The sequence below is a fragment of the Stenella coeruleoalba genome (assembly GCF_951394435.1).
Source record: "Stenella coeruleoalba genome assembly, chromosome: 12".
Classification (NCBI taxonomy): domain Eukaryota; kingdom Metazoa; phylum Chordata; class Mammalia; order Artiodactyla; family Delphinidae; genus Stenella; species Stenella coeruleoalba.
Genome location: NC_137158.1, coordinates 8,896,995 through 9,100,504, shown reverse-complemented (window position 1 = coordinate 9,100,504; position 203,510 = coordinate 8,896,995). Strand labels below are relative to the sequence as shown.

Genomic DNA, 203,510 nt, shown 5'->3' with positions numbered 1-203,510 from the left:
TCCGGGGCGAGTGGAATCCCGGACGAGCCCCCAAATGTTAGACCTTCGCGGTCTCCTAGGAGTTTCGACTGGCCCAGGAAACAACAAGAGTCGGAAGCCGATGCAAAACGCAAGAGGTTTATTGAAGGCCGGTGCACCGGGGTTCCTTGGTCCTCACGCAGGAGGCCGAAGAAGGAACCCCCCTAGGGCGTGAACATGCATTTTTATAGGTCTCAATTTCCTGTTATGCAAAGTGTGGATTCAATTGTGATTTTTAATGATAGGTTCTTAGCTTCTGTTCGGACCAGAGAGGGAACCTGTCCCAGGCTTCCTGATTGGTTCTTTGACAGATACCTTTTTTACATTTTGTTTATTTCCCTCCTTCTCGGAAGGGGGCCGGACATCCTGGAAATTTACCCATTGTCTAAGAAGCCCCTATTGTCTGGAGAGTTCTTAACCATTAGCTGGAACAATGTCCCTCGAGTCCCACACCGCGAACTGTTACGTCCTCTAATCCTTTTAACAGCCCTCTTGATAGTGTTTTCCTCGTGGTGCAGAGGAGGACCGTGAGGCTCGGAGGAGTGAGGGCACGTGGCCAGGTTACGAGCTGCTGCTTGCAGGAGCTGAGGTTCAGACCCAAAGCAGTAAGGCCTTCCTCCCACAAGGAGGGGAGGGAGCGTGGCCGTGGAACCAAGGGCCCTGGGCCGTGTCGCTTTAAGGAGAAGCTGGATCAACAGTGACCTTTAGTGCAAGAAGAAGAACACTAGGGAAAGAAGACACTCTTGATTGGAGCCCATAGCTGCCCAGTTCAGGCCCGTGGGATATGAACCCTGGGTGAGGGAGGGTGAATGTTTTGGCGTGTTGTGGCTTATTAGCAATTTCTAACATGGGGCTTATGGAATCAGAATAAACATGGGTCTTGCCTGTGGTGGGGCAGACGCTAAGAAAGGCCCTGGGCTGGAATCTGTGCATTATAGGGCCAATTCCTAGCCCAGGCCCTGCAGAAAGGTGACACCACCTCCCCCCACCCCGCCCCAGTGCTCACCTAGCCCCATTTCTGGCACAGAAAAATGTTTGTGGAATTACATTGAATGGTGATGGCAGTGCGGATGCCGAGTAAATGAACAAATTACAGCTTAAACTGCATGGCTCTAACAAATAGTAACTAGGAGGACATCAGGGGGAGTGCCAATAAACAGAAAAACACTCATGTGGGAGGTGGAAGTTAGCAGCCATGTCTTGAAGGCTGGCTTGATTTAGAAGGGGGCCAGGGAGGGAGATTCTGTGCAAGACCAGCAGACGCAGAAACACGAAGACTTCAAGTAGCTTGGAAAACAGATGCGAGGACAGGGTGCTACTTAGGATAAGTGAGAGATGAGGCCGGCTAAGTCAAGTGCAGCAGGATTGAAGGAGGCTTACCACACCAGACAAAGCAATCTGGCCTCACAATAGAAAACCTATAGATTCTTCAACTAGGAGAGTAGCATGGAGGAAAAGGGGGGAGGGTGTTTTGGGAAAGTGAGTCCAGCAGTAACCAGTTAACAAACATTATTTTTTAGTGTCTTTTCCCCCAGAAAATTCCCCCACTGCAAGGATTCAGAAAAGAAAGAAGAAAAAAAAGACAGGCTTACCACCAAGAAATGATCTACATGATGGATTGAAGGGGTACAGAAATGTCTAATAGAAATATGATGCATGCCACATATGTACTTTCAAATATTCTAGTAGCCACTTTAAAGATAGAGGAACAGGTGACATTAACTTTAATAGTACATTTTATTTATTCCAGTGTATCCAAAATACTATCATTTCAACATGTGAGTAATTTAAAAAATTATTAGTGAGATATTTTTACATTCTCTTTTTCATATTGTCTTCAAAATCCAGTGTGTATTCTACACTTACAGCTCCTTTCAACTTGGACTAGCTGTACTTCAGGGGTTCAGTGGCCACATGTGGCTGGTGGCTATATGATTGAACAGCCCTGCTCTAGCCGGTGAGCCCAGAGGCATGAAAAATCTAACTTCAGGTTGATTGCCTTTTACAGATGTAGTAAGAAGAACAGAAAAGAAAAGAAGAGACTGGTACCAAAAACAACTTTGCGTTCACATATCAACATTTATTAAACAACTTTTATGCAGTTCTCTGACCATCAGATGCTTACAGTCTATCTAGGGTGAGAGACAAACATGTGAATAGAAGAATGAAGAGGCACATTGTAGTCTGCAGCAAATCTAAAGTGCCCTGGGAGCCAAAGGAGCAGAACAGCAGTGGAGGAATTGGAAGAATTGGGGAAGGCTTCGCCAAGTACGTGATGCTTAAACTTGGTTTTAACAGTTATAGGAAGTTTTCAAGTGAATAGGCGTAGAGAGGAGGAAAGGGGACAGTTCGAAACAAAATATATATGGAAAGTGCACCGTCTGTGCTGGAAGCAGTGGGCCTGGGAGGGACAGGAACCTAGCATGTGAATGCAGGAAACGAATCAAGGTGAAGATGGGCCAGGAGGTTAAGAGCTTTGTAGCCAAACAACATAGTTGGAATTTTTCCCTCTGGGCTTACAGAGCCTCCAGAAGCATTTACACTGAGACCTGACTAGCTTTGTTTTCTGTAACGACAGTGGCAAGCTAGAGAACGTGGATGGGAGAAAATGTTATCAGGACAACAGATTACAGACCGGGTTGCAAAAACAGTCCAAAGAAGATATGCTGAGCCTATTTTAAGTAGCATAGAGTTTGGGAGAGACAGAATAAAATGTTGCTTCAAAATTAGAAGCATCAAGATGTTTGTAGGGGTCGAGAGGAAGCAGATGAGAAAAACACTGAGGTTTCTAAGTCGGGAGACAGGTACACGGTAGTGCCGTTAAGGCAGCTCAAAATAGAAGGGACGGCACAGATTTGGGGTCGGAGGAGAAAAGTTATTTGCTTGAGGCTGTGTTCAGTTTAAGGTGTCCCTAGGTCTAATGGGACTCCGCATAGCTACTTCTAGAGCTCTGTCTAAAGAGAAGCTGGCGCTGGTCATTGGGTGTCATCTGTACTTAAATGGTAGTAGGAGCCGTAGGGTAGATGAGATTCCTTGGGAGAAAGAGTGTAGACAAAAGAGTCCCGGGACTTCCCTTGTGGCGCAGTGTTTAAGAATCTACCTGCCAGGGCTTCCCTGGTGGCGCAGTGGTTGAGAGTCCGCCTGCCAATGCAGGGGACGTGGGTTCGAGCCCTGGCCCAGGAGGATCCCACATGCCGCGGAGCAACTAAGCACATGTGCCACAACTGCTGAGCCTGCGCTCTGGAGCCCGTGAGCCACAACTACTGAGCCCGTGTGCCACAACTACTGAAGCCCGCACGCCTAGAGCCCGTGCTCCTCAACAGGGGAAGCCACTGCAATGAGAAGCCTGTGCACCACAACGAAGAGTGGCTCCCGCTCGCCGCAACTAGAGAAAGCCCGCGCGCAGCAACGAAGACCCAATGCAGCCAAAAATAAATAAATAAATAAAATTTATAAAAAAAAAGAAAAAAGAATCTACCTGCCAATGCAGGGGACACAGGTTCGATCCCTACTCCAGGAAGATCCCACATGCCGCGGAGTAAGTAAGCCTGTGCGCCACAACTACTGAGCCTGCCCTCTGGAGCCCGTGAGCCACAACTACTGAGCCCACGTGCCACAACTACTGAAGCCCGCACGCCTAGAGCCCGTGCTCTGCAACAAGAGAAGCCACCGCAATGAGAAGCCTGCGCACTGCAACAAAGAGTAGCCCCCGCTCGCTGCAACTGGAGAAAGCCCGTGTGCAGCAACGAAGACCCAACACAGCCAAAAATAAATTTAAAAATAATAATAATTTTATTTTTTAAAAAAAGAGTCCCAAGGACAAAACGCTGGGGATGGCCAGCTAAATGAGTGGACAGAGAACGGTGAACCGTTGAAGAGAGAGGTGAAGTGCGGCCAGGAGAAGAACCAGAGGCCATGGGAGGAGGAGTTTCTGAGAAGTAAGGGTGCACACGAATGCCAGCTGCTCCGAAAAAGTCACTTATTTCAGTTTCAGGCAACACACACAGCATGGAGTCGCAGGTCTGTACCGTTCACTGTTTTCCTGCATAACTGGCCGTTAGCCAGGAACAAGAGAAGACAAGTGGTCTGCTGAGGCTCCCCAGGGGGCTGTGACTGCCTGGTGTTTCCACAAACTGTTGAGGTAGGGATGGAGATGGTTAGAAGGGAAAAGAAAGGAGAAGAAGATGTAGGTTCATGGGTAGGAAGCAGTGCTAGCATGAACCGTGGAGGGTGCAGGAAGTGAGGTGTCCGAGCTGAATGTGGGGGCAGCCGAGTGACCACAGGCTCCTTGGGGCCGGAGGTGATCAGGCGTCCTTAGGAGATGGACGCTGACAGCCGGAGGAGACAGTGTCTATGACAGCTCTCAGGGAGGAACAGAACTGGTACTGATGGCGTCTAGGACGTCACGGTGTCTGTGGATGCTTGGTGGCTGGGGAGTGAGGTGAAGGTTTGTTTCTGCAGATACTTAGAGGGAGGTCCCTTTCAGCTCTAAAATTCTGTTTCCAGTTGGAGGAAAAAAATGCGGAACAATCTAGAGAGTCTGAACACCACGGAGCCAGTGTTCCACAGTAAAAGAGGGAAAGTGGCAGGGTGGGGAAGTGAATCTGGCTGGAGCACCATGGGCGAGAGGGAGCCGCGTGTGAGGTGCGGGTGGAGGGTCTGCTATGAGCCGTGAGGACGGGATGAGAGTAGTAAGAGCCACTGGGCACTGATAATCCCCACACCAACCGTGGCGGTAAATCCTACCATCTCACTATGCGTACTGGGAAGCATCAGCCAGGATGGGCGAATTCACGCCGAGCAATAAATAACCCCCAAATCCTAATGACTGCAAACAACATGGTGATGCCACGTGTGACTCGGGTTGGCGGGAACTGTGCTCCTCACTCAGGGACCAGACGACTCTGTCATCTTTCAGGGAAAAGGCAAGACGGCGACTGTCTTACAGGCTTCTCCCCAGGAATGACATGTCTGCTCCCACTCTCAACTCACTGGCCAGTGCAAGCGCGTGACCCCTCCTAATCCCAGGGGGACCAACAGGGCAAGCCTACCATGCACCTAGAAGGAAGAATGGAATTCTCACCGACCAGCCCAGAAAATGGGGCTCAGAGATGTTGAGTACTTTGTTGAAAGTCGCCTAGCTATTAAGTAGCATAACTGGCATGTGTGTTCCAGTCCTTTCTGGCATTAAGGCCCTGCTCTCTTCATAAGCTGTGCAACACACTCCCCTACCCACCCCCAGGATGGAAACCAGTGGAACAAAGTTAGATCCAGCAACGATGAGAGTTAAAGAGAGGCCAAGTGTACTGAGGCCAGAGGAACACACGCACACACGCACATGCACACGCACACACACGGCAACACATAAACACAACATAGACACCCACAAAGAGAGGAAAGACCACTTGGTGTATGGCAGAGAAAAGATACATGTATATAGGTATACAAAATGAATATAGGGCAATAGAAATCAGAACCATAGTGGTCTGGGGAGGGAGCAGGGGTGGGGTGCACAGGTGGGGGTCTCTGGGGTGATGTAAATGTTTTGTATCTTAATCAGGGTGGTGGTGTAGGTAGTTATATACACAGGTGTTGTCAACGCTCATTCAACTATATCCCTAAGAGCTCTACATTTTATTATACATAAATTATATCTCAATAGAAAGACTATTGAAAAAAGGGTATTGGGGGACTTTATACCATACGGAGCATAATTTGGTTTCATTTGTGCCCATTATTCTTGATTCTGTGCTGAGAATTTCCCCCTCTCCTTCCTTGAAACTGCTCTCAGCACTTCTACTCTGAGGAACTAGCACAAGGTCCTACCCTGGCTCGTGGCCAGAGCTACAGACCTTGAAAGCCACTCCTGAGGGGCTCAGAGAATTTTCCAGGGTCTCTTTTCCATCACCCTCTTCACACCTTCCATCTCCTCTGGAGCCCTAGCTTCCAGCCAATCAGCTCCCACCCAGAATTTACATCTCGGCCTGGCCACTTTGCACTGGGAGCTCCTCTGACTGTTTGCTCGGCTCGTTAGACGCCCAAACAACCTTTCTTTCTCTCCATGGTGCTGCCTCTCGGGCGTCTCCCTGTTCGCCGCCACCCCAGGTGCAGGTGTGGGCGAGCTGCCCTACCCCCTCGCCCAACCCAGACCCCCCAGACTCTGCAACCCAGCGGCCCTGGCTGGCTTCTCGGAAGAGGGGACCCTCCGTGGGCTTCAGGCCTCTCCCACCAGCCGCATTCTACATCTCCAAGTGCCCACTGAGCACGTCCCCTGCGAGAGCCTGGCTGCGTGCAGAAATCCGTGTCTTCAAATTCGGGCCCTGCCTTCCGCCTCCCTGCCTCAGAACTGGCGTCTCCATGAGCCCAGTCACCCGACTTCAGACCTCAGAGTCACCTTTGATCCATTCCAGGGAAAGGAAATGTCCAATGAATGACCTATGCACTTCATTTCTTTTTAAAAATGTCTCCCGTGATTCGGTTCATCAGCCCCTCGCACTCACATGGGCCTCTTTGTTTCCATTCTTTCCCTGACCCTAATTCACCCAAGGCCATTTTCTTAGACTCTGTAGACGTCACATCAAAGAGCAGGGTCATCAACTTTTCATCAGCTCCAGGCAGATAAAGTAGCCTGAAAGACCAAAAGTGCCCAAGGTACCAGCAGGTATATTGAGCATCCTTTCTTCCACCCATCCATTCATTATTCACTCATTCCACAGAACTATTTTGAGCATCAACTATACGCTAGCCACTAGAGACATATCCCCGAGTAGAAAAGATACGCTTTCTCTTCTTAAGTACCTCACAGTCTAGTGGAGAGGACAGACAATAATCAAATAATGACACAAATAATGCTATGAAGGAAAGGAGCATAGTGCCGTGAGGGCATGAAAAAGGGAGATTTGGCCCCCGTCGTGGAAATCTCCAAGCAAAGAGAGAACTGAGCTGACAACTAAAAGGTTAACAGGCACACATTCGCAGCAACATGGGTGGACCCAGAGGTGATCATACTCAGCGAAGGAAGTCAGACAGAGAGAGACAGACACCATGCGGTGTCCCTTACACATGGAATCTAAAACAGGACACAAGTGAACTTATCTATGAAGCAGAAAACAGACTCACAGACTAGAGAACAGACTTGCGGTTGCCAAGGGGGAGGGGGTGGGGGAGGGAGGGCCTGGGAGTTTGGGGGGAGCGGATGTAAGCTAGTATCCACAGGATGCACAAACAGCAAGGTCCTGCTGTAGAGCACAGGGAGCTCTATTCAACGCCCTGTGATAAACCACAATGGAAAGGAATATTTGAGAACAGAATGTATGCATGTATACATTTGCTGTGTCACTTTGCTGTGCAGCAGAAATCGGCGGATCATTGTAAATCCACTCTACTTGAATAAAATAAATTTTTAGAAAAGATTAATAGGCATAGACGGGTGTCTGTGTTGGGGAGGGGTTGGAAACACGTAACAGCCATTGTTCCGGGAAGTGACAAAAGACATGTGGAGAGTATGAGACCATACGTGGCAGCATGGTGCCAAGCAAGGCTGGGGAACCAGCCAGGGAGCCTTGGGGGTGGTCGTGAAAGTGCAGGACTCAGGGCTTCGGCCACGGGGGAGCAGAGCTGACTCACAAAGTGAGCCGTCGCTGTTCCCGACCCACCGCTGTGGTCTCCGAGGCCAGGCTTCCCCCGGGCTGCTGCCCTGGACAGAGGAGGGGAGGGCGCCACTGTGAGCGCCCTCACCCCACTCTGTCGGGGGGGTTAGCCGCGCACCCCATCTTCCCTATCACCCTCCCCTTTACTCTTTTTTTTTTTTTTTTTTTTTGCGGTACGCGGGCCTCTCACTGCTGTGGCCTCTCCCGTTGCGGAGCACAGGCTCCGGACGCGCAGGCTCAGCGGCCATGGCTCACGGGCCCAGCCGCTCCGCGGCATGAACCCGTGTCCCCTGCATTGGCAGGCGGACTCTCAACCACTGCGCCACCAGGGAAGCCCCGTCCCCTTTACTCTTCACAGGCATTCTCCCCAGTAAACGTCTTTCACGTCTAATCCCATTTTAGCAGCTGCTTCTTGGAGAGCTCAGATTGACACAGCCTTTCTGGCCGCGACTGTCATTTCAGTCTTCATCCCAAGAGCTATAGGAAGTTATCGGAGTGTTTCAAACCCAGGACTGACGTGATCGGATTCATGTCTGAGAAGCAACCATTCCTGGCAGCAGGGGAGGGAGTAGACTGGAGGCACGGGGGCAGCAGTCCGCATCCTTGGCAGAGGTGTGGATGGGGTGGTGATGACTGGTGGTTACGCAGATGGTCAGCGGTGGGTGGACTGGAGAAGCATTGAGAAGGTGAAATCAATGAGACCTAGCGACGCACAACAGGGGCAGGAAGGGAGAAGGAGGGATCAGGAACGACCCTGAAGTGAGTACGTTCTGGAGATGTAACATGCAACAACGAGATTCTAGCCAAGGATACTGTGTTGTCTGTTTGAAATTTGCTAAGCGGGTAGAACTTAAATGCGATCAGCACAGAAACGAAAGAGAGGAAGAGAGAAATTGGGAACTCCGTGAGGCGATGGGTTAATGAGATTATGGTGCGGATTTCACGATGTATACATATAGCAAATCATCTAGTTGGACCCGTAAATATATACAGTTTTAAATTGTTAATTATATCTCAAAGCTGGGCAGAGGGGGAGAATGACTGAGATTTCTGCCTTGAGCAGCTAGATTCACGGTATTATCCTGAGGAACCTAGAACGATGCCGTCTTTCCCACCAAGGCCAGTCTAAAGGAGTTCTCACCCGGGATACGACTTGGGCTTCACTCTTGCCACGACCTCTGCCGGAGACTCCTCCCAGCCTTCTCTGTCTGGCTGATTTCACCCGTCTTTCAGGCTCTTTCCAGCTGTCACGTGTTCGTTCGTTTTGGTCTCTCGGCCTGTAACACCCCCCTCCCCCTCCTGCAGCCCTACAGCGACATCTAATCCTCACCTGGGTTTCCCCGTGAAGCCTCCTTAGGTGGCTCCTGGCTTCATGGTGGTCAACCCTCAAAGGAAAGGCCTGCAAATGCATTTTAGTCCTAGCCTCTAACTTGAAACATTAAGGAAGGCACATCTGTGAAAACAAGAGGCCAGGGTTTCCGTGCTCTCTTGCCTCAGCCTGTAAAACCGTGTCCGATCATGTAGCGGAGTGACACTGACGGCGATGGGCCCGATTTCCAGCAGCGATAAAGACTCGTGTCCCCACGCAGCAGCCACAAGGGAACGCCATGGCTGGGGAAAGTCGTTTGACGAGCCAGCCGCCAAACAAGTGCTTCTTGATAGGTGATTTTTTAAATAAGAATAGATACGCTCCCAATCAACTTACAGTACCAATTAGTCCCTTGTCAAATCTCATAAATGGCTAGTCGACCTCAGTTTCGAAAAGGCCGGCTCTTCTGTGGGAAACTCATGGCAAGAAAAAGACAAAAACAAGTTTACTCCACCAAGCTATTTTCACGCGGGCTCCTGGTGAGACAGCAGGCATTTCAGGGATGCACGCAACATAGAATTTTCTTCAGACCGATCTGAAGCTCTAATCAGAGCTTCAGCTCTGATGAACCTGTTGTTAAGCTGTTAACCTGTTAACAGCTCTAATCTAACCTGTTGTACAGTAAACGAATCCCAAATACGAGCAGGGCGTTTGCAAAGAGCTTTAACTCTTTCAAGTCTGCTGACCACAAAATAAATTTCCTGGAACAGCCAGCATGGTTAGACTGAGCTGAATAGAGAGAGAGAGAGAGAGAGACACAGAGAGAGACAGAGAGAGACAGAGACATTCCTAGTTAGAGTGGTCATTTGGGAAACTCTAAATGTGCTTCCAAATAACCTACTTACATTTAAATAGTTTGGAGGTGACAGAAACAGCTTATTAATTAATGATTAATTAATTCATCTATCATGCAATACCTGAATCTTTGCCTTTCTTCCCTGCTAAGAAATTCTCAGGCATTTCAATTGAGAGGCCGTATAACAGAAAATAAGTTCATAAAGGTAATTTCCTGTGAGGTTAGCCTTAGTGTTTTTTCACCTTCCGAGAATCATTTTTTTTTTACGCACAATGGTCTTAGTAACTAAGATTCAAATAGGTCAGTGGGTCACATTTTTCTGTGCTTGTTAAAAAGGGGGGAAAAGGAGCGACAGGCGGAGAAATGGAATATGATTAAATTTAGTTTAATTTTAGAAATATTTTAATTGCAATGAAATTTAATGAGGGATCTTCAGGTAGTTATATAAAATTACAAAACAAAGTTGAAAACAACCCAAATGGCCCACAGTAGGTGAATGGATCAATCATGTGTGACAGAGCAACACAAGGGGCAGTCATATAAATATTAAAATGATTTTTATGAAGAATTCATATAACACGTAAATGTATGATCACAATTGCATTCTAATTCATTTGCTAGGAAATATCTGTAAGAAAACATATCAAAATGATAAGAGTAGTAAGCTTTGAAAGAAGGACCTCTGAGTAATCTTTTTCTCTATGTGACAAAATTTTCAAATTTTCAACAAAGAGCATATGCCGATTTTATAATTTGGAAAATTCTACTTTTACAAACAAAACTACATTTTTAAAATTCACATTTTATAGATCATTTACTAAAACTAAATGTAATGAGTATAGTACCTAAAAGGCTTTACAGATTACAGCACACTTTTACACTGATTCTCTGTCATCTACAGCAGATGAGATCCCAGCATACCACGGATTTCATAACGAGTCAAGCTAATTGTATTCCACTTTTTACAACATGATATGAAACCCAGCAAATGTTTTGGCAGAAATAGGATAATTCCCAAATGTAATTTTCTTTATGACTGGCCGTAAAATGAATAGTATAGCTGTAGTAAAAAAAAAAAAAAAAAAAAAACACCTTACAGAAATTATCATATTGAAAGTATTTTAAAGCCCTTGGACTTACTGATTCCCCACCTGACATTTTAAACCTTTAAAACTCTCCCTGGCGCCAACACTCAGAATCTACCCTGCTTCTATTCCCCCACGACCCCCATTTTCTTGCCTCTAACTTTTCAGAAGGAAAAAAAGAAACCAAGTATATGAGGCCTGGACCCCCTCATCATCCCATCCTTATACCCAGGTTCAGCAACATGATTTGTAAGATTCAATACAAAATGAAAATGCAGGGCCCCTAATTTTAGAAAGCAAGGAAAGAAGTGCAGTTACAGGCACTAAAATATAAAGCTTTTTCCTTTAAAAATATTTTATGAATGACAATATATATTAGGAGTAATAGTGACAGGTGAATAAAAACATAAACTTAAATTGCAAAAAATAATATCTTTGGTATCATAATTGTATATAATACATGACAATATTTTATTAATGTGACGTTCTAATCACAAGATTATTCCGGCTCACTTTTCTACAAGTGCATTTATTAGGCTGGCACAATTTTTACTTTCAGCAGCTTCATTTTCTTTTTTTGAATTTTCTTCTATTTATTTTTTATACAGCAGGTTCTTATTAGTCATCAATTTTATACACATCAGTGTATACATGTCAATCCCACTCACCCAATTCATCCCACCACCACCACCACCACCACCACCAACCCGCTGCCTTCCCCCCTTGGTGTCCATACGTTTCTTCTCTAGTTTGTGTCTCTGTTTCTGCCCTCAGCAGCTTCATTTCCAATTCATATAATTGAAAGAACATCAGTTGCTCTTTTCAAATGCAAGATGGCAAATAATTTTTGCTAATTCTTCATTTTGAGAAGGATCCTTCTGCTGATGCAACTATTAGCTCTTAAGAGCATTTTAACAGATGGTCAATAGGCACATGAAAAGATGCTCAACATCACTAATTATTAGAGAAATGCAAAGCAAAACTACAATGAGGCACCACCTCATACCAGTCAGAATGGCCATCATTAAAAAGTCTACAAATAACAAATGCTGGAGAGGGTGTGGAGAAAAGGGAACCCTCTTGCACTGTTGGTGGGAAGGTAAGTTGATACAGTCACTATGGAGAACAGTATGGAGATTCCTCAGAAAACTAAAAACAGAATTACCATACGATCCAACAATCCCACTCCTGGGCATATAACCAGACAAAACTATAATTCAAAAAGATACGTGCACCCCTATGTTCATAGCAGCACTATTCACAATAGCCAAGACATGGAAACAAGAAGATGTGGTACATATATACAACAGAATACTACTCAGCCTCAAAAAAGAATGAAATAATGCCATTTGCATCAACATGGATGGACCTAGAGATTATCATACTAAGTGAAGTAAGTCAGAAAGAGGAAGACAAATACCATATGATATCACTTATATGTGGAATCTAAAATATGACACAAATAAACTTATCTACAAAACAGTAACAGACTCATGGACGTAGAGAACAGACTTGTGGTTGGCAAGGGGGAGGGCGTTGGGGGACGGATGGATTGGGAGGCTGTGGTGAGCAGATGTAAGCTTTTATATATAGAATGGATAGAAAACAAGGTCCTACTGTACAGCACAGGGAACGCTATTCAATACCCTGTGATAAACCGTAATGGAAAAGAATATAAAAAAAGAATGTGTGTATATATATATGACTGAATCACTTTGCTGTACAGCAGTAATTAACAGAACATTGTAAATCAACTATACCTCAATTTAAAAAAGTATTTTATAAGCTATGACAACATTGAGATACATTTCTGACAAATTATTTTGAAATGTAAATTTTAGTACATCTAGAGCTGGTGATTCTTGTGGGACAATTTTTCTAAAAAGTTTTAACCCTGCATACAAATCAGTTCTGTGTTAAGTCTGAATTGAATCGTAAATGTAAATGTATACCATGGAAGTGTGCTTGGCAGTGCTGCAGTAGTTTCCAAACCCAGAAATTCTGAACTCTTAGAAATATTCTAATAACTCCCCAATATGCTTTAATGCAAATCAGTGGATTGCTGCTACCTGCCATGTCTGTGGGCTTGAACTTGAGTGTGTGCACACGGCCGCCAGGCATACCTTCTCTGTTCACGTGCGTGCTTCACGGTCCTGCTGGACTCCACGCACGAGACGCAAGTTCAAAGAGAACATTATTAAGAATTTGACTAATGAGAACCTACGGTACAGCACGGGGAACTCTACTCAGTGCTCTGTGGTGACCTAAATGGGAAGGAAATCCGAAAAAAGAGGGGATACATATATACGTATGGCTGATTCACTTTGTTGTACAGCAGAAACTAACACAACATTGTAAAGCAACCATACTCCAGTAAAAATTAATCATAAAAATAAATAAATCCATCAACGATGTGGTTTAATCTTCTGACTTTGGAAAAGCAAAAACTCTTCTCTATTCTCACTACAAATGGCTTTGAACTCAAAATTAAAAATCTGAATATTAATGATTCTTCCAAACATAAAAAAAGAAAAAAAATAAGAATGTGAAAGTGGACAAGCCTAGGGCTCCTGGTGAGAGTGAGGCTGGCCACTGCAAGGTCGCAGGCCCCTGAAGCTGGCCGTGCTCACACCTCCATGTCTACTGTCTGTCCAGCCTTCCTTCCTCTCTAATCCCAGCAGAAGCAACCTGTTTTCTGTCCAGCTCTTCTTCCTCTCTCCTGTTACTGAAAGACCTTCTCCATTAGGCATCTCCTTTCTCTCCAACACTTTAAAATTTAATATTTAAATTAAATTTAAATAAATTTAAATATTTAAATTTAAATACTGTTCTTTGCTGAGACCTCCTAGATGCCTGCGAGCATGCTCAAATCTCCCCATCTCCAGACAGCTCTGTGGAGAAATACATGCCCATATTTCTCCTTCTCTGCAGGCACCGGAACACTGGACCGAGATGGGTGTCTTGGTCCTCTGACCTTTGCCTTGATCTGCCATCAGATTTCTACACTCACAACTTCACCAAAGTTTGTTGCGACCAAGGCCACCAAATGCTTCTTGACTGCCATAAAAAAACCCTTTAATCTTTCTGATGGGCTGAATGTTGTCTCCCACAAATTCTTATGTTTGAGCTGCACCCCCCAATGGGATGGTGTTCAGAGGTGAGGCCTTTGGGAGGTGATTGGGTTTCGATGATGGGGTTAGAGTTCTCCTAAGAAGCAGAAGAGAAACCAGAGCTCGCTTGCACTCTGTCTCTGTCTGTCTCTGCCATGTGAGGACAAATGGAGAAGGCAGCTGTTTGCAGGCCAGTAGGAGGTCTCTCATCAGGAACCAAGTCCGCCAGCACCTTGATCTTGGCCTTCCCAGCCTCCAGAACTGAGAGGACTAGATGTCTGTTGACAAAGCCCCCAGTCCGTGGTGTTAGTTACAGCAGCCTGAGCTGACTGAGACAACCCTCGCCTTATTGATGATCACTCCCCTTCTGGAAGGTCCTCCCCTAATTTCCGAGACACCACCCCGCCCAGGTTCTCATCTTGCCTCCAGCCCTCTGACCCCCCAGGGGTTCCTTCCCTCCACATGTCCCTAATATCACCTGGGAGGGTTTTTCTTCTCCCTTAGACACTACTGCTGAGCAATTCCAGCACTCAGGCCGGAACAAAGGGGTGTGTGTTCAAATAACTCCTAAGCTCACACCTCAGCCCAAGCCTCTCTCCAGCCCTCCTGACCCATAAAATGCACAACTTCCTGGCCGTCTTCAGCGGGGTGTCCCTGGACCTGGAACAGTCTGCCCGGCAGAAACTCATCGTCCCTGCCCTACGCTTCCCATTCCTGCCCCATCCGCCATCCAAACCCGCCCACAGCAGGAAACTGACTCGCCCGGACTCCCCTTTCCCCAGGCTCAACGCTGCACCTAATTGATGCTGCACTTCTCCAGTTTCTTGGCTTTATCTCCTCTTTCTCTCTCTCGCAGGGCCTGCCTTACTCCGGGCCCTGGTCCTCCTTTCGCCCGACCCCTGTTCCAGGTGTGTGTCCTGACTTCCTTACCTTACACTTTGCTGTCAGAGTGATTTTTCCAACACACATCTGCTTACGTCTCCCTTACTGACGACCTTTCAAGGATGCCTCATTGCCTGCAAAACTCAGGTCACACTCCCTCGCTAATAACAGGAGGCCTTCCGTGGTCTGGCCGCTGTGCGTTGCTCCAGCCTCGTCCTGTACATTCTGTGCTCTGGCTGTGTTGAACTCCTAGCGGTCCTCCAAATAGGTCTCTTTATTCTTTCCCACTTTTATCTTCTTTTGCTTAGAAAGCTTCTCTTACACCCTTACACCCTTATTTTCCTCCACACCTTCAGGGCTTATCCAATAGTGTATCACAGACCAACAAGGCACGAGATATGAAGCCACGCACTTTGGGGCAGTCAGGGAAGACCGGGGGGTGGCCCAGGATGGTAGAGATGGGCAGGTTTTCTGACACATCGGATGTGAGACATGAGACCTAGAGCACTCAAGGATGACTTGAGGCTTCTGGCCTGAACAGCTGGGAAGGTGCAGCTGCCTTCAACCCTGGCTGAGGAAGCCTGGATGGTCTGGGATAGGCCGCATCTGAGATGCAATCAGACACTCCAGCGGGGCGTGGGGCAGGAAGTTAGAGGTAAGCTCGGAATTCAGAAGGCAGAGCTGGGGGTCAAAGACAAAACCTGGCAGTCAGAAGCATTTAAGGCCACAAGGCTGAATCAGATCACCGAGGGAATGAGTGGAGATTAAAAAGGAGAAGTTCAAGGCCTGAGCTCTCTGATGTCCAGAGGAACGGCCAGTGAGATAGAAGAAAATCAGAAAGCTCGAACGTCCTGGAAGTCGAGTGGAGACAAGGATGAGATAAGATGAAACCCCGATAGATGGAGTGAAATGGGGACTGAGAATAAATCATTAGACGGTGCAGGATGGAATTATAGCGGGTGGTAAGGGAAGACTGAGTAGAGAGCGTTCCAGAGAAAATGCGAGCAAAGGACTTGGCCGCAGTGAATGCAGGGCAACCCTTTTAAGATTTTTTTTTTTTTCCTACACAGGGAAAGAGAGGAAGCACAGCAGTGGAGGCAGCTGGATAAAAAATGGTGTTCACTAAGATGGGAGGAAGTACAGCATGTATTGTATAATGGAAGAAAAGAAGGGAAGGAGAATGAAAGGCGGGGGCTGACACAGGAGCGGAGTGAGGGCCAGTGAAGGGGTGGCAGGGGCCGAGTGAAGGCCGGCCGGGACTCGGGCACGAGCGGAGATGAGCTGAAGCTGGAAGGCGGAGGCTGGAAAGTGGAGGGCTTGAAATGGAAGTCCCGGCGGCGCGGCAGCTTGATGTAAATGTTACCACGTACATGACGACCCGGGGTATGTAGGGTCTGGGGTGTCAGGGGGTAAAGCGGAGGAAAAGACCGCTGGACCGGAGGAGAGCAACGACCGGGAGGCCAGAGCCTCGGAAGGGTGCTGGGGTCTCTGCCTTTCGTGGAAGGACTCGTTGGGGACAGCGTGACAGTGTCCCTCAGAACATCTCTCTCCCACTCTCCAAGGGAGAGGACTGTTTCTCGGGCTGTCAGCTCCCGTGTTAGCTCAGCAGATGGCTCGCTTCTCGCTGCCCCGCGCCCCTGCCCGGCGCCGCGCCCTCCGCCCGCCCTGGCGCTGGCAGGAAGGACAGCACGCTGCTCCCCAACGCAGCCTTCGCACGGGGCGCCGGACCCACCCTCCGCTCCCGGCCTCCTGGCCGCCCTCCGGCCGCCGCGAACTCCTCCGCCCAGAACTCCATGATGTCCTGGCCCCACCGCGCGCCCCTACTCACCGCCACCCTCTCTGCACTCGCCCACGCCCGGACTCGCCCCCCAAAGAACTGGCGGTGGTCTCCTCCACGTGTTCGAAGCCAGCCCGCCTCGTACTGAGTCTCCCCGCGGCGTGTGATAGAGCGCATCGCGTCCACTGTCTTCAAACACCTTCTTGGCTCCCGTGGACTTTTCCCCACGGATCCTCTAGACGCAGCCCTTAGACGGCTCCTTGCCGCCATCATCCTCATTTCTGTGGTGACCTCACCTGGCGCCTGACTTAAGTAGCATCTCTAGGCCTACGACTTGCAAACTTGTACCCCATCTGCATCCTCCCCTTGGACTGCCTGCTACACATCTCCACTGGGGGTTCTAGTAGACGCCTCAAACTCAGTTATGTCCACCGTGGAACCCTGATTTCCTGCCCCCCAAACCTGCTCGTGCTCCAACACCCCCTCGATGGGTAAGTGGCACCTCCATTCACCTGGCTGCTCAGGGTCAGACGTTGGACTCATCCTGAATTCCCTTCTTTCTCTCACACCCAGTTTATCAGCAAACAAGGCCAACGTTACCCTGGGAATACATCACGTATCTGACCTTTCCTCAGCACCTTCACCCCATCACTCCAGACCAGTGCTCTCCAGTGGAAAGATAATGCGAGCCTCAGGTACATTTCTGCATTTCCCAGCAGTCATATAAAGAAGCTAAAAAAGCAGCAAGTGATCACAAATGTGGAAAACAAACTTATGGTTACCAGGGGGGGAAGGGGAAAGGGATAAATTGGGAGACTGGGATTGACGTACACACACTGCTATACATAAAACAGATAACTAATAAGGACCTACTGTATAGCACAGCGAACTCTACTCAATACTCTGTAATGGCCTGTACGGAAAAGAATCTGAAACAGGTGGATATATGTATATGTATGGCTGAGTCCCTTTGCTGTACAGCAGAAACTAACAACATTATAAATCAACTATATGACGACAAAAATTTAAAAGATAAAAAAATAAAAAATGAAAAAGTAGAAAACTCATTTTTGCAATACATATCAACACGATAAAAAAAGAAGCGAGTGAAATCAATTTTATTTATATATTTTATTTAACCATACATATACAAATTTTTATCATTTCAACGCGTAATAAACATAAACATTATAAAAGAGATGCTTTACATCATTTCTCAGCTGTCTTCCAGATCGCGCATGTGTGTTATGCTTAAAGCACATCTCACTTCGGACCAACCACAGTTCAGGCGCTCAGTCACTACATGTAACGCGCGCGGCTGCCCTATTGACCGGTGCGTCGTCTCCCATCAGGACGCGCTGGTTGTATTTTAATTGGTCTCCCAGCTTACATCACACCTCTCCTCCGCTGCCCTCCCACAGGTATTCTCCCCTTATCAGCAACGAGAACGATCCTTTAAAAATGTAAGCAAGGTCACATCCGTGGCCTGCCCGGAACCCTCCAGTGAGTTCCATCGCACTTAGAATAATGTCCAAACGCATCATCATTGCTTTAAAGCCCCGCATGTTCGGACCTCCTTCCCGGCCCCTCCTTGGGACCTTCTCTCCTACCACAGACCCCTCGTCACTCTTTGCCACCCCGCTGGCCCCCTGGCTGTTCTTCAGACATAAACACCCATACTCTCCCCACCAGGGACTTTCAATTGATGCTCTTCTGCTTGGAATTCTTTTCCCTCAGACCTTTCAGGGTTTACTCCCTCCTTTCATTCAGATCTCTGCTCAGATCAGCCCCAAAGTGGGGCTTCCCCAAAACAGAACCTCTACCACTGGGTCTTCCTCCCTTGCTTTAGGTTTCTTCCTGGCATTTGACCCTGAAGGTCAGCACGACCTGACCTTGGTTTATGTATTTATTTGTTTGCTTAGTTAAGTCCCCACATTAGAATATAATCCCCAGGAGAACACGGACCAGGCTCTATTCTCTACATTCTGACTCATTTATCTGAGTTAGAAGTAAATACTCAATCAATATCTATTGAATGAAGAGTGGAATTGAGAAAGAAAGACACAAATCAGCACCCTGACATTCAGAGCTCGCCTGACAGGGTTGGCCTGTGTTATACTCCAATCAGACAAAAAGCATCTCAGAGAACACCAGCCTCAGGCAAGCTTACTCTGACATCACGACGAAATGGGACAAGTAAGGCCACTTCATAGTTGTGTCTAAGGACAGACAGAAGCAAGATCAATGGACTGCCCCAAATGCCCCTCTCTTGGACAAAGTGAGTGACTGCTTCTTTACAAATTACAGCTTTATCCTCCTTCTAGCCTGCCCTCCTTATAGATAAAGACTTGAGATACCCAATCGCAGAACTGTCTTGCTTTCCGACAGGAACCAGTCTAGAGCGAAACCCCTTCTCCCCGTCCTTAGACTGTCCCCTGCATCACTCAACCAAGGCGCTATACATTCTCTCTAACACTCTTACTGAGAAACCCCGTGATTCTCCATGGCGTATGGCCCCGCTCACTGCCATGAGTCATAAGCTCAACTTATTTCAACGTCAGCTGTGTTCCTGGTGGTCTTTGGTGGTGGGTGTTGACAGAAGGAAGGAATGATTGAACCTTTGCATTTGGAAATTATAGATGATCATTATTCTCTTACTTTTCTATTTTTTCCCCTGTATTTTCCAATGTTTCTGTAAAAAAACAGGTAGTCTTTTGGAATCAGGAAAATTTGAACACATTCAATTTTAAAATAACAGCTAGTATATCAGAGGCGTACCTTCTTAACAGATAGGAGATCTGCTTTTAAAGCCAATTCTGACACTTCCTAGCTGAATAAACTTGGGAAATTTATTTAGCCGTTTTGGATCTCACTGCTAAAAGACAAGAACTATCTTTGAGATCCCTCGTGGCTCTAAGAGTTTTAATTAAAATTCTTCCAAAGTAACTGTATTTAACTTGACACGGCGATATTCAGGAAGGAGGCAGTGAGATGAGCGCGAAACTACGATCATGTGCCAATGTCTTCTACTTACTTTTCTTTGCATGATATTGGACATATTATTTGATCAATATTTTTTGAAGTAGAGTTGATTTACAAGGTTGTGTTAATTTCTGCTGTACTGCAAAGTGATTCAGCTATACATATATATATACATTTTTTAAAATATTCTATTCCATTATGGGTTGTCATAGGACATTGAATGTAGTTCCCTGTGCTGTACAGTAGGACCTTGTTGCCTTCTATACATAAAAGCTCACATCTGCTGACCCCAGCCTCCTGCTTCATCCCTCCGCCACCCCCTCCCCCTTGGCAACCACCAGTTTGTTCTCTCTTGGACAAATTATTTTACTAATCGACTTCTTTATCCTTACCTGTAATTGATAAGTTGTAACATCCCCCCATATATGGAGATTTCTGGGTGTCATTTTGTAAATACGTGTGTTTGGTGGAGTGTCAGGCATGTTCACGCACAGTCTCTGCTCAGCAGCATAGCTATGGGAGCCCAAGATGCTGCAGACACGAAGCTGCCCTTCCCTTAGGAGTCTCAAGCTAGGGGGTGAGCGGGAGATGTCAACGGATGGTTGGAACATTGCATGATGCCCTCACTAAGAGATACACTTCCCAGACACAGGAGACGTTAGGTGTTGGGGGGAGGGGGAAAGGTCTTCCAGAAGAAGAGTCACTGAGAATGTGAGGAAGGATGAGGAAAAGCAGACCTCGCTGGAGGAGGGCGTTCCACGCAGACAAAACCTTCACCAACATGAAATAGCACGGCGGGTTCAAGGAGACACAAGCCAGTTCGTGTTAGTGGAGTGGGCTGAGGGAAGCATTAGGAGGTCAGATTGGAACCCTTAGGGTGGTTTAGTCCACACTCCAGCTCAACGCAGGGATTTCTTCTAGACTCTCCGGCTGCACTTTCCAATGTTGTCCCCTCTACCCTCATAGGATTGTTACATTACAGTTACTTACAACAAAATAATTCAGTCCCTCAGTCCCACCAGTCTGTTTCTAGGGCTCTTGCCCTGTGGTAGGGGCTCGGGTCTCGGCAGGATGGACCAGGACGTTTCCAGCCTGCACGAGTCTCCTCGTGCGCCTGACAGACGTCCTTCATCTTTTTTTTTTTTTTAATTTATTTATTTTTGGCTGCGTTGGGTCTTTGTTGCTGTGCGCGGGCTTTCTCTAGTTGTGGCGAGCGGGGGCTACTCTTCGTTGCGGTGCATGGGCTTCTCGCTGTGGTGGCTTCTCTTGTTGCGGAGCATGGCCTCTAGGCACGCGGGCTCAGTAGTTGTGGCTCGCGGGCTCTAGAGCGCAGGCTCAGTAGTTGTGGCGCATGGGCTTAGTTGCTCCGTGGCATGTGGGATCTTCCCGGACCAGGGCTCAAACCCGGGTCCCCTGCATTAGCAGGCGGATTCTTAACCACTGTGCCACCAGGGAAGCCCCAGATGTCCCTTCATCTTGCACCTCAGTGTTGGGAACCATCTACTCTCCAAGACAGCACGTTCCATTTTCAGAGAGATCTACTTGCGAGAACATAATTTTAGGTAATTTACCCCATTAACGTGCCTCCCTCTGATTTCTGCATAGGGACCCTAGTTCTGTGGATGAACAGAACCCAAGTTTACACTTTCTTCCACTTGGTGGCTCCCTGTCTAAGTTCAGACTATTGTCCTGTGTCCCTCTCTTGTTCTCTTCTCAGGCTAATCCTCCCAGTGCCTTCTGTGTTCCCTCCCGTGGCTGTTGCCAGATTCTCCCTGTTCTGGAGGCCCTCCTCCGTATCACTCCTAGATGGTGTTCCCCCAAATTGAGCTCTTTATCTCGGTTGTGGTTTGATCAGCAGAAAACAGAACTGCTACTTTCCTGTGCTCTGAGCGCTTTGTTTCCATAAATGGAACCTAAGTTTATTTTGCCTTTTTTTTTTTAAGCATCTATCATTCTGTGGTGAGTACTAAGCTCATCAGCCACTAATATCCAGTCCCCACTTTCTTTTTAACACAAGTTCCTTTTCTAGTAAGTCTTCCTGAGCCTGCATCACACAGAAACATCTCTTTTAAAACCTCTGTTTAATTTCTTCTTGCTGATGAAATTCTGTTATAGGAACAGCAGAGAAGTGAGAAAACTCAGAAAGGTCAAAAATAATTAAGACATGGGCTTCCCTGGGGGTGCAGTGGTTGAGAGTCCGCCTGCTGATGCAGGGGACGCGGGTTCGTGCCCCGGTCCGGGAAGATCCCACATGCCGAGGAGCGGCTGGGCCCGTGAGCCATGGCCGCTGAGCCTGCGCGTCCGGAGCCTGTGCTCCGCAATGATAGAGGCCACAGCAGTAAGAGGCCCGCGTACCGCAAAAATAATAATACTAAAGACATATCTTATGATTTATTATTCAAGTTGTCTCATAAAAATATTAAATCGGATATAAAAGAAAATATAAAAAAGACAAATGATAACCTTCGGCATAAAATGGCAATAAAATGACCGTTTGAAACTGGGCTTGTTCTTTCCAATAAGTGACTTTTAGACCGTTCTAAATGCATGTGCTGACTTATTAAGCAATACCTTTTGCCATACTAATACCTCGGTAATTGGGTCCTTTTTGGAGACACGGGTGTGTGTGTGAGTGCCCACCTGCCAACTGCACAGGAAGGCACACGTGTGTCCCCCTTCCTGCCTCTGAGCGGGGCCCTCGGGAACTGGGCCGGGCCGACTCTGATCCACCCGCAGTCCTTACCTGATGGAGGAAAACTTCCCTTCATTCCTCTCCTTTGGGCTCACGTGTGGAAAGGGCCCTCCCGACCGTTAATCTGGGTTCTGAGTTATTAACATTGCCTTTTGATCCCCACTCGTCTTTACCGGCCTTTGAAATGGCAATTTCCCCAAAGCAAGATGGCATGGGAGGTTTGCCACGACAGCTGTGAGTCTCTGAGGTCACCGTCCTTTCTGTTCCTCCGATCTTAGCCTGAGTGTTTCTGCCCGGTGGCCCTGAAGTCGCCTCGCACGTGTCAGGACAGTTTCAACGTGCACACGTCAGTGAGCAGCTGTCCCCACGTGTTCTGAGCCAGCCGGTCCACGGTGGCTGTCTTCTTGACTCCAGAAAGCTGACAGCTGGGTATCGGGCTATTCCTTTTGGGGGTGTTTCCAATGTGACCTCCAGGTGCTGAGTAGTGACATGATAAATAACCCCTTAGATGTGATCAGTCTCCTTATCCATCCCTCATTGGTTCCCTGCAACCCCCCAGGAGACCAGTGGGGCAGAAGTAGCCGCCCCCCATTCCGTAGGAGGAATCTTAGATTGCAGGAGACAAGGTGAATTGCTCAAGAACACACGGAAAGGAAGCAGTTAGCCAGGATTCAAACAGCCTGAAACAAACAGCAAGGGACTTTCTACTCCATCTCGATGCCTTCCCTGCGTGGAGGAAGGGGGCGTTCCTCTAAAACTTTCCCACGGGCTTCAAGATGCTGGCCTTGGCAGACAATCCACTTCATCTTGGAAAGAAATAACCAGACTTACCCTGTGGTACATTCTGACATCCAAACCTCTGGCGACAAAATTAAACACGTGGTTTACAAAATACGCAGCAGTACCTAAGTCTCAAATCACATGAACAACCGTTTTCTAATGGTCACACCTCAATTCACAGTGGATTCCTGAAGATTCTTTACTGAACAGTGTAATGTATAATGATGATATAATAGAATTTTGGGTCTGGAAGGGATTTTCACCTTTTAAGCCTTTTAAAATGGGCTATTTTTAATTGAAAAGGCAATACATGCATATACGGTAAGAATTCAAATATGGTAAGAAGGTATATATGCCTTCTTATTTATGGGTATACCTGTACACTTTCTTAGCCCATTTGCATTTTCTTACCCTATTTCAATATTTGAAAAAAAACCCCATTTTTAATACCTCCTCCCCTCGAGCTCCGTTCCCCACTCCTCCTCTGCAGAGAAATGACAGACACCCCGCAGCCCAGGCCGAGGCTGTCCAGGCACAGACCATGACCGCAGACAGGAGCGAGCGAGCTGCACACACTGTCCTGTGTCCTGCGTTTTTCACTTAACAGCATATCCTGGAGGCTGTCACTTAGCAGGGCATCATCTTCCAGGGCTACACAGTATTCCACACTACAATTCATTCAACCAGTCCTAATGACAAAATTTGGGGGTAGCGGACTATATTCAGCCTTTTGCTATTATAACAATAACACAGTCATAACCTTACATACATCTTAAATAAAGGCGGAATTGCTGGGCCAATGTGCATGCATTTTCAGGGGACCCTTTTATCATTGTAATGTCACCTTCTTTGTCTAGTTTAAAGTTTTTTTCTATAGATTCGATCTTGTCTGATAATAGTATTGGGGTCTCTATTTTCTTTTTGTGTGAATTTGTTTGATATATCTTTGACCATTCTTTTACTTTCAAATTGAGTCACTTTTTTAATGTGTGTGTCCTACTCGGTGCTTAGTTTTAGGTTTTGCTTTGTAATCTAAATTGATTTTTTAAAAATTTAATTTATTTACTTATTAATTTTGGCTGCCTTGGGTCTTCGTTGTGGTGCGCGGGCTTCTCGTTGCGGTGGCTTCTCTTGTTGTGGAGCACCAGCTCTAGGCGTGCAGGTTTCCGTAGTTGTGGCTCACGGGCTCTAGAGTGCAAGCTCAGTAGTTGTGGCGCATGGGCCTAGTTTCCCTGCTGCACGTGGGATCTCCCCGGACCAGGGCTTGAACCCATGTTCCTGCATTGGCAGGTGATTCTTAACCACTGTGCCACCAGGGAAGTTCGAAATTGATATTATTATCCTTTAATAAGTGAGTCTATCCATTTTACCTTAGTTCTATCATCCAATTTTATTATGTTTTCAGTTTTTACTGCTTCGTGTTTTACTTCGTTGCTTCTCAAAAATCTTCTCCCAAAAAGAAACTTAGGAAAGATAACAAGAAACTAATGACATTGATCATAATGATACATGGAACTTGGGTGGGAACAAAGTTGAAAGAATAAGAGAGGGAGCAACACTTTTCTGGGTATAACATGTACAGTTTTTATTCTGGAAACACAGAAGTTTTAAATATTCAAAACTAAAATTACATCAGTAAGGATGCAGATACAACTCTAAAATTGAATATAAACAGAAACAAATTAACCTTGTTGTATTTCAAATAAACATAACTTCAGAGAAAAAAATAAATGAATCCAGGTAATTTTGAACACAGTCTTTTACCCTCAGTGTAAAAATAAAAAAGAAATGCCAACAGATCTTAAACTCTGTAATTGGTTGGACGTTTCAGTGTTAAAATTTTTTTTTCACTTTAATAAACACATATTTTTTTTTTTTTTTTTTTTTTTGGCGGTATGCGGGCCTCTCACTGCTGTGGCCTCTCCCGTTGCGGAGCACAGGCTCCGGACGCGCAGGCTCAGCGGCCATGGCTCACGGGCCCAGCCGCTCCGCGGCATGTGGGATCTTCCCAGACCGGGGCACGAACCCGTGTCCCCTGCGTCGGCAGGCGGACTTTCAACCACTGCGCCACCAGGGAAGCCCAATAAACACATATTTTTAAAAAACCCACGACCATATAATTTACCCGTTAACGTAAACAATTAAATGGTGTTCAGTATAGTCACAGAGTTGTACCACCATCATCAGAATCAACTTAGAACCTTTCAATCGCCCCAAGAAGAGACCCAAGAGCACATACCCCTCATCCTCCCCACCACCCCAATCTCCCTTCTAGCCTTCAACGCTGATGTTTGTCTCTGTAGATTTTATTCTGGACATTTCATATAAATGGAACTCTACAACGTGACCTTCTGTTACTGGCTTCTTTCTTGTACGATAGTGTTTTCAGGACTCATCCATGCTGTAGCAGGTATCAGTATTTCTGTATATGCCACAGTATATCTATCCATTCATCAAATCGGACATTTGGGTTGCTCCCACTTTGGGGGGCAGTTGTGCCCACTATTTAAATTGTTAAATAGAAGTGGTGAGAGCAGATATCCTCATTTGTTCATGATTTTTCACCATTAACTCTGGGCCAAGTACTGAAGTGGATCCCTGAATCTCAGACCTCCCCACCCATCATGTCAAACGCAGCTCATTTTTTTAGTAAGATCTGCTTCACATACAGATCAATAAGAAAAAGACACCTCAACAGAAATGAAATGAAAGCCTGGGCAAAAGACATGGAGAAAACAAAACAAAACAAATAAAAGTGATAAACACAGAAATGCTCTACCTGCTTAGAAATCAGTTAAGAGTACACCAAAGTGATAAACACAGAAATGCTCTACCTGCTTAGAAATCAGTTAAGAGTACACCAAAGTGCCACGCTTGCTAGCCTAGTTAGCAGAGATCTAAAATACAACAATTATGTCATGAAGAACGCTGCTATGGCTATTTATTTAGAGTTTTTGTGTGACATGCTTTCATTTCAGTTGCTGGGTCATACGGTAATTATGCTAAACTGTTTACTATTTTGAGGAACATTTTTTCAAAGCAGCTCCACCATTTTACGTTCCTACAGCAGTGTATGAGGTTTGCAATTTCTCCACATCCTCTCCAACACTTGCTATTGTCTACTTTTTACTATAGCCATCACAGTATATGTGAAGTGGCGTCTCACTGTGGTTTTGATTTGCGTTTCCGTAATGGTCAATGATGTTGAGCATCTCTCCACATCCTCATCGGTCATTTGTATATGTTCTTTGGAGAAACGTGCATTAAGATCCTTTGCCTATTTGTATTTTTATTATTATTGTAAATTTTTTTAATGGTGAGTTTTTTTAAATTAATTAATTGATTTATTTATTATTTTTGGCTGCGTCGGGTCTTCATTGTTGCATGTGGGCTTTCTCTAGTTGCGTCGAGCGGGGGCTACTCTTTGTTGCGGCACGCGGGCTTCTCACTGTGGTGGCTTCTCTCGTTGCGGAGCATGGGCTCTCGTTGCGGAGCACGTGCGGGTTTCAGTAGTTGTGGCACGTGGGCTCAGTAGTTGTGACTCACGGGCTCTAGAGCGCAGGCTCAGTAGTTGCGGCACACGGGCTGAGTTGCTCCGCAGCATGTGCGATCTTCCCGGACCAGGGCTCCCTGTATTTTTATTATTGAGTTAAGTTGTTTTTTATATATTTTGGACATAAGTCCTTTGCCAGATATATGCATTCCGAATATTTTTTCCCATTCTGTGGGGTGTCATTTACTTTCACGATGTTTTCCTTTGAAACACAAAAGTTTTAAATTTTGATGAAGTCCAGCTTTTCTTTTGGTGTCATATCTAAGAAACCATTCATTGCCTAACCCAAGGTCGTGAAGATGCACTCCTAGGCTTTCTTCTAAGAGCTTAATGGTTTTAGCTCTTACATTTAGGTCTGTGATCAATTTTGAGTTAATTTTTTGTATACGTTATAAGGAACAGGTACAACTTTATTCTTTCGCGTGTGGATATCCAGTTGTTCCAGCACCACTTCTTGAAAAGATGATTCTTTCTCCACTGAATTGTCTTGCTATCATTGTCAGAAATCAGTTGACCATGTGAGGATTATTTCTGAACTCTCAATTCTATCCCTTTGATCTATATGTCTATCCTTATGCCAGTACCACAGTCTTGATTACTGCAGCTTTTAGTAAGTTTTGAAATCAGGAAGCATGGATCCTCCGACTTTGTTTTGTCTTATTTTTAGTTGCTTTGGCTTGTCTGGGTCTCTTGCATTTCCACTGGGATTTTGCAATCAGCTTGTCAACTTATTAAAAAAAGACCGATGATATTTTAAGAGAGTTTGTATTGAACCTATAGATCAATTTGGGGGGTATTGCCACATTGAAAGCATTAAGTCTTCCAGTGCACGAATGGGGATGTCTTTCCATTTGTTGACGTCTTTCTTAGTTTCTATCAACAATGTTTTGCAGTTCTCAGAGCAGTTTTCACTTCCTTTCGAAAATTTATTCATAAGTACTCTCTTCTCTTTGATGCTATTGTAAATAAAAGTGTTTCCTTGATGTCACTTTGGTTTGTTCATTGCTAACATAAAAATACAATTGTTTTTTGTATTTTGATCCTGTAGCCTTCAACCTTGCTGGACTTGTTCATTAGTTCTCATCGTTTTTTAGTAGATTCCTTTAGATTTTCCATGTACATGATCATATCATCAGCAAACAGAGATAACTGTCTTACTTTCCAAGTTGGATGACTTTTATCTCTTTTTCTTGCTTAGTTGCCCTGTCTAGAACTTCCGGGGCGATGCAGAATAGAAGGGGCAGAGCTGACATGCTGGTCTTACTCCTGATCTTAGGGGGAAAGCACTCAGCCTTTGACCATGAGTATGATGTTAGCTGTGGGTTTTCATAGATTAATGCTAAAGTATTAGGGATAACAGGCATCATATCTGCAATTTACTCTCTCAAAGGGTACAGAAAGTGCAATAGTGATACGTGTGTGTGCATGCACTTATGGGGAAAGAGAGAGATAGCAGAGAGTGAATATGATAAGGTCGCTGTGGTACGATGTTAACACTGGGGAGTTCTAGAGAGCCACTCTCTTCAGTCTGTTTTTCTTGAGCCCTTCTTTCCAAATGAAAGAAATTACTGGGTGCCATTTTATCCGTCTAGAGATGTAAACCATGGGTTTGACAGCCATATCCTTGGTCTAATCCTTGCTGCAAACTTAGTACTTCTCTTATTTTCATCTTTTATTATTTGCAGTTGAGTAGCAGCTGCCTCTCTCAATGCTACAAGTTCTGAATTTCTGGATTGTCTATTCCCTTTTCTTCCTGCTTATGAAGCAGCCAGTCGTCTCTGAACCCATCCATTTTGTGGTAATTTGTGAAATGCGGCAAATATTAACCAATCCCTTCCCCTAAAGTCGCAAGTCCAGAGACACAGCATCTGCCTTCCGAGTTCTCCGAGGCAACAGTGTATTTTGCCACAGCATAACACGGATCACCATTTATCCTCAAAATGTTTCCATCTGGCCAGCGGGAGACCTTTGTTTCGAAGCTGGCGCCTGTGTTCTTCTCTTTATTAGTCTTTGGACACAGCCTTACTTTCTGACAAAAGTAGATTTTCCAGGCTCGTCTTGTTCTTTCCCTGCCCCAGCCTATTCTCTAAGAATAACTCCCTGCTCAGGTTTAGGAAAATAACATGTAACACACACACACATATATATGAATATATACAACGTTTTAAAATCTATCCAAGCTGGCTTGAGAGCGTTACATATGCATACATATGTATATTGCTAGTAGAGAGAATTATCCTATGGATTCCTTTTCGTAATTTTAAGAAAATGTGTACAAACCAAGTAAAAGTGACAGTCTATTTTGATTTTTATAATTTTAGCGTATCCTGTTTTCAAGCTAATGTTACCACTCTCACAAACTGAGATTTAATTCTGCTTGGAGTTAATGAATGTGCTGGTTTGGACTGGTAATTTGCTGTTCAAATTTGAGATCCTTCAAAACATCTTAACGAACGCTAGTGAAAGCATAGTTTCCAAACCGTGTGCAGAAACAGCAAGGCGTTCTTCGTATCAGTTCTGCAGATAAATAAATATGTCAATCTTTCATTTGGAAAGGGCTATTTCACAATCACAGGAAAAAATCCGTAAACTAGAACCCAGGCCAAATGTCTGAAAGCCCCCCTGGGATGTGGACAGGCCAGCAGCTTCCTGGTGGACAAGTCTTCCCCGCCTGGTAGAGGTCAGCCCTCTGACCCGGCCATGGACCCCTGAGGAAGGACGGCTGAGTGGAGGGAGGTTGCTTTGGTGGGTTGTGTCCCTTTATCCTCTCGCTGGAGGGTGGGAGACTGCCGAGATCCTGTGCCTCCCACGCTCACCCTCTCTGAGCCAGGTGCCAAGCTCTACGATCCTTCTACATGAGGTTACTTATTTCCTTAAGACAGACGGTCCACCTCGATCAGAAATCTCATCTCCCAGGGATGTGATGAGCCTGGGCTCCTGGCTGCAGGAACCGGAGGGAGGACTCACGTGTCGCGCCTGTTCGCCTTTAGTCACAGCTGCTTTGCAAGCGCCTCTGAGGCAGAGAGCTTCCGGAACATCATCAGTATGAATATAAACGATTTAATCTGCTAACGGTCCTTGTGGGCTTTGGCTGTCTCGGGTGTATCATGCACGGGCAGGGTCCTGTTCTGACTTCCGATGAGAGCTGGGGTGCCCCTGGGGAAGGAGGGCAGGCAGCCGCGGGCCGGGCCACAGGGCGAGCTCCCCACCGTCCGGCACCCGTGCCGCCCCCTCCAGCCTGCGCCCGGGACAGCGCGTGGCACCTGCGACGCGGACGAGGTGGAGGTTCCCGCGGACGTTGAGCACGAGGGCCGAGGGCCTCCGTGCGCGCGCGCCACGGAGAGTCTGTCCACCCTCACGGTCACCACCTCGGGACGGGCGGCCGTCGTGGGGAAGCTCGAACGTGCTGTCCCCACCGCAGCGTCTCAGGCCACCCCGCGACCCTCATCTGTCCCGGTCCTTCCTCCCTTGGGATGGCCGCCCAGAGGCCGAAGGGAGGAGTGGAAAGGTTTGCAACTGCTCAGTCACCGTCAAAATCACCAGGGTGAATGAGGGCTCGTCCTCCACTCTCACCAGCTACCTGTTCTCAGGAATGCGAACCACACGTGGCTTGGCAGCGATGACATTTTCTAAAATTTTTATTGGAGAACGGTTGCTTTACAATGGTGTGTTAGCTTCTGCTGTATAACAAAGTGGACCGGCTCTACGTATCCATACGTCCCCTCTATTTTGGATTTCCTTCCCATTTAGGTCACCACAGAGCACTGAGTAAAGTTCCCTGTGCTGTACAGTAGGTTCTCATTAGTTGTCTATTTTATATATAGTAGTGTATATGTGTCAGTCCCAATCTCCCAGTGCATCCTACCCCCCGCCCCCCCCACCTTGCTTGCTATCTGTAAGTTTGTTCTCTACATCTGTGTCTCTGTTTCTGCTTTGCAAATAAGTTCATCTGTACCATTTTTCTAGATTCCACATAAAAGCAATGACATTTTTTAGAGTGGCTTCGTGTGATTTTCACTGAATATTCTGTATACTGACTCTTCACCCTGTTAACAACTTGGTTTGACCTAACAAAATGTAACGAGTACTGCGTTTTTTGTTTTTGTTTTGCTTAGTAGTAATGACAGTTAAATAAATAAAGGAAAATGGATGGTTTCATAAAAAACAATTACCAAAATGTAATTTAGTTTGTATCCATACTTTTAAAACCAAGAAGTAACTGATAAACTAGATGGAAATGACATGTAACTAGGCCACTAGAGTGTCGATGCCTGTGCTCCCTGGTGTTAGAGTGACACACACTCCCAGCTTTTCTGAGGGTGATGGGTGTGCGGGGGGTGAATTCAGGCTGACAGCCACCGCTGCTGCTGCAAAGGGCAGCGGAAGTGCTGACAGTGTCACCCAGATGCTGAAGGCCAGGACAGCAGACTCAGGCAGGTAGGCAGAGAACACTGTGCTTGAGGGCCTCTCTTTAAAGTCCTCTAAGCAGTTAAGAAAGCAAGTAGGTTTCCTGAGAATTTTGGAATGGAGGTTAGCAACTCATTTCTAAAGTTAAGAAGGTATCTGCTTGACTGTCAGTTTCAGCTATGCCATGTGTTAATCTTTGAAATGGCTAAACGTGGACGAAAGTATTACATTAACGATCTACCGTAGACTCCTCCAATAAAACAAATTCAAACCGGAAACCTGCTCTTCTAAGTTAGTGACATTTGAAAGTTAGTTTCAAGAGCAGCAATGGGGTCGGGGTGGGAGGAGGTTCTGAGCACTGACTGGGGGGTGAGGACACCTCAGTCCTGGCCCTGGAGCTTCTGAGCAGCAGGGCGACCTCAGCCCGTGCTCTCACTAGGCTCTGCACCTCTGCTGACAAGGCTGCACCTGAGACCAGCTCTGAGCACTTTCGAGATCGACAGCCTGTGGTCAGGATCTAACAGCCGTGATTCCAAGATAAGCATCTTACTTTCACCCACACCCTCCCTCAGACCCAAGTCCCATTCCCAAGAGATGCCATCTGCGCCTTGCTGGTCCACCTGCGACAGCAGACTCAAGGCACTGCTCCCAGTTCAACAGAATCTGTCCTCTGGTTCCCAGCGGCCTCGTTTACATTTTAATAGGCTATGGCTGATAAAGCTTTAGAGGAATGAGTCGGTGAATCAGTCATTTTCCCTGGGCTGCTGCAGGTGAAATTCAGGCAATGGATCACAAACACGCACAGCCCTGAAGACAAATTTTACCTATGTGAAATTTTATAACTATAAAATAGACTTCCTCTTTGTAAAATGATCCTGCATTCAGATGGTTAAAACCGCCTTAATGATTTCTACTAAGGGAAGGTGCAGGGCAATTTCCTACAGCCATACCTTCCCATTGTTTTAAAGGAGAACTTTTTTAAAGTATTCAATAAATCAAGTGGTTTTGCAATTTTATTGCTAAATTAGTTCTATTATCAAATATAACCAAAATGCTTTTACATAATATTTTTATGATTTCATAGTTTGCCCGATGTACCTTATTTCTTGGATTTTTTTCCCCTCTGTGCCACTGGGGTGAAGATGCTTTGATTAGAGAACAGTGTACAGAGGTTTCCAGTTTGTCTCTGAGTGGGAGGTTGCTATTTATGCGATTTAAAAAACTGCAGACAGATATTAGTTTTTCAACTAAGGAAAAGTCAGAGCGGTGATATCTCATTTCTGTGATTTTTTGTAACTGGAAGAAAAAACATCCAACCTCCCATATTCTCAACCCCCAGGGGCTGACTGAGGAGTGTTTTTCTACCCCTCCCCTGCTGCTTATAGCGTCTGGCAGGGGAGCGGGCTCTTTCCTACACATTTTATATAGGGTGTATTAAAGAAAAACCGTCACTGCAACATGTTTTATCACTAAGCCTGCCGACCAGGAAGAGGTGGCACCTTTGACCAGGAAGAGACCCTGTTTTTTTTGTCTATGTGTACACAACCCATAAAAGTTTCGAACGGCAAAATCAAAGGAGAGTAGCAGCAACCGTGGACAGCGAGTGAGACAATGAGGCACCTGGAGAGAAGCAGGCGGTGGCAGGAAGTGGCGGGAGGTGGGGACGGCCCGGGGAGCGCTGAGAACGCGCACGTCCAGTGCGAGAGTCCGGACCGCCCCCCGCTCCCCGGCGCTCGAGGGTGCTCCACGTCCCCCCCTCCCCGGAAACGCTAGCACAGTCCTCTACCGTGGGAGGTGTGCAGTGGGGTTGTGCAAGTGTCCTGAGCTGTGTGAGTGTCTCTAGACGCGCACAGCCTAGGCAGTCGGGCAGAGCCTCCGGTCCTCAGCCGGCTGATACCGAGGCTAGTCCGCGTGCCGCCGGCTTGCCGGGCCTAGTCCAAGGCCGCTGGCACCTCCTTCGCACCAGGTCGGTACCGGCACCTTGTGCTCTTCTTACGGGTGAAATGTGTTTCCCCTAAAATGACATGGTGACGTCCTAACCCCTGATACCTCAGAATGTGCGCTTATTTGGAAAAAAGGTGTCATTTGTCCAGATGAGGTCGTACCGGAGGAGGGTGGGCCCCTAATCCAACATGACTGGTGTCCTTACAAGAAGATGGCCTTGTGAAACCAGAGACACACGAGGAGAGCGCTAGGTGACCACGAAGGCAGAGGCTGCCGGCGTGCCAGCAGCAGTTGGGAAGAGGCAAGGGAGGGTGCGCGCCTGCGTCTCAGAGGGAGGGTGGCTCTGCTGACACCTGGACTTCAGGCTTCCAGCCCGCAGAACTGGAGAGCATAAATCCTACTGTGTTCCCAGCGTACCCTCCCCCTCCCCCCCAACCCCCCCCCCCCCCCGTCAAAAAAAAAATCCAATTGTTTTAAGCCAGTCTGTGCTGCTTGTTATGGCCGCCCGAGGAAACAAACGCAGCTTTCCAGACGGTGGGCTCGGCATTTCGTCCGGTATCCTCCCTGCATCCCCCCGGGGGGTTTCCTCCGGGCCGCAGCTTGGAGCTGGGCACCGGAATGTACTAACTGAAGACAAAGCCTGCGCGCTCCTCCCCTCTCCTTCAGAGGTGGTCGGGTTGAGTCCCCCTCAAAGAGCAGAAAAAGACCCTAAGAACACAATCCTGGCCTCGCCTTACTGGACTGCCGAGGCCACCACAATGAAGGGGAAATAGTAACCTGAGAACAAAGCCCAGTGGATTTTTTCCTGAGCAACTGATGTCGTCAGCGTGCCGCTGCTCCCCGTCCTGGGCCATCCCGACCACAGCCTCAGTCACCCGCGCCCTCGGGAGAGGCCGGCTCGAGCCAAGGAGGGCTAAGGACGCCGAGGTGCAGGAGGAGGTCGGCGCTCCCCGGCCGCGCCCTCACTAACCCCCAGGGGGCGGCGGGCGCCGGAGGCGCGGACGGGCTGTGAGCCACAGCAGGGAGGACGCCTCTGCACCGAGGGCTGAGCCACACAGGGCGCTGGACACACCCCCTCTGCCGGACACGCCCGCGCGAGAGGGACGCATTCGCCGGGTTACATTCACATTCAAAGGCAGACGGGGGACTATCCTGAACGACGCGTGCTGAGGATTTGGAAACAGAGCCTCCCGTAAGTAACACAACAGCCCCAAAGACTTTAACTGCCACTTTCCCAAAGGAAAAGAGATGGAAATATACTATATAATCAAAGAGAACTGAACCCATAATAATGATTTTCCTGAATGTAAGCGATGATGAAACTTTTTAATGTATTTTCTAAAATTTTCGAAATCATGTCATGGTCTTTAAGAGCAGGCTATAAAACAGAGAGCCAATGGGCTACCATCGTGCTTACAACAGGATGTTTAAACCCAGTGTAACTGTAAGTATGTTACGTCTAAAATAAATATCTTGAAGTGAATATAAGCACAATCTTCCTATACTGTAGGTGAAACAAAACCTTAAAAGAACAAGACCGTTTTTTTGGTTTGCAGTCAAGATCAATTGTTTCTTTCTCAGAAAAGATATATTTTAAAACATCCATCGATTTTTTGCTACCCTAGCCCTGGGCTCATGCCTCCTTCACGTTGATATACCCGTGTCACCCCCCAGCTAGACTGGCTGCTCAGCCAGGGACCCATTCTCTGAAATCCTCTGAAACCTGCTTAACTCCTCTATATAAAAACTACACATTCAGTCTGAAGTTGTCTGCCATAAAATATCTCAGAGGGGAGAAAAAGTGTAAGGGGATAATGAAACAAAATTAATAGCTGCTGATAAATATCAATAACTGTTAAACTTGAGCGATGGGTACATGGGGGGACACACTGTATTATTCTTTCTACTTTTGTGTATTTTGAAAACTTCCAAATAAGAGCTTAAGCAACAATAACAAAGATGACATGTCTGGTCACTTTCCACAGGGGACTGCTTAATACCCAGTAGCAATGAATGCATGAAAAGTAAGTAACACCGAGACTTCCCTGGTGGTGCAGTGGTTAAAAATCCACCTGCCAATGAAAGGACCATGGGTTCGAGCCCTGGTCCGGGAAGATCCCACATGCCGTAGAGCCACTAAGCCCATGCTCCACAGCTACTAAGCCTGCGCTCTAGAGCCCACGCGCCACAACTACTGCAGCCCCTGTGCCTAGAGCCCGTGCTCCACAAGAGAAGCCACCACAATGAGAAGCCCGCGCGCAGCAACAAAGACCCAACACAGCCCCAAAATAAATAAATTTTTAAAAATAATTAACACCTTCTAATGAGCTACACATGCTAACTCGCCCATTAATACCTTCAACTGTGACCAGTAAGGACCGTGGGGGCCTTCGGGAGTGACTCGAATGTGAGGAGTATCGGAGAGTGTAGTGGGGAAAGACCGGGGAAAAGCAAATTTCAGGAGAGGGCTTAAATTAAACCATGATATGTAGGTGTTGAACTGGTTCTGAGTGTGCCCTGAAAGATTTATCTAGTATGTCCACTGTGAAGAAAAGCGGGAACTATCTCGCATTTCAATGACTGAAACAGCTATGACATTTCACGCCGAAGCATCTTTTCGGTGACCCGACCCGAGTGGAGACAAGGCCTGCCTGCGGGCCTGCAGCGGAGGGGCCTGGCAGGTGGGGCGGGGGGGCCTGGCAGGCCGTCCTCAACAGCTCACCCCTCACTGCTGATCATGCAAGCCAGCCTGCTCGGTGCCAGGTGAGGAGCTTCGCTTCGGCTGCGCGTCTGAAAATGTCAACGTTATTCTTGTCTGAAACTCTTCTTGCCTTTTACGTTTTAATTACTCGTATAAATTTTGCAAAGTATCTGAACGTGGTAAAGAGTTTTGTTCTGTTATTTTGGCACTTGCTGAAGCCGATCCCCATTTCTAGTAATTCTCTTTAGATTTCCTCAATAAAGATTAAATGTAAATAATGTGGGCAGTTTAAGTGAATTTAATGGTTCTAAAAAGTACGTGGTGTCAGCCTTACATAGCCTGAAGTTCTTGGTTCATGTGCAGGACATGAGGGCCATGCCTGTGGCTCAGCTTACATCCTTATAAAAATTACGCTAAAACCAGGACCGGTCTCAGACGTTTTGTGACCAAGCTTGTTTCTGGGTTAAAGCCTCCCAGCCCTCCTGTCTCCCCTTGGGCTGCACCCTGGCTAGACCTGCCCCACTTCGTCTTCCTTAACCGCTGCCTATCTTTTCTAATCCCATGCCCCTGCAACCCAAGGGGAACTTTTTGTTACTTGTCTCTTATCAACATTAGAAACCGGGCTTCCCTGGTGGCGCAGTGGTTGAGAGTCCGCCTGCCGATGCAAGGGACACGGGTTCGTACCCTGGTCCAGGAAGATCCCACATGCCGCGGAGCGGCTGGGCCCGTGAGCCATGGCCGCTGAACCTGCGCGTCTGGAGCCTGTGCTCCGTAACGGGAGAGGCCACAACAGTGAGAGGCCCGCGCGCGTACCGAAAAAACAAACAAACAACCCACCCCACCCCCAAAAAAACATTAGAAACCTCAGAAGATTCCAAATCTTTTAGTATTTTGGGTGGTTTAAAGAAAAATGCATTACTCTTTTATAAATAAATTCCTAAAAGAATTTGGGGCATTCTTATAGCAGTTTAAGGTTGATTTAGGATTATTTTATCTCGCCTGAGGGACCCAGCTGGCCCAATTCTAGAATACCGGGCCAGGAAACTTATTACAGGGGACATTGTGAGAAGGAAACAATACTAGCTTCTGGGCACTGAATGAGACCAGGCTGCAGGTGTTGAAGGAAGGTCAGTCCAGCAGGCTTGACACTGCACACAAAAATGTCACAGTAAATAGGTGTAGTTCACACACATGCGGTCCCACAGGGAAAGAGACTCGCCATAGAGTAGCAGGAGTGGTATCATGTGCAGACAGAACATGGCAAGAGGGAACCTGCGAGCAGGAACTCAACTTAGTTGTTGATCACTAGGGAGGTGGCACTGGGAAGAATGCCTGCAAGGTAGTAGGGCTTCGTGTCTCCTAAGAAAGACAGGGCAACGGTTTGGCAAAGCAGGTCTGAGAGGAATTTTGTGTACAAATAATGAAGACAAGGATCCAGTTCATCAAACTGCAGGTCTTAAACCAGCCTAGTCACTGCTCCTGAGATTCAAGGCCAATGCCCTAGTAATAGCAGCTCGAATACTGTAACAGGTTCCTGTTGCTGCACAAGACATTACTGCAAACCCAGTGGCTTAAAGCAACAAACATTGTTCACAGCTTCCTTGGGTCCGGAGTCTGGGTACTGGGTAGCTGGGTCCTCTGTTCAGGGTCTCACCAGGCTGAAATCAAGGTGTCAGCTGGAGCTGGCATCTCATCTGAGGCTCAGAATCCGCTTCCAATCCCATTCCTGTGGTTTGCAGACTTCAGAGCCTGTGGCTGCAAGAAGACCGAGGCTCTTGTTTTCTTGCTGGCTGTCAGCAGGGGAGCTTCCAGCCCCTGAAAGCTGCCCTCAGGAGCTGGTCCATGGCACTTCCACAACAGAGCATCTTACTTCTTCCAATCCAGCAGGAGAACCTTCCTCCCGTTGGCTACAGTGGATTCTTACACAGGTAACTTGAGCCCCAGAATGACTATTCCATCATCGTTGCCATATAATGTAACTTAATCAAGGGAATGACTATCTCATCATATTCACATGCACACCAGGGAGAGGGAATCTCGGGGGCCATTGTGGAGTTCTGCTGGATGATTCAAAACGGAGCCTACGTTTGCTGAGTGTTTATTAAATGCTCAGCACCATGCTGCAACTGGGGGTACAAAACCGAATGAAATAAATCAGGAATATAAGACAGATAGGGAAGCCCACGGACTGATGGAGGATGCAGAATTGAAAATTAATTCTAAAACAAGTTAGTATGTCTGTAATAGTTGAATGTGGAAATGACACACAAAAGATAGTCAAGGAAGTGAGGTATAGCTTGATAGGTGTTTTCTAGGCAGACAGGAAAGAAGAGGGCATTTCAGGCAGAAGGCATGTTTATCTACCCACACGTCTAAGAGGCTGTGAGTAGTGGGGCTTGACTGGGAAGGAGGGGCCTGAACAGATGTAAAGGGTCAGAACAGGAAGGACACAGAACTTAAGACTTCATCATGGACAGGAACCACCAAGGAACTTGTGAAGGGATATTAGTACATTAAGGTCACAGAGACCAAGTTACACAAAGAAAAAAAAAATGACGCCACAAAAATAAGAAAAATTTCAACATAAATAAGCACAAGTGAAAAGCAAAAGTCTCATACAAATTGATAACAAAAGACCAACATCCAACAGAAAATGAGCAAAAGATAAGAAAAAGCAATTAACAGAAGACACAAAAGGCTGATAAACATAGAGAAGAGTGTTTAACATCACTTGTGATTAAGAAAGTGAAGATTCAAATAGTGAAACATCATTTTCACTATGAAATTGTTAGGATAACAGATATACAAAACATGTATACTTACTTAGATTATTGAAGGACAATACGTCAAAGGGTAAGCAGGTGTAGAGGTTTTATAGACAATTCTTGTTTTCTTCTTTATACTGTTTTCTAAATTTCCCCAATGAACTTGTATAAATTCTTAAAATAGTACCTAACATATTCATTTATTTTAAGAGAGAAAAAGCGTCTAATGAGAAACCGCAGTCCCTGTCCACCCAACTCGCCTCCAGCGGCAACTGCTTTCAGCTCTTCTAGTGTGCACTGCTCCAGGTGGTTTACATGTATTCACTCATTTAATCTTCTCAACTGTCCTATGAGGTGGAACTAGGATTATCTCCAATTTACACATAAGGATACTGAAGCACAGAGAAGTTAAATAACTTACCCAAGGTCACATAAGCTAGTAAGTAGTGGAGCTGGGATCTGAACCCAAGTGATCTGGCTCCAGAGTTAAAGATTTTCTGCTGTTACTGTGGCCTTACCGAACTATAATGCATTACTTAACTCACATTTATAAAGTCACTATTACCTAGCACATGGCAATGAAATCATTTAAAAAAAACATTGTCTTTCTTACATTTGTATCTTATAAGCAACTGATTAACTTAAACTGAAACATGATGAAATAAAAGTTTGCAGCTCTAATCATCACTTAAATATCCTAATACATTTAAATTAAAATTAATGTGCTAATATTTCCTCTTTCCTGATTTATAACAGCATATTTTCTTCCAGAGCTATCATATATATTTTTAAACACATTATAGAAATTAGATGACTTAAAGGATATACAGAAAGAAAATAATCAAAAATAAGTTAATTCAGATGTACACAATCAGAAAAAGATACTGAAGTTAACGAATATGTGGCTTAAAAATCAATACAGCGTCCTTTTCGTTCCCAATCTCCGTATCGGGTAGGTTCTGGGCCCCTGGGTCCACCTCTTTCTTTGGTAACAGGATTAACATCATCTGGAAATTCTGAAGAAAGACAGAGATGTAAAAAAAAGCAGTCAATGGAGATGGGAAAAGCATTATGGTCAATTCTGCAGACGAGGCTGCAGAGCTGACAGTTAACAGGCTGCATGCTACTGATGAGGCTACTACTATGCAGTCCTTAAACAAACTCTCCCCAGAGAGTGGTTCCTCTCCCCAGTTTGAGAAATCACTTTAGCATCCAATCTTCATATCCAATCTACTTTATTTCCTGCATTAGTGACTTAGAATTCTCAGAGGACTCTCAGGCCCTCATCTGAGGAGTGGCTGGGTTAGAACAGAAGGAAAGGGGTGCAGAGAATACAGAGTACAAATCCACAGGGTTTGGAAGGTTTTGAAACAAGATTACTTTGATTCAATGCCTTATTTTTCTTAACAGTGAAGTGGGTACAACCATCATACCTGCCTTACTATCTTGAGAAATAAAAAAAGAAATGCATGTAAAAGGTCTAGCACAGTGCCAGCTCCATAAGAATGCTCAAATAATTTTAGCTATGAGTATTAATTTTCCTCATCATACGGTTTTGGCTTCAGCAACTGGTTCCCGGAAACTGCCATTTATGGGCATAACAGCTGTTATTATTGTTAACAGTGTATGTTCACAATAGGATTTTCCGTTTTGAGTCAGGCCCAATTCTGAGGACTTTATACATATTAATTCGTTTAGCCCTCATAATAATCCTTTGGGACAGGAACAATTATTGTTTCCATTTTATAGATGAGGAAGACGAGACTAAGTGATGAAACTGAGTTTGAATTCACACATTCTGGCTGCAGTCTTGCTCTTAGTACATACACTGTACTGATCTGTACACAGGAAGATCAGGAGAGGAACCAGCTATTTGAAAGAATCCCAATTCTTAAACAACGTCTAATCACTCATTCATTTTCTTTGACGTATAGGTGATTTACAATATTGTATTAGTTTCAGGTGTACAGCACAGTGATTCAGTTATTTTTACAGATTATACTCCAGGAAAAGGTATTACAAGATAAAGGCAATAATTCCCTGTGCTATATATCATTGTTGCTTATCCAATTTATACACAGTAGTTTGTACCTCTTAATCCCATACCCCTATCTTGGCCCCCCCCTTCCCTCTCCCCACTGGGAACCACTAGTTAGTTTTCTATACTGTGAGTCTGTTACTGTTTTGCTATATACACTGTTTATTTTTTAGGTTCCACATGTAAGTGATAGAGTATTTGTCTTTCTCTGATTTTTTCACTAAGCATAATATTCTCGAGGTCCATCCACACTGTTGCAAATTTCATTCTTTTTAATGGCTGAGTAATATTCCATTGTGTGTGTGTGTGTTTGTGTGTATCTTCTTTATCCATTCATCTGTTGGTCGCTTAAGTTGCTTCCATATCTTGGCTATTGTAAATAATGCTGCTATGAACACTGGGGTGCACGTATCTCTTCAAATTAGTGTTTTCATTTTCTTTGGATATGTACATAGTAGTGGAATTGCTGGGTCATATGGTAGTTCTATTTTCAGTTTTCTGAGGAACCTTCATAATGTTTTCCATATTGGATGCACCAATTTACATTCTCACCAACAGTGTAAGGAGGGTTCCCTTTTCTCCACACCCTCTCTAGCATTTATTATTTGTTGACTTTTTGATGATGGCCATTCTGACCAGTGTGAGGTGGTACCCCACTGTAGTTCTGATTTGAAATTCTCTAATAATTAGTGATGTTGAGCATTTTTTCATGTGCCTGTTGGCCATGTGTATGTCTTCTTTGGAAAAATGTCTATTCAGGTCTTCTGCCCATTTTTGGATTGGACTGTTTTTTTATATTGAGTTGTATGAGCTGTTTATATATTTTGGATATTAACCCTGTGTTGGTCATATCGTTTGCAAATATTTTCTCTCATTCACAGGTTGTCTTTTCGTTTTGTCCACGGTTCCTTAGCTGTGCAAAAGTTTTTAAGTTTAATTAGGTCCCATCTGTTTACTTCTTTTGCCTTAGGAGACAGATCCAAAAAAATATTGCTACAATTTATGTCAAAGAGTGTTCTGCCTATGTTCTCTTCAATGAGTTTTATGGCTTCAGATCTTACATTTAGATATTTAGTCCATTGACTTTATTTTTGTATATGGTGTGAGGAAATGTTCTAATCTCATTCTTTTACATGTAGCTGTCCAGTTTTCCCAGCACAACTTACTAAAGAGATTGTCTTCTTCCATTGTATATTCTTGCCTCCTTTGTTGTAGATTAATTGACCAAAGGTTCATGGGTTTACTTCTGGGATCTCTATTGTGTTCCATTAATCTATGTGTATGTTTTTGTGCCGGTACCATGCTGTTTTGATTACTGTAGCTTTGTAGTATAGTCTGAAGTCTGGGCGCTTGACACCTCCAGATTTGTTCTTTTTCCTCCAGATTGTTTTGGCAATTTGGGGCCTTCTGTGGTTCTATATGAATGTTAGGCTCATTTGTTCTAGTTCTGTGAAAAATGTCACGAGTATTTTGATAGGGATTGCATTTAATCTGGAGATTGCTTTGGGTAGTATGGCCATTTTAACAATATTAATTCTTCCAATCCAAGAGCACAGGATATCCCTCCATTTCTTTTATTAGTTTTCTTTATCATTGTTTCATAGTTTTCAGAGTACAGGTCTTTCACCTTTAAGTTTATTCCTAGGTATTGTATTCTTTTTGGTGTGATTTTAATGGGGATTTTTTTTTTACTTTATCTTTCTGATAGTTCATTATTAGTGTATGTAAAGGAAACATATTTCTGTATATTAATCTTGTATTCTGCAATTGTACAGAATTCATTTATTAGTGCTAATAGTTTTTGGTGGAGACATTAGGGTTTTCTATATATAGTATCATGGATCTGCAAATAATGACAGTTTTACTTCTTCCCTTCACATTTGCATACCTACTTATCTTCCTTGTCTGATTGCTGTGGCTAGAACTTCCAATACTATGTTAAATAGAAGGGGCAAAGAGTGGGCATCCCTGTCTTGTTCCTGAGTTAGAAGAAAGGCTTGCAACTTTTACTGCTGAATATGATGTTAGCTGTGGATTTGTCATAAATAGCCTTTATTATGTTGAGATATGTTCCCTCTATACCCACTTCGGTGAGAATTTTATAATGAATGGATAATGAATTTTGTCAAATAGTTTTTCTGCATCTATTGAGATGATCAGTTGGTTTTTATCCTTCCTTTTGTTAATGTGGTATATCACATTAATTGATTTACAAATACTGAACAATCTTTGTGTCCCTGGAATAAATCCAAATTGATCATCATACACAATCCTTTTAATATATTTTTGGATTCAGTTTGCTAATATTCTGTTGAGGATTTAGAATCTATATTCATCGATATTGACCTGTAATTTTCTTTTTTTGTAGTGTCTTTGTGTGGTTTTGGTATCAGGGTAATTATTGGTGGCCTTGTAGAATGAATTTGAGAGTGTTCCGTCCTCTTCAATTTTTTGGAATACTTTGAGGTGGTTCGGTATTAGCTCTTCTTTATATGTTTGGTAGAATTCTCCTTTGAAGCTGTCTGGTCCTGGACTTTTGTTTGCTGGGAGTTTTTAAATTACAGATTCAACTTTACTACTAGTGATCAGTCTGTTCAAGTTGTCTATTTCTTTTTGATTCAGTCTTGACAGGTTGTATGTTTCTAGAAATTTATCCATTTTTTCTAGGTTGTCCAATTCATTGACATATAACTGTTAGTAGTGTTCTCTTATGATTTTTTTATCTGTGGTTTTTGCTTTTCCTTCTCCTCTTTCATTTCTTATTTTATTTGGGTCTTCTCTCTTTTCTTCTTGGTGATCCTTGCTAAATGTTTACCAATTTTGTTCATCTTTTAAAAAAAACAGCTCTTGGTTTTATTGATCTTTTCTATTGTTTTGTTGATCGTTACTTTATTTCCCCTCTGATCTCTATCTCCTTCCTATCGCTGACTTTGGGCTTTGTTCTTCTTTTTCCAATTCTTTTAAGTGGCAGGTTAGGTTGTTTACTTGAGATTTTTCTTCTTTCTTGAGAAAGGCCTGTACTGCTATAAACTTCCTTCTTAGAACTATTTTTGCTGCACCCTATAGGTTTTGGAGTGTTGAATTTCCATTTTCTTTGGTCTTGAGGTATTTTCTGATTTCCTCTTTGATTTCTTCGTTCACCCATTGGTTTTTTAGTAGCATGTTGTTTTAGTCTCTAAGTATTTGTTCTTTTCCCATTTTTCTTTTTGTAATTGATTTCTAGTTTTATACTGCTACGGTCGGAAAAAATGTTTGATATAATTTCTATCTTCTCACATTTTTTTGAGACTTGTTTTATGGCCTAGCATGTGATCTATCCTGGAGAATGTTCCATGTGCACTTGAATATAATGTGTATTCTGTTGTTTTTGGATGTAATGTTCTGTACATATCTGTTAAGTCCAAGAGGTCTATTGTGTCATTTAAGACCAGTGTTGCCTTATTGATTTTCTGTCTGGATGATTTGTGCATTAATGTAAGTGTGGTGTTAAAGTGCACTACTGTTATTGTGAATTTCTCCCTTTTTGTCTGTTAGTATTTGCTTTATATATTTAGGTGCTCCTGTTTCAAGTATTTATGTTAATGATAACATCCTCTTCTTGTATTGATCCCTTTACCATTATATAATGCCCTTCTCTGTCTTTTGTTACAGTCTTTGTTTAAAGTCTACTTTATCTGATATGAGTATTGCTACCCCCACTTTCTTGTCATTTCTGTTTGCATGAAATAACTTTTTCCATCCCCTCACTTTGTCTGTGTCTTTGGCTCTGAAGTGAGTCTCTTGTAGGCAGCAAATAGAAGGGCCCTCATCACCCTATGTCTTTTGATTTGACTATTTAGTTCTTTGACATTTAATTTGATAGGTATGTAGTTAATGCCATTTTATGTTTCCTAGTTGTTTTTCTATTTCTTTGTTCATTTCTTCTTTTCGTTTCTTCTCTTGTGGTTTGATGATTTTCTTTAGTAGTATGCTTGTATTCTTTTTAGTTTTATCTACTGTAGTTTTGATTTGTGATTACCATGGGATTCATATATGTTGACCTGTAACTATATCTACTTGGTTTGAACTGATAGTCATTTAAGTTCAGATGCATTTGAAAAGATCTACAGTTTTTACACCTCTCCCCTACATTTTATGTTTTTGATGTCATATTTTAGACCTTCATGTTTGTCTCTTAACTGTTTACTATAGTTACAGTTGCTTCTACAATTTTTTTTAAGTTCATCTCTTTCTTTTTAATTCCTTGCCAAACAGTCAGTAACAACCAACAGATATTATTAAGGTTCTGTTTTCCAGCCCTTCCCTTACAGCTACAAGTTCATTAGGTATGTGGGGTCTATGTCCCAGGTCACTGCAGGCAACAGTTAACCAAATGCTTTTACAATTTTTTGTTTTTAATCTTTGTACTGGCTTATTTAAGTGGTTGATCCTCAGTCCTTACTATATATTTGCCTTTCCTATCAGGGTTTCCCCTTTCCTACAGCTTACTTCTTTTCCACTCAGAGAAGTCCCTTCAACATTTCTTTTAAGGTAAGTTTAGTACTGATGAACTCTTAGCTTTTGCTTATCTGAGACACTCTTTATCACTCCTTCTATTTTAATGATAATCTTGCTGAATAGAGTACCCTAGGTTGCAGGTTTTCCCTTTCGGGACTTTGAATATATCGTGCTGCTCCCTTCTGGCCTGTAAAGTTTCTGCAGAGAAATCAGGTGACAGACTTATAGGACTTCCTTGTGTATGACACTGTTTTTCTCTTGCTGCCTTCAGAATTCGAACTTTTGCCATTTTAATTATGATATGTCTTGGTGTGCATCTGTTTGGGTTCATCTCGTTTGGACCCTCTTCCTGTACCTCGATATCTGTTTCTTTCTTCAGATTGTGGAAGTTTTCAGTCACAATTTCCTCAAACACATTTTCAATTCCCTTCTCTCTCTCTCTCCTCCTTCTGGGCTCCTTATATGTTATCCCAGAGATCTCTTAGACTGTTTTCATTTTTTAAAACTGCCTTTCTTGGGCTTCCCTGGCGGCGCAGTGGTTGAGAGTCCGCCTGCCAACACAGGACACGGGTTCGTGCCCCGGTCTGGGAAGATCCCACATGCTGCGGAACGGCTGGGCCGGTGAGCCATGGCCGCTGAGCCTGCACGTCCAGAGCCTGTGCTCCGCAGCGGGAGAGGCCACCACACTGAGAGGCCCGTGTACCGCAAAAAAACAAACAAACAAAAAAAAAAAACTGCCTTTCTTTTTGCTGTTCTAATGGGGTGATGTGCATTATTCTATCTTCCAGATCACTTATGCATTATTCATTCCTTCTAGTGTGTTTTTTACTTCAACTATTGAATTCTTCATTTCTGATTGGGTCTTTTTTTATATTTTCTAGTTCCTTGTTAAAAAACATTGCTGTGTAAATGTATTCTTCCCCCTAATTCAGTTAACATTCTTATAACCAATGCTTTGAATTCTTTATCTAGTCAACTGTTTCATTAGTGGTTTTTTCAGGGGTTTTCTACTGCTCTTTCAATTGAGAGGAGTTCCTCTGCCTTTTCATTTTGCTTAATTTTTCTTGCCTCTGTGAATTTAGGTGAAAGTTACCTTGAAGGAGTGTTCTTATGTAGGAGTGTCCCTATACAGACTGCGTGTGCCCAATGCCTTTTGTGGGAGAACTGAATTTGACATGGACGCAAATCATGTCTTTCCTCAGGGTGTGCTGACAGCTATCTCCTTGGTAGGAGGTGGGCCTGCTGGTGGAGGGGCTAGAGCTGGAGCCAGGTGTGGGGCAGGACTTCCCCTCTGCTAGGTGGCTGTCACTGTCCTATCAGGGGTGGGGTCTGATCCCAGGTTGCTGGAGCAGAAGCCCTGAGGGTCAGGCATGAGCTGGCTCTGTTCCCGTTAAGTGGGTCTTTTCCTCTCTCCTTGCCCCAGAGCAGGAAGTGCTGAAGTGAGTGGGGCCTGTGTGGGCTCTCCGCTCATGTCAGCCTCAGACAGAGGTCTGAGCTGTCTCTGCTTCACTGCCTGTTCAGGTGCACATATTTGTTTCCCATGCTCCACTCAGATGCAGCCTTGGTACAAGTCCACTTTGACCCTCTCAGCTGATCACTGCCCCCAGCCCGTCACCTCCATCTGGCTGTGGAGCCACACTGCAGAGCTGCGGGGGGGCCCGTGTGGACTCTCGGCGTGTACCAGGAGTGAGCTGTGGCAGACCAGCTGCTGTCAGAGGTCTGGGCTGCTTCTGCTGTGCCACTTGAGTAGGTGCCGACAACGGCTGCCGCTACCCCTCCCAGGCTCCACCCTGGGACTGGGTCACCGCTGTGCCCCACGGCTGAGTCTTCTTCCTGGTAGTGGCTGCCCCAGAGAGTTGGCTTGGCTTGGGGCTGGGGTGCATGATGAGGTCGCCGCAGGACTTGGCAGCTGCTGGAGCAGACCTCCCTCTGCCCTGCCTTTGGGCCAAGCTTGCGTGCGCCCTCCTCACAAGCGGAGTCCAGGTCCCTCTGCCCTCCTGGGAGTCCCAGTTGCCCTCCAACCGGCCAAGGGGGCTCGTCTCCCCTGTGGAGGACGCCAGGACTAGGGCACCCAATCTGTGGTTCTCAGCACTCACTGCCCATGGTGGGTCTCCGCCATGGATTCTCCATTTTCTTCTGAGTCCTCTCCCAGGGGCACAGGTCCTGACCTGATCACTTTTCTTCCCTTCCTACCCAATTATGTGTGGATATTTTTTTACAGTCTTGATTGTACCAGGGTCTTTCTGCTAGTTTCCAGTGAAATTGTTCCATATGTAGATTTTTTTTTTTTTTGCAATACGCGGGCCTCTCACTGTCGTGGCCTCTCCTGTTGCGGAGCACAGGCTCCAGACGCGCAGGCTCAGCGGCCATGGCTCACGGGCCCAGCCGCTCCGCGGCATGTGGGATCTTCCCGGACCAGGGCATGAACCCGTGTCACCTGCATCAGCAGGCGGACTCTCAACCACTGCGCCACCAGGGAAGCCCCTTTGCCCATTTTTGAATTGGGTTGTTTTCGTTGTTGTTGAATTGTAGTTCTTTATTCTGGATATTAATTCTTTTCAAATATATGATTTACAAATATTTTCCCCCATTCTGTAGGTTATTTTTCTCACCTTCTTGATAATGTTCTCATATGAACAAAATTTCTTAATTTTGTTGATGTCTTATTTATCTATTTTTACATTTGTTGCTTGTGCTTTTGGTGTCATATGCATGAAATCATTGTCAAATCCAGGGACATGAAGAGTCTGCCCAATTTTCTTCTAAGAGTTTTACAGTCTTCCCTCTTAAGTTTAGGTCTTTGACATATTTAGAATTAGTTTTTGAATATGGTGTAAGGTAAGGGGTCCAATTTCATTCTTTTACATGTGGATATCCTGTTTTCTCAGCACCACTTATTGAAAAGACTGTCCTTTTCGCCATTGAATGGTATTGGCAACCATGTCAAAAATCAATTAAGCATATATGTGAGTGCTTATTTCTGAGACTGCTGCTTTTGTGTGAGACATTTTAAGGAAATATTTCCTCTCAGATTTTTATGCTTAGCTAAAACCTTTGAAGAGAAATTTTACCTCTAGATTAATGGCAACTTTTTAAAAGCCTCCATCACCTTGGCTGGTTGATCTGGTTATGAGATTGGGCTTGGTAGAGTGCTATAATCTGAGATATTTAATGAATGAGCAAACCCCCAATGCTTTTATATTCGAGGAAGAATTCCAGACACAGGTCCCTGTATCCTCTACTGGTATCTTCTTGCCTAGGATGCTTCACTTCATAGATGGGTTAGTGCTCATGAGACTGGAAAAACCAGACAAGCAGGGCAGCCTTGCCAAAGTTTCAAAGTGGTATGTTTACATTTATGCTGTATGAAATGCTATTTTTTGAATAGCTAATATCTGAACATTTTCCACAATTCAAAGGTACAAAAGGATATAGCATGAAAATAAAGTAGTACTTAAAAAAAAAAGCTTTAAGACATGAAACAAATTTTATATATACTGAATACAAAATAATGTTTAGTCTGTCATCCCTTCTCCCGCCCAAAAACCTCTTTATTCTCCAAAACATCCCCTTCTCTTTCCCCAGCCATGTAGTTACAGTGAGAACAACCACATTTTCACCAGGCCACTGGCCACTGGTTGATTTAGCTGTGGACATCTGATCCAAGGTAGGCCAAGGAGCTCTCTTCTTAAGGAATCTGAAATCAGGACTAAGAAATTATATTTTCAGTCTTGTTGTTCTCTTGAACTGAGTAGCTGCTAGGAGCAGTTACTTTCTGCCCAGTGGACTCAGAAGGGAGTATGGAGACAGAAAACAATGAAGAGTAGGTACCAAAGACAAGAGAAGGAAGAACACCCTGGTTTCCATACAGTGTTTAGTCCTGAGGTCCCAGTCTTCTTCTAAGGCCCATCAGCATTACTGCCCTAGGGAGCCTCACTTGTTCCCTGTACCTTAATAACAGCATACCCTACCTTCTGCTTAAGTCTGTTCAAGTAAGTTTCTGTTATTTGCATCTTAATTCATATATTTTGCCATGCGAATAATGGGGTGTAATAAATAAATTAATCAAACATAATCAATCACTACCAGGGACCTGGAAATCTTTTTTTTAACCCATACATACTGACAGTCAATTCAGTAAGTCCCCTACATACGAACCTTCATGTTGCAAACTTTCAAAGATATGAACGTGCATTCCATCAACATCAGGGGTGAGTGAAAGTGCAGCTTGCCCTCTGTCTCCTATTGCTGACAATCCTTCAGCTCTACCATCTCCCACCTCCTCTCCCTCCAGTCAGTAAGTCTTCTTGCCTGTTCACTTGATGCCAGCCCCTGTGTGCCAGCTGTTGTATTGCACTACTGTACTTTTCAAGGGACTGTACTGTAAGATTAAAAATGTTTTCTTTGTTTTTGTTTTTTATGTATTATTTGTGTGAAAAGTATTATAAACCTATTACAGTACAGTACTATATAGCCGATCGTGTTAGTTGGGTACCAAGGCTAACTCTGTTGGACTTACGAACAAATTGGACTTACGAATGTGCTCTCGGAACAGAACTCGTTTGTATATAGAGGACTTACTGTATGGTAATTTTATTCATTGTTGAAATGTTCTTTATTACTGTCAATGAAGAATTATAAACAATAACATGCTTCCTTCCTTTCATTTGCTTCCCAATGACAGAAACACTTTCTTTGAGACCAAAAATTAAGAGAGGAGGTTTACTCTACTCACTTGTCAGTGGTTCTTTCTCTAAATTGGAATCTTCTGGTGCATCAAAACGACCTTCTGGTAACTTTGGCTTCTTAAGGGGTTGTTTGATGGGTTTGGATTTTTCTCCTTGAGAACTTATTTTCCTCAAAGAATGACACAGAATGGGTGATCCTAGCAGAGTGAAGACAGTGAAAAAATAGGAGCTGTTCATTTATTCTACTTCAAAATGTAACACTTTTACTTACTTGTGTTAAGCTTACACATTCACAGTTATCAAAATTAAAAAGTACAGAAGGACACACAGTGACAACCCTTCCCTCTGCCCCTATCTTTCAGACGGCCAGTTCCTTTCCTTGGAGGCAACCAATGCTATCAGTTTGAAAAGAAGAGCTTTGAAATGAGTTAGTTAACCATTATCAAAATTGCAAAAACAGATATAAAATGCGGATTCCTGGGACTTCCCTGGTGGCGCAGTTGTTAAGAATCTGCCTGCCAATGCAGGGGACACAGGTTCGAGCCCTGATCCAGGAAGATACCACATGCCACGGAGCAACTAAGCCCGTGTGCCACAACTACTGAGCCTGCACTCTAGAGACCACGCTCCACAACTACTGAGCCCAGGCACCACAACTACTGAGGCCTGCGCGCCTAGAGCCTGTGCTCCGCAACGAGACACCACCACGATGAGAAGTCCGCACACCGTAACAAAGAGTAGCCCTCGCTCGCCGCAACTAGAGAAAGCCTGTGCACAGCAATGAAGACTCAACAAGGCGACAAATAAATAAAATAGATTTATTTTTAAAATATTAAATAATAAAATAAAATAAAATAAAATATGGATTCCTGTCTGAAGCAATGCCAAAAATACCAGGAATCAGATCATTAAGAGTAACTAAGTAGTAGGAACTTTTCAATGACAATATTTACTATTTAAATCTCTGTAAGTCACAAGGCACTGTATTTAGTATTCTTATATTTAAATCCTAATCATGCCCCTCTTTTTCTGCCAATTAAACATCTTAAACTGTATTGGGCACCTGCAATCTATAAATGAGCTCACTTTCGAGGTTACAATGAGAAAGGTAAGCTTTCAGTATTATGAAAGTTATCCAACCCTTGTTGAGATAATGTTCAGTAAGGGCAAAACCACTCTGAAAAATGACCTCAGGGTTGGGGTCTTCAACTTCCTGAAGGAAGAGCTTTAGAGGCAGACAGAGGTGGGTACCAGTTCTGGTCACACCACTGTGGCAGGCACAGTAATGGCCCCCAAAGAGGGTGAGAACCTAATATCTGGAAACTATGTGCAGGCTAGGTCACATGGTGAAGGAGAATTAGGTAAGAGATGGAACTGAAGTTGCTCATCAGATGACCCTGAACTAGGTAGACTGTCCTGGATTACCTGGGTGGGTCCACTGTCATCACAGGGGTTCTTAAAAGAGGAAGAGAGAACTGGAAGAGAGAACCAGAGAGGTGGCAGTGAGAGACAGACTTGATGATGTTGCTGGCTCTAAAGATGGAGGAAAGGGCCACCAAGTCCAGGAACTTGGGCAGCCTCTGGAAGATGGAAAAGGGAGGAAACAGATTCTCCCCTAGAGCACCCAGAAGAAACACAACCCTAACACCTTGGTTTCAGCACAGAGAGACCCATTTCAGACTTCTCACCTCTGGAACTGTAAGGATTTTTAAGCCACTAAGTTTGTGGTAATTTGTTACACCAGCAATAAGAAACTAAAACAAATACTTACTAGTTGTTTGACCTTTGTCAAGTTATTTACCCTTTCTAAATCCATTTCTTCCCCTCTAAATTGAATATAACAGTATCTACCTCATGAGGTTACTAAATAGATTAAACTGGACAATTCAGGCAAAGCACTTAGCACAGTGACAGACTGTATCTATTATTGTTATTATAGAATTATCTGGAAGCTCCTGATAGCATTACACGTAGTTAGGATTTTCTTTCACTACATGTATTTTATTCATATTCCAATAATGACTACATCACCCAACCCCCCGCTTTAAAAAATTATATATATATACACACACACACACACACACATACACACATGCAAATAGATATGCACAAGTATTTGTATGTATATATGTCTCCATGTATGTGTGTGTGTATGTGTATATATATATATATATATATACACCCTCCACAGCCAATTTGGTGCGGCGAGCCGCCTCCGACCAGCAGAATGACGAGTCGCCACACGCAAGATTCTTCTCGTATCACACTTTATTGGAGCACAGCTTGGTTAAAGAAAAGATGGAAGGAAGACACCGCAATCCTATAGCAGTCTGCTTATATAGGGATTAAGAACATGTGTCGCTCTGTGATTGGCTTTCGCCGATGGTGCGACTTGTGAGCCAGCATCGGATAGGTCGCTACTTTAAAACCTCATTAGTATACTTAGCGCAAGTGCAGTGGCCACAGGAAGGATGATTCAGCTTACTTCAGCTTCCTGCTGCGTGGCAGTTAGCTGACCGCGCCCTACAATTTGGAATTTACATTGACATGTTTGTAAGATTACATAAAGTTAACATTACATACAAACTGCATTAACAATTTCAAAATAGTACATCAGGCTGTTAATTTGCACGTCCACTGCATATATCTCAGTGTCTAGCAACATTGTTGATTGTCTGAATGTCCAACTGTAATGCAGATTAGTCTTCAGCCAACAAAATTCAAGGATTAAGAAAATAAATATACAACTGAATGTATTAAGAAAGCTACAACAACTTACAGAATATAGACTTCTCCCATCTAAATACTCACTTACATAAAATACTTCACATTTATGATACTAATTGGCTGAGAAGAATCTGTGAATCAATAACAATTTCTATACATATTAAAATAAAAACACTTCTAAAATTTTAATGTATTTATTGAGTTAGACTACAGACCATTCTGTCTTCAAACTTCCACTTCAATATTTCAGGGCATATTTTACTTTTAATTATGTCCTCAAAATAATACTTAGTTAAGCATGCACTAAAAATCAAAAGAGAAAAACCTGCAAAAAAATATCTTGTAAAGCTGCATTTATTTTTATTAAGAAACTATATGGGGGCTTCCCTGGTGGTGCAGTGGTTAAGAATCCGCCTGCCAATTTAGGGGGCATGGGTTTGAGCACGGGACCAGGAAGATCCCACATGCCGTGGAGCAACTAAGCCCGTGCACCACAACTACTGAACCTGTGCTCTAGAGCCCGCGAGGCACAACTACTGAGCCTGCATGCCTCAACTACTGAAGCCCAAATGCCTAGAGCCCGTGCTCTGCAACAAAAGAAGCCACCGCAATGAGAAGCCTGTGCACCGCAACAAACAGCAGCCCCCGCTCACAGCAAGTAGAGAAAGCCCTGTGTGCAGCAACGAAGACCCAACACAGCCAAAAATAAATAAATTTATTAAAAAAAATTATATGGGTAACAGAAATATGAGTTTCTGATCGTACTAATATATTTCATATAATAATCTGTTCTTCGTTTTTTGTGGTTGACTATTTAGAAAAATATTATATTGAAAATGTTGGTGAATATAAACCACGCAAAACTGAAAGACATTCTAGGTCCCAAATCACACGGATGTCCATGCTTGCCACTATTATTCAACATAGTTTTGGAAGTCCTAGCCACGGCAATCAGAGAAGAAAAAGAAATAAATGGAATACAAATTGGAAAAGAAGAAGTAACACTGTCACTGTTTGCAGATGACATGATACTATACATAGAGAATCCTAAAGATGTCACCAGACAACTACTAGAGCTAATCAATGAATTTGGTAAAGTTGCAGGATACAAATTTAATGCACAGAAATCGCTTGCATTCCTATACACTAAGAACGAAAGATCAGAAAGAGAAATTAAGGAAACAATCCCATTCACCACTGCAACAAAAAGAATAAAATACCTAGGAATAAACCTACCTAAGGAGGTAAATGACCTGTACTCAGAAAACTGTAAGACACTGATGAAAGAAATCAAAGATGACACAAACAGATGGAGAGATACGCCATGTTCTTGGATTGAAAGAATCAATATTGTGAAAATGACTATACTGCCCAAAGCAATCTACTGATTCAATGCAATCCCTATCAAATTACCAGTGGCAGTTTTTACAGAACTAGAACAAAGAAATCTTAAAATTTGTCTGGAGACACAAAAGACCCCAAATAGCCAAAGCAGTCTTGAGGGAAAAAAAACAGAGCTGGAGGAATCAGACTCCCTGACTTCAGACTATACTACAAAGTTACAGTAATCAAGACAATATGATACTAGCACAAAAACAGAAATATAGATCAATGGAACAGGACAGAAAGCCCAGAGATAAACCTACACACCTATGGTCAACAAAGGAGGCAAAGATATACAATGGAGAAAAGACAGTCTCTTCAATAGTTGTGCTGGGAAAACTGGACAGCCAAATATAAAGGCATGAAATTAGAACACTCCCCAATACCATACACAAAAATAAACTCAAAATGGATTAAAGACCTAAATATAAGGCGAGACACTATAAAACTCTTAGAGGAAAACATAGGAAGAACACTCTTTGACATAACTCACAGTAAGATCTTTTTGATCCACCTCCTAGAGTAATGGAAATAAAAACAAAAATAAACAAATTGGACCTAATGAAACTTAAAAGCTTTTGCAAAGCAAAGGAAACTACAAACAAGATGAAAAGACAACCCTCAGAATGGGAGAAAATATTTGCAAATGAATCAACGGACAAAGGATTAATCTCCAAAATATATAAACAGCGCATGCAGTTCAATATTAAAGAAACAAACAATGCAATGAAAAAATGGGCAGAAGACCTAAACAGACATTTCTCCAAAGAAGATGTACAGATGGCCAAGAAGCACATGAAAAGCTGCTCAACATCACTAATTATTAGAGAAGTGCAAATCAAAACTACAATGAGATATCACCTCACACCAGTTAGAATGGGCATCATCAGAAAATCTACAAACAACAAATGCTGGAGAGGGTGTGGAGAAAAGGGAACCCTCTTGCACTGTTGGTGGGAATGTAAATTGATACAGCCACTATGGAGAAGAGTATGGAGGTTCCTTAAAAAACTAAAAATAGAATTACCATATGATCCAGCAATCCCACTACTGGGCATATACCCAGAGAAAACCATAATTCAAAAAGACACATGTACCCCAATGTTCACTGCAGCACTATTTACGATATCCAGTTAACGGAAGCAACCTATATGCCCATAGACAGACGAATGGAGAAAGAAGATGTGGTACATATATACAATGGAATATTACTCAGGCATAAAAGGGAATGAAATTGGGTCATTTGTAGAGACATGGATGGATCTAAAGACTGTCATACAGAGTGAAGTAAGTCAGAAAGAGAAAAACAAATATCGTACATTAATGCATATATGTGGAACCTAGGAAAATGGTACAGATCAACTGGTTTGCAGGGCAGAAACAAAGACACAGATGTAGAGAACAAATGTATGGACACCAAGGGGGAGAAGCGGCGGGGGTGGTGGTGGTGGTGGTATGAATTGGGAGATTGGGATTGACATATATACACTAATATGTATAAAATAGATAACTAATAAGAACCTGTTGTATAAAAAATAAATAAAATTATATTAAAAAGAAAAGCCAAAAAACACGTGGACACAAAGTAAAATGAAGAACCCAATATTAAAGGAAGATCTAAAAAAGCAGTCAGATCAAAGACATTACTAGTAAAGGAATAAAAATTAGACAGATGACTTCCCATTAGCTATAATGAAAGCCAGAAGAGATAGAGCTGTGAGAAAATGATGCAGCCATTGAAACTACTTTCAAGAACAGGAGAGAAATAAAACCATATTTTCAGATTAAAAATAAAATATATATTTAAAAAAACCACAGAACTTTATCACAAGACTGTCACCAAAGGGAACTTCTAAACAATGTACTTTAAGAAACTGATCCAAGGACTTCCCTGGTGGTGCAGTGGTTGAGAATCCACCTGCCAATGCAGGGGACACAGGTTTGAGCTCTGGTCTGGGAAGATCCCACATGCCACAGAGTAACTAAGCCCGTGCGCCACAACTACTGAGCCTGCACTCTAGAGCCCACCTAGAGTCCATGCTCTGCAACAAGAGAAGCCACAGCAATGAGAAGCCCAAGCACCACACTGAAGAGAAGCCCCCGCTCAATGCAACTAGAGAAAGCCCGCACGCAGCAACGAAGACCCAACGCAGCAAAAATAAATAAATAAATAAAAAATTTAAAAGTTGTTAAAAGAGTAAATCCTAAGCGTTCTCATGACAAAGAAAATAAATTTATAAAAAGAAAGTGATCAAAAAATAAAGTGTGAGATAAAATAGAAGATAAAAGTTTTATATGTTGACTGTATAGAAGTGCAATAACAGTATTGATTTGTGTTACTACACAATTCCACCTAACATACACACAACAAACACACACACACACACCCCTAAAAGGCTGAACAACAGAAGTGGAGGGTGAGTGAATTCAAAGCATTTTTAAGCTTTGTACTATTTAGGAGGAGAATAAAGGTATTAATTAACTTTCAACTTCCTTAAGCATGCATTTAGATTTCAAGGGTAACCAATAAAAAGCAGTGTATATCTTCCAAAGCAGTGTGTATCTTCATTTTTTTCCTGTTTTTCTAGCAGAGGAAACAAATGAAAAAAGCAAACACTGAATTCAAAGTATGACAAATAGAAGGTGTGAAAAATAAGATGGTAGAAATAAAGCCAATTTTATCAGTAACTATAATTGTAAATCGACTGAACTCTCCAGTTAAAAGGTATGTTGTTGGACTTCAAAATAAAAACTCACCAAAATCTAGCCATATGCTGTTTATATGAAGAGAACCATTACCATGGTTCAAAAAAAAAAAAAAGGGCCAATGTTATGGACGGAAGGTTCGTGCCCAACCCCCCCCCACATTCATATGCTGAAATTCTAACCCCTGATGTGATGATATTAGGAGGTGGGGCCTTTGGAAGGCAAGTAGATCATGAGGGTGGAGCCCTCATGGTGGATTAGTGCCCTTATAAGAAAGGCTATGAGAGCTTTCAGGGTCCTTCTGCTCTCTGCCACATGAGGATACAACAGGAAGACAGCCATCTGCGAACCAGAAAGCAGGCTCACACCAGAGACCAGATGTGCTGGCACCTTGATCTTGGACTTTCCAGCCTCCAGATCTGTGAAAAACAAATGTTTGATGTTTAAGCCACCCAGTCTACGGTACTTTGTTATTGCAGCCTGAGCTAAGACACGTGAGATGCACCATTTCCACATCTTCTAAAAAAAAGGGGAACCCACAGAAAATGGAAAGAAAATAAAAACAGTAAGAGAAGAAAATAATAACATAAATAAAAGACATAAAACTAAGAGGATCAACAAAACCAAAAGTTGGTTCTCTTAAAAGACTAAAACTACTGTGAAGTCTTTGGTAAAGCTAATATGAAAACGACAACAACAAACACAAAAACACCCAAAAAAACCAAGAGAAGGTAAAATATATAATATGAGTAAAAGAGGAGTACATAGCTACATAGAACAAAAGTTTTTTAAAAACCCCAAACCAGGAACTTTATGCCTATATATTTAAAGTATACAAAATGAACAATTTTCTCAAAAAATTTAACTTATCAAAACTGACTTTAGAAGAGAAAATCTGATAAATACCACAATAATCATTACAAAAATAACCAATAATTTAAAATCTTCCCTCAAAGAAAAGAGCAGGTCTAGACAGTTTTGTAGGCAATCTGTAGCAGACACTCAAGGAACAGAGTATTTCAATCTTAAAAAAAAAAAAAAATCTAATATAGAAGAGAAAAGGATGAGAAGACTCTTGAATTCATTTTAAGAGGCTAGAATAACTTTAATTTCAAAACCAGAAAAGGAAATTCCAAGACATGAAAATTACAGGCCAACTTCTAAACAAAATATTAGCATACCAAACCCAACACTAAATTAATAATATAATCAACCTGATCAATCTGAATATTTTCTAGAAATGCAAGAGTGATTCAGCACTAGAAAAATTTATAATTCACCAACCCACCATATTAAAGGAGAAAAGTGAATTAACAAACAAGATGAAGAAAAATGAATTAGTAAATTTCAAGATTTATTCTGTCTTAAAAAACAGACAACTACATAAACAAAAAACCCCCCAAATCCTTCTAGAAATGGCAAGGGACTTCATTAACCTAATAAAGGGCACACCTACAGCTAATATTACATGATGAAATATGAACATATTTCCTTTACAATTATGAACAAGTATGCCTATCACCACTTTTACTCAACATGGTACTGGAAATCTGAGCAAGGACAGAGAAACAAGAGAAAAGAAAAAGATATAAAGATTAGAAAGGGAGAACTAGATTTTCATTATTTGCAGGCAATATTTGTGTCTACCTAGCACTGCCCCACCAAAATCTGCAAATAAATTATTTAAATTAATAAAGTAATTTAGCCAGGTTACTGGACACAAAATCAATAAATAAGTCAACTGTGTTTCTATACATAAGCAGCAATCAGAAAATGATAATCTTAAAAAATACTGAGCAGTTGTAACCAAACCCCAACAGGAACTTTTTTTTTAAAGAATTTTATATGGAAAGCAGATATCCAAGAATAGCCAAGACACTTCTGAAAAACAAGATGAAAGGACTTATCCTACTAAATATCAAGAGTTGTTACAAAGGCATGGTCATTAAGATAGGTGTTACATCACAGGAACAGACAAATAGATCAATGGAACTGAAGAGAGCCAAGAAATAAACCCGCGTGCATATGCATATGTAAACTTGATTTATGACAGGGGCGTTACATCGGGCGGGGGGAAGGTCCAATATATGGGCCTGGGACAACTGGTTACTGACATGGGAAGAAAGTGAAATTGGTTTCCTGCCTCACACCATACATGAAAATCAATTCCTGGTAGCATAAAGGCTTAAATATAAAAAGCCAAACTATAGACCTTTGAGGAGAAAATACAGAATATCTCTACGACCTTAGGGTAGGGAAGGCTTTAACAAAGACCACAAAGCACAGACAATAAACAAAAGGATCAAGACAAGATTATAATAAAATTACGAATACCTGTTTATCAAAAGACACCTTTCCTTTGAATCTGTGCGACTGTACAATCAGATCCATTATTTTATTCTGTCTACTGCTGAAGATAATTTTTTAAAAAAAGACACCATAAGAGTAACAAAAGCAGTCCACAAACTGAGCTTGAGCTTGTATGGCCGTTAGCATAAGTGAGGCCATCTTGGGCCCATACAGGCTTTCTGCTGACTGTACTGCGAAGTCACTCACTCTCTGTTGTCAAGGGCTTAGCAGTTAATCGACATTGTTCAATAATCATTCGGATCAGGTGGCCTCTATACTCTGTTAGTCCCCAAACAATGAGGAAAATCTTCGCTGACATATTCCGGGCACCCACAAGACCAGTTACCTACTCATAAATCTTAGGAACGCACTTCCTGTTTCCAAGCACGTACCTCCATAGTCTAGGTCAACTATAAAACTGTCCCAATGGCCCCCTTGGTGGTTTGGAGGGCAGCTGTTAATTTTTACTGACGGTTGCCCGCCTGCTCTCAGCCTTTACAGGTAAGTTACCCTATGATAAACTGATTCACCGATTGTATGCACCTGCCTGCCGTGTTTTTCAGTCTCAAGATGCCTTCTCAGTTCAGTAAGCACTTTTCATTCCCTCCGCCCTCAAACAAAGCTATCTGCCATTTACATAAGTAAAAAAGGTATAGTGGTCAAATATATGTAAAGAATATAAATAAGAAAGACAAACAACCCAATAAGAAAATGAAGAGATATTTCATCAAAAAAAGCGAAAAACTTTCGAAAAGATGTTTAACTTCTCTAATCAGAGAAACGCAAAATTGTAATGAAATACCGTTTCAACACCCTACAGGCAGACAAAAATTAAATTTTCTGATGCTATCCAATGTTGGCAAGTATGTGGGGCAACAGGAACTCTAATACTGCTGGTAGAAGTATAAATAGCCAGTAGGAATGGAAAATGCCTTTACAGCTTGCCATCATATTGTAAAACTGAACAGGCCTATGCCACATATTCCAGGAATTCAACCCCTTGTGCAAGTACACCTACAGTGTACACAAGATGTGTAGCAGTCAATCCTGGTGCTTCTAGAGTTACACAATGTCCACTGAGAAGGGGAAAGGAAAAACGTATGATACACTCTCATAACTCAATGAATAATTACAGCATCACATATCAACATGGATGAATCTCAAACCAGTCAGGTGAAAAAAGCAAGTAAAATAAATGCAAATGGCATGAAGCCCTTTCTGTAAAGATCAAAAGCTTGCAGTTACACAACTGCATCAGGAAGCAGGTAGCAGGTAGCCGCTTGGCAATGGAAATATTCTATTTCTTAAACTGGAGAATGGATTCACAAATGTTGGCTTTGCTTCACAACTCACATGTGTTATGTAAATTTTTGGTATGAAACACTTCATTCTTAAGTTTTGAACATTAGTGAAAAAGGGATATTGAATGAACACACAACGGAGCTTCACAGTTATTACCTCGAGGTTTGAACAGTATGGGACTTTTACTTTATATATTATTCATTCCTGGATCATTTAAAATTTTTACAACTTAACAGGTAGTCTGTCTGGGGAGAGATGATTACAGAAAGGAAAACAAACTTTATAGGAATCTGGGGCCCATCAGGAGGAGGGGCGGAATTGTCTTCAACTTAACACAATTTTTCCAGCGTGTCCTAAATTAAAACTAGGCTTAGCATACTCTGTGGGTTAAGTCTGTAATATTTTGAGAAAATTTTCCAGCAAAAATGGGTTTTACAAGATTGGTTTTTACTGAAAGCATGCATACTTTCTCAGGAATAATTCCTGGCTTCACCTAATTTTTATTATACTTATTAGCCTTCGGCCCACTTTTCCAAAATTCTGCACTTTTCCACTTCTAGTACTGTAGACTGCCAGAGATCTTTTACGCTGTAAATAAACTAAATAAGCAAATGATGAGTCCACTGCCGCAGGGCCCGCTTTTCCACACTCTCCACGCGCACCAAATGCCGCGCGCCCTGCGAACCCCCCAGGACTCAGGACGCCCGCCCCGCTTCGTGGCCATCGCGGTGGCCGCCGGGAAGGAGGCGTCCGGACAGCGGGGCCCAGCGACTGTCCAGCTCCGGTCCCGCCCTGAGCTCGGGCGAGAAGGACCTGCCGGGGACGAGCGCGGTGGCCGTGCAGGACACGAAGGCTCGGCAGGCCCAGGGCCCCCGAGCCCGCGACACGCCGCTGCCCCGCCGGACGCGTTTCTCGCGGTATCCGTGCCTTCGCGACCCCGCCCGCGACCTCGGCCCCGGGACTGGGCGCCTTACTTGCCGCTCTCCACGCTGTGGCCGGGATGTGACTCAGCAACGAGTTGAAGCCCAGCACAACCATGACGCCAGCTCCCGCGGCGTCCGCAACATCCGCGTCTTCCCGGCACGCCCCGCGGGAGGGGCGGGGCTGCGGAGCGGGCGGGGCCTCCGCGGGGCGGGCGGGGCCTCCGTAGCCAGTGCCGGAAACCCGCGCTCCCGCGCCTGGCTGTATGCAGGAAAAAGTAGAGCGGCTCGGCCTTATCATGAAGAACAACCCAAACTACCCTGAAGCTCGTGTTGATGAAAACCTCAAATCATGGCTGAAGTTGGATGAGGGAATGCTTCCGTTTCTTCCTCTCAATTTGAGGCGAAGGTCTCTTGGAAGCTCGCTGTTCCAGTCCACAAATAGTGGGCACCTTCTACTCTTTTGCCTGTGCAATAGGCTTCTTTCCCCTCAGTTCTCCGTCTTTATTTTTTTATATTTCTGCTTGTTCAGTGAACTCTGACCCACTGACCAGGTGGCCTGGAAGATGACGTTTGGGTGCAGCGCAGAGCAGAAGGCTCTCATCTGGTCCAGCTGCTGGGAAGGAGAGCTGCGCATCCGCCCTCCGGTTCCAGCGGCTCCTGCCGTGTTCGGAGCACCTGTGGCAGAACCGGAGTCCTTCGGGTTTTTTTTTTTTTCTTCATTCATTCCTTCCTTTTTTCCTTTTTTAGGAAAGTTCTTGGCCAGCTCTTGGGCCCTGGTGATGTCTGACCGAGTAATATCAGGTGGCTGTATAATTTGAGTTTCTCATCACGAACCGGAGTCATCTGGTCCCCCTAGGTAAGGACTCCTTTCACCAGGAGGCAGTGGTATATTCGGAACGCGGCCAGAGCCAAAACCCAAGCAGTTTTCATTAGCAGGTAGCTCGGTAGCTTACATACACACGTCACCCTTAGTTCATATCTACAGTTTAGTGGTGAGCTCCTTGTGACCAGCTGACAGAGGAAAAAATTCAAAGCTGGATTACGGAGGACTTTGCTCAATATACTGACCAGCTGGCAAATGACTGCTTTGGCATTTCGAGCTGCATTTAACAGAGGCCCTCGAGGAACAGCAGAGAGAAAAAAGATCCTCCCAGAGGACAGAACTTTATCTTCTACTCTTTGCCTGGAAGGAGATATAGCTTGAGATAAAGATCTACATCAATTCATGGGCACTGAAATCAAGTGGTCAGGGACTGGGAAAATGTAAAGGTTTTGGAATAGGTTTTTTTGGAATTAGGACCTCTCCAAATGGCCCCAAAGCATGAGAACATTTGGGTCCCACTGAGTGCTCAAAAGAAGGCTCCCATGGCAAAAGGGCTCTTAATCAGAAACAAGATGACTGCACGTTATCTACTGCTGTCTAACATATTATACCAACATTTTGGGGCTTAAAACTATAAACATCTATCCTCTCGCAGTTTTTGTGCGTCCGAAATCCAGGAACCAGGGTGCCTCTGGCTCTAGGTGTTAAATGAGGTTGCAGTCAGGCTGTGAGCCGGGGCTCCTGTCTCACATGGAGGCTTGACTAGGGGAAGATCAGATTCTGAGCTCACGCACATGATTATTGGCAGGATTTAGTTCCCTGTGCCTTTTGGACTGAAGGCCTCCCTCAGTTCCATGCTGCGTGGGCTTTTCCAAAGGTCATTTCACAACATGGCAGCTGGGTGTCCACGGAATGAACAAGCGGGAGAACAAGGGAGACTGCTCGCGATGGAAGCCACAGCCCTTCCGTAATCTAACCTCAGAGGTGAAAGCCCATCACTTTTGCTGAACTCTGTCATTAGAAGCGAATGAATTAGCAGATCCAGCCCACCTCAATGGGAGGGGATTACACTGGGAGTGAATGCCAGCAGGTGGGGATCACTGAAGGGCATTTTAGAGGCTGCTGACCACCATGACCATTCTGCAGGCATTGCTTAGCCTCCTCCCCTCACCCCAGCTGTGCTTGCTCAGTGCCGCCCTAACAAGGGAGCCACGGTGGCATGGAGACACGCATGTGTTAACATAGTATCCCCCCTGCCAAGACTGATGGGCTAGCACCACTACTTGCAGCGACCAACCCGATCGATCCCTAATATAATATGGAATAGCCTGGTGGCAGCTTTGGTTACAAGGGACTGTACTACAATGAAGGAGATAGCAATTTGTTCTATGGGAATAGACAATTATTCTGGGTTTGGATTGCTTTCCCTGACTTATGCTTCTTTTAACACTTCACCTGTGGACTTACTGAATACCTTATGTTCCGTACACTTTATGTAGCATCCCATACAACATTGCTTCCTGTGGATACAGATGCCTGTGGGATAAACCAGTCTCATCACATATCCCATCAGATCAGAAGCAGCTGGTCTTGTAGGACAGCCCTGTTAAAGGTTTACTCTTGGAACCAGGTGAGAAAATGCTTTGGGATGCTGTCCTAAAGGATTTGGCATGTGCTCCAAATGAGTTAACAGTGTTCAGTGATAGCTCTTCTGTTGACAGAATAACAGGCTCCGAAGAGCAGCAGAGGGATTGACCTCTTGTTGTGATGTCTCACACCCTGCCCGTGTATTTTGCTTTCCATTATGGGAAGACACAGTCTGCCATGGGTCCCGAGCATCCCTGCATATTATTGCTGAGTATCCCAACTGCAACTCATTGCCTGATACTGGGCAGTTTCTGCATCTGGTCATATGGTCATCTAAGTAGGTCAAGGCAACCACAGCATTGCTACCATTTAACTGCTGCTCTCCTGGGAGAAAGAATTGGCTTGTGTGCTGCTTGTGCTGCTTGTTCAAAAATGGCTTGGCCCTTGCCTCTGGATTCTTCTCCTGTAATGCAATCCAAGCTGCTTGGCCCTGGCCCTGCATTGCGTGTACACGCCTCACTTGGCCCTCAGCATCACCGTGGGAAATGAGGCTCTAGGAGCTGGTGTGACTGTGCTGACCGTTTGGCCACGACTTTGCTGTAGTAAGGTCTCTTGTCTCTGACCTGGGAGTCTCCTGTGTCCACGCATCCATGAAGCTGCAGCAAGACTGCAAGCAAGACAAGTAGATACAATCTCAGATCCTTCGCAGCTCACCATCCGTCTGCACGATCCCAGGTTCTGCTGGCATGCTAAGTTTGTACCCAGAGTGGGGTATAAGTGGATAGATAGTGTCTTCTCTGAATTGGAAGTTGGGATTGCCTCCTGGCCATTTGTAGCTCATGCCCCTAGGTAAGGAGTTAGAAAAAGTGGTTAAGGTGCTGGCTGTAGCAATGGGCCCTGGTGACCACGGGGGAAAAGGGAGTGGGGAGAGGACTCTGTCTAGAACTTGGGGGACCTCGTCTCCTGGAATAACCTCTCACACCATGTTGAATTGTAAACATTAAGCAAAGATTATTGCAACCATATAGAGGCAAGGCCACCCAAGCCTCAGATCCTTGGGTCACACAAAAGGTAAAGAAATCCGATCAGCTGAGGTGCTGGTTGAGCACAAAGAAAACAGGGAATAAGTGGCACTGGTGACAGGTCATAGCCATCTAGCTTAATGGCCAGTGGCAGAACTGGGGGCTCTATTTACCATAGTTTTGTTTTGGTTTGAAATCAGAGAGCTTTGGGACATAAAACACACTGCTCCCTATATCCTACCCTGGAGATTCTGCTTCAGTTGGTCTGTCCTGGGGCCCTGAAGTTCACCAAGGAAACTTGCAAAGCACTGCTCTAGCTGTAGTTTCTTCCTCACTGGCTCATGCATGTGCTTATGTAGTTAATAATTTATTTTCTCTCCTTGTATATTGGCGGGGGGGGGGGGTGGTGATAAAGTCACAGTTTTGTCTGTGGGCTGCACACCACTGAGGCAAGATCATTACAAAACCAGACGACAAATGGACGTAACACTGAAATCCTGGACTTGAAACTGGATGGGGGATAATAGCAGTATGTCAGGACGAAGCATTTAAACAATGTGTGAATATGATATTTGTGATGTTGGAAAGGCAAAGAGATGGACTGTAGTAGATCTCTGATGTGTTTTTCTATTTGGTGCTCAGTCATCGAACCCATTCCACAGGTTTAGTGAATTCTGGCAGGAGAAACAGTCCCATCTTCTGCTGGAGAAGCTGATGAAGTCCGATATACTCACTGTCTTGTGTGCCTGACAGCCTGGGTGCTGGCACGAGACTAAGCCTGTCAGTCGTATGATCTCACCAGACTTTGAATCTGGAACGAGTGATGGAAGTAAGTGGATGTCTGGGATCCAGTTTTCAGAGGCATCCCTGCTGGCAGAAACATACACAGACCTCCAGCTCCCCTGGAGTTGGAACTTGCCTATAATTTTGGTCATATTCTAGCTTCCTCGGTTTCTACCAGTTTTCCAAGAGTGGTTCTCCAGCCTTTCCGTCAAGTCTGTGAGCTACCTATATTCTTCCAATAAATTATTTTTCTGCTTAAGTTAATCACAATGGTTTTTGTTGTCTGCAACTCAGAATTCTTACTGGTATACACTTCAATGAGATTTATTCTCTAAGGTCAGTTATGATCATTGACCCTCTCCCTCAGAATCCCACCCCACCCCTGCACTCTGAATTTGGAGGTGAATAGCATATGACAGTTTCCCTGGTAAATGAGAAGTTAAATCTGTTAGACTTGAAACCATAATCACTGATGTGCTTTTAAAACTATTAAAACAACCAACAACCAATCAACCTACTATGATCATAAGAGCAGTTTTCCCTTCAAAACAATGATATGATTATGAATAAGAATGAATACTTTGATAAATCTGGAAGATTATTCAAACTTAGAATAAGTTGAACTTTTTTTTTTTTTTTGCGGTACGCGGGCCTCTCACTGTTGTGGCCTCTCCCGTTGCAGAGCACAGGCTCCGGATGCACAGGCTCAGCGGCCATGGCTCATGGGCCCAGCCGCTCCGCGGCATGTGGGATCCTCCCAGACCGGGGCACGAACCCGTGTCCCCTGCATCGGCAGGCGGACTCTCAACCACTGCGCCACCAGGGAAGCCCTGAACTTCTTTTTTTAGTTAAAAAAAAGAAATAAAAGAAAAAAACTATGGTATTTCAAACTCAGGACCAAGGAATGTGAAGATGAAAAATGTGTATAGCAAAAATAAAAATATACCTCTAGTAACTATTCTGAAAATAAGCAAGTGTTTTAGCTGTCCCTCCAGATAGTCATTTGTTCATTTATTAGCAGCAGAGGCAATAACACAATGCTAAAAATAAACATGCATCAGTTGTACAATACACACTTACAAAAGCCTATCTATCCTTAGTGCATTCTTTTTTTCACAAGTAAAACAGGAAAGGAAAATAGTGAATTTAATGCTATTCAGCACCTTGAATAAAGTCAAAAGACTTTACATCTCCATATATCAAAACATTTGCATCTGTATCACCAAACATGTAAATTTAATTATTTTGTTCCATTTGAAACATGAATTATTTTATTTACATTACTCTTTAGTTCAACAAATTTTAACAATATTTAAAAATTATCTAAATTCATAAAAGTAGTTCATAAATTTCAACATTTAATTATTATGTACATACAAGGAAGTCCATGAAAAAAGTTAAAGAAATGTAGTCAGAAAGTTCAAGCAACATTTCCAAATTTAGCAAAATTCCAACCAAATCAAGGCAGAGGGCATTCAAACATTCAAAAATCTCTAGATGCTGCTAACATGAACATGGAAAGTTCCAGTAATAAAAGTCAATATGAGAAATAATGTTGAAATCACCAGTAGAAAATATATTTTAATAGGCATGACATATATTTACTAGCAACAGTAATAATGCTTCTTTTATAGAAAATGTTTATAACGTTGTCATATATGAACTACCCGATTTGAGAGGGCAAAAGAGTTGATTTCAAAAAATATATTTTAGCAGCCATAATTTTACTTCCAGTTAAAACATAGTAAAATGTTAAAAGTAAAATTTATGATTAACTAAATAATACCCCAATACTAGAAAATTTAAAATCCCATGCTATTCTAGCAATAACGGCCTCTAATACAATGTGTCTGATGTGAGGATTGTGGAAAGCCAATAATAAACAGACTTACATATGGGCTTAGAGTTTCACTGAAATACTTATGTAGCAAAATATATGAAAAAGTAATAGAAAAGTAAAAAGATAAAATTAAAAAAATATTGCACAGCCACATTACCTAGAAAGTAAAGTTGATGTTTAAAAAGCTCTAAACATGGATGATATAAATTATCTTCCATATAAAAAGGTATAAATATTTCTTAGAACTTATCAGCATCTACAGTTTAATATAATACATTATCTGAATCACTGTTGAATGAGGTAATTGTCAAGTCTCTACCAATGCATTTAATCCTAATGGAAATATTTGAGGGCAGCAACCAGAAAGAATTTCTCTAAAAATATTTCCGAATCCAGAACAGCTATATGTGCAGCTCTCCCAATGAGTGAATCAGCTGTATTGGGCAATGCATTGATGACATTATACCGAACCAAGTTACAATCCTTGCTTTGCAGAACCGGGCGAAGCAAGTTGTGGATCATTTCTGAATAGATCTGTCCTATTGGAACAAATAGAAAAAAGGAAAATCGGTTCACAAGAAGACCTGAAAAAAAATTCTATGCCAACTTTTATATAATTTATAAAATTTAGTTACATTATTTCCGTTTAAAGCAGAAAATTGTCTTTTAAAAGGTTTTTTTCCCCTTGAATATCACTTTTGAGACTGTTTTAGAGAAAATATAATCACATTATTTATCTAGTCAAGCGAAATAAATTTATCATACATTATTCTTGCCAACTTGATATTTTTAATTAAAAGCAATGAATATAACAGAGCAAATAGTTTTTTTCAACCTTAAGTCAATTATGACTCATTATGAAAGTAAAGGAGCCATGCTGAGACATTCTGATAAGGCAAAATTTAAAACCTCTCAAGAGCAAATACTTTAAAAAAGTTTCCATGGCAGCCAACGTTATTCCACATATTTCCAAATTATCTTGAGAAAGAATAGCAACTTCCCATAATCAGAAGAACAATGTGAGTTTGGCTCATAGGTCAAATTGAGAATTTTTTTTTTTTTTTGGCCTGCAGGTTTATTTAATGCTTCATTTTGCTTTTAATTTCAAAGTTGTGCTCTTCTCTCCCTCTTTTTGGTTAATTCGTACAATGGATTTATTGAGGGCATGCAGAGCATAGAAGGTAAAGGTTACACACATATGTACACATACAAGCACAAACTGCCTTAAGAGGGGCGAAACAGTTTTTAATGCTCATGCATTACTATATTACTAACAGATGGGTGCTAATACATGTCCATCAAACGTGAATTTCAGGGTAGAGGCAGGATGTAGCCTTGAGGAATGATGAGAAGCGAATAACATACAGAAGCATAATTAGAGCAAGAAGAGAGATGTGCTTAAAAGAGGGATCAATAGAATATAGATTTCATAGAAAACGGTTTTTAAAAATTATTTATTTCTTTTTTTAATTGAAGTATAGTTGATTTACAATATTATATTAGTTTCAGGTGTACAAACATATTGATTCAATATTTTTATAGATTATACTCCATTTAAATTTATTATAAAATATTGGCTCTATTCCCTGTGCTGTACAATATATCCTTGTAGCTTATTTATTTTACACATAGTAGTTTGTATCTCTTCTTGTTTTAAAATTTTATTTATTTTTGGCCGCATTGGGTCTTCATGGTTGAAAGCGGGCTTTCTCTAGCTGTGGCGAGCAGGGGCTACTCTTCGATGCAGTGCGTGGGCTTCTCATGTTGCGGAGCACGTTCTCTAAGGCATGAGGGCTTCAATAGTTGTGGTGCGTGGGCTCAGTAGTTGTGGCGCGTGGGCTCAGTAGTTGTGGCTTGCAGGCTCTAGAGCGCAGGCTTAGTAGTTGTGGCGCACGGGCTTAGTTGCTCCATGGCACACGGGATCTTCCCGGACCAGGGATCGAACCCGTGTCCCCTGCATTGTCAGGCGGATTCTTAACCACTGTGCCACCAGGGAAGTCCCAGTAGTTTGTATCCCTTAATCTCCTATCCCTATCTTGCCCCTCCCCCATCCCTCTTCCCACTGGGAACCACTAGTTTGTTCTCTGTATCTGTGAGTCTGTTTCTGTTTCATTATATTTGTTTGTTTGCTTTATTTTTTAGAATCCACCTATAAGGGATATCATACAGTATTTGTCTTTCTCTGTCTGACTTATTTCACTAAGCATAATGCCCTCCAGGTCCATCCATGTTGCTGAAAATGGCAATATTCCATTCTCTTTTATGGCTGAGTAGTATTCCATTATGTGGATACACATCTTCTTTGTCCATTCATCAGCTGACGGACACTCAGGTTGCTCTGATGTCTTGGCTACTATAAACAATGCTGCTATGAATACTGGAGTACACATAAGTTTTGGAATTAGTATTTTCTTTGGCTATATGCCCAGAAGTGGAATTGATGGATCACATGGTAGTTCTATAATGTTTAAAATTTTTTGAAACTCCATACTGTTTGTCACAATGGCTGCACCAGTTTACATTCCCACTACAAATGTACGAGGGTTCCCTTTTCTCTACATTCTCACCAGTATGTGTTATTGTGATCTTAATTTGCATTTCCCTGATGATTAGTGATGTTGAGCAGCTTTTCATGTGCCTGCTAGCCTCTGTATGTCTTCTTTGGAAAAATGTCTATTTAGGTCTTCCGCCCATTTTATAATCTGTTTGTTCATTTTTTTGATGTTGAGTTGCATGAACTGTTTACATATTTTGCCTTACTGGTCATATCATCTGCAAATATTCTCTCCCATTCAGTAGGTTGTCTTTTTGTTTTGTGGATGGTTTCCTTTGCTGTGCAAAAGCTTTCACACTGAAAACTTTATTTAGGTCCCATTTGTTTATTTTGGCTTTTGTTTCCATTGCCTGAGGAGACAGATGCAAATATTGCTATGACTTATGCCAAAGAGTGTTCTGCCTATGTTTTCTTGTAAGAGTTTTATGGCTTCTGTTCTTACATTTAGATCTTTAATACATTTTGAGTCTAATTTTTTTATATGGTGTGAGGAAATGTTCTAATTTCATCTTTTTACATGTAGTTGTCCAGTTTTCCCAGCAGCATTTATTGAAGAGACTATCTTTTCCCCATTGTGTGTTTTTGCCTCTTTTGTCATCGATTAATTGACCACAGGTGCGTGGGTTTATTTCTGGGGTCTTTATTCTGTTCCATTGATCTATGTGGCTGTGTCTGTGCCAATACCATGCTGTTTTGATGACTGCAGTTTTATAGTATAGTCTGAAGTCAAGGAGTGTGATTGTCCAGATTTCTTCTTTTTTTCTCAAGATTGCTTTGGCTATTTGGGATCTTTTTTGGTTCCATATAAATTTTAGGATTATTTGTTCTAGTTCTGTGAAAAATGCCATTGGTATATTGATAAGGATTGCTCTGAACCTGTAAATTGCCTTGGGGAGTATGGACATTTTAACAATATTAATTTTTCCAATCCATGAACATGGACATTTTTTCATTTCTTTGTATCATCTTCAATTTCCTTCATCAATATTTCATAGTTTTCAGAGCATAGGTCTTTCATCTCCTTGGTTAAGTTTATTCCCTAGGTATTTTATTGTTTTTCATGCGATTTTAAACAGGATTCTTTTTTTTGCTTTGTCTTTATCATAGTTCATTAGTACATAGAAAAGCAAATAGTATCATGCCATCCGCAAACAGTGACAGTTTTACTTCTCCCCTTCCAATTTGGATGACTTTTATTTATCTTTCTGTCTGATTGCTGTGGGTAGGACTTCCAATGCTATTTGAATAAAAGTAATGATAGTGGACATCCTTGGTTTGTTCCTGATCTTAGAGGAAATGCTGTCAGCTTTTCACCATTTAGTATGAAGTTAGCTATGGGTTTGTCATAAATGGCCTTTATTGTATTGAGGTAGGTTCCCTCTATACCCACTGTGATGAGAGTTTTTATCATGAATGGCTGTTGAATTTTGTCAAATGCTTTTTCGGCATCTATTTTTTTTTTTTTTGTGGTACGCGGGCCTCTTACTGTTGTGGCCTCTCCCGTTGCGGAGCACAGGCTCCGGACGCGCAGGATCAGCGGCCATGGTTCACAGGCCCAGCCGCTCCGCAGCACGTGGGATCTTCCCGGACCGGGGCATGAGCCCGCGTCCCCTGCATCGGCAGGCGGACTCTCAACCACTGCGCCACCAGGGAAGCCCTCGGCATCTATTTTTTAAAAAATATTTATTTGGCTGTGCTGGGTCTTAGTTACGGCATGTGTGATCTTCAGTTGCAGCATGCAAACTCTTAGTTGCAGCCATGTGGGATCTAGTTCCCTCACCAGGAATCAAACCCAGGTCCCCTGCATTGGGAGCGTGGAATCTTAGCCACTGGACCACCTGGGAAGTCCCTTTCGGCATCTATTGAGATGATCATGTGATTTTTATCCTTTGTTTTGTTAGTGTGTTGTATCACATCAACTGATTTGCAGATACTGAACCATCCTTGCATCCCTGGGATAAATCCCACTTTTGGTGTATGATCCCTTTAATGCGTTGTTGAATTTGGTTTGCTAATATTTTGTTGAGGATTTTTGCTTCTATGTTCATCAATGATACTGGCTTATAATTTTCTTTTTTTGTGGTGCCTTTGCTTGGTTTTGGTATCAGGGTGATGCTGGCATTGTAGAATAATGTAAGTCTTTCTTCATCTTCAATTTTTAGAATAGTTTGAGGATAGTTGTTATCTCTCTTCAAATTTTTGGTAGAATTCACCAGTGAATCTGTGTGGTCCTGCACTGTTGTTTGTTGGGAGGGTTTTTTTTTTTTTCTGATTAAACTTCATTACTGGTAATCATATGTTCATATTTTCTATTTCTTCCTGATTCAGTCTTCGGAGATTTTACATTTCTAGAAATGTATTAATTTCTTCTAGGTTGTCCATTTGATTGGTGTTTATTTTTTCATAATTGACCTTTTATTTTAAAAAATTACAGGGAGCAATTTCCAGAATCTTATTTTATAAAAGTCCTGCCTATATCCAACATTTTATATCACTATTAATTCCATTGAAGAGCTGCCTTTTTTTTTTCAAGGTACTAATTCCAATTGATGGGATACATGCCCTTAAATAGAAAGTTTCCATTTATTCAAATGTCAAAATTAAGATTATTGAGAAGTTTATTGCTTTATGGCTGGGCAAGATGCTACTAGCACATTTTAGGTAAATAATATTCTTTGTTAAAAACTATGAGGTCATTCTGTTTAAAACTCTCAGTATAATTCACAGAAAATAGATATATTTATTCAAATTATACATTGAAGGGCTGAGATATTAGCCATAGACATTTATACGTGAAGCAGCTCTTTAAAGAAGACACACAAACAGGTCTTTCTTAGTATAATATACATAATTGAAATTAATAAAACCTGGAAGACCAATATTATGCTATGTTCTGTTAAGGTCTTGAAAAAAAAATCACACATTTAGTAGTCCATTTGCTTCTCATATGAATGAGAAGCTTTAAGGAAAAAAAACACCTCTATACATGATGATGAAAGTAAACAATGTTTTGAAACTGCACTGTTATTTAAAACACTTTCCTAAATTCAGACCCTCCTTTGCAGCCGGCACAATTTTTCAGGTCTAATTGGCAACCTGGGGAGGCCCCTCTAGTATTCGTGAAGTAAAGAAGGTGGTGATAAAAGACCAAGCTGCTGCCATTAATCCAGGCCTTTGAATTGCACTGGCATCTTCACCTGCATCTTCTCCACTCTCATCTTCAAGCCCATCATCCATAAGACGCTCCATTTCTTCAAGTTCTAGATTGTTTGCATTCTGCACATCATTGTTGACTTCGGCATTATTATTGGGAGCCTGTTGCTGACCTCCTTCTTGCCTAAAATGAAACCATCCAGCTCGGTGTAAACCAGTAGCATGGCTCCCATTACCATGATAAACCGACTAAAAGAGGAATAGAAGTACACAATGCTAGGGAGAACGGCAGCTTGTGAGAACGTGTACATCCAGTCTAGCCAGTCTCGACTGAAGTCTTCTTCGTTTAGCACTGGACCTCCCTGTGCATTCATCTGAACATTCTCATCCATGGGTCGATTTTCTTGGGTCACTAGGTTTGGAGCTGATGAGGGTTCTTCTCCAGGAACATGTGCCACATTTAGAGGCTGTGAAGTAGCAGGCTGGTCTGCGGTGGCATTTGATGTGGCCTGAGCTGAAACTGCAGCTTGATATTGCATATAATACTCATGCGTATACATCTGTTGCCACCACAGCATCTGCAGTGGGCTGAAAGTGGGATACCCTGGGAATCCAGCCGGAACAGCCTGCCCAGGAACCTGGTTGTCTACATTTCCTTGCATTACATATGGGAACTGATGACTAGTAATCTCTTACGATACTTGTATTTTTGTGGCGTCAGACATTGTACTATTCCTCTTTCATTTCTTGATGAGTCCGCTCGCTGCCATCTTTGACTAAAAGTAAAGTACAGCCGAACATGCAGCATGACCATTACTGCAACCACCAATTCCAATAATCCGGAGGAAATTAAAGCATGGATTACTTTTGAGGCAATAAAACGGAGAAGCATTGGTAATTAGATGAGAAAAAGATTTCAAAAGAACAACTACTGTGTCATTGGCCAAAACATCTTACACAGCAAAAGAAAAGAAAGGAAGGATAGCTGTTACTATCAGCGGGTGTAAAAGGAAGTCGAAGGAAAGAGAGGACAACAAAAAGAAGGGAGAAGACAACTGCAAGAAAACTTTGGGAGAAACTCATGTGTAGACGTAGCTCTTTGAAATACTTCTAATATACTTTGTTACCTGACTGTTTGTCCTTTAAAGCTGTCTTGCACATTTCAATGCGGGCAGAATGATAAGGAACATAGCGATCCTGCAGAGAGCCCACTAGTACAACATTTTTGAAATAGTGAAGCCCTGTGAAGAAAAAATACTGAGTTACAGTGCAATAATTAATTAGATTTGAAATAACTTATTAGCATCATATTAAGTGGCCATAAACTTTATTTCCTTGGTAGTACTAAGTTTATGCCTTTTAAAATAACTGATGAATTCTTTCTCCAAATTTCTATACATTCTCTACCAAAATCCCCAGCTTCCTTATATGTAGTTTATGTGCTGATATGAGAAATGTGTGTTTGCACTGAGTGAGAGCAAGGATTGTGGTCTTGGGGGTTAGGGGGAGACTGGATGTGGTTGGCTAAAATTCTATAACAAGTGTTTCATGACGCTTTTACTTTCCAAAGGATATTCATCAATATTTAGGATTATTCCCCAAAGGAACATATATTCTTCCATAAAAACAAACAAAACACCCTATTTAAATCCTTTAAAGCTGACTTTTTACTTTAGGTTTTCATTTGACTGTTGCCTAATATTACTTATATTTTCTCCTTATTTAAGCATGATGTCAAGAGGATAAACACTTCGATTTTTCCAATAAAAATAACGATTTTTTTGTGAACCATCCAACAGACTTTTGTCAGGTCTATTTTGTTTTTTTTTAATTTTTCAGTAAACTACGTGAATTTAGGACTTGTGTCCTTGGGGTACTTTGCTAAATAACTCACTTAAGTACTGAAACCACATTCTTGACCCCTTTAATACCGATAATGTTCTAATTACAGTAATGTACTATTTGGCTCAGACTAGTATATACAAAATCAAAATTTTATATGATAATTAAATAAGATACAAATCAATAATAGTGACACATTAGAATTGTGTGTGCAGTACAGAGAATTTTGTTCTGGAATGTTCCAGAATAAAACTTTGATACTCTTATGTGCACTGAAATTCAGACTCTTAGAGACAGGTCAATTGTGGGGACTGCTGTGAATCCAGAATATAGGAAGCCTTTGTAGAAGCTCCCTGTCTTTCCTGGAACTTAAGGATCCTAATGATGGGAAGAGCTTAGACTGACACATAGCCAGGTGAAAGAGTATATACCCTCTGTGTCAAATATAACGTATCCCTCCTTTTCCCAATGAGAAGATACTACTTTGTGGCCACTTGAATATATAAAATTCTAGAGATATAAGTGAAATAAGAGAATGTCTATAACAGGAATTAACTCAGTTGAACACACACGTTTAAAATATTTTAGAAAGTTTAAGAAAACTTGATCTTTTCCCCTTCATTTTCACATTTCACGAGACAAAGTCATCCCCTTTTGGCATCACGTGATGACAGTCTTCATTGGTGCTACTTTGGGAAATGTCTGTGTGTCCTAGAGCAGAGGTCTGTGAACTGGTATACACTTACCCCCAGGGGTAATTTAAGACTCTCCGTGGTGTAGATGGGCATTTACAGCTCTAAGATAATTGATTTCCAGATCCCAACTTCATACGAACACTTTTCTACAAATGACTTTTCCTTCTCCTACTTTACAAGGGAAAGACATTTCTCCAATCTATTTCAGATCTTCTTATGGTATATGGCCCTGCGGTATAAAATCTCTGGGAGAACCAAGCAAAATATGAACGAAGTCTTCCTCTTCCGAAAAGTAAGTCTGATGTTACCGACTGTCTGACAATAAGAAATGGCTGTGCCCGTTAGATCTTATGGCACATATTTTCCATAAATTAAATGAGCTAAGTCTGTGACTCCAGCTGAATATAGTAAAAATATACTATCTCATATGCCAGAAAATACATCCTTTGCAGCTATTTAAAATTATAGAAAACAGTTTTAGGTGTCACCATAAAATTATACAAGGGGATACAAACTCTTCCAAAATTCTTTTGAGGGGTAAACAAGCCAAAAATGTGAAAGCCACGGTCGTATGGTACTTCTTCACTTCTAACCCAGTTATTTTAGGTACTGTACTTTCTGAATCTCTAAGTATAATGCTGTTAAATGAAATTTTATCCCGAACTGCATGAAACCAGCCATGTAACAGCACAGTTGGCTCCTTCTTTTATCTAAAAGGTGTTTATGTGTGTCCTCCATAAAGGCGACCACACTGCACATCTCCGGGGGGGCATCACTCCCATCACATCGACAGGAATGATACTGCACAGCCGGTGGCAGCCTTGCTCAGTAACGGTCACCTCTATACTTCTCCGGAAACCACCAGCATCTTCTATGTCCCCCTCTGTCTTACCTTATGGCTTTCCTGTCTCACTGGGCACACGGAAGCGTCAGAAGGAGCTTCCGCAGACTCTACCTTAACACAAAACCCACCTCCCGCATCTGTACCTTCTCGCTCTGCCCACCCCTGCCTCAGGCCGGCCCTTGCACTAGTGCACTAGGTCCCACTCCTTCTTCCTGTCTGCTTAAGGGCATGCCTCTAGTTGCTGTCCCATCCTTCTCTCGCATCAACAGTTTTCTCTTCTGGATGGATCATTCTTATCAGGATGGAAAATATTACAGTATTATACTTCCCATCTTAAAAAAAAAATCAGTCTCTCAATGAATCTGTCCTTGGGCTTTATTCTCCCCTCCAATTACCTCCCCGCCCCCTCCCCCCATTTCTCGGCACTGCTCTATTTCTATAGTTTACATTATAAGAGTAATAGCCATTACCTTAAAAATTAAATATACTTTTCAAAATAATTCGCGGAGATTCTGTTGTGCTTCTACAGAGAAATGGCACTCAGGCTGAGAATCACTGCTTTAGACCAAGACCCTGGAGAGGAGTACCCATGTCTCCCCAGGTTCAGGCAGCTCGGTGGAGACGAAGCATGCAAACCAACAAAGGGAGAGAAGGGGATGTCCAAGAAACCCTTTAACTCTCAGATTCCATGATGATAAAACAGATACAATCACAGATTCTGACAGTGACATAGATACAAGATATTGTCATATTTTTAAACGTGATTCCCAAGATAGCACTGTACTTTAAAAATGCATTTTAAACTTAGTAATTATTTTAATAATACTTTTTCAACAACAATGTATTATTACTAGTACTGTGCTTCTGTATGGAAGGTTTGCTTTTTGTATTAGCCAAGAACCAAGTCAAACAGACTCTGACCCTTTTTTGAGTCTTCTGGTTTCCATTCCTGTGTAGCAGTGCTGGCTAGAGAGGGCAGAGACTCAAAGAGAAACATGGTAGCCCCCGAGGCGCAGTGCTGGTGGGAATCATGGCAGCACTTCATCCGAGCTGAAGCCCAGCTGATGACAAGGTCTGAGGTGTGTATTTGGGGGAGCCTTGTACTGTAGGTTCATCCTCTCTGCACCTGCACTGATTCTACCTGCTCAGAGATGGTCTCGTCCACTGGCCCTCGGGTTAGCACTTCACTCAGCCCAAGGTGACTCATTCTCGGTTGAAAAGTTACCTGTAACTTGGGAAAGTAACACGATTTCCCCATCTATAGAATGAGACAGTTTAACTGGAAAAGTTTCTAAATATTTTAGTTATTTTTCAGGATTGCTAAGAAAAAGATTAAAGTAAATGTTCAGTATTTTTCTGGACTGCACAATTACATGGTTTACGTATGAACGAACACCGTAACGGTAACTTTCACCTTCATTATCTCAGTCTTCCTGATATATGTATATATATATATTTTTTTTTTTTGCAGTACGCGGGCCTCTCACTGTTGTGGCCTCTCCCGTTGCGGAGCACAGGCTCCGGACGCGCAGGCCCAGCGGCCATAGCTCACGGGCCCAGCCGCTCTGCGGCATGTGGGATCTTCCCGGACCAGGGCACGAACCCCTGTCCCCTGCATTGGCAGGCGGGCTCTCAACCACTGCGCCACCAGGGAAGCCCTTCCTGATATTTTTGGCTGCTCATTTTTTTTCTGAAAAATTTAATGAGTTTTAAAGCAATTCATATTGACTCATCTCTGGTTACTTTCTGGAACTGGCAAAAATAGCAGTTCTGCACTGGTGGCTTTGCACTCCAGGGAACATTTAGCAGTGTCTGGAGACAACGCTGCTTCTCACAAGCAGGGGGTGGGGTATGTGAGGTGCTAATGGGTGTGTGCTCTACTGGCATTTAGTGGGTAGAGGCCAGGGATGCTGCTAAATATTCTACAACGCACAGGACAGATCCTGACAACACAGAATATCCAGCCTAGAACGTCAAAGTGCTGAGGCTGAGAAACCCTGTGCTTTCTAAATGGACATAGTCTACTCAATATTAAACTATTCTTATTTTTACTCATTTATTTTAAATACATTTGAAAGAATTTGCTTCCTAAAATAATGTAAGCTGCTGCTGATGCTTTCCTACACTTTCAGAAACAAAATACAAATGTTAATTACAAATCAAGTGATACCTATTACTAAACACCTCTGTAATCTGCTGGAAGAAAAGATTGTCTTGTACCATAGTAGCACAGCAGGAGACTTCTTTAATTGTTATATTTTATTTGTCAGAATTCAACAACTGGTTAAGAGATTCTAAGCAGATGTTTTTAGGAAGATCTTAAAATGAGGATACTTTGTTCTTGAAATTCCAACAATGGGTAGATTGTTCTTTGGCTCTTTTTGAGCCCTCACCAAGGAATACAGGAGAGCCCCTGAGCCTTCTCTCTATGTAATCTTGACTACTCAGCACTGCTGTCACCTCATCTAGGTACAGTATACTGTTTACCTTCCACGTTGCTCTAGGTTCCTTCATCTTTCTTTCCCTTGATATTCAATGAGGACATGCTAGCATGCTGCAACTATATTGTGTAAATTATTGATATATTCTATCAGCAATCTGTAGGATGCTACAGGTTTTTTAGTTAAAATTAAAAGCTGCTATAAAATTTAATCATTGTTATCATATGATATTGCTTATATGTGGCATCTAAAAAAAAGGGTACAAATGAACTTATCTATAAAGCAGAAATAGAGTTACAGATGTAGAAAACAAACTTACGGTTACTGGGGGGAAGGGGAGGAGGGATAAATTGGAAGATTGGGATTGACATATACACACTACTATGTATAAAACAGATAACTAATAAGGACCTACTGTATAGCACAGGGAACTCTACTCAATACTCTGTAATGGCCTATATGGGAAAAGAATCTAAAAAAAGAGTGGATATATGTACATGTATATCTGATTCACTTTGGTGTACACCTGAAACTAACACAACACTGTAAATCAACTAGAGTGCAATACAAATTTTTAAAAATTTAATCATTGTTTATAATTGTAATGCCTTAATCAAAAAAGATAATTTCCTTTTAAACGTAACATTTCTGTAGCCCTCTACAATATCTATTCTGTTCACAAAACAACAAAGGCAATTCACACTTAATAAATACCTGATTTTTACAAAAAGATAACATTTCTTAATTGCTTTAGAAATCACTCAAATTACTTCAGGCTTTTAAATGCTTAATTTTAAAATAATGAATAGCTTTTGATTAAGGAACGCTATTAACCAATGATATGTTGCAGAGAAAAAGACTGTTTCAAAATGAAGACCCACAGGGGAGTCTTTGCTTAAATAAACAAGGGAAGAGGGTAGAAGGCTGGATTTTGCTTTAGACAGGTGATTTTATGCGTTCTCAAAAGAATAGGAAAATGGCCATTCAGAAGAAACAGAAGCAATAATTGGATCAGGGCATCAAAGACTTTATAGCTTTAGCAGAGTAAAATATAAAAGAACAGTTATCTCTAGGGCTCTTGATTGTTTAAAAATATCTGAGAATAGCAAACTGGCTACGTAAATTGGTTAAGTAAACACTGCTCTATGTTTTCCTGTTTTATTTACTTATGTTTCTGATGTGAACCCATATATTTCTACTTTGTGAATAAAGAATTTTATGTACATATACAGGTGTAGCAGTTTCCTAGGAATTGACTACTCATTTCTCATAATCCTTTAGATGATTAAAGAAAGGAAAAAAACAGCTCAGAGAGACCTGTTCCAACTCCCATGACAGTATTATAATTTTAAAATCAATTAATGAATATTTGTTAACATTTAAAACTACAATTAGGATAACCGTCTCAAGTTCTTGAAAGTATACGTCACTGGCTTAACACGACCTGGTCTGACCACGCATGATGGCTGTGGTACCAGCTTCTGGGCTGAGGCGGCGTCTGGCCACTCTGGGCATCTGTGTCCTCACACGCAAAGTGGGGCAATGGGGCTCCTACTTCATAAGGTTAAACACACTCACGTGTATGACATGCTTGGGTGGCACCTGGAATACGGTATGTGCCTTGTGTGTTGGCTATTATTTATTTCTATATTTAGTATTATTTAATGTACTAGTTATTATTAGAAAACATAGTATGCTTTCATGCTATGTTCCATAATAATACTAATTCAATTCAGGTGTATACTAATAAATTCATTTCTAGCTATAAGTAGAAATCTTAAAACACAAAAACAATTTTAATAAGTCATTTGAACAATTTTTATAGCTAGTAATATTGACAGTTCTGCTAAAAAAAAAACCTCCTAAAATAGATTTATGATGTTAACGTGACAGCAAATTTCTATAATCTATAATACTAATACTATTTTAGTTCAGGCACCTCTTCATTTAGAGCTATTTTTACCAACTAATATTTACTGAGTTTCGTGCTATTCAGACCATAATCATTTTACATGAATTATCCATTCAACCTTTAATGGTCTTGTGAGGAAGATACTATTATTCCCATTTTACCAGTGAAGAAACAGAATTACTTAATATTTAGATCAAGTAACCTTTATCAGTGTCTCAGCTAAAACTAGTATCTATGTGTGCCTTCAAAGTTTGTCTCTTAAACAGTGCTACACTGGTACAACCGGGGGGGGGGGGAGATGAAAGTCCTGCCATGCATTAAAAGGCAAATAATAAATTAATAACCTGTAAGGAAAAGTTTTAACTAATCCTTAAAAAATAACTCAAGTACAAAAGACCTACTCATATCTACTAATAATTATAAACTTAGTGATACAAGTATCTGTTCAGTCAGTTGGGAAATGCCATGAATTACAGAATTTTTACAGTAGCAGCACCGGTACAAACTCCATGGCTACTCACAATGCTATACACAGAGCTACACGTAATGGTTCTAGTCAGGGTAAGTTTTTCTCACATGAGAACTACGTGATGTATTTGATTTTGTAGGAATATCTTGTGGTTTTGTGAATCAAGTAGGTATTTCTGTGTACTGTAAATACCTTACTGTTGTTACTTTTTACCCTTAGAAACAAAATCCCAAAACTCCACCTACAAAAGAACTTTTCTTTCACTGATTCTAATAACAGGCGACACATGAAATAACCATTCCCAATTCTCTTTCTCATATTGACAGCAGTATTTAAGGCAGAATCTTGAAAAGGTTAAAACAAGACTCAAATGAAGTGGGCTGTATTCAATGACTAAATCTGTCTAGTGTTCGTATCAAATGTTTCAAGAGCAGGATGGAAGACATGATGAGAGGAATGAAGATGAAAAGTGGATTTAAAAGGCCAGGGCTTAAGTTTACAAGTTCAAGCTACTTCAGCCTTCACCAAATACATGGGTTTGATTTTCAGCTTACCGTACAATATTTGACCTGCTTTTGGATACCAAACATAATATTGAAAAGATCACTCATTGATTCAGTGGGTTGACAGCAAACGCCTACTAGGAAGAACTACTGTGAATGTGAGGGTATGTCGGGGGGCGGGTGGGAAAGGGTTGTCATGACAGATCCCACTTAAGGAAAAAAGGCTGAGATACATAAAAATGACTGACATGAGACAAGCTATAACGGCTATGATAAAAGAGGTTCATATATAATGTTATAGCAGTTCAGAGATGACGTTAACAATCTTGGGATGTGTTATGCAAAGAAAAGAAGTGGGGTCAATCGAGGATGACACTGAGGTGTTTCAAACCAAGTAATCTAGAGGACAGAGTAACATTTAGAAAAGGTCAAAAAAAGAGGCAGCAAAAGAAGAAACTGTCAATTTTAGACACATTTAGTTTGAAATATAAGCACAGATATGTAGCAGGCAAGTGAGGAGTGGAATTCATTACTGTCGTCGGTCCTGAGACATGAGATTTGGGATATGAAGGCATGTGCTGGTACTCTGCCAGCAGAGGCGCACCGAATCAGATAGGGCATCAAGGAAAGCTCCGGAGAGCAGGTGGTGCTGGAGTGTAATTTTAGAAGATGAAGAGAATCAGTGCTACACAGATGGGTAAACGCACGGGGAGGAATAGTGGCAGAAGCAGCATGGTGAAGGCGAGGAAGCACAAACACGTGAAAAGTGACTACAGCAAAGGATGCCCGTCTGCAAAGAGGAGGGTACAGAGCACATGAAAGGACCAGGAGCCAGATTATACAGGATTTGATGCCCTAAGCCATGGACTCTACACGTCATCCTGAGAACTAGAAGGTACTCTGGAGGATTTTTGAACAGGACCAATACGGTCTGATTTAATTTTTAGAAAATCATTTCATCCAATGAGGAAGTGAGACAGAGGAGAAGGGGGGCATACAGGAGGCAGGGTAACCAGTTTGGAGGCCACAGTGATCATCTAAGTGAAGGTGATGGAGGCTGGACGAAGGCAGTCACAGAGTAAGGAAAGGGAGGCTCCACCAGGGCCAAGCAGGCTGGACGTCGCAGGGATTGGTAACTCAGCAGATGGGGGAAAGGGAGAAAGAGAAGTCAAGAACGACTTCTAAGTTTCTGCCTGGGTAGATGCAGAGAAGCCAATCTGAGGGGAAACAGGAGGTGTCTGAGCACACTGCACAGGAGGCACCCATGAGACATCTAAGTGAATATACTCTGAAGGCAGCTGCACACACAGGTCTAGGTATGCTGATGCTTGCAGGCCAACAGAAGGAAGGAGGAAAGTCCTTGCTTGACGGCCTTGACTTTCACAGATAGAACAGGAAACAGAGCCATTTGTGGAAGTGCAGGCAGCAGCGGTAGTTTAAGTCTGAGGAAAAGAGGTGAGAAACTTTGAAGGGAATGAGTAGAAAGCTACTAAGAGATAAGCAGACAGGGAAGCCACGGATCTACAGCAGTAGTGATGTGCACGTCTGCGTGTCCTTTGTGGCAGAGCTCAACAGGCTAGGTGAAGAAGCGGTAGTACAGGTTTGCTAGTTGGCTACGATAGAAAGCAAAGGGTGACAGTGTATGAATGATGAAAGTGATAATTCAGAGTCTGAGATGGGTCAGGAAGGGGATGAAACCCTGAGGCACAAGGTCATCTTAGGAAGATGGAGTAGGGATCTTAACTGAGTCTAGAAAGCAGGCGAGAATAAGGGAGTGAGAGAGAAAGGACAGGCTGTTAAAGTGACAGAGTGGAATATTGGTTGAAATTTCTGGGTGGAGTGTAGCCATAGGTAAGGGTTCACAGTGGAGTGGAATAGAAGTTTACCAGAGTTGAGAAAGGCTCTGTAATGCTTCGTGAATCATCTAAAGGGTCGGCTCATCAAATTACCAAAAATGATGCCAGGATTAAGTATATTAAGGTTCAAGAAAAATATCTTTTCCGGGCTTCCCTGGTGGCGCGGTGGTTAAGAATCTGCCGGCCAATGCAGTGGACACGGGTTCCAGCCCTGGTCTGGGAAGGTCCCACCTGACGCGGAGCAACTAAGCCCGTGAGCCACAACTACTGAGCCTGCGCTCTAGAGCCCACGAGCCACAACGACTGAGCCCACGTGCCACAACTACTGAAGCCTGTGCGCCTAGAGCCCATGCTCCACAACAAGAGAAGCCACTGCAATGAGAAGCCCACGCACCGCAACAAAGAGTAGCCCCCGCTCGCACAACTAGAGAAAGCCTGCAAGCGGCAACGAAGACCCAATGCAGCCAAAAGTAAAATAAATAAATTAAAAAAAAGAAAATCATACAATTAAAAAAGAAATATGTCTTTTCCTAAGCATAACTGTGTAATAAATATTTGTCAATGATGTCAAAGTTCTCACTGCAGATGCAAGGAAGGCGCAGGAGAGCATTATACTGAAGACGACGAGAAGGCTGAGGCTCAAAGAAGCAGTTTCACGTGGCGGTGGAGAAGTCACGACTGGGAGGGATGGAAAGCAAGAGGACGGGCTCCCGCTCTAGGTGGGCCTCAGTAACTGAGGAATCAAGAAATCCAGCTGCTTCTATGGCAGGCCTGTGTGGTCTGGACTGCTGCCTTTTTTTTTTGGTAAATAAAGTTTTTTTTTGAAATGCAGCCGCACTCACTAGCTCATGTGTTGTCTATAGCTGTGTTTGGGCTACAGTGGTATGTTGAGTGGTTACAACTGAGATCCTACGGCCCACAAGCCAAAATGTTTACTATCCAGCCCTTTAGCAAAAAGTGTGCCACCCTCTGCTCCACTGCCGGGGGAGTGGGCAGGCGGGGGCGGGCTGGGGAATAGCCAGCTTTCAGTTATGGCTCCACTTTCAGCAGGAAGTGGCGATCACATTCTTTGAGGAAGGTACAGATGAGGGCAGTCTCTTCTCCTCAAGCGGAGACCTCAAAGGACACAGTGGAAAGAATGTGCCGGGAATCTGTGAGTGCGAGGATGAGTCCAGGAGAGAGGAAAGCTCACAGGCGAGGTCACTTACAGAGCGTGAGAATGAATGGCCAAGGACCAGCTGGGGACTTCCGGGAGTAAAAGCTTAGAATACACATGCAAGATGGGGAATACATTTAATAACTGGTTAATGAGAGATGAGTAACAAGATCCATCTAGTGGTGAGAATCTGAAGAAGGAATAACTATTAATGGTTTCGTTTCTGACATTTTCCAGAAATGCTTATAATAGGAAAGTAAAAAAAAAATGTGGCAGTTTAAAACAAAGGCTGAGGACTGGGGTTGGGGGTAGCTAGAAGGACAGGAGGGCTAGGACATGCAGAGGCCTAGTTCAAGAACTTAACTTATAGCTGGTATGAATTATAAAGGCCAAAATTTTTAGGATAACTTCAAAGTAGCTGTGCACCTCACAAAAAAATAAATACAATCATGTAAAAAAAAATTAAAACATGCTATCAACTGCTTAGTTCTGTGAGTCTATTTCACTATTAAGAAATAACAACTGACTGATGGTTTTTTAATCACCAGAAAGACATGTTGATAATTGATTTGTTAAAGGTTTATTTATTTACTTATTATTATTATTATTATTTTTTGCAGTATGCGGGCCTCTCACTGCTGTGGCTTCTCCCGTTGCGGAGCACAGGCTCCGGACGCGCAGGCCCAGCCGCCATGGCTCATGGGACCAGCCGCTCTGCGGCATGTGGGATCTTCCCAGACTGGGGCACGAACCCGTGTCCCCTGCATCAGCAGGCAGACTCTCAACCACTGCGCCACCAGGGAAGCCCAAAGGTTTATTTTAAAAAAGGTTTTCAAGTGAGTGTTTTCAAAACTGTTTCTATATACTTACCGGCTTTATTACTAAGCTTGTATAAGAAAGTCTGGCGAGGGTCTGAATGATCTCGACATGTCAGTTGCAAAAGAGAACCTGATTTTTTCCATTTCTGCATAAACCACAGACCTAGAGAGTTATAAATGGTATGTGATATGTGAGAGTTATAAACCGGAAATACATAGTACCATATGCCAACGTTATTCATTCTAATATATATATTTCACTTCAATATATATCTCCCAAATTAGCATTTTGTTGGCAAATAAAAAATATATTTGCAAAATATTTCCATTTTCTGATAACAAATATAAACACACAGACACACAGAGGTTAACGATGGGTTAACGGTGGTTGACAGAGGGCTTGTTGTTTATTTCTACTTCATTAGGTAATGAAATAGGTAATGGTCTATGAAGAACACATTTGGGAAAATTATACCTTTAGATATACTTGTTCAAATTATAATGAAGCAGAGGGGGAGTAAACTTTAAACACAGTAGTAGATCCACATGCCTGAGCACGGCGCCTTTAGACAATCACAGGTCAGTCATGGGAGACTGACTGGATAAGGACCAACTCTAAGGATGAGCAACTGGATAATGTTTTCTAGTAACAGCTGAATGTAATTTCAGTGTCATATTTAATTGTATTTCTTTATATTACCAGTTACCCGTATTTAAGTGCATCTTCCCCTTAAGTGAAACCTCAATCACTCTGGAGCTGGTTTTCAAGATTGTAGACTACTCATTTCTACTTTTGTTGATTCTATTACTGAGGTGAACAGGGGAGGAAAAGAGGGTAAAAACCCTTTAACTGATTAAAGCTGCCAACTGAAAGTCTACCTGGGGAAAAGTTTAGTGAAGAAAGAAATTCAAAAGAAAGAAATTCAAAGTACTGCATCCGAGTCATACTGGGTTCTATTTTGTACTATTTATGGATTTCATTTTTCTCAAGCCCTCTTTTTGAAACTGTAAAAATCTACAACTAGCTAGATTTTGAATACCACCATTTGAAATGGGATACAAAGGAAAATGGTATGGTTTATTTGTCAATGAAAGAAGTAGAAGAGAAAATGGAAATAAGAGTTTCAAGGCTCAATGAAAAAAAGTCAGAATGAAATCTAATTCTTACAATGGGAATCAATTGACTAAATTATAAAAGCCATTTTAAAATTCTAATGGAAAAACAAAGCCAAATAAAGGGCAAATCAAGTATCAGATCCTTCTTAATGAGCATATTTGTTCTAATCAAAATTGGGGTCTTAATTTTTACTTTAATTTCTTTTAAAAGTTTAGAATTTATTTTCTCATAATATCCCTTTATCACTATCAAACCAAAATCAGAGTTAATGTTCTATATAAAACATTTTATAACTTTAAAATGTATTAAGCATAGGTATTTGTTATCTGCTCAACTAACGGAACAACAAAATAGCCTGTTTATAAGACTAACATTTACTGAAAATATTTAAACAGTTTAACGATAAAAAGGGAAAAAATGCTGTTGTGACTTGACAAATATCTCAATATGACATCATTTTCTGAAATGAGTTTTGTCAGCTTATTTCACGTGCATGACAAAATAGAAAAATAGATACATCTTTTGTTTCATGAAATTCCAAGTACATGACAAATCTGCTCTAAAATAAACACCAGAAAATATTAAATTTGTATTTAAATCTTCTCTCCACGCCATAATTTTTGTACTGGACAATAAAACTTCTTACCTGTATTAACAAGAGCACTGCTGTTGTAGAGCGTACCAAGGTGAGGTCCAGAGAGTGATAGAAAGGTATGAAGTTTGTCAAGGTAATATTTAAACCGTGGCCTTGTAAGCACTGAACGGATTATTAAATTGCCCAACGAATGTCCAATAAAGCTATAAGAGAAACAAAATGACATTTCTCCCATAGTATTAGTTTAAAAAAAAATAAAAGCTGCTATCACTGTACATAGATGTGAAATACTAAGCATTTAAAATGTTCTAATATGTTTTAAAACTATGGTTTGATACTCTGAAATGACATAACTTACATTTTGAAGCAAAAAATGTGAGAATGTAGCAGAAAATTCCTATTATTATAGAGTTTGCATACTTACTCTATAGAAATAGGATACTACTTATCAGAAAACTCCTATTATTATAGAGTTTATATACTTACTCTATAGAAATAGGATACTACTTACCAGAAAATTTTTACTCCTAGTTCGTAAATACTTAGAAAGAAATACATTTTAAAAGCGCTAATACATTGACTAGATGATAAATTTGCATCTTTAGGTACACACACCAATTATTTACCTGTCAAGTCATGATTTAAAACAAAATAATGAAGTTATACGTATAAGCATGATTTAGGAGACATTATATCCCCATTTCTCTTATTCTCTGGTCCACACTCCAAGGTGGGGAGTTCTCTGACTAAGTACTTTCAAGCCACAGGAAAAAAAATGTGCATTTTCTGACAGTAAGTCTAAAATTATACCAAAAGAATAACTAATACTTATAAAGCTTTTCACCTTTATTAAGGAATAGTTTAAATCAAAAGAGCCTTTTTGCCTACCATTATTTTATGATAGACAGTATATGAATCCCTCGGGACAATTAACAGTGAAAGAAGAAAGGCTGAAAGCTGTCTTAAAAGTGGTTTACAGATATAACTAATTTACAGACATAACTAGTGAGAAGCTGCAAACTTCCTGAAGCTGTGAAGTAAAGTTTGATAACGAACAGTCCTCATTCAACCAAATCAAGCTTTTGGATAATGGTTGATTATAACTGACCATCTAATCTAGAAGAGGGCATACTTTCGTGGATGAATAAAAGAACTGAAAAAATAGACTTATTTTCTCATCATAAAGTAACAAATTAATAAAAGGAATACAAGATGACTATAGAAAATTTAGTAAACAGATGAAAAATCCATAAATGAGAATGACTAGAACAAGAAAACAATCTCTCTCCACCCTCCACATACTTGCATCTCCCACCATATTTTAACAGAAATCTGTTTTTAAACAGTGACTTCAAATAAAAACCTGCTCTCTCTGTTCTCTGTCCCTACTCTGTACTTCCAAGAGGAAGCAAACTCTACAAAAGCCTAGAGTATAAAGAGCCAGCTTCCTCCTCTAACCCAGCTGGGATATGAAACTCATCAGTTTACTCTTCTCTTTTTGAGGCAGGAAGATTAGTTTTGACTTTTTCTTTAATTCTTACCGGACTAGAAGAAACAAATGCTTTTCTCTCCCCCATGTCTATTCACAACATCTGTGATTAAATAATAAGACATGTTGATTTGATCATCATCTCCTGCTTGTGGAAAGCTGACTCTCAAAGTATAGTCATGACATGTTGAAAGTATTTTTACAGTTTCATTTTTTAAATATATATCCATTTCCCTATAACCTTTCTTTTTGGTAACAGCTTTACTGAGATATCATTCACATACCATACAATTCAGCCGTTTAAGGTGTACAACTCAACGCTTTTTAGTGTATTTACGGAGTAGTGCAGCCATCACTACAAGAAATTTTAGAATATTTCACCACCTTAAAAAGAAACCCTACATTCTTTTTTTTTTTTTTAAATAATTTTATTTATTTATTTTTGGCCATGTTGCGTCTTCGTTGCTGCGCGCAGGCTTTCTCTAGTTGTGGCGAGTGGGGGGGGGCTACTCCTTGTTGCGGTGCGTGGGCTTCTCACTGCGGTGGCTTCTCTTGTTGCGGAGCATGGGCTCTAGGCGCGCAGGCTTCAGTAGTTGTGGCACGCGGGCTCGATAGTTGCGGTTCGTGGGCTCTAGAGCGCAGGCTCAGTAGTTGTGCACAGGCTTAGTTGCTCCGTGGCATGTGGGATCTTCCTGGACCAGGGCTCGAACCCGTGTCCACTGCATCAGCAGGCGGATGCTTAACCACTGCACCACCAGGGAAGTCCAACCCTACATTCTTTAGCTATCACCGCCCCCCCCCGCCCCCCACTATCTCCCCTCTCCCCCAGCCCTAAGCAGTCACTGATCTGCCTCTATCTCTATAATTTTGCCAATTCTGGACAATTCATATAAACAGAATTATATAATATGTGGTCTTTCCCTAAAATCTTTTTATTTTTATTCTCTTTAAATTAGAGTTGCGGTATCCTATATTTCAGAATAGGACAACAAAATTACCAGAAATTCTGTGTGATTTTTTTATAATTCATAAAGATATAAAAACCATTTATGTAATATTATAGAAGTTACCTTATTTTTGAGACTGTTAGACTATATATCTGAATATATTGTATTATCTCGTCCAGAAGGCGATCAGTCATGCTATCAAAATCAGCGAAAGTATCATTCTAAACAAAAGCGAAATAGATACGTTATATACTGAATATGTGTAATTACATAAAACACTGAATATAAACATTATTTTTAATTTAGGTATTGAAAATATGGTTAAAGACCAGTGGTTTTTAAAGAAGTTAGTGAATGTAATATTCATTATATTAAAATGAACAAGTAGTGAATTTCTAGGGGGAAAAAAGGCTCACTGTTCTTAACACTTCATTTAGGTGATCGTTTAGTCCACTATCAACACTGAACATAAGGTTATTTATAATGGTTTAATTAAAATATTTGCACAGAATGTGAAATTCTAGGAATTTTGCACATGTAAAAAGCTCATAAATCAAACTGTAAATCGCTTCTACTTCCTTAGGCTACGCATTAATTGTTAAACTTCGTAGAAGTCAGAAAAATTATATCTACTACTACAGGCGTTTCGCAGTCAGCAAATATTTAGGTAGAAACTGGTAGAAAAATGTGTGCTTCCACCGAAAACACAGCTATCTGTACCTGATTTCTCTCAGACATAAGAAAATCAATTCTTTCCCCAGGCAGTCCAAGTTCAATGTAAGTTTTTACTAACCGGAGATCTGCACTGTTACCTAGAAAATGAAGAAAATCAAAGTTATACCTAAGGGACGAGATAAAGCAAAAGGTACAATGCGCACCCTCATACTCTGTTACACTTCTTGGGGACAAGCGCAGGCCTATGCCAGCTGTGAAGAGACAAGGCCCTGGGAACCAGAATCCTCAGTGTCTATTTCACAGCAGATTTCCATCAGCTGGCAATGGCCTCCAACAGCCTGTCTCTTCAGAGGTCTGGTCGCATTGATGCTCTCGCCACCGCCCCCGTCCCCCCAGCAGTGTGTCTGTCTTCCTCCCTATAACATGGGACAGTGTGTTTCTTGAAGATTTCAAAGAGGAATTTACCAGAGATTCTACTGGGCCAAAAGCCTTTCTTGGAGGATAATTCTTTGAAAATTTTATTAGTGGGGGGAAAGAGGTTAGTATTAGAGATCTTTTATTCCTTGAGTCACGGTTTTGTTTTTCTTAAAGAAAAATCTCCAATTTCATAAGAATTTACTAGCTCAGACCTGTGTTTAGCATTTTTATAATCCATAAAATCTTTTGTCAATTTGTTGCTACAGAATCACCTTATAACACAGTAGTAGTCTGCTAGTCCAGAGATATTTGGTGTCTTCTAACATAGCTCCTAACCAAGAAAAATAGGCTGTTGAGTAACCGAAACAGCTGTCACAAAACCACAGCAGTGAAACAAGGTATTAAGAAGTTAAGTTATACCCTGATTAATCAGTGAATCTTTAATTCTTAGGTATTGATTTTTCTTGTCCATAAGGTTTAAAGCAGCAAGCTAAAAGGGAAGCAGAAAGATGATCAAAGGGAGACAAAATGATTGCCACGAGGTGACAGCTGACAAAAATAATAAAGAGAGAGAAGACAGAAAAATCCGAAGTTAAAATAAATAAAATGTTGGCGTGTGGATGTCAATTCCATGGAAAATTTACTTTACAAAGAAATCTAATATTATACTCAGCAAAATTAAGCACATCTCTGTTTTAGAGAGTATTTAATATTTAATTAATATCAGCAATTCAGAAATCTTTTTTCAGGTCGAAGATTAAAATAAAACTAAATGAGATCTACTAGGAAAAGACAAGACTGAGATGCTACGGGTTACACGTGCAGACGTTACGTACCGTCCAGGCCGTGCACACACACAATGAGATGGACTCCGCCTTCGGAACAACCCTCTTCCTCCTCTTCCACACAGAAATAGGGCACTGAGGACGCCAGAAGAGGGACATCGCTGTACATGAACCCGGGGAGCTTAAGGTGCTTCAATTCTTCTTTCGCCTGAAGGAAGCTGAAGCAAAACAGTGTAAAAGACATTCGTTACTAAGTATTATATTCAGTTTTTAGAACCCAAAAGATAATCTGCTGCATTTAGAGAACTGCAGAAGAGGAAACCCAGAAATATTTGATTTTAAATAATGAAAATATGTGGGCTCACCTAAATGATTTAGCAATCAGAGAGTACTTTTTTTTTTTTTTTTTTACTATTTCTTAGTACATATTCTGATCAAATACAATGAGTATTTAAAGCCTGACATCACTTAAAAATATTCTTTTAAACTTGAAATCCACTAAGAAAACACTGGGAATGGAGTTATGCTTTCTGCTGAATTTTATACTGTATGCATAGAAAAGACGGGAGAAGTACTGCACAGAGGACAGTCTGATGCTGACCCTGTGATCAAATCTTACCCTCTTTGCTCCTTTTTAATCTTATATAAAAGGCAAAGAAGGAGATATTCTACACAGTGTAGCAGTGAGAATGGTAGGTATAGTATTTAGTAGATGAGGTTATTTGTATTTTTCTCTAAAAATACCAATAAGAAGGAACAGAACTAAGAGGGGGATGTGATTAAATAAAATTGGTGGCATACACTCATTTACTGATAGAATAAGTGACATTTCTAATCAACTTGGGGACTGAGAACATCAAAGATTATTAACTATCGTAACATTAGATCATTTGAACTGATAAAAGTAAAACTCCAAGAAGCTGATGAACACTAAACTGAGCAGGACACACTGGGTGAAGAATACAGACCACTGCTTGCACTAATGACTCAGAAGAGTCTGAGGTACCCAGGAGGTGATGTAACCTTCAGCTTCCCGGCACATTACAAGTCTTCAATGGGCTGTTCTCACCTTGCTGGGTTCACTAGGTGTGGGCACCATGGGTCTTACTTATGTGTATACATCAGAATGATCTGGGAACTTAAAAAACCTACAGTAGATATGCCCAGACATTTTATTCCAGGGATTATAATTCCATCTGGACTAAGGTAGTAGAAAACCAGTGCCATGCTAGTAAACCTATGTCATGCTCAACATTTTCTGGATTTTTTTACGGGCCCATGAAATCCCAATTCTGGAAACACTGACTTAGCTGAGGCAATCTAAGTCTGGTAGGCTTTAGGAAGTTTCTAGCAATTATCTAATATTGTCCTTATTTGCTAGATATAAAGCCTAACTTTTGTCTAGGAGTTAACCAGGGGAGAGATGAGGTATTGATGGGAAAAAAAGGGTTTTAGTCTCAGTTATGCCATACTTCTACCATAAAGTTACCAATGGAAAATCTGTATCAGGCAAGTCGAGCCTACAGAACAGGACAATCATACTGGGAACTGCAGGTCTGTCTGTCAAAGAGCATAGTGAGTTCACTGCTCCATTTCAGACAGCTAGTCGAAGAAGCACTTTCTGTATTACAGAAACCAGAGAACGTGAAATATGTATGTTACTGGAGAAATATACATATATGTTCTCTCTCTCTCTCTCTAGTAGCACGTGCTATTGTGCTCCATTACTTACGCTTGTATTTGAGGTTTTGGTGAATTTTCATACCAGGACAGTGATGAGGTGAAGTTGTAAGAAGCGCTGCTTGGCTGCTTTGTAATGGCATCACATTTACTCTTAGAAGAATACTTAACGCTGCAAGGAGACTCTCGTGGTGCAGATGGGAAGGACAGACAGCCGGAGGTACAGACAGTAGGCACGGTTATACCATCCCTCAGATGGTCAGTGCTAATCCTTCCGGATTTGATAGACCCTTCTCCTCCTGGGGCGCCTCGGTCTGCCCAGTGAGCACGTGCCGCCCCACCTGGGGCGGGGTCATCTGTCTCCCCATGATACCCGTTTTGAACCATTTGCTGGTCCTGCTCTTCTTCCTCCTCCTCTTTATCCTGGTCCTGCTGAAGGTGACTAATTTCTTTGTCAGAAGCTTCCTTCTGAGGGCTAACTGAATTGCTGTAGCTAATAGTACACGTGTCAGAAGTATCTGTACTGCTCTGACAGCCAAAATAATTTTCCACAAGCCCTTGCTTTACCATATCAGGACTGGCTGAAAAAGGGTCACCTGTACCCAGGTGCGTTTCATCTTTAACCGTAGGGGCTTCTGAATACATTTGTTTGAGATTTAACGCATCGCTATTTTTTCTTTTCACAGTTCTATCTTCACTGACGTCTGTCCTGGTAGAAATGGAACCTGAAACGACACAAGGGATGCCTGAACAAACCAGTCCTGAACCTAACGGAACTGCGGTCCCTGCAGGGTCACTAGATTTATCAGGGCTCTGGGAGTCTTTACACGAAGTGTCCAAGTTAGGTTTGGAGCTGCAACTACTTTTCACATCACTGGAAGTACCTTCGTCTGAAAAAACAAATTGTAAAGGGTCTTTAGTGTTTGAATTTAAGGAATGTATTGCTATCATTTCATTGTCCAAATGCCCTGAAAACACGACACTCTGCTGTTGCAAGATAATACTTGACTTCTTCCTATCGTCACACTTTGGCACATCAATTGTTCCTAGATTCAACACGGTTCTGCTATCGCTTAGGTGGCATTCAGGTACAACAGATTTCTTAGGATTTTCATCAGGTGACAGCTCATCGTCAGAAGGCAGAGAGTTTATGGACGTTAAGGATGACTGGATCTCACTGAAAGCACTTGTGCTCTCAGTGCAGTGGCTGCCTACTGAAAACTTTACATTATGATCCGGCTTCATCAAAAGCTGAGGAAATAACCTTTCGTTATTGGAAAGACCTTGCCCTTGTACAGTTTCAAAGACTAGGTCAGGGTTTGGATGTGTTGCAACAGAGCTTGGTTCACTTTCCACACCTGAATCTGAGAACCGAGATGAGGCACACGTGGCACTAATATCTGGTAACTTAATTGAGTCTCCACTCACTACAACATGATATTCTCTTGTAGAAGAAGCAGGTTGATTACTTCTTAGCTTAGCTAATGATTCTCCAACAGAACGACACTTTGCTTCCTGCAAAGCTTCCTTTTCAAGTGTTAGTTCTATAGGTTTAGATTTACCGTTAGAGTCTAAGGACTCAAAGTTGGGTAGCTGTAAACTGTCCACAAAGACTTCATCTTGTCGAAGCTCTGTCCAAGGTCCTATTTTAACAGTTATTTTCTCTCCACCGAAAGGGTCTTTATTAGAGGGCTTTACTTCAATTGTCCTAACTCCCGAAGTGGGGGCAGTTTGATGATCATGGCAATCATCTGATGAACTTCTGGATGCCACACTGTGTTCCACTTGTGCAATTTCACTATCGTCCTGGGAGATATCAAGTTTACCTGAAATGGACAAATTTGCACAAAGATTTAGGCTGCCAGAGTTCAAAGGATCAAACAGGTCTGGTTGCATATTTTCAATATCTGGAGACTTTTGTTCAGTTCTCTCTGTATTAGCTGGCAAATAGCTAGCTTCCTTTTGACTTGTCTGTCTGATGTAGGTCTTTAGGTCAAAATTATATCCACATATTGTGGTGTCCAGACCTTCCTTCTGACTATGTGAAAGATTGCCTTCAAAGTTTTTAAAGAGATCATTTGATGCTGTACTTTTCAAACATTTGTAGCCTACCAAAACCACAGAATCCTTAGAGTTCTGTTTTATTAATTTTTTTGTGTTTTCAGGTTTCATTGTTTTCATGAGCTTAGTAACCTTAACCTTGGATTTATTTGATTCTTCATTCTTTCCTTTTAGAGACTTTGTTAGCTGCTTTTCACCTTCTGTAGACCAAAAACTGGAGGCCCCAGCAGGTCTGACTTTCAACTCTGGGCTGGAAAGTCCAGCTAGAGAGCTTTCTTCAGTCTCACATTTATCCATTCTACTGGACTCTGATCTCTGAAGACTCTGAATTCCCATCCAGGGTGCATCTAAGTCTTTTATCCAAAGAAAAAGAAATTCAGGTTTAAAACGAGGTATAAGAACTCATATGATCAAGACTACTTTCTCTGACTATAACTTTCTAATATCCTCAAAAATAAATAAAACTGGAGGGGGGAAAACAGCCCCACATTAAGGAATGGCTTTATGTATATTAGAATATACTGAAAATGACACACACAGCTTACATATTTTAGTTAGATTACACTTACCTTCAGTAACTGCATCTAAATACCTGTCTTCAAAGATCACAGGTAATGAATTGAGATCTCCATCTAATTCACTACACTCAATAGGCAGGGGTGGGAGAGAGCTGCAGAAGGAAGTGTTTTTGAGAGCGGTGCACATCTGGAGGTGACTCTGAGCACTGAAAAACATGTCTTACGTCAGACTGCAATCTAGACAATCACACCAATTTCACCTCATCGTCTCTCCAGGACCACCCCTCCTCAAGACAACCTCCTTACGAAAGAGCTCCTTGGTCAGAGATAAAAACTGGTACGATGAAAATTATGGTTTGTTGACAAAAATTACTAATAAAATTATTGTTTACTGATAAGTTATTTAATTTCTATTATACTCTTCTATACTTTTAAATGTCATTTCAAAGTGAGTCTTCTGTGCTTAATGTCTGAACATCCTAATTAGCTGAGAATAGCATAGAGGAGAAAGACCAAAAGCTCAAATGCCTGCTAACGATTTGATGATAATGTTGAAAAAAAAAGTTAACATGTACTGATGAATACAATTAACAGCTATTTTAAAAAAGGTATATAGCTTTCTAATGCAAAATAGTTTTTTTAAAAAAACTTTCTTACGGAAAATTTGAAACAAATCAAAGTACACAGAACAGCACCATAAGCCCCATCAACAAACGTTTTCCCTTCTTGCTTTGTCTGTATCTCCACTCACTGCCTACCTACACACCCTATGATTATTGAGAGTTGTCTGTTGGGGCATATACTTCACGTGCACTGAAACAAACAAATCTTGGCTGCACGATTCTGACAAACGGACACGCGATACAGAACATTTTCCACCTGTCCAGAGAGTACTCTCACGTCTTTCCAGGCAAACTCCCAGCCCAAGTCGACACCAAGACACCCACTCTTCTGACTTGCTCCACCTTAGTCTTATGTGTTCCAGAACTTCATATAAACAGAGTCATATATTCTTTACTCTTTTATGTCTGACTTCTTTCACTCAACATAATGTCCTCAAAATATTCTTTAAAGCCAAAGAAAACCAGATCTAAATGTACTCAGTAGGGAAAGTGGAAGGCATCTACTCAGGATATTTGAATTGTAAATCTTTTACATAACAGCAGGAAGTGTCAGTCAGACTACCTGTGAAAATATGTAATACATAATGATAAATGTAAGAGATTCTGACCTGTGAAGGTAAAAATACAACAAGACGGCCAAATGGAAGGCTGGAGCCAGGGCTGCGTGGGACTCCAAGGGTGGGGTGGATCTGTGTGGGGAGGGGTAACGGCACAGTACACTTCTTTATGTAAGGGCGGGGTCTTTAGTGAAGGAATGCATAAGATTAAATGCAATTTGACTAAACAGGAGCTTTCTAAACTTCACATTCTCCTAATTTCTTTCATTGTAAATATTGTATATTCTGTCACTGATAAATTCTGAGATGATATCTTATGTAAAAGGAGATAGAATCATTTGAATTTTGGATTTATGCTACTCACTGAAGTTCCTGGTATGCAATGGCAGCTTCTCTCGGATGCTCAAAACAAAAGAATGCCTCAGAAAATCTGCGCACCTGGAAAATCCCAAAAGGGAGTATGAATAACATGGCACATTTAAAAAGTCAATCAGGAACTGGGTGGCAGGGAAAGAAACCCCCTTTGCGAGGCCCTCCATAACCATCCCTGTGAGAATTACTCTCCCTCCTCAGGGTGGCCAAAGCACTGTATTTTGGTACTTACCGCAAGAGTTAAAAGAAAGAATAGAATGTAGGTAAGAAATTTCGTTTTACATTATGGATCCACCATTCATCCTCCTTGAAGATGGGGATTCTGTCTGTCTTATTTACCACTACATCCCCACACCAAGAACAGCACCCAGTGCACAGAAGAATGGTGGGATCAGCTAGAACTCCCTGGTGCTGTGTGCCAGGCATCCCAGTACACACCAGCTGAGCTGATGGTGGACTCGCTGGCTCTGTGACCTTCGGCATTTCACCTTGGAGCCTCGATGACTCCTTTTCAATTACACTTAATACTTATTCTTCATAGGGGGTTATTGCAAAGAATAAACAAGATAATGTATTTGATAGCAGTTTTTAATCTGGAAAGTGTCTATAAATATAAGCTATTACAATTACCACTGTAGCATTCACCACATTTTTTCTTAAAATAATTGTATATGTGAACTGTCTCCCCTCCTAATGTGTAGGAACACATTAGAGTAGGAACTGTGTTTTGGATGATCTTTGCTATCCCCCCAAAATATGTCTTAGTATGTTACAAAAGCAAGTACTTGGTAAATACTGGTCAAATGTAGTTGAATATTTCTTCCATCATATTTGTATTCTGACCCTTTCATTTCTAACTATGCAGGAAAAGGCTTTGTCAGCACTGGAGCAACAGTAAGGGGATGGAAAAGATATTTTGTTTGAAGGGTACATGGAGGAGAGAGAAATGATATTATATCTTGGAATTATATTACACCTAAGATTTTTTTCTAAAGGGAAGTAAAACTTAGGGGTCTTTGGTTTTAAATGTACAATGAGGGGCTTCCCTGGTGGCGCAGTGGTTAAGAATCCACCTGCCAATGCAGGGGACATGGGTTCGAGCCCTGGTCTGGGAAGATCCCACATGTCACGGAGCAACTAAGCCTGCGTGCCACAACTACTGAGCCTGCGCTCTAGAGCCTGCAAGCCATAACTACTCAAGCCCGCACCACAACTACTGAAGCCCACATGGCCTAGAGCCCTCGCGCTGCAACTACTGAGCCCACGTGCCACAACTGCTGAAGCCCGCATGCTCTAGGGCCCATGTGCCCCAACTACTGAGCCAGCGTGCTGCAACTACTGAAACCTGCACGCCTACAGCCCGTGCTCCACAGTAAGAGAAGCCACTGCAATGAGATGCCCGCTCACTGCAACGAAGAGTAGCTCCCGCTCACCACCACTAGAGAAAGCCTGCGGGCAGCAGCAAAGACTCAACGCAGCCAAAAAAAACATATTCAAAAAAAGAGTCAAATATTTTAAAAGCCAAATGCAGAAAATTATGTATTATACGCTCCCCCTTGTATTTTAAAAAAGAGAGGAGAGGCTGGTGGTGATGGGGTTCTGGACATGCTACCCCAAATTATGGCACCTTGGCATACTGAATATCTTAAGGTGAAGAAATTTAAGAAAAGGAAGAGCAGGAAAGTCACCCTGACCTCCTCACCAACCCTTCTCCCCTAAAACAGGTCATAAAACCTTCATGTGAGAGGTGCCCTCACTATACCCAGAGGAATGAAATGTCCATTCTTATCTCCCAAAACAAAGGAATGGCAAGAAGAAGCCTACAAACAGGCCTTGCTAATAAATTCCCTCGGTTTACTACAATTACTTCATACTCCTTAACCTATCGTATTCCTTCATGAACTGTCAACTCTTCATCAAGCCTATCACAAAATACTCAGGTCTGTTTCTTTGGGTCTTCATTTCCTTATGAAGGCTACCTTGTCACATAAAACTTATATTAAACAGATTTGTACACTTCTCAGGGCTTCCCTAGTGGTGCAGTGGTTAAGAATCTGCCTGCCAATGCAGTGGACACGGGTTCCAGCCCTGGTCTGGGAAGGTCCCACCTGACGCGGAGCAACTAAGCCCGTGCACCACAACTACTGAGCCTGCGCTCTAGAGCCCGTGAGCCATAACTACTGAGCCCACGTGCCACAACTACTGAAGCCCGTGTGCCTAGAGCCCATGCTCCCCGACAAGAGAAGTCACCACAAGAAGCCCATGCACCGCAACAAAGAGTAGCCCCCGCTCACTGCAACTAGAGAAAAGCCTGCGTGCAGCAATGAAGATCCAATGCAGCCAAAAAAAAAAAAATGTACAGTGAATTGAAGAAACATTTTATTCATAATCAAGTTATAGCCAGTTGAGTTTCTGACTTCCTAAGCTTGTCTCCCTGAGTTGGTGAGACTAGGTCTTCAGAGGGACAAGTTGACGGGGGCAACGAAACATCTGTGGGAAGGATGCAACTGTTTTCACCTTCAAATGCTGCTGACGGCCCCTTCTTCCTCTCCAACACTACGGGAGACATGAGGAAAAGTTATCTGCCTGCCTGCCTGTCTGTTAGAGGTATTTTCCCCGAGGGCTGTAAAGTGTAAAGAAATGCAGCCTGAAGTCATCTGGATTCCTGCAGCTGCAGCTGGGCCTGCCTTCCCACCTTCCCTGATCCCTACAATAAGAACCATCATTTCTGGACAGCATCCTCCCTACCAGGCTCCGTGCTAAGCACTTTAGTTTCATTCTTTGATTTGAACCATATAAAAACCCTATGAAGTGGATATTTCTTCATTTAACAAGTGAGGCAAGACAACATAGCTGGGCTGTGATACACATGGGATTCAAATAAAGACTTGAGAAAAGTGTCAAGACTTGTGCTCCAACCACTGATCCCTTCCCTTCTTCATTAAGACTCCCTGTTATCATAAAGTCTTTCCTTTCCTCTCTGCTCCCAGACGAGGCTCTCTGTCTGAACTTTCTCCTGCCCTGATTTCCGGGCAGTGGCAACCCGTGAGGAAAAAGGCTGGCACAGCACTGTGAGGCCATCACTAAGGCATCACCGCCACCTGATGGCAGCACAGCTTAATTCTGGGCAAAAGGCAGGCACAGGAAAAAATGTCAAATTTACAAACTCAGGATATGAGTAACAGATATTAATACTTTGGTATATATATATATATATATATATATGTAAGACACGTTTTGAGTATGTACCCTAACTTTAAAGAATCCACTTATTTGGCAATATCAACTATTCAAAATTTAACTAGGACGTTAAAAAAAGGCTTTAAGGGTTCAAAATGGGTGTTTATAGTGCTTTAAAGAGTTAAATGTTCCTTTATCTATGTTCACCCTAATAGGTTGTTTAAATTGCTAAGAAATGCTTACTATAATAATTTTAATAAGTAGTTATTAATATAACTATATTTATTATAATTTAATATATTAATCACATATTATTATAATATTTACTATAATAATTTTATACATGCTCATCCAGGTTAGATTCTAATCTGTAGTGCAGAGTCCAAATATGTGATATATTATCTATGTTGCCTTGAAGAAAGAAGGCACCTCACAAATGTTCACTGAACAAATGTTTCTTGTTTTGAATTTAATTTATTTTTTTATACAGCAGGTTCTTATTAGTCATCCATTTTATACCTATTAGTGTATACATGTCAATCCCAATCTCCCAGTTCATCCCACACCCCCGCCCCACCACTGTCCCTGCTTGGTGTACGTACATTTGTTCTCTACATCTGTGTCTCTATTTCAGCCCTGTGAACTCCTTCATCTGTACCATTTTTCTAGGTTCCACATATATGTGTTAATGTACGATATTTGTTTTTCTATTTCTGACTTAGCTCACTCTGCATTGCAATCTCTAGGTCCACCCACGGCTCTGCAAATGGCACTATTTCATTCCCTTTAATGGCTGGGTAATATTCCATTGTATATATGTACCACATGTTCTTTATCCATTCCTCTGTCGATGGACATTTAGGTTGCTTCAATGACCTGGCTATTGTAAATAGTGCTGCAGTGAACATTGGGGTGCATGTGTCTTTTTGAATTATGGTTTTCTCTGGGTATATGCCCAGTAGTGCGATTGCTGGGTCATATGGTAATTCTATTTTTAGTTTTGTAAGGAACCTCCATACTGTTCTCCATAGTGGCTGTATCAATTTACATTCCCACCAACAGTGCAAGAGGGTTCCCTTTTCTCCACACCCTCTCCAGCATCTGTTGTCTGTAGATTTTCTGATGATGCCCATTCTAACTGGTGTGAGGTGATACCTCATTGTAGTTTTGATTTGCATTTCTCTAATAATTAGTGGTGTTGAGCAGCTTTTCATGTGCTTCTTGGCCATCTGTATGGCTTCTTTGGAGAAATGTCTAATCTGCCCATTTTTGGATTGGGTCGTTTGGTTTTTTTAATATTGAGCTGCATGAGCTGTTTATATATTCTGCAGATTAATCCTTTGTTGATTTGTTTGTAAATATTTTCTCCCGTTCTGAGGGTTGTCTTTTCGTCTTGTTTGTAGTTTCCTTTGCTTTGCAAAAGCTTTTAAGTTTCATTAGGTCCCATTTGTTTATTTTTGTTTTTATTTTCATTACTCTAGGAGGTGGATCAAAAAAGATCTTGCTGTGATTTATGTCAAAGAGTGTTCTTCCTATGTTTTCCTCTGAGAGTTTTATAGTGTCCAGTCTTACATTTAGGTCTTTCATCCATTTTGAGTTTATTTTTGTGTATGGTGTTAGGGGGTGTAGCTTTTACATGTGGCTGTCCAGTGTTCCCAGCACCACTTACTGAAGAGACTGTCTTTTCTCCATTGTATATCCTTGCCTCCTTTGTCATAGATTAGTTGACCATAGGTGCGTGGGTCTAACTCTGAGCTTTCTATCCTGTTCCACTGATGTATATTTCTGTTTTTGTGCCAGTACCATATTATCTTCATTACTGTAGCTTTGTAGTATAGTGTGAAGTCAGGGAGTCTGATTCCTCCAGCTCCGTTTTTTTCCCTCAAGACTGCTTTGGCTATTCTGGGTCTTTCGTGTCTCCAGACAAATTTTAAGATTTTTTGTTCTAGTTCTGTAAAAAATGCCATTGGTAATCTGACAGGGATTGCATTGAATCTGTAGATTGCTTTGGGTAGTAGAGTCATTTTCAAAATATTGATTCTTCCAGTTCAAGAACATAGTATGCCTCTCCATCTGTTTGTATCATCTTTAATTTCTTTCATCAGTATCTTACAGTTTTCTGCATACAGGTCTTTTGCCTCCCTAGGTATTTTATTCTTTCTGTTGCAATGGTAAATGGGAGTGTTTCCTTAATTTCTCTTCCAGATGTTTCATCATCAGTGTGTAGGAATGCAAGAGATTTCTGTGCATTAATTTTGTATCCTGCAACTTTATCAAATTCAATGATAAACTCTAGTAGTTTTCTGGTGGCATCTTTAGGATTCTCTATGTATAGTATCATGTCATCTGCAAACAGTGACAGTTTTACTTCCTCTTTTCCAATTTGTATTCCTTTTATTTCTTTTTCTTCTCTGGTTGCCGTGGCTAGGACTTTCAAAACTATGCTGAATAACAGTGGCGAGAGTGGACATCCCTGTCTTGTTCCTGATCTTAGAGGAAATGTTTTCAGGTTTTCACCATTGAGAATGATGTTTGCTGTGGGTTTGTCATATATGGCCTTTATTATGTTGAGGTAGGTTCCCTCTATACCCACTTTCTGGAGACTTTTTATCATAAATGGGTGTTGAATTTTGTGAAAAGCTTTTTCTGCAACCACTGAGATGATCATACGATTTTTATTCCTCACTTTGTTAATATGGTGTATCACACTGATTGATTTGCGTATATTGAAGAATCCTTGCATCCCTGGGATAAATCCCAGTTGATCATGGTGTATGATCCTTTTAATGTGTTGTTGGATTCTGTTTGCTAGTATTTTATTGAGGATTTTTGCATCTATATTCATCAGTGATATTGGTCTGTAATTTTCATTTTTTGTAGTTATCTTTGTCTGTTTTTGGTATCAGGGTGATGGTGGCCTCGTAGAATGAGTTTGGGAGTGTTCCTCCCTCTGCTATATTTTGGAAGAGTTTGAGAAGGATGGATGTTAGCTCTTCTCTAAATGTTTGAAAGAATTCACCTGTGAAGCCATCTGGTCCTGGACTTTTGTTTGTTGGAAGATTTTAAATCATAGTTTCAATTTCATTACTTGTGATTGTTCTGTGCATATTTTCTATTTCTTCCTGGTTCAGTCTTGGAAGGTTATACCTTTCTAAGAATTTGTCCATTTCTTCCAGGTTGTCCATTTAATTGGCACAGAGTTGCTTGTAGTAGTCTCTTAGGATGCTTTGTACTTCTGCGGTGTCTATTGTAACTTCTCCTTTTTCATTTCTAATTTTATTGATTTGAGTCCTCTCCCTCTTTTCCTTGATGAGTGTGGCTAATGGTTTATCAATTTTGTTTATCTTCTCAAAGAACAAGCTTTTCGTTTTATCAATCTTTGCTATTGTCTTCTTTGTTTCTATTTCATTTATTTCTGCTCTGATCTTTATGATTTCTTTCCTTCTATTAACTTTGGGTTTTGTTTGTTCTTTTGTCTCTAGTTCCTTTAGGCATAGGGTTAGATTGTTTATGAGATTTTTCTTGCTTCCTGAGGTAGGCTTGTATTGCTATAAACTTCCCTCTTAGAACTGCTTTTGCTGCATCCCATAGTCGTGTTTTCGTTGTCATTTGTCTCTAGGCATTTTTTGATTTCCTCAGTGATCTTTTGGTTATTTAGTAATGTATTGTTTAGCCTCCATGTGTTTGTGGTTTTTACGTTTTTTCCCTCTGTAATTGATTCTTAATCTCATAGTGCTGTGGTCGGAAAAGATGCTTGATATGATTTCAATTTTCTTACATTTACTGAGGCTTGATTTGTGACCCAAGATGTGATCTACCCTGGAGAATGTTCTGTGCGCACTTGAGAAGGAAGTGTAATCTGCTGTTTTTGGATGGAATGTCCTACAAATATCAATTAAATCTATCTGGTCTATTGTGTCATTTAAAGCTTGTGCTTCCTTATTTATTTTCATTATGGATGATCTGTCCATTGGTGTAAGTGAGATGTTAAAGTCCCCCACTATTATTGTGTTACTGTTGATTTCCTCTTTCAGAGCTGTTAGCAGTTGCCTTATGTATTGAGGTGCTCCTATGTTTAGGAGCACCTCAATACATAAGCACCATATATATATGGGTGCACCATGTATATATGGGTGCATATATATTTATAATTGTTACATCTTTTTCTTGGATCAATCTCTTGATCATTAGGTAGTGTCTTTCCTTGTCTCTTGTAACATTCATTATTTTAAAGTCTATTTTATCTGATATGAGTATTGCCACTTCAGCTTTCTTTTGATTTCCATTTGCATGGAATATCTTTTTCCATTCCCTCACTTTCAGTCTGTATGTGTCCCTAGGTCTGAAGTGGGTCTCTTGTAGACAGCATATATATGCGTCTTGTTTTCGCAGCCATTCAGCAAGCCTGTGTCTTTTGTTTGGGGCATTTAATCCATTTACATTTAACGTAATTATCAATATGTATGTTCCTATTACCATTTTCTTAATTGTTATGGGTTTGTTTTAGTAGGTCCTTTTCTTCTCTTGTGTTTCCCACTTAGAGAACTTCCTTTAGCATTTGTTGTAGAGCTCGTTTGGTGGTGTTGAATTCTCTTAGCTTTTGCTTCCTATGTAAAGCTTTTGATTTCTCCATCGAATCTGAATGAGATCCTTGCCGGGTAGAGTAACCTTGGTGGTAGGTTCTTCCCTTTCATCACTTTAAATATATCATGCCACTCCCTTCTGGCTTGTAGAGTTTCTGCTGAGAAATCAGCTCTTAACCTTATGGGAGTTCCCTTGTATGTTATTTGTCATTTTTCCCTTGCTGCTTTCAATAATATTTCTTTGTCGTTAATTTTTGTCTACTTTATTACTATGTGTCTCGGTGTATTTCTCCTTGGGTTTATCATGCCTGGGACTCTCTGCGCTTCCTGGACTTGGGTGGCTATTTCCTTTCCCATGTTAGGGAAATTTTCGACTATAATCTCTTCAAATATTTTCTCGGGTCCTTTCTCTCTCTCTTCTCCTTCTGAGACCCCTATAATGCCAATGTTGTTGCATTTAATGTAGTCCCAGAGGTCTCTTAGGCTGTCTTCATTTCTTTTCATTCTTTTTTCTTTATTCTGTTCCACGGCAGTGAATTCCACCATTCTGTCTTCCGGGTCACTTATCTGTTCTTCTGCCTCAGTTATTCTGCTATTGATTTCTCCCAGTGTATTTTTCATTTCAGTTATTGTATTGTTCATCTCTGTTTGTTTGTCCTTTAATTCTTCTAGTTGTTTGTTCTTTAATTCTTCTAGGTCTCTGTTAAATATTTCTCGCATCTTCTCGATCTTTGCCTCCATTCTTTTTCCGAGGTCCTGGATCATCTTCAATATCATTATTGTGAAATCTTTATTTGGAAGGTTGCCTATCTCCACTTCATTTAGTTGTTTTTCTGGGGTTTTACCTTGTTCCTTCATCTGGTACATTGCCCTCTGCCCTTTCATCTTGTCTATCTTTCTGTGAATGTGGTTTTTGTTCCACAGGCTGCAGGGCTGTAGTGCTTTTTGCTTCTGCTGTCTGCCCTCCGGTGGATGAGGCTATCTGAACAAATGTTCTTTAAGTTCTTTTTATACAAACCTGATTTATGTTTACTGTTAGATACAACCCCTACTGGTTTAAGTTATTTGTTTTCTCAATCCACAGTACATTATAAAGAGCAAATGAAACCAAGGGAGAAGGAGAAGTAGAGCATATATAGTATATATAGGCATTAAGTATACATAAGTATAATAGACAAAGGAAATAAGAACTTGATGCTGATACAAAAAGGTCCCTCTTAAAGAAAACCTAGAAAATTCCCATAAAAAGCAGATAAAATCAGTAAAAAAAATTAATATAACTTGGGCCTCTCTAATGGAGGATCTACTATCCAGACATTTTTGAGAGCACAGGACACCAGTGTACTATTAAAGCAGAATAGATTACACAAGATTGATAATGATAACTAAGTCACTTTGAAAGGGCTAAATTAGGTTCCATATACTCTACTTCAGAAGGTAAGCAACCATGAAGCACACTAGAAAGTTTTCATTTAAAATGGTCAAAAATAATTTAAGGAAAAAATCAGCCCTTTAGAAAGCACATATTGGATGATAACAAAATTCACTATGGGTAGACTTATTTCTTGAAAATTCTGGGCATGTTTTTTGTATATACACATAAAAGCTATAATACATTTTATGTTAATAATTACATTAACAATGGGAGTCTGCCTAAACCTTGCAAAATAGGAAATAAATGGCATCAAACTAAATATTACAAATAAACAATATGTTCTCAGAAAGTACTTCTACTTTATTAAAAAAAGATAGAGCTTAATATATTAAGGTTCATTGATACAGTTGTACTGAAGGAATATCAGATGAAGTAGTTTTAGAGATGAGTTCTTAAAAATGCAAACTGTGCAATGTTTTGAATAGATAACACATCATTGTAAAGAAACCTTTAAGTGGGAAAGGATGGCTATACAAGTTATTTCTAACTCTTTCCCTCTTCTAGAGCACAGAAAGCATCAATACACTTGAAAACGTTATGATCTTAAAATCTCTGTAAAAGTTAATAAGAATTCCTGACCCTCCACCCTTGTTAGGGGAAGCTAGTGGCTACACATTAGAATCCAGGGTCCTGCTGATCCATATGGAAGCTTTGAAGGGCATATTCAAAAAAGTGCTCCTTCAGAACAGAATGAAGATTCCTCAAAAAACTAAAAACAGAACTACCGTATAATGTAGCAATACCACTCCTGCGCATATATCTGGAGAAAACTCTAATTCAAAAGGATACATGCACCCCAATGTTCCTTGCAGCACTATTCACAATAACCAAGACATGGAAGCAACCTAAATGTCCACTGACAGGTGAATGCGTGAAGAAGATGTGGTACTTATATACAATGGAATACTACTCAGCTATAAAAAAGAATGAAATAATGCCATTTGCAGGAACTTGGATGGACCTGGAGATGATCATACTAAGTGAAGTAAGTCAGACAGAGAAAGACAAATATCATATGATATTACTTATAGGTGGAATCTAAAATAGGACACAAATGAACTTATCTATGAAACACAAACAGACTCACAGACTAGAGAACAGACTTGCGGTTGCCAAGCGGGAGGGGGTTGCGGGAGGGAAGGAGTGGGAGTTTGGGATTTGCAGATGCAAACTAGTATATATAGAACAGATAAACAACAAGGTCCTATTGTATAGCCCAGGGAACTATATTCAAAACAAAAACAAAAAGGTGCTCCTTCCACAGGCAGATACAACCTGCCCCCGGGAAGGAGAGGCCAGATTTCACTTCCCACTCCCCCTAGTAGAATGCTCGTATTCAGGGAAAAGCCTAACCCTGTTAATCACTTGGAGAATTTTAAAAAAATTACCCATGCCTGGGCCTCATTCAGCACTGGTAAGTTTTAAAGTTCCCTAGGTGATTCTAATGTACAGCCATGGTTGAAAAGCACTATTTAACTTCTACTTAGACCATGACAGAGCAAGTAGTATTGGATTGACTCTACTGAAAACAACTTACAAAACTGCACAAGATACAGGAGCAACTGTTTCAAGCACTGAAGAACATCAACTAGACATGCAAAGAAGCTGGAAGATGTAACTTACAACCAAGAGATAAAAGCAGTTAGAAGTAGACTCCAAGATAATCTAGGTGTTAGAATTAGCAGGCAAGTACTTTTCTTTCTCTTTTTAAATAATTAATAGACTAGGTTTTTCAGAGCAGTCTTAGGTTTAGAGAAAAATTGATCAGAAAGTATAGGGAGTTCCAACTATACCTCAAGCCCCCAAGTTTCTCCTATTATTTACGTCTTGTATTATGGTGATGCATTTGTTATAACTGACGAACCAATACTGATACATTGTTATTAACTAAAGTCCATCGTTTACATTAAGGTTCACCCTTGTTGTTGTGAATTGTATGGGCTTTGCCAAATGTATAGTGACACGTATCCACCATTACGATATCATAGAGAACAGTTTTACTGCCCTAAAAATCTCCTATGCTCCACCCACTAGACTCTCTCCCAATCCCCCTGAGCCCCTGGCGACCACTGATTATTTATTTATAGTTTTTCCTTTTCCAGAATGTCATAGAATTGGAATCATATAATAGGTAACTCTTCAGATTGGCTTCTTTCATTTAGCAGTGATATACTTTTAAGGTTTCTCTATGTCTTTTCGTGGTTTGATAGCTTATTTCTTTTTATTACTGAAAAATATTCCATCGTGTAAATGCACAACAGTTTGTTTAACCATTCACCTGATGAAAGACATCTAAGTTTTGGCAATTATAAAAAAAAAGTTGCTGTAAATATCTGAGTGCAGGTTTTTGTGCAGACCTAAGTTTTTAACTAATTTGGGTAAATACCAAAGAGCATGGTAGCTGGATTATTATGTAAGAGTATGTTTAGATTTATATGAAACTGTCAAACTGTCTTCCAAAGTGGTTGTATCATTTTGCATCCCCAACAGCAATGAATGAGAGTTCCTGTTGCTCCACATCTTCACCAATATTTAGTGCTGTCAGTGTTTTCAATTTTAGTCATTCTTACAGGTGTGCATGGTACCTCGCTGTTGCTTTAATCTGCGAATCCCTAATAATTTATAAGTTGGGTATTTTCCTTCCCCCAAGTGAAAGGCTAGAGAGGGCTGGAGCTGGGTCCCCCAGGTCAGCTGGACTCTAGAAAGACAGTTTCTGAGGAGGAAGGTCTTGTTAAGAAGGACAGAATGCTCTGGATGTATTTACAAATGGCTATTTCCCCCTCTCCCTGCATGAGGGGATTTCTCTGATTTGAACTATGTGAACCTGGTAGGGTTCCTGGAGCTAAAACTCATAGAAGTGTGGGTGTCCCCTAAGACTGGGCCCTCCTGGAGTTATTAACTCAAGCTTGTTCACACTGAGCCTCCAGAAATTCATCAATTACAGTTTAAGTTTTGCTCTCCTGGTACTGGCTCCTGGTGACTTCTGTTCATGGGTTGGTTTCTGCTTTGGCAAGATGTGATTCTCTGTAACTGGCTAGCCATCTCTCCAGTTTGGGGGTCAGGAGTTTATCCCGTAGCCTTGGTTCTCTAATGGACCTAAAAAGGTGTGTTGATATTTGGTTTGTTCAGCTCTTTTCTTGTTGTTAGAAAGGGAGTGATGAAGTCCAAGCCTCTTAAAGCTGGATCAGAAACCAGAAGTTCAGGCAAGTACTTTCAAGCCATAAGTATAAACTAGCCAATGACTGGGAGAAGCTGGTCATAATGAATGAAGAGATGAGGAACCTTAGCAGAAAAATGAAATGATTAAAAAAAGAAAAGAACCAAAGGCAAATTTTGGAAGTAAAAAGTATATATCTGAAATGAAAATTTTACTAGAGAAGAGTTAGAGCAGATTAGACACTACAGAAATGAGTTAGTGAATTCAAAGATGGAAGAACAGAAATTATTCACTCTGAAGAGCACAGAGAAAAACTACTAAGAAACAAAATAATATCAAATAGTGTAACATAAGTGAAATCAGAGTGCCAGAGAGAGAGTAGAGGAGAAAACTGGGGCAGAAAAATTCTGTAGTTCTAATGGCTAAAATTTTGATAAAAATATCACCCTGCAGATATGAGGATCTCGGCAAATCACGAGATAAATAAACATAAAGATAAATACCAAGAAAATATATAAATATATATTTAGATAAATATAAAGAAAATATATAAACTACAAGCAATATAAAGAGAACTACAACAAGGCACCGTCAGAGTCAAACTGCTTCAAACCAAAGATAAGGAGAAAATTATAACAGCAGCTGGAGGGAAACAACAATATAAATGACAACTGATTTCTCATCCGAGATTATGGAGGATGATGATAAAGGTATGTCTTTAAAATACTGATACAGGAAAAAAAAGTTAATCCAGAATATTGGTTAAACAACCGTATCAATCAACTTGACCTAATTTATTTATTTATTTATTTTTGGCTGTGCCATGCACCTTGTGGCATCTTAGTTCCCTGAAAAGGCATTGAACCCAGGCCACTGCAGTGAAAGCACCAAGTCCTAACCACTGGACTGCCAGGGAGTTCCCAACTGTAAATATATATGTTCTCAACACCAGAACATATGAATATATTAAGCAAATACTAACAGATCTGAAGGGAGAAATAGAAAGTGACACAGTAAGTCCCCTACGTATGAACGAGTTCTGTTCCGAGAGTGTGTTCATAAGGCCAATTTGTTTGTTAAGTCCAACAAGGTTAGCCTAGGTACCCAACTAACACAATCAGCTATATAGTACTATACTGTAATAGGTTTATAGTACTTTTCACACAAATAATACATAAAAAAAAACACAAAAAATAAAGAAAACATTTTTGATCTTACAGTACAGTGCCGTGAAAAGTACAGTAGTGCAGTACAACAGCTGGCGCTTCTTAGCAGTACCAGCTACATCACCACTGCTTTTACACTTGCTTCCGGACGTCGTACGCTTGAAATAAAGACACTATACTACTGTACTCTATACAGTACAGTACAGTAAAACACACAAAAGCACAACCACTTGTAGAGGATGCACGCACGTGACAACGTAGCCAGACACGTGGACTAACTTACGTGACTGGACATGCGAACATGTGTTTGCACCTTTCGAAGTTCACAACTTGAAGATTCGTATGTAGGGGACTTACTGTACTCATTAAAATGCTCTAACATCACTTTTTTTAAACTTACCCTCAAAGTATGGTGCTCTTGTGCTAGTACTAGTCTTAGCTCTTCATGTAGTGTTATAACTTCCAGAAACTGTCCCCATAAAGCCATTAGCAGTGAGCAAAGTTGTGCGAGATTCATATTTATAAGTTCTGCCAGTTCATCAGGATTCTCTATTTTCTGAAATGACAAGGGAAAAAACCTTTACTGCTCTCTGAGAATTACCATAACACACCTATATATATTACTGAGAATACAAAGGCAAATTTTTAGTTTTAAAAAATGGGTGTGTGCGCGCTTGCATGTGTGTGTGCGCACTTGCATGTGTGTGTGGAGAGAGACCAACTGACCCATGGCTTTATTCTATCTGATAGTTACTACAGCACTTTTCGACCATTTAACCAATATTTCAATACCGGAGGTATCTTGTTACTGAAATAACATCATAGTCTAAAGTTACAAATCAGGATTCTATAGAACATGATCAAATTCAAACACTAAAATACTGGGAATTTTAAACACAATGTACAAATCATGATGAAAGTTATAAAAATTTTGAAAGATGATGAAATCTTAAAATCTGATTTTTTTCCCCATCAGCTAAGTAAAATACTTAAAAGATCCGTAACTCCTCAGAAAGGACTGAGACACTCTCTAAAGTACTGCTTTGCCCTCACACCTGTGCTCCTAGATTTTATTTTGCTTGCAGGAATCCTTTCATAGAGCTGTCGAACACTTCTTTCCTTCTCTTTTCTAACAATTCACTCACCCAGTATTTACTGAGCACATTTTACATGCTAGAGCCTACATTCTACAGACACCAAGATTAATATGAAAAGTTCGCAGTCTAATGAGGAAAGAAAAGTGGGTAAATGATTACAATATACTATTATGAGTGTTCTAATAGTGGTATTAAATTATCCCCTTTATTTAAATATTCACCTAAACTGATGATGGAAGTTAAGAGTACTGAATGAGATGCAGAATCTTCTAAAAGGCATTTGGTCTTCTTGAATTGATAAAATAAGAACTTCTAAACAAAGAATAACAAAGGACTATAAGTCAGAATGATGTTTCTCTTTGGTCAAGCATTTTTATCATAAGGACAGGCTTTTCTTCAATACACTGAGGCAGCAGTCAGTCTTCAGGGACGTAGTATCTTGATGCAAAAATCTGTCTTTAATTACTAGTAACACTAAGAAATCTACTTTAAATACATACATGGGTGCTGATCTCATTTTCCTACTGTAAAGATGGAAGAAGTCTGCTCAGATTGAAGCTGAGAGCCATTCCCACCTACACACCAATGATGGCCTCATTTATGGCTCTGGATCACATCTCCCCGAGCTCTAGATCCAGCATCTACTGGATGACTGTACTTGGACAGTTCAACGTGTCCCAAACTGCACTGCACCCTCCCTTTCTAAAAACAAACAAAACCCCCAAATGTTGCTTATCACATATGACCCTCTTTCTCTCAGTTTGTATTGGCTTCTTTTTGAAGTCTGCAATCCAGCAGGCTTTTCTTCCCCAACCCAAACCAAGCTTCCATTTATCTTCTTAACTAAGAGAACACTTAAAACAAAAACTCCGCAGCATTAGTAAGAAAGGAAGGGATCGTGTCTTATTCACTTTTGTGACTCTGGTTACCGGTACACAGTAGTGACTCAATAAATACTAACTGGACGAATAAATGAATGAATGAATAAGGAATTACAGGCCTCGGATAAGGAAAAAGCTCCCAGAATACAAGGACAAACTCAGAAAACGCTGACAAATTCCAGAATTCTGGAATGGAAGCTAATAGAGTCAACAGATGATAAGTATTGATTCATCAACATACACAGAAATTCTACAGAGGTGTTCTGCCCCAGGAAATGGTTTATAAGTGTTATTAGAAATGAAGCTAACAAGTTTCTCATGTCTCCTAAGAACACACAAAAGATTAAGATGTACTATAAAGAAGCTGAAACCTGCAGTATTGTTTCAGGAATGAATTTAATGGAGTTAGGAAAAGAAGACTAGAGTAAGTATTTGACAGTGATTAAATAGCACTACGTAAGGCAAGCAATGCTACACCTAGTATAATCTACACACAAGTAGAACTAATTCTCCTCCAGAGAGCAAGGCTATCTAGATACCTTGTATTTATTAATTGTATTTCTCAGGGATCATGGCACCAAGGTTCTGAGAAAGGACTTTTAGTATTTTCATTATTGGGAAAAGCATCCCTTCGGGTATAAATTACTCCTTTGGTTTATATAACTCTTTACAGTAAGTGTCAAAATATAAATAATAATCTCCTTTTTATATTAAAAAGGAAATCAGAATTAAGTTTGACAAGATCTTTTATATGTATAAATGTAGGAATAATAATACCTTACATTTATATATTTTTTTCAAATAACATTCATTATTTTGTCCTATTCATAGAACTCACTGACCTTGTTTGATTACAAAATGGTGCTTACTTTAATAGACTTGGAAATGGGGGAAAGCAAAAAAGAAAAAAATAAAGTTCATTTTAGTTTATAGTCTTCAATTTTTTTCAGTTACAGAGAGGAAAAAACCAGAATCATATATAGCTTTATGCCATTTTCACTGGATAACACAGTATGAGCATTTCCCTACATCATCGAACATTTGTTGAAAGCAACATTTTTAAGGTTGTACAACTTCTTTAGATTATGAGTGTCCCATGATTTCTTTAACCATTGTCCTACTGTTGGGGATTTATTTAGGTTAATGTTTTACAATATTATAAGTTACACTACATATGAATTTCTGTTTATTTGGTATAAATTAAGAAGAAATACTCTTTTTGGCTTTGGATACATACTGCCAAACTAATCTCTGAGAAAGATCTACGAGGTACGAGAATCTGTATCTCAGCGCATCTCAATAAGCATTACATTGTTATTAAAAAATCACAGCTAGGGCTTCCCTGGTGGCGCAGTGGTTGAGAGTCCGCCTGCCAATGCAGGGGACACAGGTTCGTGCCCCGGTACGGGAAGATCCCACATGCCACGGAGCGGCTGGGCCCGTGAGCCATGGCCGCTGAGCCTGCGCATCCAGAGCCTGTCTGTGCTCCGCAACGGGAGAGGCCACAAGAGTGGGAGCTGCATGTACCGTGAAAAAAAAAAAAAGAAAAAATCACAGCTAGGTTAAAAATGATGTCAGAATATTTAAATTTTGGGTTCTTTGATAATTAAATATTTTCCATATACTTATTACCAGTTTTTGTAATTTGGTGTCTAACCTATATTAATATGAAAAATGGGGAATAACAGGTTTCCTTAACGATTTGTAAGATCTCTTTGTAAGACTTATTATTCCACCTCTTGTGTATTCTATCTGCTGTCAAAGTTTACCATAGTTTACGTTAAATTTTATGACGTCCATTTAAATGCTGAAATTAAATACGAGTACATAAAAATTTATTAGTAATATTTGAATACATATAATTTTTTGACACTTAATACAGATGGATATAGAGTAAAGAATAAAACTTTTCCTTCACAGCCCCATCCTTCATTGTTTTTGTTTTTTTTGCGGTACGCGGGCCTCTCACTGCTATGGCCTCTCCCGTTGCGGAGCACAGGCTCCGGATGCGCAGGCTCAGCGGCCATGGCTCACGGGCCTAGCCGCTCCGCGGCATGTGAGATCCTCCCGGACCGGGGCACGAACCCGTGTCCGCTGCATCGGCAGGCGGACTCTCAACCACTGTGCCACGAGGGAAGCCCTGTTTTCTGTATTTTTGTTAAGTTTGAAATGTATATGTATGTGTGTATATATATCCTTTCGAATATTTTATATGTATTCTAATCACACAAATATGATCAAATACATACAGAGCTTTTATTAACATATAAAAATCGTACTCATATTTTTCCAACTTATTTTTTCTTTTAAAGATTTTTGACGTGGACCATTTTTTTAAGTCTTTATTGAATTTGTTACAACATTGTTTCTGTTTTACATTTTGGTTTTTTGGCCCTGAGGCATGTAGGATCTTAGCTCCCGGATCAGGGATCCTACATGAACACCCTGTATTGGAAGGCAAAGTCTTAACCACTGGACTGCCAGGGAAGTCCCTACTTTTTCAATTAATATATCCTAGAGAGCTTTTCAGCATGAAAACAGTACCTTGCATCATAAATGAATACATATATCTTGAATTAAAGAATCCATGTCAATGCATAGAGACTTGCCTAATCCTTTCAAATGGCTACATGGGAATTGACAATTCTTTATGTCTGTTGAAATGTATTAGCACTTCTGCGGGACAGATTCCTAAATAAAAACTGTTTTGTGGCAGAGCATGTGTTTTAATAGATGTTTTCAGAATAGACTGATGAAGTGACCTAAAAAATGTACCAGTTTCCACCCTCACCAACAGCACAGGCAGATACTAGTTTCCCTACACCCTTATCAACAATGCAGATTAGCAGTCACTTTCATTTTTGCAAATTTCATGGTCAAAAAACCCTTTTATTGTTTAAATATTCATTTCCCTGGTTTTCAGTAAGACTTAGTGTCACCTATGTAGCCAACTTGTTCTGCTAAGAACTGCATTTTGTACATTGCCTCTATGCACATCCCTTTTTCCCGGGGGATGTTTTGAAACTGATGTATAGGACCTCTTTATATATTGTGAGTATTAATCATTTGCCACTTTTAAGTACTGCAAATATTTTCTTCCAGTTTATTGCTTCCTTTCAACTTTATTTATATTTTATTTTGTTTTAAAGAAGTTTCAAATCATCAATACCTTATTTTGTCTTTTATACTATTACTCTGAAAAAGTTATTTCATATCCTAAGATCAGATTGTTTATATATACATGTATATGTAAATTTATCTTCCAAATTTTTCTGGACATTTAACTCTTCAAGTCCATTTAGAATTTTCTTCTATAGTATGGTATTTTACCACACTATTTATGTAACCCGGTATTTTATCATATATTCAATTCTTAAACATATTTAGTGACTGTTTCAGTGCTATTTAGTTTCATTGATTTGTCTTTCTAGTCTTTTAGAGAAGTCCTACTCTATTTCCATAACTGTAGTTTTATATATATATATGTTAGCATCCACTTGGGCAAGTCCCTCTATATTATTATTATTCAAAAGTTTTTCTTAGTCATCCTTATCTTTCTTTAAGTGATTTTTAACATAAGTTTAAAGTTTCCAACAGTATTTTGATACAGACACATTAATATTATTAACTTGAGAAAAACTGGATCTTTCAGAGATCGTTCACCTTTCTGTCTGGGAGTATCATAAATGTTTATTCATCCAAATTTCCTTTAATATGTCAGTGAAACACTGTATTTTTTTTCCATATTAATCACAAACATCTTATTAAGATTATTTCTAAGCGTATATAATTCTTTGGGGCAACTATTATAATGACATTAGTGCTCCTGCCTATGTATAATTTTACAAGGAGAAGGTAAATACCTTTTCCAAAGGGGTCAAGTCCTCATTTAAATTTACATACAGAAATACAACCCGAAGTCAATATATTTTTGTTTGATTCATGTCTCCGATTTCTTCCATTAACGTAGCTAAATAAGAGTGAAATACATAGGGATCCTAAAATAGTCAAAACACTTAGTTCCATGGGGAAGAAAAAGGAAAAATAAAAATCTATTCAATTTAATTGCAAGAATGAACTAGTGGAAAAATGGTCTGAGACAAACTGATCTCTTGAAATAAAACAAACTTTCATTTCTAAACAATATCACTTTACAAAAGTATGTAAGTTTAAGTAATGCTTAAAAAAATTTTTCCAGAAATTCTTTGAGTGAACTAATAAGAGAAAAAGGACACTTCTGATCAGTTAATTGTCTTTGCTATTTCATTTATATGCACAATAATATACATTTTAAAGTTAATTTAACTTCACGTTCAAGTCAAATGTTGTTTGATCAAGTAAGTTGTGTTTCTACCTAGATCAACAATTTTATCTTTGCATTTTAGAAAGGATAAATAATTAATATTTTGTTCAATAAAATACTTAGAAAACAGAATCCACTCAAATAACTTGGTAACGTGAATTTTAAAAATGCAAGTACCTTGACTTCTTCACATAATTCAGTAAGTCGCGCTTCCACATCCATTTCCTCTGAAAGGAGTAAAGAGTAATTGGAGGAAGTATCTCAATGTTAGATCTGTAAACTGTTTTTGAAATTATAGAAATAAATTAAATTACCTTTAAAAAACCAGAAGGTTGCAAAATATAGGACTATATTAAATGAGTTAAATTTCAATGTAATATATTTTTCTAAACACATTAATCATGCAGGTAATGTGATAATTAGTAAATTCTATGTTCTGATTACAGGCATACCTCGAAAATATTGCAGTTCAGTTCCAGACCACTGCAAAAGAGTGAAAACTGCAATAAAGCTAATTACATGAATTTTCTGGTTTCCCAGTGCATATAAAAGTTACATTTATACTATACTGTAGTCTATTAAGTGTGCAATAGCATTATGTCTAAAAAACAATGTACATACCTTAATTTAAAAATATTTTATTGCTAAAAAAATGCCAACCATTATCTGAGCCTTCAGTGAATTGTACTCTTTTTGCAATAGTAACATAAAAAATCACTGATCACAGATCACCATACTAAAATAATGATAATAATGAAAAAGCTTGAAATAGTGAGAGAACTACCAAAATGTGATACAGACACAAAATGAGCAAATGCTGTTGGGAAAAATGCTGCCAACAGACTTGCTTGCCATAGGGTTGCCATAAATCTTCAATTTGTGGAAAACACAGTATCCGTGAAGTGCAATAAAGTGAGGTATGCCTGTATTAAGTAGCGGGTTTCTGTTCTCATAAGAGGCTAACGCTGTCAAGGAACTACTGACTATATACCTCAAGTAACTTGCACAACTGCACCACAGAAAAGATAAAACATACAACTAAGGTTTTATTGCACTTCACATATTATAAATTCCAGTGATCTTAGTATTTTGTATTACATATGTACATGCTTCACTTTTTACAAAAGCTCCGCTTTTTACAGTAGCTAATAGTTCAGGTCAAAATAATTTTTATAACCAAAACATATATAAAGCATGCCTGGAATATAAGCTGTTTAATGAAAATGAATGACAAAATCCTTTCCGACAAAAAGTAAGTTTCTATTTTAGTTTAATAAATTCAGTTGTCTATCAGACAGTCTAAAACCGAGGCAATTTTTTCCCATATAATCCTGACTTATTTAATGTATGCTACAACCATTTACAAAGGGGGGTGAAGATTAATTTACAATCAAAATGGTAATATTTACAAAGGAGTACAGAAACTAACAGAATAGAAGACTTATTAGTTACTTTTTGCAGGGAATACATTTCGCTAAAGCCTGAAATATCATGTTTAGATATACTCAGTTTTTCTTCAGAAATCAAACTAAAATGAGTTCTCCTAAGAGAACTCTAACAGCATAGCGTCAGCACACAACATTCCATAATCGTGTGGCTCTAAGGGAGTTTAACTGATCATTCTCACACAAAAGCAAGAATACATTCTGTGACACCCTTGAATTCATTCATCAGCTCACTGTCTCGTAAGGTATACTGAATGCTTACTAGTTGATAAAAAGAATGATAAACATTTAAATTTGATAAAATAAGCAGTTACACTGATGTGCTGAACACAACCAAGCTATGATGGGAACAACAAACACTCTGTTGGTAACTAAAACCAGGAGGACACACAAATGTTTTGGAATTCACCAAATATATAAATAACCCACTGATAACTAAAGAAATCTGCTGAGATTTCAAAAATCATTTCACAGTCAGGTAAATCAGTGGCTTCTAATGTTAGGTTTTCCAAAAAAAAAGAAAAAATCTGGCAGACCCTGTATTAAAATCATAACTTCCATATGCCAACATCATCACATGTTTTCATATCACTCATGATGTTTTCCTTTGATAGAAGAAAATCAGCAAAATTGGTCTTAGTAGGTTACATATCCTACCTATGAATTTTTAAAAAATGAAAATAAACTTTTTAGAGTTTTGATACACTTTTCTCATCTTTACATACAAGAGCCTAAGTGCAGAAACTGGTCCATTTGCATTATGGCTCGTGAGAGCTACTTCAATGCAAACACCTTCAGGGATGCTTAAATGCTAAACTTAACTTCAAAACCTTTGAGATGAAATGATTTCAACATCATTTAGGATTTTAAATGAGTTTAATTAATTTTTCCTTTAAAAATGCCTATATATCTATTTATACAACTGTATAGAAACGTATACAGGTTATTTTCTTACAAGTTTTCTTTTCGGCAGCGCCATGCGGTGTGATCTCAGTTCCCCAACCAGGGACTGAACCCAGGCCGTGGCAGCGAAAGCCTGGAATCCTAACCACTAGGCCACCAGGGAGCTCCCTACACACTTTGTTTTACCTTGGCTCCTCCTGCTAATTGAAGGTGGCAGCTTAGAACACATCCTTCCATATTTTCAAATATATACATATATGAGATCTGGAGTCACTGCTTTCCAAAAATGGGTGTATTTTACAAACGTGCTGCGATTTGCTTTTTTTCTCTCAGCACTACTCCATGTAAATGGGATATGCAGCCCTAAAGCACTTTTTTCAAATGGCTGCATAATATCCCTTGGTGTGGGTACCTCAAAGTCCATTCTTTGCTGAATGATGGGCATTTATCTTTGTTTTCAGTGTTTTGCCACTAAGAATACTGTGATCAATGTGCGTGCACATATACCGTTACATACGAGTACTCCTTTCCGTGCTACAGATGAACAAAAATGGAGTTGCTAAGTCGAAAGGTAAATGTATCTTAAATTTATCTTCTAAATCTATCCACCCTCTCATCTCCTCATTCATTCAACAGATATTCATAGCATAGTTCAGATAATACCAATACACTGCTAGGAGTTAAGGATGAAAGATATCTCAAAAAAAGTGTTATTAACGAACTTCACTATGTTTTAGTTTCGAATCAAGTCTTTTCCCACTCAACCAAATACTGGGCCCTTCTTTATATAGGCCTTATTATATGAGCAGCGTTTTTAAAAATTATTTACCATGCTTACATCTAAACTGATAGGCTGACAATACAATAGTTAATGAGAAGTATATTTTTATTGCTAAAAAGACCACTAAAACATGTCATAAATGACCGTTTCACACCATGAATTCTTCAATTTTATAGTTAAGTTACTTAATGAGAATATAAAATTATATTCTAAAATAATGATCATAAATAAATCTTCAACCTTTCTTTTTTCCTTCCTGATAACAAGATAAGTTTCTCACTTCACAGTTTTAGTGAAAACTGACACAATTTAAGTATTTCTGGGCTAGTTTTCATTTGAGAAATGTGGAGAAAGATTTTGGCTCCTTAATTTCCTTTTGTCCATACTTCCGAAAACTGAGAAACAAATGCTGTGATTTAATTTTATTTTTTATTTCTACAGCTTTTAGTAACTTTTAAAAAATGTAATAGTGATGGTCTATTCAACACCAAGTAAAAACTTTCAGTATACTTATGGAAAGATAATAAATTAAGTACTATTGCTATTCAAGAACAAAAGTCTATAACATATAGGGAAATATATCAATAAAATAATGAGATCGCAATATTTCCTTTCAAATGTGTAACATATCTGGTTAGTGGCGACTTGATATTACTGTATTTTGCTTTTTAAACTTAGAACAATAAAAAATAAATACAAATTGACTCAAAAAACAAAGCCAGATACTAAAGATGCTTCTCTCTTTACTTCTGTAATGCATGAAATTAGCTTCAGTTTTTAAACCACATTTTATTAACCTTAGCCCTATCCAAAGACAAACTGACTTTGAACAAATTTAAGGCATTACCATTAAACCAACAAATTCTGGCAATGAACATGGTTTCCAAAAAGTGCTCTTTGTAGGAACTCTAAAATGAATATGTTAAAAGCCAAAGAAATCTTTGCATTTAACATTTCCAGTTTTAAATAAAAACTTCAATATTAAAATTAATTACAAATTAACCAAAGCTTATCTACAAACCAAATTGATTCTAATAGTAAGTTCTTACATAAGGGTGGTAGGAACATACAATATTAAGAAATACATATTTATGAAATTTGACACTAATTTAAAGCAAAGTTTCCTGCTAATTAAAAGGGATTATTTACTTAACCTATTTGTAAACGTACCTAGACAGGTGTCTTTCTGGGTTGGTGGCTGTTTTCTTCTGAGAAGGCGCTCATAAAGGACCTGCATGTTGGCCTTGGCTAGTTATAAGGATTGCACACAGCACTAGTTACTATACTCCTTTTACAATAAGATTTATTAGAATTTTCCAATTTGTTATTAATAGTTTTAGTATTGATGTGATAGTGCAGTTAGATTAGAACACTAAAGCAAAATCTTTCAGTTAGTTAATTAGCTTATTAGAATTACAAATGATGTACATTCACGTTTATGTTACTTTGTTCTTTTCTCTATTTAAGTGTATGTGCCACTCAACATTTCATAATCCAATATTATTTTTATGTTTTAGTTTCTTAAACTCAGAACTTTAGAGTTGGCAGGGGTCTCAGAGATCAGCGAGGTCAACCCCCTGCCTTTACAAGTGTAGAGACCGGGGCCCCAAAAGGTTACAAGACTTGGTAAAGCCTAGATTCCAGAATCCCTGACACCCATTTTCAGTAAGGGTTCCTTGCACCAAACCAATATTTAACTGTATGTCATCAAAAAAATGTACATCATTCATCTACGAGAAAAGAAAAAGACACAAGCAGAACAGAATTCAAGGCATTATTTTTAAAAAGGGAATAGAGTTTAGATACACTCCTCACACACCATGGTGGAATTTAAGACTTTTAAATATATACATATTTGAAAACTCAAGAAAAGTGCTAAATAGTAGAAGGAAATAGAATACATCCTCTAATCAAGAACTACTTTACAAACTTACTAAAACTGGTGAATATAATGATGTTTAGTCAACAGCGTTTTACAGAAATATTATCTAGTGCCTACAATCTAATTTTGCTAGGATAAAAATAAACAATGTTAATAGTTCAGAATATGCAATAGTTTTTTTTGAATAGTTAATAATATTTTTAGATGTTTTCCTAGAATATGCATTCAAGAATAAACTAAAATTCACAATAAATAGAAAATATAAATAATGAAAAGTTTAAGAATAACACAAAGTATCACTGATAAATATTTACTGAAGATGAATCTTGAATTTAAAAATCCCTAGGAAACTACGATAAAGTATGTGCTGATGTTTATGTACTTTTCAATTATCAACAAAAACTGTATTGTGCTATTTCATTCATTCATCCATTCAACAAACATATTTTGAGTAAACACCATGTGTAAGGTACTAATAATTTTATTCTGCCACTATTATTTACTTATTTGAAACTGAAGTCTAGGGGTTTGCTTTAGAATTTTATTTTCTGATAAAATATTTTAAGCAAATAATTTGGAATAAAATTGATATTCATTTAGTAACTGACTCCTGAAATTAAACATAAGGGCTCTTTTAATTATGATATTTTCTACATTATATTCATAAGCCCAAAGTAAAACATATATGCCATAAAAGCCATCCTTACTCCAAAGTTAAAAATCTTATAAATAAATGAATTATCATACTGAAGTTAGATAAATTAGTGCTAATACTGTCTAAGCTATTTGAAATAAATCTTTGCCTTTGAAAAGAGATGCTTGTTTCCTTTAAACATTATTTCCTTTTGTACAGAAATATTTTTTTATAAGTTAAAATGTGGTTCAAGTGTTTTTCCATTCGGAAACATTACACGTTAAAACTCTGAAAATTCCGTGCACGCAGCATGGACAGGCCCACCTCAGACAGGGCTCTCTGTACTAACCCACAAGAACCCCACCCAGCTGTGGGAGTCTCTCCTGTCTCTCTCAGTGCTGAACTGACTCCTTATTAAGGGAAAGGGGATGTCAAAGCTCTTCAAAGACCTAGAAGAGGCCTGCTCTTTCCTCAGCACTTTGCTCAGCCCGAAGGAATTCCTCCGTTAACCAGTTTTCCTTGTGGAGCTTCCTCACGCCTTCTGCTTTCTGGATGCCCTCCTCTTCCCTTCCTGATGCATTCAGCACATCTGGACCCCTTCAATCCTCCTGCCCTTAGAATGGAAACCAGTTTGCATAAACAGTCCCAGTTACTTACAGGTAGTAAGTGACAGCAATGGTGCACACATGCACATGCAGTGCTGAGCACTACACGATGATGCTCCACGAATTCAACATCCAAACTACTAACAGATTCTCCTATAGAAATGCCATTCCACGTGGTTTCTGTGTCATACCACTACTTTTCAGTAACATGGTATCGCCCTTCATTAACATTATGGTTTAATAGTTTTGTGGTCTGACCATTAAACCTAAGTTAACCAAAATGTATCATATAATTCTCCTAAGAAAATGTGTTTGAATCCCAAAGAACCAAATTAAAAAATACATGAAGCATAATTTTTCCATTAATTGAGGATTAGTGATAGCTTAAATTAGCTCTATTCTACAAACAATTCTTTCATTTTCAAAAAAGAACATTTTTAGAAGTTTACATTTGAGGCAGTGGTCTCTTAAAGGATTTTCCTAAGGGAAATAGAAGATTCTAAGTACATGAAACAGCAAGGAAAAAGAATATTCCAGAGAATAGTAATCAAAAGGTTTCCGTACTACCATTTTTGACTTGAGGAAGAATACATGAGCAAGAAAGAACAAACATTTTCCTACTGCTTGTAAAACTGGGGATACATTGAGATTCTTGAATTAAACATTCTAAATAGTCAACTGAATGATATCTGTTTCTAGTCAAGTCAGGAAAAGTGTGCACTCAACTGACTGATAATGAAATTAATCCAACCCGTGGGAGCATCTGCTGACAGGCAGCCAGCCTGTTCTCACAGCTGAACTTCAGTGAGGTACAGATCACTTTCTTACAATTCTTTTGTATCTCAAGACAGGCAGTTATAAAAACGGGCTAATTAGTCTCAAACCCAAGAATTATTTTCAGTAACTATTTTTGATAGTGCATCAATATTGTTAAAAGACAGATCCTTGAGGAACAAAGAAATAAGAACAGTGATTAATTTCAGTAAAATTTAAAAAGTAATTTCTGATTTATTCAAGTATGTAATGATGAAAATAATTTATTCTAAAGAGAATTAAAATGTGCTTTTTATGATGAGCTATTAGCTGATATTTGAAAGTAAAAGCTTATAAAACTTTCATAAAATGTCTGAATAAAAACATTTTTGCAAATCTCAATAATTTATCTTCTGTGAAGTGATATATGTATTTTGCAAACTACAAGTGGTATACAAAATCAAGGCAATATGATTTTTTATTGTGTATTACAATATACATGCAGATATTAATGTCAGACAAAAACCAAAGACTAGTGTTTTAAAATTATTTGAAAAATTTTCAGAATATTAAAACTGAGTAATGTTATTATTTTCTGAAATGAAATAAAAGAAATAAGATCTGAGATCACTTAAAACCAAACATATGGGGCTTCCCTGGTGGCGCAGTGGTTGAGGGTCCGCCTGCCGATTCAGGGGACGCGGGTTTGTGCCCCGGTCTGGGAGGATCCCACATGCCGCGGAGCGGCTGGGTCCGTGAGCCATGGGCCGCTGAGCCTGTGCTCCGCAACGGGAGAGGCCACAGCAGTGACAGGTCCACGTACCGCAAAACAAAACAAAACAAAACAAAAAAAACACCAAACATATTTAAAAACAAAGGTCCCAAGTACCTACAATCTGCTTAGACTGTTAGATATTTGGAAGTATGGATTTAATTTATGTTACCTAATCTATCTAATTTCTCTTCCCTATCTAATAATTCTATGGATAATTACATTTGTTTTCTAGTAAGCTTTCTGCTTGTATTCTAAGAGAAGTAGTAATATTGACATACTGTTCAAAAAAATCTACCAAAAGACTCATTTCAAACTTAGCACCAAGAAATTATTTCTCAATATCATACAGTTTTTTTTAATTTCAGAAAGTAATTATCAAAGATTGAAAAAGATGAAGTTGAGAGAGAAGCAAAAGTGAAGCACATAAACTTGGTTTTAGTACAGAAACTATGGCCAAGCTGATAACTAGCAATATGAGAATGAAGAGAGTGCCTTGAACTAAAGCAGAGGTCTGGCTACTTTCAACATACCCAGTTCTAGTTTCTGACAAGAGGGAAGCTCTTCCGTTACCGTAATGAAGTAGCTGTGCAGCCCCTTGAAGGCCAGCAGGAGGGTGGCGCAGAGGGTGTAATGGAAACGGTAGGCGTGACGCAGGAAGGAGTCTGCAATGACGAAGCTGAAGCCCTAAACAAGGAGTCGATTTGGGACACACTGTTAGTAACCAAGAGTCTAAAAATAGCACCCTTGAAGCTTAGAAAAATAAAGGACTTACAAATCACAGTTAATTCTAAAACGGATAAGAAATGTAGCAATATCTTAGGGAGTTGTTCTCATTCATACAAGTAATTTAAACACAGGAAACTTCGACTGAGTGGTACTCCACTTTTGTAGTCTGAGCCCCCTTTTCTTTCAGGGGAGTAATGGCTGTATTCATACTGCTGGGTCTCAACTCTGGGTCTAAACTCTGGCAGTGACTCTTTACAAGCACCTTTGCAAAAATGATTCTACCAGTTGTGTGAAGGGAGCAGGGGGAGAGAGTAAGTAATAAAAAAGACCCCGGCTGTCAAAGGTCTCTATCCATTAAGTCTTGTAAAATCTTGAGGTATCAGGTTCGTTTTCAAAAAAACAACTGGAACCAACCAATTTGTTAAGATCATATTTAATTAGATCTGTAAGTTGTTGATCTCAAATAATGAACAAAAGAATGATCACATTCACAAACATAACAGTTAAAACAAATTTCATTCAAAGTAAGAGAGAAAAGAGGATTTATAAACATATCAGTTCTTACGTCTGGTGATAACTGTTTTGTGTAGTTAATACCAAAGACCACACTTTCAAGAGTAGGAATCACAGAATCTTTGTTTTGTGCTGGTGCATTTCTGTTTAACCAAGTAGTCTTCACAGGGCGAGGAAAGCTGGAGGAACAAGCATCACATTATTATTGTCATAAGAGTCTACTTATAGTGTTAAGTTAAATGTTTACAAAAGAAAGTCTTAGAGGGGCAGAATAAAAAGCAAGGGATTTGCAAGGCTATGATTTCTAAACTCTTCTTAAAGTAACTTTACAATTTTTCCTTTAAGAATTTGAGATAAAGTACTGGCTAACTATAAGAAGGCCAAAGCACTTGACTGGTTGGCAGTTTGGCAAAAGGGAAAAGACAGGAAAGTAAATCAAATGTACCATAAGCAGAGAGCAGCCTTCATTTGCAAAATGAATTTGCTTTGCAAAAATGAAATATCTAGATCCTAGCAACGAGGGTGTTGCAAGTCATTGGTAAATACCACTTGCTATGAAGTGTTTCTTAAAATTGAGCCTTAAAAAAAAAAAATTGAGCCGAAGAAGCTATATTGAAAAAAATCAAGTATAAGAAACAAGTTATACAAAAAACAAGCAAAGAAAAATCCTAACCATTAACTCATTGATTTAATGTCTATAGTTGGGTTGATCATAGAAATTGTTTTATATAAATATAACATTTAGGGACTTCCCTGGTGGCGCAGTGGTTAAGAATTTGCCTGCCAATGCAGGGGACACGGGTACGAGCCCTGGTCCGGGAAGATCGCACATGCCGCAGAGCAACTAAGCCCGTGTGCCACAACTACTGAGCCTGCGCTCTAGAGCCCGTGAGCCACAACTACTCAGCCCACGCATCACAACTACTGAAGAAATTAAAATAATAATAATAACGTTTAAATATGTAATACTGTAAGCTAAAAATTTTTTCAACTAGTTTAGAGGACTAAAAAGTCCAGCTATAACAAAACTCCAGGAAAAACCCTGCATTTATAGATGCATAAATAGTGAGGAACACTACCGTTAACAGGACCCTTCTACCAGCGTACCACCAGCAAAAAGCCTTCCTTCCCCTTGCCTTGCTTTCCTTCCCGACCCTCTCCTTTACAGGCAAAGAAGGGCACAGCTCTAGCAGCGAGAGAGGGGACATCAGAGCCCAGGGCAGTGACGGAAAGAGCAGCAACCCCAGTTGTCACAGGCACCTCAGTCTCTTCTCCCATCGCCAACCAGAGCCAACAGCTAGTCCTCTTGGCTTCTGATTCTGAGCCAAAAATGTCCTCTCCTTGCAGTGAACGGTCTCTAGGAGATGAGCCGCCTCTCCCCACCAGTCTGTGCAAGAGCTGCAGTACCGCAGGAGGAATCGCACTGAGTCACCAGGATGAGCTCTCCGTACTCAGCGATTAGAGAGCAGCAGTGATAACCCGAGCTAACCGCTAGGGACTGTTTGCGCATTTCTTCCGAAAAGAAATGAAGCCATTGTTATAAAGAAAAAGGAATGCTTGAAATAGCTTCGTTAGGGATTCTTACTGAAATTACAAAACTAAGAAACTCGGAAAAATACTGGAATGTATTTTATAAACAGATTAAAAACTTTTAGCATTAAAACCTAACAGGCTATTCATATAAAAGTAATATTGTATATACTACTTATTCGAAAGTTATACTTCTAAAAAACATACTTTCCTGTCAAAGAATTTTCATTGAGTTATCATGCTGTTAAAAATTAATTTATTTAATCAACATCTAAAATTGTTTTGAGTAAGTTTATAATAAAATTATATATAATCATAGGAACACTTTCCTGTGTACAAAAGTTATAGCAACTGAGAACAAGCTCTCAAAGGTCTAACAGGAAAGACAAAAATGGCAAAACAACTAGCTCCAGATCTTACTACAGAATAAGGAAGGCAAAGCAGGCCATCAAGAGAAAGAGACTTCTTCCTGGCCCCATGCTCTAAAGACATCACGGGACAACACAGGGGAAATGCGGCTCACAATTTTTACAGCAACGTAAAGACATGCAACAGGCTGTTACTTGGGGGAAATATGTTACATTGTCTTGGTTTTCTATAAATTCTGAAGTAGGTAATTCTACAAAATCACCTACTTAGTTTTCTGATAAGTCAGTTTAACATTATAACCCTTAAGCATCATCCCTAACATCAGTTGCTGGAATAAAATTTGCATCAGAAATTGTAAAGTAGTTCAGAAGTCAAGTCAATTTGGAGCCTTTTCACATAAGTTACTGATTTAAAAGTGTCTATCTGTTACCCATGCCACAAGGATGATGTCTTATTGTAAGAACTAAAGAGCTTGAACTGTATTCTTACATTAATGAAAGACAACCCATCTCCCCATGGAAGAGAGCAGAAAAAATAATTATCCCAATGAATTTATTATGATCCAGAATATCATGTACCTTTAGGCTAACATGACATAGTTTAAAACTGCTTACTTAGTAAAGATCCATAAAATTGGTTAATAACTTAGAAAACAAGAATTACTGTATAGATTTAAGAAGATAAATTAGTCTAGAGAAAAGACACAAAAACTATGAAAAAATGAATACACTTTCCCAGAGAATGAATAGTTACAGTCAGCATTGCATAAAAACAGAGGTGCAGACTAAACAATGCTGTATGGTTATTTCCATATTGCATTACTTTTCTTGGTCAGTTTATTTGACAAAGAATGCTCCATATTTTTGTAATAAAAAAGTCATCAATCTAATGTTCCCATGCTCTTATATTTTATTAATACTTTAGTATAAAAATGAAAGTGTTTATTAAGTAAGTGTGACTTTAGAAATTCCTATTTCAGTTACCTTTATCAAAGTATATGTTTTCATTATAAAAGTAAAAGATACTATGTAATTAAGGAGCGGGAAAGTGGTTACATTTACCTTATTAGTGGCTGGTGTAGTGCAACCAACGACGCATGGACTGTCACAGACACGACAGAAAGGTGGAAGTAATCAAACATGACATTGACATGGTGATGGAGGCCTCTTTGGAGGCTAAAGTGCAGCTTCAGTGTTCGGCTGCTTATTAGCTGCAAGGCATTCAGATCATCTGCCCTATAAAAAGCAACATATTTGCTTATTAGTACGAAAATTTAGTAAAGGCAAACATTTTGTAGCATAGTTTAAACTATCAAAACCTTTAATTACTTAATTATTTTTTAAAAACAGAATGAGAATAATTTTTAAAGCATCACATTTGCATTAGACAGTAATATGAAATCTAACAGTAAGAAAATAACCAGATCTTCTAGTTTTCTAACTATACTTACAGTTTCCATGTTAATGGACTGTTTTTCACTAATGCCCCTATAAAACGAGTCCTTTTTGATACTTTACGAAATACTCTCATCTTAAAATTTTACTCCATAGGGAATACTGTTTATAATAAAGTTGCAGTACAGTGTAGGTCAAATCCTATTGTGCTAAATCCCAAAAGGTGCTTAAAATTGTTTTTATGGTACAAAATTTTGTTATTAAGTATTGCTCAAAAATAAGCAGGTATCAATAATTGGTATATATTTTATTACAGATATTTAATCTGTCATTAGATTTACACATACAAAAATTGAAACAATGCCATGAAAATATGTCCAAATATATATCTATTTTTAACCAATATGTACATTATAATTACCTACAGCTAATTATTTACTCATTTCAGCTTACTCCACTTATAGAATTGACTTCTTTTAAAAAAGAACATCTCAAGGAATTCCCTGCAATAAACAAGTATTACAGAGGAGCAGTAGCCACCACGTAAAAAATTCTTATTCCTCCATGGTAGTAAAGATGACATCTCACAAGCAGACCTTTGAGAAATGTAACTGCTTAGACATTTATCCCACATGTAGTCTGAATTTATATACAATTTTCAAGAAGTATTTCTACAGGTACATTTGAAATGAAAAACAACCCCACGAAAGTAAAATAGTAAAATGGATCTCTGATTCTTGTTTTAAATGAATACAAGCACAGTTTGTCCCTAAAATGTATGACTGTATGTCCGGATGTGTGGACAAGTTCAGGGTAGCCAGTCCTAAAACTTCATGGACTCTGGAAACAACTGTTAAGTCTAAGAGTCATCAGTCTTGATAACTCTCTGAATATCAAGAGAGTCCCACCTGAAGGTGGCATCACTCATGCCACCAAGAAAGATAAGCCAGTGATGCAGTGGAATAGAGCTCGGTTGTGTTTAAATGCCTCAAGGCAGTGGTATTGTATCAACTGTGCAATTTCTAGAGTCTAGGAAATTGTTTCATGTTTCTTCAAGTCGTCTGACTTTGCTACCTGGAGCTCATGGAAACAGCATGGGCACAAAAAAGTAGGCCTAACCATTCCCATGAGACTCTCCCAGAAGGGAGAAGGAGTCCAAAATAAAGAAGGGGGTAGGCTGGGTTCTAAGAAGAAAATGGGGACTCTAATACAGATAGATAACAGTCATGAGTAACTTACGATTTTTAACTGTTTGATTAGCCTACTTACGAATAATCTCCATCTGTGAAGTGCAGATCCAAGGATAACAGAAAATTCATTTCCTCAAGGGTTTCTTCAATCTGAAGAGAAATTATACTATGAGCTGCCTTTTGAATATTTTATAGAAAGTTAGAAATATGCCTTGAGGCTTTACAAAAAATATTTATCTAAATGTATATGAAGAAATGTTTACCTTTTTTTCATCCAACAACATTTTAACTTTGAAGATCATGACATCGTTTAAAACAACTTCCTCATTTTTATATAGAATTTGAAATGTTTTACTGCAAATCAGAGAATCATGAACTGAAGCTGGAAAGGCTAAAGTCATACCTAAAACAGATAAGATATGTAACTGACAGGTAAAAGGAAAAATACAATTATACTTTTACTTTACCATACATTTGATTATATTACTCCAATGCCATGATTTTATATAGCAGTATTAGAACATTTCTGAAAGTTTATTAATTACTATGATAAAAAATGAATAAATATGGCTTCCCTGGTGGTGCAGGGGTTAAGAATCTGCCTGCCAATGCAGGAGACACAGGTTTGAGCCCTGGTCTGGGAAGATCCCACATGCCGCGGAGCAACTAAGCCCGTGTGCCACAACTACTGAGCCTGTGCTCTAGAGTCCGCGAGGCACAACTACTGAGCCTGTGTGCCACAACTACTGAAGCCTGAGCGCCTAGAGCCCATGCTCCATAACAAGAGAAGCCACTGCAGTGAGAAGCCCGCGCACCGCAACGAAGAGCAGCCTCCGCTCGCTGCAATGAGAGAAAAGCCCGCACACAGCAACGAAGACCCAATGCAGCCAAAAGTAAATAAGCAAATAAATTTAAAAAATATTTGTTTAAAAAAATGAGTAAATAAGTACCTTATAACCATTACAGAACTCTTATACAACTTAATCTGAGAAGGTAAATGAGAAATCTCAAGGTAGATATTTTAAGACTGAACAGTTGATCTGTATACCACAGAAGAAAGCAATTTAGTTTTCCATAGCTGCCTAGTGAAGAATCTGGTTGGCTTTTGTCCTGCTTCCTGGGAAGTAAACTAAACTCTAAACTCTTGGAATAAAGAATTTGGTTGGTTTTTGTCCCTAATTCCTGAGAGTTAGCCTCTAAATCCTTAGAATTTCCCAATGACAGGAGTGTCTCTGTTATTCATGGTGGCCCAGACAGTTTACGGTAAGGAGATGACTCAGGATGGGGGCTGGCCACACCAGTGAGACCAACCATGTGATTGGAAATTTGGGGTTTTGAGCCACATGCTGTAAGCCCAACCTTCAGGGCAGGGAAGGGGGCTGGAGACTGAGCCATGTGGGTGATGATTCAATCAACCACATCTATGTAATGAAACACCAATAAAAACTCTGGACACTGAGGCTTGGGGTGGCTTCTCTGGTTGGTGATACTCTCTACATTGTAATACATAGATTTTTCTGGGTGGGTAATGCATCCTGACCCCTTGGGGGGATGACAATGGACTTCACAAATCTGGGACCCTCCCAGACCTGGCGCTGTGCACCTGTTCTTTTGGATGGCTCTGATTTGTATCCCTTTGCTATAACAAAACTTTAATAATAAGCAGAGTGCTTTCCTAAGTTCTGTGAGTTGTTCTCGTGAATTACTGAACCTGAGCGGGTAATTAGTAACTCCCAGTTTGTAGCCATGTGATCAGAAGCAAAGGTAGCCTATGGATCCTCAAGTTGCAGCTGGGATCTGAGGTGAGAGCAGTATCACGGAAAACTGTGTCCTTTACCTGCAAAGTGTGGTCCACCTCTGGGCTGTTGGGTGTCAGGTCATCCCAACAGCCCACTTGCTGTCTTATTACTCAATCCTCCAGAAATAACATGATGGGAAAGAACCTGGAGATGTTTAATCTAGAGACTATGCACAGTGGGCATCTCCGTGGGCAGGGAGCCCAGAGTGAGATACCAGAGTCCACCTGGAGTAAGGTGGGTGTCCCTGCTGGGGTGGCCTGAGGTCTGAGCCTGTGCAGGTGCTGAGGGAAATCCAGGTAGAACAAGGTACTGGGAGCCCAAGCAAGATGAGGGGGCAACTGCATGGGAGGGGACCTAAGACTGTGGGGGAGGAGGGGGTCCTGGCAGAGGGGCAGCCTGGTACAGGGTGCCAGAGTCCCAAAAGGAGGAGAGAAACTTCTCTCGGGGGGTGAAGGTGGGTGTGGGCAGAAGCCCGATACACTGCAATGGAGCCCAAGTGAGGGGAGGAGAATATCCCTGCAGGAGGAGCTCCTGGAAGGAGGGCTGAGCAAGTCCGGGTGGGGTGAGGAGGGTGTCGCACAGGGACGTGGGCTGCAGGAGGTGCTGAGGCCCGAGAGGTGGGCGGATGCATCGTGAGGGAGGGAGGCACTGACAGGAGCTGGTTATGGAAGGGGCTGATCAAGTGAGAAAACACACCAAGGGTCAGGAGAGCCAGGTGCCCTACTGAGACCTTTCAGGGAAAGAAGGTCCACAGATGGAAAGGAGATAAAACGAATCCTGCGGTTTTGGACTAAACTGGACTAAAAGTAGAAATACTCATGTGAACTCGTGGTTTTTACTACATGTTTAGATAAGGAAAAACAGGTGTAAAAACAGATGTAAATACATTTACATGAATACATGTAAGTGTATCCGTGTATGGGTAAATATATACGTATATACATGTACTCACGAGCTCTGTCCACTCACAGGGCCTGAGAACACAGCCCCCAGTACTGGTTTCTAATACAATTCTCCACGAAGAAGAACCAAGGCTTTGCAGAAATGGTTGACTCCAGAGCTGGGGCACACACAGGACAAGATCCATCTGGACCATCTTTTCATACCAGAAAGCAAGTAAGTGCTAGGAGAATGAGGGGGCACATCAAAAGGGCAGAGAAGCCAGCTTGAAGAGGTTTCCCTGGTCACAGCGGGGATAAACTGAGCGTCAAAGTAAATGATGACAGAAATGGATTAACATGCACTGAATAATAGAGAAATTCATAAATCCACACTGATATAAATACATACATACACACCAGAAGTTTGAAGGGAAAAAGAGTGACTTTACAGTGAAGTCTGACAGAGACTTAAATGATGCAAGTTAACATCACATTAATGGGACACACAGAAGTCATGTGTCACCTAGTGAGATACATGAGATGAGCACAGCACTGCTCCTGAGATAGTCCTGTCTGTCACACACCATGAGGAAATCACAGACCAATGAGAACTGAAGGACATTCTACAAATTATCGGGGTTCCAGTCTTCAAAGGCGTTACGGTCATGAGACTCAAGGACAGACCGAGGAACTATTGCAGAACGAAGGGGACTGAAGAGGCATAGCACTTATTACAAGGCATGATTCTGAACTGGATCATTTGCTGCAAAGGACTTTATGGGGAAAACTAGCAAAACTTCAGTGGGTCTGAGGATAAAGTGGCAGTAATGTATCAATGTTAGCTTTGTAATTTGATGATTTCATTGGGTTATGTAGGACAATACTCTTGTTTGGAGGAAATACCCACTAAAGTGTTTGGGGATAATGGAGCATCGTGTTGGCAAATTACTCTTAAACAGTCCAGGAAGAAAGTTCTTTGTATCGTACTTACAACTTTTCCCTTCATGCACATATGAAGGGAAATCAAGTATCAGAAACTTAACTTCTGTAACTTACAGAGAAGAGGAAGAAATTTTTCTCAATGGAAAGTAAATTTTTTAACGTGCCCAGGTAATGCAAAGTCAGAATCTGCCACCTCAGAGAGCACCGGTGAGGCTCCAGCTCTTCCGCATTCCTCCTCCCGCCCGGCCTGCAGCTCCTGCGCTGCCCGCCAGTGCTTGCAGACAGCCTCTGTGTCTCCTCTCTATGGCCACCTCCACTGCCTCTGAATGCCACGTTGCCACACAGCACCACTTGGCACTCTGCTCCTGTCTGCAGTCCCTACAGAGCCCTGGAAGCCCTTACTTCTTGAAGGCTGTATCTCTTAACTCAAGGTTAACTTCCTCCCGAACGACTGCAGCCATCACTGTGGGTGAGAAACCTCCCCGATGTCTTCCTTCCCGACCCTCAGGGCTCTCGCCTTGCAGCCCTCCTGGCTCCCACTCCTGCCTCGAACCCTGGACCTTTACGTGGCCAACGACCGCGATCCCTGTGTAACTTAAATTCCAATCGACACCCCCTCACACGCCCGCTTTTCTCTCCAGCCCACTCCCTCTAAGGCCACCAGCTCAACAACCCTCTGACCCCACGGGATGCTACTCCTCTTCATCGTCCCCTGCTTCCCCTCAAGTGCCCACTTCCCTCCTGACCCACCTTAACCTCCACGGTTCACATTGTCACTCACCCTTGCACACGTCCTGTTAAGGACACACATACTACTCTTGCTCTGTCATCTTTGCCCGCAGAAATCTCAACCTTTGTAAACCTAACTCTCTGCTTAACCCACACTTGTATGCACGAGGTGAATGGAGCTGGGAAGAACACACAGCTCTTCTGACGGACCGGACTTCAAATCCACGATCACTAAGCTTGAACAGGCCTTCAGTGCTGCCGAGCAATCACACTGGGTTTTCTGAATCCATTCCCTCCCCACATTCCTAGATCACTGTTTCATAGGATATTTTCTCGGCTCAAACCTAGCCTTCAGCCTCAACTGAGCAGTTTGGCTCTTATTTCAAAAGAAGATAAACATAACCAGGTTACTTGGCTCCTTGGACGTCTCACTCTCCTGGCTTTGCCCCCATCAAACAGGCCACGCCCTTGTAATCATTTTCTTTGCTGTGTTTTTCTTATTCAAGAAGAAGCATAGCATAGTGGGGGTTTTTGTTTTTAAATTTATTTTCTTTATTTTTGGCTGCATTGGGTCTTTGTTGCTGCACATGGGCTTTCTCTAGTTGTGGCGAGCGGGGGCTACTCTTCGTTCTGGTGTGCAGGCTTCTCTTTGTGGTGGCTTCTCTTGTTGTGGAGCATGGGCTCTAGGCACACGGACTTCAGTACTTGGGGCACATGGGCTTAGCAGTTGTGGCTCGTGGGCTCTAGGCGCATGGGCTTCAGTAGTTGTGGAGCACAGCTTAGTTACTCCATGGCATGTGGGATCTTCCCGGACCAGGGCTCGAACCCATGTCCCCTGCATTGGCAGGTGGATTCTTAACCACTGAGCCACCAGGGAAGCCCAGCATAGTGGTTAAGGACAGATTCTGGTTGAAATTCAGGCTCTGCCACTTATTAGCCCGAATTCAATCTTTTTGTGTTTTTTTTTAAACAGGGTCACAGATTGATTTATTTATTTTTGTCTGCATTGCGTCTTCGTTGCTGCGTGCGGGCTTTCTCTAGTTGCAGCAAGCGGGGGCTACTCTTCGCTGTGGTGTGCATGCTTCTCATTGCGGTGGCTTCTCTTGTTGCAGAGCACGAGCTTTAGGTGCGTGGGCTTCAGTAGTTGTGGTGCATGGGCTCAGTAGTTGTGGCTTGCAGGCTCTAGAGCGCAGGCTCAGTAGTTGTGGCACATGGGCTTAGTTGCTCCGCGGCATGTGGGATCTTCCTGGACCAGGGCTCGAACCCGTGTCCCCTGCATTGGCAGGCAGATTCTTAACCACTGTGCCACCAGGGAAACCCCCAAATTCAATCTTTATTAATCTTTCTGTTTTCTATGCCCCACGTCCAGTCCTTAGCAAATCCCGTTAGCTCTACCTACAAACTACGCATATCCAGTATTTACTGACTGAGAGTGATAGAAATGCTCTAACAGAAACAAAGAACACTGCAGTTAGGAGTTCCCAAAACAGGATTCTAAACCACATGATAAGAAATTGTACACAAAACAAATTATCCTAAATTGCTTTGCAATGACAATAATTAACCTGCTGTGAGAGTCACCTATGCCCTCAATTAACATCAATATTTAAAGCTTTTAAAAAGATGTACCAATGACTTAAAGAAAATAAACTTATCAAGTTTTATTCTCAAACCAGAAGCCAAGGGCAAAAGCTGTGCAAGTTCCTCCAGTCGTTCATCCACCCATCCAGTCAACAAATATTTACTGAATAGCTATGACAACAGCTGTATTATAACAGATAGTCTATAAATAGGCACATAATAGACACTTTCTAGGTGTTAGAGATAAAGAGTAAAATTAAAGAGATAAAAATCTCTGACCTTTTGGAGCTTACATACCAGTGGGAAGGGTGATAGAGAATAAAGACAGTAAATAAGAAAAATGATACAGTACATCTGAAGGTAGTAAGTGCTATGCAGAAAGATAGAGAGAGGAAAGAGGGTGAGAAGGATAGCGGTTTTAAACAGAAAAGTCAGGCAATGCTTCATTGAGAAGGGGATCTCTCAGCAAGGACCAGAACCCCACATCCTCTCCCTGCTACAGGCCTCCTTCACCTGAGGAGTCTGGAGGTTTGTTCCCCAGAGATGACAGAACAGAGGTCCTCTGAACGGGAAGTCACCTGGCAAAGCTGAGAGCACGAAGGTATAAGCAGAGGCGTTCTGAACCCTGAACGCCGAGGTGCACAGAGCTCTTCCTCTACTGGGTTCCCAGAATGCTGGCAGTTAAAGGAGTCTTACTCTCCAGGAAGGAAACAGGCTAGAGTCTTCCCTGGCATTTCAAGAACTGTAAAGAGCGTAAGATCTAACCCTATTTGCAAGCCAGTAAGCTAGCTGGCCACAGGGTCATGGATGCTGGCAAGAGACACGAGACTCTGGGGTCAGAGTTTCAAGTTCACCTCGGTTGCCCTTGTTCTCACTCCCCCAAGTCACACGGGGTGACACAGGTGGATACCACGCACGCATAGGGTTTGGGTCACAGTTGAAGAACTCTAAGCTTAGGAAACCTTGATCTTTTTTAAGGAGGTATAAGAAAACCTGTCTAACCTTTGAACTGGAGGGAGACGGTATCTCTGTCATACTGGACAGTAAACAAATCCACCTTCTGCTCCAGACAGAGACACTACCTACACCTCCCAAAGCTCTTCACTACAGCAACATCCTTAAAAAGATGGTCTGGAACAAAAGCCTCTCAGTGTCCTTGCTCACTAGATGTACGGAAACTGAGAAACCATGGAGAGCTACTTTCAACAACATGTAGCGTAAAATCTCAGCTTCTTCACAGTTCTTGACACGGGGAATCTGACCAGGCCAAAATGTCTATAATAGATCTGTTATGTAAATCTATTTTATTAGATAAGATCTCAGATACCAACTTCACAGATTCCTAGCAATCAGCTCACCAACATCACCCTAATGTGACACTCGAAGACACAAGTCCCATGTGTGCCCTCTGAACGTCCAATCAGCCTCCTTTCAGTCACGTGCAGATAACTGACGACTATCAGACACCTGAAGAAAGCTTCTAACATGCAAGTTAGAAACCAAAACAGAGAAAAAGCAACTTGTAGAGAGAAATAAAACTTAAAAATCTATCAGTATTGTTCTTAAAGAAAAAAAATCGCATTCATGAAATAAGAAAATGTTGCTATAACTGGGGGTGGGGGTGGGGGAAGAATGGATTGGGAGTTTGCAATTAGCAGATGCAAACTAGTATATATAGGATAGATAAACAACAAGGTCCTACTGTATAGCACAGGGAGCTATATTCAATATCCTGTGATAAACCATAATGGAAAAGAACATAAAAAGAATGTATGTATGTGTATAGCTGAGTCACTTTGCTGTACAGCAGAAATTAACACATTCTAAATCAACTATACTTCAATACAATCAATGGTTAAAAAGGAAAATGTTGCTATAACAAAGGAACAGTCATAGAACAAAAGAGCACTTGAATTTTAAAAGAAAAAATGGAATGAGACGGAGTGAGGAAAAGGAGGGGAGAGAGGAAGGAGAAAGAGAGATAGACAAAAAAAAGAGATAAAGAAAAGCAAAAAGCTCAAAAAAGCAGTTACGGCTGAAGAAGTAACCTAATAAATACAGCAAAGAGGAATAAATGGAAAAAAAGGAGAGGAAAAAAACTAAAAATTAAGAGAACCAGTGAAGATGGTCCACCATCTAAATGACAGAAGTTCCATAAAGAACGAACAGAGAAGACAAATGGGAGAAAATGATTAACAAACTAAGAAAATTTCCCAGAACTGAAGTACATCTGCTTCCAGAGGAAAAGGGCCCAATGAGTACTGAGAGACCAGAGGTACATCATCGTGTGCCATTAGGGCAGCCAAAACAAAGAGAAGATTCTACAAGATTCTTGAAAGGGGAAAAGGATCACATATAAAGAACTAGCAACCAGAAAAGCTTTGAAACTCTCAACAGCAAGGCTGCAACCCAAAAGCCAATGGAGCAATATTCTCAAAATTCTGAAGGAAAGAGTTCCAACCTAGAATTCCATACTTAGCTAAACAAGTGTAAGAGCAGAATAAAGACATTTTTAGACACTAAAGGTTTCAGAGATATTTATTTCCTACACCACTTTCCCCAACAAGATAATAGAGAATAGGCTCCACCAAAATGAGAGAGTAAACCAAGAGACAAAATAGGTGTTAGGAAACAAGATCCAATGCACAAGGAAGGTACAGGGAATCCCTAGGAAGACAGGAAGGAAGGTTCCAAAGAGGTCCTCTGTCTTAGATACAGAGGTGACTGACCAAGATTGGATCAGTGTGCTCAACCCACAGCGACACCGAGGTCTATCATCTGAAAGACCTGTGCTGCCATGGGGCCATTTTTTAACCTAAGGACAGATTAAAAGCTTGGCCAGATTCCTTTCAGCACTTGATTTGCTTGAGGGTGCACTAAGAAAGTTTCTGCCCTATAGCCTAGATCATACGAGGGCAGTCTTTTCCCCTCATAGAGGTTTTCTGCTTTGCCCTACTCCTAAGAGTTGAAGGAAGGAAAACTGAACGGTAAGTGTAGATGTAAACCAGCCTATTCCACACATTGGCTATCTAATACTCCACCATGCCGCGACCTTGGCAGGAGCCCTGGATGTGTGAGTTCACACAATACTCCATCACACTACGACCTTGGCGGGAGCCCTGGATGTGTGAGTTCACACAATACTCCATCACACTACGACCTTGGCGGGAGCCCTGGGTGTGTGAGTTCACACAATACTCCAGCACACTATGACCCTGGCAGGAGCCCTGGATGTGTGAACTCACAAAATATTCCATCACACTATGGCTTGGAAGTGTGGATTCACACAAGTCACTCCTGACCTTGCCCATTAACTCCCCTAAGGGATCCTGAAACGTTTCAGTGCACAGAAGCACACCATAACCCAGGGACTGCTCAGCTTTCTCATGGCAGCAGCTTTCCCCCACAGCTGAACTTGTGCTTGCTACTCAGTTTTTCCAAACTCAACCAGACACGTCCTTGGCATATACTCATAGGTAATGAAACTATAAGCAAAACTAAAGAATGATTAATACAAAAGTCAGGAGGATTACACAGGGCGCTTTTATGGTACTAATAATATTCTGTTTCTTAAATGAAGGGTTGGTACCTGGGAGTTTATTTTATCACTTAATAAAATAATGTTTTACATTATCTTCAAAAATGTCTGATACATTTCACAATAAAATTTTAAATGCTTATTGCATTACCTATGTCATGCATTGTTCTAAGCTAAGTAGACCAGACCAAACCAAAACAAACCAAAAAACCACCTTCCCTGCCCTCATCTAATTCTGTAAATTCCATCTGCACTAAGTGTGACAGAGAAGGACAGAGTGCTGTAGCATCTCATAAGATGAGGGTGAACTACGTCTGCAGAGTCAGGAAAGGCTTTGGTGACAATACAGCATTTGAGTTGAAATACCATGAAAAAGTTAATCAAAAGAAGATGGAAGGGAGGAGAATTTCAGGAGGAAGGAGCAGAAACTTCTTGTTAGCAACTGCGAACAGCTATAAAATAGGAAATCGACAGTAACACAATAATAGTGGGGGACGTTAACACCTCACTTACACCAATGGACAGATCAACCAAAATGAAAATAAATAAGGAAACAGAAGCCTTAAATGACACAATAGACCAGATAGATTGAATTGATATTTATAGGACATTCCATCCAAAAACAGCAGATTACACTTTCTTCTCAAGTGCGCACGGAACATTCTCCAGGATAGATCACACCTTGGGTCACAAATCAAACCTCAGTAAATTTAAGAAAATTGAAATCATATCAAGCATCTTTTCTGACCACAACGCTATGAGATTAGAAATGAATTACAGGGAAAAAACGTAAAAAACACAAACACATGGAGGCTAAACAATACGTTACTAAATAACCAAGTCATCACTGCAGAAATCAAAGAGGAAATCAAAAAATGCCTAGAGACAAATGACAATGAAAACACGACGATCCAAAACCTATGGAATGCAGCAAAAGCAGTTCTAAGAGGGAGGATTATAGCTATACCTCAAGAAACAAGAAAAATCTCAAATAAACAATCTAACCTTACACCTAAAGGAACTAGAGAAAGAAGAACAAATAAAACCCAAAATTAGCAGAAGGAAAGAAATCATAAAGATCAGAGCAGAAATAAATGAAATAGAAACAAAGAAGACAATAGCAAAGATCAATAAAACTAAAAGCTGGCTCTTTGAGAAGATAAACAAAATTGATAAACCATCAGCCAGACGCATCAAGAAAAAGAGAGAGAAGACTCAAATCAATAAAATTAGAAACGAAAAAGGAGAAGTTACAACAGACACCACAGAAATACAAAGCATCCTAAGAGACTACTACAAGCAACTCTATGCCAATAAAATGGACAACCTGGAAGAAATGGACAAATTCTTAGAAAGGTATAAACTTCCAAGACTGAACCAGCAAGGAATAGAAAATATGAACAGACCAATCACAAGTAATGAAATTGAAACTGTGATTAAAAATCTTCCAACAAAGTCCAGGACCAGATGGCTTCACAGGTGAATTCTGTCAAACATTTAGAGAAGAGCAGACACCCATCCTTCTCAAACTCTTCCATACAACTGGGAGGAAGGAACACTCCCAACTCATTCTATGAGGCCACCATCACCCTGATACCAAAACCAGACAAAGATACTACAATAAAAGAAAATTACAGACCAATATCACTGATGAATACAGATGCAAAAATCCTCAACAAAATACTAGCAAACAGAATCCAACAACACATTAAAAGGATCATACACCATGATCAACTGGGATTTATCCCAGGGATGCAAGGATTCTTTAGTATACGCAAATCAATCAATGTGATACACCATATTAACAAACTGAAGAATAAAAACCATATGATCATCTCAATAGATGCAGAAAAAGCTTTTGACAAAAGTCAACACCCATTTATGATAAAAACTGTACAGAAAGTGGGCATAGAGGGAATCTACCTCAACATAATAAAGGCCATATATAACAAACCCACAGCAAATATAATTCTCAATGGTGAAAAACTGAAAGCATTTTCTCTAAGATCAGGAACAAGACAGGGATGTCTGCGCTCACCACTATTATTCAACATAGTTTTGGAAGTCCTAGCCAACAGACTAGCAACCAGAGAAGAAAAAGAAATAAAAGGAATACAAATTGGAAAAGAAGAAGTAAAACTGTTACTGTTTGCAGATGACATGATACTATATATAGAGAATCCTAAAAATGCCACCAGAAAACTACTAGAGCTAATCAATGAATTTGGTAAAATTGCAGGATACAAAATAAATGCACAGAAATCTCTTTCATTCCTATACACTAATGATGAAAAATCTGAAAGAGAAATTTAGGAAACACTCCCATTTACCACTGCAACAAAAAGAATAAAATACCTAGGAAGAAACCTACCTAGGGAGGCAAAAGACCTGTATGCAGAAAACTATAAGACACTGATGAAAGAAATTAAAGATGATACCAACAGATGGAGAGATATACCATGTTCTTGGATTGGAAGAATCAATATTGTGAAAATGACTATACTACTGAAAGCAATCTACAGATTCAATGCAATCCCTATCAAATTACTAATGGCATTTTTCACAGAACTAGAACAAAAAATCTTAAAATTTGTCTGGAGACACAAAAGACCCAGAATAGCCAAAGCAGTCTTGAGGGAAAAAAATGGAGGAGGAATCAGACTCCCTGACTTCAGACTATACTACAAAGCTACAGTAATCAAGACAATATGGTACTGGCATAAAAGCAGGTCATAGGTCAATGGAACAAGATAGAAAGCCCAGAGATAAACCCACGCACCTATGGTCAACTAATCTATGACAAAGGAGGCAAGGATATACAATGGAGAAAAGACAGTCTCTTCAATAAGTGTTGCTGGGAAAACTGGACAGCTACATGTAAAAGAATGAAATTAGAACACTCCCTAACACCATACACAAAAATAAACTCAAAATGGATTAGAGACCTAAATGTAAGACCGGACACTATAAAACTCTTAGAGGAAAACATAGGAAGAACACTCTTTGACATAAATCACAGCAAGATCTTTTTTGATCTACCTCCTAGAGTAATGGAAATAAAACCAAAAATAAACAAATGGGACCTAATGAAACTTTAAAGCTTTTGCAAAGCAAGGAAACCATAAACAAGACAAAAAGACAACCCTCAGAATGGGAGAAAATATTTGCAAATGAATCAACGGACAAAGGATTAATCTCCAAAATATATAAACAGATCATGCAGCTCAATATTAAAGAAACAAACAACACAATCCAAAAATGGGCAGAAGACCTAAATAGACATTTTTTCAAAGAAGACAGATAGATGGCCAAGAGCACATGTAAAGCTGCTCAACATCACTAATTATTAGAGAAATGCAAATCAAAACTACAATGAGGGGCTTCCCTGGTGGCACGGTGGTTGAGAGTCCGCCTGCCGAAGCAGGGGACACGGGTTCGTGCCCTGGTCTGGGAAGATCCCACATGCCGCGGACTGGCTAGGCCTGTGAGCCATGGCCGCTGAGCCTGCGCGTCCGGAGCCTGTGCTCCGCAACGGGAGAGGCCACAACAGTGAGAGGCTCGCGTACCGCAAAAAGAAACAAAACAACAACAAAAAAACTACAATGAGGTATCACCTCACACCAGTTAGAATGGGCATCATCAGAAAATCTACAAACAACAAATGGTGGAGAGGGTGTGGAGAAAAGGGAACCTTCTTGCATTGCTGGTGGGAATGTGAATTGATACAGCCACTATGGAGAACAGTATGGAGGTTCCTTAAAAAACTAAAAACAGAATTACCATATGATCCAGCAATCCCACTACTGGGCATATACCCAGAGAAAACCATAATTCAAAAAGACACATGCACCCCAATGTTCACTACAGCACTATTTACAATAGCCAGGTCATGGAAGCAACGTAAATGTCCATTAACAGAAGAATGGATAAAGAAGATGTGGTACATATATACAATTATTACTCAGCCATAAAAAGGAAGGAAATTGGGTCATTTGTTGAGACGTGGATGGATCTAGAGACTGTCATACAGAGTGAAGTAAGTCAGAAAGAGAAAAACAAATATCGTATATTAACGCATATATGTGGAACCTAGAACAATGGTACAGATGAACCGGTTTGCAGGGCAGAAGTTGAGACACAGATGTAGAGAACAGACGTATGGACACCAAGCGGGGAAAGCGGCGGGGTGGTGGTGGTGGTGATGTGCTGAATTGGGAGATTGGGATTGACATGTATACACTGTGTGTATAAAATGGATGACTAATAAGAACCTGCTGTACAAAAAAATAAATAAAATTAAATTAAAAAATTAAAAAAAAAAGAAACTTCATTTATTTCTTACTTCATATGGTATTAGGTACACGGTCAGCACTTGTGGAGAAATTGGAACTTGTGTGCACTGCTGGTGGGGATGTAAATGATGTAGCTACCATGGAAAGCAGTATGGAGGTTCCTCAAAAAATTAAAAGAAAACTACCATATGATCCAGCAATCCCACTTCTGGATATTTATACAAAAGATTTGAAAACAGGGTATTGAAGACATATATCTGCACTGTGCTGTTCATGGAAGCATAAAGTCCATCAGCGGATGAATGGATAAAGAAAATGAGATAAAGATGGAATATTTTCAGCCTTAAAAAAGGAGGTGGGCTTCCCTGGTGGCGCAGTGGTTAAGAACCTGCCTGCCAATGCAGGGGACATGGGTTCGAGCCCTGGTCCGGGAAGATCCCACATGCCACGGAGCAACTAAGCCCATGAGCCACAGCTATTGAAGCCTGCATGCCTAGAGCCCGTGCTCTGCAACGAGAAGCCACCACAATGAGAAGCCCACACACAGCAAAGAAGAGTAGCCCCTGCTCACCGCAACTAGAGAAAGCTCGCGCACAGCAACCGACCCAATGCAACCAAAAATAAATAATAAATAAATAAATTAATTTTTTTTTAAAAAAGAGGGAAATCCTGTCATACGCTACCACATGGATGAACCATGAGGACTTATGCTAAGTGCAATAGGTCAGACGAATGCTGCGTGATTCTACCTACACGAGGGATCTCACATCGGCACTCACGGAAGCGGTAAGTACAAGAGTGGTTGCTAGGGGCCAGGAGCTGGGGTAAATGAGGAGTCCTCGGTACACCATGTTCAACGTACAGAGTTTGTCAAACAACAATGTGCATACAGTTAGCAACACTTAACACTTAAAAGTTTGTTAAGAGAGGAAATTTCATGTTACGTGTTTTTTACCAAAAAAAAAAAAAAAGAGTGCTTTACTCTGGAGTGTTAGTAACCCATGGCAATTTATTTAGAGAGAAGCCTTGAGGTTTTCGTCCTAAGGTTAACATTAATTTCCTGACATTCTGTACTTGGGCCTGGGGTGCCCAGCTGTCCTGATTACAGACCTTTAATTTATCCCTGTTTTCAGGCCCGCCTCTCACTTTCCTTCATCTGCTATTCCCATCTGCACGCTTGCAGGGAAAGTATCCCGAAAAGGTAGTTCAGCTCCTACTTCTGTTTTCTGTCTTTCAAAATTCACTGAAATATTTTTGTTATTCCTTCTTACACTCCTTCATTGCTATTACTGAGGAGTCTTGGAAACAAGAAGACCAAGACATATGTGTGTACTCAGTTTATTGTCTTGAGTCGGAAAGCCTCCCTGCTTTTTAACACTTATTTGATGATAACCTCCATCCATGAGGTTAGGAACCACATAAACACGTTTCATTGCTTTGATTTACGAGTGAGGACCATGTCTTACACATAATAGGCACTCAGCAAGTATCTATTGAAGAACTGAACGTTCATCTAACTTCTTAATTTAGTGCCCTATTTCCTTGTTGAAATGACTCTATTTTCACTTTGCCTATCAGTCATCTGCTAACCCAAACATCAAACCTACACTTTGAGAGACTTGGGGTAGAGGCCTACAAATACTTCCATTAAATCATGATAATTTAGATTTTATTCCTATCACCATCTTTCTGCATTTCCATTTCTTTTGGTTAAACAGCTAGCATTGGTATCTCTCATTTATTCTGTGCACAAGTGAGCATTCATTCAACCATAATTTGCCACTAAAATAACGAGAACTAAGAGATATGAACATAAATGAGAACACTGTCCTTGTTTTCAGAGTTCCCAGTCTAGTTTGGATAGAAACATTCAAGCAAATAATTGCAGTACAATGTGATAATCTCCTAATTCCTTATTTCCGGAGGCCAAAGCAAATGGCACTGTAATTATTACTGTCTCTTCAGCCAGGTAAAAAGACCACAAATGGCAGTGACAGAAGGAAGCCGCTGAATCCAGGGAAAGGAAGTGGAGGCTTGTGATGCCAAATGGACTCAAGTTTCATAATCTATGCAAGAGTTTATTGCAAGAGCTAACTTTCTGGTGATTTTTCCATTCACAGTTGTTGAAATTATTCAGTTCCTGATAACAGTAATGAATTAGTGACATAATATGAATTGTCTCTAGCTATATATTTCTTTAAACTTGCCTCATTTTTAAAAGCATTTTTCTTTAATGATTCTTGCTGTTTGTTTGCACTAGAATTCCATTTCTGAATTGGAAAAAATGTGTTAAGATGCTAAGAGCTGAAAGAAGTCTATAGAAAGCGCTATGACAACATGGCAGAGGAAACTCCTCAGTGCCTAAGGGAGGCATCTACGGGCTAACAAAGGAGACAATGAGGGGAGGAATGTGCACAGAATAGGAGGGAGGTTAGAGCCCAGCGAATTTGTTCCAGAGAATCCACAGGGACAATGGTGGGAAATAAAGTCAGACATGTAGGATGGGGGTCAAGTCATGAAAAATCTTCACAATTCAGAAAAATCTATCACAACATTTCAGTGTCTGTCAAAGGAAGGCCCTGAAAGGTTGGTGTCTGGGCAGAGCTTAAGGAAACAACTAACAGGGGAGAAAGAGATGGTTCTTCTAGCAGCACTGCAAAATACTGACGCTTCATTACAAGTGGCCAGTTAGCCACTGCCAAGGCAAAGCACCTGGGCCAACTCTTCCTGATACCTAGCCCCTATTTCCAGACTTCCCTTTTTCTTTTATTTATTTTTTAATCAATTAATTAATTAATTTTAATTTATGGCTGCATTGGGTCTTAGTTGCTGCATGCAGGCTTTCTCTAGTTGCGGCGAGGGGTAGCTACTCTTCGTTGTGTGCGCGGGCTTCTCATTGCAGTGGCTTCTCTTGTTGCGGAGCATGGGCTCTAGGCATGTGGGCTTCAGCAGTTGTGGCTCGCGGGCTCAGTAGTTGTGGCTCGTGGGCTCTAGAGCGCAGGCTCAGTAGTTGTGGCACACGGGCTTAGTTGCTCCGTGGCACGTGGGATCTTCCCAGACCAGGGCTTGAACCCGTGTCCCCTGCATTGGCAGGCGGATTCTTAAGCACTGCGCCACCTGGGAAGTCCCCCCCTTTTTCTTTTCTTTTCTTTTTTTTTTTAGAATTTATGTATGTATGTATTTATTTATTATTTTATTTTTTGGCTGTGTTGGGTCTTCGTTGCTGCTCACGGGCTTTCTCTAGTTGCGGCGAGCAGGGGCTACTCTTCACTGCGGTGCGCAGGCTTCTCATTGCGGTGGCTTCTCTTGTTGCAGAGCCTGGGCTCTAGGCACGCGGGCTCAGTAGTTGTGGTGCATGGGCTTAGTTGCTCCACCTCATGTGGGATCTTTCCAGACCAGGGCTTGAACCCATGTTCCCTGCATTGGCAGGTGGATTCTTAACCACTGTGTCACCAGGGAAGCCCCCTTCTTCTTTTAACCACTACCACCAGTATAAAAGCACTGGGTGGTGGTAGGTAGGAAAAAGAATGCAATACAAATATGCACAAGGAATCTTACCCAGAATAGACAGCCTTAGAAAAACCCTGGTCAAACACAAATAGCTGGAAATTTCTTTTTGGTTCAACCAGGTTTGACTTCTTATTAGTCCAAATGTTTATCTAGTTGTGAAGCTTTTATCGAAGTGGAGAATATACTTTTTTAGTAATAAGACTTTCCCTGCATATTATTGCTTGAATTTTGGGCAATTTCTCTTTCTTTCTCCCCATACACAGCAGTCTTACAGAAGAACTAAATAGATTTTTTTTTCCAAAGAGGACACTAAAATGGCCAACAGTCACATAAAAAGATGCTCAGCAAGGCTAATCATCAGGGAAATGCAAAACAAACCCACAATTACCTATCACCTCACACCTGCCAGAATGACCCTCCTCAAGAAGAAAAGAGACAACAGTGCTGGCGAGGGTGTGGAGAAAAGGGAACCCTCACACGATGTTGGTGGGAGTGTAAGTTGGTCTGACCACTGTGGAAAACAAAAACTAAAACTAGATCTGCCATACAGTCCAGCAATTCCACTTCTGGGTATACCCAAAGGCAACGGAAATGGGATTTTGAAGAGATATATGCACTCCTGTGTTTACTGCAGCATCATTCACAATACCCAAGATGTGGAAACAATCTCAATGCCCATCAACAGATGAAAGGATAAAAAAGGTGTGGTGTATATACACACAATGGAATATTATTCAGCCACAAGAAAGGAGGACATCCTGCCATTTGCGAAAATATGGATGGATCTTGAGCACATTATGCTAAATGAAGTAAGTTAGAGAAAGACGGTACGTATGGTATCATTTATATGTGGAATCCTAAAAAAAAGCCAAACTCATAACGAACAGAGAGTAAAATAAGAACAATCTTATCTTCCCACCCCCGCCATCCCCTTGTATGGGGGAGTGGGAAGATAACACTGATGTAGCTTAAGGGTATGAGCTTGCAATGAGTATAGTATAAATAAGTCATAGAGATCTAATGCATAGCATAATGAATAAAGACAACAATACTGTACTATAATTAGGTAATGTGATAAATATCACTACAATGGCAATCAAAGTACAATATACAAATGTATCAAAGTAATACATTGTACACAATGTTAAATTTATACAGTGTTACATTATTCAATAAAAATGCCAAATTTATTCAAGAAAAAAGGAACATTAGCTGACTTTTAATGACTACTTATTACTTACTTATTGCTTCTCACTACTACTACTAGCTACCATCTATAGAGCACTAACTATGTGCCAGGCACTGTGCTTTACGGATATTGTTATGAATCCTTTAGGCAATCTTATAGGGCAGGGATTAACATATCCATTTTATAGATACCAAGCCTCTGATAACGTAACTAAGTTGTCCAGGAAATAAATGCCACTGCTGTTTGCTGCAAAGCCTGTGCTTGGTCTTCTATGCCACACTGATAAACTAGTTCAAAGACATACCTGCAGTTCACTCTTACACTCACTACAGAACCCCACACTAGAGGGGAAGAGCTGTCTCACTGAGGAAGAAAAGACCCAGAGAAGGTGCTGAAGAGGGCAGACCATACCAATCAGCTCTCCTGTGTACAAGCAAGGCCAACCCTTAAACACGGAGAAGGGAGAGGCACACAAACGGCTCCAGTAGCTCCCTCTTCCGAGACTGTCCTTACATCAAGCGGGTGCTGAGATCCTAGAGGTCACCTTATTGCAGCTCTTTAACATCTACGGCAGTTAAGATAGGATGGGAAGCCAGGACAAAGTACCCACTATTTACTGAGCACTACACTGGGCCTCTTGACCCAATTTTCTCACTTAATTTTCAAAAAACACACTGTGAAACAGGGATTATTTCCATTTCATTGATTAGGAAAGGCTCAGAGAAACTGAATAATTTGTTTAAGACCATAAAGCTAGTAAACAGCAGAACAAGACTTGAAACTAGTTATGTCTAAATTCAAATACTCTGTGCAGATTACACGAGCTTTATATGAATAGAAATGGAAGCCCAGGTACCCAGATTTCTGTAATAAGTTATAAAGTCCAGGGACTTTTCTGAGGTCTCTTCCTCCCTTCGGTTTTCCCTTCTTGCCCTTGGTCATCCTGGTTCATGCTTCTTGTCCAAGAAATGGTTTTATTGATGTTTTTAAAAAAATTTAGATTTACTTATTAACATGAGATGTTATCCTATGTGCTTAATTACTATGTTGCATAAAAGAATTACATAAATCATAGGAAAACATCCAATTAATAATGTAAGTTTCAGCTCTTTACAACATTAAATGGTTCACAAATGGCATAGTAAATGAGTCAAACTTGACTGCTTCTTATTCTTTCTTGTATTACTAGAAGCCCAATAACAATATCCTACATGTATATGGCCCTTTACAGTTTGCTATGAACTTTCACTTATTGTAAAGCAGGTTACACATTTCACAGATAAGAAACTGAAGCTCACAGAGGTTGAGTTTTCCAAGGTAACATAAAAGGAAGCTGGTATCCTGATTCCAAGGAATTACTTTGTTAACCACAACAAAGCTGCACCTTTGACTCTACAACTACTAAAATACCTAAGATATACCTATAGCTATCTCGATTTCATAGGTGACCCAGATCAATATCAAAACGAGAACTAGATTTGCCTTGTCTTGCCAGAAACTTAAGATCCTCCTTCTTTATGTTGGATAGTCATTTCAATTTTATAAACCCTTTTCCTCTTGTGTTACCATGGAAATGGAAATGCTGTTTACTTGTTTTCAACATTTGGAATAAATCCATAGACAAAAAACACAAGATTTAACTACAGTTACAAATCCGAATATGAATGTTAGCAATCTTGATAATATAAAACAAAGGATATGTCCAACAGGTTGGGAAGTGGAGGGAAAGAGAAAATTTGAAAAAAGAGGTAAGATTGTTTATATCCTTACTTTAGAAAATGAGGGGTCTGTCATATGTGCTGAAATAAGAAACAGAGCTTTAAATATTTCATTTGAAGGTCCAGTAATGATCAAAGAGAAATGTGAGAATAATGGTACCTCTTAAAAAATAGGGAGAGAGGGAGGAAGTGGTGTGACATAAATTGTCACAGGACGTGGAATGTCCATGTAGGGGAACCATCAGGGCTACAGAAACAGTTAAAAGCGGGTGAATCCAGAGAAGGAGCTATGGTTTGCACTACTAATCTTTCTGAACTAATGGATCTTTTAACTCTTTGCTGGTATTATTTGCATAAAAATATTTTTTTCAGAGAAAAGGGATGGATAGATACGAAAAATCAAATAAAACAGTATACGTTTCTTTTTAAAAACTACTATCACTATTAGAAATGGCGAGTTGTTCTTGATTTTTTATCAAAATTGTACATAGTCTTCTAACATTTCAAACTGGAGCCAGCTTCCCAGAACCGGCAATGACTTCTCTGTTGTAGAAATCTCTGAATGCACTGTTGTTATTCCGTTTTCAACAGCCCCATAAATACTCACTGTCTCTCATGACTGATGTTATTATAAGATGACAGCTATGTCCTGACTCAAGCCTCTCACTGTCAGCACAATCTTGTGCTGGAAATAATTTAAACATGTTGCAATAAGCTGTATAACACCATCTAATTCCCAAACCATCTAACCTGCCTACTGCAACTCACAGACAAAATCATCATTTTTTTTCTCTTCTTCTTAAAAGTTTTCCAGAAATATTCACCTGGTGTAAGATATATGGTAAAATATAGAGCTGGAAAGAAAAGGTCTTGAGATGGAAGCACAAATCTAAATTAGAGGGCTTCCCTGGTGGCGCAGTGGTTGAGAGTCCGCCTGCCGATGTAGGGGACGTGGGTTCGTGCCCCGGTCTGGGAAGATCCCACATGCCACGGAGCAGCTGGGCCCATGAGCCATGGCCTCTGAGCCTGCGCGTCCGGAGCCTGTGCTCCGCAACGGGAGAGGCCACAACAGTGAGAGGCCCGCGTACAGCAAAAAAAAAAAAAAAAAAAAAAAAAAAAATCTAAATTAGAAGAAAAATAGGGTATGTAACAAAAAGTACAGAGAAAATTCAAGCCCTTGGAAGGAAACGTGAACTGTTAAGGAACAGAAGCGAAAAGAGACTTAAACATATTTATGTTGTTAGCAAGGATGAGTCTAGAAATCAGTGATATATATTTATTAAAACGAAGTCAGCCAAATACATAGGAGTAATTTCTGGAGGCAGAAAAATTTTGGAAGGATACTTTTTCCTAACAAATTTACTAATACTAAAAAGGTACACATACTCCAGGAACTCTTAAATATCATTTTAAAATGAAACAAATCTTGGGGGAGGAAAGACATAAAAAGAGAAAGGAACCAATACCTCTTAGATTGGAATAAACTGGCTGCCTTTCTTTGCTCTTTGTTTTTCAGATTGCTGGTGAGGAAACTCACCTGAACATTATTTTGGATCTACTATATCTGTGAACCTCTAATAAGTCATGACATTCCATCAACCATTATTCTCTATAATTTTCATACAAACTTAAACATTCAACACCATAGGCTACTCTAGGGTATACTGGCAGGAAATACAATTGGGATGCCAGATTTACATTCCCAGGGAGGTTTCAGAGGATGGTTCAGAAGCTGTGGAACATGACACACATAAAAGGTAGCCAAGCTGGGGATGGTCTTGGGCAGGAAAAGCAGCACGTCTCACAGTTCATTCAGCACCACTGCATTTGTAAAAGTGTTGATATCTTTGTGTACCATAGCTCTGATGAACATAGATGCAAAAATCCTCAACAAAATACTAGCAAACCAAATTCAAGAGCACATTAAAAGGATCAAACACTATGATCAAGTGGGATTTATCCCTGGGATGCAAGGATGGTTTGACATATGCAAATCAATGAACGTGATATACCACATTAATGAAATGAAGATAAATGAAGGATTAAATGAAGGATAAGAATCATATGATCATCTCAACAGATGCAGAAAAATAATTTGACAAAACTCAACATACTTTCATGATAAAAACTCTCAATAAATTAGGTACAGAAGGAATGTACCTCAACATAATAAAGGCCGTTTATGACAAGCCCACAGCTAACAAATCCTCAGTGGTAAAAAGTTCAAAGTGTTCCTCTCAAGTCAGGAACAAGAAAAGGATGCCCACTCTTACCACTCCTGTTCAACACAGTACTAGAAGTCCTAGCCACAACAAACTGGCAAAAAAAGAAAATTAAAGGCATCCAAATAGGAAGAATTAAATTCTTTAATTAAATTAAAGAATTTAAAGGAAGAATTAAAATCATCTCTGTATGCAGATGACATGATCTTATACATAAAAACCCTAAAGTCTCCACCAAAAAGCTGTTAGAATTAATCAATGAATTTAATAAAGTTGCAGGACACAGAATCAACATATAAAAATCAGTTGCATTTCTATACACTAACAATGGACTGCTTGAAAGAGAAATCAAGAAGAAAATCCCATTTACAATAGCATGAAAAGCAATAAAATACTTAGGAACAAATTTAACCAGAGGAGATGAAAGACCTGTACACTGAAAACTATAAGACACTGGGGAAAGAAACTGAAGAAGACACAAATAAATGGAAAGATAACCTGTGTTCTTGGATTGGAAGAATGAATATTGCTAAAATATCCATACTACCTGAAGTGATCTACAAATTCAATATAATCTCTATCAAAATTCCAATGGTATTTTTCACAGAAACAGAAAAAAATTATCCTAAGATTTGTACGAGACCACAAAAGTTCCTGAATAGCCAGAGCAATCTTGAGAATGAAAGAACAAAGCTGGAGGCATCACACTTCTTGATTTCAAACTACATTGTAAGGCTATAGTAATCAAAACAGTATGGTATTGGCATAAAAACAGGCACATAGATCAATGGCACAAAAAAGAGAGCCCAGAAATCAGCCCACCACATATGGTCAACTAATACCTGACAAGGCACCAAGAACACATAATAAGGAGAAGAAAGTCTCTTTGAAAAGTGGTGCTGGGAAAACTGGACATTCACATTCAAAAGAATCAAACTGGACCCCTATTATATATCACTCACAAAAATTAACTCAAAATGGATTAGACTTAAATTTGAGACCTGAAACCACAAAGCTCCTAGAAGAAAACAAAGGGGAAAAGCTCCTTGACATTGGTCTTGGCAACGATTATTTGGATTTGACACCAAAGCAAAGGCAAAAATAGACAGGTGGGACTACATTAAACTACAAGGCTTCTGCACAGCAGAGGACACCACCAACAAAAGAAAAAGCAACCTACTGATTGGGAGAAAATATTTGCCAATCATATATCTGATAGGGGATAATATCCAAAATATATAAAGAACCAAACAACTCAATAGCAAAAAAAAATCTGATTTTAGAATAGGCAGAGGAACCGAACAGACATTTTTTGGCAAAGAAGACATACAAATGGCCAACGGGTACATGAAACGGTGCTCAACATCACTAATCATCAGGGAAACGCAAATCAAAAGCACAAAGATGTCAGAATACCTATTATGAAAATGTCAAGAGATAACAAATGTTGGCCAGGATGTGGAGAAAAGGGAACACTTGCACACTGTTGGGGAGAATGTAAATTGGTGCAGTCACCATGGCAAACAGTATGGAAGAGCCTCAAAAAATTGAAAATAGAACCTCCAAATGATCCAGCAATCCTACTCCTGAATATATATTTGAAAGAAATGAAATCAGTATCTAAAAGAAAATTCTGCACTCCCATTTTCATTGCAGCATCATTCACAATAGCCAAGACGTGGAAATAACCCAAGTGTCTGTCAGTGGATGAATGGATAAAGAAAATGCAGTGCTTCTTTAAACAATGGAATACTATTCAGCCATAAAAAAGATGGAAATCCTGTCATTTGCAGCAACATGGATGAACCTGGAGGGCATTAAGCTGCATGAAATAAGTCAGACACAGAAAGACAAATACTGGATGTTATCACTTACATGTGGAAACAAAACAAAAAAGTCAGTTTCATAGAAACAGAGAGTAGAATGGTAGTTGCCAGGGGCTGGGGTGTGGGAGAAATGGGGAGATGTAGGTCAAAGGGTACAAACTTTTAGTTATAAGAAAAATAAGTTCTGCAGATCTAACGCACAGCATGATGACTATAGTTAGTAATAAAGTACTGTATACTTGAAATCTGTTAAGAATAAATCTTCGGCCTTCTTCCCCACAAACACACAAAACAACTAACTGTGTGAAGTGAGAGATGTGTTAATTATCTTGACCATGGCAATTTTTTCACATCGTATCTGTATAACAAATCACATATGTATATGTACTGTACAATGTATGTGTATAACAAATCACATTGTACACTTTAAATATATAAAATGATATTTGTCAATTATTCCTCTATAAGGCTGAAAATATATATAAATAAAAAGGTAGTCCAGAAAAAAGAAGTTTGTCTACAGTATTTTCCAACTGGCAACTTTAGGAGATACAACAGAGCAGGACATTTAGTCTGCTGATTAAGGTCAAAAAGGCAGTACCAATCTGTCCTGTAACATTAGTTGTTTTAACCTGTTTCCTAGAAAGTAGACTTACAAAAGATCTATTGACAATAAATGTATACTCCAACATGTACACCAGCCCAAGAAGAAAATTAATTTTGAAAAGAAAAAAGGTACATATTTTTGGTCATAAGCAATAGGCCTCCCTGAGCATTCTGACAGTCTTCAGAAAGAGTAAACTCTCCATTACGTACAATTCATTAAACTTTAACATTAACCAGCATTTTGGTATCCATAGTACGCTAAGAAAGATAATCCTCAACACTTCAAATTCCCAGAATATATTTTTAAATTTCAAAAATGAACTGAACTGTGCTCAACATAGCTTTAATATTAGGTATACTTATTATTTTGTGATGCTTTGAAAACTAGTAATTCATATTAGAAATATATAACTCTCTAGTACGTTTCATAAACCATTTCGTTTTCTAACTGCTTAGACTGAAACAGAGTATACTGTATCAGGAAAGCTGAAAAAATGCCCAATGATTATGTCAGGGCCACCAATCCTTTAATGCTGGTGTGTCTCCTCAGAATATGAGTAATAAAAGAGCGGCTATAACATGTCTATTTTATGCTTTCTGGCCCTTTGTTTTCTAATTAATCAACCAGAAAAAAAAAGTGGTTGAAAAATATTCTCAAAACGCATACTATAAAACTTTATCATAAAACACCTTTGTGATCATATGTCAAATTATGTGTCCACATTCACTGTGTATTTGTTAAATTTATAGATTACATGATATAAATGATACTACCCCCACTTATGTTTGGTTTCATGGAAATTTCACATACTTTCTTTTATTCACTCGTCATAAGAAACCTAAGAGGGAGACAAGGAACCTATAACCAAGTCTGTTTTACTGAGGCCTCAAATATATTTTTTATAAGAGGTATGAGAATGATGCTCTTTGGCATCTTATATTTGTAATTAAAAGATAAAGATAATTATGAAATTTATTATTGGTCATTATAATGTTGCTTCACATTTTTTAAAAACAGTTGAAAATATTCCTTGGCTTACCTGCTGCATGTAACAAACTAGCTTCTACTCTGTGGGGAACTCTTGGTGGAATTTTCATAGATGCACGAATCTGGTAAAAACTAAAGCAAAAGAGACAAAGAAGTCACTTCAAAACATTTAAAAATATGCAATGCCGCAATTTCTATATATCTATATGTATTAAAAAATAAAGTTGGTCTGCTTCTATCAGTCTCCCACAGTATTTACTGCTGGTGGGAAACAGTGTATCAGATCCACACACAGATCAAATACTAGCATGGCATAAAACCCAAAGGGAAACAGGCGTGTGTAAAGACAGACAAGAGAAACAATCTTACTTTAAATGAGAGAATGCATAGCAACCATAGGAGTTACTAACGATTCTAAGAGTTTCACTGCTTTATTTGATTTATTCATTTTTTTCTTTTAAAAGATAATAAATTATTCTTAAGCATAATTTTGAGAAAATACAGGATTAATAGTAGACAGTTTTAAAAAAATTAGTTTCATACTATAAGATATGTATTTGGTTTAAAGAATTCAGTATTTTTTCGAGGTCATAACTATTCTGTTTAGTTTATGCACTTTTACTTGCTTATTTATTCTACAAAATTAAGAAAAAATATATATTAAACAAAATCTACCAGTCATTAACAATATCAGTTTAAACAGAAAAAATTATGAGATAGAAGTATTATAATATGCTTGTGTTTTAACATCATTACACTACTAGTTTGTGTATGTAATGGAGGATACATGTATCTTTGTACACACACACACACACACACACACACACACACACACACGGGGTTACTAAAAGCTAAATGAAGATTATAAATCAGGGATGACTTTAGATGGACCCTAGGGAGCTGAATATTTAGTCTTTATTTCTCTTTAATAATTTCCTAGATGATAGTTTAAATATTACATTTGTAAATAATACAAAGATTAAAATATATAAATATATTTATTACTATTATTTCTAGGAAGGTGTGGCCTTGAAGAGAACACAGATCACAAAGCCCGAATTAAAGAGTGAATGAAACAGTAGCCAATTAAATTTAGAACCTTTAAAATCACAATTTGGCCTTAAAGAGACATGGCAAAACTCCACAGAGATAGATGCTTAGTTGAGATTAAGATGAGGTCACCTTGAAGCCGTGAGATGACTGAGAAGAAAAATCAAAGTGGAAAGAGCAGGAGCCTTGGGACCAAAGGAGAGCAAAGTTTTAATTTTAATTACAGATTAAGTGAAATATTGCCATTTTAAAATATTCAGGTATGTGGTATAAGAGCTTAAGAATAAGCAACTGATAGACATTTCATTTTAAACTTCTTAAGCACAAGAACTATGTCCTATTTGTAAGTGTACACCCTCAATCCTAATATAATGATTTGCACACATAAATTCAGAGACATTTAAACAACACTCTGCATTTACTGTATACTGTTAAGAGTATCCTAATTTAAAACTCCCTGAATTTAAATGTGCATGTGGGACTTCCTTGGTGGCGCAGTGGTTAAGAATCAGCCTGCCAATGCAGGGGACACGGGTTCAATCCCTGGTCTGGGAAGATTCCACATGCCGCAGAACACCTAAGCCCGTGTGCCACAACTACTGAGGCTGCGCTCTAGAGCCCACGAGCCACAGCTACTGAGCCCGTGTGCCACAACTACTGCAGCCCACGTGCCTAGAGCCTGTGCTCCGCAACAAGAGAAGCCACCGGAATTAGAAGCCCACGCACTGCAACAAAGAGTAGCCCCTGCTTGCTGCAACTAGAGAAAGCCCGCGTACAGCAACAAAGACCCAATGAAGCCAAAAATAAATAAATGAAAAAAAAAAGTGCCTAAAACATACAGTTCAACATATTAAAAAATAAATAAATGTGCGTGTGTATACATATACATACACGTACCATTAATTCATGACTTATTGAGGACCCACCTATGTTTAGCCACTGGGCTAAGTTCTAGAGATACAGGAGAAACAAACCACTGGAAGTAATTACCTACATTATTTTAAGCGATGTTCACTTTGCATTTATAAAAGCAGTCTATTATGACTGTAAATATATTTTTTAATTAAAATTAATGATACTTTAAAGGTATAAATCTTCAAAAATGAACAAAACTTTCAAATGTGCATATGTTAACTTTTTTTACGTAAAATATCAAATAAGAGATAAAATTTTAAAAGCAAAGGATAAAATATTTCCTTTTCTAAGGGCTGTGGTGAGCTAGGTTATTCAGAACAACTTCTTGCTAAAAAAACAACTAAAACAGCCAAATAAAGTATAAAAATATATCTTTATAAAATTATTGAAGTAACAAAATAGTATGGAATTATCAAACAAAATCAGTCAGGTAGACAACGCAATGAAGCTGCTTTTGTCCTGCAGGCATCTGCTGATCCATTCTGACAAACCTTACTTTCGGCTTTAAAAGCCTGGGTTATATTCCTAATATATAAAGAGCATCTAAAAATTGAGAAGAAAAAGGCCAATTAACCTAAAAAAATGAAAAAGAAAATTAATAAACAGTTCACCAAAAAAGAACTGCAAATGTCTCTTAAATACATGAAAAAATTTTCAATCTTACTTATAATTTTAAAAACTACAAATTAAAACTATAATGGGCTATCCTTCCTCATCTGTCACATCGAAAGAAAACCAGCAGTTTGACAAAATACTCTGCTGGTGAGGCTCTGGGCAAAAAGAAATTCTTCTGTACTGCTGGTGAGGTAAAATTGTGCAACGCCATATGGAGGGGAATTTAGCAATAAGGAGCAAAAACACATAGACATTTACTCTTTGACCTAGCATCCCACTTTTAAGACTATTTCCCAAAGATACTTTAGCAAAAATATTCAATGAGGTAGCACAAGGCTATTCATTGCAGCCTTAACTGCAACAGGAAAACTCAAGAAAAAAGCAAAATGTCCATTATTAAGGGACTGGCTGAATAAACTATGGTGCAACTATACAATGCAGTACCACATGGTTATAAAAAGTAATCTTTTATATATATATTTTAGTATACCTATATTTACATATCTATATTTAGTATATCTATACATACTGCAAAGGAGTAATCTCTAAGATACATTTTTTACCAACAAAAGCAAGCATGGAACATGTGTACTATGCTAACTTTGTGTAAGAAGAAAGGATATGATTATATTTATTTTTTGCCTTTTAAAAAAAGTAATAAAAGGGAAGCATATACACAAAACTAATAAAAAAATAAAATGGTTACCTATAGGTGGGGGAATGGGGGTCAGGAGAAGGGACCAGGATGAAAACAAGGCCTCTCTCAATGTATGTACTTCAGAGTTTTGATTTTGGAACCACAAAATATTTTTATATAACAAAATAAATTAAATTTAAAAAAAGCAATCCCCTAAACCACCCTAAAACAACTGAACTTAATGTGTACCTTCTTAACTGCAATTTCACAAAGTTCTTTCAAGTGATTTTTAAAACATAGTACTTTAAGTGCCTATTCCTCATGGGATATATTCTACAATAAAAGAGAAGCCCAAAGAAGCTTTAAACAACATTTATAGTCTTGGTGGTGGTGCTATTATTTTGAAATTATCTTAGACATATTTGCACACACATGAATAAAGCAAGTTAAGTAATCATGTTATTAGGAACCAAGATTTTCAGTGTAAATGAAAAGAGAGAAATATAAAATTAAAAAAGTAAAATCCTTGTAATCTAAAATTAGAATAGGAAAATAGTAAAAATTTATCATATATTTTTCTTAAAAAATGTATTTTCTATCTCTGTCAACTGAGAAGGCCTAGAAGCAATGACTCAATAAAAATGTGTATCTTTAACACATATATTACGATTTCTAAACACTGTTTCCTACTAAAAGGAACTAGAGCCCGTTGGCTGATTCCAAATCTAGAGCAGGGAATATACTAGAATCTGGAAAAGCTAGTCACAGTAGGAAACACGGAAGCTCTCAAATACTGCCTGGATTACTCCATGAGAAGTTCACAGAAATCAACCTACAAGGCTCTCTCTGAACATCAAGAAGACTAATGATGCAGAATTACCATCAGATACATTAAAAATCCATGAGTTCATATTGGTATAGGCATAACTTGTTTTTATCACACTTTATTCGAAGGTATTGGGGTGGCCAAAAGGTTCGCTCGGTTTTTTCCCATAAGATGGCTCTAGTAGCCCTTGGTTGTCTTTAACTTCATTCAAAACAATTTTATTAGATTGTATGTGACAGCTGTCATATCAGCATGCATTTAAAAAGACTTATCAAAATTGGTGAATTTTTGTGCAGCCTTTTTAATATTGAAGATGGAAGAAAAAAAGCAACATTTTCAGCATATTGTGCTTTATTATTTCAAGAAAGGTAAAAACGCAACTGAAACGCACAAAAAGATTTGTGCAGTGTATGGAGAAGGTGCTGTGACTGACAGAATGTGTCAAAAGTGTTTTGCAAACTTTTGTGCTGGAGATTTCTCACTGGATGATGCTCCACGGTTGGGTAGACCAGCTGAAGTTGATAGTGATCAAATCAAGACGTTAATTGAGAACAACCAACGTTATACCACGCGGGAGACAGCCGACATACCCAAAATATCCAAATCAGGTGCTGAAAATCATGTGCACCAGCTTGGTTATGTTAATGGCTTTGATCTTTGGGTTCCACATGAGTTAAGCGAAACAACCTCCTTGACCATATTTCTGCATGCTATTCTCTACTTAAATATAATGAAAATGTTCCATTTTTAAAACATATTGTGATGGGCGATGAAAAGTGGATACTGTACTATAATGTGGAATGGAATAAGCAGAGGGCAAGCAAAATGAACCACCACCAACCACATCAACGGCCGGTCTTCATCCAAAGAAGGTGATGGTGTATATATGGTGGGATTGGAAGGGGCTCCTTCCGGAAAACCAAACGATTAATTCCAACAAGTACTGCTCCCAATTAGACCAAGTGAAAGCAGCACTTGACGAAAAGCGTCCAGAATTAGTCAACAGAAAACGCATAATCTTCCATCATGATAATACAAGACCGCATGTTTCTTTGATGACCAGGCAAAAACTGTTATAGCCTGGCTGGGAAGTTCTGATTCATCCACTGTATTCACCAGACATTGCACCTTTGTATTTCCATTTATTTCGGTCTTTACAGAATTCTCTTAATGCAAAAAATTTCAATTCCCTGGAAGACTGTAAAAGGCATCTAGAACAGTTCTTTTCTCAAAAAGATAAAAAGTTTTGGGAAGATGGAATTATGAAGTTGCCTGATAAATGTCAGAAGATGGTGAAACAAAACGGTGAATGTGTTGCTCAATAAAGTTCTTGGTGAAAATGAAAAATATGTCTTTTATTTTTACTTAAAAACCGAAGGCACTTTTTGGCTAACCCAATATTTTGTTTTTTACAAGTTGAAGGTTTCTAGCAACCCTGTGTCAAGCAAGTCTATTGGCATGATTTTCTCAATAGCATTCGCTCACTTCGTGTCTCAGTGTCACATTTTGGTAATTCTCACAGTATTTCAAACTTTTTCATTATTATTACATGTGTTACACATTATTATTACATGTGTTTAATTATTACATATTAAATCAGTGGTTTTTGATGCTACTCTTGTAATTGTTTTGGGGCCCCACAAACCACTCATATAAGACAGTGAACTTAATAAATGTTGTGTGTGTTCTGACCGCTCTACCGACCAGCCATTCCCCCATCTCTCTCTCTCCGCGGGCCTCCCCATTCTCTGAGACACACGATATTGAAATTAGGCCAATTAATAAACCTACAATGGCCTCTAAGTGTTCAAGTTTAAGGGAGAGTTGGTTGTTTCTCATTTTAAATCAAAAGCTAGAAACGATTAAGCTTAGTAAGGAAGGCATGTTCAAAGCTGAGGCAGAAAACTAGGCCCTTGTGCCAAACAGGAAGCCACACTGTGGATGTAAAGGGAAAGCCTTGAAGGAAATTCAAAGTGCTGCTCCAGTGAACGCACGAATGATAAGAAAGCAAAACGACCTTATTGCTGATATGAAGAAAGTTTTAGTTGCCTGCAGAGAAGATCAAACCAGCCACAACATTCCCTTAAGCCAAAGCCTAATCCAGAGCAAGGCTCTTTAACTCCCTGAAGGCTGAGAGAGATGAGGAAGCTGCAGAAGCAAAGTCTGAAGCCAGCAGAGGCTGGTCCATGAGGCTGAAGGAAAGGAGCCGTCTCCATAAGAACAAAGTGCAAGGGGAAGCAGCACGTGCTGATGCAGAAGCTGCAGCAAGTTATCCAGAAGATCCGTCTGAGATAATTCGTGAAGGTGGCTGCACTGAACAACAGATTTTCAATATAGGCAAAATAGTGTTCTATTAGAAGATGCCGTCTAGGACTTTCATAGCTAGAGAGAAGTCAATGCCGGGCTTCAAAGCTTCAAAGGACAGGCTGACTCTCTTGTTAGGGCTGATGCAGCTGGTGACTTAACTTGAAGCCAATGCTCATTCACCATTCTGAAAATCCTAGGGCTAAATCTCCTCTGCCGGTGCTCTCTAAATGGAACAACAAAGCCTGGATGACAGTACGTCTGTTTACAACATGGCTTACTGAATATTTTAAGCCCACTGTTGAGACCTACTGCTAAGAAAAAAAAATTCCTTTCAAAATGTGACTGCTTGTTGACAATGCACCTGGTCACCCAAGAGCTCTGATTGAGATGGACTGTGGGATTCATGTTGTTTTCACACCTGGTAACACAACATCTATTCTGCCGCCCACGGATCAAGGAGTCATTTCCACTTCCAAGTCTTACGATTTAAGAAATACATTTCATAAGGCTATAGCTTCCAGAGACAGTGACTCCTCTGTCGATCTGGGCAAAGTCAATTGAAAACCTTCCAGAAAGAATTCATCATTCTAGATGCCATTAAGAATATTCATGATTCACAGGAAGAGGTCCACATATCAACATTAAAAGGGGTTCAGAAGAAGTTGATTCCAACCCTCCTGGATGACTTGGAGGGATTCACTCGTCAGTGGAGGAAGTCACTGCAGATGTGGTGGAAACAGCAGGAGAACTACAACTAGAAGTGGAGCCTGAGATGTGACTGGACTGCTGCAATCTCATGACAAAACTTGAATGGATGAGGAGTTGCTTCTTATGCACGAGCAGAGAAAGTGGTTTCTTGAGATGGAATCTACTGTTGGGGAAGATGCTGTGAAGACTGTTGAAATGACAGCAAAGGATTTAGAATATTAAACTTAGTTGATCAAGCAGGGACAGGGTTTGAAAGGGTTAACTACAATTTTGAAAGAAGTTCTACTGTGGATAAAATGATACCAAACAGTGCTGCATGCTACAGAGAAATGGCTTGTGAAAGGAAGAGCCAATCAATGTAGCAAACTTCATTGTCTTATTTTGTCACATTACCACCCCTACCTTCAGCAATCACCATCCTGATCACTCAGCAGCCATCAACACTGAAGCAAGACCCTCCACCAGCCAAAAGATTACAACTCACTGAAGGCTCACATGATGGTTAGCATTTTTTAGTGATAAAGTATTTTTAAATTAAGGTACGTGCATTTTTTTAGACAAAACCCTATCGCACATTTACTTTTTTAAGTGTAAACATAACGTTTACATGCTCTGGGAAACCAAAAAATTCCTGTGAACTTATTTATTGTGATATTCACTTTATCACGATGGTCTGGAACTGAACTCATAATATATCCGAGATATATCTGTACTAAATAAAAACTGATGATATTTGAAAGATGCTAGAGCAACAACACAATATTCTGAAAACTAGTAAATAAGGAAAAAAATAAAACACTTGCCATGTCTTTCCTGTATAAACTGTATTTCAGAGTAACCAAATAGTTAATGAGGCAAAATTCTTCTTCACAGAATTATAGCTAATAAATGCAGAAGGAATAATTGAATATCACCATTTTGTAAGCCCTAGTAAAATAAAATAATGACTCTGGAAAAGTTATGAATAGGTACCATCAATTAAGTGATGGAGAACTTTATAATGGATGCATCAGATTGACAATACCTGAGTCAATCTCATGAAAAGAGGCAGACATTTTATGTCACCAAATATAATGTAACAGGAAGGACACAGCATCAGCTATGAAGGACTCTTCTCAAAAACTATCAGAATTTAATCAAGCTTTTGGATCAAACTAGCAATTACAAATTTTTTAAAAAATCTAAGAGATATAACACCCAAATACAACCTGTAAATTCTGGAAGGATACTGATTCAAACAAACAAACTATAAAAACACATTTATAAGATGACTGAAGAAATGAGAACACTGTTTTATTTGATGCCAAGAAATTATTTTAAACATTTCTTTAAGTGCAATAATGGTTTTTGCAGATTTTTAAAAACAAAAGTCTTCCTGTATTAGAGATACTAAAAAAAGATTGGGGAGGAGGGTAATAGGTGAAATAAGGAGAAAAAACTTCGATAATTGTTGGCTAGATCATAGGTATATATGTGTTTACTATACTTTCATATGTTTTAAACTTTTCCTTAAAGAAACAAAAAGTGAGTCCTAGATTGGTATTTCCCAAAAGGCCAGACACAAGGAAAATCTCTCTCAAAGAATAAACCTGAAGATCTTGGCAGAAATCAGAACAAAAAAAAAAGAGATGCACAGGGAGAAAAAAAGAAGAGGCTACATAGAAAGCACAAAATATAAGATAATGGATATAAACACAAATATATCAGCAATTACATTAAATATAAATGGACCAAATGCTCCAGTTAAAACACAGAGTGCCCTAGAGAATGAAAAAGATAAATCCCACTGTATGTTGTTTACAACAAAAAAATTGAAAATACAAGGATAGAGAAAGTCTGCAAATAAAAGAATAGTAAAAGGTACACTTTGAAAATTTTAACCAGAAGAAAGCTGATGTCACAATATTAATATTAGACAAAACAGAGTTAAAAGCAAACAGCATTATTAGGATACAGAAGTCTTTTCATAATGATAAAAGCTTCAATTCACCAAATCAGCATTTTTAATTTGCAGGCATCTGTTCTCAAAACATGGGGTATGTCTGTTATAAACAGAAAATTATTGGATTTAAAATCCAAAAGTCTGCCTTTAAACCGGAAAACTTAAAACTATTTGAGCTTTATGGTCACAATAATTTTAAATGTTTGTACTTGTCATCTTATTCTATATTTTTTGTTTTTGATGTTGCTTACTTTTTCCATTCTTTCATTTGCTATGTCGACTCTGGTTAACTTGCTTTTTTTTGGTAATAACCACATATAATCTCTAATTCCATTAGAAAGCAAATAAGTTTTTCAAAAACATTAGTATATAGGTATAGGATTTTACATAAAGACATTTTTTAAAATTTTGCTTTTCATTTATGTAAGATGCAGAATTTAACAATTACTTCCCCCACCGTCATTCTCCTTTTCCATATTTTATTAATAAATCTGGAGAACCAACTCACTAATCTATTTGAAATGGACATAGTTTTTAAAAACTCTAAGATTTAATTTTGTAAATATATTTATTATTTTGACTTATTTCTATCATTTCAATAAGTTTCAAAGCTAATCTCCTATTACAACTTCCTTAATTTAGAGTTCTAAATTTTTACTCCCTTTCCTGTTGTTCAAGAACATACCACAAATAATTTATTCAAAAAGAGTAAGTAAAGAGTATACTTTCTAAGACTCTGTATTTTCTTAGAATATCTTCCTACTGTTACAAAAGACAGACTACTTGGGTCACTACATCTTCCCTGCAAAGCTCCGAAGAGGCTGTGGAGTTATTGTAGGATCATGAGTAATTTTAGGAAAAAAGCTTCAGAGCAGATTCTTATTTCATTTTTGGTAAAATCTTTTGAAACTGGATACTTAACAGAACTCTTTAACTTTTGAAATATAAACTTTTTACCCCGATATGTTAACTTTTAAAATCCATTCTTTAATTTTGTCAAGAAAACAATGAGCTCACTTGCTGTCTCAAAAAGTCTTTATTAAGATCAGGAAAGATCTATTCTTATTGTTTATTATCTAGCCAAATTTACTGGTTACCTCTTTGAGAGCACCTTGTTATTTACAGGTGGAACTCTCATAAAATCCATACAGGTAGTCCCTGGGTTAAGTAATATTTGACCCATAAATAAATTCCTCTTTATGCAAATTGTCCCTTAAATTACATATTTGCATTATTATGGAAACACATTATTGTACACTTTGTTAACAAGTACACAAATTCGTAAGTTTCATGTTTCTCTTCCCATTGGTGTTTGCACTGCCTTGAAGTCACGTCATTTATGCTTTGATTTTCGAGTAGACACTTCTCATAACAAATGTCCTTTAATGGAAAGATTTTCTTCTACTTAATTGACAACATTAATATTAAACTATTTTCTTCTGTCTTCTATAGTTCTTTTCACAGTTCCTAATTTGATTTCTTCTATATATTTATACTTCAAACACAGATGCGTTCAAGGCCAGTACTGGCTAACTGCTGGTATACTCAGTCAGTATCAGCTCCATCATTGACTGTTATGCTCCATCATTATGCTCCTTCAAAGGATGCAGACATCCTATCTCACACAGGCCACAAATGGCAGACCTATACTATGGCATCGATATTTAAAAATGAGGTAGGAAACAATAATGAGAGAAATCTAAAGATTCAGAAGTAGTCTAATAATTGATGTAAATTGCTGTGAGAAAACTAACTTTCTGACTACAGAGAATGGTTGATTCATTTAAACCTGAGAAAGTGATGACCTTCTTAGATAGTATTCTCAGTTCTTATACCTTACTGAAGAAAGAGACAATTTTAGACAGTTTTGAAGGGCTTGAAGAAAATTTGAGGTGGTTTCCTGTGAGTCCAATCAGCACCACTTAATCAGAAGTCCTCAATTTGTGAACTTTATACAACATATACATGACATTATAGACAAGGGATCATTTTTTCCAAGGTTGTAATCAATGTCAATAATCCAAAAAATCAGCATGAAATTTTCTGACTCTTTTGGCTGACAATCATTTTTAAATCAAACTATTAACTTCCCATGAGTTTAACAACCTCAGAATCAAAAATGGAAGGGATGTAAGATTGTTTTGTTCAGAGCCTTTAAAGACTGTAGTATGGAACCCGGTTTCTAGGGTTCTACAGGCCTTTCCTAAGAGGATTGCAGCTCCACGGTTTTGTGATGTTACTGAAATTTACGAAAACAATTTCTAAGTCCATATCCTTGATCTTCTTTATTTCCAAATCATAATACATTATTCACCTTGCAGTAGTATAGCTTATGACAAGGGAATGGTGCTAGGACTGACTAGGGAAAGCAGCTGTAGCTACAGGTATGTAACTAAACTGTTTTGTGGGAAACCACATGCGAAAGAAAATAAAAAATAACAAAGTACTGCTGTCATCGTTTCAACTTGCACCCCATGGCCGTTTCCCTCATTACTTGTTTTATTATCAGCAGTATGCTGGATTGCTGACTCTCCCAAACACACCTGGAAACAAATCAAACTGATAACATTTCACTTGCTTTACAAAAGAATGTTAAAACATACAGCACCTTGACCAAGTTCCCACACTTTCTAAATATTTGAGAATACCTAACATTAGTCCATTTGCTTCCTTCTGAAATGAATTAAACTCAACTCCATTCTAGAAGCCATTCACTGATATTCTAAAGCTGTGTTCTTTAAACTGTGGTACATACACTGGCGCATCTCTGTGACATGTTACCAACCTGCAGTGAAATAAAGCAAACCGACTCCATCTCAGAACACACTGTTTTAACTAGTCTTTTTTTTTTTTTTCCTTCCTAGCAAGAGTTTCTCACTGAAGGAAGCAGTGCATTAATCTACATTCTGGTGAAAGTGCCTCACCTCTTCTTGAATTAGTAACAAACTGTATGCAGATGAGTACTCAATAGCAATATCCTAAAGAATTCCAGAAAAAGATGTTCTCATAATTTTGCAATGGTCTCCAAAGAGAGGAAATTTCCCCTCCAGTTTAATACCTAACTGAAATTGCTACAGCTTCAATTTAATCCCACTCTCTTATCCTTTATGCTGTTGAGAACAGGTGTTTAAATAACATTTTTCCCTGTATATTTAAAAGGCGATCTCTCCTCCCCCATTGGAGCCCTCTTGATAAACGAATTTTGAATAGAGTCAATTGGGAAGTCCACCAACTTGAAATCATGTACTTCTAGTATAATAAACAACTCAAAACAAGTTACACTGAGTTCTTATATCTCTCATTTATATAAGACATATGCCCACATACCATTTAATAACATCAAATTCATAATCAATGCTGTAGAGTCTCAATTTTCTTTTCAGAGTTTACAATCTACCATACTTAAAAAAAGACAGAATAGGTTAAAATGAAAATACAGCTAGTTTTTCTTTAGATTGTTAGTATCTGGGCTATTGGTTTACCATTAAGGAAAAACAATGTAATTATAGTAAAAACAGATGTCACATGTTCTCTCTCTTCTGCGCCTGCCTACAGCTTAGGCCCTGCCTAGTCGGTCCCTTATTGTGTAACAACAGTGGCAAAATTAAACACTAAACACTGTGGACGCGCAGGACAAGGGCCATCACCAAACGTGCACAAGAAGTGCTTCCTCATATACTCCACCTCCATTAGTTCCTGCTGGGCTATGACTTAGTACTATGCAGTAAGATATTTATTGATGTTATTTTAAAAACACTGAAGTAAAATACTGCACAGGACTACAGGCAGACCTCGTTTTATTACACTTCACTTTATTACACGTCGCACATGATGTGTTTCTTTACAAACTGAAGGTCTGTGGCAACCCTGTGCCGAGCAAGCCTAACGGTGCCATTTTCCCCAGCAGCATTTGCTCACTTCGTGTCTCTGCGTCACATTTTGGTAATTTTTGCAATATTTCATTTTCACTGTTATTATGTTTGCTATGGTGATCTATGATCGGTGATCTTTGATGTTACTGCATTTTCTAGCATTAAGGTATTTTTTACTTAAGGTATATACATTGCGTTTTTAGACATAATGCTATTTATTGTATACTTAACAGACTACAGTTTAGTATAAAAATCACTTTTATATGCATTGAGCAACCAAAAACTTCATGTGACTACTGCAATACCCACTTTACTGCATTGGTCAGGAGCTGAACGTGCAGTCTCTCTGAGTTCTGCCTGCATTTCATTACCTGAATTTGTAAGTTTCTCATCTCAGTCTCCTAAACAGACATTTCATATATCAGAAAATAAATTGGAAAAGACATATTCTATTTCCTAACATTTAAATATAAATTTAGATAAATTTATCTGTTTATCTATCAAAGCTGACAGTTATTTAACATAACAGCCAAACACAAGCTCTAAATTAACGTGCTTATGGCAAAGGTAGTAAAGACTCAATAAGAAGCATAAAGAAAAGGTTTAAAAGGCAGGAACTGATAAATCAGAATAGAAAAGAGTAAATTATATCCTTGAAAATATTCTTACAAATAAACAAGTCAAGCAATATATCTAAAGACAATGAGCCTCTAATTATTCGATTTTAGAAAGATCAGTTACATAACAATATTCTTCAAAAGTCCTCAATGGATGTGGGAACTAGATTGTAGAATAACAGAAAATTAATGAAAGTAGCAATCATACATGCTATGTTTACGATGGCTGACAATAAAATGGAACAACAGTTCACTTAGTCCTTATCTCCAGTTCCAAACCTCCAATTATTTATGAACTATCTCCACTTGGTATCTTACCTCAAACTCAACATATGGAAATGAACCAATTCTGAGTCCCACACCATGGCCCCCTTCAACTTCACTGTTTATTTCAATATCACTAATATTGTCCAAGTCAGTGTGATTTGAAACTTCAGCATTATCTTTTTAAATTTCTTCTTTTTAAAAATTCTAAAATTTTAAAAATTCTAAAAATTCTAAATTGCAAAAAGTAGAACAGTGCACCCATATCCCACTGCCCATTTTTCATCTGTGAAAAAGATTTTGCCATATTTGATTCATATATTCATTTTTTTCTTTGCTGAGCTATTTCAAGGTAATCCTAGAGATCATGTAAATTCACCCTCCACACACATATTTTTTAATGCTTTTTCTGTCTCTGCATCATCCTCCACATGGAGCTACTCATTAAATCCTACTCTTTATTCCCCAAAATACCTCACAGAAATTAATAACAAAAACCAAAAGATGCTAAAGTGTGTGGCAGACTGACTTTAAAATGTCCTCAATTTCTTCCTCCACCCCTGTATCCACACTCTCTCAAATGAGACTCCCATTAAGAAATGGAGTGTAGTTCCCCATTCCTTGAATCTGGGCTGGCCTTACCGCTTGTTTTGGGCAGTACAATGTGGCAGAGGTAACAGTGAGCTAGTTCCAAGCCTAGGTCTTAAAATGTCTTCTTGTACAGTTTCTTTCTCTCTCTTTGGACCCCTGCCTCCTCTATGACAATAAGCTGGAGGATGAGAGATGACAAAGCAGAGCTGAGTGCACCCAGGTGGTGCCATTCTGCACCAGGTAGCACCCTGCCAGCTGACTGTGAATTCATGAGCCCAGCCAAGATGAACCAGGCCAGCCCAGATCAGCAGAATCTTTCAGCTGATCCACAGATCTGTGAGCAAAAATAAATGCTTACTGCTGTGATGCCACTGAGGCTTTGTGTTTGTTGTCAGCTGCATTACTGTGGCAATAAATAACTAATACGAAAATGGGTACTAACGAAACTTAAAATATGTGGCACTGACTTTGGGACCAAAGTAACGGTTAGTTACAATTACAGAGGCAAAAAAAATAATGCGGAAACTATAGGAGACTTAAAAAACAGTGACCCATGTTTTGCAGTGATGAACTTTTTGTCAGTATGCTTTCAAACAATAACTTAGAAGAAGTCAGACACTGTACCCAAGAAACTTTTGGACTCGAGCAGACTAATTTCCTGGCAGAATATTGGAAATATCACCTGGTTGCTCCTAGCAAGGGTAGTAAGGTTTTGCAAGAAAGAGATGAGCTAAAGAAAGACCTGATCATTTTACAAGCAGAATCTAGAGGAACCAAGACTTCCTGGGGAGGAAAATAAAACTGCTTACAAAGATCTAATCAAGGGAGTGGCTGTAAATCCCTTTCTTAGATCTCCAAAGGAGTTAAGGGCAGTGTCTAAGTAGACATTCTCAGCTTGACAAAAAGGCTTTTAGGAAGTTAAAGGGCGTGATCCCACAGAATTCTGACTTCCAAATAGTAGTGATTCATTGAGAGAGTAGTCATGTCTCAATAAACAATTGTGGGTGTGGGTTTCAGAGCACGGAATGGACTATATCAGACATACAGAATCCCCATAAAGTTTTACAGTTGAGTTTCACTGGCCAAAGAGCCCCCAGCCCAGACCTGGCTTGGCCTTGTAACTTGCTTAGCCAGCAGAATGCAGTGAGGAAACAAGTGTGCTAATACAAGGGATCCTGCAACTTCCGCTCTCTTTCTTGGACTCCTGCCTCTGCCATAAGAACAAGCCCAGGCTGTCCTGAGAGACCACGTGGAGCAGAGCAGAGCACAGCTGTCTGTTTTTTTCAACAAGATGGCAAAGCCAAGACAGACAGACAAAAAACAGAAGATTTCTCTCATCCTACCCGGGTTGGTCACAGCCCCACTGCTACCACTGCCAGCACAGGAATTCAGGTTTGTATCCTGAGACATTGTGAGCACATCCACACTGCTCCCTGCGCCTCTATTTCTTCTACACGACCATCCATCCAATATCACCATGCTCTTCATCATGTCAGTAAGTGCTGATTGTAATAACAGTGACAGTTTCATCCTTCCTTGCAAACAATCAATGGCTACCCAAATTCCTCCAGACATCAAAAGTCCTTCACAAACATAACCTCTCCTCTCTTTACTATCTTTTCACAACTCTACTAGAGAATATCCAACCTCCTACTACTCTTTAAAATAATCTGTTCATCCCTGTTTCCGAGACTGACTCATGATGCACTCTCCTACTAAGAGGGTCTTTCACCTTATCCTCTGCCTATAAATCTTATCCATACCTTGATCCTATCCCTCCATTATGCTTTTCCTAACGTACAAGCCCAGAAAGATACCTTTCTCTTCTGATTCCTAGAGCACTTTCTATACATACCTTTTGAGGAGTCAACATTTTGTGTTCCTACAACACTTTGTGTTTTGTGTATATATGTTTTATTTTTCCCACACACTGTTAGCTTTTAAAAAGCAGAAATTAGATCTTAAACATTTTCATTAAAATCCTCTCAATGCTCAGTACAAATTCATAAACAAACGTTAAATATATCCAGCATTATCATTAAATCCATGTGAATATACTCAAATATATATTTAGAAATAAAATTTCCCTGAGAAAATAGTTGAATATAGCTCATTGTTTTCCTTATATATGGTGGAACAAGAATATGTAATTAAATTTAAATGAAAACTGTACAATTTATCTTATGCAAAATATATAATTTTCACATTAAAATACAAACCCTCTCTGAAATAAATCCACATTGTAGAACTTGTTTAGCTCCACGGAGAATTCTACCATTGCTTGAACTTCAGTCATTTTTAATTTATAGTCAGAAGACAAATCTGGTAACAGCACCTTGGTTAAAGAAGGGAAAAAAAAATCATGAAAGCACAATAAAAATGCCAACTTACAAAATCACTAATATTAAACATTTTTCAGAGTATGATACATAGGCAGGAAATAAAAGTGAAGCTAATTAATACAGTGCTCCTACGTTAGCCTGACCCGACTATATAGCACCAGAATCTATACTCACTAAATATACTTACTAATGAAATACTTACTAAATAGCACTACTCTAGAAGATATGCCCTGTTAGAATGCATTTTCTAAGATTTGTTTTCCTTCGTGACAACTATGTGATAATAAATAATATAGCAAATTGCTAAAAGTAACTTCTGACTTTATCATAGATAAAACAGTAACTTTTGAAGAAAAAATTATGCTACCCAATCATTCTCTTCTAGTTCTACATTGCATATAAAGGCAACTTCAGAGTCAAAACAAAAGAATTAACATTCTTTAATTCCCATTTAAATTCATGAAGCTTTTTCTCTGTCAGGTGAAGTTCTTAAGTGACTGTTAATTTTTAAATTTCAAAAAAAAATTTTCCCTCATTACAAAAGCCTAAAGTGTTCATTTTCAAGAGGTTAAAAAAAATAGACAAGCAAAAAAAAAAAACCCATTCACAATTCTATCCATTGAAATACATACTTTGGTATATATTCTTCATTCGTGTGTACATTTGTACAATTTCTATAAAAGTAGGATCGAACTACATGTACATTTTATAACCTGTGTATTTCACTTTATTGATGAACACCTAGTTAATAACTATTATACTGTGAATATTATAATTTAAGCAATCTACTGCTGTTGGGTATTTCAGTGGTTTCCATCTTCACACTATTTCGAAAAAGCATTATCACAATTATCCTTATCAGTGACACATGCTTTAAAAAGCAGTTTGGAGTAAGAGAGTGTTGAAAGACAATTCTGAGAGTCTTGTGTTTCTGCATGTCTTGCAGGCAGAGACACTGACCGCCTTTATTCTGGACTATTTTTCAAGGACATATGTTTCGCACAGTCTGAGGAGTCAGATACAGTGTCTCATACTGGAATTAAGGGCAGATCTATTTACTGTGCAATGTAATAAAGTCTCCCCTGAGGCATAAGTCAGCAGGCTCACTGTCCGTCATAAAAGATTTGGGTTCCTCAGCTCAGGGGTCCTCTCCGTAACTCCACCTACTCTTACGCAGGGGGCCTCATACTCTAGCCAGTGCTATTGCCATGCATATAAACTATCATTTTCTCTGATCCAGGAATCTCATGTCTCCTGCCCACATCCATGGCGCTGCAGCAGGCTAACTTGTTACTTTGCAAGCGGGATAAATTCTCAGACCCTTCACAGTTCTTAAAATAGTTCTTCATAGAAATCTGGCAAGTATTTTGATCTATTATGAATTAAATGCCATATTCTTACCTCTGCTGATCAAAACTTCATTTTAATATCATTAAATAACCAATGTTGTACTTCCAGTTACTGATTCTTGCTAAAAAAATATTGTTCCCCCTATGAGAAAGAAAAAATAACATCTCAAACAAAATAGCAGACATAAAAATGTCCATTTTCAGGAAACCTATGCGTCGTTAGTTACTTAGTACTTTCAATTTATCTAAAAGATCCATACCCTCCATAAGCCTTAGGAATAAGTTTTAGAGATGTTTTCATTCAGTTTCACATATAAACTATTATATCTTTGTTATGCTTCACTTGTATATACTTCAAAGTACAATAATAAAGGAGTGCTTTCTGAGTTCAGTGATTCAGAAACAATCTTCATGAATACCCAAAACAGTATAAGCTTATTAATTTTTAAGATGTAAATTCACCATTTTAAATTATGTAATTCTGGAGTAATAGTCTATTGTATATATGTACCACATCTTCTTCATCCATTCGTCTGTCGATGGACATTTAGGTTGCTTCCATGTCCTGGCTACTGTAAATAGTGCTGCTATGAACATTGGGGTGCATATATCTTTTTTTAATTATGGTTTTCTCTGGGTATATGCCCAGTACTGGGATTGCTGGGTCATAAAAGGAACAAAACTGGATCATTTTTAGAGACGTGGATGGAGACTGTCATACAGAGTAAAGTAAGTCAGAAAGAGAAAAACAAATATCGTATATTAACACATATATGTGGAATCTAGAAAAATGGTATAGATGAACCTATTTGCAAAACAGAAATAGAGACACAGATGTAGAGAACAAATGTATGGACATCAAGGGTGGAAAGGCGGGGGTGGGAGGAATTGGGAGATTGGGATTGACACATATACACTATTGATACTACGTATAAAATAGATAATTAATGAGAACCTACTGTATAGCACAGGGAACTCTTCTTAATGCGCTGTGGTGACCTAAATGGGAAGGAAGGCCGAAAGGGAGGGGAGATATATATGTATGTATGTATATATATATATATATATATGTGCGTGTGTGTGTGTGTGTATGTGGTTGATTCATTTTGCTGTACAGTAGAAATTAACATAACATTGTAAAGCAACTATACTCCTATAAAAATTAATTTAAAAATATGTATTTCCCTTGGTGGAGTGATTTCTGAAACTTCACACACATCCACACACACACAGATATGTGAAATGTGTGTGTATATACATACACACGTATGCTATGAGCTATTTAAAATATTTTGACGAAAAAGGTTGCCTGGATATGCTATGGATAGATTTTTCACACTCCAAATATTTATTGCTTAAATTTAAAAAAAGTCTTTTGCCCTTGGTATAATTATTTAGGTACTAAATATGTTAGAATAAAGACCACATTCTCTCTTCCTCATACATTTTTTTCTTCTCTCCATCATACAGATATAGACTTTACCACCTTCCATAATTGTTATTTTAAACCTTAATAATCACATCAAAAAGTTTTTACAGTAACTATTCCTAAGGAGATCAAAATGATACTACCTTTATATAAGATATGCCCCATTTCATGGAAGTAGTCTCTTATCTAAGACAGCTTCTCCTGTACATATATTCTTCTGTGTAGGGTTCAGATCATGTTCCAGCCCTGTGACTCAAGTTTGCTTAGGTCTCTATGCCTTAACTTACTCAGATATAAAACACGTATTCATTCATTCAAACATTTATTGAACACTTACTATAAGCTAGGAAATGCAAGAGATCAAGGCATAGCTAAGTTCCCGACACCTCAAAGTGCCACCAGGAAGAGATAAATATATATAAGTACTGCACAATGGTTAAAACAAGGCTGAGGATCTGAGCCCCAGATCCAACATTCTGGTAGTTACCCCTCTAGTGTCTTCATTTCCTTCATGGAATATAGCATCCCTACCACCTAAATTAGTAGGCCTGTTATCTGGGGAAGAAACAAACTTTTTTCTCATTTAAGCCATTTTACTTTTGGATCCCCTTACAGCAGGCTTTTCCTTAACCCAGAAATTAATACCAAAATTAGAGTATTGCCACAACATAATCCTAAAATGTGTGGCACTGGCTAAGTCACTGGGTAGCAGGCAACAGGGAAACAGATATTACTAGGATAATGGTGACCCTGGTTATAATGGAGCAAAACATTCCATAAACTGTTGCCTACACTAACTTATAGAACTTGGTGCCCATAAAAAGCCCAGAACTTCAGGGAAAGTAGATGAAAAGAACCACAATATTTGTGTGTGTCAGTGGTTCTTTGCTGCATTTACTCAGGCAAGAACTGGCCAGTTTGCAAGGTAAGATGGAAGGAAATATAGAGATGTGGGTCCTTAGTACCTGCATTATCAGGAGATAAGATTATTAGTACTTTTCCCAAAGACTTCTATTAAGACTTTATTTTTCAAAACAAATTTTTATTGGTGAATAGTTGATTTACAATGTTGTATTAGCTTCAGGTGTACAGCAAAGTGATTCAGTTACATATATATATTCTTTTCAGACTCTTTTCCACTATACTTTATTACAAGACATTGAACATAGTTCCCTGTGCTATACAATAGGTCCTTGCTGTTTAACTATTTTATATATAGCAGTTTTTGTATCTCCTAATCCCAACCTCCCAATTTATCCCTCCCCCCTCTTTCCCCTTTGGTAACCATAAATTTGTTTTCTATGTCTGTGAGCCTATTTCTGTTTTGTAAATAAGTTCATCTGTAACATTTTTTTTAGATTCCACATATAAGTGATACCATATGATATTTTTCTTCCTGTCTCACTTACTTCATTTAACATGATAATCTCTAGGTCCATCCATGTTGCTGCAAATGGCATTATTTCATTCATTTTTTATGGCTGAGTAGTATTTCATTGTATATACATACCACATCTTCTTTATCCATTCATCTGTCAATGGATATTTAGGTCATTTCCATATCTTGGCTATTGTAAACAGTGCTGCTATGAATATAGGGGTACATGTACCTTTTCAAATGATGGTTTTCTCCAGATATATTCCCGGGAGTGGGATTGCTGGACCATATGGTAATTCTATTTTTAGTTTTCTGAGGAACCTCCATACTGTTTTATATAGTGGCTACATCAACTTATATTCCCACCAACAGTGAGGAGTTCCCTTTTCTCCACATCCTCTCCAGCATTTGTTATTTGCAGATTTTTAATGATGGTCATTCTGACCAGTACAAGGTGGTACCTCATTGAGGTTTTGGTTTGCATTTCTCTAATAATTGGCAATGTTAAGCATCTTTTCATGTGTCTATTGGCCATCTGCATGTCTTGTTTGGAACAATGTCTACTTAGATCTTCTGCCCATTTTTCGATTGTTTGTTGTTTTGTTGTTGAGTTGTATGAGCTGTATATTTTGGAAATTAAGCCCTTGTCAGTTGCATCATTTGCAAATATTTTCTCCCATTTTGTAGGTTGCCTTTTCGGTTTTTTTTATGGTTTCCTTTACTGTGCAGAAACTTCTCAAGTTTGATTAGGTCCCATTTGTTTATTTTTGCTTTTATTTCCATTACTCTAGGAGATGGATCCAAAAAATATTGCTACGATTTATGTCAAAGAGTGTTCTGCCTACGTTTTCCTCTAGGAGTTTTACAGCATTCAGTCTTACATTTAGGTCTTTAATCCTAAATGTATATGGTGTTAGAGAATGTTCCAATTTCATTTTTTTATATGCAGTTGTCCAGTTTTCACAGCACCACTTATTAAAGAGACTGTCTTTTCTCCCCTGTATATTCTTCTCTCTTTTGTAATAGATGAATTGACCATAAGAGTGTGGGTTTATTTATGGGCTTTCTATCCTGTTCCATCAATCTATGTGTCTGTTTTTGTGCCAGTACCATACTGTTTTGATTACTGTAGCTCTGTAGTATAGTATGAAGTCAGGGAGTGTGATTCCTCCAGCCCTGCTCTTCTTTATCAAGATTGTTTTGGATATTTGGGGTCTTTTGTGTTTCCATACAAGTCTTAAAATTTTTTGTTCTAGAGAACCCTAAAGATGCTACCAGAAAACTACTAGAGCTCATCAATGAATTCAGTAAAGTTGCAGGATACAAAATTAAAAGACAGAAATCTGTTGCATTTCTAGAGACTAACAATTAACTATCAGAAAGAGAAATCAAGGAAACAATCCCATTTACCATCATTTCAAATAGAATAAAATGCCTAGGAATAAACCTACCTAAGGAGGCAAAAGACCTACACTCTGAAAACTATAAGATGCTGACAAAAGAAACTGAAGTCAACACAGACAGATGGAAAGATACACCTTGTTCTTGGATTGGACGAATCAATATTGTTAAAATGACCACACTGCCCAAGGCAATCTACAGATTTAATGCAATCCCTATCAAATTACCAACGGCATTTTTCGCAGAACTTTTAAGAAATCTTGATGAAACGAATCTAGCGCTGTGGCTAAGATTATATTTTAGGGTGCTGCCATCCCACCCCCCAATGCCTGCTGTTTCAGATGGCTTCAAGACAGTGGCCATTAGAATGAGATAAAGTGGTCAGCGCACAGAGAGCAGTAAATAAGGCAGGCTTAAGAACTACACCAGGAAACAATTTTGCTATAGTCACTGGCACCAGAACGGAATGGAGACAAACATAAAAGAATCCCAATATATTTTTGAGAGAACTGTATTTGTCAGAGAAATTATAAGCTAACCTACAAACACCTGTGACCATGGCACTTGCAGGATAGCAAGCAAGCCTGCAGTAGCAGGAAACTGACTATGAAAGCTATATACCCTCCAAAGTTGGGAAATTTTCAATACCAACTTCAGATGTGGTCATGGAGGTTAACGTAAGGAAGAAACACCCAGACAGCAAAGACTGGGGTCATAGTGCAATGAATATAGGCATTCTTACCAGAAAGCAGAACTAAGGATAATAGATGCTACACCATTACTGCCCAGCATTACTCTCAACCAGAGACCTCTATGTGTCTCTCACTGTTTACTTACCCAAATGGAAAATTTTATTATTCTTTTCCTGTTTCTGATTCAGGAACAAATAACTGTGTTTTGCCTACAGGTTCAGGAACAAATTACTGTGTTTTGCCTACAGGTCACTGGACTTGCGGATCTGACAGGAAGTACTGATCGCTTAGTTGGATTAGTGCAACAAGAGGATTGCACCTGGGTTGTCTCCTTTGGGGAAGGGAGCTGGAGTGTTTTCAATAGGTAGGATGAAGGATACACATGGATATTTGGTGCCAAACTGCAAGACTGTGGTCAACTACTTGTCATTTCTGTTTTCCTCTTCCTCACTGCTGAATGGTCACCCAGCCTGAGACTACGTTTCCCAACCACCCTTGAGGCAAGTGTGGCCAATCGATCCTGTGGACCGCAAACTGAAGTAATATATGCAATGTCTGCCTCATTTGTTTAAAAGGAAATTCTTTGCCCTGGACGTCATTGCTTCCCTTTTTTACGGGCCGGAATACCTTCTGAATAGTGACCCAGTATTGACCACACAGATTAGGACAAAACCTGAAGAATGGTAAACAGAAAGATGGAAAGATTCTGGATTCCTGAATGGTTTCATAGAGCACAGATGTCGAACATATCTAGACTGTTCAGATTTTTATGTCTTATAACTCTTTATTACAGAAACTGTACCTAACCTATACCCTAAGTGATACATCCCCCACTCTAGGCTATTTTCAAAGAGGAAGGCAGATGATCTTTTATATTATGTATTACATATATTAATTAATAATTATGTTATATAATTATATACAATATAAAATGCTATAAAATGACATACATTATTTGAAAATAATTCAAATTGTCTGTCTTTGTTCTGATTCAAACCCCAAACGGCTTCCCACCACATTCAGCAGCAGTGTCTCACAAGGGCTTGTAATGACAACCTTACAGAATCTGGATCTTCCATCACTTCCCTGTTCTCATCTCCTACCAGTCTGCCCACTCCAGTCACATGGTTTCCTTGCTATTCCCCACACACATCAGAGAGATTCCTGCTTCAGGGCATCTGCAGTGGTTCCCTGAAACACTCTTCCCTCCAGAACATCCAAATGACTCACTCTACTCCTCCTAGCCTTGATTCAAATGTTACCTTCCCAAATAGGCTTTTCCGGGCCACACCCTCTAAAACAGGACTCTCTCTCCTGACACACCCTATCTCTTTCCTCCTTTATTTTTTCTACTCCACACCAATCTCCATTTAACAAACCAAAGATTCTACTTAGTAGTCTTTATTCTCCCCAGTAAAATGTAAGCTTCATGAAGGCAGGAAATTCTAACTACTCTGTTCACAGCTGTACCCCACTGCCTGCCACATGGCAGGCACTTAATTTAAGATCTTAAGAACACTTAATAAATTAGCTTTAAATATTCCATAAATATTAACTATTAGTATTTTTCTCCTATTTAAACCCAACCGATTTGAAGAAAGGAATCATTACACTGATGTATTGAAAACAGTCTTGCATGAATAAACTTTTATGATAAAATTCCTTTACCAGTATAAGTCCAAGATCTGTTAGCAATTTCCTTCACTTTTCGTCTCATATCCTGCTGTGCTTTTTGTTCTTTTGTTGATGCCTAATTTTCCTCAATTCATCCCTTTTTACTGATTATTCCCTAAGTAGAAACATATGTGTACAGATATATACAGAGTAATACTGATAAATCTATTTTTCATTCCCCCCCAAAAAACAAAAAAGAATTATTTTTATATGTTGGTAGAAGAAAAAAATTCAAAGGAGACGAGACTAAAGCAAAAGGAGAGTAGGCAAAAAAGAAAGGAAGGAAAAATTCAGAGCACTCTCAGAGTCCAGGGGGATCTGTGGGACCCTCTCCTCATAAACCGCTCTTCCCCATCATAGGGAGTAACTGCTACTAAGGTCCACACAATCCCTGCTGGCCCAGCACCATCAGAGGCTTCTAAATTTCCAAGTAGATATTGAAAATGTTTTTCCTAAAGGTTTTCACCTAAATTTTAGATGTTGCCAGCTAGTTAAAAAACAAACACAGGGGCTTCCCTGGTGGCACAGTGGTTAAGAATCCACCTGCCAATGCAGGGGACACGGGTTTGAGCCCTGGTCTGAGAAGATCCCACATGCTGCGGAGCAACTAAGCCCGTGTGCCACAACTACTGAGCCTGCGTTCTAGAGTCCGCGAACCACAACTACTGAAGTCCATGTGCCACAACTACTGAGCCTGTGTACCTAGAGCCCATGCTCCGCAAAAGAGAAGTCACCGCAATGAGAGGCCCACTCACTGCAATGAAGAGTAGCCCCTGCTCGCCGCAACTAGAAAAAGCCCACACACAACAACAAAGACCCAACACAGCCAAAAGTAAATTAAATTAAATTAAATTAAAAAAAAAGCCAAACAAACACAAACAGAACAAAACCTGTGTAGTGAAAATCAAATTCCTCTACAGGACAAATTCATTCAAAGTTTGCAATGTCTGACTTCCACAGATTCTCATGCCACTCAGTTCATCAGGTAAAGAATCTTTCATGAAAGAGGGAAATCCTGGCCTGTCTTCTCTCAAGGAGGAAAGAAATTGAAGAGAGGGAGCCTTTCCTTTTACCCAGACGTGCCTGGGAGACTCTCCACTGCCAGAAACTCCCTGCACCCCCGGAAGCTGTGAGCTTCATGGCCTCTTGCACAGTCTGCTAGACAGCTCATATCTGTCACTTTCATCTGAGCCTCTGAAGCTATGGGAACCCTGGCTTACCTGAGACTGTCCACTCTGCTCTCCTGGCCCTGGCAAAGTAGCCTAAACAGAATAACTTGAGAGGTCTGTTCAAGAAGAGTCCCTGCCTGGGCCATTTCCTAGGTCCCTAAGAAAGAACTGAGCTGCGTAAACTACAAACCTCAATCCAAAGATGCCACAGGGGAAACCTCAACCAGAAACTGCCCCTGATACTAAGTGAGAAACGTAGGCACAAATGCTCTTAGGTCTGAAGAGGGACTTCTCTGACAGTCAAACCCGACAATCCCCTGTAACACCTCAGGGAAAGGCAGCCCACTCCCAAAGGAACGCGGTCACCTATCAGACTGGAAGACGGCCTTGGCCCTCAAGAGTCGCTACATCCCACATGGCGGCCAGCAGCCACAATGGCTACTGAACAACAGAAATGCGACTAGTGTGACCAAGGAACTGAATTTAAAATTTTTAATTCGTTTACATTTACATCTAAACACTGAAGCAGTGTAGACATTTTTTTCATTAAACATAACCTTATTGGTTTGATAGGGCTGTATTTTACTTTAACTGTTAAAGATGAGTGTGCTGAGATATACTGTAGCTGTAAAGCACACACCGGGTTTCAAAGACTTAGTACAGAAAAAGAATGTACATGTCTCATTAATATGTTTTTTATATTGATCACATCTTGAAATAATATTTTGGATATGTTGGATTAAATAAAATATACTATACAAATTAATTTTATCAGTTTGTTTTTATTTTTTAAAATGTAGCTCCTAGGGCATGTTTAATTACACGTATCTCACATATTTCTACTGGATCTTAGTCTAGGAATGCCAAGCCAACTCCCTAATCACTAGGGTGCACAGTAACTGCCCCAGAAACAGTGCTGGGTGCATAAACACTGTGCCTAGCTTCTAAGATCAGGGATTCTCACACCCATGGGATCAGCTGAGACCTCCGGTATCCGCAAAGAGGAGTCCGGGCGTGGATACCTGGGAAAATGTGGGAGATGCTCCTGCACCACCAATACCCATCCTGAAACAATAGCTAAACATTTTGAGCTCAGCCTGAACTCCTGAGTGTTTCAGAAACCTAAAAGAGGACACAGAAATATCTGAAACTAAGAGGCACAGTTAGTTCAGAGGTTCCTTAAAAAAGACTAGAGACCACAGGCGATGATGAGATCTTTTCTCAGAAATCAAAGAGCTAACGTCTTGACCCTTGAACTATGAACCCCAAACAGATGTTCAGAGGATATTCTTTCTCCTAAGGCCGAGGGTAAGAAGGTGAACAAATTGGAGATTCCAGACACTCTCTTTGTCAACCTAAGAAATAAAGGCACCACTTTTATCAATTATGGAGCCAATGGCTCCAGCTTCTGAATTCCATTCCCAAGTCAGCAGCCATGGGACAAATGGGTTCAGAGCCTGTAATACTGACCGTTCAAATAATGATGCCCAATTGTATGCAGATGTTAGGTACTAAAGATACCACATAAGGTAAGAAATACGTATGGACCAACTTACCCTTAGAAAGGCTCCACATTGGCAATCAATACATCATTTCTCAATGAATAAAGCACATTCACTTTTTCTTCCAGCTTTAGGAAAAAAATCACTGGTTCTTCAGATGAACACTAGATAATGTAGTAAACTTGCACTGAGGGGCCATAGTGTACAAAAATCTATACATCTCTAAATGTTCACACTCAATGTAGTGAGATGCTCACATTATGATAGACACATAGAAACAAATGAAAGAACATCAAATTCAAGCCCAACCAGATGAGGGACTCACACTATGACAGATATCTGAGGACTGAGACTGACATTTGGGATCTGGGACCAGTAAAGGGAAGGGCATCAAACATATACAGTTAAATTCAAGTTTGTTAAATAGGAATACGATGGGAACAAAGAAATCCTCTAGATCTAGAAGGAGGTTAACTCAATCCATTTAATACTAGTTAGTCAATTTTGGGTCCATTTTTTTGGGCCTTCTCCCATGAATAAACAGGAAGCCCCAAAGAGGCACTCCGCAAGAAGCCTTCAGAATACTGTCTCATAACCTTGCAAATAATAAAAAGATTCCTGTAACACTCAAGTTCTGTAGCAAACCAAGGAGAGTAGGAAGATGTGTCTCTTGGCGAAAGTACGCTCAGCCGCCACCTTTCCTAAGGACCACTCACCTAGGGCACAGCAGAACTCCAGTCCACAAGGGGCCGGCCCTCACCGTCTTTGAGCTAATCTTGACCAATTCAAACCAGACAGCCATATACTGAAAACAACCAGCCAGTGACGTCTGTACTAGTCTTGCACCTCTCACCCTGCTTTCTGGTGTAATTCTGGCCACCTAAGCCGGTTAAGTCTGCATTGCTTGGTTCAGTCTAAATACCTGGCCTATGGTCTTGTTTCTTGATTGACATTCAGTTCCCTTTAGGACTGGCTGAGGCCTCGACACCCTGCCCAGCTCTGGAAGCTCCCTATTTCAGGGGTTAAGCATGCTAAGTCCCTGGATTATACCCTACTCTAAAACAGCCAAGCCACCCGGCATCTCTTGACTCTGAGGCTCACCACCACTCAGATGGCATCTAACCTTTTTGCCTCCACGATTATTCGCACACACAACACCCTTTCATCAGTGACATCTCTCATCTTAAAAGGTGATTCTCAACAAAGATGAGCTTAAGAGAACCGCTAGAGTAAAGGGGACATGTAAAGTGAGGAAAGTCACCGGTCTAGAACGCTTTGCTGCTACTCATCACTCATCGAAACGAACTCCTGAGGGCCACATACTGTATGCACTAATTATAGAAATATTTAAGAAGAGAATAGAGTACTAAGTTCTTCTCTTCTGGGGAGAGGGTAAGAGGGAAATCCTGCAAAGGAAAGATAAGCAAAATAGCTTGATAGACAAATTATATTTTAAAAAGCTATACGTTTCCCTGTTGATACCAAATATAGACCAAATGGCAGTATCGAAACTTTTTGGATTACTTACTCTTCACCAGTAGCTTTTATTACTGCACCTAATTCTCATAAAACTCTGAAAGAGCTATTATTACTCCATTCTACAGGTGAAGAAACTAAGGAGCAAAAAGTTTACATAACTTATCCAAGGTCACACAGTTAGAAAATAATGAAAAGAGGACAAATACCTCAAAAGTGTCAAACTTCATGGCCTATATTTAAACGTGTATAATTCTAAAGTCCACACCTTGTTTTAGGAAATAGATTCAGTAGTCATCAAGTCATGAGATAAATATGCCCCTACTACAAGAAAACCTGAAATCAGAATGCAATATTGATGGAACAATTACACTTGATAAATTAACTATATTCAATTTTCTATGTAATTAACATTATTCCCTAATCATGAAATCTTCAAATTCCTCACACCCACAAATACAAAATCTGAAGTTTAAAGGCATTGCTATCTTCTGATTTCTTCAAAATTGGGGTTTAAACAGTTGTGTCTAATAAAAGAGAAATATATTATTATTACTCATCTTAGAACTGACACTTAGATTAAGAAGCACTCTCAGAACATTGTTAATTTTCAATAACTGTATTAATATGATAGAAAATCCATAGAAAAAATAATTATTAAACAATGTAGAAAGAATGTCAGTAACTTCTGAGAGTATTTCGATGACTGACTTACCACATGAATGAAGTAAAGAAACTGAGAAACAACTTTTCTTGCTCATTATGGGACACTTGGTAAAAGATACTTTTGACATTACATGGAAAATCGGATTTAATTTATTAAGAGCAGTTCATATAAACTTTTCAGTTGTATATGCCACAAAACAAACCTGCCAGTAACATAATAGAGAACGTCTTTGAATATATCATGTTATTATACATCTTAAAAATCCCAGAATAGCCCCAAGTACCAAACTAGTTACTCCTTTTAACATAAAGAGAAATTCAGAAAGAACCACAATCATTATCTATTACCTAGTTCAGGGATCTGCCCAACATTCTGAAAATATTTCATCTTACTAGTTATCTCAACAGAGAACAAAACTCAGAACCGGAACAGAAAGCACAATCCTCTCTCTGAAAAATATTCCAAGAAACTACCAATGTTTTCTTAACAGCTTCTGCTTTCTTGCTTTCTTCAGTATACCGTTAACTTTGGTAACAGATCCAGGTAACCTGGATTCTAATTCAGACTCTCTAAGCCTCAGTTTTCTCAAATGGAAATAATATTTATAACTCCTAAGTCAAAAGGACCTGACACTTCTATATTTCCATTAAGAAAAAAGAGGCTAATTGTTATTAAATTTAAGCACATCATTGATTACCAAGTATGAACCTGTTAAAAGTGGCAATCTTTGAAAATAAAATGGTAAAACTCACTGTGAAGTCATTCCACTCTATTTCCCTGAAAAATCTAGACCTGCCAAACAACCTGTGCTCTCTGATTTTTCTGAAAATCCCCTGGGCCGATTCATTAGGAACACTTTTTTCTGTATTACCACTCTACTTCTTACTCATATTCATTTCTAAACCTTCTTCCTGACAACTCAAGGAAAAAAAAAAAGATACACTACTCACTTCAGATCTACATACTCCCATCTCCATCCATTTATTTAAACATACAATGAACATATCACAAAACTCACTTTTAAGCAGTTTTTTCTTACTTTTTAAAGTTTTTTGATACTTTGAATCAAAGCAAAGGAAATCCTTGCCCTTTCTATCCCCTAAAGAACCTCCACTCTCAAGGGTCTACATCACAGCAAAGATAAAATATAAGACAAAAGAAGTTTATGAAAGTAACCAAAATCCTGTTAACTTTACTTTTTCAGTTTATGTAAACGTAACTTTACATTTTCAGCAAACATACTGAACGCTGCAGTGGCTGTTTCACTGCATATGAACATTAAACGAGTCCACAGTTCATGGCACATGCTACTAAAACTTTTCACATAAGTCTGAAATTTAAAAAAAACATCTAAATTGCAGTGATCTGGGATTTAAGCATTCAATTATACTTACGACGTAGTCTAAAAGAGATAAAAATTCAGAGTTTATATTGCAATTTTTGCCTGTGGTGGCCCTAAGCATGTTTAAATGATTAGGGCTTACTTTGCTTTTGAAAGATTAGTGGGTAGCCAGCCACCTGTTTACCCACATATTACAGGGAGACACACCCGAGGTATAGAGGTTAAGTGACTTCTACAAACTAATGTCATGACTCATCAGAAGAGTGTAGATCTGATTTCTAGCCCTGTGCCCGCTGTCCACCATGAATCTTTATTTTAATTTCTAAGAGCACAGAATCAACTCACTATAAATACCAATAGGAATTTGTAAGAATTTACTTTTTTAATGAATAGCTACCTAGAAATAGAAAGACTTGCCTTTGAAAGATGGGAAGACCTCCTTCAGAAGCAGCACTTATCTCTAGTTGCACTGGAAAAATCATTTTTAAAATCTTAAAAGCTGAGGAGTTTATCGCCTGCTACCATACACAAGAACTGCTGGTTCTTCCAGAAGAGATGTGGTTTCACCGCCTCAGACCCTAAACAGTGCCTCCTACTTTCATCTCTCATATACCTTCAAATAAGGAACTACACATTTTTGTCTTGGTGCTTCCCTTCTGTACAACAGAAACAGAAAATTTTAATTCCTACCTGACATAGACAACGTAAGGAAGAATTTACTGTTTGTGGACTGCTTTGAGATTCCAGAATGAAATACATAATCCAGTTGTTCTTCGGCCCTAGAATAAACGCAAACTTCACCGAGAGTGACTGCTCCCGCAGATGCCTTCAAAGTAAGATCCTGCAACATTATTTACAGAGAAGTTTTTTGTAAGCCAAATCGTGATCACCATGAAGTAGAGGCAAAAACCTCCACAACTGTTTAGAGAGTTCTTTTACCCAATTCAAAAAGTTAGTGCTTCTGTCCGATATGTCTCTCCTTTAGTAAGGACACTAATTCTGTAAGTTAGTAAAAACTATGCATTTATTACAGAGACCATCACAAAAACGATGCAATCAGTTGCAACAGCAAATGTATAAAATATCAAATTAATAACTGATTTTATTTTTTTTTAATTTGTTAAATTTCATTTAAGACTAGCTCTTGGACAACTGTATTTCCCGGAGGACAATAAAATCTCCAAATTTTAACCTTATGTTTGGAGGTCAACCTTTATATTTTCATCAACTCTGTCCTCAAGTGGCTTCTCTTGACATGTCAGGCAAACACAATTCTTAAAAATTAAAGCTTCTATCAGTAAGTGTAACAGGTTATTGCTACTGTCACTCTTTTGATGATATTTCCAGTCAGTGAAGAAAGAAAAGGAAGAGATCTTATTAAACTGTAAACTGAACTAAGTACACTGAGTGGATACCTGGTTTAGGTAGAAAGTAAAAGAGACTAGAACTCTTCAGAGATTTAATAAGAAGTAAAACGGATTGGCATTAAGAGGCTCGACCTATGCAAACAGAAAAAAGAAAAAGTTTTAGAGAAAAAAAAGCTCAAGATTAGAGAGTAGAGATGGGATCAGGATGGAGAAAACTGGAGGTCAGGGGCCGTCAAACGGAAGAGATGAAGTAGGGACCGAGAGAGAAGGATTCAGGCAGCGAGAGGGGCGTAGAACGAACTCCAGCACAGAGCGATGCTAAAGCCAAACACACCGTCGGAAACTCACACAAGAGAGAGAAGGTGAAGTACCGAAGGGGGTTAATGGGAAGAGCAGAGAGCCAAGGGAGCAATGACAGAGGCGGCGGAGTAGGAAGCCTGGCCGGTGAGGGAAGAGCCGGCCCAGGGATGCACGGGGGGGAGGGGGAGAGAGAAGTCCAGGCGCGCAAGGGGTACCTCGCCTCCCACGGGGGACCACCGGGGATGAAGAGCGGATCCGCGAGGGGGGCACGGGCGGGAGCGAGGCGCGAGGATGGGCAGAGGGCGAAGGGCAGGAGGGGGCGCAGGGGGGCGCGGGCAGGAGGAGTGCGGGGCGGGGGCCGAGGCCGGGGGGCCGGGGGCACCGGGTGGCGGGGGCAGGAGTGAGGGCACGGGGGACAGCGGCTCCGCACCCCGAGCGCGTCCGCACTGCCGTCCCCACCGACCTTCAGCCGCCCGGCGCCGGCTCCCACCCGAGCGGCCGGTGAGGGCCGGAGCGGCGAGGGCGGACCGGGCGCAGAGGAGGCCGCTTCCCGCCGGGCCCGCGGGAAGGACAAGGAGGGGGTCGCGGGGGTCGCGAGCTGGGACCGGAGGACGTTGGCGGCTCACCTCTCGCCCGGCTCGGCCTCCGCCGCCGCCCGTCGGACGAAGGAGCCCGTGGTGTCGCTGCAAGAAGGCGGCCCCGCCCGGGTCAGCACCATCCCGCCGCGGGCCCCTCACCTCGCCATCGTAGCACCGCAACCTCCGCCGCTGAGGAGCCGGCTCGTCAACGCCGCCCGACGAGCGGCCCAGCGCGGCCAGCGAGCATGCGCAGTCGCCCGGTCCCGAGGGAGCCCGGCCGGCTGCGCTACCTGGGAGCCACAGGTCCCGCCGCGCGGCCCCGCCCCCGTCCGCCCTCCCCTCTCCAAGCGAGGCCCCGCCCCCCAGGCCTGCGCCCCGCCCCCCGCGCGCTCCGAGCGCCCGGGCAGCCGCTCCAGCTCCAGAGCCGACTGAGATTTCGAGAGCTCTGTCCGCCCTATTGGGCTCCCGCTCCCAACCTCCCGCGAGAACGGGACGTTTGCGTCAATAAAAAGCGCGAGCGTCTTGGAAGTGCTCGGCTGCGGTTGTGAGGAGGGTGAGCGCCTTGGGAATGGTACCCAGCGGCGGGTGAGGAGAGGGAGTGCGGGGACTTGAGCTGTATTTCTCACAGCGTCCTTCGTTCTTCTCTCTTCCTCACCTCCTGCCTGCGGTCCGGGATGAAGAGCCCGGTCCCCGCGCTGGTCACTCTGCGCAGCAGGAAGGGAAGGGACAGCTGCCGTTGGAGACTCGGTTGCTGCATTTAAGGGGGGGGGGGGGCAGGTGTCCGTGTTGCTATGGTTACTGCTCGGTTACTGATGCCGAAAAGGGCTGGAGGGCAAAGTGAATATACCTCTTAGGTTCCATGAACGGAGCCCGTGAAGGATAATCCTTAAGTGATCTACTTCACTCACCCCAGTTTCTGAACCTAACCCAGAAGAACCTTTTGTGGTGCGGAAAGCTCAGTGTGTTACAAAAGCAGAGTTGAAAAGAAGGAAGTTGCGGCTGCGGCGGGTATTTTACAACTGAGGGGGGTGGATGATGGTGAGGGTGTATAACAATATGAGTGTGCTTAATAGCACTGAAATATGTACTTTTAAAAGTGCTTTAAATGGGGGCGGGGGAGAGATAAATTAGGAGTTTGGGATTAGCATATACACACTACTATATATATAAAACAGATAAACAATAAGGACCTACTGTATAGCACAGGGAATTATACTCAATATTTTATAATAACCTGTAAAGGAAAAGAATCTGAAAAAAGATATGTATATAAATCTGAATCACTTTGCTGTGCACCTGAAACTAACACATTATAAGTCAACTATAGTTCAACAAAAAAAGTGATTAAAATGGTAAATTTTATGTATATTTTATCACAATAAAAATGAATTGGAAAGAAAAAGGTTTGTGCACTGATTTGGGAGTAAAACCGATGCCTTGTAGCTTAGACCAGCAGTCCCCAACCTTTTTGGTACCAGGGACCAGTTTCCTGGAAGACAATTTTTCCACAGACGGGGGCGGATGGTTTTGGGATGATTCAAGTGCATTACATTTATTGTTCACTTTATTTCTATTATTACATTGTAATATATAATGAAATAATTATACAGCTCACCATAATGCAGAATCACTGGGAGCCCTGAGCTTGTTTTCCTGCAACTAGATGGTCCCATCTGGGGGTGATGGGGACAGTGACCCCCGATGTGTGTTGCTTATGTCCAGTCTACTCCGTAAGATGCAACTTGTCACTTGCCACTCACAGATCGGGTTTTGATATGAGTCTGCAAGCAGTTGATTTATTATGGTCTCTGTGCAGTCAAACCTCTCTGCTCATGATAATCTGTATTTGCAGCCGCTCCCCAGTGCTAGCATCACCGCCTCAGCTCCACCTCAGATCATCAGGCATTAGATTCTCACAAGGAGCATGCGACCTAGATGGCTCACATGTGCAGTTCACAGTAGGGTTCGTGCTCCTATGAGAATCTAATGCCACCGTTGATCTGACAGGAGGCGGAGCTCAGGCAGTAATGCGAGCCATGGGGAGCGGCTGCAAATACAGATGTAGCTTCACTTGCCGCCCGCTGCTCACCTCCTGCTGTGCGGCCTGGTTACTAACAGGCCATGGACTGGTGCCAGTCTGTGGCCCAAGAGTTGGGGACCCCTGGCCTAGACCATTTGGGGGACAGGTTTTGAATATAATTTAACCTCTGGTGTTTCTTTGTGTTACTATGTCTTGTTAACATGACTGTAAGTGCCTTGTTACCCTAAGATAACCAGTATATTAGCATTTGCATGAATGGCTTGCTTTCCTGGTTCCTAATCTCTGTCTTTTAAAAAAATGGCCAAATAGCATTTTACTATCCTTACACGTAAAGTTTTTTTTGTTTTGCGATTTGAGTTGTAGCCTCACAACTGAAGGCCTTTTCCTATTTTTTTTCTTTTTTTTTTTTTTAGCTCTGGCTCTCTTAGGAAAATGTCCTAAATATCCAATAGTTTGCAGTTCCATATCTATGTCTTCCCTAAAATTCACCCTGTGCCAAAATTCCTTCCCTATTAATGTATTCTTTTTGTTCAAATCACATTTTTAAAATACCTATGTGCCAGAGAGCATACTAATCTTGGAGGATACCAACATGAATAAAACAGAACATGGGTGGAGTGTTTACATAACTGCCTTATGATGTGATGTGTGTAGTGCAGAGATGTGTGCACAGGGAACTACTGGAGCTCAGAAGAGGATTAATCCAATTTAGGTTGGGAGAGGTCATGAGTCAAGAAAGACTTCCAGGAGGAAATGATTTCAGAGAGTTAATGCAGTGGAATATTTGTGTGTATGGGGGGGGGGAGGGAGGAGGAATAGAGGAGGAAAAGATCGCTTAAACAAAACCACGCAACAAGAAACTGATCTTTGCACAGAACTAAGACTAAGCAATTTGGTGCCACAATTTGGGGGTGTGACGCTAGACAACCAGGCAAAGATCAGATCATGGTGAGCCTTTGAAGGATTTCAAGGAAAGATCAATTTAGTATTTTTTTCATTACCTAGTCAATGTATGCCAAGCACTGTGCTAGTTACTGGGTACAGGAGGTTTAAGAGTCACTCCTAACTCTCAGGGAGTTTACAATCTAGTAAGGGGAGACAGGCACCTCTAAAGTCAAAAAGTTGTACCAAGGAGTTAAAATTGGGGTAGGCAGAAGGTTGGTTGGGAGTCCAGAAAAGGAGCTCCCTTCTAACTAACCTAGAGGTTTAGACAAGACTTCCTGGAAATGATTTGTCAATAGAAGAATACTCTCTTAAAATTAGAAAAACTATGATATCTCCTGACATACAGACTATTAGAGTGCAGAATGCGTTGATCTAGGCATCAGTTTACCTGGTTCAAGTTCTAGATCTGCAATACACTGTGTAATCTGAAGAGTCTGTGTAATCTGTGTAATCCTACCTTCTCTAGGTCTCAGTTTCTCTCATAACAAGAGAATCAGATTATATGGTATCTAAAGTCTTTTAGAAAATTTGTGACTCTAAATTTACATCCCATTTATCTCCCAAGGTTTTGAGTCAGCCTCTATGCTGCTAATTAACATTTTTGTGTCACACTTAACACACTTAACGTTTAAGCTAAGTTTTATGTTATATGTATCATTTTCTATCCAAGCTGTGCATGCTCAAAGGATGCAAAGTTGGAATCCTTTCTATCCTGTGGTTTACTATCTATGGTTTACATGATTTCACTTTGGCATAGAATGTATTTGAATCTTTACTAAACCCTTCTAACTGTAGTATTCTCTTAACTGGAGTATTCCTTCTGGGGCAGTCACTCTTGTCTCCATGTAAAATATAGGTTTAATCATTTGCAGACATTTGGGAAAGTGCCCACAGTACTCAAGGTAAGTTTTTTAAAGGTTATATAATCTTAACAAATATGAGATGGGGCAAAAAAAAAAGTTTCATTACAGGACTTCCTTCATGGTTTAGTAACAACTACAAACCAGAAGGACAAATGTATTACTTCACAACTTAATGTCATAACATTATTTCATGACTTAATAGCCATGGTCTTTCTGGAGGAATCACAATATAAAACTCAATTACCAAGTTTTTCTTCCCTGTAGTGTAATAGCAAACCCTCAAAAAAAAAAGTTTCCTTCCTTCCTTCCTTCCTTCCTTCCTTCCTTCCTTCCTTTCTTTCTTTCTTTCTTTTTAAACTGATAATGTTGTTTGCTTCTGAGGGAAACTTGGAGAGCTGGGCTTTTGGTGAGGGAAGGGAAAGGACTTTATATAGTATATTCTTCTAAGTTCAAAGCTAGCAAATGTATTAAAGAAAAAAATGTTTGAATCTATGTTAAATGATACAGTTTTTTAAATTGTACACAGACTTTAATGATGATATTACAGAAAAGAAAACCTTGATAGCTACATAATCGATTAAAATACAAACAAGTGTTTGCTGTACAGTGTGAAAGGGGTAAACAGTGACTCCTTTGTTGCAGCTCCGATGATCTGGATTTCCTAAAGACAGAGTGTCTGCTTGGATCACTCAGAGATGATGTGTCAGACAGAAGGTGTTCCCTCCACCACCATCCCACCGAATCATTCCTGTGAAGTATAATTATCTAGCATCATGTGACAGTAATGAAATTATTTCTGAATTATTCTCTTCCTCATATGCTAGAAGTGTAACATGATTTTTAAAAAGATAATATTAACACTAGATGCCATTTGATCTGTGATAGCAAACATATTAGGGCAACTATCTCACTCTTCTAATGACTCACATTTTTATCTCAAGTCATGATCCTTAACTCCAGTCACAAAACTTCTTTCTGCTTCATGTCAGGCCCTGTCACTGAGGTATCCTGTCGACTCCTGTTACTCAACACATCCCAGACTCATCCTGCTCTCCTTTCCCCATCACACACAGCTCCATCTCCCTACCAACCTTCTACTGTCTGTTAATGACCCTCCTCCCCTCCCATTTACCTAAGCCCGGAACCTCACAGCCGTATTTGCAACTTTATGGATTAAATACATAATCAAAAAATCAAAACAGTTTTCTAATATCTGTGACCTTATACCTTTGCATAACTTTCTTTTCTAGCTTCCTGATCTATAAGTTGGGTATCATAATAAGAAGCTGCTTCACGAGAATGTTTTGAAATTATTACAAAGATCTTTTACAAAAAAAAAAAAGGTATACATTTCTGATTATTCCTGGCACTGGCAGGAATAATAAGTCATGGAAGATTAAGGGATGAATCGAACTTATAATGTGTCCATAATTAGTGTTTAATTTCCTCTTGAAAAGCAACAGATACAATTCTAAACTCCTATGTCAATTTGAAGACCATAGAGAATGCAAAATTAACTTCACATGTTTAAAATGTCTTCAGTGGAAAACTCTTCTTTCCACTTCTTAGTTTCTGCATTGGGAACATTGATGGGAATGCAATAGAAAGAAAAAAAACTACAATAAAATCATTTTTCTGTATTATAGTTGTCATTATGTTTTATTTTTTTCTTGGGTAACTACCAAATTTATTTATCCTTAGATTTATTTGAAATGTGTAACAGTTGCCAAATTTGTCTCGGGTATTGAAAATAAAAGCTTCCTTGTATTAGGGAATATGAATTTCATTCATTATTTCCATTGTTTTTAAAAGCTACCACTACTTTCAAATTATTCAGAAAAAAAGTAGTTTAAAGTGATCTGGGAGATGAGAAAATAGTTAGCCTTTGGGTGATTCTATTTGTAGAAACTCCTTTAAGAGAACATATGCCTTTGTACTTGCTTTTACAAGTTAAGGAAAAATGTTCTTGGCAGTTGCTTTTCTTTTTTCTTGCTTTATCACCATGTAGGATGTAGGAATTAAAAGCTGACAGAGGATTTTATTAAGTTACTCCTGTAAAAAATATCTTCTACTAATTTTTAGCTGGTTTAAAATGATTGTATAAATAGTATATTGTCAAGATTGAAATTTGTAGATGAAAATTTTACAAGTGCTAAAGCAAAACTTTATTAGGTTTTAAAAATAGTTTATTGAGATACAGTTGACAAAAACTGCACTTATTTACCATGTACAATTTGGTACGTTGATGCTTGTAAAATCATCACCATAATCAAGATAATGAACATATTCACAAGCATGAGAAGTCTCCTTGAGCCTCTTGGTAACCCTATATCCTGTCCCCTTCCCTACCCACGCCTATCCCTAGGCAAGCACCAAACTACTTTATTTCACTATAGGATAGATTTCATTTTCTAGAATTTTATATGAATGGAATCAATCATACAATGCCTACTCTTTTGTCTGACTTCTTTCACTCAGCACAATTATTTTGAGATTCATCCATGTTGTTGCACATACCAATAATTCACAGCTTTTTACCATTCAGTAGTAGTCCGCTGGGTTAGTCAGCTCTGGCTGCCATAACAAAACACCATAGACTGGGTGGCTTAGACAACAGAAATTGAATTCCTACAGTTCTGGAGGCTGGGAAGTCCAAGATCAAGGTGCTGGCCTGTTTAGTTCCTGGTGAGAGCTTTGTTCTTAGCTTGCAGAAGGCTGACTTCTTGTTGTGTCCTTACATGATGGAGAGAAAAAGAGGGATCTCTTCCTCTTCATACAAGACCACCAATCCTATTGGATTAGGGTCCCACCCTTTTGACCTCATTTAACCTTAAATACCTCCTAAAAGTCCTGTCTCCAAATACAGTCTTGCTGGGGGTTAAGGGCATCAATGTAGGAACTGATGGTGGTGGTGGCATGATCCAGTTTGGACTATTACAAACAAAGCTGCAATGAATGTTTTTACATGTACTTGTATGGACATATATCAATACTTTCATTTCTCTTGGATAATACCCAGGAATGGAATGAATGTGTCATATGGTAGGTGTATGTTTAATTTTTAAAGAAACAGTCAAACTGTTTTCCCACTGATTTGTACTAATTTACATTCCCACAAGCAGTGTTTGAAAGTTTCAGTTACTTTACATCCTCAACATGGTATGGTCAATCTTTTTAATGCTAGTATCCTAATAAGTATATAATGATATCTTACTGTGGTTTTAATGTACATTTCTCTAATAACTAATGTCTGGAGGGAGCATTTTTGTCATGAGTTTTTTTGTCATCATGTAACTTTGGCGAAGTGTTTGTTTAAATCTTTCACACATTATGTTATGGGTTGTTTTCTTGTTATTGATTTCTGAGAGTTCTTTATATACTCTGGATATATTGTACATTTTTTTTTTTTTGCTAAGCAAGCAAATAGTATGTTTAATGTATTTATGCCAAATCTGAACTCTTGGTTTTATGTATTCATTTTCTTATTACTTTCTAATATATTAATTTCTATCATTATTTTTTTAATTAATTAATTTTTAAAACATCTTTATTAGAGTATAATTGCTTTACAATGGTGTGTCAATTTTAGTGTACATTCTTTAACAGACAAGTGATTTGCAAATATTTTCTGAGTCTGTGACTTGTCTTTGCATTCTCAACAATATCTTTTGAAGAGCAAAAGCTTTAAGTTTGACAGCCTATTTTATCAATTTTTTTCTTTTATGAATTGTGTATTTGGTGTCATAACTAGTAAGTTTTTCTCTGATTCAAGGTCACAAAGATTTTCTCCTATGTTTTGTTATAAAAGTTTAACATTTAAATCTAAAATCCACTTTGAGTTGTTATATATGGTATGAGATATGGATTGATGTTCTCTTTTTATTTTTTGCATGTAATAATCCATTTGTTCCAGCACCATTTGTTGAAAAGACTATTCTTTTATTTGTTCCAAAGCTGCATTTTATTTTATTTTTTTAAACATCTTTATTGGAGTATAATTGCTTTACAATGGTGTGTGAGTTTCTGCTGTATAACAAAATGAATCAGCTATGTGTATACATATATTCCCACATCTCCTCCCTCTTGTGTCTCCCTCCCACCCTCCTTATCCCATCCCTCTAGGTTATCACAAAGCACCAAGCTGATCTCCCTGTGCTATGCGGCTGCTTCCCACTAGCTATCGATTTTACATTTGGTAGTGTATGTATGTCCATGCCACTCTCTCACTTCGTCCCAGCTTACCCTTCCCCCTCCCCGTGTCCTCAAGTCCATTCTCTACATCTGCCTCTTTATTCCTGTCCTGCCCCTAGGTTCTTCTGAACCATTTTTTTAGATTCCATATATATGTGTTAGCATATGGTATTTGTTTTTCTCTTTCTGACTTACTTCACTCTGTATGACAGTCTCTAGGTCCATCCACCTCACTACAAATAACTCAATTTTGTTTCTTTTTATGGCTGAGTAATACTCCATTGTATATCTGTGCCACATCTTCTTTATCCATTCATCTGTCGATGGACACTTAGGTTGTTTCCATGTCCTGGCTATTGTAAATAGAGCTGCAATGAACACTGTGGTACTTGACTCGAAAAGACTATTCTTTATCCATGGAATTGCCTTCACACCTTCATGGAAAAATCGTGTTGATATATGTATGTCTATTTCTTTTTCTTTTCTTTTCTTTTTTTTTTTTTTGTGGTATGTGGGCCTCTCACTGTTGTGGCCTCTCCCGTTGCGGAGCACAGGCTCCGGACGCGCAGGTTCAGCGGCCATGGCTCACGGGCCTAGCTGCTCCACGGCATGTGGGATCTTACTGGACTGGGGCATGAACCCGCATCCCCTGCATCGGCAGGCGGACTCTCAACCACTGTGCCACCAGGGAAGCCCATGTATGTCTACTTCTGAACTCTGTTCTTATTCTAGTTTCTTAATTGAAAATGTATAATTTGAGAACTCTTTTTCTTTTCTGTATAGCTGTTTAGTAGTATGATTTTCCCCCCCTAAATACCGCCTTAGCTTTATCCCACAAATTTTGATCGTGTTTGTTTTCATTGTCATTCTTTTAAAAATACTTTCTAATCTCCCATTTTATTCCATCTTTAACCCATGGGTTATTTAAAAGTATAGTATTTAGTTTCAAAATATTTCAGAGTATTTTAGAGATATTTCACTTATTTATAATTTTATGCCATTGTGGCCAGAAAACATACTTTGTATGACTTGAATCCTTTTAAATTTATTGATACTTTAAAATGGTCTAGAATATTAACTATTTTAATAAATATTCTGTGGACACCTGAAAAGAATGTGTGTTCTGCTATTATTGGATGGACCATACTAGATATGCTATTTATGTTAAGTTAACTGATAGTATTGGTCCAATCTATATCTTACTGGTTTTCTATCCATTTGTTCTATCAATTATTGAGAACTGGGTGTTGAAATTTCTGATTATAATTGTGGGTTTGCTATTTATGCTTGTGGTTTTATCAGCTTTTGCTTAATTCATTTTGAACCTCTTATTAAGTGCATATGTATTTAGGATCATTAAGTTCTCACAATAAATTTATCCCTTTATCATTAATAAATGGTCCTCAGTTTTCTTGGTGATATTTTTTGCTCTGAAGTCTATTTTGTCTTGTATGAATATAACCACTCCAACTTTTTCTTTTTTGGCTGAGTTGGGTCTTCGTTGCTGCACGCGGGCTTTCTAAAGTTGTGATGAGTGGGGGCTACTCTTCGTTGCGGTGCAAAGGCTTCTCATTGTGGTGGCTTATCTTGTTGTGGAGCAGGGGCTCTAGGCACGTGGGCTTCAGTAGTTGTGCCTCGCAGGCTTCAGTAGTTGTGGCTCATGGGCTCTAGAGTGCAGGCTCAGTAGTTGTGGCCTGCGGGCTTAGTTGTTGTGCGGCATGTGGGATCTTCCCAGACCAGGGCTCGAACCCTTGTCCCCTGCATTGGCAGGCGGATTCTTAACCACTGCACTACCAGAGAAGTCCCAAACACTCCAACTTTTAATTCGTGTTACCATGGTATATCATTTTTTGTCCTTTTACTTTTTAACATATTTGTGTCTTTATATTTAAAATGGCTTTCTTGAAGGTATCATTTAGATATGTCTTTGTTTTTTATCCAAACTGCCAATCTGCCTTTCAATTAGCGTGTTTAGATCATTTGCATTTTGTGTCAGTACTGATACTGTTAGGTTTAAATCTACCATCTTGGTATTTGTTTTCAGTTGTGCCATTTGTTCTTTGTCTCAGTCTTCTTTTTTCTGTCTTATTTTGCATTATTTTTAAAAAATAATTCTATTGTACCTCCTTTGTTGGATTACTAGCTGTCACTCTTCTGGTATTTAGAGGTTACTTTAAGGTTTATCATATACATTTAAAACTTATTACCATCTACTTTCGAGTGATATTACACTATTAATATGTAGTATAAAAACTTTACAACAGTATAATTTCATTCTCCCCTCCCAGCCTTTGTGCTGTTGTCACACATTTTACTTCTACATGTTACAAACCTCACAATGTATTGTTATTATTTTTGCTGTATACAGTCAATTATTTTTTAAATAAATTTAAATAGAGAAGCTCTTTTGTATTTACTCACAGAGTCATCATGCCTAGTGCTCTTTTTGTCTTTGTATTGATTCAGATTTCCATCTGGTATCATTTTCCTCTTGACTGAGATTCTCCCTTTAACATTCTTTATAGTGCAGGTGTGTTGGTGATGAATACTTTCTGCTTCTGTATGTCTGAAAATGTCTTTACCTCACCTTTCTGTTTTGTTTTGTTTTTAGGTTCACCTTTGTTTTTTAAAGATATTTTCACAGGGTACAGAATTCTAGACTGACATTTTTTTCTGTCAGTGTTTTAAAGACACTGCTCCACTATCTTCTCACTTGCTTCTTTCCAACAAGAAATCTGTGGTTACACTCGTCTTTGTTCCTAGCTGTGTAATGTGCCCTTTTTCTCTGTGTCTGAGATCTTTCCTTCATACCTTGTTTTAAGCAATTTAAACAACAGATGTGTCCTCGTGTGGTTTTCTTCATATTTTTCATGCTTGAGGTTTATTGTGTTCGTGGATCTATGGGTTTATATTTTTCATGATATTTTGGAATACTTTTGGCCTTTATTTATTCAAGCATACCTCTCTATCCTTCTTTCCTTTGGGAGCTACAGTTGCATATATATTAATTGACATAGAGCAGTCCTACAACTTATTTATGCTTTATATAGTCTATTTATTTATTTATTTATTTTGCGGTACGCGGGCCTCTCACTGTTGTGGCCTCTCCCGTTGCGGACCACAGGCTCTGGACGCGCAGGCTCAGCGGCCATGGCTCACGGGCCCAGCCGCTCCGCGGCATGTGGGATCTTCCCGGACCGGGGCACGAAGCCGTGTCCCCTGCATCGGCAGGCGGACTCTCAACCGCTGCGCCACCAGGGAAGCCCGTCAATTATTTTTAAAATAATTTTTTCTTTAGTTTCTTTTTCCTCTCTTGAGTTTCATTTTGGACAGTTTTTATTGCTGTGTCTTAAAGTTCATTCATATTTCCTTCTGCATGTTTACTCTGTTGTTAATCCTATCCAGTGTAATTTTCATCTCACATGGTGGTTTTCCCCCTCTAGAACAGGGGTATCAAACTAAGACCCTGGCATAATCAGCCCATGGCCTTTTATATATAGTCTATGGGTTAGGAATGGTTTTCACATTTTTAATTTTAATATATGACACAAACTTTAAGAGCCCTACAAAGCCAAAAATACTTACTATGTGGCCTCTACCCCGCGACTTCTACCTACCACAGCCTCCTCAACCCCTGCGGCATCTCTTCAACTCAGGAACTCACTAGGCTTTTCCTGCACTCCCCTCCCTGATCCACACTCTGGGTACTCTCTCCATGCCGTAAGTTAGAGCAGTTTTAGGGCTCATTTCCTTTGTTTCCTGTCTCTCGGGGATTATTGCCTGATATCCTTTTTCTTGACAACCATTATTTCTTTTCTATTAAAAAAATTCTTTTAGTTGCTTTATACAGGAAATGGTGGGTGGCCAGAGGAGTAGTAAATCCAGTCCTTGGTACTCCATTCTGGCCTGAGCAGATGTTCATTAGATTTTTCTTAAACACCTTTCACAAGTTAGAACTTACCTACCTTTCCAACTTAGCCTTTATCTTAGCTAAACTGGTCATATTTCAGTCTTGGCACTTGGGTTCACTTTCTTACCCCTGCCTGAGATTCCTTCCACCTTTTCTAGATGCTGTACTATACAACTGATATGGTAGAATGTCTGTGTCCACTCCAAAATTTATATGTTGAAATCCAACCCCGAAGGTGATGGTATTAGGAGGTGGGGACTTTGGGAGGTGCTTAGGTCATGTGGGCTCTGCCCTCATGAATAGGATTAGTGCCCTTATAAAAGTAGCCCAAGAAACTTCCCTTGTCCCTTCTGCTATGAGAGGGCACACTGAAAAGATGCCATCAATGAACCAGGAAGTGGGCCCTCACCAGATGTCAAATCTGATGGTGCCTTAATCTTGCACTTCCACCTTCTAGAACTACGAGAAATAATTTTAGGTTGTTTATAAGTCACCCAGTTTATGGTATTTTGTTATAACAGCACAAACAGACTAAGACAAGGACCTAGGGTTTTCTAGTCTCTTAGTAAAATAAGGGGAACCAGTTTCCCAGGTAATTTTTACTTTAGATTTTCCTTACCAAACCATCAACATAGGAAAGTAGAAGGGATTAAAGATTGAGGATACTCTTTCTGAAACTCTTTTTTCCCAGAGATACTTCCATAAAGTAGAAAAGGTTTGAGCCAGCTTGTGTTTTTCTTTTTTTTTCTTTTTTTTTTTTTTGCGGTACGTGGGCCTCTCACTGCTGTGGCCTCTCCCGTTGCGGAGCACAGGCTCCAGACGCGCAGGCTCAGCGACCATGACTCATGGGCCCAGCCGCTCCGCGGCATGTGGGATCTTCCCGGACCGGGGCACGAACCCGTGTCCCCTGCATCAGCAGGCGGACTCTCAACCACTGCACCACCAGGGAAGCCCAGCCTGTGTCTTAATGCAGAAAATATTTACTATTTAGCTTTGTCCAGGGAGGACTGTTCTTCTACCTCTTGATATGGTAAGATGGGAAGACTATTATTGCACTAGTAATCTGGAAAACTGGATTCCAACTCTTGTGCTGTCACTAATGGTGTGAATCTGGACAAGCCACGTAACCAGCCTGGCCCTGGGTGATCTCTTCGTATTGTGAGCAGGACACTAATATCACATTCTCCATTGTTCTGCGTTTCTCCTGCAGAAGTAGACTTGTCAGCTCTATTCAGCTTGGTGCTTCCATTCCTTTTGTTATGCCTTTGATGTTTTCTCGGGATATCTCATTAAGCAGGAGGGCAATTAATAGTTAGATGTGGGACCTATTTTGATCTGCTCCATGATTTACAGGCCCTCACTTTGGAATCTGAATTTTTGGGTAATCACAAACACTTCATATGTAGTGTCCTGGCACAGGAAGATATTAATCTTCCATTGAGTTTTACCTGACTTAAAAAGTTCCTTTAAGGTACAGAACACGTCTTGTTCTTCTTTCTCTCTGGCATGGTGACTTGCACAAAGCAGGCTTCAGTGAATGTTGTACCTTTTTTTCTTAATTTTTAAAAATTAAAAAAAAATTTGTTTTTAGTTTTTTGGCCATTCCCCACAGCATGCGGGATCTTAGTTCCCTGAGGAGGGATTGAACCCGTGCCCCCTGCATTGGAAGCGTGGAGTCTTAACCACTGGATCACCAGGAAAGTCCCATGTTGTGCTTTCACATACTTTATCTATGCTATCACATACTTTATCTAATTCATGAAACAACTCATTAAGAAAGCATACTAAGATAATATTTAATTTAAAATTCTGGGCCTCTGAAAAAATTTGAAATAGAACTCACCTATTTCTAATCCTTAAAGAGTTAATATTTTATTTTTAGATTTGCTAGACACAGCACAATGCTAGGGCAATAAAGGTAGGCCTGCTTGAAATCAGCTGATGAATCCTTTGTAAACAAATGAATAGTCTGCCTTTCTTACATGTAGGCAGAGAGCATAAAATTTTTAATTGATTTTTTTTTTTTTTTTTTTTTTTGCAGTACGCAGGCCTCTCACTGTTGTGGCCTCTCCCGTGGTGGAGCACAGGCTCTGGAAACGCAGGCTCAGTGGCCATGGCTCACGGGCCCAGCTGCTCCGCAGCATGTGGGATCTTCCCGGACCGGGGCACG

At 40.0% G+C, this 203,510-nt stretch overlaps 2 protein-coding genes and 1 pseudogene across 16 annotated transcripts; all 3 read right to left on the bottom strand.

The window, feature by feature from the left end:
• Window positions 1–33,586: 33,586 nt before the first annotated feature.
• SDHAF4 (succinate dehydrogenase complex assembly factor 4) lies at window positions 33,587–61,279 on the bottom strand. Of its 5 annotated transcripts, none has more exons than XR_013830913.1 (5): window positions 61,175–61,279; window positions 49,781–49,930; window positions 39,396–39,526; window positions 38,932–38,988; window positions 33,587–37,500 (listed from the first exon to the last, which is right to left on the bottom strand). XR_013830913.1 is itself a non-coding variant. In XM_079939990.1 (4 exons), the coding sequence occupies exons 1-3, from the start codon at window positions 61,236–61,238 to the stop codon at window positions 39,417–39,419; spliced, it is 324 nt and encodes a 107-aa protein (XP_079796116.1). In that variant the 5' UTR covers window positions 61,239–61,279; the 3' UTR covers window positions 33,587–38,988; window positions 39,396–39,416. The 5 variants fall into 5 exon arrangements, 3 of the variants coding, with proteins under 3 accessions (XP_079796116.1, XP_079796115.1, XP_079796114.1); XR_013830914.1 differs by having other exon boundaries at window positions 38,932–38,984; XM_079939990.1 differs by having other exon boundaries at window positions 33,587–38,988.
• A 4,862-nt stretch (window positions 61,280–66,141) lies between these two features.
• FAM135A (family with sequence similarity 135 member A) lies at window positions 66,142–189,716 on the bottom strand. Of its 10 annotated transcripts, none has more exons than XM_079939276.1 (24): window positions 189,439–189,716; window positions 187,836–187,986; window positions 174,468–174,557; window positions 172,944–173,059; window positions 163,431–163,625; window positions 156,433–156,512; window positions 130,823–130,962; window positions 130,639–130,709; window positions 129,037–129,210; window positions 126,129–126,255; window positions 125,368–125,521; window positions 121,359–121,436; window positions 117,237–117,286; window positions 111,179–111,334; window positions 97,250–97,323; window positions 95,757–95,911; window positions 93,179–95,540; window positions 91,498–91,664; window positions 90,290–90,381; window positions 89,693–89,790; window positions 87,185–87,336; window positions 85,474–85,584; window positions 74,013–74,126; window positions 66,142–67,717 (listed from the first exon to the last, which is right to left on the bottom strand). In XM_079939276.1, the coding sequence occupies exons 4-24, from the start codon at window positions 173,018–173,020 to the stop codon at window positions 67,512–67,514; spliced, it is 4,833 nt and encodes a 1,610-aa protein (XP_079795402.1). In that variant the 5' UTR covers window positions 173,021–173,059; window positions 174,468–174,557; window positions 187,836–187,986; window positions 189,439–189,716; the 3' UTR covers window positions 66,142–67,511. The 10 variants fall into 10 exon arrangements, with proteins under 10 accessions (XP_079795402.1, XP_079795406.1, XP_079795408.1 ...); XM_079939280.1 differs by lacking the exon at window positions 187,836–187,986 and having other exon boundaries at window positions 93,179–94,016; window positions 94,689–95,540; XM_079939282.1 differs by lacking the exon at window positions 187,836–187,986 and having other exon boundaries at window positions 93,179–93,851; window positions 94,689–95,540.
• Window positions 72,605–73,699, bottom strand: LOC307195663 (homocysteine-responsive endoplasmic reticulum-resident ubiquitin-like domain member 2 protein; annotated as a pseudogene). The gene is made up of 2 exons: window positions 73,677–73,699; window positions 72,605–73,566 (listed from the first exon to the last, which is right to left on the bottom strand). The product of its transcript is annotated as a homocysteine-responsive endoplasmic reticulum-resident ubiquitin-like domain member 2 protein (transcript).
• Window positions 189,717–203,510: the final 13,794 nt, after the last annotated feature.

What these genes read in the sequence shown, in the direction of transcription:
- SDHAF4 (XM_079939988.1), bottom strand. Translation starts at nt 61,238, where the DNA reads ATGGTTGTGCTGGGCTTCAACTCGTTGCTGAGTCACATCCCGGCCACA. An exon ending in CACAGCGTGGAGAGCGGCAA is followed by an intron (nt 49,931 to 61,174) that starts GTAAGGCGCCCA and finishes TCACTCTGCTAG; the next exon opens with GATCACCCATTCTGTGTCAT. An exon ending in AGAGAAAGAACCACTGACAA is followed by an intron (nt 39,527 to 49,780) that starts GTGAGTAGAGTA and finishes GTCTTTCTTCAG; the next exon opens with AATTTCCAGATGATGTTAAT.
- FAM135A (XM_079939276.1), bottom strand. Translation starts at nt 173,020, where the DNA reads ATGACTGAAGTTCAAGCAATGGTAGAATTCTCCGTGGAGCTAAACAAG. An exon ending in AATTATGTGAAGAAGTCAAG is followed by an intron (nt 111,335 to 117,236) that starts GTACTTGCATTT and finishes TTGTCATTTCAG; the next exon opens with AAAATAGAGAATCCTGATGA. An exon ending in TTTAGATGCAGTTACTGAAG is followed by an intron (nt 95,541 to 95,756) that starts GTAAGTGTAATC and finishes TTTGGATAAAAG; the next exon opens with ACTTAGATGCACCCTGGATG.